This window comes from Falco cherrug, chromosome 3 (assembly GCF_023634085.1).
Source record: "Falco cherrug isolate bFalChe1 chromosome 3, bFalChe1.pri, whole genome shotgun sequence".
Lineage (NCBI taxonomy): Eukaryota > Metazoa > Chordata > Aves > Falconiformes > Falconidae > Falco > Falco cherrug.
The window spans coordinates 17,075,893-17,364,250 of record NC_073699.1 but is presented as its reverse complement, the minus strand read 5'-3'; the positions used below and the strand labels follow the sequence as shown (position 1 = coordinate 17,364,250).

The window sequence follows — 288,358 nt, the reverse complement described above, 5'->3', positions numbered from 1 at the left end:
TGAAAACTACTCTTACCCTCCCAATCTAACCCTTCTGTCTTAAATGTCTGCATGGCTATTCTAATGATGGAGATCTGGCATCAGAATGTTAACACTTATAATTACATTTTTTATTTTTTCTTTTTTTCTGGAAGAGTGTTTAGTATCCAGAAATAATTACAATGATAGTTCTGAAAATATGCATAGTTCCAGCTATAGTCTATGCTGCTGCAGTGGATTTTTTTATAACACATCCTTAGCTAAGCCAAAGACTTGTGAGACTATTATCGCCCTTGACCAAGCAGATATCATCCTGTATTTGTGGTTTTGTTTGCTACATACTGTTGAGAGTCGTCCCTTACTAGCAAAGGGATACAAAGGCTACAGCAGTGATGACAATGCTTTTTGGGAAAACAGTGGTCATTTCGCAGGTGTCACTGCTGGAAGAAAAACACATTTAAAATCTCAGAAAGATCTCTTATTTATTTTCAGTAGCTGGGATTCCTCAAGATGCAGCGTGGGTACTTGGGTCTGAATCTTTCATCAGCTGAGCTGTGCCATCAGACCTGGGACCCTTCCCACAGACAGTCATCAAGAGGATCACACCTTGCCATCCAGCCAGTGAAAATGCTCACAGAGAGCATTAAAAGAGTCAAGCCAGATCAGACCAGACACATCTTGTCAGCAACAACCAACACTAATTCTTCCACACCCTGACAACTTATTCTCCTTATATACCTTGGTCTCCCCACAAGCGTTTTGGTGCCCCAGGGAAATCATTCAAACTGTCTTTGGTAGAGCCAGGATGGGACAGGACTGCCCATACGTTCCAGGTGGAATGTATGCTGCATAACACAAAACTCCAATAACAGTTCTTATCTCCTAATTCTGTATAAGCTTGAAATTCAGACATGGTTTGCCAACAGTTACAATAAAAACCTCTCAGATTTTGAAAGCATTTCTACCTATTACCTAGCACTGTCAATTCTGTTTGTTCTGGAATTTTCATAGGTTGGGATTTTTCTGCACTTCAGTGAAATTTGGAGCTTTTGATTCAGCTTGGCACCACAAAAATGAGTGTTTGATTTAAATAAACCCCCTAGGGTGCAAATTCAAAATCAAGTTAACACAGAATAATAAGTTTCCAAGTGTCAGCTGAACCACAGTAACTGCCCACATATTCAATCACAGCCCTGGGCAAAGGTGCAGCAACTTATTAAAACAGAAGAACTTGAACTGCACAGTCTGAGCCCACAGTAAACCTTCAGAGTAAAACAACAGCATCAGCGCAACCCCCTGAGTGATCAGTCAGTAGAGGTACACATTATTTTAACAGAGAAATCACATCCCCTCCAGCCTTTTTTGTTGTTATTATTTTTCCCCGAAGAGGATTATATTAGGGTGGATTGAAAAACGGGACACAGAACCACAAACATTTTATTTTTACCATCAGCATTAATATTACCTTATGTTTGTCTACATCTACATATACTACTGTGTATGCTGCACATAAACAAGAAAAAAAATAAAATAAAACCAGCCACAGTCCTTCCTCTGAACCACTTACAGTTTACTGTGAAGAACAGCAACCAACCCCAATCTGCCTCTTTTCTGGCAAGCACTGCAGAAAGCTGTAGCAGAAAAAGGAAAAGGAAAACAGAAAGCATTAACAAAGCTGCCAAAATATAATTCCAGCCTACTCTTTATGTTCAAGACCCTCATGATCAAGCCAGACCAGCTGCAAAGAAGCACAGCATAGAGACGATTCTCTGAAAGATTTGGAGGGGTATATTTAGCTGCAGGCTGATGGGGAGGTGCGGGTAGAGAGTCTGTATTACCACATCTTGTTTACTCAAAACATCTGCTTTGACACTGGAGGCTATCATGTCCTGTGGGATGCAGAGGAGAGAGAAAGATGAAGGGGTGCCTGGGACTTCTGCCATTGGAGTTTGGGAAATAATTTGAAAATAAATGGATTTAATGAATCATGCCTACTTCATCACTTTTAGCACACCTCCTCTCCTCAAACTTTTAGTGAATTAACGCAGCAACTAGGAGCAACTCCTGGGCCCAAACCCAGGAAGAACTGGTCCCTGAGCAAACGAGGCTCCTTCCCATGGAGTTTGCAACCAAAAAGGAAGTTTCAGTGGTGTTCAGATTGAAACATAGAAAGATTGACATGCCCAAGTCATTCAGTGACTTGTTTCATAGAAACTCAGGACAACTCAGGTCCAGACTCTGTCTGGCAAGTCTTCCTCAGTGGTGTTCTCCATAGATGCAGGCCCAGTGTTCCAGGCGATTCAGTATCCACATGGCCTTTTGCCTCAACAGTTCCTCAGCTACTCATGTCTACTTTTTCTTACTATCTGAAATAGATGGATAAATCCATCTAATCTGTCTATTGTATTTTTAATGCAACCATTACTGAAGGATTTATTCTAGGCAATATGGCTTGTCTATCTATGTGCTATTATCTGATCGAACATCCGGAGGCAAAAGTTTTATGACTCTGAATATAGCCAAGACTGAGCACATCGTGGTTCCACGCAGCTCATTCTTTTCCCCTGGAATCTATCTGCTGTGACATTTCCCTTCTGATTATCATTGTCAAGGAAAGTACTATTATTTAAACAACAGTTATAAAAAAGATTGGAGTATAATAATTGAAGGTCACCCCAGGACTATGTGCAGGTGGCAAAACTTGTCGTGGCTTTTGCATCATCCCTTGTGAACCAAGCTTCCTATGCTGACAATGGGAGCTCAGTCTCTGCACCCTTGGACACAGAGGAGGGGAAGATAACTTGCCTCAAGAGGTCAGAGACTTCTTCTGATTTGGACAAGGTCTTGAGTCTTCAAAAGCATGTAGAGGGAAAGTCCTTTGTCTATCGAGCCGGTCCTGGGATATGACGCAACTTGCATAGCTACAAGTAGTCATTCATAAAACTTGGCAGTGTTGGCCTTGTACCCACTCAGATTGTCAGACTTTATTGTTTGAAAATCTGTAAACACAAGGAGGCCTCTCTTCCCCTTATCAAACAGATAAATCACTGCCACTGCCCGCTTTTGAGACCTACAGCAAAACCAAAGGAAATCATCCGGAGAGAGCAGATGGGACGGCGTATGAAGTTTTCCTCCATCGATGAAGGTTGAGGTGTGGAAACAGAGACTGAAGTTAGTGTTATATACACAGACAGCTCCAGTACATTCTCTGCTTGAAGACAACTGTGTTAAGCTCTCTAACGCCTAAGTGACAACTGGGTCAAGTTTACACAAAATCACAGTATTAGCCAAATAAGCCCTCTGCCTCCTCCTCTTCCTTCTGTAACAACAGAAGCCTGAGCTTGTGCCAATTTCTCCTTGAATTCATAACAGAAACAAAACAGTTCTGTGGCTGAAATTTCTAGTAGGTGTGTGACTTCTGATGGCAAATCATTACATGAAAGGACATCAGGAATCGCGCTTAACCTAGCAGGGATTTCTTCTTACATATTCAAGTCCTTTTCCAGGACTTAAAATACTTCCATCAGTCTGACCTGGATATTGAAACAGTCTTAAAATTTATTACACGCCAATCTCATATTTTTGCTTTGAGTGGCTGTCTGTTTATCCGAGATAGGGGTGCAATGCACTTGCACTTTAAACCACTTATCACAGTTTCCTTCAAAACAGGGGTGTTCTCACCCTCAGCTTCTGAGAACTTTCTGCTTAGGCTTTTAGCACTGAGTCTATGGTTGACCTGCTTTTTTGTCAGATCCACAATCATGGAAAGGAGGTTTTGATGGAATGGTTTTCCATAGATTTCAAAAATTCTGCAGAGTTCACGTCAAAGTCCCTGGCAAAAAGCAGATTGTACAGTCAGATTAAATGATGTAAAAGCCCCTTCTGGCTTTAAAATCTGTATTTTTCAAAAACTGTCAACTGTAAGTCAAATATAATGACAGAACTGTTCAGGTGAAGGCGAAAAGTAGTTGTAGGTCATCCAGGTAGACAAGTCAGGGGATTATATGAATCAACACCAATTGCAAATCTGTCCCAGAAGGTGGCCAACTGCATGACCTGAGAAAGAACACCTCAGGTGATGTGCTGGCCCATCGCTCCTTCTGTCCTGTCTAAGACTGGATTTAACACAAAGAGTAGTCACCCAGTGTGAACAGTGTGTAAAATAAGCAAGTTGTAGAGCGGTGTGTATGGTTAACAGAAATACACAAACACACAAGAAAGCGGTTCCAGGCTAAGGAGTGAAAGGAAACACATACAAAGTTTCTGCCCTGTTACTTGGAGTTAAGCTATATTTAAAAAAACTGGTGACACTATTCATCATCAGGAAGAATCAGGAGGTGGGCTAATGGAGGAAATTAATGTCCATAAAGCAAAGGCCAGTGGTTTCCTTTTGCTTAAGCACAGCTGAGAAAATATCATGATAATGTTATCTTTCAAGCAAGCAAACAGCTTGGAAAGTTGCCACCTTTTTCTTCAGAAGCCAACTGCCCACGGAAGCTATCTGTCTGTCTGCAGGTTTAATGTGGACTCTTTCACTGCAACATTTAAGCACTTCCCTGGGTAAATTAAGGATGCTTGAGTCAAGAATAATGCCAGAATTATCTCAATCAGTGTCAAAATTATGTTTTTCAACTAAATAAATTAAACCTGTATGGAAACAGCTATACTATTTTTATTTGTTGGAATTAGAAGAGATTGCACTTCTGTATGGTGCTTTTGCTAAGTCTCATGATAGGCAGGTTTATCCAACTGAGAAAAGGGCAGGTTTCATTAAGACTCACACTCAAAGGGTAAAGATGCCATAATAAGTCCTGCCAGAAGCAGCCAAAACCATCCCAGGAGTAGAGGAGACATAAAGGAGTTGCTGACAAGGCTCTGTTTTGCCAAAAGATTTTAGGCACAGGAAGATAGCCTTTGAAGAAAATATCTCTCTTGGAAACAAACAGTCAAAACAAAGATAGCCATGACAATAAAATTGCCTTTGACTGTGCTAATTTGCAAATGCTTGTAAAGAGAAATCTATTTTCAGGAAAGGGAGGTGACAAAAGAAGGGCATGGAAAACCTTTCATGTGAAAAGAGATTGAAATGAACACGTGCATGAGAAAGGAAAAGAACAAAGGGCACTCAACTAAATTAAAAGGTAGAATATGCAAAACTGGTCAGGGAACCACCTCTTTTCATACCATGTGCAATCAACCCGTGGGATCCAAGCTTGCAGGTCTTCCATGAGACCTAAAATGCCAAGGCTCAACTTGATTGGACATTTATATGAGTAACAATAATAATTGTAATTGCATAATATTGAAGAGCAGCAAATTTTGGCAAGACTATTAAGTTCCCTGTTTTGGGCATGAAGCTAATACCTTCTTTAAAAGCAGAGAATTTCTTTCTGTCTTCATTTGTGTGGCACAGGTTGAGAGTGCAGATTATTTCACATAGACCTACTACAAGGGTATTGCATGGCTTCCTTGAATATAAAGCATTTTGGGCTGACCACTACCTCTGTGCAAATACTTTTTGTTCACCAGCACATCTGAAGCCATAGCAGAAGTCATATTTTTTTCTTCCAATCTTCCAATCCAAATTTTTTCTGGTAGCAAGCAGTTTTTGCTAATAAAATTTAAGAACATTTCACAATGAGAAATCACTGCAATTCAAGAGAAATAAAAGCAGTTTGAAGATGCCACCCAAAAATTTTATAAAAAACTCACATTTTCTCAGTTCATGATCCTCTGCCAGCCAACAGAGAACATGTTCTCCATGTTCATCATGGAGAACACCACTGAGGAAGACTTGCCAGACAGAGTCTGGACCTGAGTTGTCCTGAGTTTCTATGAAACAAGTCACTGAATGACTTGGGCATGTCAATCTTTCTATGTTTCAATCTGAACACCACTGAAACTTCCTTTTTGGTTGCAAACTCCATGGGAAGGAGCCTCGTACTGCCAAAGAAGCCAGTACTTCTTCTGCCAGAAGAAGTACCACAGTGTGGCACTTCACAGCTTATGGGTTTTTTTCCCAAGTTTGTTGCTAGCTGGAGAAAAGATCTAGCAATACCTTGGATCTAATCCCAGATGCAAACACCTGCATCTCAGTCCATCTGTAAGGAACCTTAGAAGAGCTACATGAGCTTAAAAAAAAGGGGGGAAAGTGTGTGAATCGGGAACAGCACAGATTTTGGCCCTGTGCCTGGACCAGGGGCAAAAACCATGTCATCTGCTGACTAGCCAATTGGGCAATTCGTCATCCAGTCTCCTACTTGCACTTATCTGCTGAAGAACTAACTTTCCTGTGCTATATGCAACCTCTCCAGACAGAGTTGAGAGATGACATCTGACAAAGTTCAGCTTATCGTGATCCTGTAAATTCAGAGGGAGTGAGTTGATTGCTTGGTTGGTTGGTTCCTTGGTTGTTTTTTAACTGAAATCATTGCACAGCTCTAGGAAAAGCACTCTGTAAACCAGGGATTTAGGCTGTGCAAAGTTAGGGCAGATTTTTAGAACTAACATCTTTCATGCCCAGTGATATTCACCATACACAGTGTTAAACTTAATCCATTAACATCATAAGGAAGAGAACAGAATGCCTCTAGTGCTACAACTTTCTTCCTCAGTGTTTCAAATTTTATTAGTGCAGTAGAGAACATAGTCTTTTCATGCCCAAAATGTTAAGCAGCACCCTACAACTCTGAGCCTATGCACCAAAACTGCCTTCACAATTCTTTGTGTGCTTTAAGGTCCAGTGCTCCTTTACAAGAACCTTTTTAACCAGTTCATTTAGTATCAAAGACATACAACAAAATTAACACGCTTGTTAGTGCTGGTTGAATTGTATCAGTTTTTCTGATCCTTATTGCCTAAACTGAATACAAATTAGTAAAATTCCACTGTAGTTTTTTCTGCTTCATTTCTTACACTGAGTTGGTATTGAGTTTTGGCATCCAGTAGAATACCATCTAACAGTATCCGCAAAAAACAGCACTATACAAAATAAACAAAAAGTGATTATTGCCTTTAATGAGATGTTACTATATTTATGTATTTGTACATATATATAAACACTGGCTCACACACATTTGTATAACAATCTTCCTTCATAAAAAAGTTTACCATTTCCTTTTGGATGCTGAACCAAAATTAGGTCAAACTAGTTAGCCGCTACCTGTCAGACACACAAGGGCTGATTCCCACTGCTGTTCCTCAACTAAAACCGTGCACGTTATCAGTTCTTAGGTTATAAATGGGTCTTTTTTACATTTCCACAGACCAGCTCTCCTTGCTACCCCAGCAGAATATATGCAGCAGGTAAGCATGTTGCCACCAGCTGTGGAAAGGACTTTTTCCCTCTGTCTTATTTAGTCAGTAAACTCCTTGACTGCTCCATTCAGTAGCTAAGCACATCCCTGACCCAGCTGAGACCCTCCAGCAGTGCTGCAGTGGCAACAGGGCAGCCAAGACGTGAGTGGAAGGGAACTGAATAGACATGGTATGTGCTGGGCTAGCAAAGGCCAATGCCAACAGGACCCTCCCCTGCTATTTAACCGCTCATTTTGGTCATAAGTTCTTTGAGGTAGACAGGAATGGTCTTGCATGAGATCAGGAGCTTTTGAGGCATCTGGTGAATAATAATAACAACTTAGTAATTTCAAAAAACATGCATCTTCAGGTAATTTTGTCCTCATATTTGTTTTCTTTCTAAAAAGCAGAAGTGTAACATGAATCTTAGGTCCAGTCTCTCTATATAATTCAAGAGGACATACCTCTGATGATTGCTCCTAGGTAATCATTATAATTCTCTGAACATTAAATGCCTTGGCTCAACCCAGTAATAATATTAAATTCAAGATGTGTCACCAGAATATACCTTTAAAAATAAACAACAGGGTTGAAGATTTAATATACTCTTTACAGTAATGAACACTAATGGCTTTAGAGATTTAACTATTCATTTTGGACACCTTAAAAACATAGAAGCAACATCTCTGAGTGAGAAGGAAAAAGGCAGCTATCATTCCTTTTTGGAATCGCACCTGAAAATCTATGAGGTTTTGACTTTCAAGCACCAAAGAGGTTTTTGGAAATGACTGATCTCATGGCAGAGACCACAGATTTGGAAACAGCTGGAATTCTTCAAGGGATGAAAGTCCCAGCTGTTCATGGCCCCCTGTAGCCGGAGCTGCCACCCCACAACAGAGCCACCAGAAGGTGTGGGGTGTATGTCACCCTTAGCCAGCAGAATCAGCAAGTTCCCACTGAACTGACCAAGTGCTCACCAAAGCAAGGAGTGCTTATGAATGGCATGGATGCAGAAAGCAGCAGTCACCTCCAACCACACCAGCTACAGGCCGACGGGGGGATGTTGCACTGTGCCCTACATTACCCACATGTTTCTGAAAAAGGTGTCCTAATGACTTCTAGAAAATGGATGAAGGTGCTTCTTGATAACATCACTTCCCCCATTTCAAAACTGGCCCCGAGGCATGCATTACAGTTAATGACGGATGTGTGATGTTTTTGCTTTTTTACAAAAAATAATTGTGCAACGGAACTTCTGCTTTGTTATTTGGAAGAAGCATTTGGCTGCTGTCACCAGATTACAGCTAATTTGTGCATGGTGAAGGCAGTAAAAGCGTGATACAGAAGAGGTTTATGTTGGAATTAATGTGGTGGAAAGGCGTGATGCACAATGGAAGCTGATCTTTAGCAGCCTTGTACAGATGCCAGTGTATAAATTCAGCTGCTAACATCATCTGATTTTAAATACGACACACATGCTTATCCCTTTCTACTTGTTTATTTACTCTGCTTACATAAAAGCTGTTATTCAGCCACAATTGCTCTTGGTGATGTCATTTAAAGCATTGGTGTGTCATTCCTTCTAAATCTGTCTCTTGTTCAGTGAGTATCAGAGATACTGGGCCAATTTGAGGGCCAGATCCTAAAGCCCTACCTGTCCTCCTCACAGATTAGGAGATGGGAATGTACTGCCAGATGGACATCACTCCCAGTACAAAAATTGAAGGCAGTATTAAGGGCTATGTACAAAAAGCCTGACCCAAGGATGGGCTTTATCAGGAGACTGTGTGCATCATGATTCCCAGATAATACATTTATTGGCAGCTATTTCTACAAGGTTTAAGCTGAAAGACAGCAAAACAAAGTTCACAGGTACAAGAGAGGAAGAGAAAAATCGACCAAGCCAACATCAGAGATGGTGTTTGTCAAGTGTGTGAAGACCTTTTGTGAATTCTGGGTGCACCTGGGTGCAAAGGGATCTGTGCCTGCTTTGTGAAACTTGCAGCCATGCCTGTTTAACCTGGTTCTTAGATGCACAGGTTGACTCAAAGGTATCTCTGGTGGCAGCTAAAAGGAAAAACAGCCCATCTAATTGCACACGGTAGGTTACGGAGGCTCATAACCCCTTCTCATGGATCTGGCACATGGGCCAGGAAAGCTGTGATGAGCAGCTGGATGGTTGCCCTACTCTCACCAAGAACAGCCATTTCTGCAGGGGACATCTGACAGTGCTGCTTGTCAATACAGTATTCCTTTAATGAGTGGCAGGCAGTCATGAATGGTTATTCCTTATCCATCACCCTTAAAATATGTATTTTTCTTTAAAAGCTGATACAAGATATTTGGGCAGCATTAGGCATCTTTATTTTATATAACTTGTTAGGGGGTGGGCTTAAGTAGTTTAAGTCATACTGCAATTTGATTCTGTTTTTTGTAAGAACTTGTGTTATATTTTTACTTGTTTTCTGCATCAATTAGACTTGAAGTGAGGAAAAATTATGAACTGTTACTAAATTTCTCTGTTACAGAGCTAAGTTTGATGCTCAGCTCAGCTATGTCTGAGCTGTGTGATCAACAAAGGCAGCATTCAGGCCCTCTGGTATTTAAAGGGTCTTTCATCTGTCAGGGAAGGAAGAAAGGGAAAAAGAAACAATATCTTAATTTTTAAAAAGCTGTCTCTTTCTCAGTCTACCTGATTCATCACCTTGGTGTAATATGCTTCATAATGAGACTATTCTCTTTAGAAAGCAGCATTTATATTTTTTAATTTTTTTTTGCTAAAACCCAATGATTTTTTTTTTATTACATAGGCTTCAGCTGCCCATTTTAAACATCTCTGCAGAGAGCAGATATCTGTTATAATTCACCATAACACCAGGTAATTCCTATTCAGAATATGTGATTTATAGCTAAGAGACCTGACAGCCTGCTAGACTAGGAAGAAGCCAAACTAAACTCAGCAGAGGTTGTGCAAATTGTTAACTTATGGGACCACATGTGTCACAGGGACCATTTTCTCTTCTACTTCATCCTTTTTATTTATTGCTTTTTTTGTGTGACTTGCCCTCCGTCTTACTGTAAGCTCCTTAAAGCAGAGATCAAGTCTTCGTAGTAGCTAACAGTGTCTGACCCATCAGCACCCAGACTCCCCTGGAGTTTCTATTCAGTGCTATCAAAATCACGGAGCTGTAATACCACCCCCTGCCATGCCAGTACTGTATGTTATTAAAAGCTTTCAAAATGTTTTAAAAAGGAAAAAATGATGGTACTGAGGGGAGGAATGGGCCACAGGAAAATGCCACAGACTGCCCAGTAGGTTAGCAATAGAGCTGGACTTAACAGGGCACTGCTTCCCTAGGTGCAATAGCCGTTGAGCCCTATTTGCCTCTTGTAAAAAGATAAGGGCAGTGACTCATGCTGAAGACACCAGGCGTGCAAGAATCACTTGGTAGCAAGTCCACAGGCACTGAGGTGATTTGTTTCAGTGGCTGCCACCCATGACTGATTCTGCTAGAGGTACTAAACAAGGTTCTCCACTCCTACAAGTAGCTCTGACTCATCACAGGCATCAAAACACACTGGGTAACATAAAAAAAAAATAAATATCCAAAGCCTGCATTTACATATATTGTACTCACTGAACTGTGCTCATACATTTGTGCACTGACCAAGCTCTTTCTTCCTGAAGCAGACACGAGTGCAAAGGGACTGTATAGCAGAGAAGGCCATGTCAGAGTCAAGCCCAGCAGAGCAGTGCTCCAGCAGATGCTCTGAGTGCAGTGGAGATGAAAACTCCTTGCAAACTAGGCTAATTTACCAGAACCTTATTTCAGTAGACTACCAAAGCATCTATTCCAAAAATATTGACCTGTCATGTTTCAGTGCTCTGGAACAATACACCTCCAGTCCTTTTTTAAGAATTTGTAGCATGTAGGTAGGGGTTTTTTGTCCTGTTCCAGTGCTTTCAGTCAGACTCATAATGCCTCATTTCTGAGAATAAAACAGAAGGTGTTTTAATGAACCTAAAAGGAAACTTCTCAAAAATTCCCCATGACGATTTCAAAATATTCAGGTTTTACTCCTATTTGGAATGAAACAAACCCTGTAGATCATTCCTAAATTCTCAGCCATACTACTGAGTATAGTGTGCATCACTACAGTTACACAGGAGTCACTTTGCACAGGACATGAATTCATGCTTTGGCTTTCTGCATCTCTTCCAGCCACCAGCAGAATTACAACTACATGCCCACAGAACAGAAGGCAGCTGTTCAGAAGGGGAAAAAGATACTGGTGCTTAACAGAAGAAATAAAATTGATGGACTATCAGAAGCCAGCCATAATTGCTTTGGATTAAATCCTCTGCTTTCTCTCTAATCATCATTAAGGATTGCATTTCATCCCAACCCCAGTCCTGCATCTCTCTCTAGGGTGGCACCTCGAGCAAGATGCCAGATTCCACTCTTTTATAGAGCTGGAAAACTGGGATGCAGGCAATCCTTGGGGCTCTCCAACTGAGCAGAAACAAAGCTTGCATACTTTGACTGGATCGCGACAGCCAGACAGTGACTTTTTTTTCTCGTACCTTATCTTTTGATCCCAGAAAATTAGCTTACATGCAATAGGGAATAATACTATCAGGAGATCATTCAATTTTGGCTACTGTAGGGTGTGGAAATCACACACTGTGTTAAAAGCTGCATAGCAAAAATAATCATCAGATTTCTTTTAAACAGATGAAGCTATTGCCACTCACTCATTCTCTCTGAATTGAACAAAGCTTTAGCAACTGTCTAAAACAGCAAAAGACTTCAAAATCCTCCATCTTTTCCTTGAGTAACTTAAATGAAATCTGAGCTGGAAGATAAGGATGTTACAAAAAGACACCTCTTCATATAAGCAGAAAAGACTTGAATGGGTTAAGCCATATCTGGCTGAGTCCCAACAGACATAAAAATCACCTGTGCCTGCTCTGAAATAAATCAGTGTCCTTTTCTGCTGCTGCCGTTGTCTGGAAATAATGCAAATGCAATGGGCCTGCAGTGACATTGTGCCGCACTCGAAGGATACACATAATAAATTGTCCCCTAATACTGTTAAAGAGACATTTTCGTCTTACTCAGTAGCTTTGGAGGTTGAACTGTGCTACTTACTACTTGAGGACTGTGATATGGTGTCATGCCATTCTGCTCTATTATTCATTTAGCCTCTTATTGCTTATATGCTTATATGTCTCAGAATACGTTCCGCTGCTTATGCTCAATGATAGCGTGTTTGCTGGTATGCAGGAAGAAAACAGGGAGTTTTCTTTCCACTTTGTTGCTGTTGTTTTAATCATTTCTCTTCAGTAGCAGCTGGAACAGATCGTAGATTCATATGATTTGGTTCTACTGCATTCATCACTGGGAAAAATGCATGGCTGTGTTAAAGGAAGACAGAAAGAATTTGTCTGCCCAGCGGGAAGCTATTGCTGTTCCATAATTGTTTGCTAAAAGGAAGCTGGAATAAAAACGGAGGTAAATGGGTATCTGTGTCAATCCAATCCATCAAAATGAGTTTAACTGACTGGGGAGTCACAGCTTAAGAGCTGGATGTGAAAGCTGGCAAACCCAAGATGAAAGGAAAGAATTAATTACTTACTTTACATATTTTAAGCCTTAAAAATGGTATCTGATTGCATCATCTTCTGCACACACAAAAAATTAGTGGAACTACAAGCAAGGCATTTCCAAATATCCAGGGAATAAAGTCAAGTGAGCCCAACCATGTAAGGACAGTGATAAGTAAAAGTTTAAACTGCAGAGCATAGTTGTATTTGGTTGTTGTTGGTGGTGTTTTTTCATGTAAGCATCATTAAATTCCTCAAATGCCCAGTCCTGTCTTAAAATTGCCCTCTGTCTTGTACCAAGTCAAGCCAGCAAATATTTGTGTATCCCTACCAAGAAACAGCTCAGGGAACTGATCCTGCTAGAAAATCACAGAGGAAAAGAAAAAGAAAAAAAAAAAGATAAAAAAAAAGAAGAAAGAAAAAAACCAAACAAAAAATCCCAAATTACTTTACTCTGGGCTGGCTGCCTGATTCTTTTCCTGCTTTTGCCAGAAGAGGATGACATGGTGCTAAGAACAAGTGTCTGTGCAGAGCAGATCCCTTAGTATTGCAACCCATTGCCCACTCAGCTCTCAGTATCCAGGATATTTTAAATGAATAAAAAGCTGGTCTTGGCACCTTTCTGCCTCATTTTCATGTGTGAACACAACAGACAAAACAGAGACAATGAAAACCACTGAACCAGAGTAGTAGCAGAAGGGATTTGGCTTCAGGCGCCAGTGCTGTAAAACTTGTAAGCAATACGGTTAAACCCATTAGTCATCTTCTGTACAGAAGTGTTTCACAGGATAGGGAGCGATAGCTGAGTAAGGGCTAATGCATCAGTGTTCCTCAGATGTAGCTACTGCATTCTGCGCTGAGATTCCTAGATCACAAAGCTAGAGGAAACCCACAGCAGTCACTTAGCCTGACCATTTGTACACCACAGACCATAGGGCTTGCTTGGCTAATTCCTGCTCCAAGCCCCTGATTTAGCATTGAATTTTAGGATTGAGTAGTTTTTCAGTCTGTGACATGTGGACTTTGGAGAATTATGTCCATAGAAAGTACAAAACTTGTTATCAGAAAAAGGGTTTAAATAAACCGTACAAAGGTGTATCCTTCTCCTTGGGAATTCCTCAAGGGTTTGCATATCAAAGACAGACCAAGACCACTTACTAGAGAACAAGTCTTCTAGAATATCTCCCAATATTGACCTGAAGTGTTGCACTTCTACCTCAAGGAGTCACTTAATGTTATCCTGGATTTAATTGCCATATTCCTAGTCCAATTATACCTTGCTTCAACTGCCAGACATTCAGTCCACTGTAACTTTGCAAGACTATAATCATGTTTCTGCTCTCCAAGTAGGTACTCACAGGCCAGTGAAATCATCCTTTAAACTCTCAGTAAGCTAATCAGACTGTGCTTCTTAATCTGTCACAGTAAGGCATGTTTCTTGGCTTCTCAGTTCTCTTCTCCAAACACTTGCTAATCTTTCTGTTGTTCCTGAAACACAGAGGTGGACAAAGCGTTGCTGTGGATGCTGCATCATTCAAGCACAGAGGTAACAGACACAGCTTCACACTGAGCCATCGATATTCATATTTACATGTCCATATTAGCATTTCAGCTAAAGTTTCTGTATCTCATGTCCAGCTGGGGATCTGATATGACCCACAAGTCTTTCCAAGACCTACACTTTCCCAGTACAGTCCTCATGTTGCAGAAATTACCTGTGTTCTTTGCTTTTCATTGTATGACTTCACACCTGGTCATTCAGACTTACTGGAAGTTATGGTCTTTCCTTCCACCCTTATTACAAAGCCATTCCCATTAAGAACCCATTCTGTCTTCAAGGTATCATCATAGAAGCTGTACAAAAGCTAAAGCTTCACATGTGCAATCTCTCCAGAAACCTCCAGCACCATTCTCTTCATGCTCTCCTCAGCACTGCAAACACTTAACACATCCCAAGTCTTTCTGGAAACAATACATATGCTCCATTTATGAAAAGTAGACCACATGTACTGATCTACTGTGGGTAGCCCTGATGTAATTTTACAGAATGATTTTTTTCTTCTGTATATTATAAATATACAGATCTAATATAAATATTATTATAACTAAATAATAATTTATTAAATATGTATTTGCCTTCAGAGCTCCAACCAACCTTGACTTCACCAATAAAAACTAGTACACAAGAAAAGAATCAATATTATACATGGTTACCTGCGGAGGGGTGGGGGGTGGGGTGGGGGTGTCTTTTTGCTCATACCTGTCAAGGATATTCACACTTACAAAATGATCAGGTTTTGGAAATTATTTTACTTCCCTTACTTCCCTTACTTCTCTTACTTACATGACTTTACCTCTATGCCCCTGAGATGCAAGACATGAAAGACATGGAGAAACCCTAACTCTGCTCCTTGTGGTTTTTCCTGTATAAAGGAAGCAGTAATAATAGCAAGCTGGCTTATGCCTCCCAAGGTCCACAAAGATTTAGCTTGTGGCTCAGGGCAGGATCTTTTGATACCATTTCATTTTCATTTTGAGAGTACTGGGGCATACACAGGCCACACACTTCACAGGCTTGTGGAAACACCTTGCTTACATACTGCAATTCTGCAATGCATGATTCTTGCTCACTTGTTTTCAGAACATCTGTACCATTCCCAAGCCACAGTCTTCTACAGGACTGTTTTTCTTGACACAGGACTAGAGGAGGATTAGTGCTGTCACATAAAGAAAGAAATTATGCCCAAAAAAGCATTTTCCTGGTCAGTTTTGAAATTTAGTCTCCAGACATTTTGCCACAAACCATTGCAAATGTTTCTGTGTAATGCTGTGCTGTTTGGAATTTCTTTTTATCTGAAAATTTCAGAAGTGTTTTTATTCTTTATATACTTCTATGCTGTGCAAAATTGCTGGGGAGATTAAAATTCCCCCAGTGAATTCAGTTTCTAAGTCACAGAAATACTTCTGAATATCCTTTGCCATGGGGATGTTTTCAGAAGATGATAAATTGAAAAGAGTAGATTAAACTACAATCTGGATCTCCAATAATTTCATCAACTCTCAACACAAGACCTTGAAATAAACAAGCTGCTTTAACATTAAATCTAACTCCTACCAGCATGACCACTGAGAAACTTACATTCAAAGTTACCATGAAATCATAGGACCCTCAAATTGAGTTATAAAAAATGAACACGTGATGTTCTCCCTCTAGAAGACATTCCCATTGAGACCCCTTCCAGACAGCAGTGTTTGATCCTGTACCTGGATACCTGTAGGCAGATTTCCACTAACAGGGAGCCTACGGCAAATTTGTGGCTTCCTCTGGGCAGAAGTGTCTCTGCACACCTGAAGCCTTTTCCACGACTGAGACCTCCATGAGTCTGAAAGCTTCCCTGTGAATTAAATTGCACTTCACAGAGATGTTCCATCCACAACCTCCGACTAGTAAACACAAGATTAATAACTTCAGCAAATGAGGAATAAAGTGTTAAGAGTGATCCAACAGGTGACATGGGTGATGCCCATGTACTTTTCTAGCCTTGAGCCCCTAAATGACAAGTAATCTCTCACCTGTGGGCCACATACAGCCCATAACATCACTTCACAGAGTTTGCAGGCACCTTACTTCTTTCTGCCTTATTATGGGGTGGTACTATGGTGCAGGCAGAAGTCAGCCAAGCGCATTTCCAAAGGGTGGTTTATCCCTCTACTGAAATAATCATAGAAGGTTTGGGTTGAAAGGGACCTTAAAGATCATCTAGTTCCAGCCCCCAAATCTCTGCTAAAGCCCTACTTTGTGATAGCCCTCTAACATTTAGGGCTAATTAGTAATTATTTCTGTATGGAACCATCAAATGAACTGCCGTCACCAAATAATTACACCAAAGAATAATTTGGCCAACTGGATAAATAATAGATCTTGCTGTACTTTTTTATTTTTAAACACACAAGCTTACAATATAATTGCCCGTTGCATTTCTGGCTTTACACCTTTCTGAGGAAAACCAGCAATGAACCAGTATTTCAGGCTGCAAACTCATGGAGACAGAGCCTGAGGAAACAGTCAAGAAGCAGATACCACAGTCACACACATAGAGGCACAACAGAACTCAGGAAGGATTTTTGATCTTCAGTCCAAGCTGGTCCATGGCCAAGAACCTTCTGCTTCTCTAGAGGGGGTGGAGTCTACCCTCAATACAAAAAACACCATCACAACCCACCCTCATATCACAGCCTCTTAAAAAAGGCAACACTCCACCCTCTTTGCTCTCACTTTAATCCACAGTCTTTGAAAACCTTAACATCTGCACTACTGCAGTTTCTTATTCATGGTACCATTTACCTTCTCAGACTTCATTTCACCAAAGTAAGGTCTACATTACTTTCCAGCATTGAGCCTACACTCAGTCAAGGTCAGATTAAGGCACTGATATCATAGAACCATAGAAACATAGAATGGTTTGGTTTGGAAGGGACATTAAAGACCACCTAGTTCCAATACCCTGCCACGGGCAGGGACACCTCCCACCAGACCAGGTTGCTCAAAGCCCCATCCAGCCTGGCCTTGAGCACTTCCAAGGATGGGGCATCCACAGCTGCTCTGGGCAACCTGTGCCAGTGCCTGGGCAACATGTTCCAGTGCCTCACCACCCTCACGGTAGAGAATATCTTCCTAATATCTACTCAAAATCTACCCTCTTCTAGTTTAAAACCATTACCCCTTGTCCTGTCACTACAGACCCTACTAAAAAGTCTGTCCCCATCTTTCTTACAAACTGCCTTTAAGTATTGAAAAGCCACTAATAAGGTATCCCCAGAGCCTTCTCCAGGTTGAACAACCCCAACTCTCTCAGCCTGTCCTCATAGAAGAGGTGCTCCAGCCCCCTGATCACCTTCATGGTCCTCCTCTGGACTTGCTCCAACAGGTCCATGTCCTTCTTATGCCGGGGTTTCCAAATCTGAACACAGTACTCCAGGTGGGGTCTCACAAGAGTGGAGTAGAGGGGCAGAATCACCCTCTTCAATATATACAACAATACCCACATGTACGTACAGAAAGGCTGAGACAGTTGCCCAGAAGAGGTGGAATACCTCGGTTTATTTCAAACGATGCTAAATCCTGGAGTCTCTTCTCTGGAAGTCCAGTCAACACCATTTTCCAGAATAATTGTACTTTGACTAATCATTTCCTAATTTTACTCCTAAATAATCACTCTCTGGGGGAACTAAGGCATTTCTGCTGCTTTATCCCAAAAGCAAGTTTCTCCATGTAGCAGAAAGCTCCTCAGGAAAGTCATCTTGCTTTATCACTGTTTCTGCAGATTTCTGGAAGGGCATGGAAGCAGAGAAGGACATATGGACTGAAAGAGTGCTGTGACATGCCAGAAACACCAGGTACCTTTTCCCCATGCTTTGGTATATTTTGACCCTAACGCCAAAGCTTTGAACCAGAAAATCACTGTAGTCACTGAAACACATGTATCATCTTCATAGTCCCTGTTCCAAATGAGTGGCAAGAGATGGACTCTCCAAAACATGGTTTTATCCTTAGAATCATTAAAAAATTTAGATCTGTTTTCCTAACTTTGTAAGATTTATTTTCCAAAACACTGTTCTTCAAAAAAATTTTGAGTGATAGAGAACGTGGAAACAACTCAGCTGAGCAGCATCATAGTAATCCGAAGAACTGCATCCAACTGAATGGAAGGCATGGCCAGAAAAACAAAGCAAAGCAAAAACCCTAAACTCTGAACAAACTGGACTTCGTAGCAAATATCCAGGATTTTTTGCTGAGATGTCACTGCTTTCTACCCCTTTGGAGACAGTCTTTTGCACAGGTCAGAATCAGGCTAAGACTTTACTTTAGCGAGCTTTTTACACACTTGTTGAAATGATTAATTTAAGCACTGCCTGAGATCTTGCGTACATTTGTAAACCCCAGTCATCAGCTGTCTTTATGGTGAGCTCAGACTTATTATTTCTGAAATCAATGGGAAAATCATGGACAGCTTTAAAATGTTCCTGGTTGCGGTCGACGCTAGAAGTCTTCAGGAAAACATTAAAGGGATAAGTCTAAAGCCTTTTACAGGCAGATATAAGCATTTACTCTGCCAAAGGTACAAGCTCACTCTTGGTTGTATTAACTAAGTGCAGAGTCAGTATATGCAGACTCTCAGACGACTTAGCTCAGTTTCAGAAACATGATGACTAGAGCTACAGGGCTTCCAGTTTGTTAACAGTACAGTCAGAGCAAGCTTACACTTGCCTGGAAGTACTACAGGGACTACTTCAAGAGAGGATGCAGTTACACCTGAAAACCTACACAGTTGCACCTGCAAAATCTGGATAACTTCGTTCTTTCTCCCCCACATAGCTATAGTGGCAGAAGTGCAATTCTGATTTGTCACAGTAAAGACAACGATGAACTTATAAGTGATGGAAGAAGACCTCATGAATCAGGTATTAGTCCTGCAAAATGCATGTGTTTATGTAACATGAGCATTCCAAGCAATCCTAAAAGCAATTTCAGTGTGTTTGCAGAACATCTGTGCTCCAGAATTCAGGAGAAAGGGGTTTGTCACAATGCCTTGTGCAGTCATTTCTTGTCTGTCTTTTTTTTTTTTTTTCTGTCTCCAATAATCTATATGGAAGATGATCAATTATTTTTCTCATACACGAACAATAGAAAATCAAGTTAACCCTTTTACTAACTAGGACACTAGGAAAAGAACAAAACTTAAAGACCAAGAACATATAAGGCTGAATATCACCAAAAAGCAACTAATTTTCTGGTATAAAGATAAAGATACATCTGTATTAAATATTTAGGAGTAGATGGGCCTAAGCAGCATTAAAGGCAAAAAAAGAATTAGTAGACAACTTATTTTTTGTAAAAAAAAAGAACTTGAAATCTGATTTTAACATATTCTCCGTCCCAATTGGGCTCAGTTTCTTCCACCAACAATTCAGCCTGAACCCAATACCTGCATGTGAGCCCTTGGTTAAGGTCAAATACCTATATTACACTGCCCTTCAAGCAATATTGAATCAGTAAAGTATCTTTTCAGCTACAGTTATATTAGATATAGCTATTGACTTCCTTCTTTTTTATTGCACTATAAAACATGCTGTAGTGAAAATAAAGGTTTACTTTGCAACAGAGAATTCACAGACATCTATTACTGCTGACTCTTCAAATCCTTGGACATGTGTCTTGCTGCCTGTGTTGACTGAGATATTCTGAAAACCAATTAACTGTCCTTCAAGTAGCCTCTGACTGCTGTAATTAGTGCAGTGTTTCATGTATCTGTGTACAGTAGATGCTGCAATATTTGTCTGTGTCCCTTGGTGTATAACCAAACTATTAATAAACGGTTAGGTTTCTTTCTTTCCTGTTTTCAGAAAACAGGCAGAAAGCTGCCGTCCTCACAGAGGCTTCAGGAGTTGGCTGCCTCCTTTTGATTTTAAAGATAATAATGTCTCATCTTGATTCATCCTGCTCTAACAACTGAAGATCCAAGTGTTCTTTTGCCAAATACTGAGGTAGCTTTGAGACTGATGTAGCACCAGGAACAAGCAATTATATTCACTTTTATAAGCCTCAGGTAGAAGGATTGACAAAAGAAACGTTCTGTGATCCTCAAACAAATAATCAGTGGCAAAAACAGGTTCAGATTTTAAAATTCCACCTTGTTCCTAAAGTGCTCGACAGAAGAAATCATCTAAGACTATTTTAGAGTGATATTTTTCAGACCCTGGAAATATGCCTAAACTGCAGAAAGATTCCCTTTTACACTCAGCCATCTCATCTCTGGTTTCAACATCCTAACACCGTGATGCAAACTCCCCTGAGAAAATCTCTGGCCAAATAAAAAAAAAAAAGAATCCCAATTAATAAAAACCAACACTACTACCAAGGGGATATACAAGGAAGAAAACATTCCATAATATTTAGCCTCTGAAAACATTCAAACACAGGCAGGTTGGACAAGCCTATGTTTTCTCCATGGGCATTTTACTTGCCTGGGTGCTGCAGATCCAGGCAGCATCTCAGATTCTTGTGAAAATAGAGGTTTATAGTACTTGTGCACCTAGATCACAAATGGCTTTCATTGCCTACCTATCACAGAGGAACCTACAGGCCTGATGACCAAGATGTATCACAAAAGCATGTATTGATGATTTCTGTCAGGGAAGGAAGGATCAGATTTGCTTCTTCACTGGGTGATATCTGTCTATCCACAAAATAGAAACAGCCTACCAGTACTCTCGTCTCCTAGGGTCACAGAAGAGACAGGAACATTTATGCAGAGATCCAAGCCTAATTGCAGGAGACTCCCTAACAACAGTCAAGGAAACAACACTGGAATTGGGAAACCTGAAATGTGCTCCCAGTGTATCCCTAGGGCAGAGGAACAGAAGTTAATGTATCCAGTTTAGACCTAGGAATTCATCAGCAGGTCTCCAGCAAAGTCAAAGTGAAAACTGGTCGAGAGGACACTGGTGTGAACGTGTCCAAGTTGTACAGGGGATTAAATCTTTGCATGCTTCTAATGTTTTACTGAAGAATTCTTCATTTAGAAGCAGGACAAGGAGATGTGAAGATCTAGGGTATGCTCTCACTCTCTGTAGTAAATCTAGCAACCGTGAAGCAGCACTGAAATGAGGTCCCTGAAAAATGCTGCCTTTTGCTTACAGGACAGGTACAGAAGGTTCAGTAGCAATAGGGGCTCCTGGGTCATCTCGCTAGGAGCAGCAAGCCTTACACTTTGTCCATAGTTATGAAGATAATAATATATACTGGATCATGCTGGTATTGCACAAACATCACAGTCAAACAATGCCCAAAAGCTTGCAGTCTAAATAGACAATACAGATGCAGGGATAAGGGTAAGACACACAAGCAGAGCAAACAACATAATAACAACTAATGGTTGCTATTAGTTCCACAGTTAGGTCCAAAGCTTATTTTTTTTTTACCCCTTTCTTTGAGGATGGGAGGATGTCCAAAGAAATAATTGAAAAGGAAGGGAGGAGGCTAGGATGGAGGAAGGCTTGGATGATATTTCATGCTAGAATGACCAACCCAGGTGTAGTTATCCCTTCATAAAATCATGGAACGGTTTGGGTTGGAAGGGACCTTAAAGATCATCTAGTTCCAACCCCCTTGCCATGGGCAGGGACACCATGATACGGCCAAGCTCATCAGGAATTACAGCAAACTGCAGTTCACAACAGTCCCAAAAGCTGCAGTGACACAGCCTGGGCATGGAAGGAGAAGACAAAAGTGGGACATTTGAATCTCAGCCCTTCCACAGAACTTGTGAGTGAATCAGACAGGTTCACCCGTTTCCCTTTCTGTCCTTGTGACTGTCTGTTTGAAATCAAGTGGACACTTCTTCTCCACCTGTGTGTTCATGCTTGTACACACAGCAACTCTTCCAGTACTGCAAAAATCATACAATTTAACCATATAACAGGTGTTATTTATAGTGAAATATCAAAGTTAAACCAGGCGGTCACCCTTCCAATACTGTCACTTGTGTTGAAGTGGTTGGGATCAGACAGCATCCCTGCCCTGATGAGAACCAGGTATGAGAGGTACTTCTAAGTACGCCTAAGAAATCACTTGATCCTTGCAGTGGGTCATGCTCATTTGCCTGCTGGATTGTCCTCCAGAGAGGAAATGTTTGTGTGAGAGGGGACTCGACACTGTGAAACAGCCTGAAACTAGATGGCCATTTGTGTTTTGATAAGGCTTTGAGAACCTCATTGTATGGGGAAATTATAGCCTAGTGAAACAAAAACAGCGAGGAGAGAGGGAGAGGAATGCCAAAGATGACAGATATTATGATCCTTCTGCAGCTAAGTTTGCCATTTAGGTCTGTCACAATTTGCATCTACATATGCATTTTAATTGTTCTGTGAAAACCTTTGCATTGGAACAAACCCAGAAGGAGCACGCATGAAACATGCATCCACACACGGATACAGGTCTTGGGCGGATGCCTAATCTTCTGCAATGGGAAGAGCTTGCTGTAGGCAGAGTCTCTGAAGATGAAACTATCTCTTTCTCCACTCACCTCAGATGAGTCAAGAGGGCCCTTGCGGTAAGACCTGCAGGTGAGCACTCACCTGCTCAGGAAACCAAAAAACGTGTATCTGTTAAAGATATCTAAATAGGGATTTAGGGGCCTAATTCAGGTACCCACCTTTAAAAATACATAATTACTTATTTCCAGCAATGCCAAAAGGCCCCAATGTAGATCAGCAACCTCTCCTGCCAAGCGCTGTGTTAACAGGAGTCAGGTGTTGCCCCAAACAGTTTACAAGACAGGAAGAGGAAATAATCACCATCTTGCTTTGCTGGCAATGAAACTGAGGCCCAAGGCCAAACAGAAGAGCTGACAATTGAAGCAAGATCACTCATTAAAAAGAAATGCCAGGCCAACAACTTAAATCAAGGCACTTCACTGAACATCAACTGATCAAGCTCAAATTCATGCTCGGTTTTCATTCCTTGACCAAAGAAGCCGTATTCAGTGTGGTTTGGATGAGAAATTTATCAGACTGGAGGCTGGAAAATAAAACCTTGTCTCCTTTCAGCATCTTCATAAGACCATGTTGCTTTGCCCCTGTACCAAGCACCACCCTCTTCACAAGAAAAGCGTTTATTGCTTATTGACACCAACTGTACAAATAACTATGATTTAAGAGAAGCTTTTGCAGCAGGACATGCTTTGGGACATAAAGCCTTGTTGCAGTGTTCAGTCCTGGGCTGTGGCACTTCAGGGACAGCCACACTATGGGGACAGCATCCTGGAGATTGGGTTTGCCTCACAAGCCAGCCTGAAGTGGCAGTATGTCAGCCTGGATCCCCTCTCTTCAGTAGAATTTACATCTACCTGAGTATGGAAGGATTGAGACAGATGGAAGATAATTTTTGCTTCAGTGAAACAGTGTTGACTTGCAGTTTGTTTAGTGGGTATGGATTTAACTTCTCTCAAACACAAAGGGAAGTTTTACTAAGTCATAAACAGATAAGAAACTTTGACTTACAGCCTCCTAATTCTCACATTGCAGAACAGTTTGAGGGGGATCTTTTAACAAATATAAAAAAAAAGATGATTCCCTGGTCTTTAGGTGTTCCTATCAACCAAGAGTGTCTTCATTGTGGGCAAGCAGTAATTCCTGGGACTTTGCAAGCTTCACTCAGTAACCCAGATCTGTAAAATGATCCAAATGAAGAGGAAGTCTTTTAAAAAAAAATAGTAACCTCATCTAAAAAGAATTTAGTCAAAGGGGGGCAGTTTTGCTTTTTCACTCAGATTCCTTACTGGAATCGGTGAGAAGTAATAAGACAAATGGTTAAACCTGCAAAACCAAATCAGAGACAACCTGCACAAAGAGCAGGGTGGGAAGGCCCAGCAGGGAGATAGCTTCATTTGGCTCAGCACTTTTCAGAGCAGTTCATCTGATCGTGCCCTCAGCAAAAGAAGTGGGAGGGTGTTGGTTTGTTTTTTTTTTAAGTGCCTGTGGGACCTATTTGTGAGCTTGTATTCTTATCATACTTGAAAAACACTTGGGTCTTTAAAATACCACCCAGCCAGACTGAAAAATTCACAATCAAGTAACTGTGGACAGAGAACAGTACCACCCCCATTAACAAAGCTATTCTTTTTAGGAAGAGAAGGACAAAATGGGAAAGGGGGGAGGGAAATGTGTGAAAAAGTCAGTTTTTATAACTCAGGGCTGCATGATCAGGCAGGAAGAACTGCAGAAATGAGACACCCAGCATCAACTTAACTCTGCTTCTTTATGTATCTCTAAATAAGCTGTCTCTTTCTAGCCCTGTTAATTAGCACCAAACAGTTACTTAGCAGAAAAACATCTGTGTCTCTATTGCATATACCTCACCTCCACAGCAGGAGGTAAAGGGTTAAATGATATAGGACAGTTTCCTTTTTTATATGATAACTAAGAGCTGCAATATAATTGCCTGATTTGCTCTATTTCATTAAGGCTTCTTTTCCTTCTACTTCAAAAGGTTAATGCCACTCATATTTCCTTTTTTTATTGTCTGGCTTCACATAATGCCATGGGACAAGACAAAATAAGCAGTTGCCTCAACAAACTATAATTCAACCTAGCAGAACAACGACCAGCTGTAATTCAGTCTATTTTTAAATCCAACACGTAATGAAAATCACCAAAAATAATACTTTTCTCAAAGCCAAGACAGTAGGCCTAATATGTGTAATAATTAGCGCTCTGGCCCAAGTGCTTCAGGCTCTAAACTGTTTTATGACTGCAAGATCTGTTCTTAGCAATCAACCAAGTCCATTGGCACCCACTTAACATCTTTATTATTAACATGTGTTTGTTGTACCATCTATGTTTAACCACAAGCTAAAAGCACCATATGTCCACTTAGCAAAAATCTGTGCCTCCCAACTCACTCCCCTCCAGTTCAGGACATTCAGAGGTAACACAAATTAATTCATTGTCTAAAACGGGGAAGTCTGGCAAAAAAAAAAAAAAAGACAAGGAAAACACCTTGGTGTGGTTTGATACATAACCATATTTATGTGGCAAAGAAAGCAGGCTGTAGATCAAAAAATAAATAAAAACTCTCCACCCTGGCCAGCTGCCTCTCCTCATCGACCTGAAGTGGCACAAGGCGATTGATCTCCCCCCCCTCTCTTTTACAGCAACGTTCAGTGATCTTCAGCAAGACCCTCTGCACTATGTAAATTCAGCGTGTGTTAGGGCATAATAAATACACAAAAAACTTGCTGAATGATCCCTGACAACCTGCCAAAAAATCCCTGCTACTGCAGCAGTGCTTTTTCATAATCTGCATATGCTTTTCCTTTAATTATTAGCTCACACAAGGATCTGATACCTGCCAAATTTTTTAGTACCCACAGTTTTGCATCTTCAGAAATGGCTCTTTGGGGCTGCATGCATCATTTGCAGTCAAACGTGCTCTAAAATAAAACAGACATTTTTCCTAGGGCATTTAAGTGAGCTTCAGCGCTGCTGCAATCAGCTGGGTCTGAAATTCATTCAAACCTTTGCTTTGATGGGCAAACAGGATGATTTCTTTTCCAGCCTCTTAGCTTAATTGAGTTAGCATGAAAGGATTGAAAAGCTCTGACATAAACTTAAAACTCAGGTAGTTAACACATTTTGTCACTCTAGCCTGTCTATCCTTTACAGCCTGGTAGTGCCAAGTCCCAGCCCAGGCCTCTCTGCTTACAAAACCAGGGGAAGGTCCCTGCCCCAGCCTAGCAAATCTTGATGAGGTATTTCAGTTGCATTGAAAAAAACCCCATACTATTTGATATTTCAGGTTGCTTTTGCCTGTCAGGATATGGCCGGAGGCTGAAAGCCCCTGTGATGCTTTATGTTCCATGAACATCTTCTCTTTGACTTAGTGCACAGCACCAAACCAAGGCTAAGCACTTCCCTCTAACACCACCATTGCTATCGTAAAAGTAACAGGCATTGTCCACCTCCTTTCACTGAGACAGAACTCTCATCAGCTTATGGGATGGGTTTACATGAGTAAAGAGCTTTGAGAATCCACATTGACAATCTAAATGCATTTGTTCAGGATAAGAGTGAGAAGAGCAGCATGACTTCTTAGAGGACAGGTGAGTCGATGCATGCAAAATGCCTCAGTGGAGCCTGGGCAGTGTAAGAGCATTAACAGCAAGCCCCTTTAAAGAATAAACTAGATAAAGGAAAATAAGAACAGGGCAGAAATCACTGCAGCTCCCTTTCAGTGTGTCATGCCAACGACATTCATTTCAGCCCACTAGTTTATGCCTACCACCACACGGTGTTTTATCAGTCTTACATCTGGCATGGACACCACCACTGCTGTGACACCATGAGGGCACTTTGCACTGCTTATCTTTAGTCCTCACATCCCTTGCTCCTCCGCAGTGAGGAAGCAAAATACAACTATTGCTTCCTCAAAATGCAACTACTGGCATGCTCAGGCAGAAAGATACTAGGCCCAAGACCTCAAAGGATCTTAAATGCTGGGCTCCCAACTATTAGCACAGCAAGAATCAAGAATCTTAATCTTTATGAGGATCTGGGCTTGCACCTTGCACCCAAGGTGTTTCTGCAGCAGGCCAGAACATTGAACCTGTCTCTGCTGAGTCCCAGCCAGCCTCCAGCTACAACCCAGCCACGTGTTCCGAGGCTTGCATTTGTACAAAGGTGTCTATGCAGCTTAAGAGTAATTTGTATCCAGATTATTGCAAAACATCCCTGGAGCCTCATACAAGTGAAATAAACTTTCTGCCTTACCTGAGCTTGACTACAGCTGTTGGGCTTTAACGCCCATTCTGTAGGCACCAGCTGAATTCACAACTGTTTCCAACATACTGTCACCAAACCCTGACATTAAGGCTGTGGGCATGCTTCTACTACATTGAAACTCTGTCATGGCAGCCCTCAGAGGCCACGGAACCAGCCTGCAAGGCCAGAGGCCTTCTTCTCACAGCATGTTCTCAGCTGCATCCATGTGAGTTGAGCAACATAAGGAATCAGCTTAGGTCAGTCTCAGCTCTCCTACTCTTCATCTCTTCCCACCTTCATCCTGCCTGTCCTCAGAGCCAGCTATGGAACAGAGACCAGACTTGATTCCTAGAGAAGGGGACAGCAGCTGATCTGGGAATTACAGCATATGTATCCCTGCTGCAGCTTCACTGGTACAACAGAGAGAATGAGCAGCTCAGGTGGCTCTGGTTGGGTAAGGATTGCCTTCAGGATAAATACAAGTAGGTCAGCATGCCCTCAGTATACAGTAAAGCTGTGAGTGCCTCTCTGAGCAGTGAGGGTAAAGAGAACCCAATGAGGCAAAGTGCTGAGTAGCTGGTTGTTATGGGAGCATAGATTACCCTGAACACTCAGCAAGGTGGGTCCCAGAGAAGAAATAGTTAGATGTTGTTACTGATATGAAGTGGATGAACTGAAAATATTCAAGGAATTTTAGAGACTGTCAACCCAAAATTACACTGAAAATATTGTCCTTTTCCCAAAATTCACCTATAAACAGCTTGGCCAGAAATACAACAATTTCTGATCTACCTGTGCATGAATATGAGCTTTCTAGTAAAAGAAAAAAGGCTTATAATAAATATTGCTTCTGTGATAATGCCAGACTAAATATGTATTTCAACAGATGTAGTATCAAGCAATGCAGTATCCAGGTCCTCTGTTTGAGCTGGACCTTTGTGATTAACACAGGAGCTTCACAGAGTTATGACTTGTGGGTTGAAATTAAAAATGACAAGATAAGAGTCTCTATTTTTCCAGATGTAAGTAGGACTACTCAAGCACCTAGTAAAAGGGGTTTTGGCATTTAGATGAGATTTACAGTCATTAAGACTTTGTACCTTGGGTTCTGCCTGCAGCAAACCTCAGCTTGATAAAAAAAGGATTCTTAAATCAGTGAGTGCCAAGCCAATGATTTCCTCTCTGTGGAGCTGCATAAACAAGATGTGTGAAATGATGAAGCAGAGTTTGGGTACCTTGAGACTATCTGGGTATTGCTAATTGATTGTTTTTAACCTTTCAAGCTTTTATGTTTGTCTAGTGATAAATAGTTGCTTTTCAATATTTTTGGCTTTTATATCCAAATGCCAAGTAAACATTGTTTTTTGATAGAATACATTTAGAGATGAACATATATTATCCTGCTTTTTTATTTATTTGTCTTTGATGATCTGTAGTATTAAGAAAATAATCCTCTTTATACTTGAATCTTAGACCTGGCTTTTCTCCTGTGAATAGAAAGAACGTGTTTGCAGTTTGGTTAAACAGTTAATTGAGCACTGAAAAAGACAAGACAAAGAAGAACAAGGTGAAAAAGGGAAAAGAAGCAGTAAACACAACTCACCCTTTCTGACATCCCGTAACTAATATTTCAACAGCAATGAAAAACAGAAGTGATGCAATTTTTAGGAAATCTGTCCAGGAAGCTGGAAAACAAAACTGATTTCCTGTATGACCTTGGGCAGTTATTTAGGGCCATGTTCAGGCCACCAACCAGAAGGACCTAAAGTTAGGCATTGTGAATCCTATGATGTTCAAGCATTTCAGGCCACCTGTTGTGTACTGAAGACTCCCAAAACCACAGATGGAGAGAAGCAGTTACATCACCTAGGCAGCTGTAGCCACTCTGGGGAGGACTGGACAGTGCACCCACCTCGGGTATTGTGATTTCTCCTAAAGACCAGGACGGAGCTGTGGCATAGCAATGAGAACGTGACACTTTCTTTCCTTCAACATAGACAGTACACCTTTTCCTGTCTTCCTTAGGTGTTATAAAGTTCTGGTGGTTTGGTGCTGGGCATCAGTGACAAAGGTCAGGTAAGCACTCGGGAGGCATGGGCTGTAAGTTGAGGTGGTACCTTTCATTGGACCAACCACTAGATGTAAATACCTGTATAGATAGCAGGCCATGGGACCATAAATATCCCAGAGCCTCCAGCACCCAGCTTGCTCTCACTCTCAGGGATGGAATCACAGAGCCAGGTAGATGGTGAGAAAGTCATAAACAAAAGAAAATGTATATTTTGCCAAATATCCATCTTACACTCCCTACTCCTTGTGAGAATAACCAGCATTGGATGATTAAAAGTTTTGCTGTAAGTGCCAATAGAAGGTAGGATTTCCACCCTGTATAGATAAAAAGGCACTCTGTGCTTTTAGTTTTCCTGTTTGGAATGTTTCTTAACCTTGGCAGCTATAGGAAAGGCTGCAAGAGGAGAGGAGCCTGCTCCATTAGGTCCAACCCCACACTTCTCCACAGAGCTCACAACACGGTGCTGTATCATGTATCATGCTGCTTGTTTGCTGGGTCATTCGTTTATTAATGACTGCTCACACTTTAAGTCCTAGGCTGCTTGTTAGCTGTGTGCAGCAGCCATAAAAAGTTCCATTCTGCACTAAATCCACCCTATTACTCTGTTTAAATGGTATTTTTGAAGTTTTAGAGCCAGAGTGATTGTCCACATAATATTCAGATTTCCCTTTACATTGCCCTCCAAATTACGTGTCAGAGAACTGCTCAGCCAGATTTCTCGGCACAGCTGGTGAGGATCAGCAGTGTATCTCAGACAAAACACACCCACTGGTGTGAGGGTTTGCTTCATTTGATCTGGTGTGTCCCTTTTCCACAAAGGCTATAACAACCAAGGCTGCTTCCTTAATAGTGTGACATTGTCTGGTGTGTCCAGTGGGAAAATGAACCATGGGAAGGCCCTAGGGCAGCCTCAACCCACCCTTCCTCTGATCCAGCAGTGCTGGCTGGGACCTGGAAGCTCCATGTCATGCAGTGGGAGCAGCTGCCTTCCCCCACCAGCCGCACCATTCCTGTTCCCCACCCTGAGGTTGCTGAGCATCTGTCTGCATGCATTCCGCTCCTCATGGTTTTTGTGTGGTAGCTTTCTCTTAAGCTTTCACTTGAAACCTTGTGCCTCTCTCGGGGTCAAGACACTGTCAGCATCAAGCATGATTTTGTCTGGCTGGAAAGCCTGAGATGCCTGAGATGCCCAACATCAATCAAACATCTTTTTGTGCCAGGCGCTGTAACAGGAACCAAGTCCTTGCCCTGATGAAGAGTCTGTCTGAATGCACAAGATAGGCAGAGAGATAAACATAACAAGTTAAAATCAGTGTTCCCAGCTTCCACAGCAAGGCAACAGCTAAGCCAGCAAAAAAGCCACTCTCCATCTCAGACTAAAGCCTGACCCCTGGTCCCAGCCAACGTCACATAACATGGGGAGGCTGCCTTGGATTCCAAATTAGCCCTGTAAGAATGACTTGACAAGCGTTACAGAATACAAAAAAAAAAAAAAAAAAAAAAGACATTTTTATGGAAGCATTTGTTTACTTTAATTGAGCAAACAGTTTAATTAGATTTTCCTCACACATCAGATAAATAGCATTTTGCTCTGTCCTGTTCTGTATCTTGTGAATGATTCTTAGATGTGGTTTCCCCAAAGTCATTCCTTAAATTGGAATGATTAACCACAGCCAGGGTATTTTTGCTCATGTACTAAATGTCAAACTAAAGGCAAAAATAAAATTAGAATTAGAATGTCATTTTGTGCTGGCTCCAAATTCATCCAGTTGGAATAATCTCAACACCCATGAATGAGACCATTTTTCTGTTCAGTCAGTCAAAGAGGATGTCTTCATCTGCTTTGCTTGTAAGCACAGAAGCAGAGGGACCTGGCTGTGCTGTACGCCATGGGTCCCAAAGCCTGCAACTTCTCCCGTCAGGAGCCATGGAGCAGGGTACTGTGAGTCCCTCCAATTGTACATAGCAGAACAAAATGGAAGAGTTGTAATGCTTCAAGACCAGCATTGGCTTCCTGCATTTTCCCTGTTGGTGCCTTATTGAGCCTTGGGGAGAAAGGAATTAGGAAGCAAGTAGAGCAGTTGTTGAGAAATAAAAGCATTGAGGCCAAAGATTATGGAAAGATTCAGACCCATGGAGATGCCAGGCTTTTTCCCTTATTGAATCAGCCCCTTCAGGATCACTTATAAGGATAGAAAATCTCTGTATGCATTTGCTACTCCAAAGCACCCAAAGGGAGAGGGACAGTGTCTGGTTTCGTTGCAATGAACTCAGCGCTGCATAGCAATATCAGATCCTGTGCACAAGCAGTGGGGCTGCTGCGACAGCATGTGCAGACGATTGAGAGGAAATCTCCCTCGTGGGGCAGCCTGGGCACCCAGCAGTTTAATTTGACCTCTTTACCTACACAATTCAAGGAAGAAGGAGCAACCCTTGACCAATCATCCCCTTCTCCCATCCACGTGGATTTGGGTGCAGTCTTCTGGCAGTAATGCAAGTTAAGCAGCAGCTCTCCAATGAAGCAGAATCCATGGAAAAGGCTCTGCTAGTGTCAGCTTTTCTGGAAGCTGGCTTTTGATTATTCCTATAACCCAAAATTTTAAATTATGAATTACTACTATAATGTCCATCTCACATTCACTGGTGCTAGTCCACTATGCAAAGCAGAGACAGATTTTTTTTACTATCTTGCCAGCACAAATTGACTCCTAGCCTGGCACTGAGAAAGTTGGACTGAGGTTTTTAGACATCAGATCACTTCTCAGTGACTCAAAAGCTAGAAACAAACAAACAAAAAACAGACCCAGCAGTACCATGTAAGCAGTACACGTAAAATCATTAGAAACAAGCCATTTTTATCAGCTGTTAAGTTCTAAGACTCAGAGAACTTCTGACTTCCTCTAGTTTTTGTATTATAATAATATTGTAAGGTTATAAATAACCTGCAGTGATTATCTGGGGCTGTTTACTACATTCAGAAAGGTGGAACAATACAGTATCTCAACAAAAAAGCTGCACAGTATCCCACCCTAGTTGTTTTCGATAGTTTTTGTTGGTTTAGATGCTCCAAGCTATATTCCAAGATACACATTTGTATTTAATCTTTAGCTAAACCAGTTGTGCATGGAGAGTTAAGCTGGGGAACCAAAATGCAACACAGATAGTCTAGGACACAAAACACCTTGTCATGTCTCTTGAACAAATTTACTGCCAGAGGAAGTCGGCTGGCACTTAGTATGCTCTGGAACCAAGAAGAACAGTCTTGGAATAACCACCCACTCAATACAGAAGAGATCTGAGGAAGAGTTTGTGTACATGGAATTTTATTTGAGATATAATTGCCCAAATGTATCAGCTGGTGTAATAAGGACAGTGCTTCCACTTAGAGGCTGCCTCTCCTATACATGGCCTATGGTAACTGCAGCCACCATTTCTATTGGAATAAGGGTGAAAGCTCTGGTCATTAGAACTGACATTTCCCATTTTGAATGCTGAGTAGGGGTTTTAACCAGCAGAAGTCACACTTTTCTTTGGAATCCTTTCAAATTTGTGTTCTTTCATTTTAAACACATTTATTCTTCCCTAACAGCTGCTTGCTATTCAAAAGCAGTTTAAGGCAGGACACTCCAAGACAGGTCAGAATCTGAACTTTTCCAGTGACATTTAAATCCTAACCATAAAATTATTACCATTTTTCAGGTGCTTTCAACAATTCCACTCACATTTCTCTCGGTACCTGTTGTATCATTGCATTATTTAAAATACAAATGGATCCTCATTTTATGAATCAGTAGCTCAGCGAAATACATCACTTCTCTGATGAAATGGCATATTTTCGGCACCACACTCTGACAGCTGGCACACAGTAATCTATCATGGAAGCTGCAGAAAAAAGAACTCTGCCCAAAAAGCAAGGGTGTGTAGCCATCATCTTGTGTCAGTAAAACAGGTTAGTTTTACTACATGGAATAGCATTGAGACCCTACAGTATCCCTTAGCCTTCAGGCAGAACTGTCAGTGTTTTACTCATCTAAAAGTCCCCATCACTGTGTCATATAAACACCAGGAGCAATGTTGGTGCTAGGGAACAATGGACCTACACACAAAATAAAGCACACTGCATGAAAAAACATCAACTAGTCATGCACCTCAAAATCATTTGTTTCAATGAAATAAAGATCCCTTTCTTTCAAGACAGCCCAATGAAGACTTCAGCTCAGTATGCAGCTACAGGAAAGAAAAAAAAAGAAGATGGAAAAAAAAATGTTGACTAGACATTGCAAGCATGTGGAACAGCATAAAGAGTAGTGCAAGACACACGATGCATAATAAACGAATTGCATAGCAGTTCCTGGAACAGGGTATGCAGTATTTGTCAGAGCACTTCAAAAGAGAACTCTGGAATTGTAGGGATCAGAGTATAACAAAATACAGATTTAATAAAGACAGGGATTGCTTATCTTTAGGAGGGTAAGTCAGAGGGGGACATGAGAAAAGGATAGAGTAATGAACAGTAGATGAACAGAATATAGATGTATAGAGTAATGAATAGTAATGAGTAGAACAAGGGTTTCAGCTTTTTTCCCAGGGCTACTTTTGTGCTAGAACAGTTCAGGAAGATGGCCCAGTATCTGCTCCAGCCCTGAAATGAGCTATGGACCTCTAGTTTGTATGCTATTGTCCTATAAGAACTTCTGCTCCAAGCTTCAAGCCAACCTTTCTTTGCCTGGCATCAGGATGAAGAATGAATTGATGGAAGATTCCTCTGTGACCTGTACCCTTGGTAGACACACATGTGTGAGCGTTGCTCCTTCTCCATTATGCTGCCAAAGCACAGAACTGCCAGGTGCAGCTGCACGGCTGCTGAGGTGTGTGCAGATTCCCTCCTTGTTCGAGAGCATCCATCCTCAGAGCTGGGTATTCAATCACACAGGTGAGCATGAGTTCACCTCTCCAGCAACTGACTGCATGGGTTAAATAAAAAATAAAAACCCAACCAAACACAAAACCCACACACCTCTCAGCTGGGGAAAGCCTCTGTTAAGTTTCCTTTTTCATTGGCAGAAAGAAGGGGCTCCTCAGAGGGCAATACAGAGCAAAAGCCTAGCTTCAGAGCTTTGAATTGCTCCCTGAAGGATGTTCTGTATTAACTACAGAGGTATCCAAAAGAGATTGACCTGGGGGGCTGGATGCTTAGAGGGTAGTGAGATTCTGCTCAGTGTCATGCTACAACCATGCTTAGGGTAAATATTTTCTTAAGAGGTTTCTTAAAAGCTTCATACCAAGTTCTGGTCACCTTTGTACCTGAAATAGGGGGTTTCAATCTGCAAGTTGATAATAACTCTAAAAGCAGTACAATAAAGCTTACACTTCAAAAAAGAAGTTGAGGCAATGATTAACAGAGTTAATCCAACCAACATGAAACTAAACAGACAGCAGCATGCTGTAAAGCCCTGTAAATCAAACTTCTTAGGCAGAAATTAATAAACTTACAATAAACTTCCAGCGCTTGATTCTTCTCTATTTACAACCGTATAATTCAAAAGTAACTCAAACCAAGTCAGCAGAGTAATGCAGGAGTTGAACATGCAGAGATCAGACCACAGACCACAACAATGTGCGGAGGATTAAAAGGAAAGCTGTCATAAAGGCAAAGTCACAAAACCAAAAATGGACATGTGATGGATAAATCTTTTGCATATATTTTTAGTTAGCAAATACTAACAAAGTAGTGCCATTCACAGACATGCAGACTTGTGTTCCCCCACAAAAGACCTTACAGATTTGTATGTGTTTGATGGATTTACCCCATATCATGTACCTTCATTTATTCTTTCTCTATTCAAAATCTCCAATAAACACTATCCCCTGAGCTGATGGGAACAACACAAAGGGAGCATATTGCCACAGATGACAGTAAGACAGAATTGATCTAGACAGATTTATTCCCAGGTTTAGTAAGAAATTCACAATTACTGCAAAAAGAAAGGAGAGAAAAATTACTTTTGCTTGGGGCAGTTAATGGCTACTGCACCATCCCTTGCCTCTTAATCACTTGCTGCAGCAAAGCAACAATCAATACAGTGTGAAAGAGATCACAGAGGGCCTGAACCAGGTCTCACTGAAATCAGTGGTGGAAAAAAAAGCCTTCCCCAGGCAAAGTTCTCTGAAAGCCACAGCACAGAACCTTCAGCCCAAGAGCTGAGACTGAGGAGGCTTTGAGCTACAGTCGTGCTCTCCAGCTAGGGCTTCTTCAGAGGGCTGAGACAGGTCCTCAGGGAATGCAACCCAGTCAGGACAACATGCCCAGGCCACTGCAGAAGAATAGCACTGCAAGCCTTTTTTTATCCTTGCCTCATCACACTGCTTCCCTGACTGTCTTCCCTGCACCAGGTTCTATATGGAGCGCTCAGAAGACAACCATGGGGTGTCCTTCCATGATGCTTCCATAGCAGGGCAGAGAAAAGACCAGAGCTGAGGCATCTGAGGCTCTGTGCTGCCGGGTCTCAGCCCCAGCCTTGCAGGGATGGAGCAAGACAGAAGGCTTCACACTCTTCAGAGACAGTAGAGAGTGAAGGACCACAGCATTACTCCCAAGGACCTTCAGTCATTATTTCTTTGCCATGGGACCTCTGTATAAACTAGTGACAGTCATTTTGTTCCCCTGTGCTCATTTCTCCAGAAGGTGTAGTGCTACATCATTGTCTTTGGGGAGTGGAGGGGTGGGAGAAGGGTTGACCAACAGCTGTCTTAATCTGTGAGCTCCTAGGACTGTAATATGAGAAGAATCACAGGTTTCTATGAAAATTGCAGGTCAGACCCACTGGAAATTTTCTTGTTATTATTTTATTGCAAATAAAAAGAAAAGATTTTTTCATAAAATCGTGTCACTAGGCCAAACTATGGTATGTGCTCTGGCTTTTCTCCAAGGCTGATTACAAACCTGAATGCAATGTAATTGAAAAACAAAATAATTAGAAGGCTTAGAGGTGAAGAAAGGATTTTTAAAGTTCCACACCCAGCTTTGCTCCTGATCCCTCAGTGACCTCAGGCAACAAGCCAAAACCAGCTTAAACTCCATCTAAGTTTCACATCTGGAGGCATCAAGCCAGTGTTCTTGTGTTCTTGTAAAGTCAGACTAAAGGTCATTCTAATACAATATTGTACTTCCAGCTGTGGTCAGATACCAGGTGAAGGGTGTAAGAACGAAGTAACCATGTAAATTATATTTTGGTCTACACAGCTCAGTCTCTAACAGTCTATGGTTTGTGAACTTGCTCAGCAATGGGTGTTTCTTTGCATGTAATAACCCTCAATGCATCTTTCTTTGATAAATTGGTCTAACAAATTTTTCAGCCTATGTAAACACTTGGCTGCCACAACCTCTTCTGCCATTAGGCTCTTCAGGTGCTGCTTAAACAGAAGCCCCTTCATGGTTTGGATCACCCCCATTGTCCAGTCTCTGCTTGCTTTCCAGTCCTGTTGTATCATTTTAGTGATGAATACCAAAACCGCACTTTGTTCTCATGAGGCTGCATACACCACACAGAATATTTTATTCTCTGTTCTCCTCCTAAACATTTGTAATATACAGTTGTGGTTTATAATGAACATTTAGTTAATTTTTTCATAGAGTTCTTGGAGTATTTTCTCCTGAGTTTTTGGATATAACCAGAAGATCTCATTCCTAATGAGCAATGTCTACTCCATAGCTTGTTCTTCGTAAGTTTTTCTCCATGTCTATTTTATATTTTTTCTTTCTAATTTTTTTTCCCTAAATTCTTTACAATGAGCTTTCATTTTACAACTTTGAATAGTTTAGTATCATAAGCAAACTTTGTCATGTTACTGTTTACATCCTTTCCTAACCCAGGTATGAAAATACCGGACTGTGCATGCCGACCATGAATGTCTATGGGACACCAGTGGGGCTTTCTGCCATTGACAAAACTGACAGCTTAATCCTACCCTTTTTTCTTCTGCCTTTTAAGCACTCTTTCATCTATGTAAGGACCTTTTCTTTTATCCTGTTGCAGCTCAGTTTCTTTAAAAGTCTTTGATGAGAAACCTTGTCAAGGCCCTTCTAGAAACCCAAGTATCGCCTGGATCTCCCCTGTCTACTTGGTTATTGACTCCTTCAAAGGATAGATTTATGATGCACAACTCTATAAATGCCACAGAGACTCTTCCCCAATATATCATATTTACCCATGTGCCTGCTAATGTAACACTTCATTATAGTTTCTATCATTTTGCCTAGCACGGATGTTTGATTTACTGGCCTGTAGTTCCCGAGTTTTCCCTCTTTCCATTCCACTGACACCAAAACAGTTTTATGCCTGAAGTTCAACTAATAACCATTCACAAGGTGTCAGACAGAATCATAGAATCATAGAGTATCTCAAGTTGGAAGGGACCCATACGGATCACCAAGTCCCTTGGTGCTCACAGAACTCAGAGCAGAACAGATATAGCTGGGCCACTTATTTCAGGTACCAAATCGAATCTTAGGTTTGAATTTTTTCTGAAAACTCAAAATTCTATTGAAACTAAGGAGTATCTAATGAATTCAGTTATTCCTCGCATTCAACACATTTTATGTAATCAATCCCAGTAAGACAAAGACCAAGCCATTTCTTGAAGAAAATCATTAAGTTTTTTAAGCGTGTAGGAACCCAAACAAAACAGCATGGAAGCAAACATCCTTTTTTTTCACTTCGATTCTGATGTCATTCCCAGTGAAATCAGCTGAGAAATCACCAGTGGTGGCACTGGTGAAGAAACAGTCCCTAACTGCTGGCATGTGGAAACACTGGCTGCAGAAGGTGACCCTGAATCAAGAGGCTGTGTACCTTCCTGCACGTACAGGTCAAGCCTAGCTCCTGAAGTCAGTGCTTGCTTTCAACCTAAATAAAAGCGTCTCTGTCTTGAGATCAGTAAACAACCACGCTTGCAGCTCTGTCTCACGTTCCCTGCCTAAACATCCGGTGCAGTTTAGGATATTCTTGCTGCTCAGCTGTTTGTCACTGCGCTGTACAGTGCTGCAGGAACACCCGCCCGCGCACCTCTGACGCTTCTGCCCAGCACCCAGCGGTTTAATGAAAACCCACTTTTTCTGCATGTGAAGCACATACAAGAGACCATCGGCTGGAGCAGCTGGAGCACGGCAGTCTTCCTCTTGCTATCGTGAGGCAAATGACATCCAGAGAAGGTGCAGATGTTTTGGGGAGGGTGATAGCTTCTTAAAACAGCTGCAGCAAGCTTTTCCAGAAGTCACCTTGCAGATGGCTGCAGTGCTGAAAAAGTCAGTCATCCTTGGCTTTGCTACTGAAAAATCCCGGTGCTCGTCCTAATGGTACATAAACTGCACAGCGGGACCAGGGAAAGGTCATCATAGTGTTGCATGTGCTACTCTTCCTAGGAAGGTAACAGCACCTGCAGGGGAGTAAAGGCTAGCAGGTTTGGGAAAAACGGGAGAAAGAAACACCTATATGATGAACTCCATGCCCTGTGCTTGTCCCTGGATTTGAAAGGGCTGACACTGCTGTACCCACACTGTAAAGGCAGAAGTCATTTCACTCCACACCTACTCTCAGGTGATTTTTATGTACTATTCACTGTGCTATTGCTATTTAATTTTACTAAAAAATCCACTGATGGATACCCAAGGAAAGAAGCAGTTACAGAAACAGCTTTGCCTTCTAGCAGCATTTCAGCATCCTTCAAAAACCAGAAAAGCCCAGCATTAACTGGGTATTTTTACACTTGATTTTCAGTCTCTACACTGCAGAAACAGAACTGTGCTACAACTCTACAAGTTGAGACCTGTAGAACCAATAGGTCAACACAAATAGAAATTTTTTTTCATAGCAATGTCTTTGTTGGATTGCTTTGTGGTGGAATAGCAGTCTGCAAATTTTCAGGAAAGTTCTGTTCTTCAAAAAAAAGGGGGTGAGGGGTTATTTCCAAATGTGACTTATGGAACAATTCAGAACTATGGAAACTATTTTCTAAGTGGATCTGCTTACAGGTACTGATGAGAAGAGAGCTGCAAATGTGATGCCAGCTCACTCTATTGAAAATCAGACTGGGAGTGTATGTCTACAAGACCGTCTCCTAGTGTGTTTAATGCATTTTGCTGCTTTCTGCTAAGACAGATAGCATACTAAACAGATCCGAAGCGTTCTTCACTGCCACACTGGAGCATTCTTTTTAATGGAGGGTATAATCTCATTACAAGCTCTGGTAATCATCTAGATTACAATCTTAATTGCCAAAGTAGGTAAAATAGATAAAACATATTTCATCTGTCCCCTCCTCCTCCTTTTTTTTCTTTTTAAAGGATCAGCAAAAGAAGAGTGGATTTTTTTTTTCTCTCTCATGAGCTTTTAAGCACCAGAAAGGTTTCTTTGTCTTTGTTATCCTCCACACAGATCCCCTGCAAGATTACATTTCAAATTTCAAATGTATGATTATAAAGCTGGATTCCTGTGACAATCTTCTATCAGGCACTGAGAGCTCTCAGCATCTCACAGGAGGTGTTCAACACCTTGTAGGATTCACTTCTCATTACACTGAGTCCAGGAGCACATCTCTTGGTAGTTCAAAAGGTACAGTCTTCTGAATAGAAATCTCATTAACTCCATCATCCCCCTCAGCCCATAACAGCCTACACCATAGGCTATCTACATTTGCAAAGAGCTGTATAAACACCCCTAAATCAGCCTCATATCACTCTGGGAAGGGAGATTATGTCTTCTTGCTAAACTTAGTTCATGTATATATCTCATCTCATGAGATGAGGAAGCATTAAGATGGCAGGACAAGGAAATCTTAGTGCCCTGGCAGCTGTCTGCTGCCATAACCCTGCTGACACCCTTGAAGAGGCTGTGCATTTAAACCAGCATCCCAAGTCTTTATTTTGCTGCAGCTGGGCTTCCAGCTGCAACCAGATCTGAAGCTATGCCACTTCAGCACTGAAATGAGTTGTTCACTAGGAAAGAGGAACTGCTGGGGAAATACAGGTTCACAAGCTTATAAACAGCAGGAGGAAAGGGTCTCTCTCCAGCCAAGCACTGTGGTTCTGCACATTTCTTCAAGACAATTCCACACAAGCAGCTCAAATCTCAGAGTAGATGGTGCCAATGATGATGTTCAGCACTAAAATCTGGTTTCCAACATAGGCTTCTGGGAGACTTTTGTATCTTGGTGATAGAGTTGCCCACTGCCATCACAAGAAAGGCCACCTGACAAGTTTCTGCTATCAAACTCCTAAAACCCATGCTTCAAATGGCACTAGTCCAGAACTCGATTTGCAAAGTATCTGGAAAGTGCTTAGCTTTTACCGTTATGAGGAGGAAAATTGACCCTTTGAAGCATTTCAGCTGAAGAGGTGCTCAGACTGAGAGATCTTGCTATGAAATTTATTCCAGAGAAAGAGGACACCAGGGTCAGCCACAATTTGTTCTCTGCTTAATTTTCCTTGAGAAAATGGCTTAGCTCTCTTTTCCAAACAGAAGGTCGAGCTACGGCAAGTGTAAAGATGCAGATCTGGGCAAAGACCTTCATTGTTGAGTCACTTTTCCCAGCAGCACAGAGCTCCCAGAGCAGCCCAGCCAGGGAAAGGGAGGTGTAGGGTAATCCTTCTCTCCATTACAAAAAAGTGGGATGTGAAAAGTTTGTACTCCTTTGCCACATTTATAATAAAAGACAAGTGGCTAGGCTCCACCCTCAGACTGACCCAACTCAGGCGAATGCCACCGCCTATGTTTTCTCTGCCACCAGCCCACACTGATTATGACCTTGCCCCTGATGTCCTACACCAGAATCTCACAAAATCTGAACTCTTAACGTTCACATTTGTGGTCCTTCTAGATTCATGGGTCTATTAGTTGAAATGCGGGTTCATCATAGCTAAGAGATCAGAGTAAACCTGATACACTTAAATACTGCTCACCAAAAATTAGGTGACATGTGAGATCCATTTACAGCTTTTTTGCTTGTTTCTTCTTGCTGCAGCCCAGCCTGGGATTTGTACATGTAAATGACAAGCTACTTTGCTGCCTAGGTGTACCTTAATAATTCTGTTTAAAAATTAAATGGGGAAAAAAAAACAAAACAGTGAAATGCCTTTCAGCATCCAGGAATGATATCTCCCTTTGCAATTAAAGTTTAAACAAAAGTGTTTTTAAAATTTATTTATTAAAGGGAACACATTGCTTTTCATTGTCTCAAACACCAGCACAGAAAAGTGTTTACAATCTTAATAATGAATGCTATCTCACAATTATAGTTTGCATCACAAGATCATCACAACTTTGACACTCTTGCGTGATTTCAGAAGTATATGTTGTGGTTATATTTGAAGGGGAAGGGTATATGTATATGTTTTCCTTAGATAATAATTCCATTAAATTTCCAAACTAGCAGTAGCTAGAGTTACAGAACCAGAGTTTTGGATGATTCTCATTTTCCCTTTTAAGCCACTGTATGCATAAGTCACTTTCTCTGTGGGACATTGATTGCTCATACTCTTTCATTTAGCAACAGGACAAGAAGGTTTGTATGTTTTACAAGGCTGGATTTAAAGCAGAATTCTTTTGCCAGACTACAGCTAACCCAAATTTCAGAAAATTATTTCCACTTGTGATTTTTTCTTTTTCATACTATGCTGGTTAGCCTGTCCTTCATGCAGCATGTGAAGGTCACAAGAAGGTACAGGCTTTGCAGTGCTGGAGGCTTTACAAGCACGTTGTGAGTGATAGCTCTGTTGCTCTGAAGAGCTTTCAGTCTAATGGCTGAGAAGTCTATGCAGATCTGCTGTACCATCTGCCACTTTTCTTATTCCAGATAACTTTTTTTTACTATTTTCCATGTGATTTCTTATTCACAAGGACTTGACATAGCTGAGTTCCCCAAGGATTGTCTGAGAACTTTCCATGTGAAGGTCAATGTCTTCTAACCTTGGAGTCCTCCAACCAAGAGTGGAAAATGTGCCTTAAGATGAAATATTATCACCCACACATATGTAGTTAGTTGTTCCTAATGGTCCATTCCATCCCTGAACATATATTACTAGAGTTCACTTTTAGTCTAAGGCCAAACTATGCCTGTGACAGCCCCATGAACAGAGGACTAAAACGTCTCACTCCAGCTGCAGAACTCCAGCTGCAGGTTTTCAGAAGACTGTACTTTTCTCCTGTGCCAGGAAGCCTGTAGAGAGTGTATTCCCTACTTAGGAATCACCTGGAAAGGTCCCAGACCTGCCTTCCTTCTTAGTCTGGAGCACTGACATTAGATTTACCCACAGAGTGCCTTGGATTGCAGTTCTGCATCCAAGCTGGATGGATGTGCTGAGCACAGTACGCTCCCTTGAGAGCCTGCTCTTGGAACTGTGAATTTCAAGAATATGCAAAGCTGGAACTGGGCTCTGTGAAGTGACTCACTAAAGTTCACAAACCTTACAAAAAGACTGGAAGAAGAATAGATGCTTATAATGGAGACTGTGCCACCTATACATAGAAAAAAAAAAAAAAAAACCAACAACCAACACCTCATTTCTGCCCTTTTAAATAATTACAAGTCACCAGTCACTTAGCTTATCTGCACTCTCACTAGGAAGGGATTAGGAGCAAGCTGGAATACATTTATTGTGTACAACACAAAACCCCTGCACATTTACCCAGGTGTATATACACATAGGAGTGTGCATACGTGAGTGAAGGGGGGCTAACAATTCAGCAAAAGACCTGCTTCATTTCTCATTCTGACATGATCCTTCTGAATTCAGATGCAATGCAAACAGGACTTAGTGGGAAGCAGTTTCTAATAAAATGCTCAGATTAGTTTGTCAGTCAGAAGCTGCAAATCTCAGTCAGCACTAAAGATCAGTTCCTGCCAAAAGGGTTTTTTTCATACAGTAAATTCCAAAGAGATACAGCAGTCCTAAATAGATCTATTGCTTTCTAAGAATATAGTGCTGTGTGCCTGCTAGGCAACTTGCCTAGAAATTCTTTTCCAATGAAGTACTGGAAGAGACAATTTCATTTGCTCTGCTCCCAGTTCCTTGAGTGGCAGTAGCTCCACTGCACTGCTTCAGTTACCCATATGAAGGCATCCTGTATCTAGAAATCACTGCCTTAACTCGAAGGAGGTGTCCAGTCTAAGCGATGAAGTCTACCAACCATAATCCACCATAAACCACTGAAGATGGTCTTGTTAAAGACCAAATTACACCACTGTCTGTGACTTAATTCCAGTTCTACAGTTATCAGTGTGAAATGCTTGTTAACACTGATAGACCTGGACTATAATGTGGAAAAGGGAGGCTACGCACCATCTTGTGATCTTCTGCAGAGAAAGTCAGGAAGGAGAGCACATACATCTAGATATGTTGGAGGTAACTCCCCAAGGTGGTTTTTTTTTCCCCAAGCCACAAGGGCCAAAAGCAGACACAAAACTTTCCTAGCATGGTACTACACACACGGTAGCATAACTCATGTGAGAGACTTTCTTGCAAGGCCTCCTGTGGATTGGCTTGGGACTTTAAAACCCCGGTCTCAGATAGATATGGACCCCGGTTTTACAAAACCCCTGAGCCAGGTAGTTCTGTACAACAGGAAAACCAGAGGTTTCTCATCACCCATGTTAGGAAATGCTATCATGCCTCGGCATGTCTCTGCATGGCTGCACCGAGTTCCAAGGACTCACTCTACCCATCAGCTCCCTTCTTCACAGCAGCAGGAGCAGGCTGCAGGAAGAGGCTGGTGACATCTGAAAGCTACCAAATCCAAGGCTTAAGCTCAGAGACAACCATCACAACAATTACAGGTTTTCAAAGCAGGTAGCCAACAGAAGTACCACACACTGGATGCTCCTCGGGGAGGAGAAATCAGACTCTCTGAAAAGCACCGACTGCTCATAGGTAATGTTGTCTGACACATGTACAGTGCTTAAAGTAAAATAAATCACAAGAAAGGGCTACTGTCACACCGCATTCCTACCCTGCTGCCAAGACAGCTTCTTAACCAGGATTGCAGAGTCACTTTAAGAGACTGAGAAACAACAACAACAAAAAAATAGAAGCATGTGTCCAACCTAGGCTTCAGCAGCTTTCACACCACCCCTCTCACAAAGCTTTCTTCCATTTCCCCCTGGTAGGATACACCCAGGACAATAGTTCCTAGTTTGCTGAGTGGAAAATCACAAAGAAGATGAAAGGACAGATTGCAAAACCAATTCCAACAGCCCAAAGCATCAGAGAATCTCCCTGGAATGTCTGCTTAGGAATTCCCCTTCCACTCCTGGGTGGCATGGTGCCAGGTAGTGCTGGAAGCTACAACTTTCTCATCAGCCAGGAGAAGGGGCTTCAGATCCCACTCAAATAGACTCTGTCGCCCACCAGCAGACAGGTAAAAAGTATAGCTACATTCACAGTCTCTGGATTTATTCCAGGGAATTGGCCGTGTACTTGTGCTCTTCATTCTGAGCTACATCCAGGCCAACTCAGAGTCCTTGCCATGACCTTTTTTTCTCCAAATAAAGTTTGCGTAGTGGTGACGACTAATGGGAGGGAAGAATTGTAACTCCACTGTGGTATCTCACAAGAATAAAGACATACCAGCTGACAAGTGACAATAATTCATGCAGAACATCCAGGCTGGATACTGCCCAGCTTACACTTTTGCGATTCCAGTGCTAAAAGAATCTTCAGATTGTGTATTATCCTCACTTGGTGGAATGTCCAGCCAACTCATAGTAATGCAATCTTGGGGAATTATGCAATGCTGTTTTAAGTTCAGTACTCAGTGCCAGAAAGTTACGCCCCATAATATGTTAAACATACCACAAGCAGTGTAAAAATACTGCTCTCACTTCAAGGAGGGCTGAGCCCCACAGACTTCTGAGGATCAAAGCCACAGCCATCAATTACAAGAATTGGTCTACAATAGCAAGCAAAAAGCCTTACTTATTCCCCACTGCTGGCATCGGTATTATTCAGCTGGCAGAAGGCTCATGGCACTGGTACAGCTCCAGGGGAGCAGACTTGCAGTGAAGACTCTGATTAAAACAGCAGGCTAAGTTTTTTTGTTTTTAGTGTTGCCAATCATCAGCTACCATGTCATGAGATGTTGATGTTTTTATATGCAGCCCACAGCCATGCCAGCTCCTAGTGGTATATCTTGCCTGGTGGAGAACATCAGGACAAAACATCAGCTTACTCTCCACTCATCTCTTCTCTTTTTTTGTTTTTTGTTTTTTGGTTTTGTTGTTGTTGTTGTTGTTGTTATTATTATTATTATTATTATTATTAGGGTGGGTTTTTTTAATGCACAGAAAATTAATCACAAAAGTTTGCAGGAATTTGGGATGCATGAGCCAGGCAGGATCAGATGGCTGGTCTGTTCTTAAGGAAGTGGTAAGAAAAGAGCACTATAAAGAGGAGGTTGTGTGTTAAAGTACTGGCCTGAGAATACAGACACCTGGATCCAGCTCCTTCGTAGATTTCCTCAGTGATTTAAGGCAAGTCCAGTGGGATAAGCTGACCCATAAAAATGCGTACCCATGCTTGCTCTGCCCATGCCCTGGCCTGGCTCTTCTTAAGCCTCTCAGCTGGGCTTATTCACTCAGCTGGTGTGTGGTGCCCGTTCAGCCACTCAACCTTTGAACTGAAGCTTCCAGATGTCTGTGCATGAAGTAAAACTTTCTTGCACCTGTCTACACTCAGGTAGTTGCTCATAACCTCCATCTCCATGTCTTCTCAATGTCTCCACAAGACTACCACTCATCCTTCCTTTCTCTGCTTTGCAATAAGATGGACAGCTGGGGAGATGGACCATTTTTCAGCACATAACCATCTCTTTGGGCCCTAGTATTAGAGTACATGGTATCGTTAATATGAAATTATATTTGCTTGAGAAAGTCTGTCATCAGCAGCCCATCTGGTTACTTTTCCAAAACCAGGGTGGGATTTTTTTTTTCATTAGCCCCAGCAGTTGAGTCTAGCCTGGAATCTCTCTAGCCATTTTAACTCTCTAACCTTTCACAGCAGCTTGTTCCATTGCCTAATTATTTGAGTAGCTGAAACACATCTCCCACATATGTAGCTGGAATTTTCCTTTCTGCCGCTTAAATCAGTTTCTGCTGCTTCTTTCCTCCCTGACTAATGAGAATAACTGGCCTGTTCCCTTTATCACATCATTTCATGTATTTGCAGACGGCTATTATGTCTTCCTTCAGTCTTCTGTACAGACTGAACATGCCTGTCTCTCTCAGCTGCTTCTCATAAAACTGATTTTCTAAATCTTTTATAATTTTTGTTATTCTCCTTTGAGCTTTCTCCAATTTGTCAGTGTCTTTTCTTGAAGAGCAGCGTCCAAAACTGAACTCACTATGCCTGCTGAGGCTTTCACCAGTGCCAAGTGGAGCAGAAAAGTGACCCTGCTTGTTTTACAAATGATGTGCTCCTCATTTATACAGTCCAGAATATTTCATTGGAAAGCACCAATGGGCTAAAAATGAGAACATATAGATAGGGGACAGATAAGAGGAAAAGAAACATCTATGAGATTTCAGAAGGGATAAACACCAAAAAAGAGGATTGTTTAGGTGGGCTTAAGAGGAAGGAGGAGGCTAAGAATAATGAGATGAAATGAAATTGTAGGCTGGATATCAGGAAAAATATCGTAACAGTTCAGACTGTGGAAAACCCTTTCCCTAGGGAAGAGATGCAGACTCCATAAGTTGAGTCATTAAGAAATAGACTAGACAAAGCAATGCAAACTGTACAGCAAGATGATTTAATATATTATTGGGATAGGGGCTAGATGGGCTGATAAACTTGGCATTTCTAAATTTGTGATCCTACGTCAGTCTCAAATAACAGAACTAACCTTTTCTAATGCTAATGTTCACTTTTTGTCCCCACCAACACCTTCATGTGTTCTCCATTTGACCCATATGTGACAGCAAAGCTAATTTAGAAAGGCTTTGAGAATTTCTGGAAAAGCTTGGGGGAGTTTAACATTTCCCTTGTCTCTGTATCCATGGGCCCCATGTATAAAAGGCGTTTGCCAGGTTCCAGTCCCAGACAACTAAACACTAACAGATCTCACATGGTATAAATGGAGAAAGCCAACACATCCAGCAGAGAATATTATCCATGCCTAAAACTGACAAAAAACCTCCACCACCACCACTAGCACCATGACCTGCCAATGCAAGGGGTCACATTGGTGCAGCAACACCAATGGCTGGCAGCCAGTGGCAGTAATCAGGACAAATCCCCAGTCTAGACAAAGATTTAGTTATCATGAGCAAAAGTCTCCAGTCTCTGGGTCTAGTTTTCCTTTCAGTAACACCACTTTAATACTGGTGGACCTCCAGAAACTTCAGCAGAATCGTTCCTGACTCAGTCCCACAGGCACAAGTAGGATCAGATGCCTGCAGAATTTCCCTTGGCTAAGAAGGGGAAAGCTAAGTGATATTTCTTTAATTGCCTGGTGATCAGGGGACAAGAAAATGTCAAATTCTAAAGATGAACTTTACTAGTTTCTCTCTGGAGATCACAAGTATAAGGTCCAGTGGCTTGGGGAAGACTGGAGTTAGAAGACTGTGTGTCCACCACTGGATGCTCAGAATCTCTTTTTCTTAGTGTCAGAGATGCTTAACTCTGATCTTGTTAGCTAGTCTAGACAGAATCTCAGGCTCAGATGTTTCACCAAACCAAGAATAAATATAAATTTCAGGTGAAGAAATGCAAGTTGTAACAGAGAAAGAGATTGCTCCATTCTATACAACTTAGAAAATGACAGCTATTTACAACTGCTCCACATGGTCAAACAGCTGAATAATTCCAAGTAGAAGTCTAGCACCAACATTCACTTAAAAAAACCGTGGAATTTTATATTAATTTTGAATATTATTGTATCTGAGTGGTTGCTGTCATAGGAGCTTTCAGATCAGGTCTTTTACAACAGGATGGTCCAATTGTGAAAGTCAAATCTTTTACAAAATAATGGTCCCTGCCCCAGAGAGTCTACAGTCTAGAACTGGCAGGCTAGTAAAAGGAAACCAGCCAACCATGTTAGACAGTAAGATGAGCAGCATTACTGCAGCATGAGGAAGGTTTTTCCACCATCAAATGTTTCATAGCTGCCAAAGCAAAGGAGAGACTCTGGGTGTAAACGAAGCAAGACCTTGAAGAGCTCTGAAAAGCCAGCCTGAGGTTAAACGACAAATTAGCACCCAGAGAGGAGAGGTCTGGTGTGTTTAGCTGTGTTAGTTGGTAAGTGCTGGAACCACTGGCTTACAATGCCAAGAAGTGGCTATTACATTAGCGAGATTATAGTAATTTTGTTGGTGCCGTTGCATAACAGGCTAAGATGCCTAAATTCAGCAAAACTCTCGTCTGGCAGGAAATTGCTGCCTTGTAACAGCTGACCAGCTCAGCAGCAGTAGTCCTGAGCGCCTTCACTGCATCTTGTGCCAGCACACTGGCAGAGCTCTCTAGGAGATGCCTGTCTTTCCCCTTCCCTCTCTCATATTACTTGGCACCATTACTGGCAGGGCGTGGAGACCTGTCAATGAGAGGGAAAGCCAGGGAAGAGGGAAATGTAGTTTATTGCAAGGACCAAACGAACATTCTGCAATTGTTTGCTGAACTACCACTGAAGAATGTCAGCACCAAACTGCCAGCATCAAGTGGAGGAAACACTGACATTGGGAAGTGATTTGTACTTTCTACATCAGAAATGAATCCCAAGGTTCACAAAATACTCCAGCCAGAGGACCCCTCGGCTCATGGCTAGATGATCTGAAACTTCTCCTGCACAACTGGCTATTCCTTGGCATTGGGACAGACTTGGAGTGTTCAGATTCTTCTAGCATCATAGTTAGGAGAAAAATAGAAGTCGATCTAAAAAGGAGTAGAAGTTTTAGGTGTTATTTTGGTTTTCTCTGTGTGTGTCCTGTACAATGTGTCATCCTGCCAGTCTCTGTTTGAAAGTCAAATCTACCTTAAATACTCTCGGATGTCTTAAACAGTCAAGTTAAAAGTGCAGCATTTTATTCCTTAGTATAAATACTCATAACAATACTTTTCAAAGTATGAAGTATCTCATTTGCCATTATGTTTTGTACCCTACAATAAGTGTTTTCCTTTCCACTATCACATCCTTCTTCTAAGGAATGAAGCATTCCTCAGAAACATGAATCACCCAAGTGTACCAATAAAATAATAACACACACATTGTTTATTAAGAGGTTTGCACTGGTTCACAGATATACAGATATTCAAACGTTGGTGTTTTGTACTCACTGCTTGTAGCTTATCATAGTCAGGAAGTGTTTTGAACTCAAACAGCTCCTGACTTTTGAATTAAACACAAACAATTCAGCATTGCCACCACTTGCAGAAGTTCAAAAATGACCGCGGGTGCCCTGTTCCAGACCTTCGTTTTTAGTCTAAAAGTCTCTGCCCTCACTCTTACCTAAACAAAAGTCTTGGAGATGCTCTCTGGACAGCTGTAATGTCCTAGCTCTTCTACTAATCTTTTGCATCAACAGCTATGCAAAGGACAGATTAGAGATGTAGCAAAAAGTGTGAGACATATTATATTTTTTCTCTTAACTGCGTAGTCCACAAAGCACTAACAATCTTTCATATCTATGCACCAAAGCAGATAATCCTATAATTTCTGCTATAAGTATTCACTGTCTAAAAAAAGGAAGTGTCTTGAGTTGCAGTCTTTTTCAGGACTTAAGGAGACGACTCAAGGATATTGCCTGACCTCAACCCTCAAAACACAAAGAAAACACACAGAGCCTTTCAGATTTCAAGCATTCATTATTCAAAGTGTGCAGCGAATTATCACTTGCTGGGTTTTTGCTTGTAGCAAATGTTTCACCTGTGCATTCACTGACAACATGCTGCTATCACCATACTTCAGGTTCCTCTGTTTGGATGATCTTTGGCTCAAGGAGGAGTTTTGCATTCACCAAGGCGTTGCAAAATCCTTGTCTTTTCTTGATGTTGAATTCACATATTTTGTCAGCTTGAGGTGTCTACATTAGTCCTTTATTCCATATGAAACCAGAACAAGCAAAACTGTTTAACACAAGCTGACAAGTTCTTACATCTGCCTAAAATATTTCAGTTGAAATTCAGTAACAAAAGTCTTCATGTATTTGAATTCTATTGCTATTAAGACTAGCTGATCGAGTGAAAACAAATAAGATACATCAAGCATACCACTAGGTAGAGAAAACAGCAATGCAAATTAATGTTGAGTTTGGGGTTCAGTTTTATTAAAAAAAAAAAAAAAAGAAAAATTCAGTTTTGCTACAATCAAGCCAACCACTGCATTTTGCAGTATAACTAGGTCCTTCAAAGTTTGTCAGAGCTCCTGTTCTGAACCTCCCCAGAATTTTATTCATAAATTTCACGTGATTTAGTCAAGCTTTTGTTCAAACTTATTACCTGCTTATTAATAGATGAGGACCAAAAGTCTCGCCCAAAGTGGTGGCAGTGGTCGTGGTTCTGCCTGCCGCTGCCGGAGGTGCCGCCTGCCCTCCCACACTCGCAGCCCCTAACAGGGCTGGGGCTGCTCTCGCACCGCTGCTTGCTGCCTTCAGCTGCGTGCTGGGGAATGGCAGCCTGGGAGATGGCCCCCAGGAATTTCTGATATCCATTTGTTCTTGCGCACATAGGTGACATTTTGCTGGCTCACAGGGACTTTCTGTGTTTGCCTGCTGAGGTCAGTGCCTTCTGGGTTTAGACTCTCAAGTCTTCCACCCCTACAACTATTGCTGGAAACTCATTTCTCAGCAGCTAATATATTTAGGAAATTACCATTCACACAATGACTGACCATAGCCATTTAAAGTTTCCAAAGATTATTTACAGTAAACACTTTCAGGCCCTTAGCTTGCTTGCCAAGTAAGGAACATCACTGAGAGGAAAATAATCAGGTGTTAGTATACAGAAAACATGTTCCTAATACCGTATCTTCAACACCTTGAGGTCAAGCATATTAGTTTAAAAGAGCACCAAGGTCTGCTGTCCTTAAAATGAGTTATAAATTGTGTATTTTTATATATATATATATATATGAACTGTGTTATAAACCTCGCAGAGCATACACCCCCTGACCAACACAGAACTCTCCTGAAGGCCAGGTGAAAATCAGCCAAGAATCAGGAGACGCAGGTAATGAATAAAGAGCTCGTTATCATTTAACACTTGTTTATTCAACAGCATAATGTCATATGCAACTTGAAAAGCATCAGATGCATTGCAGAGCATGAAGGCAATTCTACTCCTCAAGATATCCAGAAGGAAAATCATATTAGTAGGATGACTACACTTGTGCCTCTGCGGTATAAGCCAGTAAATTTCCTGGTGTGAATCCTTATTCAGAGACCTAAGGATTTCTCAACAGATTCCCAAGGGCTGTGGCCTGGAAAAAGGGTTCTGTTCTGCCAGACTTGGAAATTTAATGTGTGGAAACACAGCACGGCTGGCTGTAAATCCTTGATGCCGGGCTCGCCCCAGTTTGCAGTGTGACCTACCCCCCCCTCCCTCTGACAGCCAGAGTTGACTTGGCCTTTCTTACTCATCCTTTCCTTCACCTCCTTTTCACTCTGGCACCTCATCTGACAGTGATTCCCCATGTACATGCACACAGCCATGACTTCCCTTCCCCATCCCTGCTCCATCAGGTAAATTCATTAGCAATTAAGAAGTTGATCCTGGAATGTAAAACACCAGCTTTAAACAGAAAGCTGACGGTAGTGAAAGGGCGAGTCTGGGCTCCTTCCATCCCTGCAGTATCTCCTCTGTTGCTGCAGCCTTGTGCTGGCAGGTCCCTGTCCCCACCAGAAGGGCTCGGTGCAGGATAACTCCGCAGACCTGTGAAGGTTGGTGGGTCACCATCCCAACTAGGAGGGCTCTGACCACTCCTAAGGGAGCTGCGATCACCCTCCAGTTTGAGGAGCACTTTGAGCATAGCAACACTAATAATAGCTTTAATTAAAGCACAGGAAGACCTACCCAGTGCCATGCAGTGGGTGCCACAGCAGTGTTCCCCGCTATGTTGCTAAGGCAGGAGGACCTCAGTGGGGTGCTAGGATGGGGGCAAAGAGCAAAGAGACTGCCTTCTCCTGGACTCATGGAGTTCCTCTATCTCTTTACGCCCAGGGAAGGCAAGGGGAGGCGGGCAGAAAGCCACCTCACTCAGCCATAGGGTCAGACAGAGAAGGAAAAACACGCACAATTGCTCTGGCCCCCTACTTCAAGTGGCAGACAGTGTCTCTCATCCACTCCTGGAAAAGCTTCTGCTCTCCATCCCCTGGCCTTCCACAGTCCCTCTTCAGTGTCTTGCCCCTCAGCCCTGCATGCCAGAGCCCCTGCTCCATGCTGCAGTGGCTCCCTGTCAGGAAACCTCACCTTGCTGCCCACCAGCTATGGCCACAGCATCTCATCCTGCATGGGCCATGCCCAATGTCTAGGTAGCTGTATGGTCTTCTCCCAATGGAAAAGTCTCATTACCTTCCTCCCACACCAGCAGTGACCCTATGGTACCTCCTGGGAAGAGGCAGCTACAGAGCTACTGCGGTTTCTGTGTCACCACAGGGATGGGCTGAAGAGATAAATGTCCTTGGCTTGTCCTGGTGTGCAGCACTGCACAGTCAGTTCTTCCTCCAGAATGCCCACATTTCTAATAAGAGTCTGCAAATCAGTCTCTTCTACTGACCTGGCTCGTCACTGCAGCAAATATGGCAAATCACCCTTCTGTCTCCAGTCCACATTAACACCTTTTGGTGTGTTGGCTGCTTGAAGGGCAAAAGCTGGAGCACAAAAGACAAAAGGGAGAACGATGTTCATTATCCCACTAGACTGACAAAAGCTGCAGTGCTCTGCCAATCTTGCAAGGTGCTCATTGTGGTCTGGATGCTGCAGTGTCACTGCACCTTCAGGTCGTTTGTTCCTCCCTTCTCTTCATGCCACAGTCATGCCTAAGCTCACCAACTTCTTACTCATGCAGTACACTCTCCCACACAACACACATCCCATAGGAGCCCCCTCTGCTGCAGCACTCAGCTGGGGCTCTTCCAAGCTGGTCTCTGGCCTGCTCCCTTTTTAGTTTCACCTTACAGTAGGGAAAGAAATCCAATGGAAACTCTGCTTGGGGTCTCTGCATTCTCCATTTGTCAAGTCTTTTTCATTTTCAGGTCTTTGAAGGGCTCCCGAGGCAATTATACAGGTCTTTCACACTGTTTCCAATCTGTCTTCTACATCAGAGGAATTTGCCTTTAAAATAGGCTTAGTAACTGCCAGTTTTCCTGCATTCCTTTATCCCTGAGATTATTTTCCTCAAAGACCTTACTTACCAGTTCCCCAAGTTTGCTGAAGTCTACTTTTTTGGAGTCATTATCCATATTCAGCTGGTCTAGCTTTTTCCCTTGGAATAATGAACTTTATCATTTCATGCTTGCTTTCATCCAAATTACCACCCAACCTTTAGATTGTCAGGCTGTTCTTCTCTGTTAGTCAGAAATGGGTTTAAAGTAGCTGCTCCCCTGCACATTTCCTCCCACTTTCTGAAACAGCATCATCACATCACATCACAGGACCTTAACAGCCCATCTGTATCTAGCTCTGTTGCTTTTGGTGGAGGTATCAAAGCAATATTGTGTCTTACTACTGGAAAGAGCTGTCCTACTGATGTGCTTTCCTGTTGCTCAGTAAAAGCTGTCCACTACCTGTCCCAATGAGTTGATCAATATCAGTTTCAAAGTACTTTATAATTGCCCATTTTTTTTCCTTTACCAGAAATGTTCAACTAGTTCCTTCCTGAACACCAACACTTGGTACTCGGCGCCTCCCTTCTTTTCCCTTCTATCTCCTGGACAAATGGCATCCTTCTATACCTTCCATACCATTCCTCAAGTCCCATGGTGTGCCCCACCAGACTGCCATTAAGGCTTACAGCTCTGTCACTATGTGTTACTGCTTTTATTACTTTCTTTTCGGATTAAAATGGATAAAAGTTTAATAGACCTAAATGGTACAAAGTGTATTTGGTGAGACATGAAGGGATGTAGGAAGGGCTTGTTCTCCAAAAAGCTGCATGTGAGATAAGTGGAAGACACACACAGAGACTAAAAAAGAAAAGAAGGAAAGAGAGAAGAGAAGAGAAGAGAAGAGAAGAGAAGAGAAGAGAAGAGAAGAGAAGAGAAGAGAAGAGAAGAGAAGAGAAGAGAAGAGAAGAGAAGAGAAGAGAAGAGAAGAGAAGAGAAGAGAAGAGAAGAGAAGAGAAGAGAAGAAAAAAGAAAAGAAAGGAAAAAAGAAAAGAAAGGAAAAAAGAAAAGAAAGGAAAAAAGAAAAAAAAGGAAAAAGAAAAGAAAGGAAAAAAGAAAAGAAAGGAAAAAAGAAAAGAAAGGAAAAAAGAAAAGAAAGGAAAAAAGAAAAGAAAGGAAGAAAGGAAAAAGAAAAGAAAAGCCCTTAGGTCTGGCAAGCAGGTTGCTGAAAAGCTGGAAATCCTGTATTGCAACAGATAGACAAAGCTGCTATATAATTTCTTGGACAGACTCCCACATGCAGGCTTCGTCCTGGGTTAAGCACCAACTGATTTAACAGCAGCATGACTGTGGAATCCCCTTGTATATTAGAGGGAAGGAGTGGGCTAAAGGGCAGTAGCTCCTCATTGACCATATGAGGAAAACCTCATTTTTTCATAACACATTTTTTCCCATGAAAGGGAAGACTGAAAGCCAACAGATGCTTTCTTCATGAAAACTCTGTTTCCTTAGTGTTTCTCTTCAGAAGTCAAGCGTGCAATTCCATCTGGCCAGACAGACTTTTCACGTGCAGTATAAATCTACCGCATCTCTTGGAAGACGGTTTGGAAGCTTTAATGGCAGGGAAACTATCTACAGCAGTTCCCACTGGATTACATTTAATCCTGTTCTCCACTTCAATAGATTAAGGTGATCCACACAGCCTGTACCTTCCACAGCTTTTCTAGATGCAGTTTTTTTATGGACGGTTATGGATGGCTCACTTTCCCTGTGAGCATTTTTGCCCCTGTGTCTTTAGATGTATTTAATCTTCCTCTCCTGTGCTCCACCCCAGAAATGGCTGCGTCGAGTGGGGTGCTGATTGTAGTTATGTGTGAAATACTTGATCTCTTAGGATAAAAGCTGCAATTTGGATGCAAAACACTGTGAAAGCTTCCCACTTCTAATGGTTTTGCTTTCCCACGCTGGAAAATATCTAGGATGTTCATTTCCATTTTTCTTTTGTTTCCACTTTTGTGGTGCATACCTAACAGGAATGTATGTCATCTGAGTAAGGGGAAGGGCTACCTAAGCCTCAACCCAGACTCCAATTGCCAGTTTGCCAGATGACCCCTGGTGCCGACCAAAATCCCCAGTTCTGAATCAATCTGGCCTTGGAAGGCATCACAATTGGCATCCAAACTTTGTAGTGTGTAGAGCTGGAAGGACTATCAGCAAGTTAACGAGTCCAGTCCCTTACCCTAAGGGAAAAGCCAGCCCTTTCTGTGACTGTTGTTCCCATCTGCTCTTACCCATCAGTAGTCTTTACCTGGGATCCTGGATCATTAGTGGATAATAACTCAGATAACCAGGTCCATATTCGCAGCGCTCTGCCTTTTGCAAATACACCACTTGAGTTTGCCACAGACATTTTGTGCTTTGGCATGACTTACCAAATACCCACCACACCCAGACAAATCACTCACAGCCCAGCAAGACCCACACCATCTCAGGGCTGGCACTGCAGCCCTCAGGGTGACCGAGGCATCACAGCAGGTACCACTGCCATTTGGAAAGGAGTGACTGCTTTTCAGATACCCAGCAGTTGAACCAGTCTCTGTGAAACAGGTCTGGTACTGCAGGGGGACTGATAGAATCATACCATGCAGTATCAAAAAAATTATTTTGGCCCACTGGCAGAGGCATGCACACCGGCGTCTTGCCCAGCACGGTGGCGCTCAGCACCTCGCCACCTCAGCTCCCTCTGCCCAGCAGCTTCCTCGGCCGCCGGGGTTTGGATTCTGTCTCGCATCGCTTGGCGTGTAACCATCTTTAATCACAACCAGCCAAAGCCACTCTCAGATTATTTCATTTGCCTGCCCGTAGCTCCACAGTAAAATACATATGTTATCATCGTTGTTTTCTCATTTTGTTCCATTGCAAGAGTCTCAGATGGGGCCGGGTGCTCTGGGCTTTGATGTGTGTTTTTTTAAACTGCATGAGAACTATATTTAGTTTCAGTTCACTTGCAGTGTCAGGCTTCCCTGTCATGGCCCTCTGCCTTTACCTTGGCAGTGTTACAAGATCCAATTATGGCTTAAAAATCTGGCTGCGGAGAATCAAAACTGCTGGCCTTTTATTCATTACTAAACAAGGACCTTCTGTTGTCCACAACACGTGCCTGACGTGAAACCTTTCAGGGAGGCCTTGAAGAGGCAGTTTTGCTGCTGTCTTACCTTCATGATCTCTTGAAGACCTCAAAGTCTTAAAGACTTCCCTGCTATAAGAGCCTGTGAAGCCTTTGGTGTAAAAGCAGAGCTGCGTCCCCCTTCTTTCACTTCCAGTTTGACCTGTCAGACACAAATTCTGCTTTACTTAAAAAAAGAAAAAAGGATGGAAGTGGGAATACTTGTTTGAATCATAACCTATTTCAGACTCATCCACTTACCCTATCTGCTGAATTGTACTACTCTGTCTCAAAGCCAACATGATGAATCAATATTTCTAAGGGAATGCGAAGGGATTTTTTTTCCCTTGGTTTTCCCATACCATTTACAGTAGCTTTTATGTTACCTTTGTTAACAGTCAACTTCTGGCTAACACATATCAGATTCATCTACAAAGCAAAACATTTTCTTTTCTGACAGTGGATGTGAAGAATATGTTTGTTTTAAAGTGACTGTCTCGTTAATATGTTTAATTGAATTATACACCCCATAAAGAAATATTGTCCCATTATTAATATATACTAAGGCAATATCCAAGAAAAACTTCTGCAGGAAATAACACAGTGAAAAGCCAGCTCTGTCTGCACTTTGCATCTCTTTTTTTTAAGCAATGCTTTATGTTTCCTTGAACATAAAGGAGATATTGTCAGCCCACAATTTTAAGAGTTTGACTTTCCAGATCAAAAGAAAAAGAAGGGAATTTGTGCTGCTTTCTCCTCAAAAACACATGGTTTTGGAGTATTTTAAGCTGTGACCGTGTTGGTCTCGTTGAAATACGCTAGGGATGGCTTACAATAAAAACTTTTGTCATTTACTTGATGCATAATCATTGTGGAAGAAACTCCAAAGTGACACTGTCCTCTCATGAAATTACAAGGTTGCCCATCATGAGCCTTGTTTAGGGCCAAGAGCAAGTCAAGCTGCTGATGCCATCTTCCTCAAGGTAGCCATCCCCAAGTCACCCCCACCAAGCAGAGGACGGAGCAGCACGCCCTGGTCACTGCACCATCAGAGCATATGGGGACACTGGGGATATCAGGATATTCCTGCAACTCACCCAGGCCTGGCTTACACGTAGAAATTGCCAGCCTTAATGCTCAAATTGGTTGATGAGTGCTTTATGCTGATTTAGCTTAATTTGGGAACAAACTCAATTAAGCTGAATCAATGTTAGCTACTAAAGGGGTTGCACTGATTTAACTAAATTAATTTAGAAACCAATTTAGTTAAATTGGAACGATTTGTGTATGTAGACAAACCTCCATTTAGCACACACTCTCTCATTGACTTCATTTGAAAGCATAAACCCCCTGCAGATCTCGCTTCCTTCTATACTTGCATAAGGCACCTCATCTCAAAGACAGTTGGAGTGCACAGATGTGCACACATGTATGGACGTATACATGCACACATAGGCATGCTGTTTCTTACAGACCCTTCCTTCAGTCAAATTTTCCCAAATTTTACCTAATACCCAGCAACGCTGACTCACCCCAAGTCCTTGACATTTTAAAGAAATGTGTTTAAATTCATGTTTATGCTCATAAACACTGGGTGGTTTTATTTTGGTTCACACTTCACATGTAAGGCATCTGCAGAGGATCTGTTTTCCCTTCTTTTTACATCTCTTTTCCTTCAGCACAGCTGAAGTGACATGTACACTGTACTAAGCCTACGGATGCCGTGGTCCCCCAGCTGCTCTCCGCTCTGATGGAGGATGCCCCAGCATGCACAGGGCAGGACTGGGGCCTCAGTGTTCTCCACTCTTTGGAACAGGAGCCACAGACAAGAGATAGCCAAGGACAAACATGCTTAGATTAGTCCTTGCCGCACTGGCTGGCACTGCTACTTTGTGCCCCTCGTCCATTTGAGGTGGGGTCAGGACCGACTCACCACCTCCTTCTTCCCAGGCTCTGGGCAAGATGGGGATGGGCACTGCCTTGTGCCATGCCCACCCCCCCACCCCACCCCCAATCAGATGGGACTGACAGGGAAAAGGAGGAACAGACCTCCTTCTGTGAAGGTTGTCAAGTTCAGCAAAAGTGTTTCCATTGGCATAAAAGCACGTGAAGTCCAAATCACTTTCTGCGTTGGCCGTTCATGCAAAAGCAGCAGGTCTCAAGCCCCCTTCAGCTGGGTGAGTTTTGTTCCTCCCTGCCATGACAATGCCAAATACACAGGGCATTACAGAGCCTAACTGCCTCTGCTGTGAATCCCCGGTAGTTTCATAAGGCAGAAAATTACTCCAGTGGCACAGCGATCAATGCATCATCCCTTCATCCTCCTCAAAAAAAGAAACTTATCTCAACACTGTCCACAAGATCTCTCCCTCAGATGTCATAAAAGAAGTTTAAATCCAATAAGTTTAAATAGAAATCCCAGCCTTTCTTTTTGTTTCCTGTTTTATAGTGCTAGGACACTGAAATGTAATGCTGGAAGCGTGCCCCCGGCTCTCTTTTTATTCTGCTGAAGCAGAAGCCAGGGCAAGCATCCCTCCATCACCCACGGCCGCCTCCCGTGTCGCACCCGCGTGCCTTGATACAGCTGAGTGCTGATAAAATTGCAGTTAGGAGGAGCAATATCCCTGTCCCCTTCTCTGTAATTTCGGTTTCCCAAGGATTAAAGTGGTTTCTCTGAAGGAACCTCAATGCATATCGCAACACCAAAGCTCGGCAAGGACAGAAACTTCCTTTGTTGTGCAAAGTTATGACAGGAAACAACGCTGGGTTGGACTGATAAGCGTTTTGCATTCACCTGCTGCATATCAAATGTTTGGGAAAGGTGTGTAGCAGGACATTCGAAGTCAGCTATTCACCGCCAAAGCTTTATAGCAGCTTTGTAGATGGCAGGCTTCTGGGTGCAAATAAATTTATATCTCTGTCACAAAGAAAGTTCCAAAAGCGTATTGATAATACCTCGGTAAAATGACTGCCTGACTGGCATTAGTATTAAAACTGCTTCCATTCCTGCCAAAAACAAGCTGTGTGATGAAACAAACACCACTTTATTTTTAATACCATGGCAGCTCTGTGTCGAAATATTTTTGCAGATTGCCAGACACCAGCGCGTGTGATCAGATCCTGTTGGATCACAGAGGTTTCTAAGCTGCCCTTCGGTATTTACATAGTGTAAGCGTCTGTTGTATTTCGCATGGGATTAAGTATAATCAAAATTCATGTTACCCTTTGCAAGCTAGCATCAGAGGAAGGCATGCATATTTTAGCTAATTAATTAACAGGAGGATGGATGTGTTAACGTGAGCCTCTTGAGATTCAGGTTAATAACCCACTAAGGGTCGTATTTGCAAGCAGCAAAGCTTCTGTGGCTATACAGTGAGCCATAAATTATGGGTGAGGCCATTTTCTTTTCCAGTCTTGACTATCTAGATACAGGGGTTTGTTATGGCTCTGCTTTCACAGGAGGGCAAGGATTGCCTTTTTTCCTTCTTTTGCTCTTAACTCTTTCTGCGTAACTCATTAAAACCCTGAATGGCACCAATCATGGTGGGAGGAAACACAAGGGTCTCTTTTTCACCCACCCAGAGGAGACACGGAGGCTGTGTAGCCTTCATTATCTAATGCTTCCCTGGCATTTTTAAGTCAGGGACTGAAATTAATTTGCAAGCATCACACCAGCCATGCCTACGCCACTGCAAAGAAACAGCTAAATGATGTGCCATGAAGAGATATCAGTTCTGTGGAGGCCTGTTGCCAGCTGAAGACTGTACCTGCTGGAGGTCACCTTCCCACTTCTGCTTCAGTCACTCAGTGAGCATCTTCGCCTACAGAAACAGCCTGGCCTTTTGCTTGACAAAGGGCTTGGGCTCTCCTGACATCTCCTACAAGCTAAGCCGTGGAAGTGGGAACAAAACGAGCTGGTGGCAACCCACCTGTAGCCTCCTTAGACCCACTTCACAGGTGGGCACACTGAACCCAAGGCCAAAAATTAGGTTCAGCTACAAAATTCAGGTGGGAAGCTGAGAGATCCTGCATCACTTCTCCACACTCCTAATTCTGCAAAGTTTTCCCAGATCTTCAGGCCTTTGTAAAGCCCCCATTAGCCAAAATTTTGGGTGTCTCTGGAGAAAAGCTGGTGAAAGCCAAGCCTGAGATCAGAGTAGACTCCCCACTGCTTTCCTACACACAGCCCCCAGCATGAACCCATGAAAAAGCCAAGCCTTTCCACTAAAACCAAGGAGCTTGTACATCCTTTTTAACACTTTTAATTACAAAAGTGTCCCAAAATGAATTCTGACAGGGCTACATGCAGCTGGCAGAGGTGGGGAGCTGCCTCTTCTTCCCCAGCATGCACGGGGGTTGTCTGCCAGAGGTTGTGTGCATGGGGTCCCTGCAGAGCCACGGACCCCTATGCAAGTGCAGAGGGTGAGGGGAGGCCAGAGAAGCTGGGAAGAAGGCTTTAAGCCTTTTTTAGGAAATCTGGCTCAGCAGCGGTCTGCAAGGGGGAAAAAAGCTGGAAAACGGAGGAAGCAGAAGGTTATGGATGGGGACTGCTCTGCTGCTGGGCCCTCATCACGCCCCTCTCCCAAACCAGCACAGTAGGCACTGACCCGAGCCGAGCCTGAGCCGCATCCCTCCCTGGGCTGTTGGGTTTGGGGTTAGGGCTGCATTGGCAGCCTTGTCCTGCAGTGGGGTTGGCAGGGCCAGGTGTGCTCCCCACCAGGCTGGCTCATAGGCTGTGATCTCCGACAGGGATCAGCCAAACGCCAGCTCCTTCATAACAGGGCTGAAGGGATCCCACACAGAAAGACAGCTCCACGCCAGCCGGGCTGTGAAACAGGACTTCTTTATCACCGCCTCCTGCTGCAGAGATCCTCCAGGCTCGCGCACGCCCTGGATGTGTGGGAGATGGGGCACTGGAGAAGTCGAGTTTCTCAGGCTTCTTGCTCCTCCGGCCCAGAAGGCCTTTATTATTTGGGGAAGCTGCAAATCCATGGTGTAACCTCTCCAAAGACAACACGAGGAGAGGGAACAGTGTCTAATAAAAGAGGAAGCTCCAATATATAATCGGATGTGTTCATTTCAGTTAGGGATGAGCTCCATTCCTCCTCATGTTTCACAGATACTTTAACTCTCAGCTCCTACAAAGGGTGCAGCTATGTGGGAGATGACTGAAAAGTCTGATGGAAAGAGTGGGTGAAATTACACAATGGATTCATCGATGAAGTGTCCAAGGTCAGGGTTTATTTGAACAAGTCACTGGCTACAACCAAGTGGCTTATGGATCTTGCCCTGAGGAACAGAGCAAGTTAAAACACCACTAAACAAATCTTCCCTACAGCATTTAATTCCTTCTTAGTCTTGTTTGGAGTTGGCGCGTTAATGGCCTAATCACTTGTAACAAAATGGGCAAGCTTAAGCACCAGGGAGAGTGGGAAATCATACTGTTTATCGCTGCTGAGCTGGCATTTATCTGTATAAATAGGAACAGGCTGGGTTACAAAGACATGCCTGAATTGAAAATCGAGGGAAATCAGAGCTTAGTCCTCTCATTTACCCACGCTTATGAGCTAGAACAGCAAAAGTATTTATCTGTCCCTCAGTGGCACACAGGTGCACAGCTGCCCTAAGAGGTGTGTTGCACAGGTCACAGACCAGCTCGCCACTCTCCTACAGGAGCCTGGGGAGCCTGAAGATGCAGAACATAGGCAGGCGAACAAATCCAAATACTGTTAAACCCCATGGTTACTGTTCCTCCCTCTCATGCTCATCACCACTTGCAGGGCAGTTCTTATTTGTTGTAGTTCAGTGGATCAGCTGCCCGCCAAGCCACTCTGACCTGCCCTGGGGAGAGGACCCAGGCAGATATCAGCCTTACCCCACCAGGATCCCACCAGACCCTCAAAGAAACAGGCTTTGCTGAAGCATCCTTCCAACTAAGCATGCTCAAAAGCTTTCACCAATCATGCCTTTCACATGCTTCAAAAAGTAGATAGTGCTTCCAGCTGCAGCCTGGGAAAGCCACAAATGCCTGACTAGTTTCTCAAAAGGCTGCATTTAGAGACTTCTTTCTCACTGAACACTTCTAATAAGGAGCTGGGAGTCCAGCAGCCTTAGTAGATACAGGGTCATCAACTCATTATCAGTCTCTTCCTATGTCCTGAAGTTACTAACCCTCCAGATTCAGCAGTGCAACTATACAAGAGTTGCTCCCTACAGCTCCCGGGGTTGCCTCACCTGCTCACATCTGTAGCCATGTGCTCCTTTCCCTTTCCTTCTGCCCCAAATGGACACTCCAGTCCTTTCCTCTGCCAGTTCTGGTGCTCACCCAACCCTTCTGGAGAACTGATTCAGCTCATCCACTTAACAAAAAGTTCATGCATGGATGTGACAAGCACCTGAGCCTAGTACAAGAGAAGCAACAGGAGTGTCTGGCCATGTGAGTGGCACAAGTGGGGCTCTCTTCACTTGGTGACAGTAAATTGATGTAATCTGGGTCACCAACCCATTGGTGTAGCCCAGACTTAACTTTTTCCAAAAACACTTGAGAAAATCAATCAATCAATAGATTAAAAAAATTTAAATTATGTTTACGTTATTAAGATTACAGCCACATCATTTGGGTGGGAGGGAAGCTTAGGGTAGGAAGGGACTACATAAGCAGTTACTTCAGGGGAGTAAGGGGATGGGAGGACCCCAAACAGTGAGGATGATCACAACGAGCAGATGGGGACAATAACCTCTTAACCCTGGCTCAATTCCATCCACAATAACATGTCTGATCACAGCCTGAAACCCCAAATGAAGCGCTAGAGGTACGAGTTTACCTACCCACACACCAGTCATCATTCCCGGCCACACTCTGCTGCAGCACACCTCTGAGAAACCACTCTAACCGTGCTGCATCTGTGGTTTCACAGACTTGAATTCATAATTGCAGGCTCAGCATTCACTCTTTGAAAGCCAGCCTGCTGTATCTCATTTCAAGTCATGAGCAAGGTGCCAGCTAAAGCTACGCAATGAGAGTATTATTATAGCTAAAGCACAGGAGGTGTTGCAAGGAGAAGACCTTGGCAGCCCAGATGGAGGACTACAAAGACATGCATGGGTATACATATGATGCGGATAATTGCATTTACTACCAACAGACTGGCTAAACTGAACTGCTGCTGGAGTGGCAGAGGCTTTGCAAGCGAGTCAGGCCTTTGCAAGCCTGCCACATTTGCAAGCTGGCACAGAAACTACGTTCCTCTTTCCGCTATGTTTTCCACTTGTTATCGTGATGTGGAAGAAACTCTAGATGTCCACTGCCAACTGATTAAAGGAGAGTAAAGAGGGCAGCCCCCACCTCATTTGCCTATTGGTTCATTAGCACACAGGAGTTCAGTCCTGTCAATAAAACGTTTTCTTCAGTCTCTTCCCTTTGGAAAGGCTCTCAAAAGTAGGTCTTGAAGACAGATTTCTTATCCTGAAAGAAATGAGAGAGTACAACCACTGATGCCACCTGTCACAGAGCAGATATTTGCATGGGACTGAGGAAGGGCAATCTCTGCCTTGCTTGAATTTCCAGCCACATGAATGCTAAAGAGGGCAAAAAAAATTAACCTTCCACCTTTCATAGCTGGCAGTAAAAAGTGAGCACCATCCTAATGGTGATTACAGCTCTAATGGTACAAGATCCCGAGCGCTTTTAGTAAGAACGAAGTATGTGATTCAGTGGCTCTGGTGAAACTCCAGGCACATAATTTCTGTCTGCCCCCCATCAGCTTGATAAGTGATTTGGAGTTATCCTGAAGTGCTGCAGTGCAACGAGTGAAAGCAGCTTCCTTCCAACCTAGAAACAAAACATTTTTGTGACTAATGCCTGGGGTTTATTTATAAATAAATAGATAGATGCAGGGATGGATGGATGGATGGATAGATAGATAGATGGATGGATGGATGGATGGATAGATAGATAGGTATGTGCCACTACCCTTTAGCTGGATGCATGTGGGCACATGGGTCCTGCTGCCCGGATGGACCCCTGCTGTTGTTAACAGAATTCCTTGGAAGCATGAAAAACTTCCTGCACAGATCATAATCCTTGACAAGGGTCTAAATGTAGCATAACCTCTGTGCAGATATAGGATTCACTGTTTGTAAAGGACCTCAAGTTGTCTGAAAGGACAATGCATCATACTAGTCACTCAGTACAATTCTGAGTGTTCTCTCCAGCAATGTACTTTCACTAATGTCATTAGAGTTAAATCACTGTAAATAAAGTCTGAATATACTTGATTATTTTTTTTTTACCTAGTTGAAGCTGATCAACAGGTTTGGGTGTCTATCGCTGACCTTAATGGCAGTGCTTATGCTTCTAAAATATGCAAGAGGTACTCAATGATATATGTGTACACACACTATGAAATGGGAGCTTAGTTATTATCAAGGTAACATCTACAGGTCTTGTGCCCCAAAGTCCTCACAAGTTATGTAAGGCGCAACCAAGAATCAATTCCCACACTGAATAGCTAATGTAATGTAAGTGTAAAATGGACAGAGGACAGTTTCATCAGACATAGAACACACAGATATGATTAAACAAATAGTGGTCTGAGGGACAGGAGACCAAGCTTGCCAGCTGCTTAACACTAAACATGACTCATGAACCCAAAAAATTAGTGTCTTCAGAGGAATAACTGTCCCACCCTACACAAGGTGTGTACATCCATATGCAGTAAGTCAAACAACACAGGAGCAATGTTGCTTAATGGCAGGTGCCACCTGTTAAGTCGGGGAAAATCCAGGTGGGCATGGCCAGAGCTCCAAGAACTACAGCTGCACACACAGTTGGCCAGGTAGAGCCTGCAAGATCGCTGCAAGTCACAGGAAAGTTATGCAACCCTGCTGCAAATGTTTTGGAAATGGCGTTCATTCTTTTTTTTTCTGTTCACTCAGCAGGGATTACAGGCATAGTAACTTCATCTATCATTTTCACAAGGAGATAAGGGCAAGGAAGGTGTAGGGCAGATAAAGCATCTCTCCTCTCCCCACCCTCTCACTTCCTCCAGTGCAAACTTAAAAGCTGCACAACACGGCTCACGTGAGCACCCCTTATCTAGTTAACACAAGGTAGGAGAATGTATAATTAGTTTATTGCTTCCTGCAGCTGTACCACCTGAAGCTCTGATCTATCTCATCAAATACTGTAAATGGCTGTAAAGATGGACAGACGCTGCCCTGCCTTGCCGAAAGGGACCTCTACAGAACACACAACCAGCAGCACAGGGGTCTCTGTAGTTGGAGGCATTTTGCTGCCACCTTTCAGAGGCCACAAGATCCAACATCCAACGGGGATATCCAAGCGGACTGCCTGTTACAAAAACATTTTGAGGAGTTTAGCTTGTATCCCACAGGCCAAGGTATGGAACATGTTCACATTTGTTCAAGGAACTATTTGCAGAAACTCACCTCATGCCTTTGACTAGCTTCACCTGGCCCTATAAATATTTCATTGTTTGCACCACATAGAGCAAATAGGGAGACCCGCAATGTACACTAGACCCTAACTTTACCTAATTTTCGTTCACCTAATTAAGAAATTCCTAGATTCTCTGTGTAGTCAAAGAAAAGAAGGGCTCTAGAGGGAGGCTGCTGATCAAATTTTCCCACCTGGCTCTGTGCCCTGGTTGTTGAATAAAGCTGAATAAACTGACATCTTCCACAGTCCTTTAGAAGGGAGGGTGCCTTGCCTTGGAGAAGGTGACTCAAATTTCTAATTTGTGAGGGTGTCCATTCTAGAAAAGGCCACTGAAACCTGTGATGTCATTACAGGCAGTACAATTGCAAATTATTATAAATGCAAAGTCTGATTAAGTCTCTGGTTGCTTATTGGAAAACCTCTAAACCTTCCACAGTGATGATAAAAAGCATGTGGTGAACAGCATTTTCCAAAAAAACAACCTATGAACAGCACTTTGTTTACACATGATTTGGTTGGTTCCCTCCCCCATCCCCAGAGGCTCTTCTTTGAGGGTGTTAGAGGAACCTGCAGCATATGAGCCACTAACAGTATTTACTGAGAGTCTGGTAGCAATCAAGTAACCTATATGTCTGCTTCTCATTATTAAATTTTCCAAACTTTTACTGAAATTATTAGAACCTATTTAATGGCTCATTGAACTTAGAAAGCATACAATTTTCCTATTAGCCGTTTCCATCTAAATATTTATGATAGCAGTTCATACGAGAAATAACAAAAGACACAAAAAATGAGGAAAAGGAAGGCATTTCCTCAGCTGCCTGGGAGCAAGATCTGTCCATAACTCTAGCATAAACCAGTGGTGCAACTTAAAGGAAGCTAACTGAGAGACACAAAGCAAATCGGACGATGATGAAAGGAGAACCTGGCCATGTCTTTAAGAGAGTCTGCATAAATTTGGGTACATGGCTCTTTTCCGTGATTAAAGAGAATATTTGTAAGTACTCGTTTCATTTCTTTTGGGTGTGGTAAGGAGTCTTCCAGTCGAATCACTACCCAGTATAAACAGTTTTATCTATTTCTAACTAGAATACAAGTGAAAATTCCAACATGTTTTCCATCAGCATGCTAAAAGCACAGCTGTGGAGAATTTAAAAAAAAAAATAAATATGGATTCTTCTTTGGATGAAGTATTGATGGAAGAGCCCCCCAAAAGGAAGACTTATTTTGAGGAAGACATAGTCATGAGAGCTTGAGAACAAATTGATGCAACCTGTATCTTTAGATACTCTAAAGCCTGTATATTTTTAGATAGTCTGCAGTTTGAGATGTCAACAGAGTAGAATGCAGAAGACAGGACCACTCTGTTTATGTGATGATGAGAAAGGATGGATCTGATGCCAGAATCCTTCAGTTCAGGTTATTTGGGCACAATTCTCTGTACCAGTCAGCGAGGGCAAGCAAAATCAATGCAGGGCAGCACCCTCAGATGAACATGAAGAAGACACAGGCTGTCAGAGCAGATGCCCACAATCTCACTCCTGCTCTATACATGTTCCATGAAAACGGACATGTTTAAGTCCAGTTGCATTAACATGACACTGAGCCTGAGTTAAAATGCTTTGTCACTCAACAGAAATTATTGGCCCAGGCTAATGTTTTGATGCACAGCTTCTAGACAGGATCTGGCTAGCACCCAGCTGGCTTGCAGTACTGGGAAAAGGACACAAAAACTTTCTGACACATCCACAAAGAAACACTGCAGTTCAAGGGCATAACCCTTCAAAATTGCTGCCTCACTCTATGAATACCTCTAGTTTTCAGTTTAAGGTTGTATAGGTTTTTAATGCTCTGCTTGAGGATTCTGTAGGAGTGCTGCATGATGCCAGGAAGAGTGAAACATGGCATCTAGCTTACTCCTAAACCTGATCAGGAATGTTAAAAGCCAGATATTTTCTGTTTTGGAAAAGAGAGAAGGTGACAGAGGTGTGTACAACCTGCCACTGTGAGAAAGGTGAATTGACAACAACCCAAAATGATGGGAGGTTCAGTGTTTTCTGGCTTTTTCTTTGTTCCAAGGATAAAAGACCTGAGCAGAATAAAGAACAATTCCACCCAAACTGCTGTGAAAGCTGGTGTGGGACTGGTTATGTGCAATATACATAGGTACGACTGGGAATATAAACATAGGAGTGACACATCACCAGGCCTGGGATTCTCCACTGATGTAGCTGTTGTGATGCTGAAGAAGAGAATGGCTCCAGCTAAATTAGGTCATGAGATATAAGCACTTTTCGCTTTATGTTCCCTTTTCATAAGGAAATAAAGTAACACAGGGCCTATAGATAATAAGATTACAGAGCCAGTAATTCAAAAGACATATAATGGAAGAACTGAAGTCATATAAATGCCTCCTCATACCATCCACATATATACATGTAAAGGACACTCCTTTTCCAGGAAGTTTAACCTCCAAAATTAGTTATGAGGAATCCTGTCATGGTAACACAAGAAATAACAAACCTCCAGCTGTCTTCTCCTCCCTTCTGACTGAATTTGCTTCTCCCAGAGTAAAACCACTGGAAAATACACCTGTTTTCATGCAAAATATAGCAGCCCCAGTGGGAGCTGTTCTAAGCCAAAATGCCAAGCCTTGCAGAAAAATGGCAGGGTATGAGCACTCATTTACTTCTGCTGACTCTCACTAAGGTGGGAAGGCAGCAGGCAGCAGGATGAGGGATTCTGGAATATACAGCAACATATGTGCACTTGTCTGTGAGTGCCCCAAGTGAATAAGATATTGGGCATGAAAAAAACTGATCTTTTCAGACAGGAACCTCAGGCAGGGAAATGGGGATCAGAGACTAAGCTAATGTACAATGTGTTCCTTAACCTAAACTCTCCATTAATATTGCCAGCTAAAGGACATCAGTAATTAGTTGTCTACAAAACCCAAAATGATTGGCTGCATGCATGGGGCAGTTGAAAAAAGAAACTCATTCCACTTCCCCACTTGCTGCCAGCCGTCTGATATCACAGGATGGCACTCTATGGTGTGTGGTGGTAGCTCAGCTGAGCCAGCATCACTCCAGGTATTTCCCCCGCAGGCAAGGCTCCTGGGGTCTGCACTGTAGGAGGGCAGGGCCTTCAGGCTTGAGTGTGGAACTTGGTGCGTGTTCAAAAGGAAGCATATAGATCCTGCACTGCCCTCAGAAGAAAGACTGTAATGTCGGAAAACAAAGTCTCTCTGTGGAATAGACTTTTCTCTTTTACACCCAAAAATCTCAATTACGCTATCAGGATGACACCACACTAACTCAGGATAGGGCCCGTTTCCATAAGGCTCCCTTTTGTCAGTGCATGTTTTGTCTAATTGCCCCTCTTCTCAGTCAACTCAGTAATGAAGAATATGTCTGTCATCACCTAGTTTCTTTTAAAAATACAGCAAAGCCAAAGGAACATGATCTTCCCATTTTTGTCTATAACAAACAACCAGCTTGAATGATAAACTACAGTACAAATAAAAGCAGGGAATCATAAGCAACATACTGAATAGCTACAAAAGAGTATTGGTTTTCAGGCTATCCCTTTATCAGATAGTAAATTAGATATAAAGCCATTTAGTTGAAAGATAATAAGGTTTATGCAGCTAATAAGTCAATCTTGTAAGGAATATTGCTGACTTCATTGTCTGTGTTAAGACAATCTCTACTTGTTAAACCTCTGACCCTAACCTGAGTCTCATTCTGTAACCTATGAAGAGTGACTGTACTTTAAAGTACCTCCTTCCCTCCAGTACATTTTGAAAATAGAGGGAGGTAGCATAACAAAACACAAGAACATAAGAGCAGCCACACTAGGTCAGACCAAAAGCCCACCTAGTCCTGGATCCTGTTCCTCACAGGGGCTAAGAACATGCAGAAGGAAAAAGAGAGAACAAGGTGAGCATATGGGGGCAGCTACCTAGAGTAGTCCTGCAGCCTGGAGATTTTTATCTCAGAAATGTCCAGACTAAAAATTATCACATATTGTTCAGAACTGGCCTGCTTCAGCACTTCTTGTCTTCATATTTTCATTATGATGGTACTGCCTTGCCATGCTCCAGGCTATGTCTGCCCAGTCCTGCACATACATATAGAAGACAACAGCAAATTGACCATCTAGCTAGAGCAGAGATTAGAGATGAGAAGGTGACCAGGATCACTGGGACACCTGGGAGGAGAACCACATCTCCTGACTCCCAGTCCTACTCCCAGCACCCTCGCTCTCTCCGTGCTTTTGCAAGAGCTGATCAGGCAACACGTGCTTCTCATTTTCTCTTCTCAAGCCTGTTACTTGACACCTTCAAGACAAACACAATAAATCTTTACTAACATATAGAGTGAGCAGTGCTTATTCCTTGCACTGTTCCACTGATATCTAGGCAAAGCATTATTGACACTGATGGAATTTCCCTTGCTGCTAGCTGTGTGCAGGAACAGACAGAGCCCAGCTTTGCTACAAGAGGTGGATTTCTCCACACCTACCTTTCATTGCTTTCTGGGGGTAGAAAGAGAAGAGGAACACTCCACATCTGTCACCAAACCAGAGAGACACAGACATAAGTTGCAGCACTCTTGTATGAACACCAAAGCTCCCAGTGCTGCAGCAGGGAAACAGGGCACGGCAGATGAAACAAGTGCCTGAAGCCCTCGAAATACCTCATTCCATGACATACACCCGTGCAGGGCTGTACATGTGTGTGTCCAAAATCAGAACACCAGCCACAGCTTAAACACTTGCATTTTTGCCTGTATCAGAGCTTGATGTTCAAGCCATGGTTCTTCCAGCCACTTTCCTTCTCTGATGGGTTTGGAAACTCTGCATCATACCACAGTAGTGTTCCTCGGTGAGTCCAATCAAACAGCACCACGATTTCAAATGTAGCTAGCCTTTCAAATGAGGCATCGACTTTGGGGGTTATACATCACAACTGGAAATCAGGAAGGACCTTCTCTGACCCTTTTTCCAGTTCTTTCTCCTGAAAGGAGTGGCAGATTTTTCCAGGCATCTTATGGTTACACAGATTAGAATGCAATGGTCAGCACAACTTCTGCTGTTTTAATCTCTCAGGTTTTTTATCTTTTATAGAATGTGCTGTATAGACAATAATAACAATAACAATTATTATTGTTATTATTATTATTTACAAAATTAATTTGATATCATAAAAGAGCATCATATAAAAGAAAACTCTGGAGATTGTGGGAAATGTAAACATATGGCAGTGCTAGTCATTGCATAATGTTTCAGTGTACAGCAGAGAGCACTGTTTGTATCTCTGATTCAGTTTCCTAGTTGCCATTGAGGAAAGTTTGCTTAATAGCATCAGTTAAGACCTCAGATTCTGAAATCACCGTTTTCATCTGCAGAATAAGGAGAACAGGAGGCAGATCAATGTATTTCAGCATAGAGTTTCAGTGACAAGCATGTGCATGTGTCCTCTGGTATGTAATTTGTAGTGGTGTCAAAACTGTCGGAAAGATAAAGGAACTTAAAGGAAAAATATATACATCTGCAAATGAGTTTCATCTTTTCAGTTGGAAAGCCCTGGAATTAAAAAGAAATACAGGAAAGCAACATAGAAAAGGATGTTCACCCATCCATTCCTACCTCTTCAGAAAACTGACCATGTGAGAAAAAACTATCGCGCGCAAGAGACAGCTGCTTTCTCTGAGCAGGCTGGCTGTGATGAGACGAGCCACAGTGCCACTCGCCTCAGTGCACAGGTCTGCCCAGGGCCCTCTCACAGGGGTCCTTGTTGGTAAATGGGACCTTGCAGCACATTCTACACCCCAGAATGCCGTTTTGTTATTACTAACACTTCTTTGTATTAGGGTAGCTTCCCAAAGGTCTCCCTTTCCAGGTGAAGGACCTCATTGTGTTTGGCATAGTAGAGAAAGAAAATCTGTCCCCAAAGAACTGATGCTTTAAACAGAAAGTACTAGCAGTAGTGATAACCCAAATTGAAATTCTGGAGATATTTCATTTCTTCATGTCATCAAATCACTTGACTATGAGTAGGACAGGATTGAAAAAAAAAAAAAAATTAAAAAAAACAACCAAACAAAAAAAAAGTCCTCAAGGCTCAGAGATATTATACCTAATTTATTACATAATTAAATGTTTGTGTGTCAGCTATCCTCAGATGTGGGTCTTCCAGCAACAACTGAAAACAGGAGTCCACTATAAAAACAAATATGTTAGCACCTTAAGGCTGTAATCTGCACTAATAAAATCACTTAAATTAGTAGCATTTTTCATTTCATTGTGCTGCTTTGATTCATTTTTTGGAGCTAAATTGGCCATGAATGATGAAGATATTGTAATTTGATTTCATACCAGATGTAACTGGGCCAACAAGGCATAATTTTGTATGTAACTGTAAACAGCTCTACAGAAGTGAAAACATAGGAGGACACTGGGATTTTTAAGCCTGAGAAGATGCTGAGCTGAGATGTACATGTCTATGTTGATCCTGGAGCTTGAGAGGGGTTCATGTCCAGTGTGACATTTCGTGCACACACTAATACAGGCTCCTTAGTACTCACTGGATAAAATCTATTCAAATGCATTAACTTCATGACTGTTTTTATTAAAGCTCAGGCATGGACAAACTGAAAGGTTAACTCTGTCCTCTGGGCAAAGGGGGACAGGGAATATCATCATCTAATCATGCTGCAATTCCTGGGGATCAGGCAGTTCAGCTGCTTGAGAAAATGTACTGAAAATGCAGAGATGTTTGAAGGGACACACTTAAAGATGTAGTGTGTAGTATTTTATCCTGAAATACTATTTGATCCAGATCAAATAGAGCTTGATTACTTGTATTTCCTCTTTTTCTCTACAATTTCCTCACCTGAGTGATCCCTGACCTGTGACAGCCACACCATTAAGACTACCAAAGTGAATAAAAATGTACCATGGTGGTAGCAGACTCCAGCTGGGCTGCATCTACCAGAACCAAAACCAGCTTTTTGTCTTTTCAAGGTTTGTAATGTGTCACTGACATGCTGAGAACCAACAGCTCAGATTTTAGATGAGGTATTGATGAAGTCTTCATTGCTCATCCTCCTTCGTCTAAAAGGATGAAACACATCCCGTGTCTCCAAATATGATTCTTTTCTCTTTCACCAGCAAACACAACTGTTGCAGTAGTTTCCCAGAGCTGGTTCTTCCCTCCCTTGGAAATGCTCACCTACTTTGCCAAATTCACTTCACAAGGGTAACCACAGCTCCCTGACCTTCTCAGTAGCCAACACCAGCAGGCAAGGACCCTTACATCCCATAAGTCCCATCCAGCATTTTACTTTCTTTCCACTCTTGCCCACACATCCCATTTCTAGACATCAGAAATGGCCCTTCATGACAGATGTTGGTAAATGGCAAGGCACTCACCACGCACCTTCTGCACCAATTTGTTTCAGAAAACGAGCAGGCTTAGCATGAGTAGCACCGCATTTTAAAGCCAGGAACCTAACATTAGACATCTGAATAAATGGGTTGATCTCGGGCTTTCTGAGCACCAGTTTCCTATCAGCAGGTTATATTTTTTCAGTATATTATTCACAGAGTAGATGTCCCAGATAAGATGTTGTCCTCAGTAAACAACAAAGACAAAGGAGCATAAAGCACATATAAATCTCTTAGCAATCTTTTTAGGTAGCTAGCCACAAACACACATCTTTAAAACTAAATTCCTATTTTCTCCTCTCCTTTAGGGTGAAGTCTGGCTGCATATTACATTTTTCTTTCCTTGTAAAATTTTGTAGTTCTGTAAACTCTCATTGTCTTGGATGTGGTATGAGTTTGGGAGTCTTCACCTTCCTTTCCAGTCGTGAGTACAGCATAGTTAAACTAAAGACTAAACTCAGATTCTCTCCACTAACATCACAGGTGTGGCTTTGAATAAAAGAACAGATTTCACAAATGTTCTTAAGAGAAATTTAATTTAGACTATTGGAATTGCAATATTTATTGAAGAATCAGATTCAGTCTCAGCAGAAACTTATATTTACCCCGGGGCATATCAAAATACAGACCTTCAGCCTCTACAGGACCATGGTGCTTCCATATTTTGAAACAGAATTTTGAGTAAGAATGCTCTGGGCATTGTGAGTGGGCCTTCTGAGGTCTCAGGATCTTCAAGTCCTGCACAATCCAGTAAAGGATGTGGAATTGCCAAGGAAGGATAATGGTACTGTCCCCTTCAGTAAACGGTGTTGAGATCTGCTGATGAAAAGCACTAGATAAGAGTGAGATACTATCTATGCCAACACTCGAATCAGCCAGCCTTATGTACAATCTGTTTATTTTTATAGTGGAGTAAATTATACTGCCAAAAGGACACTTCATCATCTATAATAAATATTCATCTACGTGTATCATGTACTTGAGCTGCATGAACGATGAGATCAGAGTACAGAAATGAATGAGAAACTCGTAAGATAAATGTCACCTTTCAATGTTGTTGTTGCGGATAAATTGCAGATGGATATAAACAAAGTCAATTATTTCATGCAAGTGTTTCTTGACTCATCATAAGGTCTTCCTTATGCCTAGACTAAAATCCTAAATCTCATAATTTACTTTTCATCAGAGAATGGCGAGAAGAAACAGTATGAAGTTCCGCTAACTGAGGATAATTATGTACAGTAACACACAAACTCCATCACGTATATTTTCCTAGTACCAAAGGTCACATGCTATGGTGTAGAACAAATCCTCACCTGTGCTTACTAAATAGCTCCATTAACTACAAAAGAAATATTTTGATTAATGCTAGCAGAGAATGTAGCATATAAATTGAATTTCCACATGTAGTTGTCACCCAGCAATGACTCTGAAGCATCGCAAAATATTATTTCTGTGACTGAGGTCTAGTAAAAAAAGGAAAACAAATTTAACAGAATCTTAAACTTTGCTGACTTTTTGAATATACAGTTTGGATTTGCTTGGTTTTGCATCTATGAACATATGTTCTAATTTTTTAACTGTTATCTTTAATTTTCTTAGGGAAGGAAATATTTTTCCCAGAACAGTCTTTTATTTGGTTTTAAACCACAATAGCCCATGAATATGCAACAACAATATGCAACAACTGCTTTCCATAAGCAACATGAAGAACAGTAGATGCAAGAACTGTATTGTAATATGCCCAAAGAGGCAAAGTTACACAGCCAGGGAGGCCCTGTTTCCTATGCTCGGTCATCTGCAAATAAAACAAAACAGAAAGGAATTGTTTGAAGAAGAAGTTTTAAGTTTCAGTAACTTGTGAGTGTTAATTCTGAAAATGTTTTCTATGCTAACAGGAAGCCAGGGATGGTGGTGATATGGCATTGTCACCTCCATGACAAGACATTGGATTTAGAAGCTACGTATAACCATTCCAGTCATAATTTGGAATTTTTTTCTCTTCCAACTAGAAGTTTGGTGTCATTTTAATATTAAAACCTAAACAGCATCTGAAGGTTCAGTCATATGATTGAATGCAATCACGTTGTGGCTGTTTAGCAAGTTAACTGCGACTGCCCTCCTGCCCAAGCAGAGATAACCACCTATACATCACACCTGGTCCACACAACCCCAGTCACGAGGCTTATACACATTAATTCATCTCAGGTAAGGCAGCTCAATTTACTTTGTCTCACAGCCAAGGCAGCACAAAAACAGGGCACGGTCACTTGTTCAACCAGCTTCAGCTCCACGCTTGCCCATACACCCAAATATTTCTCTCTTATGGCACAACCCAAAAATCCACCGAAGCCAACTCTATCACTTGCAGGAACAAGGGTTTGGGCTTTAAATGTTCCTTGCTTTCTAAGTATGCAAGGAGCCTGTTCTGCCAGCACTTACTGACTCCAGCAGTAAATGTGTCGCCTGTGCTGCCTTCGTGGCGGCAGCTTACCCCTCCATGAATAAGCGTTCACCAGATCGGACATCAGGTTCTCTGACGAGAGCTGCCCAGCTTCCCCTGCAGTTTTACTGAATTGTGGGGTAATGAAATATAGGAGAATAAACAGAGATGCTGTTCTCTCGAAAGCCACTACATCTGAAATTTGGCAGGCTGCAGTACATTATACCACCAACCACAGGGTCATAATGTCTAAATACATCGTATATAGAATATAGTTACCGGAAAGTAAGTATAGTCAGCATTTGTAATAAATAATAGCTAATAAATTGTGAAAGCATTACATTCTAGGATGTAGGATCCTATGTCTTCCATTACTTAGTAATTTATTATATGAAATCCATTGACCTTTCCAAGCTTTCTTTTTTGCCTTTCTTTTTTTGGTGAAGCAGGAGTGTTAATTATGCTTTCGCTTTTTTTATTGAGCAACATTAGCATACAAATAGGCCATCAATAACCAATTACAATCTCAATCTCAGAAAGAACTACAATATTAAGTGTGGCTACTTACACATACACGCAATCCCTTTTTAAAAAACGGCAGAGCAACTCACAATTGAATAAAACAGGAATGCACAGGAAAAGCAGACAATGATAGATGGATAAGTATCAGGCTAGCTCTCAGGCAGGGAATTCAAAAGGTCCTTCTTATTCATCGGCCAAATATAAGACTACCAAAATAACCCTTTTTTTCCCCAGACTGCCCTGCCAATGACTCCAGAGATTAAAAATCCATTCAGATAACTTGCTGGTAACATTTATGAATTTTACTCAAATGGAAACTATCAGTTGTGTCAAATGGCACTGACTTATGTCTTAAGCAACATTTGACTTATTGCCAGTGAAACACTAAATCTGCTTGCTTTTTTTATATAGTAGGGAACCTGTATGGGAGAAAGGGTTCATTTGTTGCTTTTATCACTGTAAGAGTAGGTTTGTGCTAAAGATGAATAATAAAACAATCATCATAATATTTTTTTTCTTTAAGTACAATACATTGCTGCTGTGCCTTTCATCTGAAACCTGGTTAAAACCTGGACCTACACTGATTTAAATGAAGTTGTTATTTTAAACCCTTTTACTTGAACCAGTTTCAATTCATACTGATGGCCTAAAATTGACTTCAAACTCAAATAGAGGGTAAATTAATTTTAAAGTGTCCACACAAGACATTTCCACACGTTTACCTAATATTTAAATCCACTTAATCTTACAGTCAGTTATGTCTAAACATACGGTCAATCAGTTGATGCAGTTACAGAAGTCACGACCCCCAGCTAAGATGCAGTAAACAACCAGATGCTGATTCATAGACCATAGTGAAAAACGTAAACAGCTTACTTTAAAACCATCTTTGGTTGAAGGTTGACTTCTTACACCACCATGCCTTCACCTGTTCCAAGCTTCTTGTCTGAAGCAGTTTTGCGCACATTCTGCTCAGGGAACACATGCTCTATGGCAAAATATTGAGTAAACACCCTGAATTAATGAAGTCAAAGCCTACCGAAGAAAAAGTTGTTTACAGCTTTCATGCAAGTTATCTTGACCCCCTGCCCTATTTACATCAAAATGATCAATAAATATCTGGAAACTACATGACACAGATTGTCTAGACGGCCTTCTTTTGTTTAGGGCTTCAGCAGGCAAGTTCTGCCCAATCCTGCCTTGCCAGCTGTGGAGACGATCCCCTTGGCTGCCCACCTGGCCTGGCAGCAGCAAATACCATCTCCCACAAAGACACAGAACCACTCAGAAGACACCACATTTTAAAACCTACTGTCTCAGTTTAACCAAACACAAAGACAGATGAAGTTGTGAATTTCAGCAGCCAATGTGTCAATGCTCACTCCACTTTTCCATCTCCCCTGTGAGGCTGATATCTTCTCAGTTGCCCAGGAGGATTCCAGGGAGTTCATTAATGACAGCTTCTCCTTAATGCAATTTAACAAGCCCCCTCTCCTCCAGGTTTCCTCCAGTGCAGGTAAGACATGAGCTGCTAAAGTCCTAGCTGCTGTCAGATGATTTCTCAGGTTTTAAAATACAATGTGACGTGCCTAGAGAGTGACAAATACATTTTAACTCCGCTATTCTCTTTGATTCTTGTAAAATCTTGGGTTCATCCTCTGGCATTTTAGCCTTTTACCACTGAAACTATGCATAACATTTCCTGATGGCTTTTTCTGGTGATGTCAGTACATGGGTTTATGACACTGCCAAGGACCATGTAGAAAAAATTTTCCATACCTTGGTATCAGCATCAGCACTGAAAAAGAGCTTGGGAAAGACTTGAGGGCCACCATTCAGAGGAGCTTTAGGGTACAGTCCCACGAGATGGGGTGAGCCAATCCAACAACTCATTGTCAACACCTTGGTTTTGACACTGGGGTTCTCCCCATTTTCCCTCTCCTCCCTATGCCACTCGCACTGCACCCTACTCTGATCTTGGGCTGGCTCTGATGTCCTTTGAGCCACCCTTTTCACTAATTCCCTCCACTAACCCGGAACAAACTACGCTGTAGGCTGGAAGGGAAAGTTCAGATCATAGTTCCTGCAGGTTTGGTAAGCTGGAAGAGCTCAGAGGAAGGAGACTCAGGGATTAAAGTCAGTGACAGGAAGGAATGAGGCTGTATAACCAAGAGGAGGGGAATGACACCCACCCTTTGTGGAAAGCACAAGTCACCTGAAACCAAACCTTAACCTAATTTCATCTAATGTGGTAGGAAGCTCCCAGTTATTCTCAAAGAGTTTGCTGACCCATTCACAGGATCTTTGCTCCTTTGATTTGAGTGTCCAAGCAGTGCTGCCCAGAGAGTGCTGCAGACTAGAGAATCTGGTACTGCAAAGGAATATTTCATACACAGATTCCCCTCTGGTTATCTTCATGCTTTCAGAAAATACCTAGAGAATAAAGCTGTAAAAAGACAAAAGGGTCTCAAACTCTTTACAGTGAGAGGCAGCAACAGAGAATTGTTCTTTGATGTACTATTCCATTAGATGATTAACAATGTGCTAACAGATTATTTCTCCATAATTAATAGCACAAGACTTGTCTCAAAAGGAGGAAGGGGACTTTTCATATCCATCTCTCTAGCATCTTATTTTGGATTTCTGGACACTAAATGTGTTGCAATCAGGAATGTGAATTTTCCCTTTTAAATTTTGTTGGTTTGTCCATTTAAAAATAAATATATTCATTTGTATCTTCTCTATTTAAAATAGAAAACAGAATCAAAATGAGCATTTTTCTGAAAAAGAAAATTTTAATAATTCTAACTTGGCAGGAAATCTTTTATAAGGAAATCTGAGCTCCCCTTCTAATTAGATAGATTTTAACACTCTCTTTATAGCACTGCACAAGCATATGCCAAGGCAAAGCTTTTGAAGGTAATTATATTGCAACTCATTTTCAAGATATTTCAAATCAGCAGCCCAGCCCAAATGCATCCATTCCAATTGTTCTCTGATTTTAGGATTGCTGAACGTTCACACCTAATCATAAACACAGACTGTAGAACCACAGTTGTTATTAAAATGGAGATAAGATAAATCTTAATTAACTGGTTATACATCTGTAAACAAATAAACTAATCATATCTCCCTGAATTGCAAGGGACAGCTCTGCATCGACCCAAGGAGAAGAGATTATTTTTTTTAATTTCTACTGATTACAAATTACAGTAATGAAAAGTGTACAGTATGAAAACAATAGATTTTTAACGGCTCTTTAAAATTCATCTCCATGATTTAAATTGAGAAAGAAGGGAGTGAATGCACATTCTTATGCCTGTCTTGCTAAAACTGAGATGTAAGTTGGGCTGGTAAGTCACAACTCATTTAGTTATGGTGTGGCAAATCCATCACTGGAGCAATGCCACTACCTTCTTTAAAGTTGCTGCCATTCCTCTGAGAAATAAATTCAAATGGAAAAGTTGAGATCACTGCTCTGATGCTATCTTGGCTTTGCTGATGACCACTTTCAGATATCTCCAATGAGCATGATTATTTTGTCTCAGTTTAGAAATTCTGACATGATCTCTGCCAGTGGTTCAAAATCTTCATGGTCTTCAATTAATGTCTACATATTACACCTCTGTAAATATGGAATTCCGCATCAATATTACTGGCAGGCTACCCTAGGGTTATTTCAATGGCAGTTTTATGCCTCTTATTGCTAAGTCAGTAGGGAGAAATATTCTTTTAACTTACTTTTAAGTTGATTAAAACTTACTGGTTCCATGATGTCTCAGCAACTCCACTGAAGTCACCAATTAATTTTACACAAGCCACTGAAAAAAAACAGTTGATGGTGTGAGTTTCTGGGTCTCTCTTGCTTTGGCTGCATGCAGTTGACCAAGAAGGCGTTATGACCTGTTACTGCTCATTCTCACACAAGTGAAGAATGGGAAGTGTGCATTTTATCTGATTAATCCAATGGTATTTCTGAAATGACAAATGGATACTCACCGAACAAAAATTGATATCACCAGATTATTTTTGATGCTATTATCTTCAACAGAGGAAAAAAACATGGGCATTTCTAGATTCAATGGAATTTCATTCAGCCTAGAAGTGTTTTCACTGTGATGAAGCTAGACTGCTTTGGTAGAAGAGGTCCAATGGTTCCCTTGAAAACAGTCTTGAGTGCAAAATTGTGTTTTAAAGCAATTAACTTCCATTTCTGATTTCCTTAATAAATGTTGGGGTTTTAAACATAAAACTGTAAAATAAAATTGTTGGTTTGGTTTGGTTTGGTATGGTTTGGTTTGGTTTGGTTTGGTTTGGTTTGGTTTGGTTTTGAGAGGGGAACAGGAGGTAACTTCCAGTGAAATCTTGACATTTCCACAGAAATTTTACAGGTTTGATTTCACCAAAATTTACAAACAGAAAAACTTACCATTCCTCATGCTATGTCTTTGAATGTGCAGTGAAAGTCTACACAGAAGTATTCTGATATTCCTTAAAATATCAAACTATCGATATAAATAGACTTTCCCAGGAAAGATAAAAGTACTGGCCAAATGGTAACTAAAATATTGAAGCAAGATCAGACAGCAGAGAATATTTATGTTTCTTAAGATATGAGGTTTTAATTTTATATGGATCATTTCACTCAGGATTTTTTCATTGTTGAAGTGAGAGGCTGAGGTGTAATTTTGGCTTTGTAACTCACTGGCTATTTAATGACACCAAGGAAAGAAAAGTTGCCAAGCTTTCCAGTGAGATGCAGTTGAAAGTATTTGTCTTTATTATACGCTTAATCATAATCTTTACAAAACCTATCAAATAGCTGATAGATTCAAGAAATTAACAAAATGTTAACATGATGAGAAGGATACATTAGTATGAAATTCTAACTAAAGTGAAAACCAGCCACCTGTGTTTGTTGTATATACATGTTCAGGGGAAAAATAATCCTAGATTAAGTTTGAAAAATTTACTACAATAATCCCAGGGATATAATTAGCCTACTCTACCTAAACCAAGAAAAATAATCCTGGACTGAATGTCTTTCCCTCTTTTCTACCAGCAAACTAGATAATAAAATAAAACTGAGATGGGGAAAAAATTCAAAGCATCAAATAAAACCAAAGGAGATATATTGCAAAATGAATTTTTTTTTTACAAAAATCTAAATTACATATTTTAAAAAGCTCTTTGGATGAAAGACTTTAGATAAAGGTACTTATTCCTTTTCAGTTTCCCCCCTCTTTCCTGTTTGGCTTCACTATAAAGTAGTAAGCACCATCTGCCTTTGGATTTTTCTGCTGCTTTGCGCATAGTGCTGTTGCTATGAAATTTCCCTTAGGCCAGAATTTGCTGAGCAATCTTATCTTCCCAGAAGTTAGTGTTTTTAGGAGGGATTCAGCACCTCAGAGTCATAAATTCCTATCGTAGGCATTCTGCCTGTTGACATCTGCCTGGGTCCCATTGACCTGTCCGCCTCCCAGAGGGCTATGCAAAGGACCTTCATCGTTCTGCATTTTAGACCAAGGACAACCACCTCCAGAGGTTGGGCCCACACACACCATTCATTGCCTTTCTCTTTCCCTCCATTCTTCTCCCAAATGAGGTAGGTAGGGTAGGCTTTCATGGTTTTTCCCTGTCATAAGGGGACTTGCTTTTCCAGGGTCCTCACAAGTCACTGCCCTCTGCCCCTGGCTGAGACACAGACATGGAGCTGAACCTCTGAGGCCAGCACCATACATCAGACCAAATCCTCTCTGATCACAGGCTGCCAGCTTTCCCCTCCCACAGTGACCTCATGCTCCCACTGTTCTTCTGCAGCAGATCCAGAGGCCTGAGGCTGCAAGGTGAGACCCTTCTCCTTGCTCATCGGATGAAAAACGATCTGCTGGTTCTCTGAACTGCGATCTGAGCTTGCTCATCCAGGAGCCACCAGCACTGGACATCAGACACAGGGTAGGCAGGAGGGAAATATACAGCTGGAGACACAGGGAGCAGGACAGCATTTTTTAGGAGAACATAGTTACATAGATAATGTGTAATATGAAATTGTACTGCAGGTAACATGCTCTCTGCAAAATATTTCCTGGGGGGCAGCACATCCCAGAAATGTTTTGTAAAGTATCATCTAACTGAAAATTTTCCTTCTATATTAACCTCAACAGAGTGTTCACAGGGTAAAACGAGAGAGAGCTACCCTTCCCACAGGGTAACATAGACCCCCCTCAGTCCTGGAATAAAAGTTATAGGAGTGTCTGTGTTGCCTTTATCTAATATATGAATTAACTGAAATGATCTGGCAATCAGTTCATTTTGGAAGAAAAATTCTCATCTGCACAAGCCCTCAGCAAAGATCAGGTTTCTTTTTTTGTCTGATCTCTCTCTCCCCACTCTTTAAACTCCTCCACGTGAAAGCATATCACCCTTTAGCTGTTCCCCAGCACACAGCGTGCTGCTGGCATGCTACCAGTAAAACTCCAACCCATAACAACATCAAGAAACAATCATTGCTCCTGCTATCACAAGAATCCTGTTGAGCTTTGGGGGTGGGCGGCTAAATCACAACCTTCATAACAGATCATCCAGGCCCATGAACAATTCACCTTTGGAGCTGCAGATTAAAATTATAGAGGGATGCAAAATGCCACCCGGACACCTCTGAGGAATTATTTTCATATTGTGGAGATTTATTTGTAATATTGTTAAAGAGATTACTATTTACAAGTAGCCTTGTATCTTTAAAATGTTTGTAACCAATATGTATTGGAGGCTTCCTCACATGCACACCACCATCATCTCTTGGGTTTATACATTATCAGCTATGGAAAACTGTGGGGATACTTAAAACATCAAACAAGTTATTAATTTTGTGATTATGGAAATGAGTAGATTGTAGCTTGTTCCCAGAACAGTTTCTCCTGGGGGAGCTGAACACAGTGTTCGGAAAACCTTGTTTAAAAACAAAAACAAAAACAAAAACAAAAACCAAAAACCAAAACAAAACAATAAAACACAAATTGTTATTCACTGAGTGACCAAAGCCACAAATCCCTAAATATCAGCCCAGACATCTGAATATGTACAGAACAAGCAAAAAGATTTAAAAAATCCACAGACAGCAAAAAGATTACTCTGGAGGTGGAATTCACTCAACCTGATGCATATCTACCAAAGTATGTTTCTGTATCTGGGCAGGTCACCTGGAGATATCTTTACAGTCAGCAGAGAATTACACAAACAATTTAATGAAGATGGTGACACAATTCATCTCATTAGTTTTCTACATTCTTAATTGCATCTTACCACTTCTATTAACTGCTGTGACTACATATCCCTTGGCTGTAATAGATGTTCATGATGCAGAGGTCTGAAAATGATGGCACTCACCCTAATCTTCAACTTGTTCTGAGCTTCCAGCACCAGAGGACCTTCACTGTGGTCCACACATAACAAAGTTCACTTTCACATCTTTCTTTAACCTGAATCTGTCCTGCACTGAAAAACTGTGTTGAAATCCTCAGTTAAGACCCTTCTAATCCATGTGGAAACATCTAAGAGCCAGTATATACAAATTTGTTAATATTATCCATGTCAGAGGTCACATTGGGTATGATGTAATAAGATTTATGTGCCTGAAAATTCTTTATTAAAAATGTCATGTAGGGGTACATGATGCATACTAATATGCCAGCTTGTCCACTGCCAACCTAACTGCTCATAAATTACCTTTTCAAAAATGAACCAGAAGAGCACAGGAAGAGTTTACATGCAAATATCCAATGGCTCAGCATATAAAACCTCTGTGCTGGTGGAGTATGGGTATGTTTGATGAAATTATTCTCCTCTATCCCATAGTTTAGGCATAAGACAGTTGAAGAAAACAAAACCAACAAACCAACCAACCAAACAAACCACCCTTGTGATGTCATGTGTATGTCATATGGGTGATTGGCCAGAAACCTCCCTGTTGCCCTAATCTATATGACAAACATACATGACCTGTCCAACTGCCCCTAGCAAAAGAGCAGCTGCACATTATAGAGGCAAAGGCCACTCCACCTAGATCTGCCTGTGAACAAGCCCTGAAGCCCACAGAGAGCCCCAACTGGGCACGACCAGGGTGCTAAACTATCTGTACAGGGATTAACTTTCTCACCTTTGCAATGCCTCTTGCTTTTGGTTTGAATATAAACTTTGTCTCCCTTCTCAAGACATAAGCTATGCCTTTATCAGCATGATGTTACTGGCCCTCGTGAGCAACTCACTTGCTGGTGCACACTAAGCATTGCATTAGAGAGCTAAATCATGGTGCTGTTGAACCGTGACCTCAGGCTTTTACCCATGCTTACCAGAAGCAAAGGTGTAGGAAGTTCAGAGACACAAAATGGAAATTCAGAAGCTGGATCTTCAGGACTTGCTGCCTGGGTCAAATCATGGCTTTCCACAGACTTCCTATGCCCATTTGGGTGTACGTCCAAGCCCCTTTGTGCCATATTCTCCTCTCCTTACAAAGCAAGGAGAGCAGCACTTCCCTGTCTAAGGCTGAATACATCAAAGATTGTGATGTACCCACATATTTTGGCAATAAAGTTGTAGCAGTATCTCAGGTAGATAAAATCTCCTACAAACAAAATACTGGATTCTTTTAAAAGAATATTTTTTCCAGTTCAATCAAGCTAAAAGAACAATATGCATTATCCAAACAGGTTTTCTGATTTAATTACCACCGTTTCAAAGTCCCCTCCTGTACTTAACAGTCAGGGTTATGGAACTTGTTGCCAAGCAATTACCCCTTAAATTTGCTTTAATCCATGCCGATCATTTCCCAGAGTTGATCATTATTGCAGAGTTTAATTGCTTTTGTTGGCTTGTATGTTGCTGGAGTTCAAACAGAACAGATTAACAGGAGGCTGGCAGCCGCGAAACCCTTTGAAAAAAAGGCGGGAAGCCGAGTTAAGAACCTCACAGTGTACTTTATTTCAAAGACTTCCCAGAAATTGTGGTTCACACCTATATTAACCTCTGAAAAGATCTACAGGAGTTAGATCCTGATCTCACTGCTATCAGTTTTATAGTGGTACCGGCCATTTGTGTTGCATGGAGTTGCAGGCATGAAAGTCAGTACAGACTTGGAAAAACAATGGCAGAATCACAGCAGAAAGAAGGATAAGAACATTATCTCCAGATAGAGCAGTATGCAAGACAACCGAGATACCAAGTGCGTGTAAATCACAAGCCCATGTCAATAGGAGAGAGTCCCACACTGTCACTCCTTATGTGGTTTGGGTTTGCACATTGCTGGGAGCGAAGGGCACTCTTGCTCCTACCCTGAACATGCCGCCCAGTTCCCATCTCTTCAGATCATTTATCTTAAGGAAGCTGCCAGGTGCAGCAGGAAGTTGGATTGTGTCCGTGATAAAAGCGATCTTTTCCTTCAATAACCTGGTTTATCTATTAAGTGAAACTGCTTTTAGAGGAGACTCGGTATGTTTTGCAACATACCCCCTCATAACAAGGTTAATGCGCCTGATGCGGCTGATACTGTGGAGCATTCATCAGGACCATCTTCATTTAAACACCGGATATATTTGCAGCCATTCGGCACTTTCCCATCTAACCCCAACTGGTCCACTTCTGGTTTTCAGTTTGTTTCCCACATGAACATTAAAACCCTCTCTACATTTCCCTACTCTCAACACAGCTTCAGACTAACATAAAAGAGAGGGAAGTTTTGTCCACACAATACATTTTTCTTCCCTCCCACACCATCATTATCTCTTTTCCTTTGTAGCTCAGTAACACCTAGAAGCTTTGGCAGCACACCAGGGGTTTCACCAGTGCTCAGCATCGTACAGCTACATGGCAGTCTTGGGCTTAATCAGATTGGTAACACAAAACCGCAGCAAAGGAGTGACAATGTATATACATGCAATACACTGGAGAATGAACAAAATCTGGGAAGAAGAAAGGGAAGGAAACCAAACATCACATACAAATAGGGTGAGGGACAGAATGATCTACAGTAAGTTAGTACTACACACCATCATGATAGTGACAAGGTTGTGTTTACATAGTTTATGTTGGAGAAACACGCTGGCAGGTGCTACAGCCACCAAACGATTATCAGTCATATCGTATGTTTACACACAGATGTGCCATGGCAAGAACAGACTTTATAGGCAGGGAAAGAAAAAGAGCTAACTTCATGGGAAATTGATGGTGCAGTGCCCACCCAGCCTAATGGAAACCCAAAGCAGCCTTCATCTTTAGATGAGGACCCATGAAGAATACTTTCTTACAACTCCCAGTAGAGGTACCCACCATGATCTCAGGATAAAGCCCTGGAGCAAGAGTCGTGTTATCACAATCCCTGTGAGAGCAAAAGGCTGTGTTCTGTATGCAGAGAGTCTGTAAGAACCACTGCTCTAAAGTCCTCTTTCCTCCTTCCTCGTCTAGCTAAGCAGATACTCTCTATCTATGAGAACAAATTGATATATTCAACAAGGAGGTGCAACTGTGCTATGATACCCTCCAGTGCCACAGACAACATGTAGCTGCTACCTTGAAAATTATTCAAACTGAACAAAATGCAAGATGAAAAATAAGGTTTTGTACACCTTCATTGTTCTTTGGGGAAAAAACAAGAGAGTATGGTAAATAGGGAATTTGAGAAACAGAAATTAGAGTGGAGATCATCAACCTAAAGACAAAATATTTTAACGGACAAATTGATGACGCAGAGATGGGAGGCACTGCTTACACTGTGTGGCACAAGACTATCATACAAGGAGAACCCTGAATAATAGAGATGGACTATAATGCAAAAGTACTAAATGCAAGGTCCTACACCTGGGAGTTAACACCACTAATATTGATCATGAATAGGGGCCTGGGAAAGAGACAGAAGAAATTGTGTATACAGTCAACAGAAAGCTGTATGCCGCCACCATGTTACAAATGTGAAAAAGGAGAATGCAATCCTAAACTGCTATAGGATGTGATATTTCAAAAAGAAGATGAAGTGGGATTAAAGCCACCACAAAAACCTGTGACAATAATGTGTACAATTCTAGCCACACATTTTCAAAGTAAATTAAAATGAGGACAGATAAGATGAAAATTTTCTAGAATAATCCAGGAGAAATAAAATCTTGTCAAATGAGAAATATTTTTCTCGCTCAGTCCAGCAAAACAGATTGTCAGGAATACAAAATTTTTTTCCCCTATAATTGTAAGGTCTGAACTCGGGAGTCAAAAAAGATATTTAAACTGAAAGACTTTGTTGACTCAAGAGGGAATCGAGTACACACGAGCCATGAATGCAGTCAGCTTGGAAACTGGAAGAAAAATTCTAACTATCAGAGTAATTAATCTCTAAAAGTTTCCATAGGAAAAAAACCAAAGCACAAATAGAGTTACAGTGGAACTTGATAAATTTACTAAAGACATTTTTATGACATATTTGCCTCCAACAGAATGGGAACAGATTTACTGAACCAAGAGATATCTTCCACCCTATGTCTTAAACAAAATTCACCCTTTGTACAAAAAGGAAAACTCAAAGATCCTTGAGCCTATAGTTAGAAAATTTTACAAGAGTTTCAAATAGTTTTAGAATTTTGGAGTTTCACCCATGGCACATAACTTGTATATCATACATCTGTTTGGCTCATAGGTTTTTATATGTAGTTTAGAAAAACATTTTTTCCTGTGCTTGTGGGATCTTCTGAACACCAGATTAAAAGCATTTGCATCAAACCCATCCTAGATACCACTGCCAGTGTGTAGTTCTTCCCTCACCATACAACAGGGTTTTATCAGGCTCCCTCAGCTAGACAGCATTTTTTCATCTGGGAACACAAACCGAGAAAAGCTTAGGGAAAATATAATAAGAAATAATAATACTCATTCTGGCTGAAAGAAAGTGCCAGATTTTGCTGAAGAAAATGCCTGGTTTAATGCTTATGTAGGCTTTTCCTTCCCAATTTAAAGGGACAACCCTTAGAAAAGTTGCTCTGAGAAACATTTCTGCAGAAAGAAGCAGAAAGAAGGCTAAAAGCTGACAGAATAGGAAAGACATAGACAGCTATTCTGCAAGGCACACGTCAGGTTTTCTTTTCAGCCAATATGTGCCAATGAATTGGAATTGCTGAAGCCAGAATACACACAGCTTGGGTGCTCGCCCATGTATGAGGCTTGCCTTGACCTTCTGTTGATGTGGTGGTACCAGGGATGGTTCCAGTGGATTTAAAGTCAGTGTGAGCAGACATTTAAAGGATGCAGGGAAATTCACATTTGGATCAGATCGCTCCAACTCACCTTCTTTCACTATTTTGTTAAACCTAGATATTCTCAGAAGACTTAACCTGCTGGCCCTGATGTCTATGTGTGTATTCAAGGATAGGGACAGAGATGTTATATATCTTCCTTTCCTTCAAATTGTAACAGCATGAGTACCAGTGCTCTGGAGGGCTGATTTCTGAGGCATATTCACCTTGTGGCTGGCTCACATTGCTGTCTATGACACAAGCTATAGGTGAAGCTCTTCCCATATCTGAGGTATCTACAGGAGCCTTCTCTTGGATGGATTCTCTATTTCCTTTCCCACAGCTGACAGCATGTACAACATAATTTTCTTTTACCTGACTGATAATTTTCACTAAACTTAGAAGAAGCTATTTATGTTTGCAGTTTTGTTCTCTTCCACCAAATATAACCAGAGACAGCAAACAGATTAGAAATGTACCAGCATAAGACACATGGACATACTTAAACAGTGCATTGTAACATAAGCCTCTTTTCCTTTGAAAACAAGGTTAAAAAGCCTGTCCTAAGATTTAGAAAATAGGTTCAAACACACAAGAGCATTTATTTTCTTTCCTAAGACTTGGGATACAAAGAGCCTTCCTGCCACTCTATGGATTTCTCAGCTAGCTGATGGACACAAGAGTAATTCCTACACTCACAGAAGCAGCAAGGTTTGGATTCATCCCATCTCATGCAGGCTGAAGGCTCCCTCTATACTTAGTGGAGACAAAAAAAAATCAGAATTGCCTCCCCATGACACTTTCCTCTCTGTGCTGGTGACAGAGAAAGCCCAGAGTGATTATGGTCCTTGTGTAACTTCAAGTGCTGACTCTGGCTGGAGCACTGAGTTCATCCCACCACGGCATTTCCGCTGGCACAAACTGTTCTGGAAGAGCTGCAAAAGTCTCTGAGCAAAAACTTGATCCAGGGCCCATAATCACTGCAGAGAATGCTGGCTTTCTGAAATGGAGGGGGATGGTTAAAAAGTTTGGGTTTCAGGAATTCTGGACATGGGTGGCAACCCTATCACCTATGCTGATGGTACCAGTTTGCCTCCTTTACAGCTCTGGCATAAGGAAAACATTTACTGCCCACTTTTCAGTCACTTGCCAATTATACTGCGCCAAAGCAAGGTTTTATAAGTGTTCTCTGTCTTTGCACATTAAATCCAGGGTGTGTAAGGCAAAAAGAATGTGGGGCTGGTGGAAAAAAGGCATAGGATTTCTTAAGGAAATTTTTCATTGTGTGGCAGAGACGAGAGAACCAAAGGGTCTTTTATCTGTAAAAGCACAGAATTTGAGAAACAAATTTTAGGCAGGAAAGTCCAATGTTTTTTCTACTTCCTTTGGCCTCAGGAAATGGAGAATCGCTTTAAAGATGAATTGTGAGAGAACGCTTGAATTTCTTTTCCCATTTCAATTCAAATGGGTGCCCCCTCTTACTTCAAATAAAAGCAACACTTTTGAGCAGCACTTGGTTAAAGAAATCAAAGGTTGGCTCGAAGAGGAAGGTTAATCCAGTAGTTAGAGTATTAGCACAGAATTTACAAAACCTATTGCAGAGCAGGGAGCTGAATACAAGCCTCCTATATGAACTTAAATTACATCGCCTTTCTTTGCCTTACCTTTGCTTTCCACATATATTTGAGGTGTTCCTATACTGACGTAAAAGCAGGCAGTGGACAGAGATGAATAAAACCAAGCAAACTTCAAAACCAACTCAGCTGTTATGCTGAGGATTAATTAAAAAAAAATTAAGTGGATTATTTCAAGTTTCAGGTCCAGTTACAAATACTTTGCACCAGTCTTTGAATTAGCGCCTTATCTTGCACATTAAAAAGATTTTCAGTGCTAGCCATTATCTAATGGAAGAAGGTGGATGAGGTTCTCTTCAGTGAGGACAGCTTCTTGGAGACAGTGAATGCAAGGGTTTTAAATGAAAGAAAAAAAATCTAAGGTGCATTGTCAGACTTCAACTCTGCCAGGTTTGAAGTTGAAGTCTCTGAGCAAATATCTGGGTGCGTATGCAAAGGTCTATGTAACTCTGTACCATCAAAGCCTACTGAATCAACTTTGCCACCCTTACATTCCACAAATATACATTAATACAACAAATGTCGTACTTGGCTACATATGCTTTTAAACTAGAAATCTGTGTCTTGGTTCCAGCTAATCTACCTATCTTTTTTCCTTCCTCATTGGTGTTACAAAGATGTTAGCTACAAAAGCCCCTTCCTGACACAAAGTCCTTTGTGCTTTTAGTCATATGTTCCAGTATTAATGAGATGTTTGCAATGTTAGTCATAAAAGAACTATCCCTCCAGAAAAATATCATTATCTGACACTCCACAAGTGCATGTCATATTGCCCTTAACTTTCAGTCATTTAAGGCTTTTAATTTTGGAATGTAATTGTAAAAATGAAAGCTTTGCTCCCACCTCAAGCTTTTTTAATCACATGGTTAAAAATCAGACAAACAAACACCATCAACAAACCCAGCTCAGTCTGGTCATGGTTATCACCTTTACCCAGTGAGTGAACAGATTTCTTCCTTTCCACAGGATGCAAGAATGTGAATTTATAAAAAAATTTAGTAAGTGGTGTTTTGTTGTCTTAATCTTGATTTGTTTTAGTAATCTACTGTTTATTTCTTCTTGCACTGGCAAACTCAGGAAGCCAAAATATATGTATTTATTTACATTAACCTTAAAAATCTCAGAAAACGCTTATTCCTCCCTTAATATACCTCTAGTAAATACATTTTTCCATCAACAGCTTCTGCTTTGGCTTTTATTTGAGACACCACCCTCTGATGTGATGTAATAATGCACTGCATTCGCACATTCATTTCCAACCCCAGCTCAAGCAATTGTAATGAGTGCTTTAGGAAGACAGGCAGGCAGATACCTAAATTTGAGCTCATGTTCTGATTTCTTGCTATCAGTATCCCATAATCCTGCCTCATTCCCTCTTTTGACAAATCGTAGCTAAATGCAAGGCCCAACTATAAAACCTCATCTGCCCAGGTGGATTCCTGCGCCTCTCTGGAGCCTGGCACCTCGGTTTGGCTCCTTGTTGCTGTGAAGATTTGTTTACTGTCATGCAAAAGCCAGATTAGGGCTGGTGTGGATGAACTCTGCAAGGTATTCTGTTCGACAGCAAAACCTCAGGCATGTGCACAGAGCTGAGCAAGTTCACTAATCCTCTGCAGCAGCAAGGACCCACCAGCAAATTCATTTTCCAAAATAATATTGTGTCAGATCTGCAGATTGCACTGATGCCACCAATACTTTCATCAACTGGGTATTAAGATTTCTTTTTCTTTCCTTTAATCTTCGAAGATACAACTTTCCACCTGATAAAAATCAGCAAAGTATGTTGATAAGCACATAATCAGCTACGCCTTTAGATTAGCTTAGATTTGATTTAACATTATTAATTATTCTGCTTTCCAATGAGTAATTCAGCCATGTGATTGCCTACCCAAGCCATAGCAGAATATCCACACATATTGTGTAACCTGCAGCTGTGCTAACCTGAAGGATTCCTCATGGTATAAAGGTCCAGATAGAAAATTTGATAACCTATGTTGGAATTTCTTCAATAGCTAGAGTCATCTGTAGGCCAATATCCAGACACCATGTCCAGTTTGAAAGATAGGACATATAAGAACCAAAGCAGGATTATATATCAGGATATATATCATTTTAATGTCAGTAGCCTTCATCCCTTCTAGGCAATGAAACAGTTGAGGTTGAAGTGCCAGAGTAGGGCAGAGAAGGAACCTAAAGATGAGCACAAGAAGACAGATTCACAGCTAATACAAAGAGCTCCAGCAAAGCAAAAAGGCAAGGAAGTGTGGTCAAAGGAATTACAAAGCTTTATGCCAACCAGGGGTGCAGTCAAGACAGTTTTATAAATACACCGAGAACACCAACTATTTCTTCATAAATTTAAAGCCAGACACGCCCATTAAAAGATTAAGGCTAGCTCTTGTATGCCATACTCCATCAAACCGCATAGCACACTCCTGGGCTGAGTGTAGGAGTTTAGGTTTGACTAAAGCTCATCTTGCAGAGATGCGTACAGTCCTGATTTGAAAATGTCAAGAAGCTGAAGATTCAGTCCTTTTCTTCAGGATTCTACCCCAGATTAAACCAAAATGGAACAAAACAAAGCAACAACCCAAACAAAACCCACAACAAAATGAAATTAAACAAAAAACCCATGCTGTCTTAGTGACAAAACCTGAATTCAGCTTCCAGCCCTTGTTTCCAGTTATGCCTTTCTGGGCTAGACTAAGCAGAATTCAACACCCAGTATTTTCTTTCCTGGAAGTATTTCTGCTTCACAATCAAGTCATGCTAAATTAGGCAGATGAGTATCCTTAGGATTCTCTCTGTTGTTTCTGCTTGGAGGAAAGGAGTTTGCAAACTAGATTGAAATTACAGCTAACAATTACAGTTTTTCCCTAGAAAGGGGTAAATTAAATAAGTTAATTAGTAAAACTGACAATATTTTGAAGGTGAAAAGTGGCAAACAAGAAAGAAAACAAATCCTGATAAGAACATCAACCCAGACATACAATGGGGAGTTTCCTTGTGGTCTGTTACTTCAACCATTAGATGTATCCATGGGCCATTGGGATAAGGCACTGGCCAGGCAAAAAAAAGGAGACCAAGCAGCAACTCAATCTGAGTGGAGGCCTGTGGGTTTGTTGCATCCAGTGTGTGTGTGTGTGTGTGTGTGTTTCACGCATGCTTACTGCTTGAAAGCAATGATGATTTTCTGAATGATGACACTAACTGAATGGCTCCAGAGGGGAAACTCCAAAGCTGAAGTTATTATGAAAAAACTCACTCAGAATCTTATTTTAAGAGTCACAGGTTGAACCCTAGTTAATAATGTCAGTGGTCTCTGTACAAAGAAGCAAGTCTGCAGTAGACAACAGAGACCAAGTTATTGATGGATATTTATTTACACACAGATCAGATCTAATTATTTGGTTCTCCCACACTAGTGGCCAAATAGCATTCACCCACCAAAGCCACACATGACTTTAAAAAGCAAACAAGGCAAGACCACAGCTTCAGCTGCTATAAGTTAAAATCAGTCAATTACCATGTTAAACTCAAGTGAGACGGCTGGAGCAGTTACTGCTCGCAGAGATTGCCAGCCCTTCCGCTGGGGCAGCCCAATAAAATGCCCCAAAGCCACTGCAGTTTGCAGAAAGGCATGTGAAAGTAAACCGTGGTTTGGGGTTCTAGCCGTAGTAGTTCAAGATCAGCTTTGCCAGCGTTTGAGCAGGACGATGGCCACCAGGAGAGAAACAGGGAGGAGAGCTAGAAGTAATAATTGCCTTGGTCATCTCAGTTCAATCTGCCTGTGTTCATGAGTGACCTTCCCCCTTCAGAGAGAAGCATAAATACCTTCATGACATTTTAAGTTGAGCAGCAGGTGCCTGAGAGTAATTGTTTTATATTTATTTATCTATTCTTTTAGTTAACTGAATACTGAACTCGCAACCCTAGTACATCTATTGAACGATGCGACTTTTTTGCTTATTATGAGCAAAATTTTGTAGTGTTCTAACCAGTATTTATTCTTTTGCCCGCAAAATCCTTTCATTTATTAAAACAAGCAAAGGTAGATGGTCCCTTTTAGCTCTACTAATTATCAATGCTTTCTAAGCTTCAATGGATTAACTTTGAAAAAAAAAAATAAGGAATGCAGCGATAGCTGAAGGATTATTTCTAGATTTACTTAGTCAACACACAAGAACATGGAGACACTCCCCTTTTCATTAACCTAGAAGCCAGCTTGGAGATGGCACAGGCAGTTTCACAACACTTCCTTTCTGCACAGATGAAAGGCTGCAGATTATTCAGTAGTGAAGGTGAGCCAGGGGAAGACAGGAACATCCAGGATGACAAGGCTGTCCACACCCATTAGCAGCTTTTAACCAGAGGAGTGAGCCACAAGCAAATGGTGTGCCAGCTACCTCTGTCAAACTACTACTTTTAGATGTTTCAAGGACAATGCTGCAAAGACTGCAGAGGAGAATTTGTTAGAAGCCCACGTAAAAAGCCACCAACAACAGGCTGGCACTTCAACAGGGATGTTAGTGGGGTTGGCCCAAGTATCTTCAGCTGGACGCTGACTCAAGACCCTGCACACTTAAGGAAAAGTTTCCTGAGGCATTTGAGGACATTGAATTTTCCTGTCTCCGATGCTGTGCAAGACATTAGTGGCGCTGTATGTTTTACTTGGAAAAAAACGTTAATTTCATGGCAATAATTAATATACAGTCAAAAATGCCCTCGCTCCACCACAGACATGTCTCTCACTCCCTCATACTAACCAACAGGATTTAAAGCAGGAATATATCCTCTTCCTTTCTCCCCCATCCATCTTTCTCTCCTCTCAAGACGGCAGGTACTTAGTCTGGCAGCTCTGAAGCAGTTTCACAGACATACTTGGCTCATCCCACAGGTGGTTAACCAAGACATCAATAAACTACTCAGCGGAGGACTCCAGATATTTACCTTCACTGAGTTCTCCCTTACGGCTGGATTCAAGCAACATGAAGATAGCTTCTGGCTCTGGGTCCGCTAGGAGATGGTCAGAACCCTGGACCCCAGTCTCTGGCTCCCTGCAGGCTGCACACAGAGGTTTTGGCCCTGGAGCCCCAGGACACGTTGCCTCCTCTTCATTTGCTTTGGTGACTCTTGGACAGCTGGTCTGAATCTTCCCTTGTCGCTGTTGCAATAATGGTTTGAGGAGCGTGGGGTCAAGGCAGGCCAGGAGACCTGGAGGGCTCTGGCCAGAGTAATAAAGGGTTTGTTCGGCCAACAACAGGCGGTAGGTTTGACTCTTTTCCAGGACCAGGGCCATGCTAGAAAAAGTCTGAGGTTTTGACTCTAGGGCTACAGCTGGCAATCCAAAACCTCCTCATGTAGATGCACTTTATATGGGCCAAAACAAGCCCATATAAAAAAAGTTTCTGCCAGGAGACATTCTGCCAGGTCCCCAAGCAGAACAAACAGCACTTCTGTGGGCGGATAGGGGCATGCTCACAACATCTTGGGTCAGTCTTGAAGTATTGCATAAGATCTCAGAGCCCTACCTAGTGTTTGGTACATCAGCAGGAGCTCCTCAGGTGGACCTTGCTGCCAGCCAGCCTGCCTGAAAGGAGTGAGGCAGGAGCTGTGCAGCAGTAGGGTCAGTGTCACATCATGTAACCAGGGGAGCCCTGACCCCTTGGTTCCACCCCAGTGACAGGGGTCTCAGCACCTTCAATCAATGCAATTTTGCCTTTGGTGACCAATGAACAAGGATGACTGATACACCAGAATAGAGCACACTGAGCTTGCTTGGGGCAGTGGGGCCGGGGGGTTAAACCTACCTCTCCATCCCCTTGTAAGCATGACTCCTAACTCCCAGATGTGGAGGAACTCCTTCCTCTTCCTCCTGGCTGGTTTCCTCCCTCCTGCCAGCTTGGGAGCTCCTTAGACCAATCCAGAGGTCACTTCAGTGAACTGAAGCAACAGAAAACTACCCATCACATTTTGCTGGGCAGCTCAGGACAGGGAGTTAAATCAGCTCTCAGAGGAGCCTGCCTCCTAGAAAGTCATGAAGTGTTCCAGTAGCTAGAATGGAAATGTGATAAACTTGACCTTGAAACAAGATGCAGTTTCCTGGGGGTAAGGATGATTAAACACTGGAGCAGTTTGCCAAGTGAGAGGAGGATTCATTTTGCTTAGATCCTTTACAACAAGATTAGATCTCTTTATCAAAACTATGACTTAATCCCATTTCTGGGGAGAAGTTCTACAGTCTAAGTAAGCCAGAGGGGAGAGGGGTGTGAAGTTTGTTAATCACTGCCTCCTTCTTGACCTGGAGTCCATCTACCACTGAAAATACTATACTGATAGTTATGGTGCAACAAGATCAGAAATATTTACTCCTTCCTCTATCATACTCTATCATACTTTAAAAAAAAAAAAAATTAGGTGAAGAGAGTGCTGGGGGATCTATGGATTTCTGTTTTTTCTAACACCACACGTCAGATTTCAGAAGTCAGATAGTTTGACAAGCAGTATGGGAAGAGTGTCTCTTCCACCAATTCTCCTATGGATGCGAGATCACTCTTAAGTGCATGTACTCCCTGGTTTCCAAGCACTGCATCTCCTAATCCTGCTAGAACTGCAAGTTTTCCTCAGTAAGCTACACTGGCCTCCAAGGTCCCACAGCAAGAATGAGGTCAGGTCACCTTGCTGCCAGTGTCTGGGATAAGGCATGAGGTGAGCAAGTGAGAGACTCTCCCAATTAATACATGAGACTTGACAAGTCTGAAAGTAGCCAAGTAGGTTTTAGACCTTCCAGGGATTCCCTTCAAGCCAGTTGATTTCCATCAGAGGTGACACAGCTAATCTCTTCTCCCCCATGCCCTTCAGGGAAGAGGAGAGAAGCAGAAACAGAACCCGGTCTATAGAGTAGTTCCTACCATGGCTAACAGCACGCTGCTCCTACTGCATTTGGCCTCTGTCCTATGCATGGGCTTCACACTCTTCTTTGCCAAATGCACATCAGCTCCAAACAAGGAAGAAAATGAAGGAGAAAAGAGGCAAATTGGAAATCTCCTAGCCAGCAATCCCCGCAAGAATTATTCCTCTTTCAGCCAGTGTAAAACACTCCGAAACTCTAAAACTTGTAAGATATCAGACCAACAGACATTTATACTTGTGGGATTGTTACAGCATCCACACCGGCACTAATCGCACTATGTATGGTTCACAGATTTTAAGGTCAGATGTTTAGGATCATCCAGGCAGTATAACACAAACCGCTGAAATTCAGACAGAATTTCAGCCACATCAATCCCATGTATTCAGTTCAGAGATTGCTTGGGCAACACCTTCTTTCAGCTCAGTGAGATCTTTGATTTGTATACAGAGTGTTCCTTTCTATTACCTATGAAAACGATGTCTAAGGTTAGAGGAAAACAGGAGACAGCAATAACAAAACCATCTCCCTCAACACACCTCCCTCCCCACCCCAGAAAGTTAGAGAGGAATTCTGAGTAATTTGCACCAGAGGCACTCACATTTTATGCAAACTGCCATAAAGTGGAAAATACCAGGTGACAGCTCCATACTGGAGATGCTGCAGCCCTCAGCGGGCTTATATAAAAAGCCATAATACACATAAAAGTCTAATGTGCCTTCAAAATTACCTCATCTTTTATTTAGAGGTTATTTCACCCTTGTCTTCCTTTATCACTCTTTATATGAGTGAAGTGGGGCAGCTGGACAAAATTGAGGCAATTTAGGTTACTAAGTAGAACTACAGTTTATGGTCAAAGTTAGGCTCTGGAGGAAGAATTCCTTGTCACCACCCCCATAGCCAACCCACCTCTGCTGGGCAGTCAGCCTTAGTTAGGTATTTCTTCCCAGCTCTAGCCCCCACCCTTTGCCTGGTGATAAGGCTGTCTACTAAAAGAAGAAAACACAAACAGAAAGCTATGGAGGGCAGCTGGATGAGGGATAAAAATAGCAGCAGGGTTTTTTGTAGCGGCGTCCTTTGTACCATTAGAGTGAAAATTCTGGCAGCATTTCTATTTCATGGGGTTGGTATCTCCAAGGGGGAGTGACATACATATACCCCCTAAAAAAAAAAAAAAAAAAAAAGGAGAGAGGCTATAGGCTGAGTTTTGGGCATGTCAGTGACATGCCTTGTGTAGTTCAAGCTGATTTCTAAGTCAACGCCCAGGAAAACAATGGAAAACCCCTCCTGGAGGACAGGGTGATGGAGAACACAGAAGAAAAGTCAGTTCTGCTGCTCCCAGTTCCAACCTGCTTGGCAGCCTGAGCCCACACTGCTTTCCCCTTTCTTTTTGTTGTCTCCCTTCCACCCCTTGCCTATTTTGAGGCTATTTGGAGCAGGCTGTCTCTATCTGCACAGCACCTGGAAGACTGATTATGATCTCTAGGCTCTACTGTAACATAAATAGTGAGACTCCAGTTGGCTCCAAGGTCCACAAATCTCACCAACTACTAACAAGTTAAAAGTTTCTACTTGGGAAAAAAAAAAAAAAAAAGCTATTAATTTTAAAATTAGCAGTAGCAGTAGATCCACAGCTAACATTTTCCCATTTATAACAGAAATAGTGCTGAAGAGCAAGATGGAAGAAAAAAAAGCCAGCATTATTTTTTCTTCCTCTCCAGAAAATTCTTTATACTCCCAAATATCTCTTCTATGCTTGCTGGTATAAATTATCCCTAAACCTATGGGGATTAAGACAACATTTTCACAGAGATTGATTGTCTCCTAACGGTCTGCTGTAGCCTTCCAGTGAAGCTGCTAATACTGGGTATCTTCCAAGACCAGATCCCAGACCCTTCTCTGCGATTCTCGCTCTGCTCCAGCATTTCTATTTTATTCTGTTCCTCTGAAGACCTTTCCCAACAACCGTTATAATGCAATCTGCCAGTGATATCACCAATGCACTCCCCTCATCTGGCCAGATTTGGACAACTTTCTGCAAGCTGCTGAGCAAGCAGGCTTTGCTGGCTCCTGTCTCTTAAAACACCAAAAACAAAAAGAAAAAATAAAAGCTTCAGATCCAAATATCCAAGCTCTGACTTTCAGGAGAACTGAATGATGCAGTGAATTCAAACTGAAATTTCACTTCAGATGTAATTTAAACGCAAACCAGTGACTTTCAGGCTTACCATACACCTAAGTGGCACCAAATCCAATGTTTTCTGGAGTTGACTGAGAATTGAGTTAGTCCTTTCAGGTAGATACTCTTCCGTTTGCTTTAGAGGATGACACAGACATAGCTTAACTCAGTAGCTAATCAATTATTTAATTTTATCCCTAACTAAACAAAGCTTGATAAATATCAGACACTTTTAAATTGGGTTTAATTAGTGTTTATGCATGTATTTGAGGGTTCTGATTCACAAGCTGGCAGCTCCATGCTGAAGCAACCTTGTCTTTCTGCTAGAAGCTACTGCCCTGTGCCCATTCCAGAGGCAGCAGATGGCCCTCAGACATGCAGGGCTTGGGTGCCCTCATCCTAACGGGAAGCAATCTCATAAACCTTATCACGATGCCTTCGTTCAAAGGGAGCAAGGTCCGTGATGCACAGGAGGAGGAAGGGACATCAAAGAGGCAGCCGGGGAGGGGCCCAGCTTTGAATTTCCAATTGTAGGTAAGAGGCAGTTCAGGAACAGCTGATGAGAGTGATGAGCAGCGCAGAAAGACGTCAGCACGGGGAGAGATGGAAGAGATTTCATCTGCTTCCTTCAGAGACCATGCAAACAAGGAGTGACGTAGTGGGAGCGTGTCAAAGGATTCATGGTCTAGAGAAGTTATGGCTACCTACCGTGTCTCCCAGCACACAAGAGCATCTGGCAAACCAAAGGAGCTGCACTTCAGCAGATGGATGTTTTAAGAGTAAAAACATCTGCAGATGCCATTCTCATCGTCAGTTGAGACCAGAACACCACCAGAAAATGAAGCATAGCCACAGGGACGCTCCCAGTTGGCCTTGCAGAGACTACCCTGCTCTGGGGGAAGGAAGGCTTGATTCCCTCGGCGCAAGCCATGCCATGCCCCTCGCCCTTCGGGCTGGAGCAGGCCCTGGCCTGCTTTGTGCGCCAGCACAGACACAGACGGTCAGGTGGAGAAATCAGCCAGGATCTAAAAGGTGCAAGATCCTTATCGGGACCCAGCGCTGTACTCAACAGGGAAAGAAAACATGAAGGCAGAAGCCAACCATGTGTTGGTAATTACAAAGAAACACTTTAGAGATGTATTATTCCTGATACTTATTCCTACTTCTCTTCCAGAAGTCCCTGATACCAAGGTTTGGCGAGTCTTTGGGCTGACGCTGCGGTTCTCAGGCTTCAGCACTCCAAAATCGAAGCAAACAGCTTCTCCTGACGGCATCGCTCACAATCCCACCAGCTAACTAGCTCTGTCACCTTACGGCTTGCCTAGATCCAGCAGACACAAACACAGGCGCGTACCGAACTGGTGTGGGAAAACCGCATCCCATGGGCAGAGGAAGATGTGCTCTGAAACGTGCAGTTTTGCCAGCATAACCACATTGGCCCTTAGGACCTCTGCCTGGAAAGCTGCAGTGCTGGAAGTCCATGCTTCTTCGTGCCCTGACATAATGAGAGGGTGCATTTATCTATCATACTTCATTTTAAATAAATATCAATATTTTTTTCCTCTGGGCTTTCCTTTCTTGTTTTGTCAAGAGCAATGATTGTATCATAGCCAACATTATGATGCAAAATCAGAGGGAAATAAATGCATTAGAAAGGTGGCATCACCTAAAGAGATGTGATGGCTGCTTGCATTAACTCAAACATCTTTCTCCCTGAAGTCTGACCCCTAGGTGTAAATCAGAGAAGCCTGACGGGACATAAAAAGAAGTACTATCCTGTTGACCCAGTTTTCATAGAGAGCAGTGTGTATAATTATTGCGGCTGCCTGCAGCTGATAAACCAATCCTGTGTGAGGTTAGAAACGATCCAGGCATTTACTGGTGACACAGCAGTACGCTAGAAACTGGCAAGGCAAACCTGCTCAGCCACAGCTATGCTGGAGGGAGGTGTGGTGAGGCATGATCCGGGACCGAAACAGCTCTGCTGGCAGATGTCCTCGGCACAGAGAAAGCTCTACAGGCTTCTGCTTAGGTGCCTGGTTTTGTTCAGGAATGGTAAAATAAGTGATATCACAAATACCTTCTTTTGCAAAAAGGTAGGAGCTGCACAAGGGCTGTGTGTACGGTGCACCAACCTGCAGGAATATCAGTATTTTTCAGCAGTAAATAAGGCACTCTTGGAACTCCTGCATTGCTGCAGGAAAACTGCTCCCCATGGGAAAAGTTATACCACTAAAAGTGCAATTTTTTTTCCTATAAATAGCATCAGTGCAAAGGATTTCTGCCAGAGAAGCTGTGACACTGAGAGTGCCCCTTCTGTAGGCCCCAGCAGATGCCATTGTGCCTGCAGAAGTCCACAGCAGAGACTAGGAGGAATTTGCTGAGATAGCATCCTCCGTGTCTGTGCTGATGACGCCACTCCTGTACATTAGCAGGCTACGATCACCCGTGATAGGGTTTGCAGTGCTGAGCTCCAGCAGTTATTAGGTTCATGCAGCGTGTTTTCCCCACAGATGAGGCTGGTGCTCCCAGGCTGCAGAGCACCACAGGTCAGGCAGCCAGGTGTGAACATGACCTCCAGATGTTCAGTGGGTTCTTGTGGCCCTGGGAAAAAGGTTTCTGAAAAATTCATCATGGTGCAAATGCAGCCTCTCACAAACCACTGGCTTGTCACCCCCTTTTGTCACCCCTCACACAGACTCACCATCCCTTCCCTCATTTCTCAGATTTTCACTTTATTTTTTCACAGATTGAAAAGTAGCAGAACACAACATATATATGTGCGTATATGAAATTTTGATTTTATGTAGGGTGCGTAACTTTTTTAGACCGCCCAACTGGGGTGCTAGAGACAAGGTTTTATATGTTTTGATTTTTTCACAACTAAAACATATTTCTATGTTGCATTTGATGTGTTGCAGTGTCTCGGTGTATACCCAGCAATAAATAGTAATATAGTTGCTACTAATTCTTCTAAAATAAAGTGACCGACTTGGGAAAGCATTTTTCCTGTAACTTAAGGTAAAAGCACAAATGGATATTATTATATAGGCATAACTTTCTATTCTGTCTTGGTTTTGTTTATGTCATTGGGGAAGGGATTTAAGTTCAGCCAAAGCATTCCAATTTCTATTGGAAAAAGAAGGTGAGATTTTTAAGATAAACGATAGTTGTCCTACACAGCCTAATACATTGGTATTAATGGTAATGGTATAATGCACCATGTAAAAAAAAAAAAAAAAAAAAACAAAACAAAACACTAATTCCTGTATCTTCCATTACAGCTTATATCCTGGTTTCATGCAAAATTGGAGTAAGCTACTAATAGTAGTGGACTTCCGAAAGACTTATTCTAGATTAAAAGATTCTCATCTGCTTTTTGTGTGGAAACTGCAAATGTTACTTTAATACAAACACAACTGATCTCTAAACCAGCTCATTACAACTCAGATCTGTGTTAAGTAATAAGCATGCTACATTAAAAGCATCAGTACAGGCAGGTTTTCCTTTAACAAGATTTCCTCAAGACCAGCCAGCTAATGAGTGGGGTTTAATCATGATACTGAACCAATTCCCAGGAGTAATTGAGGTTTGGATCCAAATACAGAAAGTATACATCAAACATATGTGTCCCCACAGATCACCAGGTCTGCGTGGTCCATACCCCCATGAAATACCATGTTTATAACATGGCTTCTGCAGTCATATCTACCAATGAAACCTCAACTATGCTCCCTGTGACACAGCCTGGGGACAACGCAGTCCCTTCTGCTCAGCAAGCCAAGCACAACACAGGTCCTCTGCTGAGAAGAAACACCCTACCACCGAAGCTAACCAGAAATTATGGTATTGCAGCCCTTGTTTGCTCAATACCAGTTTGCTGTGGAGGCCAGACCCAAATACAACCCAGCCTGAACTCTCTGTGGTGGCTAAAGCAGTGCCGCGGGACCCTGACTGCTACGCTGCTGGGTCAGCTGCATCCTGGTGGCACTCAGATGTCACCCATCGCCATCTCAGCACTGACAGCCACCCTGTGTGAAGTGCTGTGGTTGGGAGAGACAGGTCGCAGCTCCTCCTTTGCTTCTGCTTTCCTCCTGCAGAGATCGTGCTTTTCACAGCTCGGTTATTAAGGCAGATGGCTGCCTGCAGAGCCCAAGGCAAATGGACAGATGGTCTCTCCTCCCCTCAAAACTACAAGCTTGCTGACCTTGTCTGTTTTCTTGGCTGGAATCAGTCAAAAACACTTTACTGTAGCTTCCATTCCTGTTTCCACATAGGGTAAACTGGGACCAATGTGATCTTAGTTTTCCTTGTCTGCCAACACCAGGGACCCAACACCAGGCTGGGGCTTGCCACTCAGAGCTGAGCTTGAACTGCTCCTAAACTCAGCGGTGCTTCATCTCCTTAACTCAAGTTGCTCCCCTACTACATTTGTTCCAGATCTGATCAGGCAAGGATCATTCAGCGCTTCACCTCTATATAAGCCAAGCAGCACATTACCTTTGTTCATACTAACGATTGCATGCATTTATGATACCATAAATGCTTAGAAGAGCCTTCAGGATCCATGTGGCTTGGGAGGAGGGAAGAAGAGATAGTAGGGAATATACAGGAAGAATTGATATGGGAATATACTGACCTCAGAACAAATTTAAACTGATATTGATACAAGCTCTCACATGGAAATGACTCTGACCGATCACCTGGTGACCAGCTCCATCCATCTGATGCTGTTCCCCTGGATGTAAACCTGAGAAATTATGGAGGGAGGAAAAAACAGAGGTGACCCAACCAGTGCTGCAAAGCACTGGGAAAATTCAACCCTCATCTTCCAGAACCAAGATGGGAGGACCTGTGTGGAAAGACAATATGCAGAAGTTCATGGAGGGCTAGCTGGCTTCTCACAATCCTTTCTGACCTAAACTTTTCTATGATTCAACTCATAAAGTAGGACAGAGGGGGAAATCCCAAAATATCCTTCATGATGAGGGCTAAAAGAGTCAGTTTGGTCCATTTGCAACCTATACAATACCTTCTCCAACCTCTGCAATTTCAGATATTGGTGCTGTGGGAGCCACAGACAGAGCAAGGAGACGAGCAGGTGCTTGGTGAGACGCTGAGGCCTTTGTGTTTAGACCGGAAAGTGTTACAACAATCTGAAAATTGCACCAGAGTTGCTGAAAAGAAGCCTGTAGAAACTTACTGAATATGACAGGCCTGCCCCAAAGGCTTGTGAGCTTTAGCAAACCCTTCAAGAAGCCTGGTTTGAAACAGGAATTTGTGACAGAATTTCAAGTCAATGGCTTTACTGCAAATATTCTACACTGGACTCAATCTTCTTTCCTTCCCTGTTTTATAGTAATGTTGCCTTGTGTCCTCTCCCAAAAATCTGTTCTTTGCACTGCTTTGTTGTCCTACAACCTTCCACTGTAAGATTTCAAACCACAAAAAAAGCAAGGAATCCAGCTGAAGAAGGAATGCAGGAGACAGGCAACCCCGTGCAGCGTAATTGCCCAGTGATACATTTTGGTGTCACGAAGCTGATGTGATGATTTCTCGGTAAGGACAGGGTAGAACCTGCTGAACTGAGGGGGAAAACTGCTAGCTTTTAGCTCACAGAGCTCTTGACTTGCTGCTGAGCAAAAATCCCTCACCTACTTACTGAAGTCAGTCCTGTGTCACGGCAGCTATAGGAATCACACAAGTGGCCCATTACCAAGTGAAAGCTCTTCTCCAACTGCCTATTTGGTGACCATATCAGGAGGCAGTAGGCGAAAATGGAATGCAGTCTTGCCTACAGGGCTTGCTCTAAAAAAGGGATTACTCGGGGAGTGGAAATCCAGCACAGATTGGGAGTCTTAAGAACCCCTCTTTAGCTGCCCATCAAGAGTGGGAACAGCAGGTGGGACCCACAATCACATCAGTGTCCCTGCAGAGCTTACAAGCACCCTCAGGCAAGCCCTCTGATCCCCCAGCTACCCACATTTCCATCTTGTACCCAGCAGACTCTGCCTGAAGCAATAAGGGGCACCAAAGTTTGTCCTCAGGAAGATATCAAACAATTCCCATGTCCCAAACTTTTCCCTTCCCACTCCTCTTTGGACACTGGGCTGGCCCCCATTCTTTCACCCCTCAAACTGTTTTTATCTTCCATCCCAAGGAAGCAGCATTTACACCAGTCCAAACCCTCCAGCTCATTCATGTGCAGGCTGCTGGCCCCTATTTGCATGTCTCCTCCAAAGCTTTCATTTGGCAGGCAGTCTGGAAAATGCCAGTGTGCTACATTAACCTGCGTTTCTCTCCTCGTTCACCATTCTTAATCAGTGTTTGGAAATGAATTAACATGGACCTAAGCCACAGATTTGCATCTGAGCTTTCCTCCTGTTCAGAGAAGCTGAGCTATCACCAGAGCCTGGTGAAGAGTCACCCCATCCTCACACAGGACCTGAAAGCCACTGTACAGCAGCAATTCCCTGTCACAGAATTCCATCTTTGGCTTGAATAAATAGTCATTGCGATTTTTTCCCCCTGTTTTCCCACCTCCAAGCCACAGTCATTTGGTCCAGGTACTGAAGCTGTTCAGAAACTACCAGCATTTCCAGCTTAACCAAAGTCTTTGCCTTCAGGCAATGATTGAAGAAAAAGGGAGCAGTGAGAGTGGATGAGTTAACATTAAATGTCTCTGTAGACACATTAGGAATGAATATATGAGTTAGTTACTACTGAGTTTCATGTGTACATGTGATAGATAGGTCTAAGTTTGCAGCAAGACAGTTACTCTGATACCACAGGCTTTGAAATAGCTGCAAGGTCAAAGAGACCAGATGACCTCCTCTGCTCTTCCTCAAGTGGCCCATCTCACGAATAAGGTGCTAGGAGGCAAGCTGAGGTCTGAACTCCCAGTGTGTCCGTTTCCATGGTGCAGTCTCTCCTACACACTGCTATGCTTGGGAGGCAGATATGTCCATTAACATCTGTGGTTAGTAACCATCAGCAGCAAATGACCCTGCTAAGGGTAATTACTAGAAACAGCACTGTGCCAGGGACAGAAGTTACTCGGACAAACTACCAGCACCCATCAGTAGATAACCACCCTTCTTCCCCAAGATCTTTCTCATAGATTTCCAGCAGTGCCAAACCACTTGGCAGCAGGAGCAGGTCCACACGGCACCTTTTGCGCAAAACAGCAATGCAGTGATCCACTGACACACCCGAGGCATCTCAGAGCTACCCAGCTTATGGTGCAGGCCCTCCTCCACCAGCTGCTGGTCTTAGAAGAGGCTGTAAAACCTGTATGGGCAAAGCAAGGTAAGCGAACTTTGTCTGAGCTCTGAGCTGCCATAGGACTCCAGGTACTGAGGTCTGCTGGTTTAAAGCTGTTCAGTCTTGATTATAAGATTGCAGGCACGTAACACACCTACACTCCTTATGCTGTACCATTTTAATTGAGTGACCTACAAATGGGTTTTCCAATTTTCCAAGTATGGAAAAGTTAAGGGCAGTTGGGAATCTTTATCACACAGAATAATCCAGGATATTTCCCATTTTTGGACTCCTGGGGAACCCCATCTACTCAGTGTTTGGCAGACAGCAACTTCTGGGACTCTGAGGGAGGTGTATAATGACTCTCACACTGCCAGCTGCACTGGAGAGAATGACCAAGTATGTATATTTAATGATGTAAACATGACCTTGCACCTTCCAATTAGAAATATCGTGATTAAATTCCACAGCACGCACACACAGAGCCTTTGGCTTCATAGACATAATACCATCAAGGATCATTCTCTGTTAGTTTGGGAGGCAGAATAACAAGGGAAGCTGAGAAAAGCATAAGCTGAAGGCAGAGATACCTTCTGGTTAAATATAGGAGCACTAACAGTGTAATAGCTATAGATATCAGCATACATACCTACCTAAATTTCTCATCTCATCTATAGGTAGAACTTGCTACTCTGAAGCATTTAGTAGTCTCAGCTCTTAACTCATATAATTTTTGTGGTGGTCCATTAAAAAAAAAAAATAATAAAAGGAAAAAAAGCAATGAATGCACAGTCCTTAGTAAGAAGCAGTGCTAGGTGGTCCTGAAGTGACATATTCTTGGGTTGTGTTTATGGTCTCAGCAAAAGCAAGTTCCATTCCTCATCGCCTTTTCCCATGACACTCGTGGGAGGGTACATCTACACTAGAACTGGACTGGAGCTATATTGATACAGGAGGGTTATCCTAGATCCTTTAAACATTACGGTTTGGATCTGCAGATAAGTCTTAATGGAAGTGAACAGGAAGCAGAGATGTTCCCTGCTTCACAAACACACAGGCAATGACAGGTTAGAGAAAACCTGGGGTTTCCCAGATTCCCTTGCTCTATTCCTGCATGCAGTGTTGGACCATGTACTTCGGTACTCTAAACCTCCCTCCCCCCCCCCCCCCCCCTCCTCGCTGCACATCTCGCCAGCCCTTTCAGAGCTAAGGCAGGCAGTGTGGTCAGTACAACACACTTGGCCCTACAAGATGGGGTCTGAGCCTGGTTAAGTGCCTTTGCAATACAAATGATAACAGTAACAATAATGGTTGTAGCACCCTCACCTCTTCTTTCCTTTCTAAGGCTGGGTGTAAATAATGTTCTTATCTTCTAAGAAATACCTCTGGCATCTCTGACTAGGCGATAAGTAGAATGAAGAGAGACACTTAACTGCTGATCAAGAGGGAGGAGAGTGATTAGCATCCTCTGGGGAACACCTTGTTGATGATGGCTGCTTTGCATTGTTAAGGCTGTAAGAAGCACGTAAATTCCTCCTCCACAGAGCTCTCAGCTGCTGATGAAGTCAGTTCTGCATTAATCCCTCAGCACACTTCTTGTCAGGCTGATTTCTGATCAAAGCTTTAGTTGCCACTGCAGTCATAATTGCAACCCTCTGCAACCCTGCCCAGTTTGGGAAAGGGACATAGTCTGAATGTCAGTAGGAGGAAAGACTGGGGACTTAGGTGACACCAAGAATCTTCTGAAGTAAGAAAATGAAACAAAACCACCCTGCAGAGCAACCAGTTAGTACCAAGGCTGAATCGATTTTTGGAGTTGTCATGTTTGGGGTTGTGGCCCTGGTTCCCTGGTAGCTGGGTTTGATACGCTGGGTCTCGGCAGTCCCCTGGCATAGCCCATCAGTGCACAGCCACTTCTGGAGACTTAGCCCAGTCTCTGCCATGCACAAACTTCACCAAGGCAAGGAGAAACAGGCCCAGTGAAACAGCATTCCTCCTACAAGGTTAAAGCCGGACTAGCACACAAGCTTCCTGAAGCTTAGACTAATCTTGAGGAGCGGATCAATGCAGATGTGTGGGCGCAGCCCACTGCATTGATTTGCATTGGTGTGTGTCAACAGATCTGGGTGCTCTCTGTCCACACCACACTCAGCAGTGGAAGCAAATGGCATTCATGGGGCTCTGCACCCAGGCTGGGATCCTGTACTGACAGTCCTGCTCTGCAGCCAGACCGAGATGGTCAGCCTGGGTAGCGCTGCAATGCACCCTGACATCTTGCTGAGGCATCCCTAGCCTGGCCAACAAAGCACAGACATAAGCCCATGCACACTGAGGCTCCTTCTGCACTGCAGGATCAAACTGGGCTTTAAACATCTCAGAAAACAGCTGTGACAGAAGGTCCCTCCATCCCAGACATGCTTGCTCTCCCGGCAAAGGTGGGCCCCAATGTTTCCTGAGTCTGGTTGCGCAATATGAAAAAATGCCAACCACATCAGAATGACATCTACATCTAGCAACAACCTATATTTGGATGGTATAGGAAGAAAATACAGCCTTACACTTTCAATTACAGCCCGCTTCTTAAATGAGGCAACCCTAGCCCATAGTAATGATGTGCTTTCTCCCCTCTTTTTACACTTTTTATCTCCCCCTATCATTGCTCACATGAAACATCCATTTTCAAGCGTGGTATTTCCCTTTCTAATAAAATGCAGCAGGAGGTTCCACAGGTTAATTATAAATTGGTTTAAAAAACATTTACCAAGAAGTGTTTTAAATCCATTTCCCTTAATTTAATTTGATGCAGCAAATGTCTTGCAGTGCAAAGGGGAGATGCAGCTTTATTGCCACTATCTGCCAGATGAACATGCTCATCATCAACAGTGCAGGGAGTGATAAGTCTCTTATCTGATACAGAGAGACAAAACACTCCCTCTTTCTTATCAACAAATTGAGTTATCAGCCAAGTGAAGTAGTTTTTCGGTAGCCTTTCTGACTGCGTTTTGCTTTTAAATCCATACTGGCAGCAAATGTTCATGGATATATTTGCCTCTCTTATGTTCATTTCAAAATGCAGCAGCAGCCATAGATAAGAATGCTTCATCTCCCCAAGACGTCTGGTCTGAGTGCTGTTAAACAGTTCTGAATTTTCTCTGATTGCTGTAAACTAAACTACACAGAAAGCAACAAAACTGACGCTAAAACAGTCATACAAAGAGCTTAGAGGAACACAGAGGCTGTAACACTGCAGCAGCAAAGCCTGCTGACATGACCATCACCAGCATCTTAGGCCTCATTTCTCAGTGCCATCCCTTACTTCTGGGAGCCTGACCTGAGACAATTGGGACCCAGAAAACTTGGACAGTGCAAGCCCTGATCTAGCCAAGGTAACGCTTTTGCTATACCTGGCTACATATGCCCAAATCCATTCAGAATTAACTGCAGAGCATAATAAAGCTAGAGAGAATTTGGGGTTATCAGCCATGTGACATTATTAGGGGACCACAACATCTGAACACATGAAAAGGTTTTTGGGTGTGAAGAGTCAGCAACCATCTGATGCCTTTTGGAGGCTTGGCTTGTTGGTATGTTACCCGCTGGTGTTCTCTCTGTGTTAGCAGCTAATCTGAAAGGCTTTGCACAGAGTACTACCCATGAGAAAGGTGTCAGCGTCACACTAACTTCAGCAGAGGACAAATGCACTCAGTTGTTCTCAGTGCTAGAGTCAGTATCATTTTGGTTGAGTGGGGCTGGAAAGTTAGTTTCATTGGGAAAGCTCTAAAAAATCTTCATCCTTGACTGCAGAGGCCAATCGTGCTCATTTCCAACTCACCAACCCATCTTTTAAATGTGACTGTTCTCTTCCATAAACCAGCAGAAGGCATGGCTTGACAGCAGAAACTCACAGACAGCTTAAGGCAGAAGTGTTTCTTGCAAATTCCTACAAACTCCCTGCTACAAGCTCATCTTCCTCCCTCCCATAAAGACGTGATCAAACTAGCACTGAGATTAATACAAGGGTTGATGACAAGAACACCATCATTTCATCTGCTGAGCAAGACAAGCAAAACCTGTGAGCGCTCTTGAGCTTGATGAGCATGGAGCCCAAGAAGGGAGCTCAGACTATCTCCACCAGCAGCTTGAACCAGAGCTCTGGACTTTGCATTGGTCCAGATGAGCAGATTGCATACACCATCCACCTCCCCAGAAAATCAAATACACCCACCTAAGAGTTGCAACAAGACCAGTCACACCTCCAATCTCCACTGTTTCCCAAAGCCCATACATACCTACTTTTTTAGAGATTCTCCCTCTACAGGACTACTTTCTTTCCCAGAATGTTTTCCTGTGGCTGAGCCTGTTAATTAGGTAGCAATCAGATGCCTCATCTTTAAAGCAGCTATTTTGCAACCAGCTGCATTTTTCCTGGAAGGGTTATATACTCTCACCTGTTTGTAGACGGGACAGGATTGTTGGATATTAATTCTTGAAGAGACAAGAGATAATTATAATAATGGCCCAGCTGACAATAGTTTCAATAGTTTCCAGCCTTGCTGTCAGCTGACACATTCCTTCCTCTAGATAATATCTGATACGCTCAGATATTTCGGAAGCTGTGCCTCCACAGGACATGCTGTAAGAACTACAGCAAGCTCCGTGCTCCTCTGCTTTAATACCAAACCCGCGAGGAAGCTGCTTACAGGAGGGGTGGTTTATTTTCCTTGAACTTTAATAAGGAACCTCCCTAATAACTCCCAACCCTTCCCTTCTTTCCTGCTGCAGTGGTGCTCTGGAGCTCCTTCCCACTGGGTGCACAGGCTCTGCAGATGCCCTCGGCACGGTGCTGAGCAGAGAGGGACCCTGCACTTGCAGGTGCAATATGGCCATGGCTGCACACGCATGGGTAGGCAGAAAGACTCATTCCTGCTGCCTCACAGGTGATACTCAGTCCTGTGCAAGGGCATGGAACAGGGAGCATCATTCAGAAACTCTCACCCACCAGTGTTGATGGGCTGGAGCAATGCAATGGGAGAAGCTCTGATCCTATCTGAGCTCTAAAGATCAAGGCTTTTAAAATTAAGGAAAGTCTTGACAGTGTTGATACCTGAAAGGATCATTAAGTAGTTGCAAATAGCCTTAATACTTTAAAGAGGACTTAATCAAGCAGAGCTGGGACATCTTGACAATCTGATAATTGCAGCATAAAATTCAGAGAATGCGGAGGCCGTGGGATGCATGACCAGCCTTTTGGAGCTGATTGTTCTGAAACAGCTCTTCTTTTTCTTTTTGAAGAGAAATTCAAATTACCCCGACTTTCAGAAATAACTATCTTTTACAAGAGCCTTGAAGATCTTCTCTTTTATCGTGCACTTAAATCAGTGCAGATTTCCTGTAATTCACCCTTAAACCACAGCTGGACAAAACTTTCTTCTATCAAGGAATGCCAGAGCTACTGGTGGTAGCTTGGTCCCTCCCAGTTATCCATGTCAAAAGGTGTTAATTTGCGTAGGAAGGGCTGATTCCAACTCTACTCATATTTTTGGGGTTGCTTCAATGGGACTTTGATTAGTTTACAGGTAGCATATTTAAACAACAAAAATAGCTAGCATTACATAGCTGGCACTGAGATTTTAAAATAGCTGTCTATGCATCTGAAGAGCTTCATTTTATATAGTTAAGAATAAACGAATCAGGAGCTGCCCTGTCTGTAAACAAACTAAAATTTGATACTGAAGTAACTGTGATGGTTTGAAAGAACTGCAAAGTGAAACTGTCTGTAAACAAAGGTAAATTAACAGCTGTGGTAATTTAACCCTGAAGCAAAAAAAGGTAAAGGCTGCACGCTGTGGAAAAACCAAAGCTGGTGAAAATTATTTTATTCTCTGTATTCAAAAATGTTAATTACATTACAATGAAGATGTTTTCCTGTCTTTCAACCCTAATGTCCTCTCCAAGTTTACACTCATACAGAATAGGATAAAGCAGGTCAAATATATACTGATACACAGGTGCCTAATGCCACACCACCTTTAAAAACCGCTAATGTTTTTATTTCACTGAAGACTTGATTTCATATGCACTGTCAGATTAAAAAAATCAACACCTAAAACGTTTGGTTTTAACAATTAAGAAATTAAAACAAGTCCTGTTTCATATGCATTGTCAAACTGAAAAAAATAACGTCTATAATGTTTTCTTTTAACAATCAAAAAATGAAAAAATAAAAGCCCTAGCTTTAGATCCAGGGCAGGATCATTCCAAATCTCCTTTGGTTTGGGTTGAAGGCTGGTGTTTGCAGCCCAAGCCAGAAGGGCAGTTGAGGCTGTATCCTAATCCTCTTGATGACAAAACTGACTTTTCTGGGGTTTCAGTAGGTTTCTGAGGGACGTGGTACTCACTGCAGTGCTGGGGGAGCAGCTTAATATCAGCACAATACTTTCCTTCCCAGCCCTCTCCCCATTTAGTTTTCTTCTATTTCCTTCTGTGCATTTCTCTTTTCTTGTTGGGAATGAATAGTCTGAATTTTTCCATAGTAAGGATCACAGGCTGGCAGATTATGAGAAGCGTGGTGCGGAGGAAGAAGCTACCATGTTTGCTGCAAGGGCTCTTGGGCACATAGGTGAGAAGATGAGGGAGAATGAAGTAAATAAATGACACCAGGTGCCACTTTCACTAACCCCCTGACATCACTATCTGAAGATGGACATCCACAAGGTGAGGATGAAAGCAGCCTTGGCTTCCAAGAGCAGAAGAGACCTTAGTATTTGATATGCACTACAGCCAGTTTCAAAACTAGCACATTTTATTATGGTATTTTATTTGGTTTTTATTGTACTGTTGTGATCCTCTCATTCATACTTACTGATGACACACATCTACATTGCCTGCTGCTTTCTTCTGCACACTTTATTATCATTCTAAAGACTTGTAGCCCGTGGCTGGGGCTGCTGTACTGGGCTAGCAATGATGGAAACTGCAGTGGTGCTGGTCACTCTAAATCTTCAACAGGAGGTGTATTTCAGTCTGGTTTTCACCACGGTACACAGACAAGGACAGTGGTCTTCCCAGACACCTGCATTCTCTACCTGCTGGGGAAGTCCATTGAGAAGATGCTTATTAGCGTAGCACATGAGCCTGAAAGAGAGGGGTAGGAAGATGTTATTAATTTAGTCAGTGCCATGCAGCTTGCAGAAACACTGTCAGCTTCTGCCTACACACATCTCGCCTCCTATTGTTAAAGAAATTACAGCCACTGAAAGAGGTGAAAAAGTAGCATGTTTCTTTTCTGCCTTTTACAGTAATAAGGCAAATCCAATTCTTCTTGACTCCATAGTGTGGGCCCAGCTTTTTGGGCTGGTGTCCTTCGGGGTAGTGGTGGAGACATGACTCCCTGCTCAGGTGCTATCAGATACGCAAAGGCGTGCTAGCCCATTTTAATGGCTCTGAGTGCAAGGACCACATCTGTTTGGATAAATGTCTCATACAAGGACTTAGGACTTTCCAGGACTAGTTAATATAGAGTTAGTGCTTTCCCATTTCTCACCAGTAGAAGACCAGGAACCTGCAAAGCTATGGAGAGGTCAAGTGAAAATTTCAACAGAAATTTCTGAAGATAGCTATGAGTTCCTGGTGACCCTACAACTATTAGACAGCTTATTGTCTACTGAAAAAGAAATTGCAGATGTCGCCTGAAAATGAAACGTGCAGTAGGTGGCATAGGCACGCATAACATTACGATTCGTCTCAGGGGTTTCCAGATGCAGAAAGGTGTGAGAGCTTTTTCCACTATCTCTCTCAGGTTTTGCTTTCATTTCTGCTTCTCACAGGTTCCCACTCTGCCATCACACATAAATTCCACCCAGGCTCCCAGCTCAGCCCCCTCCCATTTCCTATTCATCACTAAACCCCCCGTGTCAAAACAATCACATTGACTCTGCTGTCTCCTCAATGTTATATGTGTGTATTTATTCTTTCCGTATAACAGCTATTTTGTCAAAATGGCCTTTTTACTGGAGATTTATACTTACTGATTTCATACCTTGCCAGTGCTCTTTTACAGCTGGGGCTGGACATAAGAAACCAGAGCGAAATGTCTTTCTTCATCCACGCTAAAACTGCCACCTAAGAGCTGCACCGGTACAGCTTAGAGCTGGCCCCCCAAGAAAACAGCGAACTCACAGTCTGCATGAGACCTGAAGAAATCCTATAGAATATTTTAAAGACTGTTTCTTTGGAAGGCTGTATTGTTTCAATAGCACATTTCTTCCAATCTTCCTTTCCTGTTTTTCCATTCCTGTGAACACAGGGTATTTTAAGAGTCCATCTGTTCATGTTACTTACTTATTCCTCACTTCCAGTCATAATCCTCTATGATACTACAGTTAATTGTTCTGCCTATGATTATATTGCAATCACAAATGGGATTGTGATTTTCAACCCTATCTGTACTGGAGTAATCTCAGAATATTTCCACTATTACCAGCTCTGGCTGAATTTCAACGGCTCCTACAGTTTTGAGGACATTTATTGTGTATCTGGCTATTCTGATGTCGTTCTTAAATAGATAAAAGTGCCCACACAGTGTTTTACACTAGTTGTAACTAGATTAATCTGGATCTTGTACCTTTCTGGCTGAGTTCAGGCCTGCCTTTAGTCACGTTATTTCCATTCACAGCAGCAAGATCTACTACAGACAGAGGGTGATATTATTTAAAAATAGCACGAGGTATTTTAAGCCATTTCTGAGCAAGGCTCAATACGATTCTGAAAACGTCAGGAGGTGAAGCATCTACATCATGACTACACAACGGCTTTTGGTTGTTTTATCACCCTTTCTGCCTGAAACTGGCCCTCCTTTTCCAACAGGACTCGGGGCAAGAGGAAAACGGTCCAATTTTTCCTGCAGCCCTCCGCTGTGCAGGGAGTCTTGATGTTTGTAAACGCTTTGCTTGGCGAAACGCTGCCCAGCAGAAACGGTCGGCAAAAAAAAAAAAGGAGTGCTTGTTTGTTTGGGGGTTTTTTTTGGGGGGGTGCAGCCCCTGGGGCTTGTAAAGGGGGGCCGGGGCAGCCGCAGGTGCCCGGGGCGGGGGCTGCTGCTGCCTCCCGCGGGCGCGGGCCGGCCGGGAGAGGGCGCGATGGCCCCACGGTAGCGGCGGCGGCCGTGGGAAAGGCCCCCAGCGCCGTGCGGGTGGGAGGGGGGGATCTGGGAAGGGGAATCTGGGAGGGGGGTGCCCCCGCCCCCCCGCATTCCCCCCCCCCCCGCGCCTGTGCTCGCCGGGCGCTTAGCAAAAAGCTAGGGAGGGGAGCGTGTAAATAAATAAATAAATAAATAAATAACAAAAATCCCAGCAGGGTGCCCGCGGTGGGGATGGGACATCCGCCTGGCAGCGTTCTGGGGGGGACACAGGCAGCGGGGTGTCCCTGCGGGGTGTCCCTCTGTCCACCCCGCGTGTGCGGAGGGCAGCACGGGGAAGGGGCGGTGGGATGCGCGGGGCGCGGCTCGGCGGGGGCTGGCGGCGGCCCCGGGGGAACCGCAGGTGCGTGAGCTGCGCCCGCCCGGGCGGTAGGAGGGGGGCGGCGGTGGCCGTGCGTGTCGCCGGCAGTTAGCGGTCTGAGGGGGCCGGGGCGCCGGTGCCGGCGGGACCCGCTGAGGTAGGGGCGCAGCGAGGGGCGCCCCGTCGGAGCTCGGCCGCCGCCGCTCCGCGCCCCTTCGGGGATGGCCGAAAGGAGAGGAGGCACCGCGGGCAGGGGCTGCCGGTGGGGTCAGAGGGGGGGCGGCACAAGCCGAGGAAGAGGCACACCCGGGGACCGCCGAAGGGAGCGCAGCGCGGCTGCAAGGTGACCCCCGTGGGGCTCTGCCTCCGCCCCCCCAGCCTCCCTCTCCCGGTTTAATCCCCTGCAGGCGCCGGCAGAGGCGGGATAATCAAGCGGCGGCCGGGGCGGGGGGTGCCCGAGCCACACACGCTCCTTTGTGCCGGCCGGGAGCCCGCGCTGCCCCCGCCGCCCCTCTCCCCCGCGGGGCAGCGCCCTCGCTGCGCGCCGAAGCCCCCCGGAGAAGCGGAGAGGAGAGGGCGAAGCCCCTTCCCCGGCCGCCGCCATCGGAGGGCACCGCGCTCTCCCTGCCGGAAAGCCGGCGGGAGGAGGGGAGCGCCGAGGAGCTCCTTTTTAATCCCTACTAGTATTTTTTTTTTTACGATGTTTACTTCCGACCTCTCCTCCTTGCGCGGCTCGTAGTAAAAAGCTCCAAAAAATAGTAAAAAAAAAAAAAAAAAAAAAAAAAAAAAATACATATAAAGGGCCGCGGAGCGCTGCGTCGCCCTCTCCGCCGCACCGGGAGGACCGCGCCGCGGCGCATTTCTCCGCGGGCGGGGGGAGAGGCGCGGAGCTGCGCGGCCGCCCCCTCGCGGCGCGCCCTTCCCGCGGCGGGAGCGCGGAGCCCGCGCAGCTGCCAGGGGCGGGCGGGGAGCGGCGGCGCGCACAGAGGGAGCGCGCACACAGGGCCCCGCGGTGCTGCCCCCGCCCCGCAGCACCTCCCGCCCGCCCCTCGCCGGCGCTTTAAAGGAGGAAAGCAAGTAAACTTCTATTGTACCGGACAGAGCGCGCCGCGCCGCCTTGGACCCTACAATCCGCCTCACGCCGGGAAGGCGGCTTCTCTCCGCTGCTCCGTGTGGCTTTTTTTAAACCGTGGTGGGAGGAAGAGATCAACGTTCTCCCGGCGTTTTGCCTTTTTTTTTTTTGTTTGTTTGTTTTGTTTTCCTTCCCCGTCTTTGCTGGCGGTTCTTTTTTATTAATTTTTATTTTTACATTTAAATATATATATAATTTTTTTTCGCCTTGTTTTGTTGTTCCCCGCACCGCCCGCAATAATTGCCTCGCTACGTTTCGCAGCTGGCGCCTTGGAGAAGCCGGTGAGTTGCGGGGCTCTGCTTTTCCCATCACTCGATCCCCCGCGGTTGTGGCGTTTGGACTGACACGGGCTGGTGACACCCGGGCTGCCGGCGGGGCTGCGCTCCGCGGACGTGGATACCGACGGTCCCTCCCGAGGGACGCTCTCCTCTGCCGGGGCACCGGCGTTGCCCATCCTTTTCCTTGCGCTCGGATTTTTTTTTTTTTTTTTTTTTTTTTTGTATATTTTGGGGGGGGGGGGACGGGGGGCGGGAGAAGCATTTGCTGTCTCCCACGTATGCGCGGGCAGCTTTATGGTTATCGCACATATTGCTTATATGTATACATATGCATATATATATATATGTATATTTGGCAAAGTTTGCCAAGGTCCCTGCCCGTCCCCGCGCACTGCCAGCACGCCCAGGTGGGTGGCTGGGGAGCAGCCTGGCTCTCGGCTGGAAGCCGCCGGGCGCTCGCCGCCCCTTCCCGCCCAGCTCCCGGGACGCGGGGGGCGGGATGGGGATGGCGACGCGGCCTCGGGAGCGAAGGGCCTCCGTGCCGGCGCCGGCCGGAGCGGTGCCCCGTGCGAGCGCGGAGGGGCGGCGGGCGGGAAGCGGGGCCGGGCGGCAGGCGGCCGGGCTGCGGCAGCCCCGCCGGGGGAGCCGCCGGCCGCGGGGAGGGCGGCCCGGGAGTCGGCAATCGGGTCGCGCCGCCCGGTCGTTTTGCCGAGCTTGGAAGGGGGTGAAGAGAGGTCGTGCGGTTTTTTATTTATTATGATCAGAATGAATATTTTTTTTTTTAATCGCGAAACGCGGCTGCGCGTTTCCCCGGCGGCACGGCGCGGGGAGCCGGGAGGGAGCGCTGCGCGCCGGGGGGGCCGGCGGCCCCGCCGGAGCCGGGGGAACCGATCCCCGCGGCGGAGCGCGGCTCACCCGGGCGCCCCCCTCTTCCCCCTCCCGCCCACAGGCACCAGCCGCCGCGATGCCGCTCAGCGCCGGCTTCCCCAGCAAGAACTACGACTACGATTACGACTCGGTGCAGCCCTACTTCTACTTCGAGGAGGAGGAGGAGAACTTCTACCTGGCGGCGCAGCAGCGGGGCAGCGAGCTGCAGCCCCCCGCCCCGTCCGAGGACATCTGGAAGAAGTTTGAACTGCTGCCCACGCCGCCCCTCTCCCCCAGCCGCCGCTCCAGCCTGGCCGCCGCCTCCTGCTTCCCCTCCACCGCCGACCAGCTGGAGATAGTGACCGAGCTCCTCGGGGGAGACATGGTCAACCAGAGCTTCATCTGCGACCCGGACGACGAGTCCTTCGTCAAGTCCATCATCATCCAGGACTGCATGTGGAGCGGCTTCTCCGCCGCCGCCAAGCTGGAGAAGGTGGTCTCCGAGAAGCTGGCCTCCTACCAGGCTGCCCGCCGGGAGGGGGGCCCCGCCGCCGCCCGCCCCGGCCCGCCGCCCGCCGCGCCGCCGCCCGGCCTCGCTGCCTCCCCCGCCGCCTCCGCCGGCCTCTACCTGCACGACCTGGGCGCCGCCGCCGCCGACTGCATCGACCCCTCGGTGGTCTTCCCCTACCCGCTCAGCGAGCGCGCCCCCCGCGCCGGGCCGCCCGGCGCCAGCCCCGCGTCCCTGCTGGGCAACGACACGCCGCCCACCACCAGCAGCGACTCGGGTGAGTGGGGCCCACGCGTGCTCGGGGCAGGGCGTGGAAATCCGCGCGGCGCCGAATGCCCCCGCCCCGGGGCTCGGCTGGGGGAGCGGGGCCTCCCTCCTCACCCCCCCGCTCCCCCCCTCCCGCCCCGCGTGGGCTTTTTTAAATGCCACGTTAGCGAGGCACAGAGAGGCTCCCAGGGAGTATTTCCTGGAAAACCGGCCCAGTTTTCCTTCCAGGGCTGGAGGGACGAAAGGGAGGGGGAAGAAAAAAAGGAGCGGGGGGGTGGGGCGTGGGGAGAAACTTTCATAACGGGGTCAGAGTCGGTCGGTGTCCAGCGCGGTGCCCCGGCGAGGCGGGCTGCGCGGCCCCGCGGGCCGGGAAGGGGTTAGCCCCGGCCCCAGAGCCGCGGGGGAATGTGCCGTCCGGGAGGTGCTAGTGAAAGTGACTACGGAGGAGTGAATGGGGCTGGGAAAGTTTTAGAAATGCTTCCTTAGGTGTTTGACAGCCTGTTCCGCTCCCTCATAAATTTGGTTTGAAAGTGAGTTTCTACTCCAAGCGCCACAGCCTCCCCTGGTTATTTCGGGGTTGTTGGTTCCTTTCCACCCCCCCTTCGATTTTCCACAAATTAGCAGATCAAGAGCGCTTCGGCAAACGTCTCTGAATACACATGTGTGTTAAGTAAGCTTTCTTTTGAGGCGTGGCCAAAGCCTTCTAAATCCTTAATTAAGGGCAGCTTGAGTCTGGGAGCTTTATTGCGCTGTACTGCTGACAACCGAGGTTTAACTTCCCTGCTATCTTTCATGCGCTCCTCGGAATTACGCAAGATCTTTAAAACTTTTTGAAACCAGGGAGCCGGGGTTTGGAGCACAGACCTGTGTCCTATTATTGCACTCGAAGCCTTGCTTCCTTAAGGGAAAGGCTCCTGGGGAAAGCTGAGTCCAGCAGCATCAAATGGGTTTAAGAAGGGTTTGTCAATGGGTTCCTCACCATGCAAGCTCAGAGTAACCTTCCCTTATAAATACAGCGGTCTTGAGAGCATTTGCGTAGATCAGCTTATGGATTTTGTTTTTTCCCTCTCCCCTTGCAGAAGAAGAACAAGAGGAAGACGAGGAAATCGATGTAGTTACATTAGCTGAAGCGAATGAATCTGAATCCAGCACAGAATCCAGCACAGAGACGTCAGAAGAGCACAGTAAGCCCCACCACAGCCCACTGGTTCTCAAACGGTGTCACGTCAACATCCATCAGCACAATTATGCCGCGCCTCCCTCCACCAAGGTTGAATACCCAGCTGCAAAAAGGCTAAAGTTGGACAGTGGCAGAGTTCTCAAACAGATCAGCAACAACCGAAAATGCTCGAGTCCCCGCACGTCAGATTCGGAAGAGAACGACAAGAGGCGAACGCACAACGTCTTGGAGCGCCAGAGGAGAAATGAGCTGAAGCTGAGTTTCTTTGCCTTGCGTGACCAGATACCCGAGGTGGCCAACAACGAAAAGGCGCCCAAGGTTGTCATCCTGAAAAAAGCAACGGAGTACGTTCTTTCCATCCAGTCGGACGAACACAGACTGATTGCAGAGAAAGAGCAGTTGAGGCGGAGGAGAGAACAGTTGAAACACAAACTCGAGCAGCTAAGGAACTCTTGTGCATAGGAACTCTTGGGCATCGCTTACAATAACCCAAACTAGACTGAAACTATGATAAATATTAATGTTTCTAATATTGCTCATGAACTACACCAGTCCGTTGAGTATGGAACTATTGCAACTGCATGCTGTGCGATTTAACTTGAGACTACACAACCTTGGCTGAATCTCCTCAGGGTTTGGCCAGAACCTCAAAACTGCCTCATGATTGATACTTTGGGCATAAGGGATGATGGGACATTCTTCATGCTTGGGGATGAACTGTTCAACTTTTTTTCTTTTAAAATTTTGTATTTAAGGCATTTTTTCATATGAGAATCCAAAAAAAAGTCGTCCCCAAATTGCTGTATATATTTACACATCTTATTGCCATGTAAATACCTTTAATAAAGCCTTTATAGAAAAATGTGCAACATTAATACGCAACAGTTGTGGCAACTGGATTTATACTTGTCTTGAACTTCTGTGCCATAACATTTCACAATTTTTTTTTATTTAAATACATTTTTCTTTTAAAAATGATTTTTATTTTGTTTTTAGATAAATAAATATTTGCCCAAAATATAATTAGCTAAATTCTGTGTAAAGACTTTCCTTTGTTTCCCACTGTTGTCATTAGATGCCTATTTCCATGACATCCTTCTCCCTGTCATCATGGCAGTGACCTGACAAAAGTCAGTGGGGAGTTAGGTGAGAGAAAAATGATGATGGTTTGGCAGCTTAGTTGGGAGTTGAGTTTCTTCCCCTTCTGTTAATTCAAGTAGACAAAGTGGTTGCTTAATGTGCTTTGTTGGTTCAACCAGTGTTGCCACCAATGTCTCCGTGAAGGTGGTAGGAGCGATGTTGTTCTTGGCTATGGTCATCTGCCTGCTGAAAGTACAGTTGAGGTGGTGGATTTTTACACCAGTCACCCCAGCATATAGGCTCTGCATTCCTTCCAAATACATATAATTAGATTTTTGGGGCATGACCTTCATTCTGCACTAGAGACCCAGCTATGTATTTTGAGGGCTGCTTTGTAGTAGGCTCACCTTAATTGCTTCCTGTTTGAGTTTGAACAGAAGTTAAATGGGATAAGAAAATAAACTGAGATGGTGAGTGCTGAAGTTGTTAAAACAACAGAGCGGTTTCCCTTTTTAAGTGCTGAAATCAGCAGAGCCAATCTTCCTGGCCAAACACCTTAACGCTTTATTAATGTGAACAGTTACTCGGGAATTCAAGGAATAGAAAGTTCAAGGACGCACAAAAGGGAGCAAAGGAAAAGAAGAGCTATTTCTCACTTGGAGAATATGCTCAGACAGATTCCTAACATTTGCCAGACATATTAAATCATATTTACATTCAGGAATTGTCTCATGATCAGCTTTGGATGGGCCATAAAGTACTCCCTTGACACAGCTCCTAAGATGAGATGTGATCTTTTTCTCCCCTCCTTTCGCCCACTTACCTCCACTTCGGTCAGAACTTCAACAAGAAATGAATGAGCCCTTTGATGTGGGGGAAGAAGGCGCTTTTCAAAAAGTTGAACCTTGTACTTTCTAATTTTCATAATTCCTGTTAAATACATATTTGCTTGGCTTCTAACCATTCAAGGAGCAGTACTGCCAGATAACACCAGTACCAGCAACTTGAACTGGGCCTGAGGGTTCAGGTTTTCTATTGCTTTTGAGTTTGGAGTGGGAAGAAGGGTTGAGCAGGGATGTATATGGGATGCAGAGACGTAGCATTTTATAGCCAGGGTAGATGCCAGAGGTCTCTGCCCTGCAAAGCCTGGGGTAACAGTCCCAATAATTTTGTATGTGGGGCTTCCAAAAGAAGGTAAGTGTCTTAATCCCATTTGATGAAATGCTTTAGGTGCTGGTCTGAAGGTTTCTTGGGAAAAAAAATCCCATTGTTAGAAAAACAGGAGAAGGCAATTCTTTTTTTCCTCCTATTTCTCTGCCCCACCCGCTCCTATTTCTCTGCCCCACCCGCTTGTAACTGGGTTTGTAGAAGCGGACTGCAGTTGCTTTTTTCAGCATGTAATTCAGATATTGACTTATGAGGAAAAATAATGACATGAAATGAAACTGTTAATTGTATCTGAGCTGTAAATCGAGACATCTTCCAGCTCTGAATAACTGAAAAGTTATTAGACAGGATAACTTACTTTAAAAGAACACCAATTTCCCTCACCTTTTGGCGTGCACTCTATTTTAGATATTGCTTCGGAACAGAAGCAAGCTGTGGTTAAAGAATTTCTAACTGCACCTCCATCCTCCGAGACAAACCAAGATGTGTAGATCCATCCACAAAACTACGGAAAATGTCTGTCACCTTTGGGTCCCAGTTTCTTGTGTTAGCAAAACCTCCCGTTAAATGAGGTTAGACCACAGTCATTAATAAACCTCTGTTTGTCAGCTTCTTAAATGATTTGAAGAACAGTTTTGGTTTTTTCTTCTGTCTGCAGAAGGTCCTCAGCCTTTTGATGAATGGGATACTTGCAGTTATTTAATTTCTTACTCTCATCTTTTAATTGAGCATTAGTTCCGCTTGCCACTTTCCTACTGGAGGAGCACACCAGATCATGAACACAATCCCAAATTACCACTCTAAAAGAGTATGATTTTATGGGATGACACTTCATATTTATGACATTTCTTACTCTGTTGAAGGATTGCTAAGTACCTAAATAATGTAGTTAAAAAAATAAAAATTAAAACAGCCTACGGGTGCAGGGGTAGGAAAGCTCTCCTTGTCATTAAACTGCTGCTGCAATAAAGAGGGAGGTGGCTTCTACTTTCCAACTCAGCAGAAGAGGTTGGGACGTTCGGAAGACACAGAGATCCCACAGGAGTTTCCAGGCTGGATTCAGTTAGTAACGCATTGTATATGGATAGGCAAGTGTTGAGTTTTGCTGCTGTTTTGGAGCAATAAAGGAGATAAGCTTATAAAAGAAGCTTCTGAGCCTTGAAATAAAATGCAGTAAGTAATTACAGTGCTTGCCAAACATCTGTACCAAAACATACTTGAAATACAAGGAGCATTTTTAACTTCATCTCTCCGCTCCTTTACTTTCACAGGAAATTTCAAGCTACTTCTCCTCCAGAAAAACATTAGGCAAAATACGTCTTCAAAGGAAGCTACAAACAAACCATCACGGAAAAAAAAAAATTGCCTTTATCATATATCCTCATTGTTTTCATTTAACAATACCGATTTTTAGGGTTCCAGATTAATTTTTTGTCTTGTGTATAAGTTCTGTCTTTCCAGCCAAATAATAGTCTAAATTACTTCAGTGCATCAACACAGAACATGCTGGGGGAGCACTGGCATGTATAAAAGCATCCATGTCTACTTAATTCAGCTCCCATCGGAGCCTGTTGAAAGTCCGTGTTTCTTCCAGGGAAATAGGTTCATGTCAGCGAAGAAGGCTTTTGAAAGTTTTATCATTGCCTATAAAGAAATCACTTTGCTTGCCCCTGCCATAGCCACTCTTGCTCCTGTAGCACTTTGCAATCATTGAAGGCACTTGAGAGATGACAAACATCCCATCAGAGTTGTATGAAAAGAAGACTTTCAGGTAAGTTGGATAGAATTACTGTAAACTGGAAATAAGCCAGGCCCCTTCAGTTAAAATCTGAATTTATTCAAAACAGAAGCTAGAGGTGATTGTTTCATCTACAGAGATGAGCCATCTTCTGGATTTTTTTTTTAACTAATTTTTTTGATTGATTGGTGTTAGTCATTTGCCAATGAATTATCAAAAACATAAAACTGAACAATAGGGGAGCTAACACAAGCAAACATCTTGGGAAGAGATTCAGGATCTACTTCCTAGATTATGACTTTGCTATTCCCTTGGGACATCTATGGGAGCTTCTGAAAAAGGGCTTTGCTGACTGAAAACTAACCCCTGGTTTCCCTCTGAGGTTTCCACATAGATGAGACCTAAGCCTGCCTAGAAAAATCAAGAAATGAGATAGATGAGCCACGGAAGCTGGATTTCATTTCCAGTATGAAACGTTTGATGTTCTGCAGGTTTTACCTACCTTCATGCCTTTTACTCATCTCACGCATAGCTGTAGAGTCAATGGGGGCAGCCAACAGCAAGAACGTCATCCAAGATTCAGAATAACAGCTGGGGAGTCAAAAGGGTTTTTTTTTCTAATTCTGCCATTCACCTTCTACAGAGTTCTTGAGCAAGGGGAGGGTGCAAGTGTTTGGAGCATCTTGCTGGTTGCAGTGGACTCAACAGCATAAGTAATGCACATCACAGCATCATAGAATTGTTTAGGTTGGAAAAGACCTTTAAGATCATCGAGTCCAACCATTAACCTAACACCACTAAACCATGTCCCTAAGCGCCACATCTACACGTCTTCTAAATACTTCCAGGGATGATGACTCAGCCACTTCCCTGGGCAGCTTGTTCCAATGTTCCATAACCCTTTTGGTGAAGAAATTTTTCCTAATGTGCAATCTAAACCTCTCCTGGTGCAACTTGAGGCCATTTTCTCTTGTCCTGTCGTTTGTTTATTGGAAGAAGAGACCAACACCCACGTAGTTGTAGAAAGCAATAAGGTCTCCCCTCAGCCTCCTTTTCTCCAGGCTAAACACCCCCAGTTCCCTCAGCCGCGCCTCATCAGACTTGTGCTCCAGACCCTTCACCAGCTTCTTTGTCCTTCTCCAGACACGCTCCAGTACCTCAGTGTCCCTCTTATAGTGAGGGGCCCAACACTGAACACAGCATTCGAGGTGCGACCTCACCAGTGCCAAGTACAGGAGGACACTTACTGGCCTGGTCCTACTGGCCACACTGTTTCTTATACAAGCCAGGATGCTACTGGCCTCCTTGATCACCTGGGCACACTGCTGACATATTCAGAGGGCTGTTGACCAATGCTCCCCAAGGTCCTTTTCCCCCAAGAAGCTTTCCGGCCACTCTTCCTTAATCCTATAGCGCTGTGTGGGGTTGTTGTGAACTAGGTGCAGGACCCAGCAATTGGCTTTGGTCCATTGATCCATCCTGTCCAGATCCCTCTGCAGAACCTTCCTGCCCTCCAGCAGATCAGCACTCCCACCCAACTTGGTGTCATCTGTAAACTCACAAAGGGTGCACTCAATCCCCTCATCCAGATCATTGATAAAGATATTAAATAGGACTGGCCCCAGTACTGAGCCCTGGGACCACCAGCCGCCAGCTTGACGTATCTCCAATCACCACAACTCTTTGAGCTCGGTCATCATCCAGCTTTTTACCCAGCATAAAGTACAGCCATCCAAGCCATGAGGAGCCAGTTTCTCCAGGAGAATGTTGTGGGAGATGGTGTCAAAGACTTAACTAAGGTGCAGGCAGACAACATCCACAGCCTTTCCCTCACCCACTAAGCAGGTCACCTTGTCATAAAAGGAGATCAGGTCCATCAAGCAGCACCTGCCTTTCATAACCCCACACTGGCTGGGCCTGATCACCCAGCTGTCCTGTATGTGCCACATGATGGCCCTCGAGATGGTCTGCTCCATAACCTTCCCTGGCACCGAGGTCAGGCTGACAGGCCTGTAGGTCCCCAGATCCTCCTTCCTGTCCTTCTTGTGGATGGGCGTCATGGAAGAGTTGCAGTTACTGTGCATCCAGGTGGGAACAGGATTGGGTGAGACACTGGCCAGGCAGTGACACCACCACCTCTTAATTGGTTCTTGACTATATGACAGTTACAAGTTAGTTTTTCTGGTAGTAAAGAGCATGACCTTTGAAGCCAAATACTAGTGTGTATGAAAAGGTTTTTATCTGCCATTTGCCAAAACTATTTAATATTTGTAGTTACTGAGCAACCCTTCCTTCAAGTTGCCACCCATGCATAGGAGCCCGAGCTATGAGGCACATCTGCACGGTCATGCTCAAAGCCATGAGAGACGAGGGAGAAGTTGCTGGCTGAGAGTGGAGCTGCCCAACTGAGGCTGACCTTGATGGCAAAGTATCTTATTCCCACAATCATGGTTTCTAGTCTCCAGCTTGATATATGAATTGTGGAGCTATTCCTTGTTCTACACGATTCTGGGAGAAAGCAGCGAGGTAGATTAGTTCCTGACATTATGTATTACGGTGATTACATTTTGCTGCTGAATTCACCCTCCATGTATGTCTTTCCACAGATCTCACCATGGCTACTGTTCTGTTGAATACATTTCTATTCAAGGCCAAAATTTTCTTGCAACCATGTGTAATTTCCATCGCAAGCTTCTATGTCCCAGTTATGTGGAATTATGTTTTTCCTATAGGATTACAAATAAAAAAAAAAAAAAGAAAAGAAGAAAAAATAAAGGATTAGGTGCTATGAATGAAGAGGTTTTAAAATATAAGCTACAAAAATGGAGCAATCTGACTGGTAAGAAAGAGTTCCAAGCAGGGAAATTAACCCTACTTGGAACTAATTAGCCCCATCAGCTTCCTTCATGCTAATTTATCCATGATGAAAGAGGATGGAAATAGCAGGAGGAAAAAAAAATATTAAAATTACAGGAACTATGCTTTATATACAGCTAATATGAGTAGGCAAACCCTAAAAAATTCTGCAGGCTAAAGTGTGAGTGTGCATGATAAATGCAAAGCCCTGCTGCCACAGCCACATCCCTTTGGACATCCCTTTGGATTGCTGCAGGTTGCAGTTGCACAGCAGCGCTCCTGTTTCCCAGCATATTTGTCTTCCAGGCACCACACGTGTACAAGGGGCTGCTCGTAGGGATGCAGCTGCCGACACGAGAGCTTTTTCTCCTTTTTCTCCCATTAATATGCTCCATGACGACAGCAGAACCAAACAAAGCCTCTCGGTGCAGGTAGTTCCTGTGATCTAGTGCCCAGCTGAGTGTCTGACAAAGCTTTTTTTGGCTTGTGACCAACACTGTGCTGCACCAAAGGTGAGTTAGGGGAAGAGGGATCCGCTCTGCAACTGTGTAGATACAGCAAACATGAACTAAAAGTTTGCATGCTTCCCCACAGTATGAAAAGATCCCCGCTTCCCCTCCCCTGCAGCATAGTGAGGTCTGCAATACCAGGTGGGCTCCTACCCCAGCACTGGACAGACCCTACATTGCTCAGCTTCCAAATTTATTCAGTCTGATTTATCTAGTTTATTTCTGTTTATTCAGTCTGATATGGGCAAGATAATTTCCTACAATTCTTTGGGTTTTCATTTGGCTGCACTACAATTACTCCTTAAATGATTTGGGTTTATTCATGTCATGTATGTCCCAAGAAAGGAAAACTGCTCTATAATAATTGCTGCCAGAACAAGGTTTTCCAACAAGAATGCTTTTGGGAAGCTGATGATGAAATATCTAAGTACCAGGAAAAATGCAGAGAATATAGTGAGGATGCTGGACCAGACAGCAAAGACAAACTTTCTACCACCAGTTTCTAGCCGTGTTTTTTCACTATTCCACATCACTAATTTACTTTTAGGCTACAAATTCAAATCAGGAATAGAGGAGTAACCTGCATCTAAATTACAAGGATGTAACAAGATATCCAGCAAGCATTATGCTACAATCCATCTTCCATGCACATATACATTTCAGAGAGAAATTAAATGTGATCCATTAGTTTTTGAGGAACCTGAACAAAAATACTTCTGCCTTGGACTGGGCTGGGCTTTCAATAGTAAACTTTTGTATATATAGTATATATATATATATATATATATATATATATATATACACACACACACACCATCACTATATAACAGGTGCAACCTAGCTTTCAAATATTAGAGGGTTTGCATTGTATAAATGTGATGGACAGGAGAGAGAAGTGAGTTTTGGGTTTTTTTGACTTTTATCAACCAAGTTTTTTTCATGAACAGAGATTTTTTAGAAGAGTTAAGAGTTTACCATGTATTGGCTGCAGACATTGTGATTTGCAATGGATTCAGAGAAGAAAAGCCATATTATTTTGATAAATTGAACGGGTTTATATTATTAATTTGATCTGCAAAATTCCTCTCATCTGGCGTAAAGCAGATTTTTCTTTGGGCGCACATAAAATCTTATTATGTGTTCTCATTATTGTTCATCATTATGGTAAAGAGCAAGATAATATTGTATTGTGCCTAGACTTCTACACTTTGAGGGAATGTAAAAGGCTATATGAATATCTTATGAAGTGATTGCAAAATAAAATCGACATCAAAGTGATTCAACTATGCGACATGCTATTCCCTCCCTGTAAAATTGGAATCTTACTGAAAAATGCTTTCCTCCTTTTGCATTTGTGAAAAAGAGAAAAAAAAAATTAGTTCCTGCCCTTATGGAACAATACAACATTTTCCCATGTTTTACAAGGGCAAAAATATTCATCAGCATCTGTACTTTTATTTGAAATTTAATTTTAGGTGTTTGATTAAAATGAATCCACTCCCACCTCATTCATTTCAGCATGCTGCCCTAAAACGGAGACCTGACTGTGACACCCAAAGCAGTGAACACAAACTGCGAAAGCATTAATGGGACTCCAGAGGCCAAAATAAGCACCAGCTATTTATGACTTGCTTAGCAGCTGGAGCAACATCTCTGGGCAGTGAGGTGACCACCATGGAGGTCTGTGCAGCCACACCACCTTGCTGGGCCGTGGGGGCTCCTCCATTCCTCGAACTCCTTTTCAAACTCCTTTTTCTTGACATCTGTAGCCAAATTCCCATTAAATTCATGCACTCCTGTTCGGAAATGCTACGTGCCAGAAGATTTTAAGCTCAGCTGATGTTTCCATGAGGTTCCTCTATAAATGTGCCTGTTGCTGGTCCTCAGGAAGCTTGCTTGGAGGAACAGTAAATCCCACCAAAGAGTGCTGGCTCCTGGAACAGACACACCACATCCACAAGACGCAAAGTGCCAATCCAGTGTGAACTCACTTTGCCGGTTCAGACCTCTTTACAAGGCTTTGAATAGAAAGCTTTGTCCTGCCATATGTTATGGCAAATCTGGTATTCTACCACAGCTACTCCAAAGTTATCATGAACACCCCATAGCATCCAGATCAGTGATGACATTGATATGAATCATATTTATCCTGCTGGACGCTCCAGCCATGCATGGTTTCGATTTTGTGACTGTGAGGCCACCACAACTCATTCATTCCCTGATCTAGCTGGCTCTGTGCAAATTAGCTTTCAGTTCATACCTCCTTTTGTCTTGGTGTGCATTGGGAGCAAAATCTTAGCCTCTTCATAAAGCACCATAGAAACCGCAAAACACCTATTGACTCCAACAGGGCCAGGATTACAACCTTAATTTTGCAATCTTTCTTTAATCTTCTTTTAATTAATTTAATTCTGATATCATTATTTAGATTGTCCCGTTCATTTAGCATCACAGCATCTATCTCTTCATATTCACTGGAAGGCTTTGGTAACTTTGCAAATGTTGCAGCTCTATCTCCCGTTCCTATCTTTTGATCTTTAACAACCTTCCTTTAATGTCTGCTGAGCTCAGCCTTTATCCAGGCAAAGCACTCCACCCTCCCGGGTTGAGGGGGCACTGGCTCTGCTCAACGAAGGCATGAGGAGCTGAATTTCTCCGTCTGCCTCTCAAGGTGATCCTGCTGGTCCATCCCAGCTCTCCAGCCAGTTCTAAAACCGGTTCAGCCAAACCCAATTTAAAACTGAAGGGCAGACAGGATTTCATAAAGTTTTACAGCCCATTCCAGTTTTAACTAATTTCAGGACCTGTGTTTTCTCTGCTGGGGGGTGTTTCTTCTGGTAACCTCCTTGGGTGGACAGTACTGGTGTGGGTGCAAAAATGCAGCAACCCACAGCTTGCAGTGGGTGGTTTAGGTTGAAAAGTATATAATCCATACTGTGCTGTTGTTCCATTAACTTTGAATGAGCTCAGCTGACGCCTTCTTTTTCTTTTTTTTGCCTAGCTGCACAAAAATACCACATGCTGCCATAGGTACAGTTAACCTTAATGGCACCACCTAAGTATAGACGAGCTGTCCCCATTTCTCCTTGGCCTCAGTGTGACTGTGGCTTGGCTGGTGTGAAGCAGGGACCCAGCAAAGACGACAGGCATTGCCGCTGGGTCAGGGTGAGAGAAGCTCAGCGGATTGGCAGGGCTTGCACCAGGACCTCCCACTGGCCCCCAGTCAATTTCGTACCACTGGAATAAAAATGCATATTCCAGTAGAATCTCCTCCTAGGTGGAAAAATTTATATTGGCATAACCGTGCCCATACTACATCGCTGTGACTCATTGGATTTTTTAAAATGAGTAAATCTTGGGATAACGAGCTCATGAAAATTGTGAGGCAAGTTAGGCTGTGGAGTTACACAGTGATTTCCACTGTGCCATACATGTTCCAGCTCTTTGGTCCCTGCAGTAAATGTTTAGTGATTTATCTCTGTATTGAGCTACCTCCTGCTGACAGTGGAGCACGGTGAAATAGCTGGTTATCCTCGTGCCCTTCATCACAGACTCACAGACAGGTTGAAGTTGGAAGGGACCTCTGAGGGCCATCTGGTCCACCCACCTTGCTCAGGCAGGGCCACCTTGAGCAGACTGCCCAGGACCACAACCTTTTTAATTATGACCACGGCTTCTGAGTATCTCCAAGGATGGAGACTCCCCAACCTCCCTGAGCAACCTGTGCCAGTGCTCAGTGATCAGCACCCTGGTCATGACTGCTTTGCAGGGTGTGAGTCTTGCTGTCCCACATGATTTGACATACAGTATGTCAATTTTCAGAGGTGCTGAGCAGGTTTCATTGCCTCCATCTGCAGTTGGGGATGCTCATTGCTTTCAAAGATCAGGCAAAAAAAACCACTGCAAAACTTTCCTCTCCTGAGGCGGTAATGATTTCTGGAGGGAAAGACAGCAGAGAAAGGGTAAATCTGGGGCAGGGACAGATAGAAGTGCACTGGCTGCCCTCTGCCTTTTTTTTCTGGGTAACTTTAAACTCTGATGCACTCTGGCTCTGAGGCAAGGCGCATTTTCAGAAGCTCTCAGATGTCAGTGGATGCAAAGCTCAGCTGAAACCGAGCACAAATGGAAAATCCTGTCCTTTGGTCTCTGCTGGCACATCAAGGATTTGCTTCAACCTCTTCAAAACTTACCTGCTCTGCCCTTATTTTCTCCCTTCTATTCACTTGTACCCATCATTTGGCTACAAGACAAACCACCCGAACAGGTCAGTGTGGTTTGTCTGTCACGAGCTGAGAAAAAACCCAACAACCCTAAATCCTGAGGGCAAAGAGTGGACATGGGCAGGAAGGGACATAACAGCACAGAGCATCTGTGTGGTGCTGGTTTTCTGGAGCGATAGTCTGTTTATGTGATGCTTTTCATACAACGCATGCTTTCTCTGCCCAGCATCACTGAGGTGAAGCTATGCAGCATGACAACAAAATAAGCCGCTCTGCCCAGTAGTGGAAAGGTCTTTTCCCAGCACATACTACAGTTTGCTTAGATGGGCTGCTAAAAATGCTGTGTTGATTTTAACAAAGATTGATAGTCAACATGAATATGCCGCCTGCCTCACTTCTCTGCTGGACATTCCGCGGAGTGTCTGGCAAACCTTAAACAATGGGATCGCCTGTTGATTTGGGGATTAAAAGCTGTCTGTGGAAGAGCGTGCTGAGAAAATGTGCTAAGAGCTTCTGCTGAAGGGGGTAATTCATAGTCTAGTCAAGTAGCTTCATAACCATGTCTATCATGAAAATTTGTTATCAGCATACTGCTTGAATCACAGATCAATGCACACTGATTTTGGCAAATCTAATTAGATTTAATGGGGAAGAACAAGTTTGCATTTTTTAGGCTCTGTAGTTCCCATCTCTTTACCTGTAATTTAATTTTTGATTTGTTTAACAGCGATTAGGGGTTGTGAATCATGATACCCTAGAGATGCTGGCCATGGTTATCCCACTCACTTAGCCAGCCCCGTCTGTCACGTGAGGCTGAGAACAGGTGACCGGGAAGCAGGACTCCAGTGCCTCCCAGTTATACAGGCCAGAAGCCAGTGGGTACTCCCTGTATGGCCACAGGCAAGATATTTTACATATCTGCCCCTCAGTTTACATACCTGTGAACTTGGGTATAGCATATATATGCATCTTCAAGGCATTATAAGACATCATTGATCACTACTACTTCGAAATTGTTTCCATTTCTTCTGCTTCCATGGCACAACACAAAACCAATTTCATCACTGGAGATGCAGAAGGGGCACAGCTTGGTGCTTATTTACCTTTGTGAGTACCATGGCTTTTCTGATTTAAATTTTTGCTTGTAATATGCAATTGCTTAAATCTCTTCTTGGTATAGTGAGGCTACCAGCCACACAGGTGTCCACCACGAGGTCAGGGCTTAAATGGGACACTCTTGGGGACGAAACCAGTGAGCTGGTGAGCAGCTTAGGACAGATGCCCACACCAGATACTTCTCCCTCCCTCATTAAGTCTCTTCTCCAGTACTTTTGGAGTTTATTTAGCAGCTGTTAACCAGTTTGCCTAGATTCATATTCCCATCCAAGGGAGAACGCTGTACCTTGTAGCATTGGAACAGCAGCATCATGGCTATGAAACTGGTTTTGAAATACCCAGGCCAGTGTCCTGCTCCAGTGCACACCTTTACCTCTGGCACAGGAGGTGAGAAGGAAAGGGCCAGCAGAGGCCAAAGGCTGAGATGGCTGATGGCACGCAGGGTACAGCCGCCCTCTGAGTGGCAAAGAGATGCAAAGGAGGGTGTTGAACCAGGTCTTCCACTTCTTAGGGTGGTGCTGGGTCGTTATATGGAACGTGGGCAGTGATGCCACCATCATCACCTGTGCTAAAAAAAGCACAAATCTCCCAAGAGCCTTTGAGGAAGATCCCAGCCCTGCAGCCACGCACCATCCTGCCCAAGCCCCCAGAGGACCCAGCCCCTCCGCCTGCCCCACGGCTGCACCAGGGAGCGTGGGGCACATCTGTAAGCAAGCGCTTTGGCAAGGATAAAGCTTAAATGTGTGTGCATAGACAGCACCTTGGCTTGAGAGAGGGACACCAGCTCCAGCGTGGGGTTCACTGTCCCCTGCTCTTGTCCTGCTGCTGGAGGAGCACCGGGCATTGCCCCCAGGCACAAGTTGTGGCACGGCTGTGTCAACACACCTGTCGTGACACTGCATGGGCTGCCAGTGTCACTCTGCCTTGAAAATCGCTCACATGAATGTTGTATATTTGTTATAGATGAAGAGATTAGTGCAAAAGCTAAAAAAAGAAAGTAAACGGAGAGGGAAGGACCCTGGGGATACCGCAGTGGTGTATGCCAGCTTGGCTGGTCCGACCTGTTTATAATGTCTAACACGATCACAGGTGCCAAAGAATAACCGACAAGTGAAATAATTTCCTCTTGGCGATTTAGCGACAGGATTTTTGTGTGAGGAGGGCAGGGCCCCTGCTGTTTTCCCAGGAGCCGAGTGCTGCAGAAGCGGGGAAGCAGACGGGCTCTCCTCAGGAGGTGGGGGGCATTTTACCTGCTTTGTGTGTCCCCTTCCACTGTTGAGACGTACGGTCCTCATCTGGGCCCAGGCTCTCCTGCCACCACATCTAAGGCTCTTCTTTCTTGTCTGACGACGTCTTCCCATCCTGGGTTTTCTGTCCCTGCTGATGGTGCCACTTTCCACTTCCTCTCCCAGGCTGCAACTTCTGTCCTGATCTTTCACCCATTGTGCCAAACGACTCGACCCCTCCCTAAGGACTCAGCAAGTCCTTTTCTCAGGGGCTTCCCTGGGAAATCCAGCTGGGACCTGAAGGGTGCTGCCTCCCTCTCTCGAATTCTCTCTTCTTTTGTTCACAACATTTGGGTTTTTGCTACTGGTGTTAAACCTCCAGCTCATAATTTTATTACCTCTCCCTCAAACTCAAGCATGCTCTTCTCTGGATCTACTTTCCATCCTGTCAGTCCAACAAATGTTTAGTAACCCAGACATTTGGTTTCACTTTACTCCACTGCTTTCTTGTTTCTTAAATCACGTTAAAGCTACTCATAACTGCTCTCCATAACCTCAAATGGAGTTTTTTATACCTTTCTGCCCTATTAGTTCAGCCTTGCTGCATACTCCGAAAGGCATCACTTTAAAACGTCATCTTTTTTATTTTTTTCCCTAAATTCCACAAAATTAGGGAATATATGGAGCATCTGAGTCACATGGTCCTGTAGTTGGGCCATCAGTGACAAGTCTGTTATTTCTGTGGTTCATGTCAACCCTGCATATTCTCTTCCTCTGCTCTGGAGTCACAGCAGAGCTGCCCTGAATTGGAGCCTGAAGAAATCTCCCACTCCTCAGAACACACTCCCAAATTATGTGCCAGGCATCTTCCCCACAGTCTTGCAGAGGAAGGTGCACTATGCAGTACTGGGGTCCCAGCAAAACTGAGCCCAGCTTCATTAACATAGCTGTGTTTGAAATGGATCATCTCTGTTTCCTTTACCCATCATCTATGTCCATGCTCAATATAGCCATCAAAAGCGGCGCCAGCCTGTGTTTTCGGATAACCTATATGAAGAAATGGACAGGAGGAAATCTAGTGACGTAACTATATTGGTAAAAAAATTATATAAATTCTGGGGTGTGGAATTGGCAATGATGATGTAATCTACTCTCACAACTGTGGACGGGGATATTGCTTATACTACTCTAACATCTTCCCTCTCTCTCTTCATCTTAAGTTCAACACTGAAAGCACATGGAAGGCAGTAGAAGTCTTTCCAGCAGCTTCAGAAAGTTTCCAGTCTTTGCTTTTGCTCTATTATTGCCACCCACTCCTGCCTCTTAGAGCTTCATCCCTGCCAAAATCACAGCTGAGTCACCACCACCTAGAGATGGATTGCTGTTTGGAGGCAGGAACGCATTTACTTTGGATCCATATGAGTAGTTAAAAGACTGGGGAGCAGAAATAAATTATGAGAAGCACCATTGCCTCATATCATTACTTTATCACAGAATGAACTCGATATTGGTAAATACAGCTGGGAGGTTTGTGTAAAGGGTGAGGAGAAGAACCGGTTGTGTCAAATCATAACACCTGCTGCAGAACAGATGGGTGTGCACTGGCTTTGAACACATTGAGGATGGAAATTAGGTGGTTTCTAACCTTCAGAGGAGAAAAGTTCCAAGATAATATCCAGGGAGGTGAAGTGAGGACAGGACACCGATGCTGAACTTGATGCCTTTACGGGCAGGCTGACGTGAAATGATGGCTTCTGTTAGGAGAGGAGCAGATGCAGTGACCCAGCCCTTTTTTCTGAGCATCGGAGGTGACTTAGGTTTTTGGACAGTCCCAGAATTAACCTGGAACAAGCTTAATCCCTGCATGAGGGAAGGTATAATTACTGCTATGATTACACATTCCCAGCTGTTTTTTCTGCTGTGTCTGTCCGTGAACCATGTTTGGGGGCGATGTGCAGTGGTTTGCCCTAGCCTCCACTGCACCTACCTGCCCCGGTTGAGGACACTTCCCCTTCCAGCTGCCTGTGGTCACCAGCTGGAGGCTGTCACCGCCACGCTGCCCTAACCGCGAGGAGCACGTTACAGCTCTCGTTGGCTCTGCTGGCCCGTCACCTAACTTGGCCAGCTTTGCCTGACACAGATAAAGGAGCAACTCATGTGATTCCTGCAGCCGGCAGAGCTGGTGGGGCCATAGGGAAGCAACAGTGGGGCACGGGAGGGCAGAAGCCCTCAGCTGGCACGGCCGTGTGGCAGCCTGACCCCTGATCTTTGCCTCAGATCTTCTTTTGGCCTCGAAAGAGCGTGCTGCGTCGTTTGGCCTTGACTTTGCCCTGTTTAATTGGCAGGGGTGAACTTGGAGCAACGCAACCACCTTGTCAAAGTGTGCTAAGCTGTTGTAAAGACGATTATACTCAAGTGCATGATTGACATGGGCTGAGTATATTCAGGCTGTAATACTAGATGATTTTTAGGGTACACCCACTAGAAAGGCTGCAGGGCTGAGCAATACCAACACAAAGCATATTCTACATGCCTGCGGGAAGAGGGTTTTTCTGTTACCTCCTGCAATGAGAGACCCTAGGTGTGATGGAAATGGCGGGTGCCCCCGTGACTGCTGTGGTTCCAGCTGTGCCGTGGCTGGGGGGGAACACTTGGTGGTCCCCTGCCAATCCCCTGCCAGCCTCCCAGTGAAGGGTTGTGGTATAAAGGATGGTTTGTGCGTTTTTATGGGGTCTGGAGCCTGACTTCCATACCCTGGGGCTGCCTTGTGGTGGATGGGAGCAGTCCACATCTGCATAAGCTCATGTGATTGTGGTCTGACTTCTCTGTGGGCAAACAGGGAGGCAAACGCTTTCGCTCCCTTTTCCATGATGTTTTCCTGGCTTTGTCATGCTGGGAATTGCACATGGAGATACCTGCTTCCCATCACAGTGCACAGAGCTTGCATTCATGGCCGTCCTGCTGGTGCTGGTAAGGCATAGGCAAGCCTGTGGCATCAGAGAAACAGTATTAATTTGAGCTGATGGCTAATAGCAGACTCTCTGTGTGTTTTGCCAGGGAAGGAAGGGAGTCCTAGGGAGAAAGAAATGAAAACTCAATTTTCAGGGCTATTTGATACATATTTCTCTCCTGCTCTGGCAGCCGGGAGTTGTGAAGGAGCCATCAGGGCCCCATGGTGAAGCCGGAGTAATAGCTTTATGTCACAGCTTCTCCCAAACTCTGGACTGGGAATGGGCTTGGGGAAAAAAGTGTATCCGGCTGCTCCGGCACTCAGGCTCTTTTCAGCTGACAAAATGATCCTTCGGTCTCATGAGTAACTGTGGATTTTGACCTTACTCCCAAGTTCACTGACCTCAGGAGGCCATTTATTTAGGGACTGGTCTTCAGCCAGCTGTAGGAGTACGGCCCAAAGCCATCTCCTCCATCCCTGTTCTGCTGCAGTGGGTTGCAGAAGGGTATGGCGTAAAGACCTTCCATCTACCTGATCAGGAGGGCTCTTGTCTTTTGTACTGTGAGCGTGCAAAGCCTCTTTTTCCAACGCGATGTTGAATCTTGCTTAAACTGCAGGACCACAGAATCACAGTTTAGATAAAAGCCATGTTTTGCACCATAATTTTGTACCTTTTGCTCTGTAGCATTTGCTTCTTCTGTTACTGATGGGGCTGCTTTTGCAGATCAGTTTTTTATTGCAATATCCAAAACATTGTAGGGGGGTTGGGAGCATATGTACTAATTAAATGAAACAGCATGTGCTGTCAATGTGGAAGTGTTACTATGTTGGATTCAGACTTTGTGCAGAGGCTGATTAGTCTGGTGTGGCAGCAGCAGCTCCCAGGCTGGGCACCACAGCCCATGCTGGTGCAAGCAGGTACTTGTGGGCTGTAGATGCCACAGGAGAGATGCTCTGCAGGTACCACATGGCTGCAAAGGTGCTGGCACAGCAGGATTTTAGGTTCCCTCCTGGAAAATGCAAAAAACAGTATGGGGGGAAAAAGTCACGTGGCATTGAGGCTTCTGCTTCGGATCAGTTCCAGCCTGGAATCGAGGATACATTTAATTAAAAAGAAAAAAAAAAAAAAGAAAAATAAATCTTGTTTTGTCCATATACTGGAGATTTGCTTTTGGTTTGTTGTTTCACCAGCCCGCTGCCTGTTCAGTATTTTTGACGTTGTTCCTTCCAGTACTCCGAGGACTGCGAAGCTACTTTCTGTGCTTGTGTGTGGTGTGCTTGCATCCTTGTCCCATGAGGTTCTTTGGAGACATCCGTCATGGTTCAGCACTTGAACTTGGGAAGGAGGTGAGTTATTTATTTATTTATCTATCTATTTATTTATTTATTTTCCCCAAGCAGTGACTTTCATGGATGAGCCAGCGGAGCTCCGGGGAAGGGAGACATCCATCATGGTTCAGCACTTGGATTTGGGGAGGAGGGCATTGATTGATTAATTGATTGATTTTCCCCAAGTGATGATTTCCATGGGTGGGCCAGTGGAGCTCCGGGGAAGGGGCACCCACAGCATTTGTCATGGTTTAGCACTTGAACTTGGGGAGGAGGGGATTAATTAATTAATGTAGTTATGTATTTATTTATTTTCCCCAAGCAGTGACTTCCATGGGTGAGCCAGTGGAGCTCCGGGGAAGGGGCTCTTTGGAGAAATCCGTCATGGTTCAGCACTTGGACTTGGGGAGGAGGGCATTGGTTGATTTATTTATTTTGCCCAAGGGGTGATACCTGTGGGTGAGCCAGTCGAGCTCTGGGGAAGGGGCACCCATGCCATCCGTCATGGTTCAGCACTTGGACTTGGGGAGGAGGGGATTTATTTATTTATTTACCTATTTATTTATTTATTTACCTATTTATTTATTTATTTTCCCCAAGCGGTGACTTCCATGGGCGACCCAGCGGAGCTCCGGGGAAGGGGCACCCACGGCATCCCCCGACCCGAGGTGAAGAGCCGCCGAGACCTGGCGGGTCCCGCACTCCCCGGTCGCTTGCGCTGGAGCCCAGCCCGTGTGCTCGCCGGGCCGGTCTCCGGCCGGCGCCCCCCCCCCCCCCCAGCGCAGCTGCCCCCGCACCTGGGGAGCGCCACCGCCGCCCGCGCGCTCTTACGCTATTTTCTCCTTTGAATTATTGTGTTTTAGTTTTTTTCCGGCACGCCGGGGGGCGGCGGGGCCGGGCGGCTCGGCGGGGCAGGGGCGCGGGGGCGGGCGCTGCGCGCTGCCCCGGGCTGCGGCCGGCGGCGGCGGGGGGCGGTGACGTCACAGAGCCGCTCGCCAGCACAACGTTCCATTGAGGCGAGCGCGTGCTCCGGCGAGCACATGGGCAGCGGGGCCCGCGCGCGCCGCTCCGCACCGCCCCGGCCCGCCGGGCGCCTTCCCGGGGAGGGGGGGGCCGCGGTGAGTACCGGGGCTGCACTTACCGGCCGGGGGTGGGGGGAGGTGGGCTGCGTGCTGGTGGGGCTGTTTGATTTATTTGTTATTTTTTCTTGCCCTTTTTATTTATTTATTTTCCTCCCCCCCCCCCCCCCCCCCCCCCCCGCCCCCGGTGCCGTGGGATTCGTGTCTCCCCGGTGGGGTTTGCAGGTCGCGGCGGAGTTTACAGCTCAGGCGCGGGGGAAGGGGTCGTGCAGATGGGTGGGGGTGGGGGGCGCAAGGTTGCATTTCATCTAATTTTATTTGTTTATTTATTTTTTTTTTAAAGCGCTGGGCCGACGGCGGGCTAAAAATAGCAACTGCAAGCCGAAATCTGCGCGGGTGGGCAGGCGAAGGGCTCGGGGTGGCCTTCCAGCGTCACTAAATAGCGGCGATAAGGACCGGGGGGGTCTTAGAGCTTCGCTCCGAAATGACACGGCTGGCTGTGCCCATCCCCCCCCCCTCGGGTTGCAGCGGCAGCGCGGCCGGGCCGCGGAGGGGAGGAGATGGACGCCCACCCGCTGATGCCATGGACTGGGGAGCAGTGGGGGTCCTCGGGGGTGTGTGTATGTGTGTGTGCGGATTTGCGCCTTCCGCAGCCGCGCGGAGAATTGCGCGGAGGTGCGTGCGGAGCCGGCCTGCCGCTGCCCGCGGGGGGAGCGGGGCCGCCGCTGCGGGCTGGGCGCGGGGGGACGCCGGGCAGCAGCGCGGGGAAAGCCCTCGGAGGCTCCCAGGAACATCTTTGCAAAGGGCCATTTTTTTTATTTTAGGCCGCCTTTTCCTGCAAAAGCTGAGGATTCAATGTTATAAATAATATTTAAACGTTTTCATTAACAGGGGGCTTTAGGACTTGGGTATCCATCCGTTAAACTGTTGGTTGCTGCATCTTAAAATACCGTGTGGTGAAATCTTAGCAGAACTGATAACTGTCTCTGAAAGATGCTGGAGGCCTTCAGCGAGATCTTTTTAATGCCCTTCGCGTTGACAAGTTTAGACATGTTTGCCTGTCCGCCTCTCTGGTCAGAGATGGGAGTCGTGAGCCCCACGCTAGTTCCTTTTCACCGATATGTTGAAAAATATATGTTCTCCAAGTCATTGATTTGGAACAAAAGAGCTTTTTGTGGGGTATGTTAGAATATATTGGCCATTGCTAAATACGGAGAGCACAATATATTCTGTACGTGTGATGGCCGTATGAAATAGCAGTATTATTTCTTCATCGAGCCGGAAACGCAACTTCACTGATGTCAGTTTGTGCCAACTGGTCTGCATTATTGTAGGAGCACTTATGTATGCTGTTGTAAAATATGAGGATATTGGAAAAATTAGCTCTGAAGTATTGACATCACTGTAAGAATGTCAATAATAAGGAATGAGGATGCAGTTGGATATTTAGTCATGTCTCATAAACATCCAGTTTCCTTTCTATTGTGATTTTTAAAATGACTTAATAAATATATGTATTTTCCAAGCACGTGGACCAGTTGGATGCTCCTTTGTGCCAGGTGCTGCAGATCTCTGATAAATGCCAGTTCACACCGCAGGGAGTTTCAAGCAATCTACATACTTTGCATCATTTTAGAAATGGAGCTCTAACTTCGTGTCTGTGTCGGTCTCCCCCATCCCATCGTGTCCCCCCAGTCCCCCCTTCTCTCTCTCATAGCCTTAAGTCATGAGTCTGGCTTACAGCTGGCTTAGCATCGTTGTAATTCTGATCCATCTGACTGTGCCTTTGTGTATTTTAAGTTATATTAAGGTAATTAGTGGTACACGTGCAGTTTGTCAGCCAATGGGGATGCCTCGGTACCCGTTAGGAGTGAAATGCCTTGTGTCCATCTCTATGGCTGGCATCCCTGGGAGAGGGGCTGGCGGCATGGGGGCAGCAAGAGCGGGGGCAGCCCTCTGCCCTGGCAAGGCATGAAGGGTTTTGCATCTTTGGCGTCTGCACACTGATGTCCGCGCAGCATCAGAGCGATTCTGCAGTAACAAAAATATGGAAGGGCTTAGGCCCGCCGCCATTAAAAGGCCCATCTGTTGCAGAAATGAATTGCACGTTTGGATTAGTTTGTAGAATGGAATATTGGCTCCCACAGTGAACGTGCACGCTTGGAATATAGCTCAGGTGGGAGCTAACAGCTTTCAGAGGTGACGGTGAGTTGTGTCTCCCGACGGTGCAGTGTGTCTGTGCAGCTCTGTGGTCACAGTGTTCTCTCCTTGTGCCCCTGCCGAAGCAAAGCGCAGTTTTGGGTTTAAGTAAGGACTTTACCTGCTAAAATTGGAGCTTATGCTGAATTGTTTGCAAGATTCGAACCGTATCTTCCTGTTTGTAGTCAGAACGCTTTACCAAGACAGCTTGTGCTTCCTGGCAGCATCTATTTCACTAACTTTTAGATGAGGAATCACTGGCAGGGGAAGCGACCCATAGTGCCGAGGTTGTGGAGCAAGGCTAGGGAAGAAAAATCGTGTATCTGTGTACTTATATCGGAGCATCTTGTGTTTCTTGCCTTTCAGCTGAAGATGTTCAGTGGGTTATCACAGTTTTTCTACAGGCTTCTTTCTTCAGGCTTTTTCTGTAATTATGCTGGTGCAGCGCTGCTAGGAATTACAAGGTAGGGCTTACAAGTATGACATCTTAATAAATAAAAAAATACACGTTTATTTTTTTTCCACATGGGGGTCTGCAGACAATAGCACTGGCAGGCCGTAGGAAGGGGAAATGCTGGATTTTGTGACATGGGAGGTGTTTCTGCTGCTGGCAGGAATACTGGGCATTTGTGTTTTGCTCCCAGTACATGAATTTAGCAAAGGCTGATGTCAGGCACCCGTGGTGCAGTGCACTGCAGCTTGGAGCAGCGTACTGCAGCTGTGTATCCATCAGTTAAGCAATGCGAGCGGCTCTGTTGGAGCCTCTGTGCTGATCTTGGTGCATCGCTGCTGGAGAGGACGAGGTGGTGGGCATGTCACCCAGACCCCTCACTGCTGGCCAAGGGGACAGAGGCGTGCTCAGGTCCTGCTTTGTAAGCAGGAAGGGTGCAGAGCTGCAGACGGAGCTAGTGGGGAGGAAAACGCTGGTACCTGGTCAGGAAGCTTTTGCCTGTTTGCAGCAAGGTGATACCGATCTTATTTTGAGGCATGATGATGTGTTATTTTCTGTATTCTTGCTGGCTCGTAGCTTTAGTACTGAACACCTGCATAGTTCCTGGTGAGATTTATGAAGGGTGAGGAGGGAATAAAGACATAATCCGTCTCTTGGACCCATTAGCAGTGTGTACGGAGCATGTTTTCCCTTGTCACAGCTGCATCTGTTCCTGAGCTGGTCTGTCTTCTTACATAACAAAGTGCTTAGTGCCCTGGCAAGCAATCCACTGTACGTCTGCATATGGTTTGTTTACATCTGGAGATGCAGTGCCTGCTGATTGCTTGCCTTGTTGGTGCAGTTCAGTGGAGACAAGCATTTTGTGGAGTTACCAGTGTTGCGATTAATGCAGTATTCCGGAGTCTTTCCTCAGTTCTGGCTCTGGCAAGTGCCAGAGGCCCTTTAGGACAGGGCTTGCTGGTGGTGCTTTTTTCCCTGTGGCTCCAAGGGTGACAGAGGCGAAGCAGCGAGATGGTTAGCTGGTGCGTTGGCTCTGCTCAGCTGAAGACAGCAGTCTGCAGGGTGACACAAACACAGGGACTGGCTGGGCATATGGAGTGGTCTGGATGGTTTACAGGCATCCATATCTATGATCTAAATGCCTTTTAATGCATTGCTGGGTGGTATCATTCCTTATGTGGATTCAAGGTGCAGTTGCGAATATTGATGTGGAGCTGTATCCTGCAAACCAGGGCTGGTGGGGTGCCACCCAGGGTTTCCAGGCAGGTTTGTCCCACCCGCTCTGAAGCCTGTGCTGTCACATCTTCACTGCTATTGGTATCTAATATCTGTCAGCAGATGCTATGGTTGCATCTTCCATCACCTCGAAGGAAAAATGATCCATGATTTGCTGCTGGTACGGTGCATCAGGCAGTAAAGGGCTCTGGAATGCAGCAGTGACAGGCAGAGCTGGAACCAGTGCCTGGCTGATAATTCAAATTAGAAGTTTTAGCATAGGTCTTCAATGGCAAGGGTGATTAGCCACTGGAACAGATTGTCAAGAGAAGGGGCAGTTTCTCTCTCTGACGTTTCTGCCTTAAAACCCGAGTCAGAAAAAACAGCAGCAGCAGTTTTGTATAAAAATTATTGGGTAGGTTCCTGCAACTCAGCTTATTGGAAAGTCCCTTGACAGGAGAGGGGAGGTTTGACCGTGGCTCCTGTCCTGGTTTCAGCTGGGATAGAGTTATTTTTTCTTCTCAGTAGCTGGTGTAGTGCTGTGTTTTGCATTTAGTATGAGAACAATGGTTGATAACACACTGGTGTTTTCAGTTGTTGCCAAATAATGTTTATACTAAGTCAAGAACTTTTCAATTTCTCAGGCCTTGCCAGGGAGAAGGCTGGAGGGGCACGGGAAACCAGGAGGGGACACGGCCGGGACAGCTGACCCAAACCAGCCAAAGGGATATTCCGTATCATAGAATATCATGCTGAATGTATGAACTGGGCGGAGTTGGCTGGGACTTCCAGATGGCTGCTTGGGGACTGGCTGGGCATCAGTCAGTGGGTGGTGAGCACTTGTATTGTGCAGCACTTGTTTCTTTTCTCTTCCCTTTAGATTTTATTCCTCTCCTCTTTTCTCTCATTTTAATCATCATCATTAATTTTGTTCTTATCTCAGCCCTCAAATTTTACCTTTTTCCTGTTTCTTCCCCCCCATCCCACAGGGCTGTTGGGGATGGAGCGAGCCAGTGAGCGGCTGTGTGGTACATAGCTGCCGGCTGGGGTTAAACCATGGCATCCCCTGCTATGAGGTTGGGTTGTGTGGGCACTGGGAGCCGACCTGCGCTGCTGGAGAGTGGGATGAGCTGGGATGGGGTGTGCGGAGCACCCTGGCAAGAAATAGCAAGCAGCCCAGAGCCCTGAAGGACTGCATCATTGCACAGGAGAGTGTCGTTGCACAGGAGAGCGTCGCTGCTGTGAGGTGTTTTGGAAGACAGCGTTTTGTCACCTCTTTTGCATGGCTTGGTCAGGAATATCCAGTGCCGAAGTGTACGTGGCTGGGAGCCGCAGAGCTTAGAGCTCTTCCTGAGTGGGGAGGATGCCATCACCGGGGTTCTCGCCTGCAGGCTTGGTGACTTGTCCAGGCACAGGACCCAGCTCCTCTCCTGGGGGTGGAAGTGAATGGCAGAGAAGACTAAAGGAAACCCCACAAGGCTCTCCCTGTTTTGGGGAGAGGAGGTCCCTACTGCAGGAGCAGTGGCTGGAGCTGTAGGCTGCTCCCTTCGGGCCAGGTGGAGAGCAGAGGTGGGTGGGAGAGGCGAGATCACATCCCATCATTTACTTTATTGAGCAGCTTGTGGGGGCTGTCAGCACAACACAGTTTTTGCTGGGCACCCCCAGGCTCTGAGGCAGCCCAGTGCAGGGGTTTTAAGGTGGAAAACTCCGGTCCAGTCCTCCTAACCACCTTCCATTGTCTTCCCTCCATCCAGCTGGTATGGTCCAGTCCACTTCTCCCTGGCTTTCTCTGAGCACCTTTCCTGTGCTGCCCAGCTTCCCTGGATAACTGCTGGGATAACGGCTGGTTGGATGGGTCTGCACTTCAGCTTTACCGGTGGAGTTGAGCTGGTTAAGGGGTATGTCACACCAGTAACACCTTTGGTGTGGATGCAGCAGCTGGATCCCTTGCACTGGTAGAAGCCATCATGTTAATACTGCTGTAAGCTCTTCTGCATCAGGGGATTTTTGCAAGGTAGCAAACCCTATAGGCTCAAAGTCAGCCAGAGGCAGGTACGGGCCAGCCCCTCTGCTGCCCGCTTGCATGCTGCTTGCCTTTTGTCTCAGGTCATTTTGTGCCTTTCCTGAAGTCCCAACAGCTGGATTTAAGAGATTGCTTGCCTTGCTTTTTTTTCTTCCTGGTCAGCTAAACTAAAACTTTTGATCTTTTCACTGGTGCTGCAGGGGTAGCATCCTGTGAGGTCCTGTGTAAATCTCAGCTGGGGTTGGGGAGCTATTGCCAGTAACTTAGAAAGGAGGAGAAAAATCCAACCTCAGAGTACTTAAAAAAAAAAAAAAAAAAAAAAAGCCACAACCTGCAACTCGTGATTAAGACTTTGTATTTTGAGGCCTAGATTCGATCATGTTGCAGCCATCTCTTATTGAAAATGTTGGCTGAGCAAAATCCTGCCAAAATAAAATGCATTATATTGCCTTGTGCAGTTCCCTGCCCAGGTGGGCGGTGAGCCCTGAAGGCACGAGTGGAAGGGGCTTGCAGGCTGTGCAAGGAGTGAGCAGTGCAAGAGGCTGAAGTGTTACAGCCTGGGTAGGTTTAGGAAAGGTGGCTTTTCCTGGCCAGCTTTTAGCCAGGTGGCCTGTCCTTGCAGCTTGGTGTGGGATGGGTATCACTGTCCCTGGCAGTGGGGCAGTGCAGATGCACACGAGATGTGGTGTGTGCTGCTTTACGTCGTGGAAACGGCAGCTGGGGGCTCATGCCTGAGTGTGTGGGAAGGGGAGCAATGACCAGAGCCCAGGCTGTGCTCAGACCTTTTACATTACATCTTATCTGCGCGGGAAGAGGTCTAGCATGAGTCTCTTTTAGCTAATGTTAAAGTTTGGTAACATTATTATTATGGTGGTTGTTGGTTTTGTTATTGTTATTCTCCTCCTTATTATTATCACTGTCATTTTTATTATATTAGCTGTGTTGCTGACATAAAGTTTATTATACATTAATGTAGTCATGCTATAGCAGTCTCTAGATGTGATATACCAAACCCCCTTAATGCTTCAGCTGATGTTGAACACAGTCACACCGATCAGTGCAATGACCTGTGATTTAGCATGCAGAGCAAAAAGCTACCATACATCCTTTTGGAAATACTTGGTAATCATTTCCAGCCCCATTTAAAGAATAATGGGTTGTTTATTTTTTTTTTCCTCTTTCATAACAGTAGGAAAGTCTGAAATTGACTTTCCCAGAAATGATCGAGGGGGGAGCAAAGGCCAAGAGCTTTGTGCTGTGGCACAGGCAATTGAGATGCTGCTCAGAGGTTTTACACGATGGCGTTTGCTGTGTGACTTGCCGGATCATTTGATTCACAGGTATCTCACGTCTGGCTCTGGTTCTTCTCAGTTTGATTTTGGGGGTGGGGTGGGCAAAGCTTTACATTTTTCTTAAATGTTAAAAGGCTGTTATTAGATTATATAAAAATACTAACAAAAAAGTATGCATGTTTGATGTTGCAGAGGGAAATGATCAGCCTTGTTTACGAGCTGGGAGGTTGGACTGGAGACCCCAGAGGGTTCTTCCCACCAGCACTTCTCAGTGGTAACTGAGGAAAAATTGAAAAGCTGAGCCTCAGGTCTCTGTGGAGCAAGACGTAAGGAGGCACAGCTTTCATGAATGCGTGAGATAAGAAAATAAATGCTATTAAAGTGAGCAGGTTCAGAGGGGAAGTAAGATGCTGCTCTTTGCAGTCCAAGATGCTGAAGGCATGAGAAGTTAATCTTGAAATGTTTTCCTTCGCTTGGGTTTTATTGTGAAGACCCACCAGTCCTGCTTGTTACTTGTGGCTTGGAGAGATGATGGGGTTCCCCAGTGCTTGGCCATGGGTAGGATTTGGAGGCTCTGCCCTTGGCAAGACATTTCTTCTCCCTCCCCTTCCACTCTTCTGCTTGCCTCTTTTGTCTGTGAACACATCAGGGCAGAAGCTGCCTTCCGTACAGCTGTTCGTAGCATAGGATGGTAGAGCCCTGGTGTCAGGTGGACCCTCAGCTTCACAGAAATGGTTGAGGTTCTGTACTTCTGCTTGAGGTGGCCAGAAATGGCAACGGTGACTTCCGTAGGCTGCTGTCTCTGAGGGGGAGGTCTAGTGGCCACAGCCAACACAACTAGACAGGAAAAAAAGCTTTAGACAGCTTCTCACCAAGTAGCTATATGTTGCAAGTGTTGAAGGTTTGGAAATAAGACCTTCCTTAGCTCCTGGCTTAGTGTGACAGGTAAACATGAGTACTGGCTTTCCATCTTCCATAGCACCATCAATGGCAGTTCTTTGTATGGAGGAAGAAAGGGGGAGGGGAAGTTTGCAGTAATTTTAGAATTTTCATTGTAAGGATAAGTGCATCAAGTACCATTTACAGGTTGGCAGGTGGTAATGTGGGTGTAACTATCTCTGAGACAGGTTGTAGCCTGCTCAGAGCTCAAGACTATGTCCATTAGCATAAAGCGTAACATTATATTGCCTGGTGGTATAGCCTGTGCACCACTGTTGGTACCTGCTGTCCTGGTAAATCTTGATGACCCAAGAGACTTCTAGTCAAGATCTTATCTTACAGGCTGTTCTTAATGACTTTTAGTGAGTGTTTTTCTTGGGTACTTTCGTGAGACAAATTACAATAAATAGGATTTCAATTCTGTATGCCCCTCTGTTAATTAACTGCTAACACTGCCTCGTGGAACAAGGCAGTATGGGAGGGGAATGTATGGGAGAGAGTAAACAACCTGCAGTCACTTGGGCTGATCTGCCGTGACTGGCAGAGCCTACAGTTGGTCTTTACCTTCTTCTGATGATATTAGGAGTGCAAATACTCACAGTGACAAACACCTGTGTCGTGTTTTGCTTGGAAAATATGGATGCTGAGCAGGTAAAAATGCTGTTGTCTCCACTGTGGCAGCAGCAGGACAGCTAAAGCTCATGAAGGTACAAGATGCCATCAGGGATGGGGCCAGCGTGTGGGATCCTGGGAACCATGCTCTCTTGAAAGTCATGAGGTCTGGACTGAATCTGTTAGAGGCCTCCCCGAGGTGTGACAAAGCCTGTAGACCATGAAATACTGCTTACAACATTAGTATTTTGTTTGAAGATGCTAAGGGATTTTAGTGCCTGTTAGAAGTTGGCAAGCACTGAGGCTGAGCTCGTGCAGCTGTGGTTTCACTGGAGGCTTGGCTGGCAGAGCGGGTCTGCCCAGAGGGGCTCCTGACCTCCTTCCGCAGTGGTGGGCCATGGTGGCTTCAGAAGAACAAGCTTGAAGTAATCTCTGAGCCCTTTGGGGTGGCTGATACCACAGGAGAAATGATGAGATTGCCTCCTCCCACCAGCCTTCATGCTTGGAGCCCCACACTGCCTTGTAGTAGGTGACCTGGCTGGGCAACCCAGGCTCTGGTGACCACGGCGTGAAGATGATCCATAGCTCCATTTAAGCTTTTTTGTGCCCAGCTGCTGCCAGGGAGCCAGGTTCTTGGACATTGTTGGCTTGCTGGTGAGGAACAGCTCTTTGAGCTCCAGCAATGTAAGAATGTGAGGAAGGGGTTGAGGAGTCCGCTGCTGCCGTGCTGGCTCTGTTGGCTGATGGTACTTGTCCACAGCTGGTCAGTTGAGTTGGTGGGTTAGGAGCACTCCTGAGTTTCTTCTGGTGTTCTCTAGCTCTTCTTCTGGTGTTCTGTCTTTGGCTGATTAGGAGGTGCAGCCCCATCTTCCTGGGAGAAGTCCCGGTCTTGGCCCTGGCATTTGTTGCTTCTTGGCTTGATATCAGCGATGACAGACCTGTGTAGGGAGCCTGCAAGCGAAAAGAGCTCCAACCAGTCCAGAAAGCTTCAGGCTGTCCCTGCTGCTGCATGGGCAGCTTGCAATGTCCTTCTAGGTTGGCTTCTGTTAGAAATACAGATAAAGTCTTGAGGTCTTTTGTTCTCTTTTTAGGGTGCTCTCCGTATTGCGTCAGGTAGCAGAAAGGCTGCTTAGAGCTTTGTGCCAAAGACCATGGGAGCTCTCTGCAAGGAAACGAAGTTCTGCTCTCTGAGGGTCCAGTTTCACGCGGACTGGGCAGCCCCAGGAGATAAGGACCTCCACAAACCTCACCGCACTCTGCTCCAAGTGCAAGGTATGTTCAACTGAAGGTCCCTTTTCTAAATATATAGCGATGTTGTGTATCATGTTTAAAGACTGTTAAGGAACACACAAGCAAAACAAGACTCTCCACCGCTGGGTTGGAGGAAAGAGGAGAAATAACATGTTTCATATGTTGGTTCATCAGTTAATACACTACCCAAAAGATAATCTGGTGATGACTGCAGTTTTTAAACTGAGCATTGAGGAAAATACTGTAATTCCAGTTACCTGCAGCGATTTGAGCCTTTTCAGAATATAAAAAAAGTTAGGAAATATCAAGATTGAAGTACATGCCCAGATATCCTTAACTCTGCCCTCTCTTTCCTTTCTTAACCCCTTTCAAACTAGGGGTAATTACTAGGAATTTTCAGCAGACACAAGACTGGATTGTAGTACCCTGTCTTGTTAACAGGTCAAAGCAAGCTGTTTTATCTAGCGGATGTGTTCAATGTTAAATTACAATTTTTTTAAATTACATTGCCTCCTTTATCACCCTGTGGATGGGCTAATAGATTCCAAGTTAATTCATATACGACTCTTGGTCCCCATCTGTTTCGTACATCCCAAAATATGACATTTAAACAAACCAACAGTCAGGATAGGAATCGGGAAGTTGTGATGGACATTGTGGCCACTTAGCTAGGGGTTGTTCTCTGTGTGGTTTGATGGATGTGGTGGTTCTGATGTGGATTACTGCTGACTGCTGGTTGTTTCAGTAATGGGGGTTCTTTGCACCATCTCTATTAGTGGTTTAAGTGGGATTTCGGAGAACAGGGAATGGGGTGGGTCTTTGCTCGTGCTCTGTTGTGGTTGACCCCTTCCTGTCTAAAGCAAGACTGTTAGATGCGCCCATCTAGGATTACCATGTATGGTGAGATGCCAGTATCTCCTTTGGCACATTTTGCTCCACTCTGGGCAGCTTGCCTTACTTGCTTGTGCTTTCTGTCTGTGTCTTGGTTTTATCCTAGGTCATTGGGTCTCTGGGACAGAGACTGGCCTTTCTATTCTATTTTTATATAATATCCAGCACAGATGCTTTTGGTATCCCAAGCTTTTGGTGGTGCTATATGTAATGCCAGTAACTAATAGCACTGAGGTTCCTCCTGCGGATGCGTGGCTGGCTGTGCACATGGTGGGAACGTGGTGACCGTAAACATGCTGCTGTGGTGTGAATTTTCTTACATGGCTTCTGTGTCGTTTTAGCTCTGAATAGGAGTAAATGCAGGAGCACTCTCGGCACAAGAAGTGTGCGGACAGTGTCATTGTGCAGGTGGAAACACTGTGCTGTCAGAGCCGGTGGCCAGTGGTGCAATCTTTGCTTTTATTCGAGGCTGTGTAGATAAAGCACAGTGCAGTTTTTCTACTTGTGTGTGCATGTTTACATCTATATGCAAGTAACTTTGGTAGGTATTTTTATATATATGCAAACACATGTGAAAGCATCATTGCCTGTTTAGATCTAACTGTGCTTCCTCCTCCTGGTTTCCCTCTGCTTCTCTTTTTCTGTTCCACTTCATGTTTGAGTTCTATGCCTGTGGTGTTTTTCATAGGCATGTTTCCCCTTTCTTTCCCATTCTGGCTTTGCGTTCTTTACCTTCTAGTCCACATGTTTCTGCTCCAGGTTAGTTGATAATGTCTCTTCTGCATGGTTCCTCCTTCCTCTCGCCCAGGCAGGTTGGCCGAGCACCCTGTTAGTGTCCTGCACAACCTGGGAGTCCATGGCCTGAAGAGCGGCTGCAGCTGTGCCCCTTATTTCTTGGGGGGGAAAAAAGAATAAGGGAGTTGGAGCTGCTCTCAATTCCCTTCTCTCTAAATGAGTCTCACACTGATAGTTTTGGCTTTCCTTGCCCACTCCGGATTGCAGCTGGTGTGGCTGAGTAGATGTTTCTCAGACGCGATGGTTAAGAATAAAATCGGGGTTACTGACCACAGTGTTTCTGCCGTGCAACCTGGGCTCGGTGATGTTTTTCGTTGGTGGTTGCAGTCTGTGCTCTGAGCCCAGGCTCCGCATTCCTGCTGTTACTTCTCTTTCTGCTGCTAATTTTAGTAGCCGCCTGGCTTGCTGCAAGCCCAGGGCTTTTCCACCTGGTTTCAGCCCTGTTTCTGCCCAGCAGAGGGATGTGGCCCCAGCTTGTGGGGGTCCTGCATGGGCTGCTGTGCCCTGATGGCAGAGGGCTTCTGGGTGCCTGTCAGCCGAGCAGGTGGGTTTGTGTGTGTGTTGGTGATGGCTTGATTTGAGCCATCCCCCCATCCCTGTGAGAAAATGCTGCCGAGAGAGAGCTGGCAGGCAGTGCTGGGAGCAGGGGGGATATTAAATGGAGCTGGGGGCATGTCCTGCACAGCGCTCCCCACTGCTATGCCAGAGCGCTGTAAAGCACTGGGTCCTCCTATAGGGGTTGTCTCGTAGATATTAAGTGGAGTGTTTTGACTGCTTCTGATGATTGAAACAGATCTGAAACCAGGACATGCTTTGATGCTGGTGATCTGAAGAACATGCACAATATCACTTGACAGCAAACATTTTATTCTTGGCAGCATCACCCTTGCAGCAAGCGATTTGGTTGGGTGGCTTTGCTTGCACAGCTGGGTTTTTGGTTGGGCGTTTTGTTTTGGGTTTTTTTTTTTGCTTTTCCCTAAAATCCCAGGACTCAGCACTGCATTTCCCATCCTGGAAAGCTGATACTTCCCAGCCCCGGTTTGCGGCATTGGTTTCTTCGATGGGTGGCGATGCCTGAACATGCCCAGCCTGTGCTCCGTGGAGGTCAAGTCGGGTGAGCTCTGCCAAACTCATTTTAGGCAAGCAGATCTGCGGAGAGGGCTTTCCTTTGGATAGATGGAGATATTCTTTTTTTTTTTTTTCTTTTTTTTTTTCTTGGAAATATGTAACCTGACGAGGAAATGTTAAGGGACCTCATCAAGGTGAATAAACAGAAATCAAACTCCAGACTGTCCCTTTTGTGTCACTCATAATACATGAGGCTCCTTATGTGAAATGTGAACTCTCAGTGTCCAGTTTCATTTGGGATGACTCTTCTTTTTTTTTTTTTTCCTTTCCCCCCCCCCCCCCCCCCAGTAATGCAGACCCACTTTCGGGAGTGGTGCAAGTGTCCTGTGCCACCCCCCTGCCTCTCAGCCTCTCTTGGATGAGGGGCTGTTTCAGGTCACGTGTATAACCTGATCTTGCTGATGACGCTTGCACCCAAGGATCATTTATTGCCAATTGTTAGGGTGTTTTGCTATTTTCAAGACACTTGTGCCTGATCCTATTTCCCTTACGTGCCCAAATGGGATTTTTTTTTGCCCTGGTTTAGTTTGGCTTGGGAATGGGCTATTTGCTCACAGATCTGGTGCTGTCAGTCTATTGCCCATGGCCATGGCACCTGAACTTCTGTAGTAGCTGCAGCCTTCGGGGTGGGACACTGAATTATACTGGTTGACTTGTGGGATGCACCTTGACTTGGAAAGGATAAGGAGCAGGTCATGGCTGAGGTAGCCTGGCAGGCAGCTGGGAAAAATAATTTCTAAATCCCAGGTTTGCTTGAGCTGTCACTGTGTAGATTGTCCCAGATTTGATGGTGGGGCTTGTGATGCTGCTGGCCCTCATTTTTGGGTTCAGGTATAGTAGACTTGCTGTTCTGTGGTAAGTGCTCCTGTTTTTCTTAGCCAGCTTTCTGTTTCTGGCCCTAGTCAAAGGCAGGTGTTTCAGGTAAAAAAAAAAAAAAAAAAAAAAGGTTGAAAGTGAAATAGATGACTAAAAAGTAGTCAGATCTTATGAGCAGTTTTCTACCAAAACATTTCGGGCTCAGCTTGGCTTGTGCCCAAGTCACGCCTGCCCACTGGAGGGCTGGGTGATGAGTTGTAGGTGGTGGATTTCATCTAGCTTACAGCATCTAAACAAATAAATCTTTTTTTATTTCTACCCCCGGCCCCCCCAGTGTCTAAGTGTGTGGCCTTTGCTACTTGAGTATCTCTTTTTAAGCAGCTAAAAAGTTTTTCTAAGTGAAATATGTTTCTGTGCTGCAGTTGAGAGATAAATATAGCTGGTGGATTGTGAAAGAAGGCCATGGTATGTGTTACATTGCTTAACCCAGTATTTTTTTCTCTTCTTTTTGTGGTGATTCTGTGTTAACTCAAAATAGAAAACCTCCTGAAAGATGTTGTTTTTCCCATTGAAAGAGATTTCATGCCAGGATGCCATTCACTGCCTTACGCTGCAACCAGTGAAGGATTAACGTGTCATGTCTGCCCCAGCTTCTTCAGCCCAGTGCCGTGTGTTTGGAAAGCAGGCGCGTTTGCAGCTGAGCCAGCTCTAATAATAATAATAATTCGGGTTGAGAAGCACGGAACAGCCTGTGATTAGCAAAATAATTACTGCACAGTGTGTAAATGAGGAGGTGGGTTTTTGACATGGTGAGAGGGACGCACGCCGCAGCTGCTGGGGGGAGGCGGTGGGCTCGTGTCGCCCTGTTGACATACCCCGTGTAAAGCTGAGCGCAGGAACCACGCGGAGCAAAACATGCTTGTAAAATGATGATTGCTTTTGAATTTTTCCAGTAAATTCTGCTGATGAACGAGCAGCCAGAAAACTTGTAAATAAGCATTTTATACTGTGCTCTGCTCCCCAGGGTAATTTTTTTTTTTTTTTTTTTTCCCCCAGTTTCAATGTAGTTGATGGGTATTTTCTCTCTGCTTGCCAGGAGGCTAAACTTTGACTAGCTGTTGGCTCTAGGACTTAAAAAACAGGCTAGGAAACCTTCCAAAACTTCTTCACGGGTGCCGGTTCAGATCGGGGTCAGTGGGATTGAGAGAGACATCTCTATTAAATATATGATGCTGCTCTGACATGTATAAAGCCAAGTTCACAGACTCATAGCTGATGACTCGTTGCCTTAAAATCTAATCTGCCGTGCTGCACAACAGCTCGCAGGGCATTTTACGCATGCTTTCCCCTCCACACTTTGTCAGCAGGGGCAGGGTTTCCCCCCGGCAGCGGGCTGATGGTGCGTGTGGGAGGTGGCACCGTGCACATGCGGGTGCCCTTGGCCATCACCCTGCGAGGCTTCGGGGCAGAGCTCGCCCCGGGGACGTGCACAGGGCGGCTTGGGATGAGGGGTTGTTGGGAATGATCCAGCCCCAAAAAACGAACGGAGCTTGGGAAATGCTTCCTGAGGATGGTGTTGGGATGGGCATCCCCACACCTGGGCTGTGTAGTCTGTGTACCCTCTCCTTTTGAAAAATAATTTATCTGCAAATAAATATTGTACCAACAGAAATAAGTCTTTAAGACAATAGGTTTAAGTTAAAGTGAGTATCAGGTACTCATACAGGTTTACATCTGTGTAACCGAAGCCTGCTGGACTAGATCTCTTCCAGACTGCCTTAAGTATTTGTATAGGACTCATACAAATAGGGCCCTGGTTTTCCTCCATGATGCTTGCTACAGTAATAGACAAATAATAATAATTAAAAATAGTGCCTTAATTAGGCTTGTTTTACTTGAGGCAAGCAGGTGGAGTGCATCCTTTGATCCTTTCCAACCTTTGTTTTTTTGTGATTTTGTGTTTTCCTCTCCTGTTATCTGTTTTGTTGACAATAATCAGAAGGATGTGTGTGTTCATGCATGTATGTGCATGTATCGATACACATGCCACATGTTCACACACATACCTGCTCTTTTTCTGTATTACAAAATACATATTTTTTTTCCCCTTGTGTCAAAGAAAGCCAGTATCACCTGCATGCCACTACACAAGCCGTTAATACTGCAATGTAAAGCTCAGGAAAGCCTGGAGAACGTTTTTCTAATAAGAGGATATTCTGGTCCTCTTGATAATCAGACCCCCATTGTAAACTCATTTTGAGTCACAGGTTTAAATCTTTGTTCCAGCGGAAAAAATTTTTATGGGCAGCCCAAACAGGCATTAAATCCTGTGGTGTGGTTTTTTTTTTTTTTTTTTTTTTAGCAGACTTGCTTAAAATAGTGCAGATTTAAATCAGAAGAGTGACTCCAAGGGAAAAGAGAAAAGTTGAAACAATACAAATCATGGTTTGGTGGTACAAACCTTTTGTCCCACCCCAACCCCTAACAGAAATTTGGCAGAGGCAGCAGGCTGGGTTTCCTTGCTGTGAGACACTGCATGCTTGCGATTGCTCTGTACTGTTGGGTTTCCCTCTGCTCTGTGGGTGGTCACCCCACTTTTATTATGGGGATGCCAGAATATGACTTTGGAAGTGAAAATTGCCAGTTTTATGCAGATTTATTCCCCTGCTTCCTGTATCCTTCCTGCATTTGCAGGGAAGAGGCTTTTCTGGAAAATGAGCTAGCATTTCAGAAACGCGGTGTCTCCATGATTTTTGGTTTTGACCTCTTTTTCCTGTCCTGGAATCATAGAATTGTTTAGGTTGGAAAATACCTCTAAGATCGAGTCCAACCGTTGACCTTAATTAATTGACCTTAATTAAATGGCTGAGTCCACCACTAAACTGGTCCCTTCCTACTACAAGTAGGACATCCCCAAACAGGCTCACAGCTCTTCCCACTGGTCCTGCGCGGCTTATCCATCACCTTTGTGTTCAGTGGTTGGGATTGCTGTGGCATCAGTGGCCTTTGGGATTATGGTTTTGTCAGGACAGAGCATCACGTTGAGACAGTCCACATCTTGGTGTGTGTGTGTGACTCGTGTCCCGATGGTGGCAGGTGGCTCAGAGGAGTCAGTGCCCAGGTGAGGATGAGCTGGGAAACCTGTTCCAATTTTCCAGTGCTGCAGAGGGTGCTCCTGGATGCATGGTGGGTTTTGTGGGCAGCATTGAAGTTGAAAGCTTTTAAATCTCCTTTTGCTCTTCGTTCCTGAGAAATCCAGTGTAGAAAGGTGGCATACATAATTTTCTCCTTCTCCTTCTCATCCAGATGTTGGTCTTAGTGCTGGCGTAGCAGCTGGGTACCCCTCAGATGTGGCATCATCACCCTTGCACTACCTGTTGCGCTGCAGGTGATGGATATGCTGCCTCTGCTGCAGCCCTTCCTTATCTTCATGGATCCTTGGTGGGGGACCTTCTCCTGGCAGGTGGGAAGGGCTCTTCTCTTAACTGGCCATAGCTATCCCAGTGCATACACCTCTGCTGTACGCACTTTGCCTGAGTAAACACAAACTGCATTTTCAGTGCTGCTTTTTTTGCACAGGAATGGCAGATGTGGTGTAAAGAGCTTTTACACCGTGCAGGGTCTGCACACGCTCAGATTTCCATGCCTCGGTCTCATGTACATCCTTGGTTCCCCCAACTCTGATACTGAGGCATTTTTTCAAAATTAAAAAGTGGCAGTGATCTTAGCCTTTTCCTTACAGCAGTCCCTGAGCACGGAGGAACAGTGAGGTTAGCATCTGGAGCGGATGTATTTATTATTGCTGATGTCTTTTAAATGATTGAACAAATTTTCCCTGCATTATTTAGGGGAGTTATGATATTCACCATTAATGGAAAGCTGTCTGGGGAAATGTGTGATTCACACTCATAAATACCTTCTGTCCTTTTGTTATTTGCTGCGTGTTTTCTCCCAGCTCTTGCCTGTCCTTTTGACATCAGCATTTGTCCTTCTGTCAGTTCCTCCTGCTACCTTCCCCCTTGGTGTAGGTGACCCGTGGCGGAGTAAGGGGTGAGGTGTTTTTTCTTCTGGACAGGTAGCTTAACTTGCAGTGTCACCAGCACTTATATAAAGGATGTGGTAATCCGGGTAAGGTAATAAGGTTTGGAAACTCTTCAGTACATTTGAGAGCTCTTTCTAGCAAATGTTGCTGGGATTAATGTTCTTCATTTTACTGTTAAGGATAGCTGGAAGCATGAACAACCCTGATGTTAAGTGTGCTTGTCTCCCCATGATATGATGCAATATTGCAGCTGAGTTTTATTGCAAAATGAGGCAACGTTACCTGATAATTCAGTTGTGACAGGATAGGCTTCCCTCTGCAGAAGACGAGAGTCCCTCTGCAGAGGATGAGTCCCTCTGCACCAGGTAGTTTTACTGGATCCTTAAGTCACTAAAGCACATTTTTTTGCCATGCAGCAGAAACACTGTTTCCAGGGTGCAGTTTTAAACATGAAGATGTGTCTGTTAGCTTACCTGCAGCCCTGCAGGACATCGTCATCCCACATCATTGGTGGGGCTTGGGTTGACCTCCATATAGTAAATTCAGTGTTTGAATCATGAATCTAAAAGCATGGATTTGTCTTAAATCACAAATCTAAAAGCTGTTTTTTAAGGAAGGGGGTAATTAGATAGAATCTTAATTGTTGATATTCATTCTTTTGGCTGGAACTGTATCTGCCTTGTGCAGAGCCTGGCCCTGGAAGGTGAGGGTGGTAGGAGGAGTGTCAGGTGCCTCCACACTAGGTCAGGAGGTGGGAACCTCAGCTTCAAAGGGGCATGTGGAAAGGATGAAAAGGGCACTTTGTATCAGTGGCTTTCTCTAGAGCATGCAGAACAGAAATGGCCTTAAGTGAGAGAAAAAAAAAACAAACAAAAAACCCCAAAAAACTCTAGATAAGGGATTTTCCCCCATCAGGTATTTCCCTCCAACCATTCTTCTGCTTTTACTAATGTTTGTTTCTGGCTTTCAGACTCAGAAATCCCTCCTGTAGGAGCCTGGAAAAGGGTTAAGTTTTTGTGACTTCTCCCTGTGCAGCTCTATAAGGGAAAATGATTTCTTTGTTGCTTTTTTACCCTGGGTCCTGCTTGCCCAGCCTCTCATGCTGGAGAAGGTGATGTGCATCTCACATGGCATCTCAGGCTTGCTTGAGTGCTCTTACGTGGTCTGTCTGGGAAGAGCAGAGTGGCACGAGCAGGTACCTCACAGACGTGTGGCACCATGGGAACACAGCGGGTTTGGGATTGGACCCGGAGGAAGATGTCTCAGGTATTTCTGTACTCCACGTTCTGCGATCTTCATCCTTGGGGCAAGCCGTTAAGCCTCAGCACACTGGGTTATGCTGGGCACGGGGGTGGGTGCTACTGGGGGAAAGGAGGCCCCACTCCCTGGCTTTTGCTGCCAATCGGTTCAAGTCCAAGAACATAAGGATTTATTGTTTTTCTTATTCCACCTAATCTCTCTACAGAGGCTCTGTTTAATATCTTACCCGTGTTTGAAATGTGGAATCTATCTGCTGCTATTATTATCCCAATGCGAAGGGGCCATGAGGCTTTTTGTTTGGTTCAGCCCAGCCCGGGTCACTTGGTGCTGGGGGTCCTGGCTGCAGGATGGGGGTGCCCAGGCCACGTCCTCTGTAAATTAATGTTTCCCCCTTTATTCTACAGCAGCCTGTTGTGCAGCTACAGCTCCTTTTCCTCTAAAAATTGTGAGTGGTGTGGCGGGGTATTGCGGGATGCTTCTGGAGGTCTCATTCCCGGCAGTGAGGTGTCCTTCATCACCAGCGATGAGGAAGGTGCAGAGGAGGCAGAGAACAGTCTTCCCTAACCAGAAACCCCACGCAGCCCCACCATCCTGCTTCGGGGTTCCTTCCCAGCAAACTAACCCATCCCTGGAGCTAAATTCCCTGGAGCAGCAGATAGTTGCTGGCTGCTTCTTCTCACCAGCAGATGACTGCCACCTCTCTGAAGTTGCACCCCCCCCCTCCCGCTGTTCCCCTTGTGCCATGGATGACATCCCATTTATCTCCTGTTCCGGGCAGTGCCGGTGCTCGGTGCTCGTGGCCGGTCACGCGGCTCCCACGGGGCTCCCACAGGACCGTGCTGGGTTTGCCGGTGCTGAGCCACCCGCGTGGGCGTGTGGTCCTGGCATGCAGTGCTCACCCCCCCCCGCCCTCTGGCTCCCGCTTTGGCAGGGAAAGAGGGAAAACGACTGTGAATTCTTCACTGCTGACTGCAAAGGGCAATTATTTAGTGGGATTTCGGGCAGATAGAGCCCAGAACGGTGAGGCGGCTCTGAATCTGAATGGTGAGGCTGTACTGGATGAATCATGGGGGGGAGGGAAAAAATAAAAATCTCTTGAGTCATAATCCCTAATATTACAGAGCGGATTTGCTGTGGGTTTTTTTTTCTGTTCCTGTGTGCTGACTAATGGACAGAGAGGCAGCGAGAGCCCTTTCTCTGCAGTTTCATCCATGAGGAATGCAGCCCTGCCGCCCCGCTCCTCGTCTCCCTGCGGCTTATTCCCAGCCGAGCCCAAGCCCTGCAACCCACCGCCAGCCGGCTGGGCACTGCTCCCCCTCCTCAACCCCCCCAGTGCCACCAGCAGCCTGGTGGGTGCTTTCCCAGCAGAGGGGACGTGCCAGCAGCTGTTTGTGCCCCTGTGGCTCTGCCACTGCCGGGCTGTGGGACCCATCAAATACCCCTGTTTTGCAACCAGCACCTGCTCTTTGAGCATCTCAGAGTGATTTACGAAGGGGGTTTAACGTGATGACGGCCACCCAGCACCCACAGCCTGGTGATTTAAATACACTGAAGTGAACTAGCTGTTGTCTCCCTGGAGGTGATCTGGGCTCTGGATATCTCGGTACATGAGCCTTGGACCCTGAGGAATTTAAAATCTGTGTATTTTTACAGGGCATCTGAGTTTTGGCATTTTATTGTCAGCCAGCTTTGTGCTTTCAGATTCAGAGGGTGCCATGACTCCTACTCTGTTAAATTAATTTTGATCAGATCTCCCTCCCCAAAGACATATATAAAATCAATACTTATTTACTAAAATATACCTGCCCTTAGCCCTTTGCTTGCACCGTCGTAGGGCCAGGGATGGAGTGTCCCGGGGACTCGGGGTGATACTCCGTCCCTGGCCCTATGATGGCGCAAGCAAAGGCAGCGGATGTCCCCAAAGATGTGGTCGAGAGACCATGGTGGCCTCAGGGGGGTTAAGTTGTGAGTGGCAGAGCTGGTCCCCCCAGTTGGTGTGTGTTCCCCCCCCCCCCCCGGCACCCTCTGCCTTGGGAGCCAAGTTTTTGGCTGCCTTGTTACTCTGATTAATTTCCTGGATGAAGTAAGGTAAGTGACATGTATGTTCTATAACCAGTATGAGCTGCTAGTTTAGACTCCGTATGTATTACTACAATATATTTTTAATCTCCTTTGCTGAAAGCATGTGGAATTGAAAACTTAATACACGGAGGCACACCCGTACCTGCACATGGAGAGAAAAGCAGTGCAAGTGATTTAAATTTCAGTGGGCAAAGTGTTTTGTTGAGGTATGAGACTTCTTTTTGCCTTACAATGTCCTTCATTAATTTTTCATTAATCCAAGTATTGGTGATAGGATAAGTGTTCCTCCCCAGAGGAAAGCTGGTACCATCCCAGTCCAGGAGCGGCAGCTTGGAGCTCATGGTGCTGGCTCTGAGTTTCACTGCGCCTTGGGTTTTCCACACTCAGATGGAGTGATGATCTACACTATGAAGTTTATGGCTTGTTTTGGGTTGTATTCCCCTCATATAAGGTTATTTTTTCAGTTCCCTTGTGGCATTTGCTACCTCCCTGTAGGAGGAGAGGCGGCAGCATTTTAGGGGGGGCTGCGCATGTTTGGGAGATGCAGATGTCACCTACAGCAGGTGATGTTATCCACTCCCCCGCCACTGTGTACGGCTTTTCTGCTGGGCAGCTGAAGCCAGCTCCCAGGAAAAAATAAGCTTCTTCAGCACAAAATAGGCTTTTTCCTGGTTTTCCTTCCCTGCTGCCTCCACAGAGCTATTTCTAAATCAATTGCATTTGGTCAGCATAACTACACTGGTTGGGGCTGTGGGTGTATTCTGAATTTTCTTTTCATTTTCTTTTCATCATTTTACAGGCTGCTGGCACATCTTAAGTATGGGTCAAGTGAAGGCAACTGTGAGATGCCTTGGTTTCTTGTATGCAGAAAGGAGCTAATATGCCTTTGGGTGTGAGGGTGGGGAATTTGTGAGTCTCTGGATACAGATTATTTTGTTTCTTCCCTCTGTATATGAGATTTAAGGGGGAAAGGAAGCCCTTGGATAATAAAGTGAAATTAAATTTTTAAATACTAACTTTTTAAATACTAAAGCATTTGCCTTATACAAAATTTTCACTGATTTGATATTTAATCCATTTGGGTTTTTTAAGTCACATTAGCTATAGGGATGCAGGTGTTGGAGTAAGTGCTCTTTCTCTGCTTTGCTGACGTGGAATGCAGACAAAACTTTTCCCAATCATTTTCAGCACCTTAACATGGAATCACTCCCCCAGCCTGCCTGGTGGCTGTCCCAGCCAGCCTGCTTGGGCCAGCCTTGCCTGCTGAAGTGATGTGACTTGTGGTGCTGTGATGACAGCAGTCCCTGGCATATGAGCAGGCAGGGAGGGTGGTAATGTTTTAAATAAATACCCATCCAGCTGAGCTGGGCTAGGGGTCTGAAGTGGGAAGTGGATTCCCTTTGCAAACATCCTTATTTTTTTATTATTATTTAGTATTATTAAGTATATGTTGCCTTATACTAAATCTAAATAAAATGGAGATATTGATTAAATTCATGCAGTCCTGGCATGTAGAAGAGGGTAAAGATGAGTGCATTAAAGCAGGTGATCCCAGGAGCTTTATGGGGGGACGACATGCATTACTGCTGTGAGGCTTTGATAGAATGAGGGCAAACTTGTATAAGATGCAGACGTTTCCTTTTTGCTTGGTATTTGCATAATTCCCCGTGCTTTCTCAGGGCTCTTTGCTGGCAAATAGTTGCCGAAACGTTAAGTAATCCTCAGCGGTTTGGGACTGTGGGTGGCTGTAGTTTCTTGTCTTGAAGGGTGGGGAGGCTTGGTGCTAGGTGAGGTTTTGCTGAAGGTGGAGTTTCTCCAAGAGACTGGCACCCAGCTGCCAGCGCCTGGGACAACCCGGCCGTGCACTGCATGACCTGTCTCAACTCAGGCTTGTTGTTGTGTTCCAGAGTAAACTTGGGTGCTGCCTTAATCCGGATTAGAAGGAAAACTCCTGGTTATTCTTGAGCAGCTGCGGCTGGAGTGTTTTAAAGGATGTACCCTGTGGTTTGTTGTGCTGGGGTGGCTTTGGATTTGTCCCCAGCTGGTTGCCACCAAGCTTTATGGAGGCTGGCAAGCCTGTGTCAGATTTTCCTGTGTCCTCAGTGCCAACGAGATGTATTTCAGTTTACATAAAGCCGGTGCTGCAGCCATGCCTGTATATACAGCTGGGTTTTCCTGTGTGCTTGGCTGAGAGTTTGAACTCTGGGTCCTGCGCTCAGTTGCACTGTGGACCCTGTGGGACCACCCAGCAGATGTGCAAGTGGAGACCTCCCAGCCTCCGAGGGGGGTGCAGGTGTCCCAGCTGGTACAAACCCCCCCGGTCTCCTGAAAAACCCTCTCATCTCCTGAGTCAAACCTTACGTTAGAAGGCAGTGGAATACAAGAAATGAATCCATTCGTGTATCCTGGTAGTTGTATCGGAGCCACTGGGGATGTCCAGAAGGAAATGGTGTCACGCGTTGGCAAGGCAGCAGCCGCATTTACTAGCTTAACTGAGATTTGGTCATTGAAAATCTGCTGCTGAAAGGCTAAACTATGAATCTTGGACTTGAAAGTAATTTTTATCTAAACAGATGGATCTGAAAGCTGGAAACCTATCAAAGGTACAGGCAAAGTATCTGAGTGCCTTTGAAAACAAATGGCTTGGAAGAACACTGAGCAATAATCTCCAAAGACAACCCAAAAAAGTGATAGAAGTAGTTGGGGAATAAGAAACAAAAGTCTCTGCTGTAGCAGAGGGGCTGCTGAGCCCCTGATGGAGGCGCTGGGAGGTGGTAGGGACAACCCCTCTCTTAAAACATAGTCAGATAGAGAAGATTATATGGGACTTACTCTAGCATGCATGTTGAGGAGCTTCAGTGGTAGACAAGGGTGGCAAAGCCTTGCTTGTTGTTTAAATGCTGGACAAGGGTAACAAAAACTGGGCAAACTCATTTGAAAGCTTTGTGAGTTCTTGTCCTTGGAGGAGTGGGGTAATCCCTGTGATACATGGTGCACTCTGTCATGATGTGATTTTGTCCGTGTTGGTAATTTGGGTTGGTGTATGATTTGTACTGGTGATACATAGCCCAGTGCTGAGAAGTGGTTTCCTGTGGTGTGGAAGCTGATTCCTCCTGCCCTTATTGCTGCACCTGTGAAATGGGGTAAATAACACTTTGATCTACTGTAGGCTTTTAAACCTCTGAGTTTCCCGAGCATCCTGTTACATGTCCAAAGTGAGTTCCTATCATAGGGGATGGCTCTAAGAGTTGTGGCGTCTAGGTGGTGGAGGATAAGCAGCAGCCAATTAAGAAGTACTGCTAATGAGAGGAGGAACACACGAGTGCATATTGCTGCTGGGATCTCAAAGATCTCTTTCCTTATCCTCATGAGCAGCCAAGGGGTACATCCTCATTAATAAATTCATCAAGCTGCATCTTAAGAGTGATTGGGCTGCCAGCCCTGCAACTGCTGGGAGGCATCCAGAGCTGGGCATGGCTGGGGACCTTCATGCTGCAACCTGAAGTCACTCATAGCCAGCTGATACTCATTTGTTCTGGTGCCAGTGTTGTCCTTTAGCTTAACTCAATCTTTCCGTGATACAGACAGCAGTCTCATACCCTCTGAGCCGTGTAGGTCAAACACAGGCAGCTCACTCTGTCCTCTCATCTGAGAGGGGCTTGTCATTCCCCTCCTTCTGGCAGCTTGATCCGCTGCTGAGCTCTGTTGAACAGCACCCTTCTTGAACAGAAGCTCCCAGGTGGGGCCGTAGCATCTCGGAGGCAGGGTATCCTGCTGTTGCTGGTGTAGCCGTACATCTTCTGCCAGAAACAGTTTGCTTTCCAGCATTCTCCAGAGTCATGTTGCCCTTGAAGCCCTGCCATGCTCATGTCCCCAGTTCACCTGCAGAGAGGTAAAATTTCTAGTAGGACCAGCTTTAACTAAAACCAGCTTTCACCCAAATCTGGCCCCAAGTGTCCCAGGCTTGGCATCACTGTGGAAAGTGCAGTACTTACAAGGGGCAACAACGAAAACTGCTTGTTCTTCACAATTGGGTCTTTACCAGGATTGTTTGGCAGTATGGGGTATAAAAAGTACATGTGACATGATGGCTTATTTACTTTTATTTATAATTGTGGCAGTGATGACAAAGAGGATACAGTTGTGATCCTGTGATGGTTTTGTTCGTAATAGCTGTTCTGCTAAGATGAAGTTTCTGCTTCCAATTTTCTGCAGGCTTTGGGTGCTTCAGTTCTTTAACTATTTGCATCTTTTAAAATGGGGTCAGAGGAGCTGAAGTGAAACACCTAAGCTTTTAGGCAGTGCCAGGGTTCACCTGGCTTTCAAAAGGTCCTCCTCTGTGCTGTGGGTTCATTGCAGCTCCAGCTACTCGTGCAGTGAAGTCTGGACAAGCCCCTGCTGCAGGTGGACAAAGAGGCTTTTTGCAGCAGTGCAGTTTGATAGAGACGTGTACTCTGCTGTAAATGTGGAGTTTATCTCTGTGAGAGGTTTATCTGTCCAGTTGTCCTTTTGGTGGTTGTAATTCGAGGTCCATCTCCCTGGCTGTCCCTTAGGAGCGAACAGTTGGTGCAGAGCAGTTGCTGACAGGGCCCTTGCTTTCCATCCTTCCATTTCATTTGTGTGGAAGGGAAGGGAAAACAAACACAAGCTACAACAAGAGCAGAATTTCTGCTACAGCTGTTTGATACAGTAAATGAACCACGATGCGACGTTGTGGGTGTTCCATTTTTTCCCCCTCATTTTGTCATCCAGCTTTTATTATTTCCCAGTCTTGGCAGTGCAAAGGACCATTCTAAAGACTTGGTCCCTCGCCACAGTGACTCCTTGAAACCAGAGGTACCCTGGTTTGCTAGAGTGCAGAACCTGCTGGCACTAGCCGCTTCCCAGCACACCATGTGGCTCTGCCTGTATGAAAGGATGTCGGTACAAGATGGTCACGGGCACTCACTGCTGTAGAGCCTGTACCTGACCTACTGAATTGGGGTCAGGATGCCACATAACCACAGTGACACAATACACAAGGTTTTGACTTGCAGGAGGCTCAGCTGGGGTGGCTGATGTGCATGCAGACCTGTATCACCTGTCCTGGAGTTTTTTTGGGGGGCAAGTAGGAATGGAGACGATCACAAGAAGCAGCTCAAGCACTGTCATGTCTTGTAACCCAGCATGTTGAAGTCCCCTAAGATGGGTTGCTGGTGGTGCTCTGTGCTCTTGTGTAGAAGGAGGAGAGAAGTGAACAGTGGTGGGCAGCAAATGCCTGAGCTGTCCTCACTTCTACTCACCTGGGCCTGGTGGTCAGCACCCTCCTCTACTGCCAGACATGAAGTTGTACCCTGGGAAAATTCAGAATAGGTCTGATGGGGCAAAAAACACTAGAAGAAAGCTATCGGAGATAAAAAATACGTACCTGTGTATCTGCGTGGAAGTACATAGTTGGCTTGAGCAGTGACCCTGTGGTTAAATGGACCTCAAGGGGTTGTGGCAGGTGGTATCCCAGTGATGCAGCCCCCATGGTAGATGTCATCTGTCTGCTTTGCTTCCTGGATGATGCCATGCTTGCTATGGGTGGCAAAAGGGGAACAGTGTCATCTCCTCATCTGCTACAAGCTTCTGCTTAGAAATTAGTTTAAACCAGTTTTAATTAAGCTGGAGAATACAGCAAGTCGTTTGTTAGTGCCAGCAGTGGGTGCCAGTCGGAGCGTGCCAGCTGCATGGGTCTGCTCTCCAAAACATTTGAGGCTGGAGACCGGATGCTGAGCAGAATAGTGGTTGGTTTTGATCCTGTCTGGTGGTTCCTTTGTCACTCCTTTAAAAACTACCCCTTTCACTGGAGGGCTCATCACATGGTCTCCGGAGGGTTCACATTCTTCAGAGTTATTCCTGGTCCCTTTAGATAAGGAGAGCTGTGATCTTTAGGCATTATGGCCTGATGTGCCTCAGGCTGTCCTAATGAATAGGAGTTCATTAGTGCAATTGAACCACTTAATAGACAATAAACTACAGCAGGCTTTTGGCTCCTGTGAGTCCATGGTGGGTACGCTTGAGGGCTTGGATTTAGAAGACAATCTCACAGAGATCCCTTTCTGGGGGGCACAGAGTGGGGGGTGGCAGGAAGTGATGATGTTAAGGCAGTTGAGGATCACAAGATCTCTCATCTCCCCCCCCCCCGCCGCCCGGTGCCCCACAAGTGGGGCTATTTGTACCGCTTTGTTACCCTGCCTTAGGGTTGGAAGAGAACAGGCTCCCACTATCCCTCCCAACCCCATGTTGGTCTTCAACGGCTTTACACTGTTGTGAACACTCAGAAGACAGGAAGATGGGATGCCCTGGTATCGGCTTGGGTGCATTGATGCAGCTCTCTGCCAATGGAATTATTTTGGTTCAGGGAAAATGAGCAATTCCCCTTGGTTTTGGGTCCTTACTGGGTGTGTGTGTGCTGGTACGCAATCTGCATGGGGAACCGTGTGGCAGCTGTGCATGTTCACAAACCTGGCCAAGAGTGGTCAGACCTCCTCAGAGTTAAAATGGGCTCAGGGTTGATGCAGATACTTACCTCTTGCGTGCAATAAGCTGTTTGCATCCAGCTTAAGTAGCCAGGTGGACCAAGGTTGGCAGCTGTGAGAAAATGTAGCCCTGAGAGGGTGAATCCAGACTTGGCTTTTGGCAGTGAGAATGGCAGTTACCAGCTAAACTGGGCTTTGTCAACTCAAGGCCAGAACTTCGGCGTAGCTGTGGAAAGAGCAGGCTGGCTTTGGCATGTCTGGATATCGACGTGATGCATTTCCTGGTGGTAGGTGGTGGGAAAGCCCACATCTGCTGTGAAATGAGCATTGCTTTCCTTGGAAAAGTGCTTACCGAGATAGCGATGATGGACAAGTCCCTCTTGATAATTGTGACTTCACAGGTCGTGTTTTCAGCCTCATGGAAAAAAATGGAAAAGGCATCTAATGCGTTGAACTATTTAAAGGACACGTCTGGAGTTTTGAAGGTAATGCATTCTAAAAATAAACATTAAAAATGATTCTTGAGCTTGGGCCAGGTTATTTCAAGACTAAAATCAAGGCCAAGGCACTCCAGTATAGGTTTCCAGGTCATTTTTGTTGGCTTTGTTAATCTGTGCTGCCTTTGAGGTAGGAAAAAATGGTAATGTCTACCAGGATCTTTCCACTTTCTTCCTGAAAACATGTTCCTAAGGAGTCATGGCTCTTCTGCCAGTCTTATGTTTGCAGCTCAGTTGCTGTATTGTGTGAGGCTCATTTTCTTTGATTTATCAGTTTACCCATCAGGAAGAAAACACCTAGTTTTAGTGCTTTTTGTATAATCAAGACTCTTGTAACATTTTTTTGGTATGGTGATGTATATATAATGACAGCATGTGGGTGACTTTAAAGGGGCATTTAGAGGGACATGAAGAAGATAGCAAAATGAATAAATAAACCAAAAATTGCTATTGGTGTGAACCCGGATAGGCAGACCAACAACATGGCAAATAAACAGCTAACGTAACTTCTTCTTGGGTTCTCTGATGTCTCACTGGCTGGCTCCAGCACTTCTGATAGCTCAGAAGCCCATCCTGCTGGATGGCAGAGCTGAAGTGGGCTCGCCAGCCGGAGCCAGCTGGGCACTGGGGAGGATGTGGAGATCAAAGCTAAGTTATGACTAGGCATGAACAGTCTGGTTCAGCACATGGGGCAGTGAGAGTGTTTTGATGGAACCAACTTCAGATTTGGATCTAAACACCCTTTTGATGGTAGCTTCTGGCACCTTCCTCTGGGGCTGATGCATTCCTGATGTGTTTTCCTGCTTTGACTCTCCCAGATCTCTGTTGCTGACTCTTGGGTCCTGAGCCTGTTGTGCTTTGCTGCTGGGCTGGAGAGCCAGGGCGGGGTTGGAGCTGGAAAAGCTGTCGGGGCGTTTTGACATGCTGGTGGTGGTCTTGCTGCACTGTTCCCTGGTGGCCCTTTTTGGGACGGGAGCGTTAGTCCTGTGCGTGAAGCTGCTGGGGCTTTTGCTTGCACCATGGCATGGGGGCAGCCTCTGCCGAGGGATGGATGGGGGCTGAGCCCTGGCTGGAGCTGTGGGGGAGGGGAGCAGGCTCCCTTTTCCTGGGAAAGACAGTTCTGATCCCACTGGTCAGAGGATGACTTTGAGCATGGGATCCCCTGATCCTTGCCCCTTAGCTTGCTGTGTCCTATGAGGACATAACTGATCTTTGGACCTGTTGGAGCAGACAGCCATAATGGGGCTTGTTTTTCCAAGGTAATTTTTTATTGGGAAAGCAGCTCGACAGATGTAGGTGAAAGGTGATGCCAGCATGCTGCCGATGCCAGTTGGCCATCGCTTTCCTGGCCGCGTCCTTGGCTTTTTATAGCCTTGCTGTATCAGGCTGCAGCTGCCACCCACCTCCGGCGGCTCTGGGATCACAAGGTAGTGTTGGGGCCGTGTGTGCTGTGTCATTGGGTTTGCTGGGTTGCATTAGCCACAAACTAATGTCTGTTCTGGTAGCCCAGCTCCCAAATTAGCAGCGTTGGATGGGTTAGAGGAACTTGGATGGGTTAGAGGAACACAGGAGGTGTTGTTGTCTTGAGAAAAAAGGTGATTAAGTTTAATCACCTATAATACCTTTTTTTTTTTCTGTTTATTAGCCATGAATCATGAAGTTCAGTTGTTAGTATGCCACTTACTATGATATTCTTGATGTGTTTAAATGCTCCCCTCCTTCTTTTCTTTTTCTTTAACCAAGGGAGCTTCCTTCACCAAGTATGTCCCACTGTCTGATGATGTACTGAGTTCATCAGCTTTGCGTTTGCTGTCTTAAATGAGGAAAGCAGCCTGGAAAGGCCACTGACCTCCAGCATCATCCCTGAGAGGAATGAGTTCAGCCTGGGAAGGAGATTGGCGAAAAGGGTGTCTTGATGAGCAGTCTCCAGAAGGAAGTTATTTCAGATATTTCAGCCAAATAACCCTGAGGACATGGGGATTGGGGCTAACATTGCTTCACTTCAGGAAAGACCACCTGAACTGTATCACCTGCAGTAATCTCCCTCCATTCTGTGTGATAAAGGATGGGCATCTGCATGAAAACAGATCTTCTGTTCCCCTCTCCCTCTTCTGTTCTGTGTCCCTGGAGCAGATCATGACTGTGAAAGAGAAATCCTGACTCCATTGAAATTAATGGAGAGGCTGAAGTGGGAGAATTTACCTCCTGGCGAGCATAAGTCGGATGCTTAGGAAAGCCTGATCTTCTTCTCAAGCAGCTCTGGGTAAGGAGAGAAGCAGAGCTCTGAGCCCAGGCAGCAGCTTTGTGTCAGGTACAGCTCGGTGCTTCAGGCAGTGGTGACAGATGGATCTGCTTTTGGTGTTAATGTATTTGCACAGTAGATAAGAGACATCCCTGACTTTAGGAGTGGGTTTGGTAGACATGCTGGTGGGCATTTCTCCTCCGAGAAGCCCAAGTGGAGGTTTTAGCTGAGCCTGGGGCGGGGGAGCTGTGCAAGTGGTGGTTGTTCGGTGCTACAGCAGTGCTGTACGGGCTCCAGGCATTTTCCCTCTGTATCCAGAGAGCTTTTTTGATGTTTAACTGGCCTCATCCAACCCTACTTTTTTTTTTTTTTTTTCTTTTCCCCATGGAGCAAATCAAAGAGTACTCACCTGCATCACTGTCTTGGCACAGGCAGTGCTGCCTGGCCATGGGATGTGTGGGCAGAGCCAGCCCCGCACCTTCCAGGGCAGCGGCATCCCTGCAAAAGAAGAGGGACCTTTTGGGCTGGAAACACTCAAGGTCAGGCTGGACAGGGCTCTGAGCAGCCGGATCGAGTTGAAGATGTCCCTGCTCATGGCTGGGTGGTTGGACTAGATGGCTTTTAAAGGTCCCTTCCAACACAAACCATTCTATGATTCTCTGATTCTATGGCTGTAGGTTCTGCTGAGACTGGGGGAGCTGGCCTTGTATGTAAATACAGTATTTAACTGCATTCACATACAGCAAGTGGTATGTGGCTAGGAATTCCTTTGATGCATTTAGATGCTAATATAGTGATAAAACAATCCTGTTATTCCTTATTTTTCTCACAGCATGTAAGCTCTTCAGAAGGCTTGGTCATTAAGCATTTAAGAGCCTGGACATGACTAAAATAAAAATACTAGTAGCAATAAATGAGTAAGAAGAGGTGCAATACATTATCAGTCTTGGAATAAAGAATAAAAAAAAAATCTCCCCTTTGGGTGGCAGGAAGGTCAGCTGGCATTGTGGACACATTCAGACCAGAAAACGATTGGGATGCCAGCCTGGGGAGGTCATCCATCCACCCAGCTGAGCTGGAGCCTGACTGCTGCCCAATTCGTGCATGTTGCAGGGTTGGTGGGAGGCAGCTCCAGGGATGAGGAGCAAACAGCTCCCAGACGTGTTTTCTGGGGTCTTGTTTCTTACCTTTCTGGTTTTTTCCTCTTGATGTGGCTGCAGTAATCTTCACAAAGGATGGAGGTGATGTAGGTGAAAGCAGAGTGACAGTAACGGAGATTTCACAGGACTGAACTGATTTTGGTGAGGAGGATTAAAACTGCTGTGTGGTAGGAAGTGCTCTGCAGGTACGAGACAGTGAGCAAAAGACCCTTTCAGAAGTGCATGGGACATGGGAAGTAGAGGTGAAGCCCAGTCCTTGATGGGAATCTTTGCATCAGCAGAAAAGGGATTTGCTGCTCTGGGATATCAGCAGAAAAATGAATCCAGGGCTGTAACTTCATAATGTAACTGTATGATGCAATAAATAAAACTTTTCCATGCTGGATTTAGTTAAACCAATGCAACATCTATATTTGGATGAAGCCTAATCCTATGCTGTTATGAAATCTTTCCTAATAATAATATTTTCTTTCACCTCAAGAAGGTCCTGAGCTCGTGCCTGTTGACTTCACTGAGCTGCACAGTGAAGCTGCCTGTAACAGCGAGGCAGGCATTTATTTGGGTTTGCCAGCTGAAACGAGTCAAATTATTCCATGGCCTTTGGTTTAATGGCTGAAACTTTCTGTTATTATTTGCAGAATATTGAACATGTGCCCTTCATAAGTGGGAGCTTTATAAAAAGTAACAGGAAGAGAGAGCCTGATCTGCCAAAAAGTCTCTGCGTTGCTATTCCCAGAGATGTTTTGAAATCTTCACCTCAGTTGCCTTTGTGAAGCTGTGTGCCAGCCCCAGAGCACGTGGGGCTTCTCCTGGGCTCCGCGGGGATGCTTGGACCTCAAGCCAAGTGTGACAGTGCAGAAGGAAAGTCATTAGCACTGGGCTCCTCTCCGGTTATCGGAGGAGGCGGCAGCCACCGAGAATTCAGCTTTAAAAGGAGGCAAATACCAAGCTTGAAACGCATCAGCCGTGCAAGGGGTGATTTGCACACATTAAAAAATGCCTTTTTCCTTCTTGGCCCATACCCCTTTGCTGCTGCTGGACTAGCTCTGGGCTGGTTGCTTTGCCTGCAGAAAACCCTCCCAGCAAAAGCAGTGCATGGTTTCCTTTGGGTTGGTGAGTTAAGCTGGTCCAGAGGAGTGTGGAGAGGAGCAGTGGGCTCAGAAATGTCTCATGTTGGCCTTGTTGGGCCATCACATCAATTTGGTGTTTGTGGGGCATTGGAGCTTCATTAGTCCAATGCTGCAGTGATCAAAGTTTGCCAGCACTGAGGTCTTACGAGTTTTTTTTCCCACTGGTGCCTTTAGAGGACCAACCCCACCATCCTAACGCTGGTGGCTGGCACATCTCAACGTTCTTGAAGTTGAAGCAGTGGCAGTATGGATGGTTTCACAGGGAAAACTGCAAATTCAGTGTAATAGTGGGATTTCAGGAATGGTGGTGGTGGTGGATTGATGAAAGCAAATGTCAGCTGCAAAGGACATGCCTTGAATTGGTTAATTTATCTTTGAAAAGTAAGGGGCTAGTGTCTTCTGTTTTGTTTTAATAGCGGCTAATTAATCTCTCTGAGCCGCTTTTATAATTTTAGCATAACTCCTTTGTTCCTGGAATGGTGTAGTCTTGTGAGAATTTCAGCATTTGTTTGACTATAAAGCATGGTTTTAGCCTTCACGGTGACAGCCTAGATCCTGAAGGCTTAAAGAATAGGTCTAAGATAAAGAACCAAAAATGTAACTAGCAGGAGGATTATTTTTTGTAGCTGGCTTAGTGATTTTTTTTCTCCTTTTATTGTAAGCTAGTGACTAATGCTGTAGACTAAAAATCATAAATAAACCATAGCAAAAAGTGACCACAAGGTTCAGACTGAGCCCTGCTCTGGGGAAGGCAGGATGGTTCACAGTGACCGAACCGGGCGTGGGAAGCTGTGGTTCATTTTGGCCAAGGCAAGAACTGAGTTTGCAGCCAAGTTTGCCAGAATCTCGCAGCGGTGCCCAGCAAGGGAGCCTGACACTGGGCTGCACATCTGTATGTAGCTGAGCAGCTTTGGAGATGGAGGAGCTTCTCCATCTCATACCTGGGAGAACTCTTGCAGGTCTTTGTGGCTAGACATGTGCCAGTGGGAGAGCTAATGGTTTCCTTGCTGCCACATGCCTGCATATGGGACCTGAGGAAAGAAAGGCTCGTGTTTGAGCCCACCGGCAGCATGGGAGGTGAGTGATAACCCACTTGGGTGTGAACAGTGGGATGGAAACCTGGCTGAGCACCAGTTTCTGGAGAATGGGCAAATACCAAATGTCTGTTTTGTAAGGAATTCAAAGAATTAAAAAAAAAGAACTGTGCTAATTAGGCTTCCAATCAGGCTTATCTGGAACTTCTCTCTGGCGTAATCACTGCATGGTTCATGTGCCCTTGTTACGAGCTTCACTGGGTATATGTGAAACTCCAAAGTGGTTGCATCCCCACAAGATGTTACAAGTGCCTTTTGTTTGTGGGTATTTTTTTGGGGGTTTTTTTGTTTGTTTTTTTTTTTTTGAAGAGAAGTTAGCAGGTTGGGAGGGCTCTCCCCTAGCAGTGTTCATGCAAAAACGGCTTTTTTGTTTGGCTGAACCCTTTATCATCTCTAATCTCCCAGTCAGGTCTTTGTCATGGCTAGTGGTTGCCTCCTGCACGCTTGTAGCAAGTGTGGTGTCACCAAGGGTTTTTCAGAATTCGTGGAGGACTCTCATGGGTTCCCAGCTGTCTGTCTTCTGCATTTGTAAAAGGCCGTGCAACATTTCGGTCCAGCTATTGAACGTGGGCAGCCTTGTCCCCTTGTCCTGTGGAGATTGCTGCTGCAGGTGTAGAGGCAGAGATTTAAATGGTTCAATAGCTTGAACTATTAAGTGGACTTTTTTATTTATTTATTACATTTGATCTCAAACAGAAGAAGTTGTGCTTCATAAAACATTATAAACATGAATGCTTGTAATTCCTTTTAATGGAGAGGAGAGCCACTGCTGTGTTATCCCTGTGTGTTGGTGACCAGGTAGCAATGATCTGTATCTGCTGTGGGCATCTCCTGGTTCTGATGTTGTGGGATTACCAAGAAAAATACAAACCTGGTGATTTCACACCCATCAGGTAACTCGTTTTTTTAGCAGTGTAGGTCATGGGAGACTTTAACGCCATAAGACAGAGCTGAACCCTCCCCAGCAGCAAGTTTAGCAGCAGAGAGCTCGTGGCTTTCATGCCTCCTGCAGCCTGGGGTGTTGCCAGAGGGCCTTCGCTCACAGATCTGTACCCGCAAAGACTTCTGGAGGTTTGCCTTGCAGTGAGGAAAATAGTGCTTTTGCCCCATTATGCTTGAACAAATGCTCCGAAAGGAAGGGTGGGCCAGCAAAAGCCCAAGGATAACCCCAGAGGTGGTGTGAGGGAAGTGCTTTTGTCACTGCTGTTCATTCTGCTTGTTCAGCTGTGTGAAGCATCCTCTCTGTGATGAGTCTGTCCATCAGGTCTGTGGTGCTCTTGGTGGGATGAGACACTTCTTCACACTTCTGACTGGTGAAAGGGTCCGTAACTAGTTGGGAGCTGGCTTGAGATATAGACCAGCCCTCCAAGCATGGTTGTTGTAAGATGTGCTTTCCCCTGTACGCATGTAAGACCAAAATGAGTTGGAAGAGCAGGAAAAAGGTGGAGGTGAAGCGTGAGGCTGTATACGCTGGAGTCCTGGAGGATAAGTACTAACATACCACAGAGTATTGCAGTCCTTGCCCCTGCTCCACCAGCGGCGGCTCCCTGGTGGGTTTTCAGAGGGGTGTTGCAAAAAACATGTGCAGACTCACTCTTCCTAAAACGAAATGTGATGGAATGAGTTGTGTGAGGCGCCCTTTTATGGCCTTTTCCACTGCCTCCATCCTGCACAACCTGTGTGCCCTCCTGCGTCTCTCAAAGCCCGTATGAAGCAGGGAAGATGAGATAGGTGTAGCGTGGGCCAGTGTGGCTCTCCCTGTAGCAGGGTGGTGACCCATCTCTATGTCCTTCCTGGCCGGTTTACAGGGACAGGAGAGCCCCCAATAAGTGTGAAATATCTGCTGAAGAGGGAGCTGAAGGAACTGCCATTGCTCTTGCAGCATGGCCAGGTACCGTGATGGGGTGGTGATTTTGGTCCTCCCAGGGCTGATTGAAACAAAACTGTCGGGAAGGGCCATTCCTCCACCCAGCTACAGGAACCTGCCTTTCATTTTGATGCACAGATCTTGACTTTTATTTTGGTAGTTGGAGCTGATGAGTAGAGATTATTGATTTAAATAAAGAGTCTTTTAAGAAAAGCAGGCAAAACAAAAATCCGTTTCTCCTGCACTTGAAGGGGCACAGCTTACCTCTGCAGTCTTAGTCTGGGGGCCAGCATGACTGTGAAACAGCTTTGAAGCCAGAATCCACAGTCCTGGGAGAGATGGAGGCACGAAGTGCTGTCCCTTGCTTTACATCCGTCCACATTGGATCTGCAAGTCGGATTTTCCCTGGTGTGCATCCCATGCTGGCAATGTTTGGGGTTTGGGGTCTGGGATCCGCCATGGGTACCCCACCCTGCCTCATGCTGCCGTTCGGGGGAACGGGCAGCTGGAGGGAGAGCATAAGGGTTATGGCTCCGTGGTGTCACCTGCACCCACCTAAAGTTACAACTGCAAGACAGGGGCAGTTTGTGCTGGAGTCTTGCACAGAAGTTCTGAAATGAAAGAAGAAAAAAACCAAAAGGCTGGGCTTTTTTAAATGAGTCAGCTCGTTATTGAGTGACCCACACTCTTGCAGCATCACTGAGCAGTCAGGTGGATGTTCCTCCTACCCAAGGAGCCTGATCGCATGTCAGAGGGAGAGTAGCTGTTGTCTGTGCTGGAAACGTTTCAGGGCTGAAATGGTCATTCTCGATAACTTGATTTTTCTGTGACCTTTCAATTTTTCCAGGTGAGGCAACTCAGTATCTTTTGAGATTGATACTCCTTAATTCATTGTGAGGCATCTTGTGAAGAGGAAGATGTATGGAGTGCTCTTCCCCATGTTAGAGGTGATTTCAATAGCGTGAAATGAAATTATTTTTCTTGGTACTATGGCCTAGTAAGTTGGAGAACATTCCTGTCTTGAATACTATAAAAAGGCTAGTTAATATTTATTTTACAGTTTGTTCCTTTGGTCTTTTCTATGTAACGGTCTTCCATTTATTAGGACAGTGTCTCCTCCCACTCATTAGGGGACATTTAAAATTTTGTTTTCTCTTAGTATAACTGTGTCAGCTGGTGTAGATCACAGAATAATTTGGGTTGGAAGGGACCTTAAAGATCATCTAGTTCCAGGCCCCTGCCATGGGCAGGGACACCTTCCACTAGACCAGGTTGCTAAAAGCCTCATCCAGCCTGGCCTTGAACACTGCCAGGGATGGGGCATGAAGTTACTAAATCTTACATGGAAAATGGTCCAAGGTGACATTAGGTGCTTAAAATATCAGATTGTGGGGCACTTGCTTAAACTTTTGCTTTTTGTCTTCAAAACAAAAAGGGTTAGAAGAACAGGTACCTTCTTTGTAAGGCATCGCAGCAGTGTTTTGAATAATAGCATTCCTGCTTGTGATCCTCATTTGGAATCATCTTGTGAAGGCAAAACAGCATACTCATGACCTGCATTTTGTATGAGAACTTGAGCTGTAAAAATACAGCTCCTTGATCTCTTGGGTGTTGGTTCAGGTTGGTTGGCAGATCCATACCGAGTGTGGGTGAAGAGTTCTGGATGGATGTGAGGGGAGGGAGAAGTGATGGTACCTTCAATGGCATATCTAGGCTTACATTTAAAAAGGTGGACTTTCTTGTGGAACTATTACAAGAGTCAGCAGTTCTTGGAAGCATTTTTTATGTTGCACGTTGGGTTATCAAATGACTTGTCTTTGAGTGGAGTGTAGGTTGGAGAGCCCAATCTGCCGGGCAATTGTTCTGTGCTTGTCTTTCTCCTTCAAACATCTTTCGGCTGGAGTTCGCAGGAAGGAACTGGCTTTAAGGATGAAAAATGGTAGGGTGGGACATGATAAATGGTTCTTGCCTCCACCATGTTTTCCTAAAATACTCTGTAGTACAAACAGTGGGTTGTATTACAAAGAGTACATCAGATTCTGATGCAAGTTTACCAACTCCAGGGGTTAATGAGCAAACTGTAATAGTCTTCCTGATTTTCACTGCTAATTGGGTGTGCATGTGTCTTCTCCTGGTCACAGCGGAACATCTGTGAAGTGCCCTCCCCTCATTAGTCATGTCCCAGCCATAGTTGCTTTGATCGAGGAGCAAAAGCCCTAGCTCTAGAGACTGCCTGGGATGTGGCTGCTGGCCAAGCTTGTGAAGCCCTCAAAAGCAGTCAGGTTACTCCATGAAATTGCTGTTGCTGAGTGAGGAGGAAAAGGAGCAGCCTTTTTTTTTTCTTTTTTTTTTTTTTTTTTTTTGTCTTTTTCTCAAGTGGGTGGTGGTTGGTGGTGGGGTGGGCAGGACTGTTTAGGGTTTTGTTTATTTCTCATGTTATAAAGGTGTAAATATTATAGACGTATGGTAGGAGAGACTGTTACCGGTGTCCTTCCATGACTCCATAAAGTAAACAAGTTCATGTTTCCTCACTGATACAAAACAGAAGTCCTGTTGACCTCAACCCCCCTGATCTGCCACTCTCCTGCTATGCCAGGTTCAGTCTGTAGCTCTTTAAAAGTTAGATGCCTGAGAACGGGGAGGTAACAGCCAAGCGGAGGTTTTGGAGAGGACTTGTGCTGATTCACCAGCTGGATGTCATTGCAGGGGACAGTCTGGGTTTGATTTTGCCCTCTTCCTTCCGCAGGTGCTGGTGCTGAGCCTGCCTTGGCTCAGCAAACCAGGAGAAAACCATTCCCCTGTGCTGAGATACCCACTAATAGTGAACTGCTGCCTTTCAGCAGATACACCTGCAACCGTTTGCTTAAAATGACCTGTTTTTTTCTTTTCTTTTTTTTTCTTTTTGTCTTCTTCTGCTGGGTAGCATTGAATTTGATAAGCGATCTCTGCACCTGGAAAAGTTTTTCTGCATGGGGATGTAGTGAAACCATTTTGGGATGTTCACCTTGTATTTAGGAGGGGATTTTGGTGTCAGGTCAGCAAACTGAGTGCATGCTGCCTGCAGTGCCTGGTGGGTGGATGGAGCAGTGGCGGCGAACGACCCCAGTTGCATTCTTGCCCATAATAAAGTCACTGCTGGATCTTACTATAGCAGATCATGAGGTTTAACAGGTCCCTTACTGCACTTAACTCACATGGCTGGGCTGTAATGAACATGCTGAAGTGGAAAAAACAGCCCTGTCCTCAAAACAAAAAACACAGGCACAGAAAACACTCTTTGTTTTTTAAAATGAGCCATTGCACTTGGGACTCTTTAATGGTCAGAATTTAGCAGGTGGAACTCCTTATTTTTCTCTCTTGCCCCCTGTATTTCTTAACTAATTATTAATGAGTCTCTTAACTTTTTTCATGTGGTTATTAATCATTCGGGGGCTCTCTGTAGCAGGGCATGCTTTGCTTGCTGCTGGTTTTCTTCAGCTCATGTTGACTTGTTCCTGCTGCCCTTGGAGAGGAGCCGTGGGCTCAGAGGGCTGCTCTCCGGGTTGAGGCTCATGCCTCATTTGCTCAGAGCTGGACATGTGCTCAGCACATCATGTTTTCTTCGTGTGGCTGATTGAACCCTTGTTGTGTATGAGTAATGGAGTTATTCCTCATCAAGGGATGGGGAGGGTGAATGTGTTTTTCAAGTGCTGGCCCATGACTTGCAAAATCTGAATGTTTTTCAGGGCTTTGCTGCCAACCTACTGCATGACCTTCAGTACATTATTTAGGGCAAGATCTGAAGTGTTGGTGTTAGGCAATAGTCGTAGGCAAACTGCAAGGAAGACACCCCCTCCCATTTGGAAGGGGAAGCAGAAGGCAGCCGAGAGCCTGGAGTGCAGTCAGCTGAACATGGAGGTAAGATCATCGTAGCAGGCAGAGTGCTTAGCCTTAACAACCTGGCACATTCTGAGGGTAGAGTCCAAGAAACTGGAAAGTTGACTTTTCAGGCTTCTGTCCTGGGTATGAGAGTTTGAACTTCATCCCAAACAGGGAAGCACTGAGACAGTGTCTTCTCCTTATGTCCAGGGGTCAAAGGTGCTGAGGATCTTCTGTGCCATGAAGAAAGATGCTTAAAATGAACATTAATCACCTGACATTGGTTTATCAGTTGTCCCAGCCCTTATAACCTGACTAGAAAAGCCCATACGTTTATGTAAAAACATGATGTGGGCAAGATGCTCTTCCATAGCCCTTGGGTCCTGCTGCCACCCAGCTGGGCTTGAAGGCAGCTGATGGGAGTGATGTGAGTGGTGTGGTATATGCAAAGTGGGGGGAGCAGTAAAAGGAAGAAAACAAGAAAATTATGGTTTTGCTCATTGGACAGTGAGAACCGTTGGGCTCGTCTCCCAGGAGAAGTGAGCAAAGTACATATTGACACATCCGTGGTGGAGCTGGGACAAAAAGCCCTGCTGCCGCTCCGGGCACAGCACGTCAAGAGGCTGGATCTATGGGGCAAGCCTCATTTCTCTGGTGACAGAGATTTATCTCTGTTTGCGTGCTCATATTTTACAGGTAGTTGGCTTATAGAGAAAATCGTTAGCTCAAGGATTTTAGGCAGGTGCTCTTGCAGTAGAGAAACAGGTTTTGCAGGTGCTTTGAGTGTCATACAGTCATCAAAGTGGCTGAGGTTCGCTGTGTAATTGGTGGGATGGGAGTTATTTTGGGGGGACTTGAGTCCTTTTCCAAAATGTTTTCATCAGCTTAGAGGTTTGGGTCAGACCTTCTCCAGCTTCAGTTCATTTAAGGAGGGGGGAGGTTAGGGAATATTACATTTCCTAGCTCTCCCCATCACTGGAAAAAAAACCTTAGAAGCAAGGGCAAAGTAATTCAGATTTTTTTTCCCATGAATTAGCAGACTTCAACTGCAGCTTCATCTGTGAGCCTGTCTGCAGACTTCCAGTTGCCCTGTACGACTGGCGTGCTGGGTTTTCTAGTTAACAACCCAAACACATTGCAAAGACACTGGATTTTCATGAGTAACCATGTCATCCAGTCCCGTTGGTGGCATCGCAAGCCAGGTTAGCTTGGGTTGTGGTAAGGCTGCATCTTTACTGCAGAGAAGGCAATTTTTGTCGTTTTCCCTAGAGGGGAGGAAGTTTTGATTCAAAGCAGACTTCGTATTGGAGGTGATTTAAATATGATCAAAGCCAGTGGAATTTTATTTAAAATAAACACGTGGTTCTCCCGATCAACCCTTTAAAGAGAGGGCATCTGGGGAAAAATGATGGGGTTTTGTACAGTCACTTGGTGTTTTTTTTCCTTTTAAATATCTGATGACGTTTCTCCTGTTTGAGGATAGATAGGATTTATTGACACAATTAGCAAAACAAATGATTATCACACCTTTTATTTAACCCTGTGCTATTTGATCTATTTGCTTGCACTTTCATCGCTCCTCTGCTTGGTTACATTGCACGATGATACCACCTTCCTGTGCTGCTGCAGCTAAAACAAAGCGAAAAAAAATTCCCAACTTTTGGCTCTCAGCTGCTCTCTGCTGTTTTTATTACAGATGAACTAGAAAGCAATGTCAGGCAAAGAGTTATTTGATTTTCCCTTCAGTGCTTGTTAGGCATTATTTCTGGGCCTGGCAATCACCTGTGTTTGTGTGACAGTTTTCTTATCTTAAAATAACAAACAAAAATCCCAGCAACCCTATTCCCAGCACAATTAGTAAGATCAGATTAAACAAAAAACCCCCAATAACTAACACACACTCTCCATTATGATGGTATTTATATACATCAAATACTAGAATCTATATGACTAATTTCCTGGGTATTTTGAGCTACTTTGGGATGTGTTTATTTTCTTTGAACGTAGGAGTGGGAAGTGTGTCTCTGCCTGGTAGGAGGTCAGGGAGAGCTGTTGTATGTAGGAGCTGCGAGTTTCTGAGGTGCCGGAGGTAGGATCCCGCTGATGGATTGTGCCGGACTTCGGCGTGGACTCCTGACGATGTGATGCTTCTGATGGTGGATGGGTATTTTCCCCTGAAATTGGGAAGGCAGGTGGTCCTACTGACCTGCTGCCTTACAGCCCTTTCTGTCCTTCTCTTCCCTGGTGGAGAAAATATCTCATCAGGTTTAGAAGGGGTGGAAAAAAAAGAGAGGGGAGGAAAACTGTCTCCTTTCCTCTGACCAAAAAAAAAAAAAAAAAAAAAAAAATGGATTTTGGAAGGATTAGTTAGGTGACAACTTTTTTTCAGTTGCTGGCTTGTTCTCCTCCTTTCACATCACCTGGCACTTGTGAGGGTTCTGGAGGTGGCCCCATGGTGTGCCTGTGCTCAGTGTGACATTCACTTAAATAAACCATGCAAACTGAAAAAAAATCCAACAAACAAAGAAAAAACCCAAACCTTAAAAACTCCTTACTTTGAGTTTGCATGGGAATAAGCCTTGTCCAACGTGCTGAGAGCTGTCATGTAACGGCCTGTCCCTTTCCTCTCTTTGAAGGTCCCAGCCCCATGCTTCCCGCCAGTCAGGAGTAGCGTTTGGAGGAGCCCGGCAGCGTGATCCTTTGGTAGTTCCCAGGGATTTTTAGGATCATGGGATGTATGGACCCCCAAAACCCTCTGGAAAATGTTGGCTGTGGATAGAAGCATCTGGAAGTTCCTACTGTCTTTTTACCCTGTGTTTTCCTGGGTCACCTCTGTCCTGAGGATTATAGCAAACCGGTCACTTACTGGAATACCTCCCCTTGGCATTTTCTCAAGATGGAGCCATTGCTTTACCCAGCAGAAGGATGGGGTTTTTTTCTCCCAGAGCTTTTCCAGCACGACAGCACTCATGTCCTGCAGGTATGCAGATTTTTGCCTCACTCACTAGCCAGTTTGCTTTCCTGATCTTTAGGAGTTCCATCATTTTGTTTCTTTACTAGCTTCTGCTAAAGGTAAGACCTTCCAAAGTCCTTGGTGCCATGCTGTGCAGGGGGCTGTGCCTCGTTAGGACGCAGACCCAGCTTGCCATGTAGGTTTGTGTGGAGCGGTGGGGTCAGCTCCTCCTGGAGGTTTTGATGCCTGACCTAAGCCTTGCACCTGAGGAGGGGGATGGAGGTGTTCGTATCTGCTGGTCCTTCCTTATTCCTCCTCCTGGATCACCTCACACTCTCGGGCAGCTGCCCATTGTGTTTGTAACCCGCAGCTGGCACTGGCCACCTGTGGGTCAGCTTATCGGGCTTGTCGGCTGGTTTCAAAGGAGATGACACAAGTGCTTAATCCATTTTTCCTCTTCTGAATTTAACAGTATTTCTGCTGAGGAACTTTATTTTTGAGGACCGTTTACTCCCTATAAAAGGAGATGGCTTTGATTTTAAAATCAAAACTGTTCCTCTTCAATATAGGCATGGATAACTCAATAGCTGTAATGGTAGCAATGAAATTTGCGTTTTTGTAGTCATTTACAATGAGTTACATATTTTTGTGAAGGTGACAAACTTTCTCCTCTCGTTTTCTCTAATACCAGAACTGGATCATTGTGTTGGTCTCTGTGTGTATCAATTTGCTGTGAAAATCATCCTTTTTGGCAGTTGTGCTGGTTTGGGTTGAATCTGCTCACGTGTGCTGGCGAACAGATTGCTCCTTCTGCAGGGTCGAGAACAAGTTAGCTCTTTGAATCTAGCTTAACTTACTTTTACTATACAGGAGGCGCTGAAGGGAAGGGGCTGAAAATGCTTTGCTATACATTTATTCTGCATTCCCATCAGCATTTGTGAGGCATTAAAAGTTTCGTGCTCTTGCTTCATAAGCGCAATTTTGCATCAGATTAAAGGAAGGAAATGGGGTGGGGGGTGGGGGGTAGAGCATGTGTGTGGTGAAACAAAATCGGTTGCCTTGCTCTTGAATTTGACTGCAACCCGTAGGCCAAATGGAGATGGTAGACAAAGATTGAGGATAAAAAGGTTCTTCACTTTAACTAGCAGGGAACTCAAGTGCTGGCGTGCCTGTAAGAGAGGCTAGAATTAACCACAGGGATTTGGGCATGGTAGGTGAAAAGCAGCTTTGCGCCACGCCACGTTGGTGGGGATGGTCACTGGTCAACACCTGTGCATGCTGCACAGGTCATGTGCAAGACAGGACCTTCTCCAGGAGGACCGCCTGGAGGCTCAGCACAGCAGCGTCTGCAAGATCCCACTCCTCGCTGAGGATGGAGACCCCCAGCATTGTTTGCTGGGGCTTTGTGCTCTGCTGCAGAAGCATCCGCTGGGATCAGGACATTCAGCATTTGACTTCCCCCTGCTGTACTGTGCTCCTGCTTTGCTCACTCAGCATGTTGCAGTCTGGCTCAAGTGATGTAGAAAATATGCTGGAAAATGATTGTATTTCTTCTGCATGATGCCTCTTTTGTATGTCTGAAGGCTTTCTCTGATGTCCGAGAGGGAAGGGTGGTTAGGAAATCTATATTTGCAGCTGACTTCTCCAGTGACTCATCTGTACCTCTGGTAAAGTCACCAAATAATTCTATTTGCTTGCGTGGGTCCACGTGTGAGAGGTGATAACTTTTTGTATGGTGGTATTTGTTTTTTTTTCTTCTGCCCTAGCTTTTTGTCCTTCAGCACACAGAAATGATATAATAAGCCCAGATAAACACTGCTGAGATTCACCTGGGCTTACCAAGCCAAACTCTGCTCTCATTGAGATTTGCTGCAAAATGCTGGTTTGCAGTTTAGGTTTGATACGCTGCTGCCTGTTAGGCAGTAGAGCTGGGATCGTCCACTCGGATGCTCTTGGCTGGATAGCTTGGGCCTTTCAGGATGCCACTCTCCTCCCAGCCCTTGCTGGGTCTTCTGCTGGTGGAGCCAGAGGGGAGACATGGCTGGACTGTGCAGGGTCCGGCCGTGGGTGAGCAGACCAGTGGGTACCACCGTAGAGCAGCCCTGGTGAGGCCTTGGCTCAGAGTCTCCTGATCCAGAGTACCAAATCAAGAAATTACTAAAAATCCAGGATTTAGCATGTCTTTGGCTTGGGTCTCAGTCCCTCATTTGGAGATGAGAATTTTCCTTCCTTAACCTGAATTAACTTTCGTGGGTGGGCAAGCCCCGCTGTGTGGGTGGATCAGGAAAATTGTTCAGCCCATTTTTCTCTCTCAGGAAGACAGAGCACACCTTTCCCATTGCCAGAAGTCCTGGTGTTTTATTAACTAGCTCCTAACAGCTTCTAAGGCACCTAAGAAAGAAGGATCACTGGCAGTGTGAGCTTTTAATCTCAATTACAGCAAACACCATTGATATCTGAAGTTCTTTTATATTTGCTGTCAGCTGTTTGATAAAGACGTTGCAAACCAGCTCTCCAGTTGTTCCTGTAAGATGTGAAAGGTCCTTTGTCAGCAGTGCGTGGTGGTTGAATGAGCTTTATCTGTATGCACGTAACTAGGAGCTTGGGCTTTCCTCCTTGCAGGCAAAGAAGAACCTAATTAGAGCTTTGAACACCTCCAGAAGACTTGGAGCATATGTGCAAAATGTGTTTATTGGTCTCCTAGCCCTTGTTGCTCAATCTTTTAGGAAGAGCATATCTGTAATTTGATGCGAAGGGAGTCCTTCGGGTTTCCTCTTGCTTAGAGAGCCAGAAGAGGTGTAATCACCGCTGGCACGCAGGTTTCTTCATGGATCTTGAGGATAAGAAGAGGCATTGGCTACAGTTCTGGAGTACAAGCAGTGCTCAAGGTCACCCCAGAAAACGGGTATCAGTTGCTCTGCTCCAGCGGTGCAGTGGCTTTGGTACTTCTGGAGATGCCTGCTTGGCATTGCCTGGGTAACCTAGAGCCACCCCAGCGGTGCTTGTCCTCTGCATTGCGTCGGTCTGAGCTGACAGCGAGCAAGGAGGAAGGCCATGGTAGATGTGCCCCCCCAAACCTTGCATTCTGCATCGCCCCTCACAAAGGGAGTCACCCAAGGGCTCACAGGCACCTGAGAGGCTGCCGGTGCCCGGGGGTGACCTGAGAGTTAGAGCTTGGCAAAGAATGATGTTTCGGTTGCAAATCTACAGCTGTCTTTTACAGGGAAGAAAAATCACCTCCAGTCTTGTTCAGAGCCGGTCTCATCCTGCACAGACGTGGGGCAGCTTCAAAGGGAGCGTAGTTTAAGGGTTTTCCCCCTTGGTCAATGTGAGCATCTGAGCTGGGGGCTGCCAGGTGCATCTCTGGGTACTAGTTAATAGATGAACTCCATCAGCATTTAAAATACTTGCTGGTAAAATAACTTTTCAATCAGGGTGCAGAACATTGGGTCAGAATGCCCTGTAGGGGGTAGGTCTCTGGGCAAGTGCATGTTACTAATCAAAAAAAAATGCAAAAAGCTTCAGTTTGGCCGTTTGTGAGGGTAATTATTTGGGTGTGTGCTTCAAAAGCACATAACTGATTGTAAAAAATCATGGATGGGCTAACTCGGCATTAATGATGGTTGGATGACAGTGAAAAGCAGCCCTGGCACATTGCAGGGATGTTCTTGTCATGACTAACGCCTCTCACTCTCACTCGAGAGGAATTTTTTAGTGCCCAGCACAGACAAGCACTGAAATTGCAGGTTTGCTGAAGTTTTCAAGTCTCTCCCCAGCTGGCAGGAAATAAAGGAGTTTCAAATATTTATTGGTTTAAGAGGGAAAAAAATAACCTCAAAGCTATAAAATAATTTGACAGTGAAGTTTTTTTTTAGGGAGTCTTACTTTATAGTTTCGTGAGTTGAATGTATCGAAGCCTGGCAAAGGAAGAGGGTTTAATCTACAGGTGCTATCTCTTGCTTGATGGTTTCCTGCTTCTAAAATTACTACCAATGCTCTGGAATTGGGGCTGAAACTAGTTTCAGCTTTCAGTTTGTGGGCAACCTACCTTACACATTTCAGCAGGCTGGATTTGCAAGGGTTGGGGGCAGCAGATGCAAGTAAGTGCCTTCAAAGATTCTTCTCTTGGCTGCCAGAAGTGTGTTTGTGGCTTTTAAAATATTTACACCTGAATCTTTGGATTTGCTTTTTTGTCTGCTTGGGGAAAATGCTGAAGCCACTGACACTGAAATTTTGCTTGCATCTTTCTTTCCCAGTCCTAACTTGGGACGGGGGTTGGAGGAGAGCGTGCCATGGGTGAGGGATGCTGATGGACCTGTGCTTATCCTGCTGCTGTTGACCCCAGGACCATGGGTTGGAGGATTTTGGCTTTTGCTCACCAGGCAGCAGCGAGAGCCAACCCAAGCAAAGCAAATTAATTGTGGCGTGCAGTCCTTAGGTTATGCTAAAACCTTCAACCCCTTTTGTAGTATGTATTTTCACTCCTTTGGGTCTGTCCCCCGTTTGGGGTGCTCACTAACAGAATCTTGGTGTGTGCCATTTGTGCCCAAACTTCGTGCCCTCATCGCGGGGCATCTAATTGGGTATCCACAGGGCCATGTTTCTATCTATTTCTGTAAGTAAATAAATACATATTTTTAAAGGTCTAGAATAATCCTGCTAATATGTGTCGAATGGTCCTCTGTCGCTTTGAAATGTTGCTCGATGCTTTATATTGACTAAGGCATCATAGTCATTACTTTCAGACTAAAGATCTTTCTTAATGTGTGATCTTTGGTTTTTCCATGAGCGCCTGCATCTGCGGCTTGCTGTGCACAGGAAATACTTAATTATCTGCTGACTTACTGTGCTGCTTCAGGTTGCAAAGCAGCAGTGAACTATCACAAGACTTATCATTGCTAAAGCGAGAGTATCTGCTCGGCTCCCGGATCCTTTGCATTGCTTTGCGGAGCTCTGCAGGGCTGAAGGTGTCAACAGGCTGTTTTCTTGGGCTCCCATCTGGTGAACAGTATTATGTGGATTAATACCGAGGAACTCGTAGTGAAATTTGTCTCATGCCACGAAAATGTAAAGCCTCCAAAGCTGGCTGGCATCCCAAGGCTGCGAGAGGCCCTTGGAGGGGCTGGTGGTGAAGGTGGCAGGATTTGCACCGTCCCAAAGCTGTGAACAGGACATGATCTGAAGTTTGTAATTAAGTTTTAATCATCTCCAAGTTGGTCTGGTTGCTGATTTTGGGCAGCACACAAAAACTGCTAGGCAGGAGCAGCTGCCATGGGGCCAGCCCAGCACCAAGGGCGATATTCTGGTCTTGTGTTGTGGAGCCCGGTTCAGAAACAGAAAATACTGTTTTGGGGAATTTTTTATTCTGAGAATGTTTCTTGAGCTGGAAGCAAATCTTGCACCCATCCTCCTGGTTTTTCCCTGGCAATGTTTTGAGGATCTGATGTTTTTGCTGGCTCTGCCTTTGCAGGAAATGATCGTTGTGCCACCTCCTTGTTATCTTCTGTGCAACAAAGAGCCTATAGACAAGTTGAGGGGTGAGGTACAGGTACACCCCAGCCCTGGTGCTTCAGGAAGGTGGACCCCTGCCCACCGTCCAGGTGAGAGGTCTGACTACAGCCTAGGCTCAACACCCCAGGTTGCCTGGTCAAAGGGGAGCGCTGGGGGCATTCACTGGGGGTGCTGAGCAATGCTGGGACCCCCACACTGCCCCAGCTTCCTACAGACTAGGGGGGCTTTTGCCACCTTTCAGCTTGGCCACCTCCGCAGCATGGATGTGCCCTCCTGCCAGCTGACAGCATCCTTGTGACATATGGATGCTGAAATGCCATCACCCTCCCCGATGCTGGCACCATCGCTCAGTTTTCATTTCTGCAAGGAGCAGCTCTTCCTGCTGGTGTCCCTGTGCAGTGTTATCCAGAGCTGCATTTACATCAGCATCAGGTGGTTTTCGTTTGACCTTTGGCCTACTTAAAAATTAAATACTGAGGTACTAGGAAGAGAAGTAATCTTCCAGATAAGCACTTTTTTTTTTCCTTCGCTTTTCTGTAATTCATGAGGGAGCTGGCTTACCCTGCCTGCCTGTGGATGACTAAGGAGGAAATTCTTTTTTGGTTAGGATAATGCTGAAAGTTCACTGGAATTTATTTTTATCATAGGTTTATCACTTCCTCCCTTCAAATTCCTAACTCTTATGTGCAAGGCAGGAAAAAAAATAATGGTGACTGCAAGTTGTGGAATTTGCATTCTGTGGAAAAGATGCTGAATGGCTAAATGGTGCTCTATGGCTTGCATGGGGGATTTGCTCCATATCCAGTTATATAAACAGGTTGGGTAAGAGTCATGAATATTCTAGCAGCTCCCATCTTTCAAATGTGTTTTCTTTAATGTTGCAGTTAATTAATGCTCCTATCTCTGGAATATAGGTGAGCGTAAGCCTGCTCACTGTACAGATGGGGAGGAGGTTTGGATTTATCACAGGTCTCAGAAAGACGGCAGGGTCAAACTCAAGTTTATGTGTGAAGAGTTTCTGGTTCATCTTGTTAATCTCCATATCTCCCTTTTTTATAGAGGGGCTCTAGATTTGTGTCTCTAGAGAATGCAGATGGAGTTTGGCCAGGGAGACCCTGCCTTTTGGTTAAACATGTGTTTATTCTGGCAGTGTTTGCTTCCTGGTGGTGTTGCGGTGATTGCAAAGGCTTGACAGCATCGCTGAAAGTCTTTGACACTGCAAAGCATTGTTTACTTGTGAAAGTATTATTATATTTTGAATATCTATTATTCATCTTTTGTGCTAAAAGTGACATTACATCATAAATTTGCTCGTAGATTTCAGAGCTTTGAGGAAAAGCTGTTTTTTTTTATCACTGGTTCCCTGTGACAGCACTGGGGAGTGCTTTACCCTTTGTATCTCTGTAGTCCCCTTTTATGAATTGTGAGTGACAGCAGGAAGGTATAAAAGAGCGCAGAGGAGCTGGTTTGATGTTCATAAAAGGCTTTGATAAAAGATGCAGCACATAGACTTGGTATTATTTCCTATTTTTAACTTCTTACGAGCATAAAGCGCTCAGATCCAATATTTATGTAAAAGGGGAAAGAGGGGGGGTGTGTTTCCTCTTTTTTTCTTTTTTCTTTTTTTTTCTTTTTTAGGACTGGGAGAATTAAAATAGAAGGGTGTCTCTTCTTCTGTGCAGTAGAATTTTGCTTTCTTCCGTGAAGCATCTATGTCTATCTTCCATGAAGCATTGGTAAAGGCGACCTGATGGCATTAATTGTGTGAGCGATGCTGGGAGGAGACCAGCTGGAGTTTCAAAGGCTTCTTGGTCACAGGCTTGTGCCTTCAACCTCCCAGTTACGGCTGGCCCCAGTGGAGCCACCAGCCACGGTGATGTGCGTGCAGAGGTGTGTGCTTCCGATAAAGGTTTCTCCTCTAAGACGTGGAGAAATAAAACATGGGAAAGGCAAGGCAGCTCCTCTCCTTTCTCTGGAAGTCAGGTCACCATAAAGGCATCTCTGTAATAACTATCCGTAGAGATGAGAGGCTGTGTTCAGGGTGGGTAATTGGGGTTTTACTGATGAAAGCGCTTGTCATTATTTCCAGCCTCCACGTTGTAGTCTCCTCTTTAATCTTGTCTGCAAGCATGGCTTGCTTGCAGTGGGCCTGTGTACTTGTGCATATTCATGTGCGTGTACCTATGAGCATACCCACAAAGCTTGATCAGGCACTGTCCTGTGTGCGTGTGCACAGGCATGCCTGGGTAGAAAATACGTGTGAGGAGGAGCGCCGGTCTCGTAGGCACACGTGGCACTGGCATGGCCATTTGCACAGTTGTGTTCTTCATTCATGCAGGGGCCTTCACGCTGGATACCAAGACTCCTAACGATGGCAGCATGGAAATCTGACCTTGAGATCCACCTGATGACAAAACTCATCCTCTTGCTCGACACTGCATTTTCTGTTTTAATGGGGCGAGATGCCTTGAAACACCTTGTGGAGGGGAGAACAGATCCTATTAGCCCCCAGAGAACCCCAGGACAGAGCAATGTTGCAGAGTCCCACCTTGCTGCAGTGCTGGTAGTTTGTCTTGATGGGATGAGCACGGCGACAGCTGGCAGTGGGGGTTTTGAGTTCTTCAGCAACGTGCACTCATCCAAGGGACTGTTCAAATCATGTACTGGGTTTGAAGTAGCTGGAGTCAGGGAAAGGCATCCCAACCTCTCACCCATCTAAGGTCAATAAGCACCTTCTGCTCAGTTCTTCACACAGGAACATTTATGTCAGACCCTAAAACCAAAGGGGATTACCAGCCTTGGGTTGTCATTAGAAGATGCTGAGAAGTGTGTTTGCTTGGGTGGTGTCTTCATGCCTCTGCTGTTCCTCTGGGAGTTTGCAAACTTGGATGCTGAGCAGCTGCAGGGTGAGATACTCCTTTGGCATGTGTTGGCATAGCACTACGCCTGCTTGATAGCCTCACCTCTTGTGTGCACCTTCATGGTGGTGAGTCCCCAGTTATATCCCAAGTGGAAGACTCCAGGAGTGTTTAATTGGGCCCATACATGGCTTCATGGGATGAATAAGTTAAAATCACCATGTCTGAAGCACAGTCTAATTTTTTTCTCGGCCCACCCATGAAACCATATACCACCACATGCAAGAAGGTGCCGTCATCCTCTGCTGCGTGACTTGTTGGACTTGGCTAGCATATAGTAGAAGCGTAGTGGCACATACAGGTCTCTTTCCAATGTTTGACAGGTTGTCCTGTTAGCCAAAGAGTTTGAGTATCCTCGGTTATTCTTTAAGGTATGAGAGAGCTTTGTTGTGCCATTGGAGGGGACAGTATGGGAAATTGGAAAGACTGTTTCTGAATCCAGGAGCGACAGAAGAGACAGGTCAGGATAGGACTTGTTGAGCTGGAGTGCTGATGTGCTGTGCCCCACCTGCGACAGGTTGGTTGCACGGGCTTGGACACCCGGCGGTGCTTGCACCCTGCCTTGGTGCATCCTGTGCAGCAGCTCAGGTGCCTCAGTTGCATTTTCAGAAGCAGTCCAGCCACCTCACTGCGAGTTGGGAAGGAGTGGGCTCTGGAGCACACTGGGGACTCCATGGCATCGAGCAGAGGTGTGCCAAAGCGTCTGATGAAACGTGAAGCTTGGAACCGCAACTCCTGCCAGCCTCTTCCTTTGAAAGAAACTGGGAGAGGTGCCCCAAAATAACCACCGGAGAAAGTGTCCAGATGAAATGTCTGGGAAGTGTCAGGTTCTCCTCTGCTGTGTTTTCAGGCTCTTCTGTAATCAGCTGTCATTTCGGGATCTGGGCATATTGGACCTCAACAAGTACAGATTGAAACTTAAACAAGCAGTGACTCTTCTATAAATATTTAGCTCACACTGTTTAGGAGCTGCTGGGAGCAGGAGACAGAGTAAATTTAAAGTTCGTGACTGTCTAAAAAAGCTACTGTAGGATGGCATTCAGTCATCAGATCGGCTGGCATTCAGGTTTTGAATTGCTATTCCTCCTCTTCCTTTTTTCCTGAAGAAAAAGATGTATTTAAGCATCCTTTGCAGTGTTTTCACGGCTGCATTGGGGATTCAAATCAATGCAAAGGTCTTCTTCAACTTGGCTGGTTGAGCCGGGTGCCCAAGAGGAGCCATGGTATGGAGTAAATTATGTTCCCTGGCCCTACACATTTTTCTTTGCAATTTTGGACTGGTAATCTGAAGTATGTACATGTGCATGGAAGAGGGGGCTGTATCTCAGAGTGTGTGCTTTTATCTAGCCACTGTGATACCAGGACAATGGCTTGCGTCCAGGCAGGCTGCTGATGCAGGAGCTGGGGTCCCTAGTGGGGCTTGTGTAGGCAGTGCTGAATCTTGGCTGCCACGCTGTTCCTACTCTTGTAAAAGTCATGATAGCAAGGTAGACCTACCCCGGTCAGCCATTTTTTGCCTCTTAAATATGAAGATAATACCCTTTTTTTACTTTGTAGAGCTCTTGCAAGAATGGGAAAGAATGAAACGTGCTGATAAGAAATGGTATCAGTAGACGAGATGGGCAGAGGCATGTGTGCTTTGAATAAGAAGGGAACTTCACTGCACACAAGAGTCTGCAATTATTGATCAAAAAGAAGAAAAAAAAAATCAATCACTGATTATTTTTCTTCCCTTGCTCTTCTAATACAAAGTACTTGCAGTTGGACTAGATGCTGGTTGTAGGTCCCTTCCAACTGAGCTATCCTGACCTATCCTACCCTGCTTCTGGATATATTTGGCATGTCCTGTGATACATTTTCCAACTGCTTGTGCCACCCCGGCCCCTGGTTGCAGCTTCCTGGGGCTTTCTGTACCAGGATGATGCTCCACGTGCCCTCTCCTTGTGGTCGATTGCTTTGCCTGGAAGATTAATGGCCAAAGAGCAAATGCAGAGGAAGGATGGGTAAAGAAAAAGGTAGCTTCCTCATTTGCTAGCTTGTTGAAACCACTTTTGGGGTTTTGAGAGAAAATGTCAGTGTTTGAGTTGGAGGCAGTGGCAAGCTTGATGGTTTTTCTCTTTCAATAGTTTCTTTTAGTGCCCTTCCTAATTTAAAAGGAGGGTTTAAAATTACTGATGTTTTACCTCCAAAGCGGAGGGATTCCAAAGCCTTTGGCAAGTCTCTGCTGAAGCATCTAACGTAGAAAAGAGTCTCATGCTTTTTCCCAACTCCGTCTTTGACAGAAGCCCCTCCTTGTGTCCACTAGGAGTACTAAATCTGCGGAGGTGGACAAAGAGCTTGATTTGTGTAGAAGGTAATTTTCTCCAGTGGTGGTTGGCCAGAAAACATAAAGATGATAATGATTTTTAGTTTTTGGCATAGCCTTTGCAGATCTCTGTGTTTCTGCCTGTTGCTGAAGCAACACTCTGCCACGGGTGAGTGCCAGCGCTCGGTCCGGGATGCTCGGGTGCTGCCTGCGAGGGGTGGGTACCCTTACCTGGTCAGTTTGGCCCCATCCCTGCAGTGCCCTGGAGGTGAGAGGCAGATGAGGCTTCAGATGTTGATCCTCACTAAAGCTGTAGTTAGAGCTTAAGCCTTCTGCTAAATTTACGACATGTTTGCCTGCTAAACCTCCCCACTTTGGGTATTTGTCCTGATTTTGTACCAAATCTCCTTCTTGCTACTTGAACTGAAGAATAAAGTATTATAACTTTGGCTGGGGGCAGCTGTCCAAGGGATATATTGGGATACACTTGGCCTTTGAAAAGAAGGACCTTAGTCTCCAGCCCTGTCAGTCCCTCTGGCTCCTGGAAGTTTTCCTTCCAAATGGTTACTTCAAACCTCAGAGAAGAAGTTCATGTTTTTTCAGAGCTATGATTAATACCATTTTTACGCTTCGTTGCAAAATGCCGCACAATGAATGAGACCCACAGGGTGGTGGTTTACGGGTGGGAGGAAAAAAAAATATCATCAAACACACACTTTCAGATGCTGTTTTGGAAGAGTGATGTGTGTGTGTGTTATATAATCTGCAAACTGTGGGGCTGCGTTCCTATTAAAAGGAAGAGAGGAAAAGAAAAAAAAAAGGCTTAAACCTCATCTATGGAAAGAATGTCAGAAATAGTTGAAAAGTTGAATAATTACAGTCTTTTTGCACCAGGTCAGTGAACACTAATTTAATGTGCAAGGTTGCAATGCAGTTTGCCTTTGCAATTACAGAATCGCAGGATGGTTGAAGCTGGGAAGGGGCCTGTGGAGATCATCTGGTCCAACCTCCTAGCCCAAGCAGGGCTAGTTACAGGCAGTTGCCCAGGACCGCGTTCAGATAGCTCTGGAATATCTCCATGGATGGAGGCTCTACAACCTCCCTGGGCAAGCTGTGCCAGTGCTCGCTCACCCTCACAGTAAAATTTGGCATAGTGTGATGTATTTCAGTGAGTCAGTTATAGGTTCCTGCTTGTTCCTGGTGCAGCTTGGAAGGTTTGGGGATGTGTCTGTGGTTTTGGGTCAGAGTTGGCTTGAACGTTTGGGGGACGTGGGTCTGCAGCTGAATCCTGTGGCTTGGGCTCGGCAATGCTTGGTTGGGGCTTGGGAGCCAGTTGGGCTTGGTGCAATTGCCAAGAACGTTCCCCTCGCTGGTGTGCAGGGAGGCTTGCTGCATGACGGTGCAGTGTCTGAGAGCTTGTGGTCCCTCTGATTTGGTTTTGAGGCTGTGCCTGTAGCTGAGCCTCCAGCTAGCTCTGCTGACTTATGCTTCCCTTCCCTTGACACAGCGAGCCTATTCCCAGTCCATGAGTCACTTTGCCACAGGAATCTGGGACTCATTTATCAGCAGAAAAGGAGGCTAATTACAGCCTTGAAGACCTCAGCATCAGTGGAGCTACAGCATCAGGTGCTTCCCCAGAAAGCCCTGTCCTGGTGACAGACCCGGGGAAGAGAAGCCGAAGGGTTTCCTGCAGCGGCATGCCCAATGTGTCCCCATCCACAGAGGATGCTAGTGCACGTGGGAGGGCACCTGAGCCCCTATGGGGACATGGGGGTCAGCAGGGATTTGCTTCCTGGCAGCTTCTTGTACATCCCTCACATGTGGAAAACAAAAGCAAAGCCTAAGGCTATGCTTGGGATCTGGTTCCTCTGCTTGGTCTCTAGTGTTTCCTTCTGTCCTTCCTCCATGGAAAACAGTAGCCCTTGCTTGTTGTCCTGGGTGCATTTCTTTTTTTCTCTTAAGGCACCTCTGTGCCTTTTTGGTTGCTGATAGGTGGTGGGAATGGCAGGAATGAGATGATGGCTACCAGTGAACACTCCTGCTTTCCACAGACGCATCCCATCAGCATGTTCAGCCTCCATGCCAGTGACGGGGGTGTTTTCTCATTAAAAATAGACCACAGACAATGCCACTTCCCGAGGACTGTGATTTATCATTTAATAACAAGTGGTTACTCATTTCCTTTGGAAAACTTTCTGGAAGTGTTATTTTGCTTTCTCCCCTTGCTTCCTTTTTTTTTAAATTTCCTTCAAAGCCCTGCATTACCCTTCAGAGCCACCGTGTCTGTTAAATGAAGTGTTCCCTTTTCAAGTGGAAATCATATTTATGATTTAAAGATCATGAAAAAACAAATCTTAACCCTTTGGGCATGAGCTTTTCTTTGTAAGCTCCTGCAGCCTTGAAGTCCTAGCTCAGCCAAGGGAAATAGCAATGGAGAGACAGCTGCGTAGGTGAGACTTGAAGAAAAGCGGTGATGCTGATTCTGGAATGGATGATCTGCCTGATCTGACTTGAAAGAAAATGTCAAATAACTGCAGAACGCGTATCCTCTGAGTTGCCAGCTCTTAACTGTGATACCTCCTGGTGTAGCAAGTTCTCCTGAAGGATGGAGGGCTTGAAGAACTACTAGGCAAACTCATACCAAGTCTGGTGTTTTAGTGACTTTACTAAGAAAAGTGCTGAAAGCTGTGGAGTATTTCTTGAGGAAATCCCAACAGCTCAATAAACAAACTCAGGAAATGTGCTGAAGATGAAATCATTATAAGTGGGCGCTTAAGCTGAAAGAAATGGTTTGCTGTTAGATCAGGGAGGCATTGTGAGGGACAGTAGCAGGTTAGATGGTAGGCTGCAGAGGATACAGAAGGTGAAATGTAACCAGAGACACTGCGGGTACTTTAGGTGATAGCATCTTCCCTTACAGTTGTCTTCATGAGCTGCAAGGGTGGTTTGAAGACAAGAAAAATAGATTACATAGATAGAAGTGCGAAACAGTGCCCTCAGAAATGGGATGCATGTACCCAAAACAAGCAGTAACGGGTTAACTGCAGAAAGGGGTCGGGGGGCTGCTGTGAATCACAAGCTGGGTGTGAATCAACAGTGGGATGCTGTTACAGGAAAGGCAGATCTTGAATAGCCCACAGCAAAATGGCAAAGGTAGTAATTCAGCCTCGGTTTTCGGTTTTCGTATAAAACCTTGCTTCAAATACAGCATCCAGTGTTAGCCCCTCTAATTTTAATATGAAAGCAGGCGGCTTGGGAAGATGAAGCTTCAGTTTGGGAAACTTTACTTAGGAGGAATAGCTGGAAGATTTGCATATGTTAAACCTATTAAAAAAAACCACCCCAAACCAACAACCCACAGGTGTCATGCCATGGTTTGATGGGATGCTGTCTTCAGGAGTTATTTCAGAGCGAGGTGTCTCTGCTCTCCTGTTGTTGGTTGTGTTGCGGCTTGTTACGTGGTCAGGTCTGTGGCCACAACCTGTGTGTCCACACATGAGCTGGGACAAGGAACATCTGTTAGTATAGAAGAAACTGAAAAGTGTCCCTAGAATTCTTTTGAAGTATGGCTGCGCAGTTTTGCCTGGACAAAAGGTGGCATGCAGGAGGAGGGAAGGAGGCCAGAGAGAGGAGGGGTGGTTGAGCACCTGGTGGAGTTTGAGACTTGCAGGGGACTTAGCAGATTTGAGACATGCAGGAAGGTGCTGTGAGGAAGGAGTGCAGCACTCGATGCCTCTCTGCATCTGCAGACAGAAGAAGAAAATTGCATGCAGGGAGGGGTTTCTCTGGACGCTGTCTTCCAGTGCATCATCTCTGTCATGTCTGGTAGCAGTGGGGTAGGCTGACATTTTTCAAAGTGTAGGTTCCAGCTCCTGGTGGTGGTGGTGAAGGAGCATGAGTGATGCTGGAGCTGACCCAAAAAGCGTTAGAAACCTCTTTGTTAGCAGCACAGCAGCCCTTCCCGGATGGGTGCTCGTCGCTGGGAACTGTAGCCGAGTCCTGCTTCCTTCTTGGCAGAGCTGTGCTGGTGTTGCCTTGGAGAGTGGCATGGAGACAAACAAGCCAAGAGAGGGTTTGGGGCTGGGTGGCTGTTCGATGTCCCTTCTGGCCCAGCGTTTCTGCAGTCCTTGCATTCAGGTTTTGGCACAGCTTCTGTCCCGTCAGTCCTGCTGAGGCTGAGTGTCCCAACACCTTCTGATGTTCTGAATCCAAATTTCCAACATTACTACATTGCACTTGGTTTTTTGGCTCTTGGGAGTAGTTTGGTTGACCACAAATTGGTCACTGTGCTGTGATGCAAGCTGATGATTTCCTCCCCTGCGGGTGCTAAACCAAATACCCCTGCAACTGCTGTCTGACGGGGATGTTACTCTCGGCTGGTGTTTGCAGCTATGGGGATGTTTAGGAGCCATGCAAGCCAGGGTGATTCAAGCTGATACTTGTGATTAAATGCTAAATGCCTGGTCTGTTGTGTTCTACCAGCTGTAACCCCTAGGGAAAAGAGGGGGTTTACTTCAAGAAGAAAGGATATTCTGATATTGTTTGGTTGATAATGAGAATGCATAGCTTCAAAGCTGAAACAGTGTGTGCTGGGTTTTAAAAATCACAGGAGCATATAAAACTGTCTTGAAGAAGAAGATCATAGATAGGCAGACCTACTGAATGCGCCTGGTCTTTTTTTGTAGACTGCAGAGCTTTCTTCTGTGGTTTGCAGGGTTCCCGTGCCTTGTTGCATCCCTGCACAGCGCAGAGTTCAGCCTCTGTGCTTGCTGTTGTGGAGGATGTAGATGTAAGGCTTGCTAAGAAGATCCAGACTTCAGTTCTAGCTTAGCTGATGCTAAAGTTCCCCTTAAAAAAAAAATAATTTATATATATATAAAAATGCTTGCCATGCTTGCTTGTGGCATGTGTGACATGCTGGCACCGATTCTGACTTGTATTGATCTAGGTTGCTTCAAAAATAAAAAGAAGCACAGTAATTTATCTTAAAAAGGGTACAGAGAAAGTGAAGAAGAGAACAAGCAATTTGCTATTTGTTGCCTTTTCAAGGCTAACAGGCAGGGGCTTAAATTGGGAAAAAGTGAAATCCCTAGGCAGTTCCTGCGCACCATGTAATATCAGACGGAGTGACTGCCAAATGAAGTTTGCTGGATAGCAAGCGTGTGGCAGGACTGCTGATCGCGGAGCTTCAGAGCTCTTCAGTATGGTTGGTCAAGTTGTAGTGGCATCTCTGGGATGTGTCTTTAGGCGTACAGAAACCACATCTTCTGCAAAAGGCAGTGGGTAGTTTGGGTGATGCTGAAGGTCTTTTATTTTCTTGAATGCTCAGAAGGGGCAGAGTGAGCCTTGAGCATTGGGAGTGAGGGGTTTTTTTCCTCATGGCTTCTTCCAGGTTTGCATTTCTGGAGCGTGCAGAATGTCGTCTCTGGGCTTGCTGCATCTCTTTCTTGGTTCACTTATGCTCATGTTCCTTTGGCCGCTCGCTTCCCCAGCCACCCGATGGATTTTGGACTAGGATTGCCTTCTGCTCTGCTGCTTCTCAAAAATGGGAATGAAGGAGAGTAAGCACCTGGAGGGTGCTGAGCCCGGCTTTGAGGTAGTGATGGGGGGCTGGAGGGGAGCGTACTGGCTTAGAAACATGGGGTGGGCTTCCTGCTTGCCGAGCGGCTGCAGGGAGCCTGTATCCCACTGGACATGCACTTTTCATGCACGGATGTGCTATTTACTAGTGTCACCCTCGCCCTGCATTTTGCAGGTGTTTCTCTGTGCAGTAATATGTGTCGTATTGTGGTGGGTTGACCCTGGCTGGGCGCCAGGTGCCCACCCAAGCCGCTCTGTTGCTGCCCTCCTCAGCTGGACAGGGGGGGAGAAAATGTAAGGACAGGCTGGTGGGTTGAGGTAAGGGCAGGGAGAGATCGCTCATGCATTACCCTCATGGGCAAAACAGACCCAACTTGGGGAAATCAATATTGCCAGTCAAATCAGAGTAAGATAATGGGAAATAAACCCCAAATCTTAAAACACCTTCCCTCCACCCCTCTCTTCTTCCCAAGCACAACTTCCCTCCCGATTTCTCACTTTAAAATTGTTAAATAAATAGTGATTTGGCTTTGCTTAAATGGGAAGTGCAGCTTAATTTGTTCAAGGTTTTTTTGTCCTCCCTCAGACTGGGGATTTGGCTCTGTGTGTGTGTGAAGTGTTTCTTGTAGTTTGTAATCTGCATGTCATAGCCCCAAGTGGGCAGAGAAGGGTTATGGGACTGTGAGTTCTGAACGCTTACAGTAAAAGTGTAGTCATCCTGAACCTCATCCAAAGAGCTTTAGCTTGGTGTGGGTTTTTTGGGGTTTTTTTTTTTTGTTGTTGTTTTTTCTTTTACTTCCCCCCCCCCCCCCCCCCCCCCCCCTCTCTCTCTCTCTCTCTCTCTCTCTCTCTCTCTCTCTCTCTCTCTCTCTCTCTCTCGGCAGGATGCTGCTTCGTCACTTGCATTCTTCAGCATTGCCGCCTTGTTGGGAAGGCAGAAATTCTCTGAGCCTGGCGGTAACTCTTTCCAGGCTGCCAGCAGCAGTCCACGCACTTGCATCCTGCTCCATTCCCTCTGCAAGAGCATTGTGCACAGGGCAAGTGCATCCTCTCTGCCCTAGCAAAGGAGCAGCTGCTTGCACAGGCAGAGGTGCCCATCTTCCTGAAACCCAAAACCCACTCATTTCTCTCTTGCACCTATTCAGATCTCGAGCGAAAATAGAACAGTGGTTATTGTTGTGTAAGAGTGAGGATGGGAAGCTCTGGATAAGTGTTTGGAAAATACCCAGGGAAAACAGCTGCCAGCAAAGGCTGTGCTGAGTGGGAGCGGAGATTGAGTTGGGTACCAAAATGCGTGTTTCAGGGTGAGAAATGTGTTTCTTGGGAAGGACACAGGGAACTGGCCGCTTCCCAGCACGCACCTCCCTCCTGGGGCTCATCCTGTGGGAGCCCAGAGAGGTGGTGCTGGGGCTGGTTGTCTTCCGTGTCTCAGTGCTGAACGGGCTGTTCTTGCCAGTTCCTGCTTTTTATTCTTTCTGTCATCTTTCATAAGATGCTTCCCTACCCGCCTGCCTGTCCAGCCGGGTTCGGTGCATGTCGCCCCACTGCCCATGTGCAGAATACGTTAGTGTCTTTCCCAGGCAGCTCTGAAGGTATCCCAAGGCTCGGACCTTTAGAAAGCAAGATACTTTCCAAGATTGTGCTGGCAATTGCCTCTCTTCAGCACCAAAAGGCACCCTGCTACTTTATTTTATGGAGGGGTGCAGAAATTGCTGTCATGGCTGGGACAGTGGTCATTGCTGCCAACAGCAGGGCTCTGTGTGGGGAAGGTTGGGCAGGCATGTGGAGCACCTGCACCCGGCAGAGCTGTGCACCCAGGACTGGGTTCTGCTGCTCTTTGCAAGGAAAAAAAAGAGTAACAGCAAGTGGGTTTCTTTGTGTGTGGTTAATTGCACAGTCAGCTCTCCCTGGGCTTCCAGGGGGACTGTTACTGATGAGTGGTTTCCACACTGGATCTCTTAGCGCAAGAGCAAGCTGTGGTCCCACCAGGTACCACAGCATCCACACTGTCGGTGCAAAGCCTCAGGGATTCAGCTTTTTGGTTTTTCTGGGTTACAGCTTCCCCCCCTGCCCTCCCTCACCCATGATGGTCGTGCATGGACTGCACCTGGGCTCACCTTTCTCCATCGCTCCTCAATGCAGCATCACACGCTTGGGTGACTGATGCAGGCTCCTCTCTGGTTTTTTTTTTTTTTTTTATTATTTTACACGTTTATTATCCCAGTCCACTGTTCTGAATGGTAGAAACTTGTCTGTCTTTTGGGAGACAGTTGTTACTTATTGACTAGCTGAATGGGGGGGAAATAACCTTTACTCCCTGTAGTGGGAATTGCATGAGTAAAAATTTTACATTCCATCCCTCAGATCCCCAAAGCCATTCATGTAAGGATGAGTTGTGGGTCAGAGAGAGGCTTTGCCCCCCTACTGCTCGCTGCAAGGGCTGGCCGTCTCAGTGTAAGGAGAGCAGAATAAAACTGCAGCCATGGCCTGAGCGAGGATACCGAAAATAACATGAAAAGGAAAGGAAGGAGTTGTCTGAATACAACCTGCAGTCCTTTAATTCTTTATGACAGTGATACCCTGAGCCTGGTTATCTTGAGCATCAGTGTTGCTGCAGTGATGGAAGCAGCTGATTCTGCATGGGAAGAGGAAGGTTTGATAGGAGGTATAATAATCTCTTAGATGTTTTAATTTTCTCCTTTTCATCCCAAACTGTAAGTGCAGAGTTTCCTCCACTTTGAAATGGGTCTTTTTATGTTGGCCTGCCTTTCAGATTGGGTTGAATCATGTTTCTTCAATATATAAAATGAATCTGGCAGCCTGGTTTTGCGCTTCAACCTCCCAAAGAGACAAGCAAGTATAAAGCAAGAAGATTCATTGCGTACTAAAATGCTCCACTTATTAAAAAAAAAAAAAAATTCCTCTGTGGACATCCTGTTTCAACTCTGCAGTAAAACTCACCGGTCAGTAAATGGTGGATCTCCTGTTCCCATGGAGAAAGGCAGTTGCCAGCTTAGGAGGTTGCTGTGGGAAAGGGGGGAAAAAGAAAAAAAAAAAAAAGGAAAAGATCCACTCTTGGTCTTGCAAACAAAGGTTGCCTTGGATTGCAGTCACATGTTGCAGTTCAGCTGATCTTAGCTATGCCAAAAGGGGAAAGTTTTCTAGTACTTGCCTAAACCCCACTGAACTGGTTAGGGAATTAATTAGAAGAAAATTATTCACCTTTCCGCCTGCCCCCCCCCCCCCCCCCCCCCCGTTTTCTCTTAGATCTGATTGCCCTGCATTGACTCCAGGTCGGGGGAGCCAGGGGGAGCTGGGACAGGACCACCCTCTTGATGATATGTGGCCACTGTGTGAATTTAACTGTGATTTAAAATTGCACCATTGACAAATGTCTCCTGGCTTTTCCCTGTTGCGGATGAAGGAGTCTCTCACGTACTCAAACCTGGGATGCCGCCGAGCTTTGTAAATCATACCCAGTGGCCCCTCACCATGCATGTGTCGGGATTTAGTAAATACTGTTGGCCAGGTCAAGCTCCTTCCCTTGGGTACACCCCTCTGCCCATGCTGGGTGGAGATGTTCAAGAGACCCTCATGTGGCTGGACATCACGTGAAATTACACAAAATTCACTGCTTTGGCTTCAGAGAGTTGGTATTTAGGTAGGTATGTATGTTACATGCATTATACATGGCTTTTTGGGGCAAAGCCAGCGTAACAGGTTTAGCTCTCCTCCTGGGTGGTTTTCTCAGAGCTTAGGGTTTGTTCTGATCTTCATAAAGTGTATCAGATCCCTGGGTTTCGGAGGGTACTTTCTCTGATGAGTCTCTTCTCAGCAGAGCCAGGTATTGAAATGCTTTCCAGGATTTTGTCACCTTGTCCATGTGTGTGCTGGGTCTGGAGCCAGCTCAAGCCTCAGCGGTACCCCCACATATCCTTCGTTACTGGGGAAGAAGTCAAGTAATAGTTAGACAGTTAGACCCCCTAGACCTGTTCATTTTGAATGTGCTGGTGGTTATTTTCCCTTTTTTTTTTTTTTTTTTTTTAACCCAAACCAGTATGAATTAGGGCTGCTGAACTAAAACAGAGTGAAAATATATTTATTATTATTCTTATTTTACAGTGAAAAAGCATATCTCTGTTTCTTGGGTGAGGCAAAATGAAATACTTGCCACTTCCCAAGTTCCCTGTGCTCCCCTGTGGCATTGTATGCTTTGTTCACAGCACCCTGTGCCGGAGATGAAAAGCTTTGGTGCATGCTCCCTTCAGGGCAACGTGGATTCCTCCTCAAAAACCTCTGTTCTAGCGACTGGTTTTATAAATGCCTAAAAAATGAGGCTTGCACCTTATCTCTTGGGAGATCGTTGATGGATCCATTTCTCAGAAAGATATTTTATTCAGTCCTTTAATGCCATGCCACTCCCTTCATTCAGATGCCTGGAGTCTTTTATCATGTCTCCTCTTACTTATTGCTTAGCCAAGTTGGGCATATTTAGTTCTTTTAATCTTTCCTCATAACTCAGCTGTCTTTAATCATCCTTCTTGATGTCGGAGTGTTTGATGCCCACTTTTACGGAAAACAAGCCTACTTTCATTTTTTGGTATGCGTGTGAATCGCCTGGGAAGGGTCCCAGGAGAGAAGCTGTAGCTCCACGGCTGGTTGCCCCGGCTCATGCCTGGGTTTCCTCAAAAGCTCCCTTGAACATCTTGGTGTGGGCGCCAAGGAAGATTTCTGGCTCACCTTGTGCATACACCATTGGACTTGGCACCCTCTGGGATTAATTAATGTGTTTATTTGTTGGGTGTGGGCAGCAACACCCCCCCAAGACGTTTCATGGGTTGGGTTTCCAGGGCATGTTTCTTGGGGCATCTGCAGGAGGGTGCATGTGCTGATGGTGTTTATGGAAAGCGGGCCCAGAAAGGTTACCGTAACCTGTGCTTCCTTCCTGTACCTGCCAGCAACAGGAACGAGAGAGAGAGGTTTAATTTGCTTGTACTATCTCAAAAGCAAAGCCTGGTGATCAAGATGTTTCTAGGTGCCTGTGCTGCAGGTCAGGGCAATGTTTTTAGGTACTGCCAGGGATTGTGGCCCCTTCCTGCTGCAGCTATTGATGCTGTCTTTCCTGAGTAGTTCATCTGTTGGGCACCCAAAAATAGTCATTCACAAGTTTTTTAGATCAGTCCGAGTTTTAGGATCGCTGCTACCTGTTACCAAGCTGAGCACTGCATCCCTTCAGGGCAGGGTCTTCAAACTTGGCTGTCTGAAGTTGAATGCCTCCTGTCCTGCATGGAGATGTCCTGAATTCCCCCCACATACCTCCTGTTATGTCAGCGGGAGCTGTTTCAGAAAGCCTGACTTCCTAATTTTCTTAAAGTAGCCAAGCTCAGATGCTGACTCCAAGGGGTTAAGGCGCTGGATCTCCAGTTTTGCTGGGGCTGGGCCATTCCTTGGGGTGGCATCCCTGACAGGGACTTTGAATTACATATGGAGCGGGAGCACTTGGCTGGGAGTTAAAGGAGGCTGAAAGCCTGCCTGTCCCTCCCCCACCTCCTGTTCTGAGGGAATGCTTCTCATACTCTTCCCAAATTTAGCTGTGCAAACGTGGCTGGGTTAAGTAGGCTGAGTGATGAGGCTATTCTGATGGTAATAAAGGTCCCCTTAGCTGCTCTGCCTCCAGCTCCTGCTCACTGCCAGAGAGGCTGTGTGATACGTGGCTGCCCCAACAAGGGGTCCTGTGGCCTGAGAGGATGAGGACCTTGATGGTAGAAGAAAACATACCCCGGGACCACCACGCAGCATGGTGCTGGGAACCTGAGCAACAGCCTTACGTCCGTCTGAGTGTCCCGTGCAACCCTCAGGCTGTAACATGGGGTGTCAGCAGGGCCTGAAGGTCACCACGAGGAAAAACCCACATCCTCTCCATGATGCTGCTAGGATGCTCTGGGTCATGGAGCAGGGATCCACTGCCTCCACCCTTTTTCCTTGGCAGCCCTGGGTGGGCACCACAAGAAGGGCATTTCTTCGTCATTCCAGAATCCCTGACACTCCTGGCTGTGTTTCCTCTCATTACTCTTTAGGAGCAGTTGGGGGATTGCTTTAGAGCTGACAGTGAACATCCCAGGTTGGTGCCCTGTTGTTGGGTCATCATGTGTGTTCATCAGCTGTAGGGCTCCATCACTGCCGCCAGTCCGTTTGCTGCAGTGGAGGAACATGCTGATGCCTTGGCTGCTTGCAGGGGGCTCCTGTCCCCTCCCCAATTTACATATATTTAAATAGATAATATATGTTTTAAATACGTATGTATTAAAATGTTTAAATAGATCTGTAGGCTGCAATTTAGATATAATTGCTTTCCAGTGCTTTCTCATTTTGAAGAACTGAGGAAATAAAGCTTTTTGGTTGGAGGGAGGGGACGAGGTTGGGCTTACTGACATTTCTTTTGTTGTAATGTCGAATAGGTCTCTGCTGACTTCAAAAAGGAGAGAGGAGGAGCATGTGGAAGGGAGGTCAGATCCTGCCAGGGTTTCCTGGGAGATGAGGTGAGTGGTGACGGCTTTCAGCACTTGTAAGCCTGGATACAGAAGTCCTTCTGGGCTTCTCTGCACCCTTGGGGTGAGACCTCTTCCACTGGGCCTCCAGACTTCATTTTGTTGGGGGTTTCCCTGTATTTTGCCTCTTCAAGGCTGATGGGAGGATTTTAGACTGGTGATGCGCGTAGGGGTCTCAGAAGGGATGGAGAAGATCTTGAATATGTTGAGGTCTGTGTATCACACAGACCTTGATTCTGACTGTATTTGGGCTTCACAGCAGGGGACTTTGCTCCTCTAGGTTGAGAGACCTCTGCTGCAATTACCTGCTACTGAACCAGTCACACCCCCCCAGCCTCCTTTTACAGTCACTGGAGAGAAATGGGTATTTTTAGGAAGCATCTGACCCTGACTTGCTGCAGGCATCTGTGTGGGATGAATCATCCCCTGCAATGCCTGCTTCTCCGCACTGTCAGCACAGCCGGGATGGTTTGTTCGGCTGTAGGGTCTGCAAAGCCTGTGTAATACCTGCACACTGCGTAGGAGGACTGGAGTTCAGGGTGCTTGCTTGTGGCTTGGGGTGTCCAAACTCACTGCACGAAAGCTTGGGCCTCTCCTAAGCTGCCCTTAAATTTTCTTCAAGGTTTGGACTCAGCTTGGATCCGTGAGCCACTTGTCTGAGCCTGCTCGGCATTTATACACCCTGACTGGTAGTGTAAGTATGTTCCTGAAGGATAGGGTATGATTGCCAAGGAGGTTTCAGTCCAACTGGGTCATCTTGTGCTGGCTGTTGCAGTCCCAGTGGGGACCAGCAAGATGACTCAAGCCCCAGGAGCCACTGCACTGAGAGCGGGCGAGGCTGCTGGGGCTGTCCCCAAACCTCCTGGGAACCAGCCCTGGAGCCGCTCTGGCCTCTGACTTTTCAAGTAGTGTGGCTTGTGGGTTTTCGGCCGTGGGAAGATTTGGAGTAATGCTTACCCTGTCCCTACGGGAGCCTGACACCTGTAGCGGGAGCATCCACATCCCGGTAACTCAGCTGCAGTGCAGCAGCCCGCAGGTGCAGTACCGTGAAGAGCTGAGACTTGTGTGTCAGGTCTCTGTTGATCAGCATCTCCCTTGAGAGCTTTTGTGCAACTCACTGCATCTCCCCTGCAGGGGAAGTTCCGCCCCAGATATCTGTCTGCCTTTGCTGGACCACCTCTGCTTCACCCCCCCTTTTGTTTTTTTGAAGGACAGGAGCATTGTTTTCTGTTAACGTTTGCAGGGTGCTCAGCCTGCGCTGGATAGTCCTTATTGCAGTGTGGATAAATATTGAGCAGAAAAGGTTAAAATGTGGATGTACAAGCTGTTGTACCTAACCAGATGCAACTCTGGAAGATTTTTGGTATGCTTTTGCTTCTGCTGATGCCCTCAGTATGTTCTAAGAGGTGCAGCCTGTTGAGAAAGAGGGTTTGATTTTGACAGTCCGTTGTCAAGGTAGTCACCTTAAATCAAGGAACAAATATAATTTGCTGTAGTGCATCACACCTGTTTAGTTTTAACTGGGCAAAGAGAACATGTGTGTGTGTGTGTGTGTGTGTGCGCGCTTTGATATGTAGGGTTTCTTCTGCGGTTTACTTTTAGCTTTTCTGTGTTACGAGTCATTGGAATATTTTCACTACAGTTCTGGAGAGAGGAAACACTCCCTTTTATAGTGAGGGAAACATGTGAGATCGTGTGGCCACAGCCCTTTGCCTGAGCCCTGGCCATGTCCAAGCTGGAGACACGTACATCTTTTGCCTTACGTCTGTCTACTTTGGGGACTAGAAGATGTTGCAGGGACTCATGGTGCCCCTTAGGTTTGCCTGTGACCTGGTGGCGTGAGGCTCTCCGTTTTCCTTGGGTTTCATTGCTGGGATGCTTTGGGATTCTGGGACATGGTAAGTGGGAAAACGTGCTCACCTCCATCTTGACCAAGATAAAATGAGCAGCCTGCCTGAAGTGAGGAAGGTTTCACAGGTCTCAGTGACAGCAGCTAAAGTTGGGGGTGGTGGAGAAGGAGGTTTGTTATCTGCTTCCTGTCAGCTAAAAGCAGGTGTTCAGTCAACTGGGAGTTGCCCTCAAGGCAGAGAATACGGATGCAAATGACCTGTGAAGCATAAAAGGAACCATCTGAATGCCCTTTTCTGCCACTAATGAAGTTTACCTCCACCCTGGGTAATTTGCATGACGCAAGTTGATCAGCCCTGAGAAAAAGCAGTTGAGTCCAACATGACAAGATAACTCTGTCAAGCCTAAGGATCTTGCAGAGAGGCAAAGCCCAGAGGACAGGCCAGGGGATACAGAAGACCAAAGGGTGGGCTGTGGTGATGCTGCCCAGGTGGGGAGCTGGCTCCAGGGCGAGCATGGGCAGCGTTTTCATCAGCAGTGCACTGCTCACAGCGGCTGGTTGGCACTTCATGAGGTCCCTGCCACAAAGTTTCCTCCATGTTTTGCAGTAATTCAGCTAAATCAGTGCCGATCCCCAACACAGGAGTGTGTGTAGCAGCTTAAAACCTTTGATGAATGCAGTCTGAGGAGCGCTGGTTGAGCAGAGCTTGCTGAGCTGCTGCCCGTTACACTGTTCCAGGTATGATGTTAGACTGGTTAGTGTAAACCTACCTGGAAAGGCTTTTAGGCTGTGCTTTATCTCATGTTTGATGCGGCAGCAGTACACAAATCCAACCAATTGCTGCAGCTCAAGGGGTGGCTGGTTAAGCAGTGACAGTCCCTTAGCTGGAAACCGTGTGGATTTAAGACCCTTCTTGGCCAGCGTGGCGATGCTGAGCGTGGTGGTGAGCAGCGCTGAGCTGTCACTCCCTCTGTCCTGCCCCTATTCTGCTGCAGACAGATTTTTACCCCTGGCCAGGGTTTACACCCAACCAGGTCTTTCAATGAAGTTAATTTTTTTACTGTGGTTTGGACCTGCATGCATGTCCCGTCAGGTGCCGTCAGATCAGCCGTGGCCACAGATGGCCACTCTCCCCCATTTCTTGCCTGTGCTTTCTTGCGGCGTGACGTGATCCACTTCATTTCGTTGGTAGTTTCACTAATTTTCCTGATGTTAATGAGCACTTCCTCAGCCCCCACCAAAGCCAAGACACTGACTCTTTCACCACAGTGGTTAAATGCTTATTTATTTTGTGGGCTGCTCCTCCCCCTTCCTGATTTCACTTGACATATGCAGAATGTGAAGATAAAAAAAAACACGTTTGAGCTGTCTCCTATTTCAGGTGGCTTTACTTCTTTAAAGTAGCTTCGTGGGGTGATGAGTGTGTGCACAGATGCCTGGATGGGGGGGGAGGTGGGGAAGAAGCATCAGGCTGGGCAACCCCATGCTCTCTGCAGGCTCCATCCTTGTCCATGTGGGCACCCAGAGCTTTGATCTAAGGTTTTGAGGCGTTACATTCCCTCAGAGCCATTGCTATCAATCTGGAAGAAATAAACGGTGACGTTGTTCAGTCTGGCTTTCCCTCAGCTCCTCGCGTTTTCCTCTTCAGGATTCAGCTGCTCCTTATCAGTGGCTTCCCAGCATTGTCTGGGCCAGCCGGTGACTCGCCATGTTTTATGGTTACACATATCCACGCCTAGAGAGAGGATGGCATTCGTACAGATTCATACAGTCTCCTTTGCAAGCCACATGGTGTGTATGGCTGTGTGGGTCTCATGTTCTTGGGGGGACTCCATGCAGCAGAACGCATATATTGAGCCAAACCAGGTGTTTTCTCGTCGTCTGGTTTTTGTTGTTGTTTTGGGTTTTTTTAGGTTTTGCATCACTGGGTTGTTCAGTTTGCTGCTTCCTAGCAAAAGTTAACAGTGTCTATGGATGGCTAAATCACATGCATATAAAAAACTGCTCTCATTGGTTTGTATCATCTGTATTTTTTTCTCAACCCCCACCATGCCTTTGCCTTCCTTACCATACACAGAACTGCCCACACCTTGGCGTTTCCCCATGGTGTGCACTGTGTTTCCTGGGAAGCTTGAGGATGTAACAAGGGAGGTTGAGGGACATCATCCAGATGTGGGCCACGGTGGGGACCTGGGGGGAGCAAAGTTGGGGTGGGGGGTGGGGGGGAGGCAGGGAAGTCCTGGGGCAGCAGCCAGGCCATTGATGTCTCTCTACCCAAGGGCAAGCCCACAAAATGCTGACCAGGAGGTCTCCAGTGCCATCAGCATTGGAGGAGGGCAGCCAGCACCTCCTGGGATGGAGACATCCCCACCTCTCCAGGTGACCGCTTTCAACACTGCACCACCTTGACACAGGAAAGCTTTCCACGTGTCCTGTGTGGCCACAAGTTTTGGGTGTTGCCCTTTGCTACATAGTCTGTCTTGGCTGCGATGAGTTGATGTTGAAGGGTTTGGGGGGAAGCAGGGAGAGGTCTCAGGCCACTTGTAGGCAACAAGTGATGGCACTGGTGGGCAGTGAATGTATCTGCAGCATGTCCTGCAGAGATGTCAGAGATGTCTCCTCTGCGGAGATGGTATCCTTGTGCAGATGTTTTTCCTTAATAAATTTGACCCTCTTTAAGAAAACCATGTTCATTTTCTGAATTACCAAGCTGTGTACTGAAAACCAATATGGAGTAAAGGGTGCTGAGGTGATAATAAGTAAAACTGGAGTGTATTCTGCTAACATTAAGTGCTCTGGGGGTAATTTTTCTTAACCATAATCCTGAGTCATAACTGCCCACTTTATTGCAACTTGCAGCCACAGCAGTATCATCTTGGAGAAGCTGGCGTGCAGGCTGGAGCCAAGCGATTTGACATGTCCACATTGACGTGACTGGTGGGTGCATGGTGCTAATGCACCTTCGTGGAAGGGGGGGATTAAAAATGGGACAAGAAAAAAACCGAACCAAACTGCCAAATGGCTGCATGTGTTGGGTTTGCATTATTTTTCCTTTGTTCAGGTGTATTTGCTTGAACTTTCAAGTGGATTCCCAAAACAAGAGAACCTGAGATGTCTTTAACAGCAATAGATGGATCTCAACTGTGGAGGAAAGAGTTGCCCTTGAGGGGTGGTGGTCGTGGGTGGTATATGGGGTGTTACTGCTCCAAGCAGGCATGCTGGGAGCTGCTGACTTGGAGCAAGATGGGTGGTGGTTTTCCATCTTGTCGTTCCTTGTGGTCACGACAGGGAGAGCTGATGTTCCTGCAAGTTGACCATGTGTAGTGACATGCCAGAAATACCTCCTTACTGGGTTGCATCCTTCTGTGGGAAGGCATCAGATACACATTGTGATGGGGGTTAACTCATTAGACCTTACCGTATAGATAATGCTTTACAAATGATCTTTTCCTGGGAAGATTTCCTATCCGGGCATAGTCCCAAAGAGTATAAAGTCGACGGTTCTGGCTATTTTATGTTATTCCCAAACGCCTTGGTATTTTGGGTAAACAGCTGAAGTTGCAACCCTTTCCCTGTGCTCTTGTCTGTGATGGTGCCACTGGTCCGGGCAGGGCTGCTGGACAGTTGGGCAGAACCAGGTGGGAATGGGGCGGAATGGGCATTCCTCATGTCTGATTGCTGGGAGGTCATGTAGCACATAGGTTATCTGGGAAGAGATGTCCAGGTGATGGTGATGGGAGAAAATGGTTTGTCTTGCTGAAATGAATTTTCATATTTCTGTAACAGCTGTGCTGAAAGTAAAATAAAATATTGATGCTTCTTGGGATTCATTTTTGTGTGTTTTCTGAGAGCACAAATGAAGGTTTTTAAAGCAGTTTCATTTTCCAGAAGGCGGAAGAGCCCAAATTTGAGCATGGGGCACCCTGGTCCTGGCATTGCCATCTGTCTCCCATGTGACCTCAGACAGGTCCTATAGGTTGACCAAAAGTGTCCAAAAGTGTGACTTGGCAGCCAAAATGCTGACCTGCTTGGAGATACGGTATTGGCATGACTGTGCCAGTTGGAGCTGGTGTTTGGTGGACTTCACTGCTCCTGAATGGCTGTGGTTAGGAGTCAGTTGAGGTTAGGTGTGAAATCTAAAAAACCTCTTCTCCAATGTAAACTCCACTTACATGCAGTGGGAGGAGGGGGAACAAATGATGCTTTGGAAGGTTTCCAGACAGTTGGCTTACATTAAATGCCTAACTTCCAGACAGCTAAGGTTAGGGAGAGAGCAGTCCCACCTTTTAATTTCTTGATGTCTCTGTTGCTTGGATGTAAAATGAACTTAATATCAAGTCTTTGTTTCCCTGAAACAGAGGATAAGTATAAAATTTGGAGCTGCTGCCTGGTTACAGCAGCAGACGGGTGATTGTGTTTGGGATAACAGGCTGATCTTGGCCATGGGCAGCATCTTTGAAACTGCCAGCATGCCAGGAGTTAATGAACACACTCGGGTTTCTCCTGATGAACCCATGTGCTTTAAGGCTTTGAAAGCAATTTTACTGCTGCTCTCCACCACAAACCTTTTTATTTAAGGTGTTTCTTTCATGAAGCTTCAAATAGCACCCAGGTTGGACTGAAATCAAAATCTCCAGGAGAGGTTAGGACAATTTCTCTTGAGGTTTCTGTTGTGGTCATTTGCAGGAGGAAAAAAAAAAAAAAAAAAAAAAAAAAAAAAAGAGGGTAAGATAACCAAGGTCAGCTCCTTACTTCAAGCTGCCGGCCGAGCTCCTCCGGAGCAGAGAGAGATTGAGTTACCCCACGCCTGTAATTTGTCCCTTGTGCCCACAGCCAAATAATCCAGCAAAACAGCAGCGAAAAGGATGGGAAAGTTGGGGAAACTTTGTGCTGTAAGATGAGCTAGGCAAGTGATGCTCAGAGCCACGTTGGTGTGTCAGGCACAGATTTCTCTTTGAAAAGTGCTGGGGAGGGATTTTACTCAAGGTTTTATGATAAAAGTCCTGATGTCCATAAAGTGTGGAGCACAGTGTGTCTCTTCAGGTGCACCTCTGTCTTGGTGGTAGGTCTTAAATTTTGGGTGTAGTGATTCTGTTTTGCACTTATTCTTGCTCCATATAAGTATGTTTTTATTTATGATTAATTATTTCTTAATATTATAATAAGCTTTATTACAGAGTAGTGCTACCATGTATTTTTCAGTCTTACCTTTCTAGGGGAGTTATTAAACGCTTCACAGCCCTGGGATGCTCAGTGGCCCCTTGGATGTCCTTGGGCACATTATCCAATTGTGATAAAAACTCACAGGCCCATTTTCATTGAAATTTAGTCGGTACTACTTTGTATTTTTTATTCTCACCTTTCTAGAGGAGTTGCTTAATGCTGCCCAGCCCTGGGATACTCGGTGTCCCCTTCGATATCCTTGGGCACATTATCCAATTGTGATAAAAACTCTCAGGCCCATTTTCCTTCATTTTTAGTCTTGTTTTGCACTGTAAGTTGATTGTTACGAAGTCATTGAGCTAACTACAGTATTGCTTTATTCTAATTCATATGCATTTGACATTGTTGACATTATTGCCTTATCTAGGTTAACTCCAGGATGACATCCCGGCATTCCCTGCCAACATTACTTTTTGTCTTGTTTATGTTGGACTGGCCTTCAAGGAATGGATTTTGAGAAGTTATTTCTGAGGTTTTGCTGATTTTTGCCATGTCAAGGCTGCAGGGCTTTAAGAAAATCGCATTTCAGCGGCAGGCTGTCACAGACAGCACACTGGTGCACTCCATGATGCCCTAATTGCTACAGCGCCCTAATGCATGCAATCTTCATTTTTCCTGGGATATCTCACGTGGGCCTTCTCGCTGATTTTTCTCCCATGAGATCTGATATTATCATTTTATGTTGCCCTGTGTAGGGCACCAAGCCAAGAATATCCACTATTTTTGAAACGTGATCGTTACTGTTCAAAATAGCCTTTTTTTCCATGATCTTACAAGATTCTGCCACTTCTCTAATAAGCTAAATTTATCACTGCTTTGGCATCCGTACTTGTTGGTGTTATTTTGGTGTGTACTTAATATATATCTTATATATAGCTCTGTGTTTATGCGTTACTGTATGTGATTTATATATAGCCTGTCTTGGCTTCACTGTCATGAGGAAATCATTCTCACTTTTGTGGTGGGATCTTGGGTTGGATGTGTCTGGTCCAATCGGTCCGTTTCCAGACCTCTCTGCAACTGTCCCAGTTTACTTCCCTTCATCCCCAGATAAGACCAGTGTTTCACCTGGGCAAGAGAAGGCACAAACCATCCAGCACCATTTCAGTTGCTGGTAGGTGAGGGGAGTGTGGGCTTTGTGGCTGCTAGGTGGAACCCCCAGATCTCTTGAGTTGGCTGTATGTGTGCAAATGGGTGTGGGTCCACAAACGTGGACAAAGCATATATGGGGAAAAAGGCTTTAAAAATGGGGATAAAACTGCCCTGAAAGAGGAGGGAACATGTGCTGGACTCTGATTAGGGTGTCATGGGCATGGCTGAAGGCTGGAGACAGGAGGTGGGGCAGAGGTGGAGTGTGTGGTGGTAGGTGGAGGAGAAGACTGGTGGGAGGAGCTCTGCACTGGGTGGCAAACTTCAAAGGAAAATTCTGATTTGGATATGGAGATCATTAATTGGGGCAAGCTGCTTCCCCCATTGTTTCTTACACACCTTGCTTTGCTGGCTTTGCTTTCCTGGTGTGCCTGCTAGGGTCATTAAGTGCGCCAACTTAATAACTGGGTGGAAGGACTCCCAACAGTTCCAACATGCTTTTGGGGCAGAAAAGGAGCTAAAGTTAATCACTGGGTCAAGTTGCGGAGGAAAAGTGGAGCCTTGTGGTCAACTCCAAACTGAAGGAACCAGTGGAGCAAAATAGTCACTTAATGCACCCATCTTTTGGTCTGCTTGGAAGAGGACGCTCTCATTGCATGGACATTCATGGCCTTTGTTACATTTCTTTAAGGCCTCTGCATGGTCATGATGGTATCAACCAAGGAGATAGTTATGGTGGTATCAACCAAGGAGATGGAGACTTTGTTGTGACTTTGTCAGTTTTACATATTTGCCTAATGTGAGTCACAGTCCAGCTGATTTATGGTGGGCTTTGTTGTAGGAGAGTAAAGATTTCCAAGAAATTCTGGGGTTTCTAGATTTATTACCTGAAAACCGGCACAAAACGTGTGAGGTGTAGAGTGGGGAGGATGGCTCTTTCCTCTGGAAGAGCTGGGTTTTACTAGGAGGATGCAAGGCTGAAATTCTTATAGATAAATGTGCTCTGTACCTTGACTGCCAGTTTTGAGGTCGTCAGCTGAGGCAGGCGTTAAGCCAGAGCAAGATATTGTCACCTCCAGCAAGGTGTCTTGGTGGGTCTGGCGTGACAGGGCAGACTGTAAACTGAGTTTCAGCTTACAGTGTGAAAAGAGACCACAAAGGTGTTAAAAGCATTGAGCCCAAGTTTTGTCACTGAATGTCACCATCAATCAGTGAGAGCTCCGAAGATGAAAGGATTTTGGAGTGTGAAGTAAGGGAAGGAGGGAAGACACTCAAAATGATTAGCTTAATATTCAGTTGAGCCATAGGGAATTTAGGATGGGTCGGTGAGTGTATGAGCATGAGCAAACCTGCTGAAATCGGTGTGGGTCTGTCAGCCAAAGGGGGATTTTCCCAGGTTGGTCCTTGTGTCCTCCAAGCAAGGCAGGTTGAATGTCTTTGTAGCTGACTCTGCAGGAAGGCTCTGGCTGCTGCTGTGGCAACAACACTCAAAGTTACTATTATTCCCTTCACAGAGGAAGCTAGAACAAGAAAAATGTCTTGTGTCAACCTGGCCTTTGAAATACAAATGAGTAAGACCAGCCTCACTTGTAAACTTCACGGTGTGCTTTGTGTGCTCGCTTCATGATGTGGTTGCTTTTCTTACCTGCTTAATGCATTTTCAGACTTTTGCTTCAAGTGATGCTTCAACAGAAGGGAAAGGAGAAGAGGAGAGGGTCACCGTGCTGTGTGTGGAATCCCGCAGGGCTGTTTCCCCGCTGGGGAGCTGCACTGACCCTGGGTCAACTTGCGGCCGTCGGCACAAGCACTGTGCTCTTGTGAAAGCCCAGCTGATGGTGGAAGGACCTGCAGCCTCGTTTTCTTGCAGTGTCAGATTTGGTGGGACAGTGTGCAAAGGGGCACTGTGCAACTCTTTGGCTTGACAGCCCTGGCTTTTTCCATATGCTCTAAGACCCTTTTAGGGTCTGTTTGTGTCTATCTGTCAGGTAGTGTGTGCTTACTTGCTGAAACCCATTCCTCCTGTCGTAAAGATGAGTTATCCCATACTGGAGCACCAGCGAGCGGCCGTGCCCTGCCAGCCAGGCAAGCTCGCTCCAAACCACAGCGCTGCACTTGCCGCATCACCTTTGGGGGCAGCTCTGTACTGCCTTTTGCATGATGCAGTTTTGGGGTTCGCACTAACCCATGCAGCTTCTTTGTGGACTTCTCCTCAAAACTGAATCATGAGGCAGTATGGAGCCAAGACTGGAATAGGATACGCTGCTTCTGCAGAGAAGACAGTTATGGAAACTAATTGTGTTATTTTGGGTTATGCCACGATGGTCTGGGTGGTTTTGATGATGTTTCTGTTCTGTCTGTGATTAACCTGATGGTGACAGTAAAAGAAAAAATAACATTATTAGTGAATAAAAACCTCAGAATGATATTTGGGATGCCAGAGGATGCTCATCTTCAAAACATAATTGTTTTAAACTAATCTGATGATTAGTTCAAGCCAGCTTTGCAGACTCCTGTCTGAGTAATGGACATTTCTGTGGAGTTAATCAGAAAGAACTGCAGTTTCTTTTACCATGAGCGAAAATAGCTCTCAGACTGAGGACAATGTGTAACAGCAATGACTGGATCTGTTGACTTAGACAGAAATACGCAAGCTGTTTAAAAAAAAAAAAAAAAAAAAAAAGGAAGAATCATCTGGAAACACTTCACAGGCCTCTGAATGAGTGCTGAAAATGACTCCAGAACTTTACTTGAAGTTGGTGAATAAAGTTGTTGAGAGGATTAGCAGGAATGCAGCAGTGCAGGAGATGCTCTCTGGGATCAGGTGGACCAAAGAAGTGCTTGTCTTCCTCATCTATCACTGCCCATCTGCAGGGGCTGAGCATTCCAGGCTGAACTTAACCCCGTGCCTTTTTGCATCAGTTGAGAGGGGAGGAAAGAAGCCTGTAGGCAAGAAGTAGTGTCCTGGACCAGATTTTTGACTGGTGAGTTTTGCTAGATCAGAGCTGTTTTCTGAGTGCGATAGAGCCTAGAGAGGGCTTATGCATCCCAGCTTGGGTGCTGCAGGGTTGCAGTTCAAACGTCTATCACGAGCACTGCGCAGTAGGTAAATGATGTGACCTGGCTGGCACAGAGGTGCTTGGGTGCCCTGATTGAAGGCTTCCCAGGATATCCTATCAAACTTGCATTAGCCAGCATTCAAGGTCCAGGAGACGGACTGTGCTTTTCCCAAATCCATGCCAGTCTGATGGCAGGCGAGGGCTGGGAGCTGGGGTGTGCTTCCCTTTCTCTGCTGTGCTCAAGGGGAGCACTGCGCCCTGCCTGCATCCCAAACCGGTGCTGTTTCTCCAGGGGATGCATTGCTAATCCAAACCATGTGGGTTTGGCAGGATATTGGGGTACGATATGGTGTGGAGGGGGCAGCTGTCACACACATCCTTTCTGGCTGGATAACGTGCTAGCTTGCAGTGGATTTTCCCCCCTCCCTCTGTTTTCAACATTTCAGTTAAAAACATAAACAGCGTGGTGTTGTGTAACAGGCTGCTGGGGATTTTGCTCATGCCCATGATGCTCGGCCACAGAGAATACACACAGGAGCCAGTGCTCCAGCCCTGTGACCAGGTCCCTCCCCGTGCATGACTGGGATTGGAAAAAACTGTATTGGGAGCCTTTCCAGGACAAAACGGGCTTTGCCTTCCCTGGATGAGCTCAGCTTTTGTTACAGCGCTCCAAGCTCAGCTTTTTTACAGCACTCTGCCTACATGGGTTGATGTCTTTCCAGTAGCCTGGAGTCGGGATAAGAGACCCATGGCCAGAGCATCTGCTGGAGCTCCCTGGACAAAGTGCCAAGCCTGCTGGTCCTTGGGCAGGAGCCTGCCAGGCAGTTTGCCCGTAAACTGCCAGTATTTAGTATGGTAAAACAGGGTTTATATAAAGGTTTAGTGATGGCAGGGCCATGCCAGTTTGCTCGATCATGTTCATAAAATAAATGGTGGTGGTTTTGAAGGTGCTGAAATATTCCTCGTGGCCCCTTACAAACAGCCAGGTGATCAGGGAAGATTTACTGTCCCCTCTCTCCATTTCTCTCTGTTCCCTGTCCATCTCTGTTGATAATGTTGAGTCTTTCTGCTTCATTTTTCTTTAATTTTTTGTTCACTTAGAAACTTCCAAGGCATGCTGTTAACTTTATTGAGTTTAAATACTTTTGCCTTTGCTGTATGGAGCAGTGCATGCTGGTTGGATCATTACTGTTATCTCAGGATTCCCCGTGTCTTCCCGCAGACTGCTTTTGATTTCAAAGATACATTTGTTGAAAAAAGGGAAGATTTCCACAAAACTGTCCATCGCACCTCCGACACTTTCAAGCGCAACTCCTGTTGAGCATCTATCCTGTTTTACCTTAGCAGTTAAAAGCTGATTAAAGGAGCAGGAATCCCAATTGCAGCTATTTTTATTGCACGTGTATGGCTTTGTGCACACTACTTTTGCAGTTGGATATCCAGCAGGCTGGTTGGTGACAGTTGCAGGCACTTTCAGGCATGCATACGAGATGCAGGCATCACAGTGGTGAAGCAGTGGCCCCTTGGAGGGATCAGCAGCAGTGCCTAGGGGCTTTGGAGGAGGTCTGCAGGGAAAACATGTGCTTCATCTGGCTGATGCCCCCCTCCTTTGGAAACAGGTCATAGGTCCAAATTTACCACTTGCTGCACCTTTCCTCCCTGTGCAATCTCTCCTCTCTCCTCCTCCCAGACTACCTTCCATTTCCCAGCCCTGCCGCTGACACGGTTTGGGTAGGAGCATCACGGGCTTCTGTGCAACACGTTGGCCTTGTGCTACCGCTCTGCCTTCCCTCGGTGATACCCTGAGGGATAGTGAATAGATACCCCCTCTCAGCCCAACCCTTCTTCACTGGGTGTGTTTGCCCACCCTGCATGGAGATGGCCAGCAGAGTCCTTCAGAGTCCCAGCATCACCTCGTCTGGCTGGAACCTCTTTTGGACATGAATTTGCACATGAACGTTGTTTTGCAAATTGTTGTGTTTGGAAAACATTCCTGCTTTGTGGAAGCTGCAGGGAGCCACAGCTGGAAGGCTGCTGCTGGGCAAGGTTAAGTGGGTGGTGTTCAGGGCCTGCCAGTGCTGCTGGCGGAGGCTCCCTGGCCGAGGTGTCACCCAATGGTGGCTGGCGTGAGTCACCTCCAGCATCTCCTCCCTTCCATGTCAGTGCCTGGCAGCTCTTTGGTGCTTTGTGAAATGCTCAGGGCCGTGCCGGTGAGAGGGTCTCCAGGGATGCCCTGTGTGCATCATTGGGTTCAGAGAGGAGCAGTGCTTTTTTGGATGAGTGAAGCAGTGAACAGGCCAGCTTTGACCCCACTGAAACAATTTCCAAAGAAAATTCTATTAAAAAAATAATAGAAAAATATAAGCAAACGTTGAAGTGTTTTGAGATCTTGCAGCTGACTCCACCTGGGGGTGAGCCTCCAGCAGTTTGCAGTGCCTATTGGAGAGGGAGCTGGGGAGAGGAGGAGCTCAGATGGGTTTGAGTCCAGAGAAGGACATTGAGGTAGAAGAGGTATCCTTGGGAAAGGTGGCTAGAAAGCCATTTGGGGAAAGGCCAAGAGGAGGGAGTGGATTGGGTAGGCACATTGGTTCACAAAACTGTTTATTTCTTAGCAGATGCTTCATACTGTTAGCACCCAAGTGGCTCCAGCTGGTCTTTTGAATCAGTGTCTTGTTGAAAAGCAAATAGCAGAAGAGCTGTGGGGAATACAGCGTTTCTTTTATTGTTTTGGTTGCTAAATGTATTTCTCTGCAAAGTTGAGTTAGCAGCGAGACTGGACATGGCTTATTTTGGGAGCGCTGTTTCTTTGAAACACAAGGCATTTATCATTTTTGCTGTGTTCTTTCTTAAAACTCAAGATTCATTTATGTAGGAAACGATAAAATCTGACAAAACTGTGAACTAATTTCTTTTACACCTGCCCTTCCTCCGTGCTCTGGATCATCAACCAGCAGCAACAGCTACCATGCTGTCTCATTCCTCCTCCGTGTGAACCTGCTCCTGGGCAGCTACCCTGGCTGCTGTGCTGTTCTGCGCTCCCGTGCCCTTCTCAGGCGCTGGTTTCACAACTGTTCCAGCCTGTTGCTGGCACCGCGGGGCGAGCCAGCAGCGTGGCTTTGATCCAGATCAGCCCTGGGCATGCGGTTGGCTTCCCCGTGGGATCAGGCTGAACTTGCTGCGGGAAGGTTACGTTGGCCTGCTGTGTTTGAGCTGGCTTCACGCCGGCCATGGGAGGACAGGCAATACCGGATCGGGTGTAAGATTAGTGGGGTACATGGAGGATGCCTGATGTGGCTTCACCTGGCACCATTTTTGAGCAGATGCGGACAGGGTGAGCGTCACCACATCATGCCACCTTGCAGAGGTCCTGCAGTGGCAGGGCCGCACAGCGCCTGCCAGCATCCTGCTGAACTGCAGCCCCGGGTCTCGTGTCTGCAACAGGTGGCATTATTACACACAAACTACACAGTATTTTTTTTTAAAAAAAAGTGACTGAGTGGATTTTACTGTGTCATTTACAGAGGTATTTTCGCCCCAGCTCAGATTCATTAATCCGGTGAACCATGGCTGCGTGCTGCCTGATTTGCACCCATGGTACTCACTTCATCTGCCTTCCCCCATCTCTCTAACATCCCCAGGCTGCGATGAGGCTCCCGTGTATCCCTGTGTATTACATTCTTGCTGCTCTTACACCTTTTGTAGGATTGTGCCTCCTTGCTGTATTTTCTGACGGTTTGGAAACATATGCTTTTTTTTTACTGCTTGGTTTTCTGCAAGTCTCTTGTTCTGTGGTGCTTCTTTCTGTGTTTGAAGCATCCTTTGCATACTCGTAGTATCTTTGAGTGAAGCCAAAATCTAGAGGACCACCAAAATTTGCCTAAAAGGATGAAGAATCTGGCAATCTTTTCCACCAGAAATCTTCCAGAGTCTTCAGTGTCTGTATTCATGTGGTCCATGGGACAGAGATCTTCAGGGAGCAGGAGCTGCACGAGGGACATGGCAGGGACACGCTGGGCCACGAGGTCCTGTGTGCTGCAGGTTGGTGTGTCCGGCTTTGCTTCCTGCACAGTGTTGGTGCTCTCCTAACCGTGATTTGTGTCCTCCGTCTGCCACCCAGGGCCACCAGTGCCCTGTGGGCAGAAGGAGCCTGCACAGCCCCTGCCACCTCTCCTCCTGTCGGATATCTGCTTTTTGCATCCAGCTCCTCTGTCCTTCCCCTTAATTCTGGCTCCTCACCTGCCCTGCCATGGCACAGAGCTGTGCCAGCCCCTGCCCTGACTCAGTCCTGCTGAAATACCCCTACTCCCTCACCCAGGGCTACAAATTTCTGGATGCTCGTTCAAGGCCATTTCTGATGCCCAATGAAGTCTTTCCACCAAACTCATCACTTCCAACTCGGTCCTTGCATCCCCGCATGCCACAACCTGGCATGGAGCGTGGTCTGCCCGCACCGTCACTGCTACTGTCTGTGCTCTACAGCTGCAGCCACTGCATTGTCCCTTTGAGCCTGACCATGCAAGGGACACGTGGCCATGGTTCTCATGGGCAGCAGCACTGGTGATGGCAGGCAAAGCGTGGCCCAGGGGGCAGGATTCCTAATTTGGATCAACCTCAAATCTGTCAGAGCCCTTTCTGGAAAACCACTTCAAAAAGGGCATTTCAATGTGTTTTAATGAACAGAAGACAAACCCCAGTGTGGGGCATGCAGAGGTTGCAAGGCAGGAGTTACCAGCTGTAGGCATATGTAGGAGTGATCAGAGCTTCATGCTGCCATACCCAGTGCTATGACGTGAAGGGTACCAGGAGCAAGAGCAACTTCCCTGTCTGCTCACTTACTTTTCTTTCCCACTTCAGTGTTTTGTGCAATTTTCAAAGCATCGTGTGCCTATTCTGTTTCTCTTCTGGACTAAGCCGTCGTCTTCTCCTTTTTCTTCTTCACGCAGAGGTATGGAGTGGTAAAATATTTTTTTCAGAGATAAAACAAATGTGTTTGTTGGATCAGGGTGTCTGGGGATGGGCAATATCTGTGAACAGGTTTTGCTGTTTGTTTGAAGTGGCTTAGAATTCATAAGGAAAATCAGAGTTATTTCCCTTAGGATGAGCTACTTGCAAGTGTCCTGCCAACCGGGCTAAGAAACCCCAAGCAAAACCAAAACAGAACCCAGCACTGTTCTCTCAGCTGACAGATTTGCGTCTTGATTTGGGGTTTAAATCATAGGCAGTTCCCCAAAACCAAAATAAGCCTTTTATATATTATCGTCTTCCCTTCCTCCTTATTGTCCACCTCTCTCATCTGCTGCTTGCTGGCCGTGTGATGGGCTGTTCTGGGAGGTGCTGGGCTGTCAGCATTCCTGCCACCAAAGGGGATGGTACCACTGACCTCTCCAGCTCTCCTCAGCCCTTGTGCTGGCTCTGGCACTGATCCCTCCACAGCTCACTGTGCTGTTAAAAAGTGAGCCTGTTCCCATGCTGGGTAAGCTTTCTGCAAGGTCAGTGAGCTGCACCAGCTTCTGGAGAGGTTTGGTGAGCACCAGGGCCAGCCGTGGCTTCAAGGAAGTGGGGAAAGGGGACCTGGCAGTGATGAGGTGTTAGACTCATGCCACATCGTGGAGCCGAATGGGGAGTTTCAGCCCAGTCCACTTCACCCATTGAGGTTGCATCCACATGATTTATAAGATGAAGAAGTTTTATGTTGGGTTTGTTGTTGTTTGGTTTTTGGGGTTTTTTTCTGTCCAAAAAGGTCAACTGCTTCAGGAGTCCTGAAAGTGCCAAGGTGTAGGCTGTCATTGATTTTTTTTCTCTCTAAACTATCTTGAATCTAATCCAAGCCCTTCACAGATAAACACAGCCTAAGATTTAATCTTATTTCAACAGAAGAGTCTACTACTCCATCAGCTCCTTTTATTTCCGTGTATGTTGTCTTGTCACCCATGTATGTCTAGAAATACACTTTCTTCTCATGTGTTTACTAAGGCGTTCAAGCTAAACGTATCAAGCCTGGTGTCTGCTTGGATGGTTCATCAGGCACTTCCAGGTGCAAGTATGTTGGTGATGCAGCAAACAGCTATTTTCCCATCTTTAAGGTGCACATGTTACTAGAGGTGCCTTTTGATGATCATTCAGGGTCTTCAAGCCTTTCTTTCTACATTCATATTTCTCTTTGTATTGGCTACATTTCAATTCACTTTCTTCCCTGTGAACAATTTCCTTTTTGTTGTATATACTGTTCCTCACAAACCATAGCAATGAGGTCACTGCTGTTGTGGGGGTTTTGTTTGGTTGGGTTGAGTTTTCAGCAGCTGTTTCCACCCAAAGGTGGATTTCCCTTCATTATGCACCTTCTAACTGGTTCTTCAAACCTTTCTTACCTTGTGGGTTCCTAAATTATTTTTTTTTTGATGGAGGTTTGGGATCCTTTCAAGGAAATTTAAGTCTTGCATTAGAGCTGTATTTCTTGTGTTCTTTGCCACAGACCCATACAATATGGTACATGGTTCCCCAAGGACCAAATGGCTTGAAAGCCACCATTTGAACAGGGCAGAGCAGTACACTTGTTCACTTAAATCTGTTCTTTCTAATAGTGGTTATTAGGCATTTTCTGGGTTGATGATTTATAACCCTTCCATTCTCATGTAACTGTTGTGGAGGACAAAATCAAAGGTGTGGTTGGTGTTTGCCCAGGGCACACACTTTGTGCATATGAGCTTGGGCAGAGTGCTTTACTAATGTGGCTCCATGGCTTTTGTCTTAAGCTGGATTGATTCCCAGTCAACTTTGGGCACAAGCGGAGCAAGCCTAGGTCTGTCTGCACATGTCTAGGTAGACACATCCCACTTGGATCTTGTGAAATCCCTGCTCATTGGGAGTCTTGGAGAGACCTTCTCGCCTTTGGCTGTACCTATGAACTGTGTAGCACTGGATGTACAAAATAATCAAAGTGAGCCTGAAAATGCCTGTTACATTAATAAAAACCAAGAGAGTTGTTTGTGTTCAACCAAGCAGAATCTTGCTGTTTCTCAGAGAACAGTGTTTTCAGCTTTGCACTCCTGGGAGAAACCCTGATCAAAATCATTGGTAGCTGACCTACAGGACAGGTGATTGCAAGGCGATAGGCACAAGCTCTTGCCCAAGAAATGTTTTCATGTGCATATATATGTGCAAAACGCCTGGTGTGAGCCATGGGAAATGCTTCCCACCAGGGAAGGCAGAGCGTGCCTCCTGCAGTACAGGTGTGAAGTCCCTCTGCATGGGCAAATCCATCCTGAATCTGCAGAGATGTGGCTGAGCCCCAGTGGGAAGCACTAGAAGAGGTAGGAGAGCTCTCACGGTATGTCTAAGGTCTGTAAGTCCTGTGGTTTATGCCTGGCTTCTCTCATTACAGCCTCGGTTCAGGCCAAGTTCAGCTAAAGGATGAGTGGGAAGGCTGGGGGGGGGCGGGGCGGGGATCAACCAGCCTTGCTGTATGTGCATCTCCTTTTTGTGCTGTGATGCACAGGTCTCATGTGGCTATTGGATTTTCATCAGTCAGCGAGCCGGCGGCGCCGTGCAGCACAGGGCTGCCGGCACCGGTGCCAGAGTGGGGCAGGCTGAGCCCTGCCCGTGGCATGGCCAGCCTGGGAGCCCGGTGGAAGAACTTGCCTTGCAAGCCTCTTCTGTGCAGTGGAAGGAAAGTCACCTCCATGTGGGCTTGCTTTTATTTTTTTTTTCCCCCCAATGTCTTTCAATCTGCTAGTAGCATCTACAGAGCCGTGCAAAGCTGTGACTGTGTCAGAGCTGCCTGCGGTGTGAGCTGTAATACTTAGTTGTGTTCCTGGCCGTTTGAGTACCTCTGTGATTGGAAAGCAGAGATGCCAGTGCAAATGCGGGGGCCGCAGGTGTGGGCAGACTTTGGAGAAAAGTGCTCTGAGGTCTTGCTCAGGGCTGTCCCTGTTCCTGGAGCTGAATGGCAGCAGGAGCTCCTTGGTAGTGGTCACCTTCAGATGACAAAAGTGGCGGGATGGCAGAGATTCAGAGAACTGGACGAGCTTATCTGGTCCCCAGGAGCACAGTGATACTGATGAGGACAGGCTGAGAGAGTTGGAGTTGTTCAGACTGGAGAGGAGAAGGCTCTGGGGAGACCTTACAGTGGCCTTTCAATATGTAAACGGGTCTTGTAAGAAAATGGGGGACAGACTTTCTTAGTAGGGCCTGTAGACAAGGGGTAATGAATTTAAACTGAAAGGGGGTAGGTTTAGATTAGATGTAAGGAAGAAATTTTTTACGAGTGGTGAAACACGGGAACAGGTTGCCCAGAGAGGTGGTAGATGCCACATCCCTAAAAACATTCAAGGTCAGGTTGGATAGGGCTCAGAGCAACCTGATCGAGTTGAAGATGTCCCTGCTCATTGCAGGGGGGTTGGATTAGGTGACCTTTAAAGGTCCCTTTCAACCCAAACTATTCTGTGATTCCATGAGTCTATGATTTCCAGTCTAGTAGAGAGAAGGTCACTGAAGTGCAGTCATGGTTGAGCAGTCATGGTCGAGAAGTCAGCCTGGAGTGTAACACTCTGTTCTTCAAGACCTACAGAAAATCATCATGGGATGCCTTCTGTGTAACCAAGAGTGGTGTGTCAAGAGATGCTCCTAGTATCCCGTGGGAACGCTTTGTGCTGTGATTTGTTTGGGAACAAATAGGATGTTGTTGTAACTAGGTGCAACAACAGGGCACCTGGATCTCTGTGCGTTGTGAAATGTCCTTGGGTAACTCGTGGCTTTGGCAGCACTATGTGAGGGAACTTCTTGGCCATGTTCTCTACTGTAAACCTGGGAGTCATACCTAGTGCATGCAAATACCTGGACCTTGATTGGATGTTTAAACATCTTATTTACACCACTGTGACACAAGGAGTACTAACCGTGTTCCATAACCTATTGTTCTTTGTACAAATACTGAATCAAAGGCTGTGCATCCCCCAAGGAGCTTATGGTCTGGATCAGTGATGGAAGGTTGTGGCTGGATACATACAGTTTGTGGAATAAAGTAAAAATGCCAGGGCACTATTGATCATCTTGACAGGTGTGTCTCAGAACACCAGCAGCCTCACAGTGAGTTTTCTTGTAAATGTCACAGCAAAGGAGAGTTTTGATGAAGTCGTTGAGGTGGTTTGGCAGATGTTAGACGAATTCCTACCAGATGAGAAAGGGGCAGCAAGGGAGAAAATACCATTCAGTATCGAAGATGTTTTCCACGGACTGGCCCAGGAGGCCAGCTTCCTAAGTAGAAGTCAACACTCTTAAGAGTCAACAGCAGATAGCGGGTACTGCAGGGCATGGGATAAGCCTTGAAAGTTAGAGAGCTCTTGTGTGATGAGATGGGGAAAGGAGGGAGCCTTAAGAAGGTGAAGCGCGATAGAAAATGTGACCTGTTAGGGTGGCATACTCTTTGGTCAGGAGAAGTTAGGTTTCTCAGGGAAGGGTAGGTATGTTGGCTGTGATGTGGGAAAGTAAGAGGTTTGATGACAACGGCAGATTTGAATCCTGGATGACAAAGTGGTCAAAAGATGTCTTGAGACTTAATTTTGAAAATAAAGAGAGGACTTTGGCGTACAGAGGAGAGTCTGTGTGGAGAAGGGCTGGATGTGTGTTTCTGGTGCAGGTGAAAGGGAGGTAAAGAAGGATGGGACCATGGCTGGAGACACAGTGCCCATGGGGAGCACAGCAACTGGAGGATGATGAAGAGGTGGGAAGGGAGATATGAGAGATGGTGCTGTTAGAGGCAGGTTTGAGGAGCTAAGACCAAGCAGAGGGACGTGTGAATTCTGACCTTTGGCTAAGGAACCATTAGATTTTCCGGTAAAATCATGAATAAATAATAATATTGCTTTCAGACCCAGACAGGATCCTCTGCAGATAAACCAATGCAGATAGTGAAAAGCTTTCGTTATAACATCATCCTGGGGTGGATCAAACCACAGTGTAACCAGCCAATAAAAGGAGGTGAGTATCCTGTGTATTCAGTGTTGGTGCGGCCTCACCTTGAATATTGCGTGCAGTTCTGGGCCCCAGAATTTAAGAAGGATCTGAAGGTCCTTGAATGCATCCAGAGGAGGACAACAAAGCTGGTGGTAGGGCTAGAAAGCCTGTCCTGTGAGGATGGACTGAGGAGCCTGCGTTTGTTTAGTTTGGAGAACAGAAGGCTGAGGGTGACCTCATCACTCTCCACAGCTTCCTGAGGAGGGGACGTGGAGAGGGAGGTGCTGATCTCTTCTCCCTGGGATCTAGTGATAGGACTCATGGGAATGGTTCAAAGTTGCACCAGGGGAGGTTCAGGCTGGACATTAGGAAGCGTTTCTGTACTGAGAGGGTGGCCAAACACTGGAACAGGCTTCCTAGAGAGGTGGTCAGTGCCCCAAGCCTGTCAGTTTTTGAGGCATTTGGACAATGCCCTTAACACTGTGCTTTAACCTTGGGTCAGCCCTGAAGTGGTCAGGCAGTGGGACTGGATGATTGTTCTAGGTCCCTTCCAACTGAAATAGTCTTGTCCTCCTCTTCTCTGCTCTTCTCTACGCTCTCCTCTTTGCTCTTCTCTCCTCAGAAGTGGCTTTGTGTGTGCGCTTTGGTCAGGGACCCGTGCTGCACCCCTGCACAGCAAGGTGTCTGCCTGGCACTGTGCACTTTCTATACCATCTCCGCACACTCGTGGTGGGGATGCTGTTCCCATAAAACAGGCATGTGCTGACGTCTCCGCCTGGTTACACAAGCCGGCTCTGGAAAACCTCAGCTCCTAGATTACAAACATAGCAGGGCTCTGTCTGCAAAGGTGTAAGGTTACAAAACACACACTCGCACACTCGCAGGGCTTAACCAAAACCACGTCGTTTTTAGCAGTTTGTGAGGGTTTATTCATTACGGCGTGGTAGAGGAATGCAGGAATGCGAGCAGCGTTAAACCTATTCATTTGGCAGGGAGATCTCCTCTCCCCTGCTCCAGCCTTGCCTGACTTTAATGATAATTGCACCTCTTGAGTTGTTGAGTTGGCTCTCTGCCAGGCTGGCTCTCCCTGTGCAGATGTGTGTGGCACAGTGCTGGGAAGGGAGGCCGGAGCCGGGAAAAGGGCTTATGTTGATGCTTTGGAGCAGGGCTGTCTTTTCTGCCGGGATGCGCCCTGCATCCAGCCCCGCTCGCACCTCTTCCCAGGCTCCTCGGCCGTGGGCTTCCAAAAGGCTTTTGTGCTCCTCCTGATACAAGCTGTGCCAGGGAGGGAAAACCTGCCAGTGCCTCCTTCCTAGCAAGCCCTCAGCCCCGCAAATGGCCTCAGCTGAGGTTTGAGTGGCTCCTACCTTCTTCCCAAAGAGCCTGTCTTCCCTGTCCTTCCCAAAGAGCAAAGAGTGCTGGGCCACCCTGCCTGCACAGCGCTGCCCCAGTGCCAGCACTGGGGAGATTTGTGGGTGCTCTCATGCTCTTGAGGTCTGGGCAGGGAGGAGGACGACAGTCACTCCCTAACTCTTGTGTATCCCACTGGGGAATTTATTTTTCTGCTATCAATATTATTATTGTTACTTCTTTAGTGCCTCTGATTAACCGTCCCCAGATGCCTCTAACAATATCTTGGCATTTTAAAATTAACTATTGATTTTAAAAGCCTGGTCACTTTAAAAATGGGAAATTAAAAAAAAAAAAAAAAAAAAAAGCAACAGTAATTTTTGTTGGCTTGTTAAGAATTTGAAAGATGCAATAAAATCGGATTTTAGGTTTATTCGTGCTGCCTGTTCCCAGGGGAGGAATGTGGTGCTCTGCACGACCCGGCTGCTTGCGGCTCCACCGCTGGAGTTTCGCATAAAGGGCCTGGGAAGTTGGGGAAACTGGTAACACTGGATCCATAATGTGAGGACAAGTATTATGTGTTAGCTGTGGATGTGCATGCTGGGCAGCTGGAGCGTTTGCTGGCAGACACGAGCGGCACGGGTGCGATAGCGCTGTTGACCTAATAGAAGCTGGTATAGTTGAATTTGAGCCACAGAGACATGTAGAAAGTTTCATTAGAGGTAGTGTTAAGGTTTGTATTTAAAGGACACTGTTTTGAAGGGTCTGTAATGAGTATGGAAATAGCCTAATTCAGTCAATTGGCTGGGAACCAGCCATTAGCCAGGGACCCTGAGGTTTTTCCTGCTGCACAGTGCCAAGGAGGAGACAGCTTGTGCCTAAAAGACAAGATAAAGTTAGTCATGCTTCAACAACTGGGATGCATTTGGACAGGGTCTATCAAATGCTCTTGTTGTACTGTGAAATTTCAGTTAAACCCACCCTGGCAGAACTGGGTGATGGAGAGTTGAGCAGTAAAGAGGTTTGCATAGCCCCCATGTTTGGGATGCTCAGGTGCGGTGCTTCGGTGCCCAGGTTTGGGATTTTCCACTGAGCTGCTTCATACCCATGGTCCATAGCTGTACAGTGAGAGCTCGGGCAGAGGTGGTTTTCCATGCTCTGTATCAGGCTCATTTTTGGTAGTGAGTATCACTGGTAGTTTCTGTCCAGTTTCTTCTTGGTCAAGTTGGTGGACTTGTCTGGAGGTGTGACCTTTAGACACGTCATCCTTAGTCACTATGATGATAATCCTTTAATTGTTCGTTTGTGTGGTAATTTAAGAGGTTATGAAAAGGCCAAATGAATTAATATGAGGAAGGTTGAGGGGATGGGATGGACAGGGTGGGGTCACTAGAGCAAGTGGAGGAATTAAAGAAGAGCAAATAAGTCTGTGGCAAGGCGAGAGGCCTTTCTGGCTGCTCTCTCCATCTGGCACCTTCACTGCTCTGGACTGAGAAGCAGCAGTTGCTTCACAGCATGCTGGAGGATACATACGGCAAATGGAAATACTTTTGCTTCATCCTGTGTCTTGGTGGCCCTCTAGCCAGGGTGGATCTGCTGACCACGGGGTGTTCTCTGTGGTCACCTGTCCCAGTGGCTCAGTCAAGCAGTATCACAGCTGCAGCCCCTGGCTTTGTGTCTTGCTGCGGCTGGAAGGATCCAGCTTTACAACCTTTGGCCAACTCTTAAGGTCCTGCTTGATTTGATAGGGAGTCTGTATGGTGGGGTCCACTCCATACCACGTATCTCCTGTTTCTCTGAAATGCCCTCTCCCAGTCATCGTCGTGCATAGATGTCCCAGACCTTGGACACAGGAATGGTAACAGAACAGAACTCCTCAGTGCTTTTTGGTGGTTTTCTGCTTGCAAACACCTGCAGGCATTGATCTTATTTCATGGATGGGGAAACTGAGGCACCCATGCCACCTCCTCTGACAGCCTTTGCTCTCTGTAGGAAGTCTGCATTCGTATGCTTTAAGAACAGGTCAGGGGGGGAAAGGAAAGAAACAGGAGATGCATTTTGAACTGTCCTCTTAGCAGGGACAGTGGCCACTGCTTTCCACCCCGTGTGATGGGGGGGCATGCCCCACCCTGGGAAATATGGCAGTGCCATGTAACCGCCCCGGCTCGCCTGCCGGTAACTCGTACCCTGCGGCAAGGCAGCACGGTGGGATGGAGAGACTTGTGCTAAACCAGTCCTGCCTTCTCTCTCAGCGGGTTGTTGGGCAATGTTGGATGGGTTGCTCAACCTTCCCAAATTGCAGTTTCTCCATCAGGATGATGATGCTAAGAGCAGTTAAGTGTGCGTCTTTTAAATGCTTTGAGATCTGTGCAAGCGAATTAAAAGAGGTACGAGAGGAGGTGGGGGAAGGGAAAGGATGCAAGTGTCAGGAATTTAATTGGGAAATCTTTTCATCCTATCACCTTTGTATTTATTCTGATCCTGTTGCTACCGTTGCCTTTCTAGAGCTAGATCAAGACTGCAGTTAATGCAAGGCCCTGAACCTTGCTGTGTCTGCTGGGTGATGCTTGACATCGTTATTGTGTTAACGGCAACAGCAAGGCTGATAAAAGATATTTGTGTCTCCTGGAACTTAACCTCTTCAGGATGAAAAGAGGTCCTGGCACTGCACTCTGCCCAGATTTAGCTGCAGATAATGGAGTTTTTCCTGCTGATATTTTAGGATGATGCATGGCCATACAACATTGTCCTTTCGGAGCATCCTTGTTGGACCAGCCCTCCTCTGTGGGCTTTCTTGTACAGTGGCAGGCAGTCGGCTGCCATTTCAGGGCTCGAGCCATGCCAGCTGTGCGTTCCCCAGCCAGGCAGGGCACAGCTGGTGACTCTACACTTGCTCAGCAGTTGTTGCATCCCTCTCCTGGGATATCCGGCTGAGCTCAGCCCCGCATGTACGCACACGCAGGGGAGCGAGGCGAGCGCCGGCAGTCCTTCCTCCTCCTCCCCGGTGCCGGGGCTGGTTGGCGAGCCGGCATCAAAGCAAAATTTCCAACTCGTGTCTCTTTTCTCGGAGCTGCCTGGCTCCAGTGTTGGCTCTCGGTGGCGTTGAAGCCTGCCTGGGAATGGGCGCGACTCCCGCATAGCTCCTGGGTCGACTCTCATTAGGAAGGGCGTATGCTTCGGAGAGGGTGAGCTGTGCCTCTCGTTTTGTTTCGCCGCGTAGCAGCCGGGCTGCAAAGCCAGGACGCAGTGCTGGGTTTCTTCTCCAGGGCTTGTTCTCACCGGCGCTTGCCCTGGCTGGCAGCCCTGGGCAGTGTGGGGCGGTGATTAACGCCAGCACAGCAGCAGTGCCCTGGGTGGCCAAGCCCTTCCTGTGCGTGCTGGGCTGTTCTGCTGGACCCCTGGGTGGGTGCCCCATCGGAGCCGCTCTCTGGTTTGGGCTGGGGGTCTCAGCCCTTGCCCTGAGTTCCCCCATGCACTCTGTGGTGGTGAAAGACATCTCCAGGGCAGAAGTCATGGCCCCCAGTTCTGGTGCTGCTGTCCTCCAGGGTCCTCCCAGAGCTCGTGTCCTTGGGGTAGCTCAAACACCCAAACTGGGTACTTTGCTAGAAAAAGAGGGGTGGCAACGAGTGCCAGAGCCAAGGAACCTTGAGTCATTGTGCCCTCTCCAAACCAAGTGGAGAGAGCCAGGCTTCAGAGCTTTCCAGGGATGGTTTCCAGCTTGGCAGCGCCCACTGTTACCAGGATTAGTGGGTGAAATGCCGTGGTCCTGTCCCCACATCTTCCCACTGGCCTGTGTCATCATCATTCATGCTTTGGGTTCATCAGAGTGCAGCAGCTGGAGCAGCTCGGGTGCTTTTAGGAGGCAGGGTGTGGGTGTTGCTCACTTGTCTTTTTCTTCGAGGAAACAGGTTGCCCAGGGAGGTGGTAAATGCCCCATCCCTGGATACACTCAGGGTCAGGTTGGTCAGGGCTCTGAGCAGCCTGATCTAGTTGAAGATGTCCCTGCTCACTGCAGGGGGGCTGGACTAGATGACCGTTAATGGTCCCTTCTAGCTAAGCCATTCTGTAACTCCATGAGGGCAACACCCAGCCCAGCTAACCCGGAGGGACAGGCTGGGTGCAGGGCATCGCTGCAGCCCTGGCACGGAGCAGCAGGAGCTGGGGCAGTGGAGGACAGGGGCTGACCCAGCACACCGTGGCATGGGCAGCAAAGGGATGGTTGTGTGCGTGGAGGGGAGATCTGAGCACTCATGTTGCTCAGTTACAAATTCCTCCCTAAATAGGTGGCTCAGGGCCTTTTTAGAGGCCATCGTTAATTACAGCAGATCCTGTCTATGCCTGCACTTCGATAGCAGGATTTGTCAGCCTCAAAGCTGGCTGCAGAGGCAAAGCATGGGTTGTTTTCTTTTGCATCATCCCGCAGGACAGGCCTTTCTGGACACTGAAGAATGTCTTTGCATGTTTTTGGACACAGCGTGAATACTTCCAGTAAATAATAAAATAAATACTGGTATCTCTCCCACATGGGTATATACAAGGCCATACAAGATAACTGCACTTGAAGGGATCAGCATCTTGTTACTCCTGCATTGCTTGCTGGTCAGGAAAACTGGTGAAGTCGCCACATCCTTGGATGGTGTTTTTGTTCGTGCCTGCATTGTCTCTAGGAGATACCAAGCACCAGCCATGGGTTTCACTCTTCAGCACCTAGTCAGAAACAGCTTGCCTTGGGCTTGCAGTCAGTGTTTCTGGCTGGTTCCTGTGGTGCTGCGGGATCATACCATAAGCCAGTCAGCTGAGAAGTGGGATCACTTAGCCAAATTCAGTCCAGTGATTGGATCACACATGTAAATACGGATAGTCACTAAAAATAAAAGCCCATGGCCATGTTCGGTAGCTTATCCCTTGAACAGCTGAGCAGCATTACCATAAAATCCAGGCATCTTTCTGCACTGCTGCACCTGAAACCAATGCAAGCAGCTGACAGCAAAGGATGTCACTGAATCCACTCACAACAGGGAATGTGTCTAGCTGATGTGACTATTTTTTCTCTCCCCCAGGTTGTTATTCGGTGGATTGGGTTCCCCAATCCAGTTTGCGGTCTTGCATGGCAAATTGGCATGTGCTGGCATGGCTGAGAGGGAGGAACGAATGGAAACAATATCATGGGCTGGTGACGGTGCCAAAAAGCTTGTGGGGGAGAGTCACAGGCATAATCACATCGAAACCTCCGGAGTTGCAGCTGAACCGGGAACCTCCTTGGGCTTTCTGCCTGTCTGCTCTGCCATGATGATAAGTGGGAAGGTCTCCGCACCCAAGTACCTGCACACGCAGTTTGTTCCTTTGCAGTCTTGCTTTTAGAGTTAACAGCACAAAGTGGTGGAGGTTGGGAGAGTTTTTGATACTTCTTTTCACATCCTTAACTTTTTCCATATTTGCGTCCCATCCTGATACTCTCTTATCAGCATTGGTCCAGAGCAAGACCGCCCCGTAGGTGTGAGGTTGGGAGGAGCTGGGCCGAGTGCCAGGCTTGGGGCTGGATGCCCACACTGGCCTTTTTGTCCTTCTTGCCCCAGATGAGCCATGATCCTTCTCCCAGCAACCATGTTTCTGTATGGCTTGTGTGGAGCTGGGTTTTGAACCTTTTGCTGACTGGTTTCTCAGCAGCGGGTTGCTTGCCGGCATCTTCACTACAGTGCAGAGATGCAGCCACTGGTCATAGAATCATAGAACAGTTTGGGTTGGAAGAGACCTTAAAAATCATCTCATTCCAACCCCCCTGCCATGGGCAGGGACACCTTCCACTAGACCAGGTTGCTCAGAGCCCCATCCAGCCTGGTCTTGAACACTGCCAGGGATGGGGCATCCACAGCTTCTCTGGGCAGCCTGTGCCAGTGCCTCGCCACCCTCACAGTAAAGAATTGCTTCCTAATACCTTTTTATAGTTTAAAACGATTACCCCTTGTCCAGTTGCTATAGGCCCTACTAAAAAAATCTGTCCCTATCTTTCTTATAAACCCTCTTTAGGTAATGGAAGGCTGCTATCTCTCCGGAGCCTTCTCCAGGCTGAACAACCCCAGCTCTCTCAGCCTGTCATTAGCAGAGTTGCTCCAGCCTCTGATCATCTTTGTGGTCCCCCTCTGAACTTGTTCCAACAGGTTCATGTCCTTCTTATGTTGGGCATCCCACAGCTGGATGCAATACTGCGCGTGGGGGATCTCACCAGAGGGGCAGAATCACCTCCCTCGACCTGCTGGCCACGCTGGTTTTGATGCAGCCCAGAATACAGTTGGCTTTCTGGGTTGCAGGCACACATTGTTGGGCCATGTGGAGCTGATGCCCCTGTACATTGCAGGGGGGTGGACTAGATGACCTTTAAAGGTCCCTTCCAACCCAGCCCGTTCTGTGATTCTGTGATGGCCAATACTGTGGTCCAGCAGGTGATGATTTCTAACTGGCCCGAGGGAGCCCCTTTTTGGGAAAAGGGAGAGGGGGGACATCCTTCCCCTCTGCAGCCTTCTCCCAGCACATGGCATTGCTGAGATGCACCATTTCCTCCAGCGCAGCGTGCAGTAACACCAAACCTGCTCTTTTCTTTGATCCAGGGCTTTTAATGGAGCAGCATGATGCTCGTGCACTAGCTTTGAATCTGCCATGCAATGTGGTATGCCTGTGTCCAGGTTGACAGGGGTTATAAACACCCATTCCCTTGCAAAAGTTGAGAGTAAATGAAACCAGAGCTCACTATTGCAGTTTGGTGTTTGGTTTTTTTTTTTATTTATTTATTTAATATTTCCTAATGGCCCATGTGTTTTTAGCACTTAATACTAGGTACAAGGGGATGCTGCATCATTGTGTACCAGCTGTGCCCCTTGCTATCTTACAGCTCTCATCCCACATGCAAGAGAGGATGCTAACAACTTGGGTCCCAAAAAGGTATTTTCCTGTAAATTCTGGAGACAAATCACTGTAATGGGAGGTGACTCGAAGCAAACTTGTGGCTGGAGGAAGACAATAGCTTTGAGCAGGGATGTTGTGACCTGAAACTTAAGCCTGTGACTGGGTCGCTGCCCTTCTTTCAAGTTGTTTTCACTGGGCTGGAAGCTTTCATGTTACTCATGGAGTTGCATCCAGGGAGGATCTGAAAGGTAACTTAACCCTTTGCTGCACAGTGAAAGCAGGAACAAATGATAATACAAGAAATCCAGAGCAAGCCAGCCATCCCCCAAAAAAGACCCTGAAAGGCTGGAAAAAAAACCCACAGAGGAGGATGCTGGGTTTGTATTTCGTGTTGAGCAAACAGCCTGCATCTGGGTTGGGGTCTCACCAAAGATCTATACAGAAATTCAGTGCTATTTGGGATGTAACACAGGTAACAGCACTTTTTTTCCTCTGCTCTCTCCTCCCCTTCATCTTCGCTTTAATGCGTTTGACCGAATTACAGTGCAAATCTGTGGCTGTATAAATACCAAGCAGGGGGAAAAAAAATGCAGCAGAAACCACAGGCATTGTTTAGGTGGTTCTTTGATGTAGTTCACCCGTGAATATAAACTCCCTGAGCCTTGTGGGATGGTTTTGGGCTAAAAGGGCCTTGAGACTGGTTTGTTGGGTGCCTTACAAAAACAGTTCACAGACGTTTCCCTTCCCATCCTTTCTCTCTTAATGCATGTGCCTTGCAGAAAAGGCACTTGTACTGCCGGCTCCCAAGATTATAAGCCCCTTTTACTGCACAAGTACTGCTTGGGATCTACAATTTGTACGTACACTGAACACCTCAAAGGAGATAAATCCGGGTTCAGGTGCTGTTAGACCCATCTTCTGCATTAGCATCTTGGCTTTTGCTGGGCTTGTCAGGAGTGAGGTGTCACTTGGGGTAGATCCTGCAGCCAGTGTTGGAGCCAGGAGTGGGACCACACTGGCAGTGCTGGGTCTGCGGTGGAGAAGGAAAGGATGGTGTGATTTGGCAGCTGGGCTGTTTGTTTGTTTGGAAGTGTGTGGGGAGGACTAGTCTGTGATGCTGAGGAACAGATTTGGCCTGATACTTAAGTACCAGCTCCCAGGAAATTGCCATCAGAGTAATTAGCGTGTGCTGACTTATTTGTACAGTGATAACAGCAGGAAAGTATTGAAGCAGGGAAAACAAACACATTATTCATCTGAACCTTCAATCCGCAATCTTTACCTGACAGTTCACTATTTGCGATACACAGGTCTATTTTTAGATTTCCAGGTCAGGCGGGCTCTTTTTTCTTTGTTTGTTTTGTGTTTTCATTTTTATTTTGCTGACACAAATTGGAAATGAATCTGTGCTTAGAGATAAACAATTTTTTTGGATAAACCGTTTGAATAACAAAGAATGTTTTCTGTGGAAGTGCTGAAGTGTTGCTACAAGGCTACTTGTACCCTTGCAGTTAGGGATGGAGATGCTGCAGGTGGCAGCCGGGCTTGGCAGGAGGGGCTGGCTATGCGGATGCAGGAATGAGAGCCCTGTTTCTGTCAGAAGTGTTTGGTGTGACCATGAGCATCTTCTTTAGCCCAGGTTTCCCTGCTTGGTGGGAAGTGCTGCTTAACCAGCCAGGTTAGAATTGCCCATTGAGATGTGAACACCAAGAAGAAGGTTTAGTTACTTGGGTAATAATTATTATTAGTGAGGCTGTGGGAGAATGGCACAGGGTCACGGGTGTTTGTGGTCGTGAGGCATCCAAGAAGGTTGTTTAGGGAAGGCCATCCTTATATGTGTGAGTGTATGGAAGAGCTGGTAGAGAGCAGGAGGTGTTTGGAAACTCGGAGAAAAAAAGTAGGCGTGGAGAAACGCATTGATTCTCCTTGGAATGGAAACAATGGGGATAAAAGTGTTTGCTCTGCCCTTCCTTTCCATTCCTCCTGTATCCTTCTTACCGAAGTGTCATCCCTAGCCACCCGCAGTGGTGATTCACTGCCAGGCACTTGTGATAAATCCTTTGAAAGCTCCTCTTCTCCTTTGGTGATTAGAAATAAGTGAAAAGGGTGGGGGCAGAAGACAGGCTGTCTGCAGGGGAAGAGAGCCGAGAGGCCCCAGGGTTTCTCCTGGAGATGGATTTTGTGAACAGCTGAGGAAATCACCTGGCAAAGCACCTCCTGAAGCCAGCAGCTGTATCACAGGCACCCCTGGCTGCAAATGCAATGCAGATAAAACCAGAGTTAAAGCGCCTTTTTTAAATACCAAAGGCTTTTAAGTATTCAAGCCAGCCATCAAAAAGGTGAGTTACCATCTCTGTATCTTGAGATCTTTGCATGGAGCCAGTATGCCTCCCTGGAAGGTGGGGCTTAGGCAAACACTAGCAATACAGCTCAAATCAAAGGTAAATGAGTAAAACTTGTGACCTCCCTTATGCAAGATTCAGCCTGGGTAACCCAGCGGTCCTTTAAAGTCTTAGGAAGGGATTTCCATGCTTTGCAGCCCCAAAAGTTCATCCCCATCCCTAACTGCCCCCATATTTTCCAGCCACCACATGCAGGTCCAGGCCTAGAGAAGGCTGGATTTTAACCGCAGCCTCCAGGTTTCTTAGGGATCGATGGCAGCTCTTCTGAGTTTTGTGCCACAGGCTAATTCACTCTCTTAATCCTATCACTGTCACAGTGGGGCCACACATTTCAAGCTCTGAAGGAGGAAGAGACAGGGGCGAGGGAAGGTATTGCAAATGCACAACCATGAACCAAAACTATGATGATAAGAACTTCATACAAACCAGCCGGGAGGTGGGATTTGCATTCTATTTGCAGGAAGGGCTGGCTGAGGGCATTTACGTCGTTAGGGCTTTTCAGCTCTTTAAGGATGAAATGAGGAACCATGTCCTGGGACACACTTTTGAAGCTTAGAGGAACCGAGCAGATGTGAAAATGCTGAAGTCAAGAAGGAGAAAGGGAACCTGGAAGCCTAAATATGATTATCATCAGTGGGCGTTTTGGAGTGTCAAGAGTTGGGAGCTTTGTTCTTTAGTTCAAGTGCCTTTAGTCTGTGGGCACGGACCTCCTTATGCTCATTCAGCCTGTGTGAACAGAGAAATTAAGGTGTGGTAATAATAGAAGCAAAGCAAAATCGTCAGCAAGGTATAAAAAGACAACAGATTTAGAAAGTGTGTGCACGTGTGCATAATTTGCGTATGCATATGGACATAAAGCTACATATTTAAGGCTATTTTTACATATCTTTGACTTTAAAATGTTTTTTTGTGATCTGTAAACACTGCCCAATCTATGAAATTTAGGTGGTCTCTCCCCCGTTTAGAAAGGAAGGCAAAATGTTGATAATATTTTCACATGACTCCAGATGCTACAGCTTTTGAGAAGTGTACCCAATCTTGAGAGACTGGGTGTCCTGAGAGACAGTGTGGGTCTGGATGAAGTTGCATGGTGTTATTTGGTGAGGTTCATGTTGAAAGAAAGAAACAAACCCAGGACAACACAGGTGTCTCCACGAGCAGAGCTGGTGAAGCTCAAATGTGCTATGTGTCATGCTAATAACTTTTTAAGTAGAGCTGTGTCCTCTCTTTGGGGCAGAGGAGGTTTCTTTTCTTCCTCCAAAATAGTTGTGGAGGATAAGGTCAACGCAGTCATCTGTATCGTTCAGATCCCAAACTGACCTCCCATTGATGGGGATTGTGGTGGTTTGCCTTTTGATGATGGTGATGATGACGATGATGATGTGTCATTATTGCTGTTGCTGGAGACAGTTTTGGCAGGCCTCTGTTCCTGGTAAAGGTTAATTAGCCTTCCCACTTCCACCTTTCCTTCCCCACCCTCTTCCTAAGCCATTACAACCAAGCCTGGTCAGAAGTAAATCTCTTTATTAAAATATTTAGAGCCTTTCTAATGCCAGATGCCAGAGAAACAGTACTGTAAACCTGTGGGCTTCACAGCGTTTGAGCCGAGTGACTTCAAACCACCTGTATTAATGTAATGTAACACTGGCTTGGAGGAACATGGGTCAGCAGAAATTAATGGGGTTTCTTTACTGGCTGCTTTTATGAATTCACACAGCTCTGATTCATATCTCAGTCATCGCTGGCACTGCTCTCTGACTTCCTCTACCGACCCCTGATTTAGGGGCATTGGAGATGCCCATTTGGAATCCCCAAAACTATTCCCTTGCCATCTTTTTGAGTTTTAGGGAGCCACAGATTTGCTGCGAGGATGTGGTTCTTGAGCCATGGGCAGCCTGCCGTTGTGCCTATAGGATCCTCATGAACATCGCCTCTAGCCCGGAGACATGAGTTGATATTTATCCTCCTGGCCTCTGCGTGAGAGAGCAAACCATTAGCAGGTGGGACACCGAGGCACAGGCTAATTGAATCGCTGCTGCCATGAGCCAGGCCGCAGGGAAAAAGAAAAAGGCTCCCAGTCCAGCATGTCATACATTAGGTCGCGGTGCCGGTCTGCAGGCGTCGCAGCCCTGCGCTGAATTACAGCCGTGTCTGGGAGGATGCATGAGCTACATGCAAAGCAGAGAAGCCCAGCAGCCCTCAGGTAACTTGTCTGGAAGAACTGCCAATAACCGGTGAAATCTCAAAAGCAGGAATTAAGGAACGGTGTCAAAACACAGCTGGCCTCCGCTGCTTTTAACTGCTGTTTTAACAAGCTCAGAAAGTCACCCTGCTCTGATAAATGACTGTCGTCTTGCCCACTGTGGCGTGACACCTGCCAAGGTGGCTCTGGCTTGTTCTGGCCACCCAGGATGAGAGGGCCATGCATGATTTCTGGCATGAACATGTGGTGAAAGTGATTCTCAGGTTTTATTTCCTTTTCCGCATCCACTGGTAGATCTGGCTGCCAAATGTCTGTAGTTGGCTTTGCCAGAAAGCTAATTGAAGGGACATCCCTCCAAATGATGGCTAGCACTGAGGAGTCACAATTATCCCATCTCCTCAGCTCCCGGGGAGGGGAAGGGAATATGTGTGCTGGGAAGCCACTTGAGAGAAGAAATCTTTCTGATTCCGAAAGAGAATCTAAATCCCCTTCTCTTGGAGTTTAAAAAAAACCAAACAAACTGGAGAGTTTTGCATGCCTTTCTGTGTCACAGACCAGCCCAGGTTGGAAGGGACTTTGAAAGACCATCTGGTCCAACCTTTCATGGAAAAGGGAGCCTAGATGAGATTATCTAGCACCTTGTCTGGTTGCATCTTGAAAACATCCAGTGATGGGACTCCACCATGTCCCTGGGGAAGTTGTTTCAACGAATGATAGTTCTCACTGTAAAAACCCCTTATTTCTTATATCATGTTCTGTTTCTGCTCTGCAGGTATAATTTTTTGACTTCCTTTTGTTTGGTTGTGATTTTCCACAGTTCCTCAGCTGGAAAAGAAAAACAAGTCGATGTGGGTGTGAGTTTCTTGTTCAACAGCATCTCATTTTGCCGCTCATGGTGGAGATCTGGCAGCTTTTGCTGCTCTTGGGCAAAATCCAGGTCTTGGTAGTGATGGGGTGCAGAGAACCTGCAGATGGGGCAGGGATCTCTGGGGCTGGAGGGACCCAGACACCGATAACTGGGCCTTTTGTTCTTTGTGCCTTGTTGATTTCTAGGTTTCAAGGTCATGGTGCTTGTTCAGTCCGACCTGCTGTATAAGAGGAATTCCTTGAATTAGTTTCCACTTGGGTTCAGCATCTGTGGATGGACCCAGCCATGCATTTTGGGGGGAGTAAAAGAGGCAAGGTTGAATCCCATCTTATTTGAAAAACTGCCAGCACAGGATCACTGGCCATGCCAGCTGGAGGACTTTTCCGTCTTAATTACCTGCAGTGTTGAAAAACGGTACCTTTGCTTCTGGTTTGTTTTCTGTCGAGCTTCAACTTTTAACCTTTGGTCTTGTTACGCTTTTGTCTGGTAGACTGAAGAGCTCCCTTCCTGACAGGTACTTACAGGCTGTGAGGTACCTTTTAACTTTCTCTTTGATTGACTTCCTTGAGCTCCTTGGTACAAGCCTGGTTTTGTTCTTACAGCTGTCCTCTGAACTCTCTCCAGTTTTCCCAGCATAATTCTTAAAGTGTGGGTACAAGTATGAAACCTCGCACTCCCGTCAACTGTGCCAGCCCAAGGCCCAAAGATAACAGGGCTTCTCTGCTGGTACGTGACATCCCTCGTTTGTGCAGTCCTCGTTGTGGACCTGCCTTGCGAGCTCACATTGGGCTAATTATGCCTCTTACCTCAGCCAGTCCTGTAGGTCTGGTATGTTTGAAAAGTTTCCATGTAGCCATTTCTGTAATATGCCAAGTGTCTCATTAGTCTTTTTGATGTATTTTTTTTTTGCTTGCTTTTTATTCTGGAAGGAGTTTTAGTCTAACCTTTCTTGCCGTACCAGCCACACGTCAAAAATCTTTATATAGCTGAGAGCTGCTAGGAATGTATTTTACAGAACTGGGGGAAGGAAAATGGTTCACAAGAGGGAAATAACAGTGAGTGGTGGGACAGGACTGACTGCGTGCTGATCTCTTCACCTTTTGATGGATCGCTTTCTTCCATGGACGAAAACCGTGGAGATGGTTAACCTGCAAGCCCTGTGCCAGCCAGACCTGTCCTTGCTGGCTATGGAGCGTAGCACCAAGCTCATTGCTTGGGAGTCCTGGGCTGGCTGCCCCCGCTGAAGGTTTTGGGTCAGTGCTAGCGTATTGCTAGATACGAGACACAGAGGGCTGACTGTATTTCCAACTTGGGTGCTTTTATTAGTTTCATGTTGTTTCTTATATATAATGAGTCAGAGGAAAGAGAGGTGTTGATCTGATGGGGAACCTAGAAAGCTTTTTGGTAATAACATCCAGATGTTTCCTTAGCACATCTGCTTAAGGCACTCTTGAAGACGGTGCCTTCAGCAGCCCTGCTGGTGCATTTTACTGCCTGCTGCTATGTGTAATGCTAATTTATTAGTAATGCAGGCATGGAGGAGCGGGAAATGTAGACAGCAGCAGAAGCAGGGACAACCAGCTGCCGAGGAAGCATGGGAGAGGAAGGCAATCCAGACCGTAACCCAAATTATTCTTGCTTTTACCATTCGGGTAAGGTGTTTGGAGGTAGTCTTGCATGTAATTGTTTTAAGTGCTGTGCCCCAGGTTTGCCTGGTTACAGGTCACTGTGTACCTGTGCTGTTGCAGCTCAGCCATGTGGGCAATTTATCCATCTGAACATTGACTTCAGCCGAGAACAGGGCAAGACTGATGCGTGAAAAGATGTTCCTGCCTGTCCCCTTACTCCTGGAAAGCTGGTTTTGCTCCCTGGTTGTATCTGTGTTTAGCACTTCAACGCTGCCTTGCTAATCCCCGTGCCAGGACTGTCAGCATGCTGTGTTCCTCCCGGGGAGGGTCAGCGTTGGGACAGCTTGGCTGCCCCATGCCAGGGCTTCGGGCAGCTGGGATGCTACTGGAAGCTGTGCTTTTAATGTCACTGTGTCACCGTAATTCCCTGCCCAGGGGAATATCGCTGGCAGCCTGCAGATAACGCTCTGTAATGCCAGATGCCCTGAGCCTTGCAGTCTCTTTCTAGGCTGCACATCACAAACCCTGGATTTACGGCCACAGCAGTTCCGACACAACACCAGCCCTGGTGCGCGCTGGAGCTGCTCACACCACGCTGCTCTTTCTCCCTCTTCCTCAATGACTTCTGCTGGTGGCTAATTTCCAACATCACAGAGAGCGTGTCTTCAGAGCAGACCAGTTTGTGGTGCTCATTGGAAAGCGCTGACGTGGACACCTGGTCTTGAAAGGTGCTTGGCAGCCACAAGGTCTTTGAATAACAAAAGAATCTCATCACGCAAAATTAGGGCTAGTGCGTCACCTCCTTCTAGGGATGGGGAGGTGACATAGGAGGTTTTGCAGGTTAAAATGAGGGAAGAAGGTGGAAGCGTGTGGTTGGGGTGTGGTAAAGCACTTCAGTGGGGAGGAGACGTTGATGTGGTAGGTGCGTGTGAGATGGTTGGCCCAGAGGCGTAGATCTCACCCTATTCGTGTTTCTCCCTCTCTGATGGGGGACACAGCATCATGACCTGGCCAAGGATGGGCCATCAGGTGCATTTGGTTACATGGCAGGGAGCAGGCCTGGCCCACTGATTCACGGGATGGAGATGGACGCAACGAATTGCGTTGTACAGCCCAAGAGGAGCCTGTAGTGCCTTGGGGTGGGGTGGGAGGGCCTTTAGAGAACCAGCCTCCGTAACAATGCTGCAGGTCTTGGAGCAAGAGAGATGGTGTGGCATGTAAATGCTTGACACATAAATGCAGAAGGCAGCAAGAGATGGTGAGAGAGACCCATCTGTGGAGTTGTGGATGGTACCACCACCTTCATGGCTGGGCCCCTGTTTACAATTCTTGTCTTCCTCGCTGTCCTTCCCATGCTCCTGGTGAGTGCCAGGACCATTTGCTTCCACCACACTAGTTAACCATCTTGTTTCTTCTGGCAATGAGGTGATCCATCGCTCTCAGCTTCCCTAGAAAAAATGCTTCAGTGGGCTTCACTGGCTTTGTACCTCGTGTGCCACGTTCTGTGCCCAAGGGAGGAGGTTCCTCAGCAGTACGAACCAGCCCTCCTCCTCCTCCTGCCAGCCTCTCACTGCACTGTGGGTGTCTGTAACTAAGATCATTAAATCTGGGTAAGACCAAACATCCATAGACAAAAGAGATGCCTTTTAGGAGGCTAAGTTACAAGTTATTCCCAGCTGCCTTCTAAACCTGAATTGGTGTCTGTGTTGCCTACCCTGGCAGTCCTCCTTGCTTGCTGGGTTGGAGTTTGTTTGGAGTTTGCTCCTAATAAGATGGGGCTGTCGGTTCCTTCTTCTGCAGCTCTTGCCATCCGAAGAAGTCTTGGCTATATCTCCATCGTGTTGATTCTCCATGTCTTCCAAATGTTCCCTGAAAGCAGATGGAGCTTGCTGTTTCTTCTTCAGGACCATTACATGGGACTGCTTGTGTCCAGCCAATGTCCACAGGAGGAGCTCCTGGACATTCTGAAAATCTTTAGTTCCTGATACTGTGTTTCTGTTTCTCTCTGTGCAGAAAAAAACTGCTATTTTTGACCTTAGAAGTTAATCTAGATTTGTTTTTTGGAGTTTTTCCTGCCTCCTCATTGGGCCAGTATTTTATACCCAGTGGAGCAATGTCTGCGTTAGTATTAATCAACACACATTGTAGTCATTTTGCTAGTCTGTGAATCTGTAGTTGAGCACTGAAATTGTTTTAGGATAGAATTGACATGTAAAACTAACTATATTGCATTGTGTATTAAAATCCATTTAATTTGGTTAAAGCAGCTCGATGTTTCCTTTGTCAGCACTTGAGCTGACTGGGAATTTTTCACCAATATACCCGTGCCGAAGTTGAATGCACCCTCAGGAGAGAGTCGGCTTCAATAAATCTTCCTTTTTGTGGAAAGTATAGTAAAATTTTGGAGAGGGTTGGCTACTGACAGTACATCTAAATTTTCCAGCTGTGTTGGTATTTTGGTTTGTATTTGAAATGAATCTTTGTTTCTAATGCAAATTACAATGAAAAGTGTAAAAGTTTATGATACCAAAGTGAGATTTTCCCACTGTTGAACCAAAGTGCTTCTAATCAAAATCGTTTTAAATTTAGAAAACTTCAAAACGCCAAGGTTTTTATCTTCCCCCCCCTCCTCCCCACTCCTTTAGAATGGGAAAAAAAATAATCAAGCTTTTGAAACCCTCCAAGGGTGATAGAATTGGGGTTTTTTCCTCTTTCTTTGACATGCCTTGTTCATCATCTCAGTTTGAGCAGTACCTTCTGTTGGCTGAATTTGCAGACATGAACAAGATGTTCTTCATTCAGTACTGTAAGGGCAGGGTATCCCCTTGAAGGGGGAATCAGATATTACTCTCTTTTAATACTAACAGAAACCATGTATAAAACCTGAAAGTTTGTCAGTCTGTCCCGATCCACATACTAAAATTGTGTTTTCTTTATAGGTGCATTCACTGTTCAGATGATAAAGCTTGACGAGCTGGGTTTTGCCTTGGATTACAATGTTTCAAAAGACTTTCTGAACTCGCTGGGCAACCCTTCCCCTAGGCTTTGGGGACAGGGGAGCTTAAGTTGAAATCTCCAGTATCGCACAAGGAGAAAGAACAGAGTTGGCTGCTTTGCACAAGTAACTAAAATCAGTGCTGTGTTGCTGTTGGGAGTGCACAAAAGGAGAAAAGCCTGGAGTATAGCTCTTGTGTTAGAGATGGATTTTTGCCCAGGAGGAAGGTGCACAAGGGAAGATACAGGAGGAAGGAGGAAAGGTGATGCTACAAGCCAGCTTCCTGACCTCCAGAGTGGGACTGGCTTCATAACAAGGTAAAAAATACCCTAAACCAGCCAAACATTTTCCCTCCTTCCCACCTCACTCAAATACCCATCACGCAAGAAGTGGCATGAGTCCAGGCACTGATTTTTGATTGAGTGGTTTCTCGTACTGCCCCCAGCCTCCCTCCTGTTCTGTTACCCAATCCCCATGTCCTGCATCACCCGTGCCTGCCTCTGCAGAGCCCATCACAGAGACCAGCAGACACTTGAGCAGGCTTCATGTAAAAATAATCAGCAGACTCTAGTTTTACTTGTCCACATATCTAAGACTTAATTTTTCAAGCAGCTCTGCTCACACACGCACATTAAATACATCGCTTCTGGAGGAAACTTTGTGCCTTTACTTTGTGCCAGAGGAGCTTGCTGCTTTATTTTTGGAAGGGAGGATAACAAGTCCCTCATGCTCATCTGCACTATTTGCAGCTCCAGCTCCAGAGCACGACAGTGATGTATTTTCCAAACTGATGACATACAAAGAGAGCTGAAATAAATGGGCTTATCACATTGCCTCATCCAAAGCCACAAGAGGAGAAAGGCAGCAGCTGGGGAAAATAGAGCAAAATTACCTGGTTTCAATTTACCACCTTTGGAGAATTGAAAAATGTTGTTTGCAGAAAAGGAAGTTGAAGCTTGATTTATTTTTTAGCTTCTTTCCTGCTGCAAATATTTCTTCCTTTTAAACATATGTGGCTCCGTGCTTGTTGTGCCCTGGGCTCTGGAGCACTGGGAGCATTCCTTGGAGGAGAGGAAGGCTGACCAAGATGGCAGAGAGGTGTCTTAAGTTTCATCTGTTCTAGTGATACAACTCAATGGGTGTGAGGGGCATGTGGCTTTCCTCTGCTGCACTTTGCGCAGTCAGGATGGTTTGTGGTGGTGAGGGTGGAAAGGCTTGATCAGACTCTTCCTCTGAGGTTGCTCTGTGTGGTGTCGCCAGGAAGGCCATGCCAGCACGTGCATGTAGACCTATATTGTCATGTTAACATTCCCTAATAAATTTGGCAATGATGAAAAATTCTGAACTGAACTCCATTGAGATTAAAATCCCCTCGTTTTTTGCACATCAGAGGTTTCCCCACTCCCCCTCACCCCCGTGTCTCGGCACTGAGCTGGAAGGAACATCTCTTAGTATTAGCAAGAAGTTTTTCATCTGACTCATTCAGTCGTTGGTTTAACTGTTGGTATTTCCAGTGAGGATGCCGATGACATGGGTAGATCTGGTGATGGGAAGATACCACTGGCCAGGAAGCAACATTGATTTCACATCAGTGAGGAGATTGTGACCAAGTGTGTAGCTACAACATTTCTACACCAGGTTTGAATCAGAGAGAGGAGGGACACTTTCAAGGTCTGGGTCTAGCCCAGTTCCTTAGAAGCACCAAATTGAAATACGTGCGGGTTAAACATGAGTTTCTGTTTCAGGGTGGATGTTTCCAATGTTCATCTTCAGTTTGAGAGTGAAATTCCCCTATTTAAAGGTGATGGTGGGGGAGTGTGTGATACAAGTTGAACCACAGCTGTGCTGTTGAAGATGAGAGGGAATAGAGTGGCTGTACAGAGTGAGAACATCTAGTTTTATATCTCTCTTGATGATAACCGAGAAAGGGTAAGAAAGAGCTCTATCTTCCCAGTGGTTAAATATGCTAAGTGCTTCTTGGGAGCATCCTTGAGTTGTCCCTGTGGATCAGATGCTCCTGTTGCAGCTCAGGTGAAGGAGTTCATTACTCTGAGCAACTCAAGCCAGGCAGTGTCTGGCCCAATATTCTGTTCATACAGATTAACCCGGGTCACCTAAAGCAGAGGTGCCAAGCTGGACTTAGCAGGGGGACACCCCAGCACTGAGTAGACTGGTGAGACTGGTGGTCCTGCTGTAATGACTAGGGCTTATCTCAGGAGGCTGGAGTTCAGCCCTCGGTCCTGTCTAATTCTGTCACTTAACCCCTCCGCTTCCTCCCATTGAAAGCATCTACTGGCACTTCATACAGAGCCCCAGTCCTATCTGTGGGTGTAAGCTCCTATGTAATGAGCAGGATTTAACGAGAGAAACAGGCCTTAGAAAATCCTGTGCAGCCGTGCCTTGGTTAGTTGTGTAGTACTGTTGTCTCCTCGGTGGCTTGATGCTCGGAGGAGAGAGATACTACCCCTTGTATCTCGCAGGAGCCTCTTCCAGGTCTCCAGAGAAGAACAGTGTAATTTGGCACTTATTATTTCATTGCATCAGCTTTTCGGAGTGTGGGAGTGCTCTTAGCACAAGCAAATAAATTACCCGTCTCATTTTGCTGCGTGCTCTGCAGCCAGCCATATGTTTGAGCCTGATAGAGATTCTTATCTCACGGGCTAAAATTACTCAATGGAGGATGACATTTCTTATCAAGGGCTTTGCTGAATCAGAGAGTGGCCCTGGCACCCAGCTCTGAGACACTGCTCCTCTTTGTCCAGCATCCCAGCCTGGCGATAAATGGATTTGTGTCTGTAGGTCAGAGGTGCTTGCGTCAAGGTTTTGCTGGTGATCGAGGCTCTGAGGATTGTCCGTGTGCCCAGGAGGGTGTGAGATTGAGGAGGGGAAGGGAGGCTGTTCGTTTAACTAAAACAGGCGGGCCTACCGCTGTGCAAACGCGTCTTCGCTTGGAAGGTCCTTGTATGCACGGCTGGTGACTTCAGCCTTTGTAGGGACCCTCTTCCCCCACTGCGTGTGAAGGCTTTGCTTCACATTAGGTGGTGCGAATAACCATCCTCTCCTATACCAGCCATAGCTTTTCTCCAGACTTACTCACAGCTTGCACAAAGCTTCATCTCTCCATCCTCTCACCTCTTTAATGGATAGGCTGTTTTCCTTCCTCTCTTTCCCTTTCTGTCTTGGTGCTTTGGAGTTTGTCTGGTAGTTGTTGACGATTCAAGGTGTTCTCTGGGTGTTTAGCAGGTAGGAGAGAGCCAGGGAGGAACAACTGCTGTTGCTTATAGCTTCTTCCCACACAGCATCTTCCCTTTGCCTTCTCTTTGCCCCTGTTCAGTGCAGAACTGACAGTGCAGGGTGTTTAGTTTCTGCAGTGCGTGTGGGCAAAGCTTTTGATGGAGAGCAGAGGGACCTGTTGGTGGATTGTCCTTTCCTCTAGCTGAGCTCTGTCCATGAAGGCAAGTTTGTCCCTAGGAGCCCTCCTGGGCAGAAAGCAAGACCAGCCATCCACCCAACCACCCAAGTGTGGTTAAACTCTCCTTGAGAGGTTCCTGGAAAAAGCAGCTCTGAATTAGCATCTTTGTTTTTCCCTTGCAGGAGGGTGTCTTTGCCAGGTCAATACTCTCTTACAGTGTTGTACTAAGGACAGGGCAGGGTCGTTAGCTCAGCTCAGCATCAGTCTGATAAATTGCACTCTTCCACAGACAGAAACTGAATGCGCATTGTGGGTTTGTCCTGCTAAATGGTCTCATGTGAGTTTTTCAGGTTTTCTGTGGCCACAGCAAGTTACTCGCTCACCCTTTAATTAGAAGTATCTTCAAGCTGGCCTGTGGCAGCCACGTAATGCACAGCACGAGGGCAAGTCCCAGATGTCCAGCAAAAGACATTATTTGTGTGGGTGTAAGGTTGACAACCGTGTACGGTGAGGACGTTGCAGCTGAAGGTCTCACCATGAGCACCCGTGCTGGCTCAGCTCTGGGATGCTCTTAGGAGCATGGGATGGGTCTCAGAGTGATGCTGGCCAGAAAGGACCGCTTTGGTTCAAAGAGCCAAACCACTGGCACATCTTTCTGCAGTACCCCATGAGAGATAACAGCCCTCCTTGGTGTGGCAGTGGGCCAAGACTGCGTCATGCGTGACTCCTTGGAAAGGCTCTTCTGCCATTTGCAGCAGCTGTCCTCTTTGTCAGCCTGCTAGAAATGCTGGGGCTGATGCGTCCCACATCCCCAGGCAGCCCTATCCCCGGGGCAGGGTTGTGGGGGTCAGGGAGCAGGACAATGCCACCCTACTTGTGGGTGGCACCATCCCTGGGGATGCACAGCCTTCCTCCTTCTCCTGAAACAGTGTCCACAGCCTGATTTTGAGGTTTTTCTGTGTCCTGACTCCTGCTGTCTGTCGTGCAGCTCACCACCCATCAGAGCTCACAGCGCAGTGGTCCCAGGCGTTTCTGGGTGCCGTCACATGTGAGCTAGATCTCCTTTCTTTCAGACTTTCTCTTCTCACCATTTTCGTCCCTGAATTGTTCTGAGTCACCCCAGCCTTGCCACAGTGACCTCAGGCCAGCCTGCCAGCCCCTGGCCCTGTGCCACTGTTGAGCCACCGCTGCCCAAGCGCTGGTGCCCGGAGGTGATGCTGGGATGGAGGTCTCCGGTGCTGTGGATGACCAGCTGGCCCTTGGGCTGTGCTCCCCAGCTGGGTCTGCCTGACATAACACCACAGTAAGTTTTTTCCCATTCTCTAGCTCCTGCTGAGGTATCTGCATGTCGCTGCTTTGCCTCTGGGTGCAGGGCTGCCCCATCCTGTGGAAATGGGTGGTTGCCTCAGTGGGGGGTTGGGGGCAGTCACAGGGAAGCACCATGCTCGGGACTGGTGTCCAGCTGGGGTGGCCAGCCAGCATGGCCAGGTCACTCCCAGCTGAGTCAGCCTGGCTTGTCCTGCTGGGTGCCTGCGCTTTGTCCTGTCGCAGGATCATGTTGGATGGAGGAGAGGGAGGGGGTTCCCTCTAAGTGCCGGCTGTGTACTCTGTCTGTCTGTCGTCTCAGGTGTTGAGTCTTGCTGTGGCTTCTGAACTGTTGCAATTAACCTTGGCTGAGTTGGACTCGGGCAGCTTACCCACAGTGTGTGCCCTGCATACCCACAGCATGCACCCCACATACCCATGGTGTGCACCGTGCAAACCCATGGTATGGTATGCCCATACCCTATATGCTCCCAGCACGCACACTGCATACCCATAAGCAAGCATCCTGCATACCCATGGCATGCAGCCCTTGTAGCCATGGCATGCAGCCCACACACCCATGCCATCATGGCGTGTACCCCACATACCCATGGCATGTACCCGGCATGCCCCATAGCATGTGCACCTCAAGCACGTCAAGATTACATGCCAGGTGGTGGTGCTTCAGGTGACGAGGAGAGCTCAGGTCTTTGCTTTCAGTTCCCAGACTGAGTTTGCAGTTGGGAGAAAACAAGAAACCAACAAAAAACAAAAAACCAAACCAAAACCAAACCTGTAATTTTATTTGTCAGCTGAGATAATTTTTCTCTAGAAGCCACCAGTGCACAGTCAACCTGCAACCCGCAGTGCTCTTGCTGGAAACCATTTTCTGGGTTAAGCTTGCACGCTCATAGTGGGAAGGTTGAAGTGATTCCAGTGTGTGGCTAGGACGTTGTCAGTGCCCAGTTTTGGTCCTGCTCTGACACAGCCTTAGGTGGTGGTACAGCAGAGATCTGTGGAGCAACCTGTTGGGGATGTGGTTGTGGCTGGCAGCCATCCCGTGTGTAGCTCTGGGAATGCAGGAATGGTGACTGGATGGGCTGAACTACCAAATATACTTGAATCCCCAGATCTGTTCAGCATAGCTGCTGCCAGCCAGGTAGGAGTTGTGGAATCTGGAAGAACCTCTAAAACATCTGCTCTATGCTCAGGGCTTCCCAGTACCAGCATAGGCTCCTGCATGTGAAGCAGGACAAGCCAGCAGAAATGCAGTACACCCTGGGGAAGAAACAGATGAGCTCGGTCCCAGTCATTTTAAGCAGGTCAGAAAATATCTGTTAGAAGGTGAATCTTCAGTAAAAAAATAACTGGGAACCTCTTCTCTGTCACTTTGGTGTCCTGAAAACACTTGGGTGTCCTGAAAACAGAGCCCGTTTTCGAAGGTGCTATGAACGGACGCTGTGTCGTGCACCCTGTGCTTGCTTGAGCAAACTGAGTGCAGGCTTTTCCCCATCCAGTTTCTGTCCTCACATCCAAACTATGCTTGATCATCTTCCCACCTGATTTGTTACAGTAACAAACAGCTCATATAGGTAATTGCCATCAAGCTTTAATTGAGGTTCTCCATGCCTTTTTATCCGCCTCCCCCCCAAAAAAAAAGTGTTTAATCTTGATTGCTTGGGAGTATGGGAGCGTGCAACCCAGTGCCCTTGACTTTGGCAGTGATTTAAGCTCATGCATAAGTGCTTTCCTGATCTGAACCAAAATTACAGTAAATCTTGACGACCTGCAGCAGGAGTCTTTCATCTGCACAAAGCTCTGTGTCAGTGAGGGAAGCATTGACAACTCTTGGAGCCAACAGAAAGAATGTGTAAATCCTGGCAAGGAGGTGAATTACCGAGGAGTTCAAAGCATGGCACACCCTTTTATGTACTCTATCTCAGTTGTCAGGAGGGAGTTAGCTCTTGCAATGTGATGCTAGGGATGTGGACAGGGTTGTTTTGTGCTTTCTGAACTTTGCCAAGCGATCAGGAGAGCGGGTGCTGCCCCGTCCCATGAACTCCAGCTGGCTGAGCATTGCGGGATGCAGCATGAAGCTGCACTGCAGTCACTCATTTCCTTTGGTACTGCAGCAGTAACTTTACAAAGCAGTTGGTCCGTAGCTCAGGAAATACTTTTCTGCTGACCACATCCCTCACTAGTGATTGCCCTCCCACTCTGGGAGGCAAAGGCAGGAAGAGCGAACTTTTAGCTGAACGTCCTCCAATTGAAGGTTCTTGGTTTTCAAAATTAGTCTGATACTTATTTTTTAAAAGAATACATGATTTCTGGAGTATTCTGTAAGATATCTTTCACTGGGCTTTGCAGAATGATTAATTTCTTCTGAAAATTTTTAAAGGGGGAAGTATCACTGTGATGCTGCGTAACTCCAGAGGACTGCATGGGATGCAGGCAGGTGGTGATGGCAGGAGGAAGGAGTTAGAGGTCAAAACAAATGCAATTTATGCAAAGATACCATGAAGCAATTCGACCTGGTGAGGGCATTGAGCAGCAAAACATCTTCCCAAGGAGAGACAGAGCATCACTGCTTTGCTCGTGTGACACAGGGGAGGATCTAGCTGTCTTCCCCAGGGGATAGGTTGGTGCATCTTTTCCATCTCTAATGTCTCCACTTCCTCATATCTGATGTAAATAATTTATAAGGATCGAAACATGATCTTGAGGCCGTCTGTGCAGGAGGAAGGCTAAAGCCTGGGGCCAGGCAGTGTGCAGGGGACCTGGTACCTAATGCAGTGCCTGTTCTTCATGGGCAGTATGCCACGTGAGCAAGTGCTGGATTGGTGCGTGAGCCTTACTAAAGTCACCCTGCCCGGTCGTTTTATTCTTTCCATCCTTTTCTCCACATCTGATTTCTTTCCCCCCTTATTTCAATTTTTTCCCTCCTTTTTTTTTTCTCATCCCTCCTCCCCACCCCACCCCCCCCCTTCTGTTTTTCCCTTTTCTCTACTGTTTGCCACTATGTCCTGCATGTAAAGAATTGGCTGCTCTTTTTGCCAGGCAGTAGGTTTTGGCTGTAATTGAGCTGCAGGTATTTTGGCTGTATAAGAACTAAACAAAGGGGCTGTCACTTCTGTACTGGTCTGGCTTAAACTTGGGGGTGAAACATCACCTGTCGGTGCCGAAGGGAGGTCCGCAGAAAGCTCCACTGGCAGCGGGGTGACAGCTGGCTTGAGGTGGCAGTAGGTAGGAAGACTTATCTTCATCTTTGAGTTCTGCATATATAAGTAGCCATCGAGTATAAAACCCATGAGGCATGGTCTAGTGTGAACATACCTGCAGCTACAGCAGAGTTTTAACTGCCAGGACAGTTGCACGGGTGCTTCAAACTTTCTGGAAGTCAGCACAAAGTAAAGCCACATCTTGCTAGTTGTGCTGCTTCCTTGCTTGGCAGACTGGCTCACCTGTCGCTCCAGAGGTTGGGGGAAGATGATGCAGAGTCCTTTTGCCATTCAGAAGGGTGGGTTAGCAAGTGAAGCAGCCAAAGGTGTTCATCAGATAGATAAAATAAATACAGCCCAAACTCCAGGGGTGGGCTCACCTCCAGGAGAGCTACCTTCATCTACCCTAGTGTCCTGGTGGAGCATCTCTCCGATGAGGAAAGACTGAGAGAGTTGGGGTTGGAGAAGAGGAAGAGAAGAGGAAGAGAAGAGGAAGAGAAGAGGAAGAGAAGAGGAAGAGAAGAGGAAGAGGAAGAGAAGAGGAAGAGGAAGAGAAGAGGAAGAGGAAGAGAAGAGGAAGAGGAAGAGAAGAGGAAGAGGAAGAGAAGAGGAAGAGGAAGAGAAGAGGAAGAGGAAGAGAAGAGGAAGAGGAAGAGAAGAGGAAGAGGAAGAGAAGGCTCCCAGCAGACTTTACTGCAGCCTTCCAGTACCTAAAGGAGGCTTACAAGAAAGACAGGGAAAGACCTTTTACCAGGGCCTATAGCAACAGAACAAAGCGCATTGGTTTTAAACTGAAAGGGGGGAGGTTTAGATTGGACATAGGAAGAAACATTTTAAGCTGAGGGTGGCGAAACACTGGACCAGATTTGCCCAGAGGAGCTGTGGATGCCCCCTCAGTGGAAGTGTTCAAGGCCAGGTTGGACAAGGCTTAGAGCAACCCGATTTAGTAGAAGGTGTCCTTGCCCATGAGAGGGTGTTGGACTAGATGACCTTCTAAGATGCCTTCCAGCCCAAACCATTCTATCGCTATGATTCTTCAGATCATGCAGCTTGTGATCCCCTATTGCAGTCGATCCATTCGTGTTAACTGACGGGGAGAGACATGGCAGTTTCAGTCCGTTCGGCAGCAGAGACGTGCTTGTGCCACGAAACTGCTGGCAGCTGCTGCGGCTCAGAGGTGGCAGATTCAGCAGAAAGGTGGAGGAGTAGATGAGCCCGGAGCCTGAGCATCCCTTTACCTACACAGGTGAGCTGGGTCAAAGCACCATAAAAGACCACGGACAAATGTCTGTGAACCTACAGAAATATTATCTTGGACTATTGCTCCTTTCTGGGTCTCTGAGGAAACAGGTCGCCTCACCAAGTGGGACGGGAGTTGAGCACAATTACACTGAATTGTGTTTCTTGCTTATCTCTCCATGGTCTTTCTCTTGCTCTGGCTCTTGCATCTCTTGCTCTGGCTGTTGAGAGCTCACTTAAACGGGTGATTGCTTGTGCCTGTGCCTGGGTGGCTGGTCTTGTCAGTCTTTCCAGTGTCACTCATGGAAGTACATTGTAAACACATATATTTTTAAACTCAGATGCAGCAGCATGGTCTCCTTTTTGTGCCATCTCAAATTTATCCTTCAAACAACATGCATAATCTTTCAGCATCATTTCAAAATATTGCAATAATATTATTGTAGACTCAAGTATTATTTATAAGAGCAGGATGCTCATAGTTTCCTGGGACTTTACGGTATTTTCTTTTTTTGGCTTCTCTTTGAGACTTGTGTAAACCACTTTTTATTTTCAGCAAAGCATCTGTTTTAGCTTCACGATTACTTTTGTCTTTTAGACTGAAAGGGGCCTCAGAGTGTTTTAACCTCCTGCTTCCCCTGCCTTGTAATCTCCCCAGGGTTTGCCAGGCTCCTTCCCAGCATGAATGGGGGGCTGGAGGGGGAAGAGGGAAGGCGGGGGATTCGCTTCCGATGAAGTCAGCCGAACTCTGTCCTGCAGCGGGCAAGCTGGGAAGGACCCACCGCATCCGCCGCTCACGATGCTGCCAGCATCAGATTAGGCAGTGCAGCTCTGGGCTGGGAAGCCAGTGGTGACTGAGCTCCCCCATTGCCAGCCTTCCCATGGGAAGCTTTTCCTGACAGGAATATGCATGGTGTTGTTAAATACTTCCCAACATCTTGCTAGAGTTTTCCTTTTCTTAATTTAATTTGACTTTGCTTATGAGTTAGGTGATTGTTTAAAAGAGAAAAAAAAAAAGTCAATTTTTTTGACAGTTCATATATTCTTTGCACTTCGAAGCATCTTTTTGTACCTTTAAGTACATAAAAAATCTTTGATCCATCAGAGGTGCAGTGGATATTGGCTTTGGAGAGCATCTCCATCTCAATGAAGTGGTTTATCCCAATATAAAGGGGTATTTTCAAAAAACTAAGGTTGGAAGTTTGAAAACGTTCCATCTGCTTGAAAAAGAAGAAAGAAGCGTGCACCAAGTGTGTCCTTTCTTTTTTTCCCAGGGCTGTAACTTGCTGCCACTTCCTTTTCACATTCCCATTGGTAGTTGCAGGGTGCCACCTCTGAGTCCCCATCAACAGCAAAGACCTGCTGTGCTACGCAGTCCCTATGCTTCTGCCACGGTCCTACAGCTGAATAACTGTGATGAACAAAGTACAGAAGAGAGGGGTCATCCCTCTTTCCGCTGCGGAGTCCTATGGGCCATCAAACATCTCACCCAAAGTCAAGAGTTTCGGTTCTGCCTGGTAAAGCTGGGGCTTGAAGCACTGCCAGCCAAGGATGTCCCAGCACCTCATTCCTTTGGCATCTTCTCCTGGGACCAGCTCGCTGGAGCTCAGTGAGGAGCTTGGCCTGTCTTGGGCCAGCCTTGGCTCTTGAAGCAACTTTGGGTTTCTCTGAGCACCTGAGATGCCACTTCGTGTGGGTGGTTTTAAAGGACTTTCTGTCTGCTAGAAAGCATGGCAAGCAGCAGAAGCCTTGAGTAGTTTGGTGCAATGAGAGTGGGGAGGAAAGGAAACATGGAGGAGGAAGGAGGCTGCTGCTCCTCCTTCCCGTGTCTCTTCCTTTCCCCCTCCATCCCTCCATCCAATCTATTCCCTCTAAGCATTCTGCCTCTGGGAGTCAGCCTCTGCTTCGGGGTGTCCCTCCATCCCTTCTGGTTAGGAAGCCAGTTGTGCAACTGATAGATGCTGACTTTTTGAAGTCCTGCTAGGTGTTTGTGTTTGCTCTTCTTAGAGATTAAGCGTGGGAACAGATGCAGCCTGAGATGACAGTAGCTGACAGTTACAGCCAACATGTACTTCAATTTTTGTTATCTTCCTGCAGCTATTTTCACAATAGTCATATGAAAGGTCCGCTTATCTCACTCCTGCCATGATAGAAATGTCTAAAGAAAACATCCTTATTTGTTTGTATTGAAACTGGTATGGTTTGTGGCTTTTATGGCTTTTATGTTTTTTTGCTGGGTTTTTTTTTTAATCATCTTGAACTCTTGAGCAGAAGGTAAAAAAACACTCAAGGGCAAAGTCTTACCGCTTCTACATCAGTGCAAAAGTAGGATAACTGCTGTCATTTACTGTGGGACTGCATCGTCTCATTTTCAGACTCAGGCTCCCTGTTTTTTAAATAAATAGATGAAGCCTTCTGCAAATGCTGAAACACATTAATTTTCCACTCCCTTTTCTTCCTTGTTAAGGTGTGTTGCATTATAATTATTAGGAGGCAGGTCTCCTATAGCACAGCAATTGCATCATCATTAAAGACAATTTTTTCAATTCATTTGTACAGACAGCTGCGTCAGAGGCATAGATGTAGAGGGGTTATTCAGCATCCTGAGGCAAAGCCAGGATTGCATCCACGCAACTGCAGCTTGCATGGGTGGACCAGAGGTTGTGCTCATCTGACTACCCTGCATGTAGCCATCTGCTCTGTGAAGTTTCAAAACTAGCCTGGAAGCCGGGGAGATGGCAGATTGAGTCGGTCCAGGGATGCCTTGGTACCCCTGCAAGGCTGGGTGTTGGAGCTTGTCTGGGGCGTCAGGGGTTTGGGAGAGGAGCTGTGGGTCCTCACGTCCTTTCCTCCTTCTCATGGCTGATGTCTCCTGCTGCCAGGCCAATGTTCAGGAGATGTCCTCCAGCATGACAATGGCATTTGTCCAGCCTGGAAGGGTAGTTGGGGGCTTGTTTGCTTTTGTAATTAGTTTGACTCAGAGGTTGCAGACTGGGGAAGGGCTTGATTTGTCATGTCTGCACTCAGGCGCTGGGCTGGGACCGTGCTTGTCTGGTGAGGAGGCAGAGGGTTTGATAATGTCTTTATAAGTCTGTGTGTCTCTGACCATTAGCTAGATGCAAAGCATAAGATTTTTAAATTAGCTAAAGTTTGCAGGGGGTAAATGAGTCAGACGTTTCCCCTTTCTTTTGCCATGGTCTTCCTGCCTGCAGATCAGCGCTGGGCGCGAGCCGGTGCACCAAGGGCTTCTCTGGCTGCTCTGCTCCAGCAGCTCCAAGTCAGCTGGAAACTATTTCCAAAGCCTGCGCTCCTTTGATCACCGATTAGTGAACTCAGCTATTGAAGGTGAATGTTACAGCTTTCTGGGAACTCTCACCTGAGTTGCCACATAAACGGCATGAAATTATCGTTGGGGACGTAGTTCAGCTGACATGGAAGCATTTTCCACTTGCATGGAGATAAAGAAAAGACCTCTTGGTGCTCCCAGATGTTGAGGAATTCAGCTTTGCCACCCTTCTGAGAAGTGATTTTTCTGCCTGCTTTGTAACTGTGAAAACGAAACAGGCAGATGAAAAGATTTACCCAAGATCATGTCGGATGTTGCTGCACTCAAGATCAGAATCTTCATCTTCTGTGTCCCAGTTTTGTGCTCCATCTATTAATACATCAATGCTATTTTTAGCCCTTTTAAGTAGCCATGTTGTTTGTAATTAACTTCACTAATAACCGCTTTTCCATATGCTGCAGGTCCCACCAGCGGAACAGCACGCTTTTCCGAGCAAAGCTAAATATGAGGGTGGCTAATAAAAGGTATCCGTATTTCAAGTTGGTTGTTGTTGAGAAGACACGTGTCCTTATAGCCCTTGTGATCAGGCAGCTGCCTAAATACAGCTCTTGTACCTTGGTTAAGGACGAGGTGTTACTACTCGGGGTTTCCGGGGCGTTACTTTGCTGACCTTTGAAGAAAGTGAAGGCTCTCCCTCTCCACCGTATGCTGAGTCAAGGCTGCTGCTTTCGAAGAGAGATAGCATCTCTCATTACCTAGAGACAGAAATTTAATTAATGGCTGCAAACGTCTTAGATGACGGCTATACTTACGCCCCAGCGTACCTTACGCCCCAGCGTACAACGAGAATTTGTAGTTACTGTAGGGATTGGGAGGTGCATTTCAAAAGTCAGATGAAGCTGGAGTGACCAAACCAGATGCAAATCCAGAAGCAGATTGACTGTAGAGGTGATGCTTAGCGGCAGTTCTCTTACGTGCCACCGGTGGTTGCGATTTTGCTCCATAAAAAATCCAAACGCTTCACCAGTGCCAGGGTAAAGGTGCTATCTAAGCAAATGGACACATTAGTGGTTAAGGAGAACAGACTGGTTTTACACATTTTTCTTAAGAATCCAGTCTCCAAACTTCCAAGCCTAAAATAAGGAACGCAAAAGTATTCTCCAGCTTGTGGAAAACAAGGAGCTGGATGACTGCAGTGCTTTGTCACCTTATTGCATGCTTGCCGTGTGACTTCTGCATCAACAGTGTGTAGAGCAGAAATTGTAGGGGCAGCTAAATGAACTCACCTTTCAGAAAACGCCCACGTCAGAGGGGTTATCAACTCCAGAGCCATGACCTCTTGTGAGAGCACTGCTCGCTTGCCTCCAGATCTGCAAGATCTGTGTGAACGTCACCATGTTTTGCATGCGAGATTTTTTCTCTCACTCTTTGATATAAATATATCGAGATGGTTATCTTTAACTGTGCACACACGCATGCAAGCCAAGCTGGTTCACTGAACATTGGCGCAAGCCGTGTATGCTTAAACGAGCGGTCTTTATTCAGGCAAAGCCCCTGTTGATTTTTCCTTGCTTCTGTAAATTCCACAGCCTTGGTCCGAAGCTGGTGGTGTGCATTTGTTTGCCTTTGTATCGTAATACAGATGGGCAATCCTTGTAATACAACTACATTTATTTACCGATAGAAATGTGTAGAGCTGCAGTAGGTTGCTACATAGATAATTATTGATTCCTTTTTTTCTTTTTTTTCTTATTTTTTTTTTTCCTCCCTGCAGAACTGGCTAGGCTAAATGCTGTGTTATATCAGGTTTTCAGCCAATTTGGCTGAATGAAGGCCTTTTTTTTTTTTTTTTTTTTTTCAGAAGTTATTTATAGCTGGAAGAATTATTCTTTTGAAGGAATCTCCTAATCTCTGTCTAATTTTGTATCACACGTGCTGCAAAAGTACTGCAAGGGCCAGATTACAGCTGTGGCCAGTTCAATTCCTACCCAGTGCTTTATTTGCATCTTAACACTAAGATGTGGCGGTTTTTCCCCCTCTTCCCCTGTATGCTGATTTCCTATGAAATGTATATTTAGGCATTTAATAGGCATGTGCAGTTTTGATCATACAGCTCAAAAAAGAAAGAAAAAAATACCAAGACCTAAAACCAGAGTTAAGACTCTACTAGAAAGATCTCGGAACAGATGTGTACCTAGAAAAGCAGCAGAGGTTTCCTAGAGGACAGGTCACATTCCTGAGATAGGCTGTTGACTGGGTCCAGTTGTTGTGTCCTCCAGATAAATTCAGATGGGAAGAGGTGGACGGGAAGGACTGGGAGGGGACAGCCTGGAGCAGCACGGTCAACGTGTATCAGGGAGGTGATGACCTGCTGAAGCAGAAGGAGCTGTTGGTTCAGGAGTGAATGGATCTCACCTGGCATGACTGTGCTTAGGCTGGAAATGAGAAGAAAGTTTCTAATCGTGTCAGAAGAGAGGTTTTGGAGAAACTTTTTAATAAGAATGGTGGAAGCCAGGTGTTTGGTTTGTTTCTGGCCAGGATTATGTGTTTGCCTGAGGCAGATGCAGATGGAGTTTGGGCTCCAGGGAGGCTCTTCTCAATTCTATGAAAAAAAAAAAACCAACCTCAAAAAAAACCAAAACAAAAAAAAAAGAAGACAAGAAAATGTATAAAAATGTATATAATGAAAATGAGTTTGAGGATTCAGGAGAGACTATGTTGGCCTGGTTTGGTTTTTGAATGGCTGTCCCCGTACACAGCCTGTGCTCAGGTGGTGGAATTGGTTTTATTCTGAGGTTGATGGGTAGGTGCTGAGAGGGACAGACTGAGGCCATGGTGATGACACCTTTTTCATCTGGCATGAGTGTGCTGATGCCAGAGAGGTTGATCCCTCTGACTTTCCTCTCCAGACTGGTTTCCAGCCCATCCCTGGTGTTGGTGCTAAGGTTCACAGGACCCTGCAGTGACCTGGGTTGAAACACTGACTTGAGCAAAATTTAACCCATAAGAAAAAACCCCACAGTCAAGCTTGCTCTTGACGGTGTCCGTTCCTGCGCTTGCCTTACAAGAGCCGCTGTCCGCAGGGCAGGTAACGCAGAGGTAGCCCTGAGCAGTGATGGGGGGTGTCGTGAGAAGCTGCCCCAGAAGTGAGGTCCCCAGTACAAGAAGGACAGGGACCTGTTGGAGCGAGTCCAGAGGAGGGCCACGAAAATGATCAGAGGGCTGCAACATCTTTCCTGTGAGGAAAGGCTGAGAGAGTTGGGGTTGCTTGGACTAGAAAAAGAGAAGGCTCCAGGAAGACCTTGTTACAGCCTTTCAGTACTTCAGGGGGGATTATAAGAAATATAGGGACAGACTTAGTAGGGCCATACAGTGACAGGACAAGGGGCAACAGTTTTGAACTGGGAAAAGCATAGCTTTAGTTTGGACATGAGGAAGAAACTTTTTACAGTGAGGGTGGTGAGAAACTGGAACAGGTTGCCCAATGAAGCTGTGCGTGCCCCATCTCAAGCAGCAAGGCCAGGTTGTATGGGGCTTAGAGCAACCTGACCTAGTGAAAGATGTCCCTGCCCATGGCATTGGGTTTGGATAAGATGATCTTTGAAAGTCCCTTCCAACCCAAACCATTCTGTGATTCTATTAAATGCTCTGCTAGCCATGACAGAGCTTTTGTTTTCCAGTCCCTCCCAGGTAGGAGGTGGCCACCTTGGACTTCACACTTAGCTATGGAGGTTTCAGGGTTTGGTGGATCTGGACTAGTCCCCACAGCTGCTGCCTGCATACAGGCAAGCCTACAGAAGCGTTGTGCCCACCCTTGAAGCTTCTTGCCCCACAGCCAGGCTGCAAGGACAGCAGATGGGCTCCTCTGTGCTGGCGGGAGCCTTCGTGGCAGCCTGTGTGAACTGCTTTGGTGGCTCTGAGATGTTGGGGCAGGGTGATTCATACCCGGGGTTTTCTCTTCCTTTCTGCTGTGTGAAGCTGGGTAGGTGTTTGGAGTTTTCTCCCTCTCCGCCCCCACTCCCCAGTTACCCCTCCAAAATCTCCGTGAAACACCCATGTGATGACTCAGCCCCCTTGGGAGACCCTTAGGGTATTTCCCCTGCCTCCCCAGCATCGATTTCTCTCTTGAGAAAGTCTTCTTAAGGCTTGGCCTCGGCTTTTGTGGCTCACCAGAGCCTGCCGAGGCCCAAGCAGGCAGTGGACACAAAGTTCAGGGATGGCTGGGTGTGAAAGAGCAAGCACGGTCATTCAGGGTTGCCTGCATCAAACAGATTTGAAACAAGGTGGCTTTGTCTTTTTCTTTCATTAATTGCATCTTTACATTATTTGCAATTTAGATGCTGAGCTTTACTAAAAACAAGGTTAGGGGAGGAAGCATCCCTCATGTTCAGGATCCTTTTGCACCCAGTGCATGGGTAGGCTGGAGTTTCCCTGCTGTTTGGGATTTTACAGACACCAGCTCCAAGCAGCAATTTCCGAGGCGCTGGGTCCTGGCTTGGACCCGCACCCACTGCAAAGCATTGCTTGTGGAGAGGAAACAATGAGCATAAACCGCTAAACTGCCGTATCTTCTCCAAATTTGCACCTCAATCCCAAAATCTGTGTCATATACCTCCTCTGCCATAGGTGTTTGCTGCCAGCGGGAAGGGTCTTGTTATGATTGGGTTAGTGATACATTACTCATTCTCCGTATGGACCCTTATAGTTGTCTTGCTCCTCCTGGTGCGCATTTCATCTGATGACCCCCAAGCCAGCTTTCCCTCTGCCACTTCGGGTGCTGTCTTGCTGCCCAGCTACTATCCCCTTCCTTTTATATCTTTGATGTTCTGATAGGTTTTTTCCCCTCTTGTTTTCTATACAGATTTATCTGGAAGGTATGACCGGCGGGAGCAGCTTACTCACCATTAGATAAGTATTACAGATGACTCATGCACACAGTATTGATAGCTATGCAGCTGAGATGAATATGCTGTTTTGTAACAGCTGTAGCATGATGCCTAGAGCCAGGAACCTTAATTCCACCATCCGTACTTTTCCATGAATGTGCTTTGGGTCTCTGGCACCTTTTTCCCCTTGCTTTGTCCATCTAAAGGGTTCACAGAAGAGGTTTTGCTTCCCTTGGTGGCGTACAATGTATGGGGCAGCTCGTGTCATTTCAAGCCACACTTCGAGATGTCACTTTGAAGTAAAAGCTGGTGTTGAAAGGCTGCAGCTTTGTAGATATTCTCCAGGACAACATGGAATTTTTGTCTTTTTAATAGATGCTGTTAGTGGCTTTCTTCGATTCTTTGTGGGTTTTGTTTTTGTTTTCGTTCCAGAGACATTACCCCCCTTCTCCAGTGCGACAAACCAGAAGGTGGAGAAACAGGTAAGGCAACTGCTGTTGCAGTGTGTTAATTTTGAGCCTTTAAGGGCAAACCACTGGCTGCAGTAACGTAAAAAACCAACAACTGTTGACTTAACAGCACTGAGTGATGTAACCAGTGAAACTTCATGAAACCAACTGGAATCTGGGGACAAATGTGCAGGCTACCCAAGAGTGTGTGCCTGAACCTCCCTCTGCTTCCATAACCACTGGCATTAAGGCTGTGTGAGCAAGAGGTGATGAGATTTGAGTCATGAGCAAGGGGGAGGAACCTGTCTTTGGGGGAGATGCAGAAGGAGCTGAGCTGTGAAGGTGGGAGGGATGTATGGGACAGCAGGAGTTGCTGGGGAGATGTTGACCCGAGTGGGTTGGCAGGTGGCTGAGGTGGCTTTAGCTGGATGTGGATAGGTAGCTTGGAGGGGTGCAAAGGGCCGTACAGGAACAAGAAGAATTTGGAGTCAAAAGGAGACATTTTGAGAGGGGGCATTGCAGCGAGGGATGTGCCAGGGGTGGCAGTGTGCGTGGCTCTGCCCGATGTTCCTGTATGCAGTGTCAATTGGGACGGCCGGTGCGCCAGCTGGACCACACACTTGGGCGTCGCCTGAGGTTCATGGCATGGCTTAAACTGCTGAAGATGTTTGGTTTCCACTAAGGTGCTGGACCATGATGTTGAATATCTGTGTCATGAGCAGCACATCCTTTCGCCAGTACCAGCCTGGGGCAGGAGCTGCCAGCGGGGCAGCGGAGGCATGTTAGGTGCTGCACTTGATTTCTCAGCAAACATGAACCAGAGCCCCAGTGCATTAATACAGAAGAGAAATCTGGCTTGAGAATCAGTGCTTGTGTCCTGAGCATGTGATTTGGGTCTCTGCATTTACTGTGAGGGTGATGAGACACTGGAACACGTTGCCCGGAAACGTTGTAGATGCGCCGTCCCTAGAAGTGTTTGAGGTGTGGTTGGATGGGACTTTGAGCAACCTGGTCTAGTGGAGGATGTCCCTGCCTATGGCAGGGAGGTTGGACTTAGATGGTCTTTGAAAGTCCCTTCCAACCCGAGCCATTTTGTGGATCTATGATTTTGATGCTTTGCTATGCTCATTTGAAGAACTGATGTGCCTTTGCAAGGCGTTTTGTGCTGGCGTCTATATGGGATCATATGTTCTTCAGGCTGTGGTGCCACTCTGCAGTAAAGAACTATGTCCTGCTTGTGCTATAAAAATAAACTACATTGCATCTGGCTCCAGGAACTGTTGTAGCAGAACCCCTTGCGTGTGATGTCTTATAACAGGGGCTTAATTAGGTCCCTGTGTAGTAAAGTAGAAAATGCCTTTAAGGCCTTCTCCCTTTAGACTCTGTATCAGATAATCGCACGCCAGGAACTGAACTCAGGACTAAACTGTTCTGAGTGATAATCTGGTGTTGCCCTTTGGGCAGGGGATGGAGGTTTGGCTCTTGGGTCCTGTAGCATCAGCCAGTGAACACAAGGGCAGGGGTATCAGGGGTTTTACCAGCATGTTCATCCACTTTGGGCATGTTCTCCTACAATAACACACTTGAAAAAGACCCAGAACTCTAGTGAATGCTCTTAACCATTGCTTGGTGGAAATACTTTTAGGGTAGAGAAATGAAGACACCGGCCCCTGCCATGCTCACCTTGCGTCTCTGGGGTCAGGATTGCAGCTCAGAGGCAGGATCTGGTGCTTGCCCGTGGGTGGCCTCAGCCATACGTATTCAAATCGAGCACCCAGGCATGTCACCTCGCTGTAGCATGGGGCTGAGAGATGCACAGGGGCTTTCCAGCCCCACGGGCCATTATTAGTAAGAGGGCTCGTGCGTGGTGTATCTTTTGGTTGAAGCTGTGAACTGCCAGTGGACTCTAAAAACTGCTGCTGAGCCTTGTAAATAAGATTGCAAAAGTTTCCGAGAAGCTTAATAACTTCCCTAAACATATATATTTTATGTCTAAAGGTGCTCAGGCGTGCGTTTATGCTGAAAGTTCCCCCAGCAGAGAGGATGCATACTTCTGTTGTCATTTGGGAAGCTCAGGCAGGTAGTGGATAAGGAGCTGGTTGCTGGGGTTTAACTTCTCTGTTTGGGAAGCTGGATTTCAGGGCATGTTTCTGGGTTTGATGGGCAGGTAGAACAATTTAGAGCAATGTGAGTGGCCTGCATGGTAACTTCAAGATTGTGCCATCTGAGCAACTAGATTGGGGATTACAGATCCCAGGGCACCTGAAGTCCAAATAGGTTTTTAAATCACACAGGTCATTTTAAAAGAGATAATTAAGTTCCTGAGTTACTCAGTAATGCCTACAAATGTTCCTGCGAACGGCTCATGAAACACTTGCAGTCTCTTAACTTCTGCCAGAGGTAAATGGGCTATTAGGAGGAAATTAGCTGCCCATGCAGCATTTTCTGTCTTGGAGTCTCAGGGTGTTTTACTGAGATGTGTTAATACAGCTGTGCTGAATGTACCACTGAAATCTGCATGCTCTGATAACCATCCTCAGGTGAAATGAATCCCGATGGAGCCATTTGAGATGAATGCTCAGTGTTCGCATGTTCCCGCCTGCCCTGTTGCCAGAAGTAGCTACCCACAGAGGCAGGGCTATGGAATGGGCTAGATGTATATCTGCACTTCATCCATTGTGTTATATGAGCACAAAACTGTCTTCACTTACTTGGAAGAGCTGGAGCACAAGGTGGGGAAACCAAAATGTGGCATATCTATTTTGTCTCCCTTGCTAGAGGGATGGAGGATTAACTGCTGGAAGCACACTGGGGTGGAGGTAGCAACATCTCAGATGCTGAAGTTAGGCTTTGAGAGCGGTTTTGCCTACTGGAAATTTCTGCTTCTTTTCGTTTGACCAGTTGGCAAGGTGGGAGTCATTGCATGGCACTCCCCCCACCCCACGTAGGTCAGCAGTGCAGCGTTTGGTTTCTGTTGTGGTCAGTAGAGACCTAGTCAGCATTGTCCATGGGATTTAAGGTGAGATGGATCTGAGAAATGAAATTAATTGCACCTTCATCTTCCCTGACTGTGTGGCAGACCCTTTACCAACTGCAAAAGCACCCTATGCCGACTTGTTCAGATGCAGACGCCAACACTGCAAACACCTTTCTTTGATCAGGTGCGGTGTGCCCCTAGCCAGCTTGCTTAGACTAGATATGTATGGTTTACGTGGCTATAGGGTAGGTGAGATGAATCCTACGCCTGCTATAGCAATGTTCATGGCCCAGGCGGGCTGTTTGGGGGGGATTTTTAAAGCAAGTTTTGTGAGCCCATCTTGCAGCAAGAGATGATTTCCATGCATTTCTGACAGAGAAGGTGGTCAGATCGAGGCCAGCTTGGAGAAGGGAAAATGCCTATAGGTTACTGGCGATTTGGCAGTGGCTGTGTCACCCGCAGGCTCCGCACCCATTGCAGCTGTGATGCGTGGAGGTAATGGCACAAGGACCACGTGGGAGCTTTGCAGGAATAACGTTGCTTGAAGCAGAATGGGGAAGGCAGGAGGTAAATACTATCCTCTTTCCCAAAGATTTAATTAGTTTTGTGGCAAAGGTTGCTTTGGGTCTTGGCTCAAGGGTTCCATAATTTTAAGACTGGCCTTTTTGGTGCTAGTACCTAAGTTATGCAGAAGAGATCCCCAGGTGTTTCACCATGTCAAGTGTCACAAGATGCTCTGATGAAACTGTAGTGGTCTATCATGTATACGCTATTTGGTGGCCATCTAAGAAGCAGATATCTGAAGTTTAAATTTAAACAGCGTCGGCTTTGCATGATGGCTTTAGGGGAAAACCTTGCAGCTGATGGGAAGCCAGCAGATGAATATTTGACACTTAAATCAAAGGAAAGTGACAGGTTTAAAGTCTGCCCTGGCATCTCACCCTGGCACACGTCATCCTCTAGGCACTAGGGCAGTCATGAAAACCCTGTTGTCACTTCTGCTCCTTCTCCTTATGGTCTCTCTAGGGTGTTGCTGTGCTGCTATCAACGTGACATAGAAATGCTTGTTGCCTTCCCCACTATCAATCACCATGGAAGGGGCCTTATGAACTTCAGGACACTCATGACAGTGAAGGAGCGTGTTGAGAGGATGTTCTGAGGTTGTGTCTTGCAGATCGATTCAGTGTTTGTTCACCGAGGGCGAGGTCGCCAGCTCCTCTGATCATATTTCCCATTCCCTCCTGGAGGAGCTGGGTTTGCCAAATGAGGCATTGCGGCATCAGGTTCTGATGGCAACATCCACGTGTGAGTGGGAGGGAAGCATCAGTCTCTGCAGTGCCTGTGTCTTGGTAGTGACAGTGAACAGAGAGGAGTTTTATCGGCTGCTGGGATTCTGGGCACTGTGTTGGAGAGGGGTGTTTGGTGATTTGTTTGCCTGGAGGTTTGTCAAGGTTTCTGGGTCCTGTGGGTTGTGATTATATGAAGGAAGGCTGAGATAGTTGGGGTTGTTCAGCCTGGATAAAAGAAGGCTTCAGGAGACCTTATTGTGGCCTTTCAATGTATAGCAGAGAGCGTATAAGACAGATGGAGACATTTTACCAAAGCTTGTAGTGACAGAGTGGGGGGCACCGGTTTATACTGAAAGAGGATAGATTTAGGCTGGACATAAGGAAGAAATTTTGTATGATGAGGGTGGTGAGGCGCTGGACCAGGTTGCCCAGAGAAGTTTTGAATGCTCCATCCCTGGAAGTGTTCAAAGCCAGGTTCGATGGGGTTCTGAGCAACCAGGTCTAGTGGAAGGTGTCCCTGCCCGTGGCAGGGAGGTTGGACTAGATGGTCTTTGAAGCTCCCTTCCAACCGACATAATTCTGTCATTCTGTGATTTTTGTTTTCCTGTGTGGTGGTTTCCCGAAGTAGGGAGGAGGGAGAGGAAAAACAGAGGTGCCAGCTATGGGACTCACTTTTGTGTTGCCATCCTTGTAAGACCTGCCACTTTGGTCATTCCTTCCTGGGAAGCCAAGGCCCTTCACGTGCTGGGCCAACACCATTGTTTTTTTCTGATGATAATTCTGTATATCTGATGGCTGTGGCACTGCGAAACTGGGGAGTCCCAGAGAATTCCGCTTAACGCTGCCACCTTGAAATGTGGGGGAAAGGCATCCTTTCCTTGGGCTCTGCTCACCCATAGCGAATTCTTCACACTGCGAGGACAGTTGGCACAGTGGAAGGCAGTAGCTGGGATCAGGGGGGTCAGAAGCGGGGAAAATAAGCAAATTATGTCCTCCTGCTGCAGCAGAAGTATTGGCTTAGGGTCACTGTTATGGAAGAGGTGGGGAAGGTTTCATCCTGCATCGGACTCAGCCAGGAACCCTGTCCTGCTGTAAAAAACAGCTCTTTCCTCCCATTTTTACCAGCATTCTCTCTATCCCCCATGCACAGGAGCCTGTCCTGGGATGCAGTGTGGTGTTTATTTGAGTGAGGATGCTTCAGGGGCTGGGCAGGGGCAATTTGTGCCTTCCTGATAATGTGCCATCAAGCCTGCTTTGTGCCAGGAAGACCGATGAGGACAGGGAGCAGGGCTTGCTGGGCTGCACACCAAGCCGTGGGCATCGTGTAGCAGGGGAGACATGGGAGGGATGAAGTGAGCTATTGGGCATGTGGGTTACAAATGTCCCCTTGTCCCTCAGGACATGGTGGGGACCTATCACAGCACATGTGTGTGCATCCATGGAATTGCACAGGTGGTTTGTTGTCTCCAGTAGTTACCTGCACCAGTCTGGATGCTCAGGACTGGAGAGATTTGGGGTTGCTTTCTCATTACCTGCCATTATGCCTAGGCTGAGGGGCTGCAAAAGGAGAAAGCGACTAAGTTGGGCACAAAATCCAACCTCCTGTTTTCTTGGGCTGGCTGGTGCCTCTGGAGGTCCACGGGCCACATGAGCATGGGTTGATGAGCACTTGGTGAGCAGTCTTGTGACAGTACATGGGGAAGGTTGTGCCAGTGAGCTCAGGTCATGTACCTTTCAGGGTCACAGCACCCTCTCTCCCTTGTAGATGGTCCCTGATGCAGGTGTACAGGGGCTGGCTCTGCCATCTGCACAGGTTACAGTGGCAGTAGACTTCCCCCCTGCAAGGGGAATTTTCCCTGGCTGCCACAGAGGCTGAGCAGTTAGCTGATAAGCCTGTCCCTGGTATTGCCACAGATCTATAGATGTATCATGAACAAGGAGAAGGGGAAGCACCTGGAGATGCATCTGCATCAGACCATGTTGCACAACTGTCCCAAGTGGGCAGCAGCCCAGGCCAGTAGGTCCACCCAGTGCCAGCGTCGTGCCTGTATGGACTCACCAGGCTGGCTGCCTGTCCCAGGTAGTGCAGGCAATGTCAACCTGGGCAGGAGGCTGCTGCTGGCTTGGTTGTGTCTTAAAGCCTTGATCGCTGCCTGATTTCTAACCCCCAGCCTCCCCTAGCTTCACATTTTTCTTTGCATTCGGAGTTGCAGCCTGAAAACAGTTGAGCTAAACCCTGTACCCTAACGGTTGCTCATCTGAAAGTGTGGAGCCAGCTTGCAGCAGCTGCTAAAATAGCAGAACTAAAGTGGGGAATGAAAAGTGAGATGGTGATTAAGACCCGGTTTCCTGTCGCGGCCCCGCAGGGCTCCTGCCGGCGATGGAGACGTTGGTGGCGGTGACAGCGGCGGTGTGAAACGTCCCAGCCATTGGCCTGGGGCTGGCTGAATCACTGGCGGGCTGGCCCGCGCTGCTTAGTTATCGGAGTGCTTTGTAGACATCGGTGGGCATGGTAGGCTGGGCTTGTGGACATGAAGAGGATCTTGTTTTAAGAAGCCAGGAAGGGTAGGGAGCCCACGTGGGGGGTTCTGGCTGAGTTGGGGTTGGAAGTAGCTCTGATGAGACGCAGGCCAGCCCCAGAGCAGGCTGGTGTTTGTTGCTCTGTAGTACCTAGAAGAGCTGAAAGTGTGCACAGGATCCGGGGGCACTGGGAACATCAGTCCTCTGGGCTTTTTTCTCCCATCTTTGACAATACATTACTTTAGACCTGTCACCTAGAATGGGCGAGAGGAAGATGCAAGGTAGAGAAATTGCTGCTGAAGTGGTGGTGACCCTCCCTTGCTGGTTCTGTTTGTGCCAGGGGCACAGGGATTGTTCACTTGTTCTACTGTTTGGCCCCTTATATGCCTCGGTGACATAAAAAAGCAAATGCATTATAATTAGTTTATATTTTTGGCTTGCTTGCATCAGATGTTTGTGCAAGGAGAAAACAGTTGAGTGTGAAGGGGATGCTGAGCTGTTTCTCTGAGGACACTATGCCACATGCAGTCACAGACACGCAGTGTGTGTTTGTTAGTGCCAAAGGCATCTGGTTTCTTTCTCACCCTGGAAGTGCGAATCGCTGCTGCCCTGTGTGTGCTCCAGCCACTCCTAGGTCCCTGCTGTAGAAGTATGAACTGGATGTCTTTCAGCAGTCCAGATCCCATCGCTGTAAACTGTGTCCTTTCTGACAGGAGCAATGATGTACAATGTGGAGATGGGACTTCCCTATACCACCTCATCCTCTGGAGAAAGCCAACCGCAAAACTCCCTGCAAAGAGGCCAGAACCCCATTGGCCCTGGCATTTGCTGTGTGCTTAGTGGATACCCTGTGATACCTCAGCAAAGGAGCAGCTGAACGGGCTCCTTGCTGCCAGAGATGGTGGCAGGTAGAGGGAAGGAGGAGAACAGAGAGAAGGTTGTTGTCTGGGTGCAGAACACCTGGAATCAGCTCCTTCTCCATTTTTGCAACAGGAGCCGTAGCTCCTTCCCCTCTCCGTGCCCCCTGTCATGGTTGCAGCCATGTGGCTTGCTGGAGGCAGCACTTGACCCAGTGTGCCAGGGGCTTGCAGCAGGAAACTGGAGTCTCTGCTGTGGTTCCACCACAGGCATGTGGCCCAGCAAGGAGGACCCTGGGCATGTCCCCTGCTGGGTCATTTCACAAGGAGCTTCCACCAGAAGATGGTTATTGCAGCCCTTCGACAGGGTGAGGGAAAGCAGGCAAGCCGAAATATGTGACCTTACCCGCATAATTGCGGTCTTCCTCCAGATAGGGCCTGCCTGAAGGGTTGCAGGAAAGATGTCCATCTCTTGTGACTGCTCGTATGAACTTTTGTACCCCTCAACAAACCACCTTCTATCTCTTTCTGAGTTTGAAAGTTACAGCAGTTCCCATCCACCCCGGTGCTAAATCCACCAGATTCTCTCACTCCCCTTGGCTGTGCAATGGAGGGTTGCCACTAAATCTGGCAGTGTGAGGGACCACTGCTTGAAATGTAGTGCCATGTGGTATTTGGTCTTTCTGCTGTCTGTCAACTCTTGCGGTCACCAGCATCTCCTCCAAGGCTGCCTCTTCCTCTGCATTCCTGTACTGCTGGGACAGGCTTCTGCAGTACGGAGGGTAGGTAAATAGGGTAGGTAAATGCCCTGCTCATACCTGATCAGTGTTAAGGAAATGTAAATTAAAATGCAAATGTATTTTTCACAGAGCAGGTCAGCGAATGGGAGAGGCTCTGGCAGTGGTGGTGTCAGGGAAGGCGTGCTGATTCACAGCAGCCAGGGTAATTGCCCTGAATCGGTATCCTCTACTCCCCATTTCTTTCCTTTGACCCAGAAGTATTTCTCTACTGGTGTGCAGCCTGGGGCGTGCATGGCCCACATGCAAAAGGCGAGGGAGGGGGCAGAGGGGAGAGCTGGCCCCGAGCTGGGCAGAGCATCTGGGCAGAGCATCACACATTGTCATTACTGTGTGGGGAGAGGGAGCTTGCTTACAGAGAAATGAATTCCTGCGCTCACGGAGAAACTTTTGTAACATCTGCTGCCATGGGGGAGAGGGGTATTTTACACTTTTCTGGTGCCTTTCATCCCAGAGGAGTTTAAAGTGCTTGGCTTTTCAGACTGCTTTCATAGTGCTGAGAAAAGGATGAGCAGTAGGTTTTGTGTGAAGGAGAGCAGCCCCTAACTGCTGCAGCTGCGGCGCGAGGAGCCGGAGATCTTCCAAAGCACCCACTTCTGCTGGCGAGCAATAACACCACAGCACGGCATTGTTTCAGGAGTCTGGAGGAAGAGCTGCCTAGGATTGAATATTTTAGGAATTATTTCGAGGGAGGATGGGCTAAAGGAGAGGAAATAGTGCAGATATGGGAAGGTAAACAACTGCTTTTTGAGCAGGGAGGTCAAGGATGGCTCTGAGGTAATAGCAAGGAACAGACTGTAGATGAATTTGCTGAGCAAAGTGCTGCCATCCAGATATAACCCTCTTCTCTCCTTGCCAGAGAGATCTTCAGTATCAAGCTAAGGAGGAAACAGTACTTGGTTGGAGGAAACAACATAGCCTTGGTCTGCTGGCACCTGGCAAATTCCTTAGCCCTGGTTCCCCAGCCCAGCAATGCTATGGAATACCTGAAGGATATGGAAAAGACAGCAAATTTGCACCAAGGATCAGAGGTGTGCTCTTCTGGGATGATCGAGGTGCCTTCAATTAAACTCCCACAGCCAGGAGTGGCGGTTTTGCTGGCATCTGTGAGTCACGGCACAGAAGGGCAGCAGGCTGTGCCACCGTTCCTGCCTTCCAGGCAGTGGTCTCAGAATAGGGAGGACATGGCAGAAGTGGAAGAGGTAGTGGAGGAGGAAGGATCTGCCACAGCGAAGAGGCAGGAGAGGCTGGACATGGTGGTCCCAGTGTCCGCATTGGGCTGCAGAAGATGACAGGTATGGGCAGCTTGCTGGTATCTCCCTGTGTCACCGAGGGTGCTGTCTGAATGGCAGCTCCACATCCTGTGGTGCTTTTCAAGAGCTCTGTGGCCATCCGCTAGCATGTCTTGGATTGCTTCTCTGGTGTGAGCCCATGTTCATGACCACATCCATCAAGCAGTGTAAGGAGGAGCTTGGGAGCTGCATGGGAGAGCAGCCGGAGGAGACCCTGGCTGGGGTGAGCCATCTCTGGTGGCCTCCCCGCTGCTTTCTGGCTTTGCTCAGGCTGATGGTGGAAGGTGGTGCTCACACCTTACAGCATGTCCAGCCCAGCCCAGGTGCTGCAAGCCATGCTTTGATATGCCTTCCTTTTGCCAGCCATGCCAGCTTGGCTGGCTTTCCAAGCCTGCGTTCTGTGTGGCGAGTGTCAGCAGAGGAGCCAAAAGGTCACCAGTGTGTGTTAGACTCTGTTTGCAAAGCCTGCAAGAAGATGGAAAAGGTTATTTTGTCTGGGGTGGGGGAGGAGGGAAGGGGTGTAAGGAGTGATGCCACGTGGGTTTGTTGCGTTCCCTCAAGGAGAACAAAGCATCTCTGCAATGACAGGAGAGCAGCAGGGAAATAGCCAAGAGATGAAAACCGTCTCGCCCCTTAGCAACCCACTATTGCATCTCTCCTCTGGTTTGTCTCTTCACCACCAACAGCAGGGAATAAAAAGCGGGGAAAAAAAAGAAAAAAAAAAAAAAGGCAGTGAGATGGGTTTTGAATGGATGCCAAGGTTGATTTAATTAGATGTATTGAATTTGTTAACTTCTGAACGACGTGGCTGCCGCGCAGCACAAATGACAAGCTGCAAGCGACAACGGCAACACAGCACCAACCTGCCAAAAGGTTCAGCAAAGCAGAAGGATTGACCTACTTCCATCAGCGCTGCAGGGAGCGCAGGCGAACGCCCTCCGCTCGCTGTCGCCGTGCTCCCCGGAGGGCTGCGTGTCCCTCCATGCAGGGAAGAGCTCTCCTGGGCTGGGGGGCTGCTGGGGAGCCCTGCATCACCTGTGGACTCCAGTGTGAGCCCAGGGCAGGGTAAACGTGTGCCCACAGGAGGCAGCTTGCTCAAAGCAAGGGCTGCTGCTTTGTGTGCTGTCTGCTGGCTTCTGGCTGACTGATTTTCTGCTTCTCCCACCTATTGCATCCTTAAAAAAAATACTCGGGTGTTCTCTGATAACGGGCCTAAATGCTGTTGCAGCTGATAAGGGTGATAAAATCACCCATGCACACTGCCATGGCAACCTACTGCAATTGCTCTTGGCTCTTGATGTGTCTCTGCTCTTTGGTGTGAGCATAGATGTGTGGGTTTGGCTGAGACTTGCCTGGGAATTACCCAAATCTGGAAGATTTGGCTTTGGTTATTGATCTCTGCCATGGATGCAGAGCCACTAGGCAGCTCCTGGCCTTGCCGGCAACCCCTCGGAGCAGGTTGTGCTTCCCCTTGCACCTCGCTAAGAGTCCTGGCAGTGTGTATGGTATCTCAAAATACTTGTCAGCACCAGGGAGGAGTCCTCTGAAAAATATATTTGTTTCCAAGTGAATTTCATAACGGCTAACAAGAGGAACCACCGGCTGTCTGCTCTCGCCCCCAGTCATGCACATGTGCGTAGAACCTGCCAAGCACCAATGTCCTTCCTGAAGGCAGTGACCACAGGATCCCTGTGAGGTCGGTGTGGTGCCTCCTGGCCAGGTAAGCCTCCCAGCTGGAGAAGTTCAACAATTGAGTTGCATCTCAATGTTCTGCCTCTGGTACCAGCCACGAGCTGAACTCCTCCCATTCATTTGGCAGTCTACTCTATCGCTCGCTACTGTCAATGCAAAAAAACGTCCTGTGAAATTGTGTCTGTCAGGCGGTGAAGAGAGAAGGTGGATTTCCTGAGCCACCAGCCTGTCAGTGATGCTTTTGTGGTAAGGAATGTTTGCCAAAACCTTTGGAGCTAGGACACCAACAGAGACATTTGTGAAGCACACAAGTATAGAAGTGCTGCATGAAACCATGGTCTGGGTTGTGTTGAAGATCACCATGTTACTGAACAAGATGCTGACATGGGAGGGAAGCTCAGACACACCATCAATCTCTTCTGATTATTATCAGTGTTAAGCCCAGGCTGGTAACCCAGGCCTATCGCACACATCCTAGGGGTAGTCACCCAGCGTGGTGGGGAAGTTGCTGTTTCAGTGGGGAAGTGAGGCCAAGTGGCATTGGGGAACTTGTCCAAGGTCATGCACAGGAGACAACCAGTTTGTTGTTTCCCACCATTGAAGCTCTGGCCTTTTCCTTGGGTGCAGTTTCTTTTCCACAGCACCCCTCAGCCAGAGCAGTGAATGGTCTCTTGAGTGGGGAGGTGAAAGAAGAAATGTTATTTCACTGGGTAACATCAGGAAATTATACGGGAAGAAGAAACGGAGGACAGATGGAGGGAACCCGGCTGTCTGCTTCTGTGGAGAAGACATCTCTTTGTAGCATTGAGGCTGCTTTTGGGATTCATGATTCAGCTTTCAAGTTGGTTGTTGATAGTTAGGATGTTTTCATTTTGACTTCATCTGTTGAAAAGGTGGTAAGAGCCCTGCAAGGGTGCATATCTCTCCATCAAGTATGACTAATTGTATTGGGACAGCCCCATGCGCGATAACACTTATGTTTTTCTCTAGAACAGCTCCATTACAGACTGCCTTGTAGCTGAGCCCCAGCGAGTGTTTTTATGGGAGTTTTGCTGATTGTGCAGCCCAGATAACCTGTGAGTGAGCAAACATGGAAAGCATTGAATATTCAGCTCAAAACCCAGAAGCGGATTTGTGTCGCTGCTTGTATGAACTGAGCTTTTAACCGTGTGTTGGCAGTGCTTTTCAGGAAACTCATCTCTTCTGAGACACATTATCTGGTGAGAAGTGCTCCAATTTTAAGACAGCCACCAGGAGCTCTGCAAAGGCCAGGGCTCATGGCTTGCCGCTGGTGTCTTTGCAGCTCCGTGTTGTGCTTTCCTTTCCCCATCTTCTCCAAACTCAGTCCATGCCAAACAAGTCTATTTTTAAACAAGAGCCAACACTGTTTTTTCTTAGCCTTGCACTCAAAAAACAACCTCTCCAAAAAAGCCAGCACATGGCAGAGGCTGGTAAATATTTTCTCTAGATGTTTGCTGTTGTTGATCCTGCTTCTGCAGGAACCCAGGAGTTTTGGTGCACCCTAAGGGCTGAATGTTAACTTCTTGTAGTTAAACTGGTTGCCCCTGCCTCATTGGATAACAGTCGTATGTATATACGCACGAAAGCCACGCTTATGTCCCTGAAGAAGTGTGTTGGCACAGATGAGCCTCTGACCTCAATATATCAGCTCAGTGGTCAACAGCCTCATGCAGAAAGAGCTTTGGTGTGCAACTCTTCCACTTGGCAGAGTTTAATCTTTGTATGGATTACAGCAGAAAACTCCCTACGAGAGGCTGCTCAGGTTTAAAACTGTGCTGGCCTTTGATGGAAATCATTGCTCCTCCTCAAGGAGGCTTGTAATCATCTGAAAGCTTCACTGAAAGCATGCGAGTGGGCAGCCTGTCCGACATAGGGAGACAGCAGAGACCTTCTTGGTCCTTCCTATGCCCCTTTTCCCAAGGAGGGAGGCAGGTTTTTCTGCCTGCAGCAAGGCATCCCTCCTGGTTTAGGAGTGCAAGACTGCGCCTATCACGATGCTGGCGTGGGGCCATAGCTTCTAGTTGGAGGTTAGAGGAATTGGTCAGTAGTAGTCAGAAGGCTGGTGCACCAGGGGGTAGTCAGTCAGTGTGGACCTTCTGAGGGCATTGACTTCTCACAGTAAACTCACCAAAGGACCATTTCAGTGTTCTCCTTTTCTTGCTATGTTGGCTTTGTTGTTGGAGGACTGGAGTTATCTAGCGAGCTTTGAGCACCTGAACAGAGTGGCAGAGCTTGGGATGTGACCTTGGCAGCTGATGACACCAAGGAGGAAACAGCACTCCTGAAAGTGTGAGAAAACTCTGGACACTGAGAGAGGGCACATGGCATCATGGCCATTTGACCATGATCTGTCCAGGGTGAGCTTACCCAGGAGAGGCATCCCTTGCAGGGGCTATTCCATGTGTTTGCAGCTCCTTAAGGATGTTGTCCCATGGACAGGAGTGACCTGTTGGCATTGAGGGTGGTTCCCCTTGCTCCTGTTGGATGCTCCGTGGCGGGAAGAGGAGGCATGCTGGCTGCCAGTTCGGCTCTAAAAACGATGTCTGTGCAAAGTCCGTCCTTGTCTGGACTCCAAGGGGCTGCTGTGCACAAGGCCTTCACACAGTTTCCTTAACAGGCTCCTTTTCACTTTTTCCAGGGACTTGCACTGTGCTTCGTTTCAGAGGGATCCAGTGAATTAGCATATTGTTGCTGCTGCCTGGGTAATTGCATGCCCAGGGTCTGCTTTGCTCCGACACAGTCTTCCCGGCTTCCCAGACAGAAAGCATCCTTCTCCTCTGGCGAACAAGGCTGCAAAGTATTGCCCTGAGACCTTGCTCAAAGGATGGAGGAAGGAGAGGGTGGAAAGAGGGGGGGAGCCTGTTTCTGAAGACATATCTGGCTTTAAGACCTCACCTATCAACGAGGAGGTGGAGATGAGGTTTTTAATCTTTATTTCTGTACCAAGGTACTGGTTTTGACTGAAGCTGTGGTTTCTCTCGCTGATTTGTGCAGACCTCGGTATGCATGCAGTTACAGAAATTTAGGCCAGCACAAGTCACTACAGGGGCTCAGAAACTGCTTGAAATTAGCCATCCTGGGTCACACAGGAGTTTCAGCAGGAGTTGAAACTGAGCGGTCTGATACCCTCTTCTGTACTGAAAATAAAACCCTATGAATAGGTAGGTATAAAAATGCTTACTGGTCTCACTTCCAAGTACAAAAAACCCACATGTGGATAAACCCTTTGAGCCCTTTAAGGCCCTGTGAGAATAGAGCACATCTTAAAACACTTTGGCGAGTGTATCTTCAAAGCTGGACAGGTTTCTTAATGTGGGTGCAGGTTTGCATTTTTGAAAGATGTTATTTTGGTCAAGCCTGACTTCTAGCTGGGAGCTGGCATCCCTTAGGCTTTGGTCTCCAAAAAGAAATGTGCTTATGTGCAGTGTGAGGAGGACAGCTTTACCCCCTAGCACGGTTTGGCTGTCAAGTAGAGACATGAAGAGGAGTGGGAGCATCAAGGCTCTGGGATAGAGGTGAGGAGATCGGTTCGTGGCTCTGCCATCAACCTCCTGGGTGACCTGGGGCGAGGAGATGAACCTCTCTTCCACCTCTTCCTCTCCTGCCCACCTGGTGCATATGACAGTTGCTTCATGCTTTGTATGGATTCTTCTGGGAAGGCAGAGCTCCGCAGTGCTGGCTGTAAGGTCCCTTTGTATCTCCTCGGTTGTAACATTTCGTGTCTCTGAGCCACACCAGTTATTTTGACTGGAAGGAAGACATTGCTCCAACACCCTTTACGACATGAGGGATGGAGAGGAGGAGAAGGCCATGCTGGCAGCGTAGCTTGCTTATCCTGCACCAGAGCATTGCAGCTTGCAGGGCAGAGGGAAGGCTTCTTGAGGGATCTCCATCCCGTGGAATAGAGGCTGTAGCCTTGGGCAGTACAGAGAGCCTTTTTATAGGCAGCACTATACACAGGGCTTAGGAAATCCTGCTTGTTCTGTAATGATGTGGGTGGGTGGGTGGGACTGCCCTCCAGCACTGCTCTGGTATGTGCTGCAGAGGTTCCTTGGCCGCTGGTGCCCAAACTGAGAGGGACAGTTGCATGTGGATCACTGAGGGACTGCATGCAGAAGTGTGGTTTGTCATGTTACAGGGGGAACACAAGGTACAGTGCCTGGGGGTACCTTCTGGGCCCTTGTGGTCATGGGATGTGGTGGTTTCTCTTTAACTCTTTTGCTTGGGGGATATCACAGTAACCAAGCACTGAGTGATTCCCACCCTTTCCTCTGAAGCCTCTGCACTGGTGGCAGTTAGGAGATGGCTTGTAGGACTGCAGGATAATTCAGGCTGAAAGGGACCTCAGGTGGGTCAGCTGTGAGATCAGACCAGGTTGCTCATGACTTCAGTCAAGTCTTGAAAACGTGTAAGGATGAGAGTGCACAGCCAGCTCCACAGCTTGACCTACCACATAGAAAAGTTTTTCCTAACATCCAGTCTGTACCACTCTTGTATCAAATAATGCCTGTTGTCTCTCATTCTTCTGTCAGACACCACTAGGAGAACCTGGCTCAGTGTTCTCAGTAACCTCCCTGCAGGTGCTGAGGGCTGCTGCTGGATCCCTCAGTGCCATCTCTTCCTCTGGCTGAATGAGCCCAGATCCCTCAGCTCGTCTTTCCAGGCAAGTCTGCCAGCGCCTGGCGATCTTGGTGTTCCTCCACTGCACTGTGCGCTGGTTTGTCAATGTGTTTCTTGTACAGGGGGCCCAAAACTGGATGCAGTACCTACATGTGTCTAACGAGGCTGAGATCTCTTACCTGTGCTCCCGCTCCTGCAGCCCAGGATGCTGTTGGTCTTTGCTGCAGTTTCTTCCCTAAAGGTTGCAGTTGGCCTGTGGTCCCCAAAACAGCCAGCCTAGCCCTCGAGCGGTGGCAGAGCTGCTCAGCTGGGACTCTGGGCTGTGTCTGGGTGATGTCTGAAATAGGACCTATCCCTGTGCTTGGAAAGCTGGAGTGTTTCTCAGCAGCCAGGAGGGAAGAGGAGCATGGAGGAGCCCTGGTTCCTCTTCTCACTGCTGATGTTGTGGGCTTCCACCAGGAGAGGGACCAAGCCCGGACAGATAAGGTGACGAACTGAGTTCTGCGGAATAACTCAAAGAGTTGTAGTGTTATAATTACCACCATCTCACTTACTCATCTGTGAAGCAAGTTTTTACTCGCCGCTGTGCTTCCTGTGGAGCGGGGACTGTTGATGGCCACAGAGAGCTGAGGTTCTGCAATACCACTGCAAAGGGTTGTTGAACAAATCTCACTCACTGTGCTCACTGCTGGGGACAAAATACAATTCCTGGTAGCCATGTATGGAGCAATTTTACACATATATGTGTATATCACATATTGAAAAAAATGCCGCAGTTTTATTTTTTGCTGCCAACAGTTAATGTATGAGTTTCAGAGCAGGCAACCTATATTCTTTAAGACCCAAGAGCCTTGGGAAAAGATTGATTTATTTTTTTTTTTAATCCTGTACTAATTTTAAAAGTGCTGGTTTTTTTAGTGCAGTGTGATAGAAATAAAAGGCAAAAAGGAGAAAGAAAAGACAGAAAGACCTGTACAATTGTTTTAAAGGTTTTCTGCTTTTTCCATTCATGTTCTGTTCAGGAAATGAGACCGACTATATATAGGATAGGAATGAAGCCACATAGCACAAGCCACTGTCAAGTTCACAAAGTGACCACATTGAAAAAGTAGTGAAAAATGTGTTCTTACTAGCACCTTCCTAGCTCATAGGAATCCTAGCTGTGGCTTGCAATTGTAGTAGGGTGAAGATTTGCATTTTCAAGTTGGCGGTTTTCCTTTTTACTCTTCCACTTCCTACAAGCTAATTCAGTGCCGTGTTAATTGTAAATCTGGAATGCAAATCAACTCACCTGCTTGTTTTTCTTTCGTTTTCAGGTTTTCTAACTATGGAAGCTCTCCTGAGGAGCTGCATCATGCGCTGCTGCCCCAGGGATGGGACACAGAGCTGGGAGTGAGGAGGAACTCCAATGTGCCGCTGCGAATTGCTTTTGTCAGGAGGGAGGCTTTCTGGCATGTCATGCGGTGCCGAAAGCCATCCTACCCTTGACAGCAAAAATCCTTATCCTTCTTGTGTTTTTTTCCAGGACAGCTGATATTTCCTGTTAGAGATGCTTTGTATGCAAATCAAAGTGTTAAAAAAAAAAAAACAACCAAAAAAAAGTCCTGAAAGCAATCACACCCATAAACTTGGACCACCGGGGAATTCCTGCTTATCAATTTTTTCTTCTTTTCAGTTCTGTACAAGATACTTCTTTTCCTGCTTTTTCTTAGTCTTTAATGTTTGTCCTGCCAGACCTCTTGGTTATGACCTACCAGTGCTGCTTGGATTTTGCAGGGCTTTGTGTCAGTCTGCATGGACAAAAGGCTGTAGGTGCTAGAAGTCGGGGTTAACAGTCCCTGTGTTTCAGCTTTGCCCTGCATTGCGGTGGTGCTTTCTGGTGTTCAAACTGGACATGAATCTCACGCTGCAGATTGCCATGTGCCTGTGGTGATGATCTGCCTGGGAAGGTGATCCCAGAAACCTTCAGGAAGGTCAGGGGAGGAAGAGGGGAGGTAGAGAACAAAGAGAAGCCAGCAAAAGTTTATTTAGGAACTTAAACAGGAGCAGGATTTGACCCTCCTGAAGCACCTCAAGAGAGGCCATGCTTAGCACTGCACTAATGCAGCAACACGAGTTGGTCACCTCCTCGCTCCAGCAAAGCAAATTTGTATCTGCCCAGCCTGTGCCCTATAGGTATCCCTATAAGTGCAGGGGGCTGGTCAAAGCCTCACTTGCACCATGCTCCCACCCTGCTGCCAGCAGCAGCACCACACTGATGCTAGAACAAGTTGTGAGGGTGAAAAAAAGACTTGTAGAAGCAATGCAAGAAAAAGACGTGTCAGAGCAAGAGAGAGCTGCACCACTGCATGGCCTAGAGAATATTGTTGTGTGTGTCCAGAGATACCCGCTGCAGCCCGGGTCTTGTTGAATCACACTGTGGTTGCTCTGGCCTTTGTGTGGGTAACGGTGATAATCGTTGTATGTGGTGTTGGGTTTTGTTATTTGGTTTTTCTTAAATGTAAAATTAACAGTCAAATTGGCGTTGGTAGGGCAGCGAGCCTAGTGCGGCTTTTATCTACCCTGAACCTGGGGACAAAGGAGGGGAGGGAAAAGGCTTGACCAGTTTGGCGGCTGTGTACATAACGGTCCTGGAGTTCAAAGCAAAGGACACAACAGTCAGATACACAAACCTGCCTGGGGTTTGACTGATAAGTCACATTTCAAAGCGAAAGGCAATCCTGAAGGGGGGTCTGTTGAGTGGCTGAAGCCTCCAGTGCTGAGTCCTCTTTAAAAGGGGGTTTCATAAGGAGTAATATGAACAGAAATGGCTCTTTTGTGGTTTTATGCATTCCAGGCATGCCAGGACTGTTCCTGTCAAGGATGGGCTGTCTCTGGGGTTTTGGGTTCTTCCCCCCCCCCCCAAAAAAAAAAAAAAAAAAAAAAAAAAAAATTGCCACAAACTAGCAGCTAAAATGGTGAAAAATAAATGAGAGTTTCAGAATCATTACAGTAGCAGTAATGGAAACTGTGAGGCTTATACTTAAACTGGCTGTGGCGTTTCACCGTATCGTCTACACTGCTGAGCTGCTGGGATCACTGCTTTTGCCTGCTATGACTGCTTCAGGGTGGATTATTTGGAAGCAGAGCTTTAACTGTTGGTTCCCCAGAACCTGAAAAATCTGTGCTTTAGGCTTTTTTCAGAAGCAGTGCCTTTTCAGCTGAACCACTGCTAAGTATGAATCCCTTTACTGTCAGTGCAGTTATGTGGACATACAGCATCTTTATGTCATGACAGCAGCATTAATTTCTGCAGGTCTGTGGGTACAGAAATGGGATCCAGCTACTCCTGTTTCAGGTGCACTTTTGGTTTCAGGCAAGCTGCGTGAGTTTGGATTGCACCTGTACACTTTGACACAAAACAGGATTTTAAATGATGTGAGAGCTTCCATGCACAAAATGACAGTGCCTTAAACCTTAAAGAATTGCGGCTGACCTGTGCCTTAGAAGAGGCTGAAGGTTCACATGTGATAAAGCACTAGATGGTTTGTGTAGACCTGGCCTGTTAGATGGGTGTCTTAATGCACAAGCCTACACGTCCAGTTCTTGTAGGCATGTGTGCTGCTCCTGTTGCCGTAGTCCTGTGTGCCATGGAGGTAGCAGGAGCTCCCAGGTGGCTGAGAAAGCCATGGACAGAAGTGTTACTGCCATCACCTTTCAAGCTTGGGTGCTACAGGGAGTATGGCCATAACAGTGTGTAATTAAGTGTGGACCTCAAATGCCCCTGGGACACCCGGCACAAACACTCAGCACCTTTATGAGCAGCACCACACTGATTACCTCTATGGGCTGGAGCTGCACCTCTGCGTGCTCTGATGAGACTAATCCCTCCATGCAGGGAGCAGAAAACTGAGCCAGGCTCATCCTGGCAGAGGCTGAGCCATGGGGCCATAGAAAACTGCCCAGAGAATTTGCTTTTCAGCCTGGGTTTGGCCATAGCACGAGTGCAGGTGGAGGGTAAAATGCAGAGGGTGAGAAAACATCTCTTAGAAGGTGGCAATAAAAGGCATTGTTGAAATGAATCATCTGGCTTGGTTTTATTAAATATGAATATGGTTATTAGTGATGAACAGGGATGGGGTGGATTTACGACATGGTGCCTGAAGCCCCTTCCCTCCCTCCGACACAGGCTGATGTTACAGAAAAATCTCAAGGCTGTCACTTGGGCTGTTGTAGGTCTGTGGGTGAAGGAACTTTAATCACTGGGGTTGTTGTCAAATGCTGCACTTTTAACAAGATACAAGAAATTAAGATCTCACGTTAATTCAGTGCTCAATATAAATATTTTTCACCTGAGAGGTGTCTGGGCTTGTAGCCTTCTGGGCTGCTTGCCATTTTGGGTTTGTTTCTTTTTCTTTTTCTTTTTTTTTTTTTTTTTAAAAAAAAGAGGGTTTTTTTATTCCATCAGTGCTTCCAACCACAGAAATTTGGAAACAAAAAGTTGGAAGGTGTAGTCAGTAGCGAGCTGTCTTTTACTGGGCCTGTCTCGCAGAGGAGGTTTTGAAGTGGATTTTGCTGTGGCCACTCAGAGTCTCTGCTGTGGAAATATTTATCACTGTGAAACTGCAGCAAGCTTTGCAAGTGGCAGAAAAACCCTACTTTTGTAACCAAATAAATGTGTTTTCCTTACAAGTTACACAGATAGGTGTATGTGGTGTATGTTTGTAAAATTTTTTGTTTTCAACCGAAATTGCTTTTCCACTGTGTCATCTAGAGCGGGAAAACAAGTAGACCTTGAGCTGCATTTTAATGTAGGTTTCATCCATTTGACTGCAGCAGAAAGTTATGTTGGGATGCTCTGTTATCCTTCTGGTGTGTCCTTGCTTGATATTTTGTGCTTGAGAATCTCCATTTTCCCTCTCTTTGATGGTTTGAGAGTTTTGATAGAGAGGGCAAAAAACGTATAAAAATTTTCATGTTCTTTGGAAGGCTCCAGCAAGTCATGCAGTGGTGAAGAGATGCTGACAGCCGGTGGAAGAGCCAGTTTTTGACAGCATAGGAAGTGATTAGTGCCTCATTTGATGTCCTCACATCAAAGCTGGATGGTATGTATATATTTCAGTATGTGTGGCAAAAGCAACTCTACCTTAATTATTGTGGGCCTTCTGTGACCACAGGAATGTATGATGCCTAACGCCAGCCCTGATAGAACAAATATCTGAGGACCAGCTCATCACTGCAGCATAGCCAACTGTCTATTCTCTGTTCCCTGTGGGAATTGTGCAACATGGGATCCTACAAGGCAAAGACGGGGGTAAAGCTCATCAGGCAGCACATGTGCTTTTGTTAGTGTCCAGTTACTCCATCTGCAAGCCAGTGAAGCTGGGGCTGCAGGAGCTGGCAGTAAGGAAACGCCGTAGTTGCCTGGCTGCGTAGGAGTCCCTGAGCTCCAAATGTGGCTTCTGACATGGTGCCACTCAGCACTCGGAGGCTTTAGCAGCTCAGTGCACATCCCTGGTTGTATGCCCCAGGCTTGGCGTGTCTTTGTGGCAGCCTGGACCCACTTTTCTTTGCAAGAAAGAGCTCCAAGACCCTTCCTGTCCTACAGCAAGGCTTCTATCCAGACCTCAACATGGTCTTCAGTCAGGGTTTGCAGACTAGGCTGGAGCAATAGGCAAATGTTCTGTGGTGAGGCCATGGTACATGGGACAAGATGATTTGATGCGCCCAAGGCTGTTTTCTGTCACTTGCCAAATGGCATAGGACAACTTGTACCCGTAGGGCATAACCTCTACAGCTTTTCACGTTGGGGGACTGCAACCAGCTGGTCATTGGGAATAGCCCATGTTGGCTGCTGGTCTTCATTCAGGAAGGTGCTGGTTGTCATGAGCCAGGAGGGCACGAAGGAGCGTTGTAATGGCAGAGGTGATTTGTATACCGGTGTCTGGCAATATTCCCTCACACTGTTGAGTAGTAAAGATGTAATCGTTTTTGCACTGATTAAATAGTGCCAGTGCAAAAAAAACCCCTCATTTATGCTCATTTATGGCAGTTGAATGAATTGTGTTGTAATTGGGAACAAAGAATTCAGGTTCTGACTAAAGCCTGAGTGAGGCTGTCGGGGGAGCACGGTGTCAGGGAGGGACTTGAAGGGGTTGTCCTGTAATCCTGTGAAAGTGACCTCTCGGTGGAGCAGTGGGACAGAAGGGATCTCGCAACTGGAGAGCAAGAAGGAACAGGGAGATGAGTTTGTCCCTTTAAAGGGGGACACACTGACTGGTACCTGTGCTTGACAGAGTATGGGGAAATGCCAGGAAGAATTCAAAGGAGAGCCATGAATGGCTTGGGATTACCAAACCAGAACTCCAGGTTTAAGGAGCTTAGTTTATTTGGCTAATTGGGATGAAGGCTGGCAAGGGGGTGACTTGATTGCCGCATCTAGTGGAAGAAAGCTTTGATCAGGAAGCTCGGGAAGGAAGGAATCCTTGGAAGTTTTACGCCTTCTTCCCTGATTTTAGAGGAAATCTCTCTAGGGTGGCAGCTTTAGTCTAAAATACTGAGCTTATTATGTAGAGGTCTTGTGTGAAAGGGACTGGTCTGCAGAGTACTGAAGGCAGGATGGATCATTTGAGTCTTTGTCTTTATGCTCAGAGCTCTAATACTCCCCAGCATCTTCCTTCCTCTATCCCTGGGGTAGGGCAGTTCTCCCGCAATGCTGGGCATAGCTGAAACTATCAGGTCAAAACGCTTTGGAGCCATCTCATCTTAAGGCAGGCATCTAAAACAGGTGGGTTTCCCTCTGGTAATGACTGTTGTTCTCCAGGGACTGTGGGGGGAGGCCAGAAGCTGATTGAGATGTGGACTGGTACATTGTGGATGTCTGAGGCTGCACAAAGATGAAACCCCCCTCTCACCGCCTGCGCGAGTGAGAAGGAGCTATTAGCACAAAGCACCTAATGAAGAGCCATCTGAAACCATTTGAGATGAAAATAATACGGAAACTTTTAATCAGCTTGCAGAAGCTGAACAGTCCCTGGAGGTCCTGTACCAAGCCTGACCCACTTGCTAGGTCCCAGTGGTGCGACACCGGGCGCCCCTCCACCTGCCTTTGGAGGAGGGAAGGGACAGCGATCTAAAAAGAGACAAGCACAGGGGAAGGCAATGAGTTGTAAGACTTTATTAAGAACGAGTTGGGGTATTGTGATCATTATTAAATGCAAGCCTGCCTTCTGCAGCATTGCTTTTTTTGAGCTGCTGAGAAAGGAGGCAGGTATTTGGAGAGATTCGTTTTCAACCCAGTTAAATGATTTCCCAGTTCCTTCTCTGCACCCCTGCTTACCACATCCCAGTCTCTCCAGCTGTGCCATGTTTGGGAAGCGGCTGTGAGCGTGTGTCCTCGGGGCTGAGCCCCAGCACTGTAAGTGGCCTGGTATCAAGGGCTACTCCCATCCCTGTAGGCTGTAGCCTGCTTTGCAGTGAGGGAGGGAGGGCTGTTGGACTGGCACCTAGCAGCATGACTGTTCTGCCAAATGTCCCCGTTTGCTGGCAGGACTGCCTGCAGCAGAGGCTCGTGAGGAACCCAGGCTCCCATCCCTAAGCTTCCTCAAGGAGGTGTGACCACTTTGACACAGGTTCAGATTGGAACATCTAAGTGGACAAAGCAACAGTGGGTAAAAATCAAATCCAAAATCTCTGAGCTTTGAGAAGATGATAGCAGTGGACTATTTGCAGCAAACTGTAATCCATATCCCCTTCCAGGAAGATGTTGCTGGGAAGACAATGCCCACATGCTCCTTGGAAGGGCTTGCTGAACTGCCAGACGAGCACCGAGCTTTCACCCACCTGTGTGTACCCATCCCACAGGCTGCAGCTGGGATGCCGTTTGCCCTCGTTGGACCCCAGGAGGATGCAAGGTGCTGGCCTGCGATGCTCCAGGGCCTTCGGACAACACTCCAGAGTTGTGAGAGCAAACACTCCAAAAGTGAGAGCAAACCACTTCCTCCTGTGTACAACACACCTTGATTTTCTGAGTTTTTTTCTTTTTATTTCCTTTTCACTGACTGACTGAAGTACAAATCCCTTTCACCTATTTGACATTCTTTTTTTTGTTGTTTTTATTTTTTTGTGTTTGTTTTTTAACTGATAGGGTTAACGATACTATTATAAACCTAACATTCATGGTATGTTTTTGAGTTATCTGAAAAGTGTGAGTCGTTACATAAAATGTGAGAATAGTTGGGATTGTGGGATAATTTTTTTTAATCCCTGAATTTCATTCTCAGTTTTGAATGAATCAAATGTATTTCACGGGACTGAAAAAGCTGGGATTTCCCCCCTTTTCTTTCTGCAGTGTTGTTTTTTTGTTTTGTTTTGCTTTTTTTTATTACAATGTTTACTCACACATGAAGGTTTCCATATGTTAAATAGCTTCTGATAAATAAGTTAATGGTAAAAGAAAAGTGAGGGTAAGGAGAAGCCAAGCATTGGGGTTTGGTTGTTTCTGCTTTTTTCCTTTTTATTTAAATTTCAACAAAATGGCAAGCATTTCATTTTGACCCACTTTCAAATCACATTAGTGACTGAATACAGAATGGGAGGTGTGATCATATGAACTTAGAAGTGCAGCAGGTCAAGACAGGAGAGACTAGCAGCAATCCAGCCCTGACGGTGCGCCCAGACTTGGGTGTTTTAGTGTATCTTACCATTTTTTTTTTCTGTTACCAGTAGCAAATTTCCAGGGAGTGGAAGGAGATGAGGAAAAAGGAGCCACCAGCTCTCCTCTCCCCTTTTTTCTTGGCTGTCTTTCAGGTGACAGCAGCGTGCATCTCACAGTCACCATGGCTGCATCAAGCACTTTGTTTTTATGTAGGGCCCATCAATGCAGATAAATGCAGATGGACAGATGGGAGCTTGCTCTGGTCCCTGAGCTCTGGAGCCTGCAATCAGTGCCAAGGCTGAAATCGAAAATCCTCATTCAGAGGAAGGATACATCAACTCCGGTTAGCAGCATGGGAGCATGGTTGCAATACTCCCAGGGCTGAGTGAGCTCATCAACAGCTTGTTTGGCCTGTGATAAGATGGACCTTCAGCTGTGATTCATCCAAGGTTCTGCTAAGCTGCTGTTCTCCACAGCAGCAGTGCCTTTCTGCTTGCAGGGAAGGTACACCAACAGCTTCATCTGAGTTTGAAAAAGTCAGCCCCACAGTTACTGTCTTCCTGAAAAAAGTAGCAGGAGAACCATGTTTTATTTACCTAAGGAAATCAGTGCTTCTCCATTGACCTGGATGGATTCGGGTTGATTTGTACCATGCAAGAAGCTGATCCTTCTTCTTGTCAAAGCCTGTTCCTAGCACATGCAGGCTACGTGGTTCATGTTTGGTTTGTGTTTGGTTCAGGAGGGCTTAGAGGCCTTTCTTCATCATTATCAAAACAGTTCACTTTCTGATGACTTTGGCATTCCCATCGGTCTTACAGCAGAAGCAGCAGCAGCAGTTTTTCTTCCGTGAGTCCTCAATTTTTTTTGGTGCTTTTCAGGTGCAGAGAAGGGTGATCTTGGTGTTGCAGCTCCTGAGACCTTCCTCAGACCTTCCTCATAGGCATCCTCAGCCTAGGAAAGCTGCAACATGAGCTTTTTATCTGTGTAAAAGGAGGGCATTTTGAATGGTTGATATGTGGGAATATTCCAGCCTCTCCCTGTCTCCGCTGTTCTCAACTGTGAGATCGAGACATTGTATCTCTCCTGTCCTTATTCCCATTGGTGGTAGTAAACAGGCCAGCAGTGCAGCTTCAGAAGAGGTCTTGGGCAGCAAACCCAAGAGGCATGCAGGATGCTGGTACAGCTCCCCGGTGTCTGGAGTGATGCTGCTGGGAGTGCCCAGCCTGGGGTGAGCATGGCAGTGACACTGATGCTGCTGGGAGTGCCCAGCCTGGGGCGAGTGAGCATGGCAGTGGCACCATCAGACTGGCTCTCTCCTGCCTG

The 288,358-nt window shown here is 45.8% G+C and overlaps 1 protein-coding gene and 1 long non-coding RNA gene across 11 annotated transcripts; both read left to right on the top strand.

Annotated features, from left to right (window-relative positions):
• Window positions 1-117,431: 117,431 nt before the first annotated feature.
• Window positions 117,432-121,626, top strand: MYC (MYC proto-oncogene, bHLH transcription factor). The gene is made up of 3 exons (XM_055705830.1): window positions 117,432-117,775; window positions 118,722-119,424; window positions 120,494-121,626. Exons 2-3 carry the CDS (start codon window positions 118,737-118,739, stop codon window positions 121,054-121,056), a joined length of 1,251 nt encoding a protein of 416 aa, XP_055561805.1. The 5' UTR covers window positions 117,432-117,775; window positions 118,722-118,736; the 3' UTR covers window positions 121,057-121,626.
• Window positions 121,627-144,663: 23,037 nt separating this feature from the next.
• On the top strand, window positions 144,664-286,728 carry LOC114015953 (uncharacterized). 10 transcript variants are annotated; one of them, XR_008731221.1, is made up of 8 exons: window positions 144,664-147,092; window positions 149,687-149,867; window positions 181,848-182,191; window positions 204,937-205,017; window positions 244,485-244,857; window positions 279,717-283,484; window positions 285,929-286,045; window positions 286,138-286,728. It is a non-coding gene; the product is annotated as an uncharacterized LOC114015953 (long non-coding RNA). The 10 variants fall into 10 exon arrangements; XR_008731220.1 differs by having other exon boundaries at window positions 285,929-286,049; XR_008731213.1 differs by having other exon boundaries at window positions 144,664-145,627; window positions 146,942-147,092; window positions 279,717-286,728.
• Window positions 286,729-288,358: the final 1,630 nt, after the last annotated feature.

Bases quoted from the DNA above. Each gene is read 5' to 3' on its own strand.
- MYC (XM_055705830.1), top strand. From the start codon at position 118,737: ATGCCGCTCAGCGCCGGCTTCCCCAGCAAGAACTACGACTACGATTAC. The intron at 119,425-120,493 runs GTGAGTGGGGCC...CTCCCCTTGCAG, and splicing joins CACCACCAGCAGCGACTCGG to AAGAAGAACAAGAGGAAGAC.